General features: G+C 37.3%; 13 protein-coding genes and 5 long non-coding RNA genes across 31 annotated transcripts in view; 8 read left to right on the plus strand and 10 right to left on the minus strand.

Annotated features, from left to right (window-relative positions):
* Nucleotides 1-12,529: 12,529 nt before the first annotated feature.
* On the minus strand, nucleotides 12,530-98,464 carry LOC6041241 (la-related protein Larp4B). 11 transcript variants are annotated; one of them, XM_038262130.1, is made up of 10 exons: nucleotides 97,757-98,464; nucleotides 93,041-93,566; nucleotides 27,913-28,486; nucleotides 23,425-23,674; nucleotides 23,220-23,360; nucleotides 22,818-23,147; nucleotides 21,057-22,749; nucleotides 20,693-20,994; nucleotides 19,720-20,626; nucleotides 12,530-15,226 (listed from the first exon to the last, which is right to left on the minus strand). In XM_038262130.1, the coding sequence occupies exons 1-10, from the start codon at nucleotides 98,186-98,188 to the stop codon at nucleotides 14,940-14,942; spliced, it is 5,442 nt and encodes a 1,813-aa protein (XP_038118058.1). In that variant the 5' UTR covers nucleotides 98,189-98,464; the 3' UTR covers nucleotides 12,530-14,939. The 11 variants fall into 11 exon arrangements, with proteins under 11 accessions (XP_038118058.1, XP_038118069.1, XP_038118063.1 ...); XM_038262141.1 differs by lacking the exons at nucleotides 93,041-93,566; nucleotides 97,757-98,464 and adding exons at nucleotides 72,195-72,611; nucleotides 81,055-81,217; XM_038262135.1 differs by lacking the exons at nucleotides 93,041-93,566; nucleotides 97,757-98,464 and adding exons at nucleotides 72,195-73,437; nucleotides 81,055-81,217.
* Nucleotides 98,465-107,309: 8,845 nt separating this feature from the next.
* On the minus strand, nucleotides 107,310-108,068 carry LOC119769490. The gene is made up of 3 exons (XR_005278387.1): nucleotides 107,912-108,068; nucleotides 107,576-107,793; nucleotides 107,310-107,452 (listed from the first exon to the last, which is right to left on the minus strand). It is a non-coding gene; the product is annotated as an uncharacterized LOC119769490 (long non-coding RNA).
* Nucleotides 108,069-114,099: 6,031 nt separating this feature from the next.
* Nucleotides 114,100-119,935, minus strand: LOC6046554 (eukaryotic translation initiation factor eIF1). The gene is made up of 3 exons (XM_038262142.1): nucleotides 119,673-119,935; nucleotides 115,041-115,198; nucleotides 114,100-114,976 (listed from the first exon to the last, which is right to left on the minus strand). Exons 1-3 carry the CDS (start codon nucleotides 119,698-119,700, stop codon nucleotides 114,830-114,832), a joined length of 333 nt encoding a protein of 110 aa, XP_038118070.1. The 5' UTR covers nucleotides 119,701-119,935; the 3' UTR covers nucleotides 114,100-114,829.
* Nucleotides 119,936-124,682: 4,747 nt separating this feature from the next.
* Nucleotides 124,683-127,178, minus strand: LOC6046560 (zinc finger protein 665). 2 transcript variants are annotated; one of them, XM_038264105.1, is made up of 3 exons: nucleotides 126,804-127,178; nucleotides 125,043-126,748; nucleotides 124,683-124,988 (listed from the first exon to the last, which is right to left on the minus strand). In XM_038264105.1, exons 1-3 carry the CDS (start codon nucleotides 127,055-127,057, stop codon nucleotides 124,756-124,758), a joined length of 2,193 nt encoding a protein of 730 aa, XP_038120033.1. In that variant the 5' UTR covers nucleotides 127,058-127,178; the 3' UTR covers nucleotides 124,683-124,755. The 2 variants fall into 2 exon arrangements, with proteins under 2 accessions (XP_038120033.1, XP_038120032.1); XM_038264104.1 differs by having other exon boundaries at nucleotides 125,043-126,751.
* A 2,381-nt stretch (nucleotides 127,179-129,559) lies between these two features.
* LOC119769750 lies at nucleotides 129,560-130,295 on the plus strand. The gene is made up of 2 exons (XM_038263282.1): nucleotides 129,560-129,828; nucleotides 129,890-130,295. Exons 1-2 carry the CDS (start codon nucleotides 129,651-129,653, stop codon nucleotides 130,291-130,293), a joined length of 582 nt encoding a protein of 193 aa, XP_038119210.1. The 5' UTR covers nucleotides 129,560-129,650; the 3' UTR covers nucleotides 130,294-130,295.
* A 2,416-nt stretch (nucleotides 130,296-132,711) lies between these two features.
* On the plus strand, nucleotides 132,712-134,449 carry LOC6046555. The gene has a single exon (XM_038265087.1). The coding sequence runs from the start codon at nucleotides 132,807-132,809 to the stop codon at nucleotides 134,250-134,252; it is 1,446 nt and encodes a 481-aa protein (XP_038121015.1). The 5' UTR covers nucleotides 132,712-132,806; the 3' UTR covers nucleotides 134,253-134,449.
* Nucleotides 134,450-134,463: 14 nt separating this feature from the next.
* LOC6046556 (U6 snRNA-associated Sm-like protein LSm5) lies at nucleotides 134,464-135,032 on the minus strand. The gene is made up of 3 exons (XM_001863701.2): nucleotides 134,880-135,032; nucleotides 134,624-134,820; nucleotides 134,464-134,539 (listed from the first exon to the last, which is right to left on the minus strand). Exons 1-3 carry the CDS (start codon nucleotides 134,923-134,925, stop codon nucleotides 134,504-134,506), a joined length of 279 nt encoding a protein of 92 aa, XP_001863736.1. The 5' UTR covers nucleotides 134,926-135,032; the 3' UTR covers nucleotides 134,464-134,503.
* A 1,933-nt stretch (nucleotides 135,033-136,965) lies between these two features.
* Nucleotides 136,966-140,446, plus strand: LOC119769914. The gene is made up of 3 exons (XR_005278575.1): nucleotides 136,966-137,056; nucleotides 137,136-137,309; nucleotides 140,217-140,446. It is a non-coding gene; the product is annotated as an uncharacterized LOC119769914 (long non-coding RNA).
* A 1,057-nt stretch (nucleotides 140,447-141,503) lies between these two features.
* Nucleotides 141,504-143,724, minus strand: LOC119770146. Its single transcript, XR_005278677.1, has 2 exons — nucleotides 143,396-143,724; nucleotides 141,504-141,712 (listed from the first exon to the last, which is right to left on the minus strand). It is a non-coding gene; the product is annotated as an uncharacterized LOC119770146 (long non-coding RNA).
* Nucleotides 143,725-151,321: 7,597 nt separating this feature from the next.
* LOC6046558 (NADH dehydrogenase [ubiquinone] iron-sulfur protein 3, mitochondrial) lies at nucleotides 151,322-152,427 on the plus strand. The gene is made up of 3 exons (XM_038260231.1): nucleotides 151,322-151,497; nucleotides 151,573-151,641; nucleotides 151,703-152,427. Exons 1-3 carry the CDS (start codon nucleotides 151,437-151,439, stop codon nucleotides 152,359-152,361), a joined length of 789 nt encoding a protein of 262 aa, XP_038116159.1. The 5' UTR covers nucleotides 151,322-151,436; the 3' UTR covers nucleotides 152,362-152,427.
* An 84-nt stretch (nucleotides 152,428-152,511) lies between these two features.
* LOC6046563 (dosage compensation regulator) lies at nucleotides 152,512-165,613 on the minus strand. 2 transcript variants are annotated; one of them, XM_038260229.1, is made up of 4 exons: nucleotides 165,282-165,613; nucleotides 164,683-165,217; nucleotides 158,674-160,897; nucleotides 152,512-153,608 (listed from the first exon to the last, which is right to left on the minus strand). In XM_038260229.1, the coding sequence occupies exons 1-4, from the start codon at nucleotides 165,364-165,366 to the stop codon at nucleotides 152,634-152,636; spliced, it is 3,819 nt and encodes a 1,272-aa protein (XP_038116157.1). In that variant the 5' UTR covers nucleotides 165,367-165,613; the 3' UTR covers nucleotides 152,512-152,633. The 2 variants fall into 2 exon arrangements, with proteins under 2 accessions (XP_038116157.1, XP_038116158.1); XM_038260230.1 differs by lacking the exon at nucleotides 165,282-165,613 and adding an exon at nucleotides 164,164-164,256 and having other exon boundaries at nucleotides 164,683-164,697.
* Nucleotides 165,614-170,199: 4,586 nt separating this feature from the next.
* LOC119769730 lies at nucleotides 170,200-170,947 on the minus strand. Its single transcript, XR_005278503.1, has 2 exons — nucleotides 170,750-170,947; nucleotides 170,200-170,281 (listed from the first exon to the last, which is right to left on the minus strand). It is a non-coding gene; the product is annotated as an uncharacterized LOC119769730 (long non-coding RNA).
* A 753-nt stretch (nucleotides 170,948-171,700) lies between these two features.
* Nucleotides 171,701-172,443, plus strand: LOC119769734 (uncharacterized protein KIAA1143 homolog). The gene is made up of 3 exons (XM_038263221.1): nucleotides 171,701-171,933; nucleotides 171,988-172,117; nucleotides 172,182-172,443. The coding sequence occupies exons 1-3, from the start codon at nucleotides 171,808-171,810 to the stop codon at nucleotides 172,364-172,366; spliced, it is 441 nt and encodes a 146-aa protein (XP_038119149.1). The 5' UTR covers nucleotides 171,701-171,807; the 3' UTR covers nucleotides 172,367-172,443.
* Nucleotides 172,444-183,203: 10,760 nt separating this feature from the next.
* LOC6046567 (MOG interacting and ectopic P-granules protein 1) lies at nucleotides 183,204-214,599 on the plus strand. Its single transcript, XM_038262856.1, is given in 9 exon segments — nucleotides 183,204-183,417; nucleotides 206,613-207,153; nucleotides 207,156-209,164; nucleotides 209,228-209,521; nucleotides 209,783-209,839; nucleotides 209,995-210,264; nucleotides 210,326-210,505; nucleotides 210,576-210,936; nucleotides 213,330-214,599. Coding segments are annotated over 8 exon segments (3,576 nt in total). The 5' UTR covers nucleotides 183,204-183,417; nucleotides 206,613-206,753; the 3' UTR covers nucleotides 213,335-214,599.
* Nucleotides 214,600-214,742: 143 nt separating this feature from the next.
* On the minus strand, nucleotides 214,743-219,256 carry LOC6046568. The gene is made up of 3 exons (XM_001863710.2): nucleotides 218,906-219,256; nucleotides 215,319-215,408; nucleotides 214,743-215,242 (listed from the first exon to the last, which is right to left on the minus strand). The coding sequence occupies exons 1-3, from the start codon at nucleotides 219,121-219,123 to the stop codon at nucleotides 214,855-214,857; spliced, it is 696 nt and encodes a 231-aa protein (XP_001863745.2). The 5' UTR covers nucleotides 219,124-219,256; the 3' UTR covers nucleotides 214,743-214,854.
* Nucleotides 219,257-220,210: 954 nt separating this feature from the next.
* On the plus strand, nucleotides 220,211-221,055 carry LOC6046569 (cell wall integrity and stress response component 3). Its single transcript, XM_001863711.2, has 2 exons — nucleotides 220,211-220,310; nucleotides 220,371-221,055. The coding sequence occupies exons 1-2, from the start codon at nucleotides 220,290-220,292 to the stop codon at nucleotides 220,989-220,991; spliced, it is 642 nt and encodes a 213-aa protein (XP_001863746.2). The 5' UTR covers nucleotides 220,211-220,289; the 3' UTR covers nucleotides 220,992-221,055.
* Nucleotides 221,056-222,148: 1,093 nt separating this feature from the next.
* Nucleotides 222,149-288,358, minus strand: part of LOC6046570 (putative uncharacterized protein DDB_G0277255) — a 114,703-nt gene continuing 48,493 nt past the window's right edge. Inside the window, exons 2-9 of the mRNA XM_038262857.1 lie at nucleotides 286,406-286,451; nucleotides 255,251-255,810; nucleotides 235,762-235,957; nucleotides 225,208-225,352; nucleotides 225,032-225,145; nucleotides 224,482-224,969; nucleotides 224,243-224,415; nucleotides 222,149-224,179 (exon numbers count right to left, since the gene is read on the minus strand). Coding sequence (XP_038118785.1) covers nucleotides 222,539-224,179; nucleotides 224,243-224,415; nucleotides 224,482-224,969; nucleotides 225,032-225,145; nucleotides 225,208-225,352; nucleotides 235,762-235,957; nucleotides 255,251-255,385 — 2,892 coding nt within the window. The 5' untranslated portion in view covers nucleotides 255,386-255,810; nucleotides 286,406-286,451 and the 3' untranslated portion in view covers nucleotides 222,149-222,538. The remainder of the gene's footprint in view (nucleotides 224,180-224,242; nucleotides 224,416-224,481; nucleotides 224,970-225,031; nucleotides 225,146-225,207; nucleotides 225,353-235,761; nucleotides 235,958-255,250; nucleotides 255,811-286,405; nucleotides 286,452-288,358) is intronic.
* LOC119769638 lies at nucleotides 244,711-245,368 on the plus strand. 2 transcript variants are annotated; one of them, XR_005278458.1, is made up of 4 exons: nucleotides 244,711-244,826; nucleotides 244,886-244,974; nucleotides 245,031-245,196; nucleotides 245,260-245,368. It is a non-coding gene; the product is annotated as an uncharacterized LOC119769638 (long non-coding RNA). The 2 variants fall into 2 exon arrangements; XR_005278457.1 differs by having other exon boundaries at nucleotides 244,886-244,963.

Raw genomic sequence — 288,358 nt, forward strand, 5'->3', positions numbered from 1 at the left:
TCTTCAACTTTCGAATCATTAAAAAAATGTTCTGTTCGTATCGGAACGACCGTCCGATCTTCAAACGCGTTCCTAGCCAGTGAAAGCATTCAAGTCACTTGCGCAAACGCATTTGTTGTGTGTGGTTCGGTGCGTGTAACTCAAGAAGATCCCTTTTCAACGTTAAACGCTGGAAGGGGTCTTTTGGAAGCTAAAAGCTTTTTGGTTATTTTAGGACGCACCTGAACAAAGAAAATTATACTTTTTTTCTCTCTCTCGAAAGAAGCGATCAAAACGAAATCCCAAACTTTTAAATTTCCAAGAAGGGCCCAGATTTCTTCACTCTCAACAACATCGAAAATACGCAGCAGCGTTCAAGTCTCTCGTGGTGTTTACAGAGCATACACGGCGGAGACACACCGCCGAAAAACGCCAAGAAGTCTTTGCCTTTCGGCAAGCAAACCCGCATTTCGAGCTTCTTTGCCCTCCTCTTGTTCTCTGGAACTGGACCAACGATGGGTGTGTATAATTATGCAACGCACCACACCACACCGGGAAGAGGAGTAAGAAGAATGCGATCTTCTTTTTTTTGCTTTTAAGAACCTGATCATTTAAAACGTTAAGAGATGACTCATCGACGCACGGGATTCGACGACGGGGAAATTAGGTTCTCGACAGGAACAAAAAGTAAAAGGTAAACAGCGGGAGAGCTAGTGTTTGAGTAAAAAAAGTTACGGGAAAAATGACTTGGTATCTACTGATGAACTGAGCAAAGAAAGCTAGTTTTTTTGTGTTTGTATCGATTCGGTTAGGTTGTAGGATATACATTATACAACCAGCCGGACAACAATTCATGAAAATAAATCTTTGGAGTGACGGCATTTTTTATTACGTTGCCACTGCATGATTTCATTTTGGTGCAATGCATAAATAGAAAACCAAATTTTGATTAATTAAATTCTAAATAAAAGTAACACACAATTTCTTACAGACTTTATTATTTATAAAATTTAATTAAAAAAATCATGGCTTGCAAATGAAATTCTCACCCAAATTGGAACAATTTATTTACATTCCATAATATCTTTATTTATGTCGTCCTGCAATAAGCAAGAGCTATTCACAGTTTTGAATGCTGCAGACATTATGATTATCTAAAATAAACTGTGAGATGAAGTTTTCAGAAGTGGTGGTAAGTTAAATACGAAAAAAAAATTGAATTAAATCAAGGTTCTTTCATTTTATAATTTTTCCAAATCGTTTTCAAAACATTGACACCACAAATTAAAAAAAAAATGTATTCTGCCGCTTTAATTCCGGGAATTTCCGAGAAATGATTTAAATTTTCCGGAAAACGGGAAATATTTTTTAAGGGGAATACCGAAAATTCTAGGGATTTTTTCCCGGAACGGAAAATTGGACGCTCCAACTTTTAAGCATAATTTTTCAAAGTTCTAACCTCAAAGTATTACACTCAACCCCCGGTGGTTGGTCACTTTTTCGTTTGACACTTTTTAAGTTTGTACCCCGTTGCACAGTGGGCGAAATGGAACCCAAAATCGGACTTAATTGAACGCGGCTGGTTCCCTGGTATGAATAATACTGTTTCTAATGTAAAAAAATCCGGAGAATCGATTGGTGATGGTTTCATCCACCGCACGAAACGGCAAAGGGTCCATTTTGCCCCAATTCCCCATTTTTTCACATTTTTTCTTGAAAATCGGTCTGTATTTAGAGCGGAGGCTTTATGCGGCCTTCCAAAATGCACTTAACTTATGTGAAAATGTCCCAGGAATCCAGTAAAAATAACCACTTGCACCGCAAAAATCACCTAGGGTCCATTTAACCCCAATTCCGCTATAAAAGCATTTTTGGCCGTTTTCAAATGTTAGGTCAGATTTTAAAATCTGAAAATATTTTATCGTAAAGATCAGACAATTTTACATAAGAATGACGATTTGCACTTGATAGTTTGACACATTTATGTTGATAAAAATAAAATGTATGTGAAAGGCAGTTTATTCTGCGTTTGGGAAAATTGGCCCAAAAGTGATTCTTCAATCATTTTATTTAGTTTAATTTCTATATCAACATAAATGTGTCAAACTTTCAAGTGCAAATCGTCATTCTTATGTAAAATTGTCTGATCTTTACAATAAAAATATTTTCAGATTTTTAAAATCTGACCTAACATTTGAAAACGGCCAAAAATGCTTTTATAGCGGAATTGGAGTTAAATGGACCCTAGATGATTTTTGCGGTGCAAGTAGTTATTTTTACTGGATTCCTGGGACATTTTCACATAAGTTAAGTGCATTTTGGAAGGCCGCATAAAGCCTCCGCTCTAAATACAGACCGATTTTCAAGAAAAAATGTGAAAAATGGGGAATTGGGGCAAAATGGACCCTTTGCCGTTTCGTGCGGTGGATGAAACCATCACCAATCGATTCCCCGGATTTTTTTACATTAGAAACAGTATTATTCATACCAGGGAACCAGCCGCGTTCAATTAAGTCCGATTTTGGTTTCCATCTCGCCTACTGTGCGTTGGTTGGTCAAAGTCAAATAAAAAGTAGAGAACTGTCACTTTTTACACGGCGCTTACTATCAAAACAAACGTTTGGTGGTGTATGTGAACTCCGTGGAAAAGGGGTGTCAAACTAAAAAATGACCCCGTTCGTTTGACAACAGTTGGTGTCAAACCTTCGGGGTTTGAGTGTACAACACGTCTTATACATCAATAAAGTTACTATAATTTTATTTTTCAAACCAGCGATTAATTTCGCATTTTTTCTATACTTTTAAGTCTTTTACCGACTTAAAAATTCATTACAGTCCAGACTCGATTATCGGAAGCAGAGCTGAAAATGTCAGGGGTCCTGATGCGAAAATCGGCGACGCATACACGATTTTTTCAGATTTATTCACTGAACCGCAAAACCGTGACATAAACAAACCCGACTCAGTCGTGAGTGCCCTAGCTCACTGAGCAGCTGCAATGCGAGGCAGTAGTCGACCAACGCTCATTCGACGTTGCACGCACACACATAAAGAAACAAGTTTTTACACAAAAAGTTGGTATTTATGCGTGGAAATGTAATTTTGAATATAAGTTATGGTTGTTTTAAGTGTTTTGTACAGTCTAGAACCATTCAATTGTTTAAAAATAGTCAAAACAGTGTTTAGAGAGGATTTTACGAGTCAGTCATACGACACGAATTGAGTGAATGTAACTCATTTTTTCACGTCTCTCATTCTCCAGCAGCCGACCGGCACGAGTCAGGCGGCAGTGGTTGAACGGACACAGTAGGCTTACAGTCAGATGCTAGCAGTGAACTGACATTTTGGTTTACTTCATGTGTACGCTGGGTTGGAAACATTTTGCAGGCCTGATAGGAAGTTTCGATTATCCGTAGTTCGATTATCCGTCGGTTTGTAAAGGACTTCGTATAATCGAATCACGAACAAAATATTTTTTTTCATGTTTTTCCTTTTCTTGTTTTAAACATCAAATTCGAGTTCTACGACACCATTTTTGAATAGTTGGTTGTTTATTAAATAATATGCATTTTTGTTTTTAATATATTGTTACCACCATATTGGTCGCCATCTTGGATTTTTAAAATTTTAAATCACTTTAGCGTTGTGTACTGCCGTGCTACGCATAATTGTCCCATGTCATTTTTGGTCGATCCTAACTTTTTGTCGTTTTAAGGTTTGGTTTGACGTTTACTTTTCGAAAAACACATAAAATCTAGTACTTTGTTCGGAAACTCATTGAAAACAACACCAAGTATGTTTGTCCCATCGTTGTACTTCCGCACATAATTGTTCCACCAAGTATTTTCTTTCACGAAAACATCAGTTTTAGTAACTATTGTGTCTTGTTTACCTATTGTATAGCAAGAGGTTTACAACTGGGATAACTGGGATGATTAGGGACATATGGGGTGAATAGGGACCCACGGGACAATTATGCGTAGAACGGCAGTGTAGGGGATCGACAATCAAAATTCGGATAATCGAGTCTGGAATATATTCGCAATTCGCAATTTTCAGTGTAAGAACGGGCCTTGACCGATCTTATGCACCAGGTTCCCAACGAACACGCACTGCCCTTACACCTACATCTCACCCTTACTCTGAGTCAGTACGAGCAACACGCTAGAACACGCTTTGAGTGTTCGTGCCAGGCATGCACACCTTCTTTTCCGGTTACGCATTTTAACTCGGCCGGGGGTGGTACATTACGTAGGGTTTGATGCAAGTATAAGCGCCTAACCATTTAAAGTGTGCCTATCAACTTTCATTAAAGCAAAAACTGTTTCATTTTTAGTTTGAGTTCAAAAACTAATTGTTATTTACTGTGTATTGTTTTCTCCTGAAATCTTCTCTAGTCGTGTTTATCTGTTGCTATTTATTTTTTCGCGGTGTTTTGTTACAATATTTTGATCCTAAGCATTTTAAAAAAGTTTTTCAAAAGTACAATAGTAATATTTGTGTTATTCCTTTAATCATTTCATAAATTTAGTAAGGGCTCGAACCTCACTTGCTTAAGAAAAAGGTGAAGTTTCAAAACAATGGGCAGTGAAGGAAATATACTATGTAGGGGAGAGTGGGGAGACTTGATCCCCGGGGACACTTGATCCCAAGCCTGTATCTCGTCAGCATGTGGGTAAAACAATTAGCTTTGTTCTAGAAAGTTGTGCGAAATTAACTAAAACTCATTGTAGAAAACAAAGAAAAAAATTAAAAAATGTTTAGATTCAGTTACACACATTTTTCTAAAACGAGCTGCAAAAAACTTCCAAGAGATTTTTTTTTCTTTGTATTGATATGTATAGAAAACACTCAAAAATTCTTCAAAAAAATATTGTTTACACATGAATTGTTTGATAAACTTATCAACTCAAAAACCCTTACGCATTTGATGTTAAATTTATCGTCATACTATTTTTACAATCAATTGTTTGAAAAAGTGCGTTTAGGGAGACTTGATCCCTGCATTTTTACAGTCACTGGAATCAGCCTCAAGAGTAATTAATTGAGCTGGATTTTCATACATAGTTTCCTTTAGTATAGTTGAACATAACTTACTGCAGTTTGAACCATTTTTCAAAAGTTTCGTAAACAAAAATTTGCAGCTTTTGTAAACATGCTTAATTTTGGTCTAAAAATAATATTTTAAGTTTTTAAATATTTAACATAATAAACTTGTTATATTTTGAACACAAACGTACAGGTTTTATGTGAAATTGCTGTAACTTATAGAAAATTAAAAGTTTGGATGAATAAGAAACATTTTGCTTAAGATTTCTTCAAAATGTTGAAAGGGGATCAAGTTACCCCTAATATTTTTAAAATGCCGGTTTAAAATATTTTTTTAAAACGCTTTGCATGATTCGAAGAGTTCATCTGATGAAATATTCTTATTAGCCAAACACAGATGAATGTTTAAGCTTTCAATTCATGCAAAAAGTTTATAGTTTTTTGAGAAATTGACAGAGTTATGCGCGATACAAAAAAAGGGGATCAAGTCTCCCCACTCTCCCCTAAAGAATCAATAGTAAAAGAAAGATAGTAATTTATGAAGTAGATAAAGAAATTAACAATAGTTAATAAATAGAGGTAACAAATAAGCTTAGATTGTATTGAGGACAATTTACAGGGAAAATGAGAAATTAATCAAAAAGATAAATAAAGAAAAGGCACAGGATAAACAAAATTGACATCGCTGCCAAATTAAGGGAAAGTAGACAGTTTGTTACAGCAGCATCAATTGGTAAAATAGAGTGGAAAAGCGTTGAGAAATAAGAGAATCAAAAGAGTAAAATCGAAATTAAATGGAGGATAGTAAACAGAAGCCTCGTTAGAAAATCAGTGAAACAAAATAAACAGAAGATAGGTGGTAGCTGAGAATGAAGAGAAGAGAAGAGAGCGATGTTTCAGGTACATCCACAGCAGTTGACTCAACATACTGCGAATCAAAACAATACCGTCTACAATCACAAATTACTTCCCTTTCCCACATTGACGCGCCCCTTTCTTCTAGCCGTCTCTACTCTGACCCTCGCTGGTCAAAGGTTTACGAGTCGTAAAGTCGGGAATGCGGACAAATTATAAATTTAGTTAAAAAAATATAAAATAATTTCACAGATGGGTCAAAAGGCCATTTAACATGATTATCTAAAATGGGTCAGCGGGCCACATTTGGCCCGCGGGCCATACTTTGGTCACCCCTGCTTTAGAGCCTCTGACAAAATTGATTGAGTATTTAGCAGCTCATGTTTAAGTGTAACCAGACAGCACTTTCGAAGAACCTAATCGAAGAAAATGGCAGAAAGTTTTATTTCAACTATTTTGATGATTTCTTTCTCAATTTTCGTCTGTTCCATGGAATTTTTCGGATGCATAAATGATAACCAACAAGTTTGTTTTTTTTTTTTTGTCTGTGGTCTCTTTTTTTTGTTGCTTTTTTGCGTCTTATATTTTTTCTATATTTTTTGGATTTTTTTCATTTTTTTGTATTTAGTTTTACTTTACAACAATGTTTCTGCATTCAATAGGTTTCTTTGTTTTCTTTTTTTATTTACGCTTATCTTTTACTTTAATTAATATACTTTTTGATTTACTTTAATTAAATTTTAAAGATAAGTGTCTCGTGTGTTCTGTTCGCTTTCCTCATTCCATTTTCTCACATTTTTTTTCGTCCTGCCTTTACGTTCCATTTCAAGACCTTACCAAATGTTTCCAGCAAGTTTGCTCAACGAATCATTCCTTTGCAATTTACAGTTATCGCTTTTTCTTAATATATATTTTAATATATATCTTTTTTTTAGTTATGTAGATATCATTTTAAATATTACTTTACAAAGCTAACCTACGTCTGATTACAGTGTGTGTGTGTGTTTATTTTCACATTCTTTACCAATTAGATAATTCCCCCATTTGTTTTCTTTAAATTAATTTTCAAAATTTCCATCCCACGAGGGAAAGGCACACAAACGCAGGGATCAACAGCGCTTTTAGCTTCACTTCGTTTTGCTCGTTTAGTGTTGTGTGTGTGAAAGTGTCCCCCGCGTGTGCGCCCTTCTTCCTCGCCTTGTGTATATTTATATTTTCTTAATTCCATAATTCCTAGCAAAATAAAAACAAACAATTTAATGTCCCTTAAGAATTAAATAGCAATTGGTAATTCATCGTTCTCTATTTCTCGCGTTTTTTTTTTAAATTTATTTGTTTTCCTAACACCGCGCATTCCCTCTCAGCTCGCTGCGCACGCCATCTCGCTTTCGCTTTTCCAAAACTAGTCTTCGTTCGAGCATTACAGTTCCGATTCTGAGAGATTGTGCTTTCCCTGGTTTGCTCCCCGCAAGGCAAAAAAAAAGCTAAAATCAACGAAAGATTTTTCATCCTGCTGTGTCCTCTTCCAGACTCTTTGATTCGAATCGGAGACCCAGAAGAGGATCGCGAGTACGCGCCACGCCCATTTTGTTCTCTTTTGTATATCGCTTTCCTAACATTACTAGTTCGTCAGCTTCGCGCTACTTTGCATTGGCAGTACATTCTTGGATTTAATTCAGTTTTTTGTGTTGCTTACTCCTACTTCGTTCTCTTCCAACGCGCTACATTTCGTTATGTGCACACACCACAGTTGGGAAACCGGTGACAAAAAAACTAGAAGGGATTTTCGTTTTTTTTTGTTTTGTTTTTAATTCCTACACAATTTTTGCCTTCATTGATCTAGCATGGTTTGTTTCTTTTTTAATATATTTATAAAAGAAAGCATAAAATAGGTGCGTTAAGAAATAAATAATAGTTTACGTGGCCGTGAAACGGCACAATTAATAAAGGTAAATGTTTTACTTGTAATTCTAAACTAACGTTTGCCTGCTGCGCACTTGCTTGAAAACAGAGGTATGAAATCGAATTCCGCGGAAATTGCGCTGCTTCTTCGTCGTAGGAAACAAAAATAATAGAAGAAGAAAAACAAAACAAAAGTAATGTACAACTTTACACAATAGTAGAACCTACTTACACAATATACACAAAGAAGAACAAAACGAAAACGAAAACAAACAAAAAATAGCGCGGCAGCAGCCACAAACTGCGTGTCGCCAAAAAAAACGAAGAGAAAATAATAGAGCTAAACAAAAATCACTACGCTGTTAACGAACAAACATACCTTCACACTGTTGCTCAAAAAATGGTTTGTTTCTTCCTAATGCACATTGTGTTTATCCTCAATTCATTAATATGTTTTGCTCCTAGGATTTCTATTTTTCTGGATTTTGCTGTCGTTTTGTTTAGTTCATTAGTTCTCTTTAGTGTGTGTTTGAATTTATTATATATAACAACTAGAGTTTCTTTTTTTTTGTTTCATATGCCTCCTCCTCTTCTCCTACCCCTTCTTTTCCATTCGTGGTTTAAATAATTTGTTTTGTTTGTCACTATTTTGTTGTTGTTGTTTTTTTTTGTGTGTGTCGTGAATTTATTTATCCTAACCTCTAAGGAAAGGCAAACCACGATGAATTGCGGGAAGGAAAAACGAATTATCAGCATTGTTCCTGGCGTTGCAAATTTTATAATTTGTTTTAGTAATACAAACATGAAATATAATCATGTAAATTTTTTGAAAAAATGCAAAAAAAAATTATCGTCTATAAAGAGTGCCGACCCGATTTTTGGCGTATGACGTGAATGTATTAGTGAGATCGATTTTTTGTAAAATCTTGAAGGATTATTCATTCACAATATTTCGCGAGAGAGAGAGAGAGAAAGAGAGTAGCTCTATCTACACGTTCACTGGAAGCAACTCAATTCTGATTAATTTTCGCTCAATTTTTGCCAAAACCGAAACTTCTCGGGAACGCATTTTGGGAGTTTTTTTTTCAGCAATTTGTTCTTGAGTTTCACCTAGAATTTAGTTGCATTTTACCAGAATGATGAGTGAGGTTAACCAATTTCGCGCAAATTAACTCAACCGCGAGTGAAAATTTAAAAAAAAAACTCATTGCTGAATAGCAGCGATAGAAGAATCTCAATCTCACGCTCATAAAGAGAAAATTTTGAAAAGGGCGAAATATCGGTTAAAAGTAAAAAAAAATACTTTTCGGAGAAATACCGATTCTACTACTACATTTGCAGGAGAAACGTCAAACGCTAAAAATGACCTGTCATGTTTCGTAGATGAACCAAGGCATATAGATTAGATAAGGTAAGGCGAATTTCCAGCTTTTAAAAATAGTTCGCACGAAAATCGGATTTTACATGGAGATTTTTAGAAAATTTACAATTTTCCGGGTCAATTTCACCGTTTTTTTTTTTTCATAGGGTTGTTTGTCATGCAAAATTTGGATCAAAAAAGTTTTTAGTTGCATTTTTTCTTGATTTTCGATTTTTTTCGTTTTAATTTTTTTATCTGGTTTGGCACAACCCTATAGAAAAACAAACCTGTGAAATTTTCCCGTAAATTGGTCAAAATTTAACTATTCTGAAAATCTCCACAAAAATTCGGGTTTCGTGCTGATTTTTGGCAGCTGGAAAACCCGCCTTTCCTTATATAAGTGAAGTTGACGTTTCGCCGGTGAATGTATTAGTGAAAATTTTTGATTTCACACAAATATCTTGAAAAAAATACATAACTATTTACAAGATTTGCAGAGAATGAGATAATAAAGAGAGTTGCTCACTGTACATGCTCATTGGAAACAACTGAGTATTTTTCGCTCAATTTTTGTCTGGAATTTTTATTCCTACTCCGCTACTAGAAATTAATTTTGGTAGTGTTTTTTTTAGTAATTTGAATTTCTCCCAAATCTAACTCAAACAAATACTCGCGAGTGATAACTTTAAAAACTCATTGCTGAGTAGCAGCGATAGAAGAATCTTCACCATCAAAAGAGTTCTCTTCACGCTCATCAAGAGAAAAACTCGAAAGAGCTGATTCTCCTCTCTCATGCACATGTGTTTTGGCGAATTTCCGAATTACTAAATTTGCAGGTTAAACGTTATACGTCAAACAATGGGTTGTCTCTTTTCGAAGATGAGCAATGTTTTGCGATGTTCGGGAGCAAATTTTTTGACCGTTTACGGTGGAAATCTTCCAGAAATGAGAATGAGAAACGAGCGTGTAGATTTCTCTCTCTCTCTCCCGCTCTCTCAAAGACTGGTCACTAAACTCATTTGAAGTAGATTCTTCCAGCCCAGCCCTACTGCGTTGTGTTTGCCGCAGAGAGGATTCTTTGAACGGATCACATTTCACAGAACCTACAGGGGTGGAAGGATGCGTGGACATACCGTACAAAACGAATTGGAAGCCAAATCACCGCACTTAAATTGATGGATATAAAAAAACTGGAAAAAAATATTACATAGCTTTTGAAATTTTGCAACTTTTTTTTTATCATAATGTTTAACCAAAGACATGTTTAATAAAATTAAAACAACAATTCATTCCACCAAAAGCGATCTCCAATCTCGAACGGTCGCAGTTATGCTAACTTTTTTTTTTACACGATTACATCAGGCTGTCCTCTGCGCTAAAACGGGTTTGCTATAGACACACACACAATCACGCTTCAATTTGAGTAACGTTTAACTACATTCACACATTATTGATTAGGACTTTTTTAAGGCAACAAAAATCGCTCACTCTCTTCACATCATCATCGTCAACTTCCCCAAGTATTCTTTATTTGAGCAATTCTCTACCAAAACCGGAAATGGATTTTATTTGTATTTTTTGATTTGGCTCAAACTTTGTGGGGGCCTTCCCTATGACCAAAGAAGCCATTTTGCATCATTAGTTTGTCCATATAAATTTCCATACAAATTTGGCAGCTGTTCATACAAAAATGGTACGTAAATATTCGAAAATCTGTAACTTTTGAAGGAATTTTTGATCAATTTGGTGTCTTCGGCAAAGTTGTAGGTATTGTTAAGGACTATTTAGAAAAAATAGGTACACGGAAAAAAATCCCGATTTTTTATTAACTTTTTCACAAAAACTCAAATTCCCAAAATACGTATTTTTGATTTTCGAGATTTTTGATATTTTTAGGGGACAAAATCCGCAACTTTTGAGCTATAGAGAAACATGGTCAAAAATCTGCCGCCGAGTTATGATTTTTGAAAAACTGGTGATTTTGGAAAAATCGAAATTTCATACATAAAATTTTTGACCTCTTTTTTATGCAAAATTGAATTTGCAATCGAAAATTACTTTACAGATTTTTTGATAAAGGGCCCCGTTTTCAAGATATAGCCACCGAAAGTTTGATTTCAGCGAAATATTTACAGTTTTTCGATTTTTAAAAATAGTGACCATGAGTGACCATCTCTAAAAATATTTTTTTTGAAAAGTTCAGAAAATTTGCTATAAAATTGTCTAAGAGACATCGAAGATTGGACCTCTGGTTGTTGAGATACAGCGGCTTAAAGAAAAAGAAACACGAAAATTGAAGTTTTCTAAGTCTCACCCAAACAGCCCACGATTTTCTAATGATGATATCTCAGCAATTAATGGTTCAATTTTCAATGTTAATACATGAAACATTCGTAAAATTTTCCGATCTCTTCGAAAAAAATATTTTGAAAAAAATTAAATCAAGACTAACATTTCAAATGGGCATAATATTCAATGTTTGGCCCTTTTAAAATGTTAGCCTTGATTTATTTTTTTTCAAAATATTTTTTTCGAAAAGATCGGAAAATTTCACGAATGTTTCATGTATTAACATTGAAAATTGAACCATTAGTTGCTGAGATATCGTCATTAGAAAATCGTGGGCTGTTTGGGTGAAAACTTCAATTTTCGTGTTTCTTTTTCTTTTAGCCGCTGTATCTCAACAACCAGAGGTCCAATCTTCGATGTCTCTTAGACAATTTTATAGCAAATTTTCTGAACTTTTCAAAAAAAATATTTTTAGAAATGGTCACTCATGGTCACTATTTTTAAAAATCGAAAACTAAATATTTCGCTGAAATCAAACTTTCGGTGGCTATATCTTGAATGGGGCCCTTTATCAAAAAATCTGTAAAGTAATTTTCGATTGCAAATTCAATTTTGCATAAAAAAGAGGTCAAAAATTTATGTATGAAATTTCGATTTTTCAAAAATCACCAGTTTTTCAAAATCACTCGGCGGCAGATTGACCATGTTCTCTATAGCTCAAAAGTTGCGGATTTTGTCCCTAAAACATATCAAAAATCTCGAAAATCAAAAATATTTTGGGAATTTGTGAAAAAGTTAATAAAAACGGGAAATTTTTTCCGTGTACCTATTTTTCTAAATAGTCCTTAACAATAACAACTTTGCCGAAGACACCAAATTGATCAAAAATTCCTTCAAAAGTTACAGATTTTCGAATATTTACGTACCATTTTTGTATGAACAGCTGCCAAATTTGTATGGAAATTTATATGGACAAACTAATGATGCAAAATGGCTTCTTTGGTCATAGAAAAGGCCCCCACAAAGTTTGAGCCAAATCAAAAAATACAAAAAATAAAAATGGTCGAAATCGGCCGGTTTTGTAGAGAATTGCTCATTTGCGTTTTGTGAGTTGTCGCGCTCGTCGAGATATAGTTGTTTGCTACGAGAACATGGATTATTTGGAAAATTTGGCTCTTTCTTACGGGCTAAGTGTATACAATTCTGCGTTTTAAACTGCGCGGTTCGAGGGTTGGAGATCGCCTTGTTTTTTTTTTTTTGCAAATTTGTTTCGCCAGGAACGAAAAAGTTTTTTTTAATTTGTTTGTTTTGGATCGTGGTTGTCGCTTGCCTAGTCCCGGAAGAGGTTATACTTTTCTACACTTGCTTTATTTCGAAACGGGGTTATCTATAGAGGATTTGCGTTTATTGGTTTGCTTTTTTACTTCTGTTAAATATAATTTTCTCTCTGGTTTTCTCTCTACTTTGTGTACTTCCGAGTGTGTGTGAGTCTAAATGGTTCTGCCTTTTACTCCGAACAGAAAGAGGGAGGGGATGGAGAGCCGTCAATTTCATTTGTTATCCTAATAAATTACCACATTTTTGTTTTGTATTACTTTAAATTATTTCTTCACTTCCTAAACTCCTGCCGGCTTTCGTTATATCTCGGGCTACTGCTTAAATTAAATAGAAAAAATAGCTAAATAGTAGTTTTGCTTTGCATCTCTCTCTCTCTCGGTCTCGTTCGCACTTCGCGCTCGCACTCTCTCACTCTCGCACCAACCAACAGCCAGTCTCATTCGCGTTGTTTTTTCGGCTACTTTTCTAAATTTATTATTTACTCTTCTCGCGCTCTCTCTGTCTCGCTCTAGTATTATTGGCTCGCTTCGCTGCGCACTATGCTTTGACTTATTTAGGTTTTTTTTTGTTTTGTTTTGTTTCCTCATTTAGTTAGTGTGAGTTTTCATAGAATTGGTTCACGCGGCCTCGGAACCGTGCCCACGGCCTGTGTGTGTGTTTGTGACACACCAGTCAATAAACATGTTTTTTTTTATCAATAAACAACAAATTTTTTTTTGTAACAAACAGAAAATATTAGAGGGGGTTTTCAATAGTCTCTGTGCATTGTTTTGCACTTAAAAGTAATTGTGGTTATGCGATTTTCGTGTTCTCTCTTCGTTTCGTTAGCTACTACGATAATAGAAAGAAGGGAGGACTGCTTAAGATTGGAATATATTAGAAATAATAATGATAATAGTGATGATAGCATAAGGGAAAATAGGAAAATAAACACAGATTAAATAGTTTTCTTTTTGCTTTAGATTTGACCCACTTGACGTGGAAGTATAAACAATATAGAAGACTAGGATTTTTTTTTGTTTCACTTGTTTTTCATAGTTTAACATCAACAAAAGATGTGGTCTCAGGGATAAGGCACAGAAAAGCAGACGTAAATCTCTTTTAAAATCCATCAACCAGCAATTTAACGGGCAATTTGAATTAACTCACCACGGCACTCTGAATTCACCACAACGCGTTTGACAGTTGCTTGAATTAAGCACACTATCAAACATTTTCTGCTGTTCACAACTAGATAGCACTAGTGAGGAGTGATTGGTGGATTTACGTCTGTTTGCCTGAGAGTAAGGGTAAATATTTCCGGAGGAAATTATGAATGGGATTTTTATTCCTTTTTTACGTTATAGCTGAGCTCTAGGGCAGTTTGCTTTTATTTTTGAAAATAAGACGAAAAGCTTGAGCAAAAGAAAGCATCACAAATTTCGTTTCTCCAAGTTTGAATAAATTTTTATCAGCGCTTTCGTTTTAGTTAGTCCAAAATGTTCACGGAAAGGCTTTTTTTTTCTCTCTGGCTAATGATTTCTGCTTGCGTACCCTTCTCCTAAATAATAGAACACGTGCGAAAGTCATTACGTCTGCGCTAGCGCAGCATCTCTACACCTAAAAATTGTCACAAGAATTAATGCAAAAAAGAAAGAAAGAAAATAATAATAATCAATAGGACTGGGAGTTGTGCTCCGTCAAATCTGGATTCGCTCGCTTTTGGTCAAAATTTCAACACATTCCGACGGTAGAGTTTGCATGAGATCTCTCTAGGCCCTTAGTCATTGTCCAAATTCCCACCCCGCAAGGAACGTCGCGTTCCTTTCCATTCTCCTCCTCAAACGAAATCCCCCCTTTCGCAACTCTCTGAAACCCACACGCGCGTGCCGCTGTTGCTTATCAACTTAACACAAAAAATCAACGAAAAAAAGGAAAAAAGTTAAACTTTTTCTGCGCACAACCATCATCCTCCCACGCAACGTCCCTTCCCTTCGCCCCCCTCCCGACGATAACAATATACACAACAAACAAAAACACAACTTGAACCCTCCCCCACCCCACTGAACCCTCAGCTACGCACCATCTCCCGCTCCTCCAGCTCACCAACAATAACAACGTGGGCCGACGACGACGACGACGACGACGCCACCATCACGGCCGACCCTTAAATCCAGATTAAGCGTCATCATTTGGGACTACGCGGACCCTGCTGCGGCTGCGGCGCGTGAACGTAGTCCTTCAGCTGGTGGGGCCGTGCCGTCCGGCCAGACGACGCGTTCGGACCCTTCAGACTGTTGTTGTTGGCTTCGCCACGATGACCGACGGACGATGCCGTTCCGGTGGAAGTGCCGGAGGTAGCGGAGGTGGTTGCACCGGCAGCGGCAGCTCCCGAGGCCGATGGTCGGATGTCTTTGGCGGCGGCGGCGGTGCTGCTGCGGGCGTTGGCAGAGTTGTTGGCGTTGGTGCGAATGTCTGCGGAAGAGAAAGAGAGGGAAAGGGTTCAGTTCGAGTTGAAACAGCGAGTGAAGTGTGCAAACTGAGATGCGTAGCGCACAGCGAATTGTCGCGGTTGCACTTGTTTATCTCGACTTTGGCAATACCAATTTGTTCGTTTTGTTTTTTTTTTTTACTTTATTTATTTAGGTTTTCATTTTGAGCATAGTTTTTGATACCAAGCAAAACAACATTTTGAGAGGATTGTCCACAATTCTGGAGTAATATTTGAAAAGGGCGCATGCATAAGCGTTTTGACAGCTAATACTATTCTGCAAATTCCGAGAAAACAGGTTACTATTGAACACATTAAAAAAATTACAAAATTTTAAAATTTGTAAATTCTAAAATTCTCAAAAATTATAAGTTATCAAAAATCATAAATCCTCAAAAATCCTAAATTCTCAAAAATCTTTAATTCTCAAAAATTTTAAATTCTCAAAAATCTTAAAGTCTCAAAATTCTTAAATTATTAAATTCTTAAATTCCTGAATTCCTAAATTCCTAAATTCTTAAATTCTTCGTTCGTTTTCGTTTTTCGTTTTCGTTTTACGGAGCAAGGTGGGGGACGCGGCCTCAAGTCAGTCCAAGTCCGGTTTCTTGTGGAAAAAAGGGTAGTGGCCGAACTAGTATTGCATACAAAATGAACACCACCGGAAGATATAGGGGATCGGGAGGGGGAAGGTGAAAGAAAATTAGTGTAGGTGTGAGTAGTAAGAACTTGGATGACTTGAGCAGTTACGTTAATCTAACTTTAAAACTGAATAAAGGAAATCTGAAATTATGATTTAATCTAAAACTAATTTGAGATTTATACAAAGGGAACCTATGATGTATTTCAAATTTAAAGGAAATCAAATAAATTTACTGGAAAATTAAAGCCGAAAACTAACTTGTCAAGGGAACATAAATCTTCAGGCCTTTTTTCCTGAAAAACTAACTAACTTGAATCAACCTCAACTAAACTGTCTGAAAGTAACTTGAATCTCAACTCCCCGAAATTTTAATTACAAAACCAAACATTCCTTTACCAATTTTTTAAACCTGTATTGCTGCTTCCAAAAACAATAAACATTAACGAAACGTTCATATTTTACAAGTTGAACAGTCGTTGTTAAAACGACTATTTCGTGCCTTCTATTTCATTAGGGCACACAAGCTTTGCAAACAAGAGTGTATCCCTATCACACCCTATGTAAACTATCATTTGAGTGAAAGAGACGCAATCCTGTTCACACCTGTATGTCCTCTTGAAATGTTAGGCTCTATTTGGAGCCTAACATTTCAAAAGGACACATAACCCTTGTAAACAATAGTGTATCATTTCACTAAAATGACAGTCCACACAAGACGTGAAAGGGACACACTCCTGTTTAAAAAAGTTATGTGCCCCAATGAAATGGCAAGCACGATTTGATTTTCAAAACTCCAGTAGATCCTCGATTCGCAACAATGGTCGATACAACCATAATCCGAAAACCGTTAGTTCAACAGATTAACGAATTTTGTCCGATATCATTTCATTATTGATTGATCGAGACTCTATGGATTTTTTGACAATTCAGAATGGTTAGTATACCACATATCAATTGAAATCAGAGATTCTTATATCATTACTAAACTGGCTTACACATAACTGGACTCTGGAATAATAATTATTAGTATTAAACAACCTAGAAAAAGTTACAAAAAAATCTAACTATTCCTCCCTATTATCAAACAGATTTAAATCTGTTCCTAACAGATTTTACGAACAAGAATATTGAGATTGAAATAAAAATAATCAATAGCTTGCAATTTTACATATTATAAAAGCTGTGATTTCTATCAACATCGGAAACCATCTTTGCAAATAGCCCTGAAACGACGGCAACGTGTGGCTCCATCTCCAGGGAGTTCCTTAATTCTTAAATTTTTAAATTCTTAAATTCTTAAATTCTTAAATTCTTAAATTCTTAAATTCTTAAATTCTTAAATTCTTAAATTCTTAAATTCTTAAATTCTTAAATTCTTAAATTCTTAAATTCTTAAATTCTTAAATTCTTAAATTCTTATATTCTTATATTCTTATGTTCTTAAATTCTTAAATTCTTATATTCTTAAATTCTTATATTCTTAAATTCTTAAATTCATAAATTATATTTGATTCGAGTCTTTAATTTTTTGTTAATTTTTGAATTTCTGAAGAAAAAAAATATTTTAAAATCTAAAAAAAATCATTTTTTAATGTAAGTATTTTTGATTACCTAAGTTTTTATGTTGGAATTTAGAAATTTTAAGAATATTTGAATTGTTCATAATTTCACTTTTATTGAGGTTAAAAAAATCAATTGAACATTTTTAGAAAATTATAGTTTTATTTTATTGCATTTTATTTTGATTTTTTTTTATTTTTGATTTTATGATTATCCGTTTTTTTATTTATAAATTCCTAAATTTTCGAGTATTTTTTTTTTGAGATTAAGAGTTTTTAAATTTCTGAATGAAAAAATAGGAATAAGTTCCACAATTTTCTAGTTTATAATTTTCAGATTTTTTTTCATATCAATTATTTAAATTTTGAATGTTTGAGTTTTCTGAATTTTCTCAATTTTTGAATAGGATGTATTTTTGATTTTTTATTTTTTTTTTGAATATCTGGTTTTTTAATGTTTACGCATTCAATTTTTTTTTTTAGTGAGCCCAAGTAACCACAAGCACTAAATTGAAGTATTAATTCAGTACTAATTCAGCACTGGAATGTTTTGAAGTAGTAAATAAGCTTTGCGAATGCTTCAAAGTACCAAAACTTTGCAGCATTACAACTGGCATTAAATCACCATTTACGACCTTGAAAATGTGCTTCAAAGCATTGGGACGTGGCGTTACATCGTGCTGCCATCTGGTTTTTTTAAGTGCAAGAGTGGAAAAGTGCTAAGTCATCGTCTAAAAATAGACGGCGTCCTATCTCGCCCAGCAAAATGAAGTCGATAAAGTAGTCGGTTACGATGAGAAAAAGTGGAAAACGTGGTCTAAAAATAGCGACGCCATCCCCCTATTTGATGTTTATCAACAAAGAAACCCATCGATACGGGAAACATTTCATCCAGGCACGCTCTTATTGACTTTAATCCTTCTCCCGTCATACCGTTCTAGTAAGCGTACGGGCTAAGGCGCAGTTCTTCCAGTGTACATCAGTTTCATTTTTGCGTGAACTGGGTTCAATTCTCGCTGATTGAAGTCTTTTTTTTTTGCAGCCTGTAATTAAGTCAAATTTTTCAAAACATATTCCCATAGCACAAAGGACATTATCAAATATTCTCTGGTAAATTGAATGACTTTTCTCACAAGCAAAAAGCTGCTTTCCGGAAGTCTGATACACTTTGTGAAATTTTGCCAACCGTGGACCAAGCACTCCTCGGAAAAGCAGTTTCCGTTAGCCGTTAGTCAGTGCTTGTCCCTTTTAACCCGTAATTAATTGTACTGCACTTGACTGGCTGGCCGCAATTTGCTGAGTGATAATCGATAATTTCCGTCCAACGAAATCACAACGGAAACTTGAAACAGCAGAATGAAAGTCTTAGAAGAATTTAAGAATTTAAGAATTTAAAAATTTAAGAATTTAAGCGCGCATCCTGGAGATCGACGAGAAAAATGTAAGAATAACATCAAAGTGTCACACTCACACATGAAACGCAACAGGAGAAAAAAAAACAAAGGAGGCCCACCACCAAGTATGAGTGGAGCAGCTGTTCTTTTTTTCCCCCAGCCTTGACGTCGATAAAGCAGTTTGTTTTAGTTCGAGCTTTCGGCGAAGCATTAAATCGGCATCACTGTGCGCCACTTGAAATATTTCTCAAGGAAAAAGTGCTGATTAAATGTTTTGAAGCATTATTTGCTGGTAATAAATGCCAATATAATGCTGATTTAATGCTGCTATTTAGTGCTTCGCGGTTACTTGGGTATTGCAAACAAGCACCGCGATTAATCTTTTTGTGACCCTTTTCCTGGCCGTTTTTTGAGCGATCTTATATGGAGTTTTGCGATCTCCGTATTAGCCTTAAATGATCAGAATGTGTTTGGATTATTAGTGTGATGAAAACATCAACCAACTATTCTTTTCTAAATCATTTTGCATTCTTAAAAAATTTCAAGAATCTTGAAAAAAAAAAACAAATTACCCAATGCACAAATTTATCTGTTAAAACACATGGTGATTGAATACAAAATAATTGAATTGAAAAAGTCAGTCCCTGATACCAATTTAGCACAACTGAATCAACAATAGAATAAAATAACGAAAGGGAGCTTCCTCGAGACACCCACACGTCCGACAGACCATCTATTTATTCAAATGAGAAATCAATAATCTAATAATAGAGCCGCCGAGAAAAGACCATCCTCACCCCACCCGCTGTATCCAACATCTGTCTGAGTTTACATCACACCAAGGTCGTCGCCATCGCCCTTCCCCGTCCCCCCATCAAACTTACCTCTTTGTTCCCTAAACCCGTCGTTACTGTGCTGCGACGACGTAGACAGTCTTGAGATTGGCTGAGAATCCCTCTTCTTTTGGTGGGCAGCAGCAGCGGCAGCGCCACTACTGGCCGCGGCGGTTGCCGCACTTGCGACTACGGTGGCGCCACCTCCCCCAGATTGCTGCGCCGAGCCGTTGTTCTCCTTCTCAACGGTTGCGGTGGTCGCTTTGGCAGCAGCGCCTCCTTCCGGGTGGTGTTCCTTCTCCTTCAGCTGTTGCTCCTTGAGGTGTTGCGCGACCTGGGCGTAGCTGAGGCGTACCTGAGATTGCTGCTGGGCCGTGGTGGGCGGTTCCGGAATGGGAACCGCAACGCCACCCAGCGGCGGATGATTTTGCAGTGAAAACGGTGGTGGTGCCGAGGCTTGCTGCGCAGCCGATGCCGATGCGGCGACCTGGTGGGAAGAACCCGACGACGAAGCGACGGCAGCGGCCACCGTCGGAGGAACGGTTGGCGATTTGGGGTGCTTGGCACCGGGGGTTTTGCCACCCTTTTCGGCCTTCGACACCGGTACGGTCATTGTGGACGCGGACGTCACCGCCACGGTCGACGCACTTGTGGTGGTGCTGGTGTACGACTTGGTGTGACCGCCGGAAGAGGAGGAGGACAAAGTGGACGCGGACGCCGCCAGCACGTACTCGGTCGAGGTCATCGTGGCGGCGTTCGTCGTCGTCGGCGGACTGTTGGCCGAGTCTGCTGCCGCCTTGCGAGCTGGTGCGGCCGAGGTGGACACCGCTGGCGTCGATTCCGAGCCATTCGCTTGTAGCAATGACTCGTCAGTCTTTGTGGATTTATCAGCAGTGGCGCTTGCAGACGTACTAGTTGTACATTTTATCACAGATGAGTGGCAAGTTGATGTGGATACCTGAAGGAGAAGAAAAGGGACGAAAAATTAATAACTAAACTCCAACACAACATTATTCCAACTCACTTTGCTAGAGTTATTGTTGCTGCTGCTGCTGCTGATAGTGGTGGCCGTTGAAGCAGATTCGTTGCTCTTGCTGCTGGTGCTGGTGCCAGATTCGACGGCTGAAGAAGAAGGCGGCTGGTCACGTCCGGCGGCTGCGCTCACCTCGCAAGTGGCAGCTGCCGAAGCTGTGGCGTTTTTTTGACTAAGCTCACTGGTGTTGGTGGTTTGGGATGCTGGCTGCTGCAGCTGCTGCGACGGCGGAGGGGACGTTGTGTTGACGCTGGGTTTCGCTTTCGATGAGGCATTCGTTGCGGGTGCGGTTCCTGGATTGAGAGAAAGAAATTTTTCAACAATATGATAGAGAAACCCCCGGAAACAAACCTACCTTTAACGACATCGGCTAGCCGACTTTCGCCACCCCAGGCCGTTACCGGCGGAGGATGGGCCGAAACGTCGGGAACAGCGCCGGCGGCAGCGGCTGCCCCAGCATAGCCGGACGAGGCGTTATCAGTAGAGGAACCATGGTTACCACCGGACGATACGGTGGCATGTTGCTGGGCATGCGACTGATGTTGGCCGCCGTGTTGGTGATCGGCGCGCGAGTGGTGGTGCTTGTTGCGCCCGCCGAAACTACTCCCGCCGGTATTGTCATCGTGGCCGGGAAGGGGCGGAAATGCAGCTTGTTCGAGGTCGAATTGCGTCGATTGAGTGGAGACGGCATTCTGCTGTTGTTGCTGCTGCTGCTGGAAGCCGCCGGCGGCGCTGTTCGACGATTGCTGCAGATGAGACTGCTGCTGAGCTGCCGGCTGTTGCTGTTGCTGCTGCTGCTGTTGCAGATGCTGTTGCTGCTGGTGGTGATGGGAGTGCGAATGTTGCTGCTGTTGTTGTTGCTGCTGCTGCTGCTGCTGGTGAAACCCAGTAGCGATCGCACTCCGGTGGTGATGGGGATGGTAACCGCCGCCACCAGCCCCGTGTGAACTGTGATGACTGTGGTGTCCACTACCACCGCCGCCAGCTTCGCCACCCATCGACGCAATCGCGTTTCCCGACGCTGTACTGTGAAGGGATTCGCTGTTTCCGGCCCCGCCGCGTGGTCCACGACCGTGCGGAGGTCCGCCGCCGCCGCCCCCGGTGGACGACGGTATCAATTGATTGAGACTAGTTGTGTTTATAACTTTTATGTTTGCACCGTTGTTCATACTACTGCTAAGATTATTACTATTACTAGTGTAGCTCATGTTGCTCGTTCGGATGCTTGTGTTAGTGTACAGAGTGCCACCGCCGCTGTCCATGTCGTCTTTTCTTCGTCGCGTGTGGCGCCTCGACTGGTTCGATGCCCACGGACCACTGGACAGGTCCTTGTTCCGTCCGCTGTTGTACGGCAAGCTGCTGTAGCCACTGTTTCCATCGTCCGCTTGTTGCTGTTGCTGGTAGTGATCGGCGTTACTGTTCGAGCGCATGCTGACGTTCGTCGTAGTTTCGTCACCTTGCTGTTGCGATTGATGGTGATGATGCGGCACCGACGACGGCTGCTGGTGATTGCTGCTGTAATGCTGCTGCTGCTGCTGCTGTGGCTGGTAATGTTGATAATGTGGCACAATAGTTGCATCCTTGTGGTAGGACGACTTGCCTCCGTGACCCAGCAGGGAGGCACCTCCCTTGCCACCGCCACCCGCTTGCGGCTGGTAGTGTGATTGTGATTGTTGTTGCTGCTGCTGCTGTTGGTAGTGCGGCGGTTGTTGCTGATTCGATACCCGCTCGTTGGCCCCAACCGACGTCTGACTGCCGTTCGCTCCTCCAGCAGGAGCTCCACCACCGGCTCGGTGCTCATTGCTGGCGCCCGGTATCGAAGGATTCGGCTGTCGTTTGCTCCGGATGTTACCTCCACGGTGAGCTCCGGTCACTCCACCACCCTGAACGTTGTACCGACCGTTTTGTTGCTTGGTCGTGGCGAACGTAACCTGCGGCGCCAACCCGTTGCTCGTGACGAACGTGCTCAGGTCGTAGTAGTTTTGTGCCGGCGGGGGCGCCGCTGGCCACGGTTGCATTATGCCGGGATAAAATTGCTGCTGGAATGGCTACAAAACACAAATATTTTAGTTTAGAGATTTCGATTTGAAACTGCGCATTTGCCGGCAGTACTCACAAACATGTGAAGCTGCGCGTTGTAGGCCGGAACGGCCGCACCCTGCGGTAGCGCGCCCGGGTTGTGCTGCAAGGCAATGTATCGCTGCTGGCCGGGGAAGGCAGCGGCCGCGGCTGCCGCCTGCGTCGGATCGTACACCGCAGCACCGGCCGCAGCCGCCGCGGCAGTCGCAACCGCCACGGCAGCTGCTGGGGCACCCGGCGGAACGGCCACCGCAGTCCCCGTGGCCGGCGGTGGCGTCGTCCGGAAGCCGTTCTTCAGCGGCACCCCGGACGGGATCGGAAGCCTGTTCATCGGTTTGGCCTTTATTCGCGCCATAATTGGCTTTCCCTGCGAGAAAAACATCGAAAGCGTCAGTGTCACTCAATCTAGACCGGTTGAACCCCCCAAAAAAAATCTCACCTGAAATTCCTTAACCTCCTCGCGCAGATATCGGAACGCCCGCTGTGCGTCGTCGTCCGACTCGAACATGATGTACCAGGAGTTGTTGTGAGCAAATTCGCACGAGATAAACCGGGGACAGTTTTCACCTTGGAACAAGTTCTGCAACAAACCAAACACGAATTAAAACACCCCCGCACCGAAAGCCAAAAATTACAAAGCGCACCTTAACCTCCTCGATCGGGGTGTTGTCCGGGATCTCGCGCAGGATCACGATGCACCGCTTGTGGTTCGGGCGCACCTTGAGGCCCTCCTCGTCGACCTGGACGTTCGGCGACTCGCGCAGCACGTCCGTGATCAGCTTGAGGTCCTTGGTGAGTTTCTTCACCAGGTTGAAGTTGGCCACCGTCCAGATCGGCACGTACTGGTCGTTGTCCATCTGGGATAGCAGATATGTGTCGTTGGCTAGATTTTCTCTGCGAAGGGAAAAAAGGATTTTTTTTTGTATGTTTGTAAATTTTTGCAAGTTGTCGGAATAGTATCTGAGTAATGTTTGGTCGTTTTATCCCAATTAACTTAACACTGCCTCTTAACCCTCTAATACCCATTTTCGCAAACTATTGAACAAAATGCATTCATTTCCCTTGCACAGTTTTACTCTGAATATTCAATGACCAAAGAAGGCATTTTGGCAATGCTTATGATCAATCGATTTTTTTTTGTGCTCGTCCTTCGTTTCCACTGTATCCGTCTGACTGTGATACCCTGCTCACGCTCACACAATTTCGAACGAATGAGCGCAACGAAAAGTCACCACTCACACAGTCATTTGACTCTCTCCACCTCTTCCAACCGCGCAGAGCTCACTTGAGCCATGACTGCATTCGAATGATTGCTGTCACCACACTTACCCACACAAGCAGGAAAGAGAAAAGAGAGAAAGAGCATGTGTCGTCGTGTCGCCCGGCTGTTTGAGTGTTGAGCTCGGCATTCTCTCGTGTCAACTTCGTGTGTGAGCAATTCTCTGAGATTTCGGTCATTCGATTTTTTTTTTGTATTTTTTAATCCGGCTGAAACTTTTTTGGTGCCTTCGGTATGCCCAAAGAATGCCCCATTTTGCATCATTAGTTTGTCCATATAAATTTCCATACAAATTTAGCAGCTGTCCATACAAAAATGATATGTGAAAATTCAAAAATCTGTATCTTTTGAAGGAATTTTTTCATCGATTTGGTGTCTTCGGCAAAGTTGTAGGTATGGATATGGACTACACTGAAAAAAAAATGATACACGGTAAAAATAAATTGGTGATTTTTAATTTAACTTTTTGTCAGTAAAACTTGATTTGCAAAAAAAAAACACTATTTTTATTTTTTTTTATTTTTTGATATGTTTTAGAGGACATAAAATGCCAACTTTTCAGAAATTTCCAGATTGGACAAAAAATCTTTGACCGAGTTATAATTTTTTGAATCAATACAGATTTTTTAAAAAAATCGAATATTGGTCGCAAAAATTTTCAACTTCATTTTTCGATGTAAAATCGAATTTGCAATCAAAAAGTACTTTAGTGAATTTTTGATAAAGTGCACCGTTTTCAAGTTATAACTCTTTTAGGTAACTTTTTTGAAAATAGTCGCAGTTTATCATTTTTTTAATTAGTGCCCATGTTTGCCCACCTTTGAACTTTGTTGATACGACCCATAGTTGCTGAAATATTGCCATGCAGAGGTTAAAAAACAGGAAAATTGATGTTTTCTAAATCTTACCCAAACAACCCACCATTTTCTAATGTCGATATCTCAGCAACTATAAATCCGATTTACAATGTTAAAATATGAAACATTCGTAAAATTTTCCGATCTTTTCGAATACAATATTTTCAAAAAAATTAAATCAAGACTAACATTTAAAATGGGCGTAGTATTGAATGTTTGGCCCGTTTGAAATGTTAGTCTTGATTTTAAATTTCTGAAAATATTTTTTTCGAAAATATCAGAAAATTTCACGAAACATTGTAAATCGGTCCTATAGTTGCTGAGATATCGACATTCGAAAATGGTGGGTTGTTTGGGTGAGACTTAGAAAACATCAATTTTCCTGTTTTTTAACCTTTGCTTGGCAATATTTCAGCAACTATGGGTCGTATCAACAAAGTTCAATAAAGCAAAATATAGAGAATTTTCTGTATCTGTTAATTTTCTCAGCTTTTCAAAATTATCCGTATCTGTATAGAAACTGTGTCCGGATCCATCATCCGACCTTTCTAAAGAAGTTTACATCTGAGAACCCTGTTTTAAGTTATTGTTACTTACTTGATTATTGAAAAAATTTTTTGTGGTGGGAGGTGGGCAAAACCGCTCTTTTTTAGGAGCAGCTCATTTTCGTTCGCTCATTAAAAAGAGCGGCTCTTTTGAACGGCTCTTTCACTCTTTTTTAAAATTTTGATAAAAAAGATATTTCAAAAAATGGAGCAAATTTTTTAGGTTTTTTTTATTGGACTACATATTTGAAAAAAAAACGGAAAAAATACCCTTGAAAACAAGAGGTGGGCAAAACCGCTCTTTTTTAGGAGCCGCTAATTTTTGTTTGCTTTTTAAAAAGAGCGGCTCTTTAGCTCTTTTTCAAAAATTTGACAAAAAAGCTAAAAAAAAATTGTGCGGCTGTTTTAATTTTTTTGGTCTACATATTTGAAAAATTTAAAAAAATCTTTTTTAGGAGCCGCTTATTTTCGATTGCTCATTAACACTGGAACGCTATGATCTTAAAATTTTGCAGAACTTGATTTGAAAAAATTTGTAATTTCTGCGACCGAAAACATCGTTCCACCTTTTTTAAAAAAACTCCTTCCGTTCAATTTTTGGCGAATTTTTTTACACGCGAAAAAAAAAGTTGGAACGATGTTTTTGATCGCAAAAATTACAGATTTGATCAAATTAAGTTCTGCAAAGTTCTAGAATCATTTAGACATCCTAACACATCACTGGAAAGAAGCATCATTTTGATTGGTTGAGTTATGCCCGAGAACCAGCGAGTTGAAGTTACCGTTCCACCTTTTTTGGAGCCTTGGGCGTTGGAATGTTAAAAAGAATCGAATAATCGAATGGCACCCAAACTTAAATCTAGGATTTTGAAAAAAAAAAAATATTTAATTTAATTTTACGTTTATTTCTACAAAAATATGAAAGACAATACCTTAAGCACCTATAAGCTATTGTCTTTCATATGTTTATACTGCCCCATATGCATTTTCATCGATTTCGAGTTTTTGGACCTTAAAAAAAACTTTGGAAATGCAGATATTTGGAGGAAATGTTCTACGAATTCTTATTTACATTCTGAATAAATCGATAAAGTCGATAAATGTTAAAGTTTAATCGGGGAAGAGGATATGATGTTTTCCAAAATCTCGTAGGCTATTTTTGATATTTTGGTAAGACTTTCCAAGTTAAGTAATTTGAAATGCTCAGATTTACATTCGGGTGATAGTTTAATTAACGACCGGTTGTACAACGATATGTGTTTTTTTTTTAATTTTGTTTAAAAAAAAAATCATTTTTGAAATTTCAGAGGAAACTAGGAGACTGAAAAATATGAGTTTAAAAACTTTTAAGTGGTGTTCAAATAAGAGAAATTGTTCCTAATTATAACCAATTTTATATAAACATAGACCGCCACATAGTTCGTTTAATTTAGTTTTTTTTATTCAACTCCATCTACCACAGCTTTTCTTGATATTCGCAAAGTTGTATCATCCACGTGTTTGTCTCGAGGGAACACCCACACCCCCGTTTATATGAATTAGCTTATTGATGACGCGCTCAAAGGAATGTAATCTGCATCACCGCCACCGGCACTCCGCCAATGTGACAGAGCCAGTTGCACTGTTTCTCACCGTCCAACCACCCTCCCCCACCCTATTCCCCGTGCATCGCAAAACTTAATGACAAAAATTTCCCAGCGTCACCGTCATCGCCGCCCCAACTCCACGCTCTCTCTCTCTCTCCGATTATCTACTACTAAAGCCGGTGGCGCACCGCATTCCTTCCCAGGGTGAAACTGAAGAAAGAGATTACACAACTCCTCCTCAAGGCGGCGGCGACGGCAGTATTAGAACGAGCAACGCGTCAAAATTACAACCTGTCCAAAGCGTTTACCGGTAAAAAGTGGTTGAACTCCGCCAACAAGTGCAACAAGACAAGCGCTGATCAATATCTGGGCGAGTGGGTCAAACTCCGAGGGGAGAACTGTTTGAAGTAAACAAGTCTCGCATCATTCTGACCAATTACAGGCTTTTATCGTGCACAGCCCCGACTTGGGGAGCCTCACAACCCAACCACCAACTGCAAGATGCAGCGGACTGCTTTTCACGTGGTATAGAATTATACCCTTCTTCCGTGGTTATGTAATTCTACGCGCGCCGCGCTCGGAGGGGCAAACTCGAAACTCGTGTTCGATAAGGTGATAATTTTTGGAGTTTAAGCTCTCCGCTTTATGATGGGTGTGTAATCTGAGGAAAGGATACCTGCTCAAATGAGCGAAAATGGCCGGTTGGCAAATGAGGGTAATCAACTGCTCGTCCGTCCTGTTTAGCGATGCAACCAGATGATGATGATTGGGGAGTGGAACAGCATTACGCAAAAGAAGCACGCAACGCAACGATTGAAAGTTGAGCGCTGAGTCATTCTAGAACTGACGCAAACAAGAAGCTTACCTCGAAAAATAGTAATCGAGCTGCGTCTGCAGCTGCTGCTTCAGCTGATCTAAAGGCATACCGCTGTAATCGGTACTACTGCTATCACTGGTGGTACTGGTGGTGGCGTTGACTTGGGCTCCGGCGATAGCACCCGTGCTGCTCTGGTTCTGTGGGCTGCTGCTGCTGCTGTTGTTATTGTTCACTGCGCTGCTGCTGTTGTTTGTGGTAACCACCGTTGACGAAGCGGAAGCGTCCCCGTAGTAATCACCGGCGGCCGGCTCGTTACTGCTGTTGTTGTGATTGTTGTTGTTATTGCTGCTGTTTGCGGTGATGGTGGAGGTGTTGTTGCTGCTGCTGCTGATGGTGCCGCCGTTCATGACGGTGTAATCGTTGGTGGCCGTCGCCGCCGCCACGACGGGAACGGCCGTAGGAATCGCCGGAACGACCGTGAGGTGTGTGGCCTGGGGCGGATGGGGTCCGACCAGCGTCAACCCAGCCATCCCACCGGTGATGATGGCCTCCGCGCCGGCCGGATAAACCGCAGCCGTTGTGGCCATCTTACCAGCGTCCCCGTTCATCAACACGTAACCTCCTGCAAAAAAAAGAGAGAAAAAGAGAAAGAAATTAGTACCAAACAACCACTAAAAATACCTCGAAAAAAATTAAACAATTCAACGTCAATCAAGTGGCGTTGCACACGTGGTATAACCACCCAAAATTTCAACCGCAACCCTTCGATGCGAAACCGCAATGATCGGGAAAGGCCCCGTCCACTAATCAATATGATTAATTGGCAGTTGGTTATTGTTTATGTGCGCGCGCTTTGATTGAAAATTAGTTTTCACTGCCGCAGCTAAACTTGCTTGCGCGGGTTAGACAAATTTTAAACGGAGAAAGTTCAAGCTGAGTGTTGCATTAGGTTAGGCATTAGGCAGCAAAGTTTAGTTTTTCCTGGTACAACCATGAACTCGTTGTTTTACAAGCGTCTTGCATTTCGCAGTTTTGAAACCTCTCGTAAAAAAATCTGAAAAAAATACAGTTCAGACTCGATTATCCGAAGACCTTGGAAAAAATCACTTCGGATAATCGAATTAGGAAAAAAATATTTTTTTTCGTCTTTCTTATGGTCGAGCTTAAATATGACCCATTGACTAATCTAAAATGATTTAAAAAAATTAAAGTCAAGATGGCGACCAAAATGGCGGTTAATAAATATAAAAAAGGCATTTTTTTAATTTAAAAGGCAATCACATATTCAAATTTAACTAAAATGACGTCGGTAAACAATTGTCCTTCCAATATCATTGAAGCTTGGAAGGCACGCCGATGAAATTTTTCGTAAAGTTCACTCAATTCTACTAGCAAATGTTTCTGTCTTGATCACTGTAACAAGAATGTGGCTCTCTACGATTTCCAGGGTTGTTACGGGAGAGTCGAAAAAAAATCCGCGCCGACCTAAAATCCGAAACCGCGCAAAATCTACGCTTTATAAAAAAATATCGCGACCAACATTTAAGAAATTTATTTTTTTTTTTTTTTTTTTTTTATTTAGCTAACTGGCCTTTGTTAGACATATTTCGGCCAAGTGTTTATTTTTACAAAGTTTGTCACTTGAATTCAACTGAGACGTAGTCCCACGTCAAACTATTTTCGTCAATCTCCTCTTCGGTTTCGGTTTTTGTATAGTCCACTCGTTTGCCACCAATTTGTTAGCAATTGTCTTTGCTGGGCTGGTGATAAATTGTTGCTGTATTTGTTGTTTCTCGCGTTGTTCTTTGTAGTTACAGTGGTCAGCTTCAATATCGCGTATTGGTGTGTAGTTGGATGATGAGTACAATGTGGTGGTGATTGGAGCTTCTTTGTTGTTCACGATCTTCGTTTGGTCTGCATCTAGTGGAGTAGTGCAGCTTGTTGTCACCTTCGTCTTTGTAGAAGTGCATTTTTGTCCAGGGTGCAATTTTCGGGAGCAATGGCGGCATGTCTTCTTCTGGTTGGGATACACAATGTAAGCCAAAAGACCATCGATTTTCAAAAACGACGGAATCGGCTTTTCGAGCTTAATCCGGACAACTCTGACACCATTTGGGATGCCAGGAAAAAAGTCACGCCAAACCTCATCGTGGATCGACGTGACCTTGCCGTATTGTTGCAATTGCTCAGCAATCAGATGATTAGGCATGTTGGGTGGCAGATCATGGACCTTCACCGGCGTTGAATCGTCCTCCACGTAAAGTGGAATGTAGAACTTCTTCTTCTCGTAGATGATACAGTGTTTAGCACTGTGGGTGCCAGCAATTTCAGCAGCTTGATCCGGCGTGGCCATTTCGATGATCACTTGATTCATCGAAATGTTCAATTGCAGGTTGCGCACTTTGGAGAAATCAAGTGCCACATCCTTGGTAAGAAACTTTCGAATCGTTTCGATGTCTGGAATCGATGGTAGCACGTTCAAATCGACTACCAGGGAATTTTGTCGATAACTTGGCATCGTAGATGAGCTTTATTAGCTGGTTCCGAACACGAATAAGCAACGACCTAGGGTCGTAACCGTCTCACAATGTTAAGCGAACAGAGCACGAAACGCAAAAAGCGTCCGTTTTGGCTGGCGAATGCTAAGCGACTGCGTTAAGAAATTTATTTTTTAATGAAGAAAAACTAATTCAGAAAGTATTTGATAAAAAAAAACTCATTTTCTGGTTAAAGGCTCCAAAAGAATGAAAGCAATAAATCCATTTAAAAAAAAATCCTCAAGAGACGGTCAAGGCAAGGGTCATGAAAAAAAAATCTCCAAAATAATAACTTCAAAAATATAACCTCAAAATTAAAATAAAATCTAAAATAATAATATGAAAAAAAAAAAATTCGAAAGTCTAAATATTCAAAATCTAAAATTTTTTTAACAGTTTGTAATCCAAAATCCTCGCTAAAATTTCACTCCGAAAGAAATGTAATTTCTGATATTTAAAATAATGTCTTCTCATAATTTCAAAATCTCTAACAAAAATTGAGGAATTCAAGAATTTAAGAATTTAAAAATAAAAACATTTAAGAATTTACGATTTTAAGAATTTAAGAATTTAAGAATTTAAGAATTTAAGAATTTAAGAATTTAAGAATTTAAGAATTTAAGAATTTAAGAATTTAAGAATTTAAGAATTTAAGAATTTAAGAATTTAAGAATTTAAGAATTTAAGAATTTTAAGAATTAATGAATTTTAGAATTTTAAATTTAAAAATTTTAGAAATTTAGAATTTTAGAATTTTAGAATTCTAGAATTTTATAATTTTATAATTTTAGAATTTCGGAAATTTTAGAATTTAAGAATTTTAGAATTTTTAGAATTTTAGAATTTTAGAATTTTAGAATTTTAGAATTTCAGAATTTTAGAATTTTAGAATTTTAGAATTTTAGAATTTTAGAATTTTAGAATTTTAGAATTTTAGAATTTTAGAATTTTAGAATTTTAGAATTTTAGAATTTTAGAATTTTAGAATTTTAGAATTTTAGAATTTTAGAATTTAAGAATTTAAGAATTTAAGAATTTAAGAATTTAAGAATTTAAGAATTTAAGAATTTAAGAATTTAAGAATTTTAGAATTTTAGAATTTTAGAATTTTAGAATTTTAGAATTTTAGAATTTTAGAATTTTAGAATTTTAGAATTTTAGAATTTTAGAATTTTAGAATTTTAGAATTTTAGAATTTAAGAATTTAAGAATTTAAGAATTTAAGAATTTAAGAATTTTAGAATTTTAGAACTTTAGAATTTTAGAATTTTAGAATTTTAGAATTTTAGAATTTTAGAATTTTAGAATTTTAGAATTTTAGAATTTTAGAATTTTAGAATTTTAGAATTTTAGAATTTTAGAATTTTAGAATTTTAGAATTTTAGAATTTTAGAATTTTAGAATTTTAAAATTTTAGAATTTAAGAAATAAACAATTTAAGAATAAAAGAATTTAGGATTGTAGAATTTAAGAATTTTAGAATTTAAAAGCTTAAGGATACTAAAATCATTTTAGATTTGAGAAATTATTCTGTATATTGTTTTGAATTTGATATTTTTTAGTTTTTAAATTTTGATTTTTTTTTAATCTTCAAATTTTCGATTACCCAAATTTTTTGTATTTTGAATTTTAGATTGCTAAAATTTTGAATTTCGAAATTTCAGATTTTTTAAATTACGATTTAGAAATTTCGAAAAAAAATTAATAGGTAAATATTTTGATTTTTTTTTTGTTCTTATAAAAACTATTAAAACATTTTTTTTCGAATTTTTAAATTTCTGAAGCTTTGAATTTGGTATGTTCTGATCTTTTTATTATCGCCAAGAATGTTTAAATTTAAAAAAAAATATTTCTGCCCATTAAATTCCATTCCAAAATTTTTAAGTGGAGGCCAGCTTCTGTTACGTCCAATCAAGCTCATATTTGGCGCCCACCAGAACAAGCCAAAATAATAGTTTTTGTTACACATTCTAATGTCTATATCTTAGGGAAAAGTTTGTTATATTTGATTCATAAAATTTAAAATTGAATAAATCCAGTATAAAATTAAAAATAAATAAGGTTAAAAATCATTACTCAAAACTCAAAAGAAATTAAATATTCAGAGCCGGAGATGTTAAGAAATGACAAGAAACATATAAAAAATAATTTCTACATAATCTTTATCTTCATTTTTCGAAATCCGCGCCTTTGCCAAATTAGCCAGCAAATCCGCGCCAGATCCGCGCCGTCCGTAACAACCCTGGATTTCGCATTTTTTTTAATTTTCATTTATATATTTGGATGAAATTTTGTCCATGCATTCCATATGTAAAAAAAAGTCATTTTGCATCGTTGATTTTTTTCTATACAATTTTCTGATCGTTTTGGTGTTTTCGACAAATTTATAACTAGAACTTTTTTGAAAAAAAAATTAAATTAAGAAAAAAGTTGAATTCCCAAAATACGTATTTTAAAATTTACGATTTTTTATATTTTTCTACACAGAAAAAAACAATTCCCGTAATCGTGAATTGTGTTCATGAAATTGAGAACCACGAAGAAATGTATTCATGAGTATGGTGCATTTGCACTGTAAACGTGAATATATTCCTTCGTGGTTCTCAAATTTATGAACACAATTCACGATTTCGACAATTGTTTTTTTTTTCGTGTAGGAGACTAAAAAATACACATTTTTTTTCGGAAAATATAAAAACCTGGATAAGAAAATCATTTAAACCTATTTTGAAAGCAAAAGAAGAATTCAAATCGATTTAAATGAATTTATCTAAGTGTCACCAAACTGCCTGAATTTTTAAACTGATGATATCTCGGGAGCTATTGGTCTGATTTGTAATGTAAAAATTTAAACCTTTGCGAAATGTTTTGATCTTATCTATAAAAATATTACAGTTTTTTTTTTATAGTTTGGTCCTGCTTCATAAAAACAGGGAAAATTACCTATTTTTAGATCTTTTCAAAGGCAATCAAAAAATGAAAATTTTAAACCAATGTAAATCTAAATCTAATGTAAATCATGAATCTGATGGAAACGTTGAGCATGGAAACTCAAATCTGATGAATTTCTACCCGTGTTCGGCTTCCTGTAAATTCCTATTTAATGTAAATCATATATCCAATGTATTTCTGCCAAACGTTGACTTCAAAACTACCCGAACTAAAAATAGTAATATTTGGTTCTCTTTCTATCGCTCTCATACTTCGCTGGCCCACTGAACCTGAACAAGTTGATGCTTTAGCCGCTTGTTTATAAAATGCGAAGATGGCTCAGTCGGCAGCGGGTAGCAGCAGTAACACCGCACATTCTACCCGTCGTCCGTTCGATTCCAGTCCAGCGTTATTCCACTTAGCCGTCGACGAGAAAGTGCCCCCTTTGCTGCCCGCTCCTCTCATTTTAAAATAGAACATAGGCCACACCCTTTTCCTACTGCAATCCAAGTCGAGCTTCTCATTCCCATTGACCAATCAGAATTAGTTGATTTAAACTAATGTAAATTTCAAAACTAATGTAAATTTTCAAAACTAATGTAAATTTCCAATGAATCTAATGTAAATTTCCAATGAACCTAATGTAAATATACATCATTTATCATGATACCTTTTGGTACATGATAAAAAATGTAAATTTACAGAAATATTTTTTTCTGTGTACTCTTAAGTTAAAGGTGGGTGAATTTACCAAAATATTGAAAGTTCTGCCAAAATTTTAGCGAGCAAAGCAACTTTTTAGTAAACTCAGCTCTGATTTAGTCGATTATTAGACTAAGACTGTGTAGAAATGGATCATCTAAAAAGGGACATCCATATACCACCGATAAACTTCCTATTTAAATCTAATGTATTATTATCTGAAAGAACAAAAAATTGCTGAAAAAATAATTCTCAACAATTTTCTAAATTTATCCTCGCTTCAAGCGGATTGTTTATTGTAACTGTAAGAAAATCAATAGATTTATTTTAATTCGATCTTCAAAAGATAACAAAATGGCATACATTTAATTGAAATTTAGCAAATTTTCCAAAATTGAAGACAATTCCATTGCTAAGCCACGTTTTACATGTTTGATCACTTCCTAGAAATTCCAACCGCAGTCGTTTTCATCCGAAAGCTAAATTCCGGGACCAGTTTTTTTTTTATCAAACCGGTCACCATGCCGTGACTAATGAACTGTGGGTGTTGCATAATAAATCCAAGGCCGTTCCGCGCTGACCAGCTGATAAGCAGCTCGCGTTTGGTCACCGCCGTAAAATCGTGAAATCAATTTGGGGTGGGTAATTTCGAGCTAGTTTTAAGTAACTGCTGCTAGAAATACCAACCAACTTGAAGACAGAAAAAAAAAACGAAAACGAAACGCTGGAACAAGGTCGTGGAACGCAAACATTTTAACGATTTAATGTTTATTCGCAACTAAAAAAAAAAAACAGAGAGCGAGAGAAACAGACAACGCGCACTGAATGAACGCCAACCGGATCATTTGCCGGCAGAGATTCACATCGACAAAATAGGAGTTGAGAGAAGAAAAAACGCGAAAATCACGCCGCGAAACCGGCCATTATTAATAAACCGAAGCAAAAATACCGAATCCAACCTTAGATTTCTCAGCGTAACTCGTGTTGGTTCTGCGTTCTGCCGAGCAGACCGGGTAAGGGGAAAGAAAAACGAAATGAATGTATATCAATAGAGCAGTAAAAATATCTGGGTATTAATTTTTAATCAGCAGCCTCTTCCTTTTGTTCTGGTTGGTTGCCAACTTGCGCAGGTCACGCAGTTCGATTTCGCAGAGTCTGCCACACTTGATCCAACCTGAATCTTTATACTTTTTTTAGCTGTACTTTAAATACAAAAAAAAATCTCATTTTTTATTCATAACAGAGTAACATCGAAGGCTGTAAATTTTAATGTACTTTTGTTTGTCAATCTGCAACATTGTGTCTTTTGAACTGTACCATGTAAACCACAAGGTTGTTAAAACACTGCTACTGACGCGTCATAACAAAAACATAAAATCATTAGCTCAAAACTACCAACCAGAATATTCCCAAGCTTATCATCGTCAAACGCAGCGAAGAGGATAAGCCAACGATGATGAGTGGTTTTTAATGTGCACTTCTCCGTAGGTTGTATATCAGCTTGTAAAAAAAACACAAACTTAACCATACATCAATTCACGTTTTACGGTGAAAGTAAAAACGCAAAGTGAAGATAGGTCATAAAACAGCGCCTTAGTTTTATACTAGTACAAGTTAACTAGCGTGCCTTTTTTCAGCACCTTAAACGAACTTGTTTTGCATACGATGCTGAATCATAACATTGCTTTAGAGTTTTTATTTTAAACGAATGTATTGACAGTTCTATTTATAGATATGTGCATAACTTGTTTTTAACTATGTTAGTAGGACAAATCAATGTAACATCAGAACACAATCACTACATGTCGCAATATCGCATGCATATACAGTCCAGACTCGATTATCCGAAGGTTTGTATGGGACTTCGGATAATCGAATCTTCTTTAATAACTTCTTTAATAATGAAATGCTCTTTTTCAATATTTACCAAAAAAGTGTCCACGTGGTTTATGGATGGTCCCTAACGACCAATAAAAAAGTTTAATTCTCGGATTAGTTTTTAAACAGCCGTAAACAAAGTCCTTTTTTTTTTTTTTGGGAGGGTGATCCAGCCGCACATCGTTGATGTCGAAACCTCTAAACTGGGCCCTCGTCCTGTCACGTCCGTCAGTAGTCTTGTCGTACATTACAACTAGAACCAGATCTGCCAATGAATTAGTACACTTCGACCAAATAAACACTGACGCTGTATGGATCTGACTCTAGAATAAATGCACAGTTGTGTGTTATTTATAAGTCCAAAATGTTCAATTATTCATATAAGTCCAAATATTCATTTGCGGATAACTACCTAACTTGAATTGAATACAAGATTTAAAGCAACCTATCCGAAAGCTACTCTTATCTAAAATCCCCGACATTTTAATTATTAACCAAAAAAACGTTTCTTTTAAAACCTGTCTGGCTTCTTTAAAAAAAAAACAAAAAAAAATAACAGTTGATATTTTACAAGTCGTGAATTGAAAAAGAGGCGACCATTTGTTCGTCAGAATTCCAGTAGATACTCGATTCGCAACAATGGTCGATACAATCATAATCCGACAACCGTTAGTTCAACAGATCAACGAATTTAGTCCGATATCATTTCACTATTGATTGATCGAGACTCTATGGAAATTTTGACAAATCAGAATGGTTTTTATGCTACTTGAATGAAAATCACCGAGATAGAATTACTAAATTCACTGTTACTAATTTTGTCCCTAAATAACTAAAGGCAAAGTATAAAAAGTTGATATTTATAGTTAAAATCCTAAATTCTACAAACACTATTTTTTTAAACCCGCATCCTAACCTGACACCCACATTAAGATAGGGAAAAATCACATATGTAGCGGTTCATTGTACAAATGTGATATTTCCACTATCAGAGAACCTCCTTGTCTCGATGACAGCTTACCGGCCATCGATTAAGCCCTGAGACTACGCCAAAGTGGGTTCTCGCAGCATGAAGTGGTGTCCATGTGTAAAAATGGAAGCTTCAGCAATATACTGAACACTTCGATTTTAATTCCACATCGAATCAAATCATACTCTTTGCCAAACAAGCATCAAACCTATGACACTCATTATGACAAAGCCCAGGGGTAAACAAAGTCCTTTTTGCATCGGTATTCGACCTGCTAACGAAAAAAAACAATACCAAAAATGCTTGAGATTGTTCATCTACACGTCCTTCAAGTGCCTCAAACTAAAAAAATGAAATTTTGCTTCATTTTGGAGAAAAACGAAAATTATTGTCAAAAATGACGGTGACTCTTACGGCTTTTTGAAAACTCACCCGTGAATTATCGAAAAATATGCAGATTTTGGTAGATGCAAGGGTCCTGATTTTCGGTTCAGATTAGAAGATCAGAAATCACACACTCATCGCCGAGCGATTCTTTGCCGACTGGAGCTCGCAACCAGTCGCGAGCGAACACTACTCTTAGGCTGCCAGAGACTTGCTCAATCGTTTCTCCCAGCGACACAAATACTTCGTGTATTTCTTTGCCCACTCCGTCCGTCGACCCGAGTCACACACGAACACGTACAGAGAGGAGAGAATCTAACAACATACCAGCTCGGCGCTCTTTTGGCCTGCACTACCACAATTTGCCGTAAATTTGTATTGGGTTTGATGGAAATTGCTTGTAAATGTGTCTTTGAAAAACATTTTTGATAGCATAGATTTTTAGCAGTAAAACAAAGCCGATCGCAAACTGTTTCGACTCAGCGACATAACGGAATCGGTCTCTCTGAACCATTCGCTGTACTACCCGATTGAAGTGAGAGGGAGAGCAAAGAGAGAGTGTTCTGTAACGATTGGTGTGGAAGCGACAAACGGTAGGAAACGGTCAGAGCAGTTTTTGGCGCAATCAGGACCCTTGGGTAGAAGATTAAAACACAATCTTTTCAGGACTGTGTAAGCTTTTATTATTATTTTTTTTTTATATTTTAATTATGGGAAAATGATTTTTTGACCATATACAATTTATAGGCTAGTTATTTAAATTTTGATAATTGGGTCATACATATATGGTTCTCAGAATCGGCATTTGAGGGAAGGGTGAAACTTCGGAAACATTTTTTGTTGTTGAATGACGGGTTCTATTTTTATACATTCAAAAATTTATGATTTTTTTTTTTCTAAAAGGTGCTTTCAAATGACTTTAACTATAAAATGGCACACTTCGGAAAAAAATCTCCAGTTTTGTGATTACGGGGTTGGTTTTTTATTTTTTTTTTATCAAAAATGGAATTTTTAATAAATTGTTATTTTTTCAAATTTATCGGTATTTTTACAGAGAATTAAATGAAATGAAAGTTTGAAACTAAATTAATTTTTTGACAATTTTCACACAAAAAAACGTAAAAAGCACTATTTTTCACTCAAGAATGGAATGGATGCAAGCTAATCTCTTTATGCTAACTGCACACACACTTACTCTCCGAGTTTGCCGACGGCGACTTTAGACAGCAATGGCGTGCCACATGAGATAAGCCACAGAGGCCACTGTGGTCCGCACGAAGGGTACAGTGAGCTGCATTGTGCATGCATCCGTGGGCATCGTGTGATGGAATTGCAACAAGTGCCTCAGCACCGGAAGTCCCAGCGTGTATTTGAGTAAGTGAATCGTCTTTTAAGTTCAAACGTACATTTTTGGACAAAAACAAATTGATAAAATATAATAACAATATTAACACCATCTTCTGTTGAATCCAACATCAACAAATGTTTACAGTCTGTCATAAAACCGTACCATAACAATAACAATTAGTGATCCCATCAGAATTTGAAGACCTTTTGTGGGCCCCCATCCACACCAAACTCCCGACTCCAACATACATGACGAACGCCGATGGCTGATGGTGGGTGGGTGAAAACAGATTTGACATTTAAGTACATAATACTCGTAGGTAAGGTAATAACCCACCTAAAAGGTTGTTTGAAGCTGGAGAGTTGTGTAAATTAGAAATAAATTAACTTTATCGAGATAATAAATTTTTCAAGTTGCATTAAAACAAACAACAATAGTAAAAAATAGCTACAACTTCAGTATCAACACGCGAACAAGGATTTGCAGTCATATACCAAGCCTGTATGGTGCTGTAGTATATCATCTTGGCGGCAAGGAATCACCTAAACAAGATACCAACATGGCAACGTCTACCAAGATGATGATACCAGTTTACCCTCAACCAACGACCAACTAGGGTAGATGAATCTTTAAATCGGTCATTTCAAATTATAATAAGTTCTTCCACCACTTATTAATGATAATCCTAGAATCACCAATGCTATGCTATGCTATGCACTTATTAATGATAATCCTAGAATGGCGGTTTGGGACCATCCATAAACCACGTGGACACTTTAGGGGGGGGGGGGGGGTATGGCAATTGTCCACGCTCCATACAAAAAAGATTATTCGGACTTTGTTGATACGACCTTTAGTTGCTGAGATATTGCAATGCAAAGTTTTAAAAACAGGAAAATTGATGTTTTCCAAGTCTCACCCAAACAGCCCACCATTTTTCAATGTCGATATCTCAGCAACTAATGGTCCGATTTTCAATGTTAAAATATGAAATATTTGTGAAATTTCAAAATTTTCAAATTCTCAAATCAAGACTAACATTTTAAAAGGGTGAAATATTGAATGTTTGGCCCTTTTGAAATGTTAGTCTTGATTTGAGAATTTTGAAAATATTATTTTCGAAAAGATCGGAAAATTTCACAAATATTTCATATTTTAACATTGAAAATCGGACCATTAGTTGCTGAGATATCGACATTGAAAAATGGTGGGCTGTTTGGGTGAGACTTGGAAAACATCAATTTTCCTGTTTTTAAACCTTTGTATTGCAATATCTCAGCAACTAAAGGTCGTATCAACAAAGTCCGAATAAGCAAAATATAAAGAATTTTCATTCAATTTTTTTTTTTACCGTGTATTATTTTTTTCCAGTGTAGTCCGTATTCATACCTACAACTTTGCCGAAGACACCAAATCGATCAAAAAATTCCTTCAAAAGATACAGATTTTTGAATTTTCATACATCATTTTTGTATGGACAGCCGCCAAATTTGTATAGAAAATTATATGGATAAACTAATGATGCAAAATGGCTTCTTTGGGCATACCGAAGGCATCAAAAAAGTTTCAGTCGGATTAAAAAATACAGAAAAAATCGAATGACCGAAATCCTAGAGAACTGCTCACCTTAGTTCATCCCCAAGAGCCAAGTCAATCGATTTCGCGCATTCCGAGAAATGTCAAGCAACGTTTCACACGGCTTTGCGAACTGCCAACTTCGGTAGAAGCTGATGGTTTGGTTTTAGAATTCCTTGAGCTAAGTACTAGAGATACTAGAAAATGATGTCCTCAAAAACAACGAAAACATTTGTCTAAATAGTAAGAAAATCAATGGTTCAATTAACTTTCCCACAGTCCTCAACACTCTACCACAATAAACTATCACGAACCAACCAAACTGGGGTACACCAGGAAAACTACTCTATTATGGGCTACCCCATTTGGAGACAACTCTCCCCCTCCCCTCTTCCCCTAGCCAAGGCAACAAAGTTGCAGTCGTTGATATTTATCTCCATTCTCCACGACGACGACGACAACGACGCCAAGATCCGTCTTCGTGGCGGTGCATTTTTTTTTCTGGTCCAACTTGAAAATCGAGATGTGTCCCCCATCCATTAGGCACAGCAACACAACAACCAATTTGCAAACCTTTACCACCGTGTGCCACACTCTGAAACGAGTTTTTAAACATCGACGGATGAATTGATACACAAAGTGATGTGTGTTTCAGAAGCCAGCAACGTTTTTGTTCGACTTTTCTCCAACCAAATTTTCGACAGTAGCCGGCCTCTCAAAAGTGAGGTTATGTCATACTGCACACCCCGAACGACAGTCAGGTTGTGTCGGTCTCCGGCGTGGCCATGCGCAGAACCGTTTTTTTTTTTCGACACGACAGACCACGGTAGACGAAACCGGCGAGACTCGACACGGCTGCCGGTTCGTTCGAGGTTTTTCATTTTCGGCAGTGTGAGGCACGGAAAGAAATGCAAGTCTCGAATAAAATAACCGAAAAGACTTCTTTCCGTGCAATATAGAAGAAGTCAAGTGAAACAAAAAAAAAACTCACAGATAAATAATTTATGCGAATATAAATATCGCAGCAGCAGCAGCAGACCCCGACCGAACCTGGCCAATTCTTGAAGGTGTACGCTCGGTAGAGAGTGATAACTTCCTCCTAGTGAGTTCGACCTGCTGAGGGAAGGGACGGACGGACTCTCCAAACTTTTGGACCTAGTCCCGAATTAATTAGAAACGAGCGATAACTGCTACGGCGCCCGAGGCAGGTCGTTAAGATCATAACTCCGGTGGGGAAAATTACGGAAATTGGCCCTCTTTCGAGACAGTTTGGCTTAATGAGAGCACATACACACACTTACAGGGGCGACAGCTGATGGTTTATGGTTATCGTTTATGTCACTGAATATTGATTGGGGAGTTCCTCTTTTTGTTTGTTGAAAAGGGGAAAGGGGTTTGAGTCAGAGTATTATTTCTTTGTTTTTGTCATTTATTCTACATTTTAACCCCTTTCTTTGTTAAATTTAAAACAAAACTTATCAAGAAAAGCTGTAATTTACAATGTTATATTTTTTCAAGTAAGTTTCTCTAAATCGAAGAAAGAGAATTCATAAATTCTTTTTAGAAACTATTGTACTGATGTTTGAAAAGGTAAAGAAGCATTATCCGGATAGCCAGTGCTAACATGGGATGCATGTTCGGAAAACCCTGTCACGCGACCCAGACGACACACTGCCTGATTCTAAAGAGAGCGCGGCCCACAAAAGTCTCACGATACTCATAAAGAATTCAACAAATCCGTGCTAAGCGCTCCTCTGAGGGTACAAGGCCATCCCAGCACCGAGAGCAGACCCGGAGATTGACCAAACGACCGACTCTGGAATGCAAAGAAGAAGAAGTCGTCGTCCTCGGGAGACGTATCTAACACAACTGCTTCTGCCGCAAAAAAAAAACTAACCCAAGCAAGATGTCAACCAGTTTTTTTCTGTTGTGCTCGCTGCTAATACGAGTTTCGATCTTCTTCTGTTGCCATCCGAATCCGCAGTGTGCCAGTTATAAATATCAAGGTGGTTTCTCGCGCGCTCAGCTGTGCTGCTGTGGGGGTCGTCCAAGCGAGCAATTGACCAGCAACAGCAGCAGGTCTCGGTTACGCAGAATCAACTCCGCTGTCATCTTGTGACGAGTGACAATTTGGCAACGGCCCAACCCGTCCAAGGGATTCTGCAGCGGGCGAAACTGACGAGTTGTCAACTCTCCGAGCGGACGGCGAATTCTGCGAACATAATTATTTCGTCGCTTAGCTGTGACGGAGTAATGACTTGATGACTTATTAGAACGCCGAAGAGCCCTGGTTTCCCTGCACGATCAGAGTTTCGTCGAGAGTCGCGTCTCATCGATGAAGTGACGAATCGGTTAAATGACCCGCTTCCGTACTTGAAGCTACCGCAGGTTGGCCTCCATTTGGAGCATACCTCTGGTGGCACGAGAAAGTTGAACCGCCACCGCCAGCGCAACCTTCAGCATGTTGTTAAGATTTGTTCGTTGGTCAGGTGCGCACACAGCAGAAGAGGTGTGCGCCGCGGTTAAATACCGTAACCGCGCTGCTGCCCGAACTAAAGCACCGAAATGCAACGTGCGTTGCATTGCTTGAGACGACGACGACGACGGGGAAAGTCTGACCCTAGCTAACAAATGGTCAGCTATTAGAGTTTACCGTTAAGACTTTGTGGTGCACCAAATTGATTTTGACCGTGAGGTTTACGAGACTTTAGAAATTTCTACAACGCAATATCACCAATCCAAGTTGAATGCCTCAAAATTAGTGTAACTACTAACTACTAAGATGGTATCTCATGGCAACAGTTTTCGAACTTAGTATAAAAAAAAGTTGGAATTGGAAATGGAATTCAAAACACATAAGATTCGTGTTTTTAGATGTATTGTCAGAGAATTTACAGAAGCAATCTTCCAGGGCAGTTTTAATGGATTGACCAAGGGAAAGATTCAACTCGTATTTGGCGAAGGGACTGTATGGGCGTAGCCTTGGAGCACAAAAATTAAATTGAACACTTTTGTCTTTTTCATATATCCGTGAGCCACGCTACTCAACATGCTGTGAATCAAAACAATACCGTCTACAATCTTCCCTTCCCACATTGCGCATCCCTTTCTATTCGTCGTCTCGATCCTGAAATATTTTCAGTAATGGACACTATTTAAAAAAAGAAAGATGGGTATTTTTTGGTTAAAATTAAGTAACTATTTCTTAAAAACGGTGCACATTATCAAAAAAAAATCGAAATTCAATTGTACATTGAATAGTAAAGCAGATTTATTTTTTTTTACTAATATTTCCATTTTTTTTTCAAAAAAAATCATAACTTGGCGGATTATAAGGATTTTGGAATATAGATTTTTTGGTAAAAAAAGGTAATTTAAAAATCGGCAATTTTTTCCGTGAATCTATCTTTACTGAACATTCCTCATCAATACCTACAACTTTGTCGAAGGCACTAAATCGATCAGACAATTGAAAAGATACAGATTTTCGAAAGTTTACGTACAGTCATCCCACATATTCGGAACACCCACAAACTGTTTCATAATTGTGGGATGTTATTGTGCCTCCCACAATTGTGGAACACCTGAATTTAACTGATATTTTCACAAAAAAAGTTATCAAAACATCACCAAGCTTGAGTTTCATTGGTTTCAATGTGTGAAGTCATTATTTGGTAATAAATATGTACTCCTGGAGAGATCCAAAGTTTGTTTACATTCGTAAGAAAAAAGTGTTCCGAATTTGTGGATTTCAAGGGTCAAAGTAATTCTTCAAAAACTTCATATAAAAAATAAAATTTGTAGATGTTCGATACAGCATTCGAAAGATCGCAAGAAAAGCTTTCAAATGAAGGTAAAAGCGAATCATTAAGTTCAATTATCGATTTGCTATGATTTTTTGAACATTGGCCGATCTGGAAACCGTTCCGAATATGTGGGATGACTGTACCATTTTTGTATGAACAGCTGCCAAAAATGAATGGCTTCCTTGGTCAAATTGAAAAAAAAATCGAAGTCGGTCGATTTCGTAGAGTTCTAATCTGTTTTCGATCAATTTTCAAAAAAAAAATCAAATTCTCTGAAGCTATTTTGCATCATTAATTTTCCATACAAATATTTGTTTTTTTTTTGTAATTGAAAAATGCTTTATGAAGCTAAAGCAGCCATGCAAAAAACATTTTCAAGAGCCCCTCAAAGTCTCTTAAAGTTGATGTTTTTTGAAAAATAAGGTTTTTTTCAGTGTCATATAATAGGTCCTCATTTTGCAACTCGCGATACCTCGGAAACTTTTGTGATTTTCCTTTTTGGGTTTTTTCTGTAAAAATTATTTTGAAATTTTAGAATCAAGGGTTGAAAACCATCATTGCCGATATATAGCTACTTGTATTTGGCAGTTCAAAAAAAAAAAAAAAGGAAAATAACGGGTGCCACGATATCTCAACACTGCTTTGACCAAATCAGCTCAAAATTATAGTGAAGACTCATTAAACCGGTCCAGTGTGCATGACGAAGCCCGATTTTCAAAAAGTAAAATCTTTTTTTCATGCAAATGATCGGCAGTTTTTAAATTATGTATTTTTTCAAAAATTGAAATTTCAAAATCGGGCATTGATATCGTGGCACCCGTAAATCAACTCGATTATTGGAAATCATCTTTTGAAAGGATACTCAAACATGTCAAATTTTGAGAATTTGTACATGTAAATTGGTTATACAGCAATTCCCCACGAAAACAGCATGATTCGAAAAAAAAGTTCTTCCATCGGGCTCAAAATTTTTCATGGGGTTCCTTGGCCGAAATAATTAGACCCGTATTTTTTTGTTTGGCCATTAGGGTGACCTACGCCGTGTTAGGGTGGTCCAAAAAATTGCAATTTTCGTCGATTTTCGCAAAAACCACTTTTTTCTAAAATTCATATCTCCGCGCAATTTCATCCGATTTTAGCTGTCTTAGGCGCAAAAGAAAGGTAATTAGTTTGGCTATTTGTGAAAAATAATAAAAAGTTTCAAAAATCTAGTTGAAGTATGAAAGTTGAGTATGAAAACTTAAAATGCTGTGCCTACGTCTAAAAATATTTTTATCAGATTCCTCGGAAAATTTTACATATTATATCAAAAAATGGTGAAGTTATGTTGTCATTACTCTAAGATATGATTTTTTGAAAATAAATACTGGGTTTTTCGACGCGCCACGTGCAAAAATGGGAAAATTACGAAAACGCGGAAAAAATGACTTTTTTCACTAAAACTTCGATAACTTTAAAATTTCAGCGCAAGTTAGGGCATCAAAATTTTCGTAATTAAAATACGCAATTTTTGGTACCCTAACATGTATAGGTCATCGCTGAAATTTTGACTGTTTGAACTAAAAAACTATTGTTATAATTTTGTTAATTTTTTTTTTTTTTTCAAATTTTAAGATACGTCTTGAATGAAAAGCAACCCTGCAAGCAATATTTCATAATTTTCAAAATAAGCGTGGTGATTATTGCATTCGATCGTAATTTCTCGACTCACGATCGAGATTTTTCGATAGTAAGATTACGACTTACCATCGACAAATTACGATCGTAATTTGACTGAAATTACGATCGGAATTTGTAATACCGTTTTTTGAATATTTTTTTATTTAAACAAAATATTTAAAAAAATCTAAGTTCAATTTTTTAATATGAAAAAATAAGAAAAATTTAAAAAAATTCTAAAATTCTAAAAATTTAGAAAGTTTCAAAAATTTAAAAAATTTTAAAACTTTTAAAAATTTCAAAATTTTTAAATAATTTTAAAAATCTAAGTTCAATTTTTTAATATAGAAAAATTTCAACAATTTCAAAAATTTCAAAAATTTCAAAAATTTTAAAAGTTTCAAAAATTTGAAAAATTTGAAAAATTTCAAAAATTTCAAAGATTTCAAAAATTTCAAAAAAATTCAAAAATTTTAAAAATTTCAAAGATTTCAAAAATTTCAAAAATTTCAAAAAAATTCGAAAAATTTAAAAATTTTAATTTTTATTATTGAATTTTTTGAACTTTTTGAATTTTTTGTATTTTTTGATATTTTTGTTATTTGTTAATTTTTGAAATTTTTGAAATCTTTGAAATTTTTGAATTTTTTGAATTTTTTGAAATTTTTGAAATTTTTAAAATTTTTGAAATTTTTGAAATTTTTAAAATTTTTGAAATTTTTGAAATTTTTGAAATTTTTGAAATTTACTTGATAGTCGAAGCCTATGATCAGTAGTGCTGAAAGGATATTACGGTTCTGTTCAGCAACGGAGAAGGACAACCATGGGTGGTCTCTCATGCTCAAATTTTTAATATTTTTGATATTTTGGGTATGTTTAAATTTTTTTAAAACTTTTGAAATTTTTTATTTTTTTTGAAATTTTTGATATTTTTGAAATTTTTGTTTTTTTTTTTTTTTGAAAATCATTAATTAAATAAAAAAGTTTTCAAAACGAGCTTCGAACCCATATCGAGATTTTCTCGATCGTCAGTCGTAATTTGTCGATGGTAGATCGAGAAATTACGGTCGAATGATCTCAATCTACTATCGACAAATTACGACTTACCATCGACAAATTACGACTTACCATTGACAAATTACGATCGTAATATTACGATCGAGAAATCTCGATCGTGAGTCGAGAAATTACGATAGAAATATTACGATCGAATGCAATAATCATCACGAACGTGGTGATTATTGCATTCGATCGTAATATTACGATCGTAATTTGTCGACTCACGATCGAGATTTCTCAATAGTGAGATTACGACTTACCATCGACAAATCTCGATCTACCATCGACAAATTACGACTTACCATCGAGAAATTACGATCGTAATTTTACTGTTGAGAAATCTCGATCGTGGATCGAGAAATTGCGATCGTAATATGTAATACCATTTTATGAATATTTTTTTTAATTTAAACGGAATATTTAAAAAAAAATCCAAAATTTCAAAAATTTCAAAAATTTTAAAAATTTCAAAAATTTTAAAAATTTCAAAAATTTTAAAAATTTCAAGAATTTCAAAAATTTCAAAAATTTCAAAAATTTCAAAAATTTCAAAAATTTCAAAAATTTTAAAAATTTCAAAAATTTCAAAAATTTTAAAAATTTCAAAAATTTCAAAAATTTTAAAAATTTCAAAAATTCAAAAATTTCAAAAATTTCAAAAATTTCAAAAATTTCAAAAATTTCAAAAATTTTAAAAATTTCAAAAATTTCAAAAAATTTAAAAATTTCAAAAATTTCAAAAATTTTAAAAATTTCAAAAATTTCAAAAAATTTAAAAATTTTAAAAATTTCAAAAATTTCAAAAAAAAAATTAAAAAATTCTTTGCGAAATTTTTGATTATTTTGAAAATTTTTATGTAGGTATGTTTTTGAAATTTTTGTGAAATTTTTGTAATTTTTGAATTTTTCAAATTCAATTTCTGAAATCTTTGAAATTTTTGATTTTTTTTTGAATTTTTTAAAAAATTTAAAATTTTAAAAAATTTTGAAAGTTTTAAAAATTTTGAATTTTTTTAAATTTTTGAAATTTTTGAAACTTCATAAATTTTTGAAGCTAAATTTTTAATTTTTTTTGAAACTTTAAAAAAAATCAAATTTTTGAATACTTGAATTTAAAAAAAAAAAACACGTATCGAGATTTTCTCGATCGTTAGTCGTAATTTGTCAATGGTAGATCGAGAAATTACGATCGAATGATCTCAATCTACTATCGACAAATTACGACTTACCATCGAGAAATTACGATCGTAATATTACGATCGAGAAATCTCGATCGTGAGTCGAGAAATTACGATCGAAATATTACGATCGAATGCAATAATCACCACGACAACCAAATGTTTTCAAATTTATTTTGTTGAAAATGTATATTTAAATGCCCTGAAAACAGATTTAAAAAAAAGTTTTAGTATAGGCTTATACAAACCCCATAAATTTGAAGAATGTTGAGCAAAAAATGCAGGTTATCGAAAAAATAGAGTTCTCCGATTTATAATATTGGTGTAACTACTTACGATACATGTTCAAAACACGACTTACCTGGAAAAGAAAGAAAAGAAAAATCATTAGTTTCGTTAACTTCAGTTGAGCATTTTAGACAATTTCAAGAAATATTAATAAAATTTCGTCACAGCAGGCGGATAGTCGCGTGGAATGCGGCCTCCACGTCAACAATCAACCGCACACATACACACAGACACATACACAAACTTAACACGCTAATGGTTTTGGCTGGATCACCAGGTGCCAGGCGTTTTGCGGTAGACCTTAATGAACGCTAATTGATATGGTGGGGACCCTCGGCTGTTGGTATACCACCGCGCGGGAGATTATAAGGTTACGTCAATGCTTTCAAACGTTATCAAACGGGTGCTAGAACAAAGTCGTCCGTCCCGTTATCAGCCATCGTTTAAGCTAGTTCACCAGCGCCGCAACACATCATCTGTCATGAAGGCACACTACTACTACTAACTTCTTCTCCCATAATCAGAGAGGACGATCACGTGACGTGACGCGTTCGGTCGAAGCTAGTGCAAACGGCGGGGAGAAATTTTAGTTCTTCGAAAGGCCTTGACATTTGAGTACTTTTCGCTGGCGATACCTTATCTCCGGGGCCAATCCAGACCGTTCGAAAGAGTGCGGTCGTAAATAATTGTCCGTCAAAGTGTTGTGGCTCGCTTATCGGTGATGGGAGATATAGTCCGACCGACATTCAGGAGTTACATCAACGCGTGCAACATTCTTTCGTGAGTTCGTCGTGGAATTGCACTCGACAGGTCATATCAGTTGGGTTGAAACTCTAATCTGCGTTACGATGCTTGGAGAATCTTCCCAGAAAAAAAACGTTGAACTTGTTGCCGAATCGAATCGGAAATTTGCTAATGGCACAGCGGAAATGATACCAGTATTGGTGTCTGCGAGAGCTCGAGAGCGCGCGCGCGCGGATATACTGTAATTCACCTTTTGGGAAATCGTAGATCAGCGCGATTCATATTGGAGATCTCCGGTTTTCTGATTCCTCACCGTTTGATGGTGGTGGTAGTGGTGGTGGTGGGGGAAACGAACGGCATCGTCTTCTCCTCCCCTCCCGTGTATAGCTGCACCTGGCTGGCCACATTCCGCGTGTTATTGCCGAGAAATGTTTGCCAAAGTCATTCACCTTTCGTCGTCAACGCAACTGTGGCTGATGGTTGTGCGGATGCCTTCGGAGAAGATGATTTATGGGATATGGATGGTGTCGCGACAGAATCTGTGCGCAACTGTGAGTGTGTGTGTCAATTTTGTGTCTGTGTCAACGCGTAAATGCAGGAAATTGCCCACGAATGCGTTCTCTTGGTGTTCCCATTGGCAAGTTAAGCTGGGATATACAGGTTGCAGACTTTAGGGGGGTTATTGAAGCGGTCAACGAACCGATAAATGTACGTCAAATTTTCTGATGTATTGAGACATTCCAAGGTTGACCTAGAGACTAAGCATAACTTTACTCCTAACCAATAACGGCGCCTACCTCGTCAATATGTCAAAAATTCAAACATTTGACCAAGAATCAACTGAACCTAACCAATTATACAGCAATTTCAACCCAGGCACATCTATTTAATCGACATGACTTGAATTCTTTAAACGCCACCTGACACCAAATGTGTCTTGCGTTACAAGCATACACACCAGCGGCTGCGACTTATCTGTGAAATTCTATATCTTATTGACAGCGGAGCAAACATTACCCGATTCCTGGCGTGCCAAACACATTGCAAAAACCATAAATACCATGTGAACCGTCGATGTGTACGTGTGTGTGTGCGCACACACACACATAAAAACATACATTGGCAATTAGAGCAGAAATGGTTAAGGCTTCCCACCCCGTGTCCCCAAACCGCGCGCAACATTCCATCGTTTTCGTCGCAAAAGCTCGAACTTTTGTGTGCTCATTGGCGAAACTCAGTCAGCGCGCGGGAAACAACTCTATAATAGAGTCGGGACGGTATCTTCGTTAGCGCGCGCTCACGTAATGGGTACAGCCGAACGAATGCTGTATTGTTAGTGTTTTCTTCAAAAGTTGTGTCAAAAATAGCCCCATCTACCCTATGGCGAGACTTCCACCACGTCGACTCTGCGCCCCATCAATGCCAATGGGCCAAAAAATAGATCATCATCGTCAGCCAGCAGCAGCAGCAGTAGCAGCGAGCAGAGAGAATGATTTTTGGCGAACGAGCGACATCTGGCTTCAACAATGTCCGCGAATTATTTGTGACGAGCATTGGGTCGTTCGAAGATGGCGTAAGCAGTTCCTAGCACTCGTTAGCACCACTAAGAACTATTTGGAAAACTGTTGGGTCCGGCAGTTGACTCCAAGACTCCAAGGCCCACGCTTCTTCCTACCCTGTAGATTCAGAATTGCCTGCTTCTTTTTTTTTTTTTTTTTTTGGGAGGGTGATCCAGCCGCACATCGTTGATGTCGAAACCTCTAAACTGGGCCCTCGTCCTGTCACGTCCGTCAGTAGTCTTGTCGTACATTACAACTAGAACCAGATCTGCCAATGAATTAGTACACTTCGACCAAATAAACACTGACGCTGTATGGATCTGACTCTAGAATAAATGCACAGTTGTGTGTTATTCATAAGTCCAAAATGTTCAATTATTCATATAAGTCCAAATATTCATTTGCGGATAACTACCTAACTTGAATTGAATACAAGATTTAAAGCAACCTATCCGAAAGCTACTCTTATCTCAAATCCCCGACATTTTAATTATTAACAAAAAAACGTTTCTTTTAAAACCTGTCTGGCTTCTTTTTAAAAAAAAAAAACAAAAAAAAAATAACAGTTGATATTTTACAAGTCGTGAATTGAAAAAGAGACGACCATTTGTTCGTCAGAATTCCAGTAGATCCTCGATTCGCAACAATGGTCGATACAATCATAATCCGACAACCGTTAGTTCAACAGATCAACGAATTTAGTCCGATATCATTTCACTATTGATTGATCGAGACTCTATGGAAATTTTGACAAATCAGAATGGTTTTTATGCTACTTGAATTAAAATCACCGATTCTGATAGAATTACTAAATTCACTGTTACTAATTTTGTCCCTAAATAACTAAAGGCAAAGTATAAAAAGTTGATATTTATAGTTAAAATCCTAAATTCTACAAAAACTATTTTTTTAAAAACCCGCATCCTAACCTGACACCCACACCCACATATGTAGCGGTTTATTGTACAAATGTGATATTTCCACTATCAGAGAACCTCCTTGTCTCGATGACAGCTTACCGGCCATCGATTAAGCCCTGAGACTACGCCAAAGTGGGTTCTCGCAGCATGAAGTGGTGTCCATGTGTAAAAATGGAAGCTTCAGCAATATACTGAACACTTCGATTTTAATTCCACATCGAATCAAATCATACTCTTTGCCAAACAAGCATCAAACCTATGACACTCATTATGACAAAGCCCAGGGAGATTCAGAATTGTGTTGCCTGCTTCAAAGAATTATCTCTGCGGTATACCTGACGGACACACACTTCGTTTCGCTTACGGTGATTTTGGCGGATTGCAGACTGGACTTCGCCATGTGATAGGAATTGATAATAGAGAATAAAACCAATTCCACCTGAACCAGAGCTCACCACCATGACAGCCATCCCCAACATCAAGTTTTATTGAGGTTTTATGGTAGCATCTTGATTGCTTATTAGATTTAATAAAAGTTTTATGCCTCGGACATAAGACCTGGTGACAATAAAAGCTAAATGGCTTCCAATAAGGTTTTAAGAAGGTTTTAAGAGAGTCTGTCAAGAGCCATCAGGCATGCTAAAAGCCATAAGCTCTTAAAAAGGCATTTAACGCTGCCAATTAGCAATGCATAAATTGGTAAAAATAAAAAAATAAAAAGCAATAAATTTGATTAAAGTTCGATCAAAGCACACATTTAAGCTGAATTTCGGATATAATAAGCATAGCCATAGAAGTTCAAAAATATTTTTTTAAATCTTATAAAATATATTTTTTAATGAAAAACTATAATTACAATAGAATTATTTTGATGAAGCGAGTTGATTTTTTAGCTCTTTCTCCCTCACATGAATCGATACAATTTCAACCGCTGCTGAAATTAAGCCAACAAATGTCGTTTTTTTTATAAAGACTTTGAGGAATTTGTTAAAATTTAGTTGTAAAGTTTTGTACTCTTATGAAAGTTTTATAAATAGGCCATAACAATCAAGGTTGTTAACGATAAAATTATCGAGGCTCCATAACGGTAACGATAGTTCTATTGTTATCGTTATTTAGATGATTCTATCGGCGATAAATCTTTCTAAAAACGACCTAATTCAACCATATCATAGCTAAATTTTCAATGCTTTCACGTTTTTTTTTTTTGAAGATCTAGTCCGAAAAATTAGAGAGCAAAAAATATTTTTTCAAAAAACTTCAAAATTTCAAATGAAATAGAAGTCTAACTAACTGAAAACAATTAGAAATGCATTTTCCTGCATTCAAAATCATATTTAGCATGTCTGGGATCGATCAAAAACATTTTCAATTTTTGTAAAAATCCAATGTACAGCACCGCAAATTTTTAACACTAATGATTGCAAAACAACTAGGCAGGTGTAAAATGCATTTTAAAACACTTTTTTTATCCAAATGTTGAGACCATGGCTTGTAATTTCAATTTTTATATTTTTTTTTGTATTTTGTGAAAATTTTAGTATTTAACTACAATTTATTAATAAAGTGAAAAAAATATATAGGGTGACCACTCAAATCCCATTTTGAAATTCCCGACTTTGCTAGAATCACAAATTATAGGCATTTCTTAGGCTAAAGAATGATTTGAAACAAAAACTCTTTATAAAAAGACAATATAAACAATAAAAAAATTAAGCACTCATTATTTTGATTCCGATTAGAAACATGAACAATTAGTCTTTGAAAAATAACAGAAAGCTTAATAATATTTGTAATTTCAATGTTTTTTTTAAGGCCGATGCAAATATTAAAAAAAGTTTTTGTCCCTCGGCCCTGGCCGAGGTCAAGGGGGGGGCAAAAAAATAAAAAAATATAAAAATTTAAATAACAAGCCATAGTCGTCACATTTAAATGAAAAAAGTGTTTTAAAATGCATTTTACACTAGTTCAGTTGTTTTGCAATCATTAGTTTTCAAAAAAATCTAAGATCTGACAAAAACAAAAATTGTATCGAAAAAAAAGGTTTTGCATCGAAAATTTTCAAAAAATCTTAAGATTTTTTAATAAACCCAAACATGCTAAAAATGATTTTAAACGCAGAAGAATGTATTTTAATTTGATTTCAGCTGGTTGCACTTGAATTTTCATTGAAATTTTGAAGTTTATTGTAAAAATATTTTTTTTGCCCCCTGATTTTTCGGGCCAATTTTGAAGGGGGGGGGTGACAAAAACTTTTAAAAATATTTGTACCAGCCTAATTGGCAAAAGTATCGTTTTTGATACTTCGTTTCAACTGGAAATGACAAAAAGTTAAAAATAACTAAATTTAACATTTTGAAAATATCTAGGGCACCTCCGTGTACGCACGAGAGCAAGCAGCAGTCAAGTGCTCAGTGCTCCATCGTTTCGATTTTTTTCGTCGTAGTTTACCGTGATTAGCCGCGAGTTTGCTCCTGCAGCATGCCAAAGGCCGGCCGTGGCCGTGGCAGTTCGAGTGCGGCCTCGAAAAACCCACGAAGTTCGTCTACCGGCCGTGTGCAAAAAGGTAAACAAACCAACGCCGTGTCGGCCGCCATCGCGCAGGGGAGCGTCAGCGCTGAAGGCATCGACAAAAAGTTACTACATCCCGGATATGTCCCAAGATCACCACTGCGAACCCGTTCCGGTACTTCCGGTGCCACGACCAGTGGCACATCATCATCCGCCAACTTCCCCATCAGGAACGAGTTCCAGATGCTGAGCGACGACGAAGAAAACAACAACACCGACGGTTCCAGCACTACCGACGACGACGACGACGATGATGGTCGTGCACGGAAAAAAGTGCCGACGTCAAAAAAGAACAATTCTCCAACGGAACGAAGACCACCTCCAATTTTTGTTTTGGACACGTTGGCGGACGATGTTGACGAGTTGCTGGAAGGCCTCGGATATTGTCTGAAAATCGGTAAGTCGGCAGTGCAAGTGATCACACTGAACAGAAAAGATTTCGACCTGGTGCTTGAAGAACTGAAGCGTAGCAACTTCAACTTCTACACATACGACCCAGAGAAGCCCCCTGTTAAGGTCGTCTTGCAGGGTTACCAAGACCGTCCGATCGCCGACCTGAAGCGACACCTCTCGAACGCCGGAATAAAGCCACGGGAGATAAAAGTGCTCTCGCGAAAGACAACAGTCACAGGTACACACACCCTGTACCTGTTGTACTTCGACCGCGGTACCGTCAAGATCCAAGATCTGCGGCGGACTAAGACACTGGACGGTTTTTGGGTAAACTGGCGGTTTTACACCAAGAACCCGACAGACGTAGCGCAATGCCACTGTTGCCAGAAATTCGGCCACGGCTCGCGGAACTGCAACCTCCGGCCCCGCTGCGTGAAGTGCGGTGAGTCACACCTCTCGGAGGCGTGCGCACTGCCACGAAAGGCGGACTTGGGGGGAAATGAAGAACAAACTAAGCCGCGCGTAAAGTGCGCGAACTGTGACGGCAACCATACCGGTAACTACCGCGGATGCGTCGCGCGCAAGGCTTACCTCGAGGAGCAGGAAAAGAGGAAGAAGAAAGCAGCAGCGTCCCAATCTCCTCAGCGAAGTACGAGCGCAGCCGTTCCTGCAGCTGGACAGCGTACGGTTCCAGCGGACAACCCAGCGATCCCTCCTGGATGGGGGCGTTCGTTTGCCAGCCTGGTCGCTGCCGGTAGCGGCGATGCGGCCTAGCAAGGAGTCACCGGGGAAGATCTCTTTACCCTGCCGGAGTTCTTTGCTCTCGCGGGGGAGATGATGACGCGGTTTCGGAGCTGCCGTAACAAGGCGGAGCAATTTCTGGCCCTCGAGGAGCTGATGATCAAGCACATCTATAATTGATATTATTTTTGTCTGTAATCTAGTTTTAAGCTTTCTCTCTATCTATCCTTTTCCTATTGCACTTTCTGTAAGTTTTTTGAAAACTTTTTCTTACTCTTGTCTATTCCATAGTTATAAGTAATAATTTTTCGATTGAATTACGATGTAAATCACAGCTGAAAGGAACACCAAAACTCGGTTGTGTACCTAAATGAACTCATTGTAAATTGATTATTCACAAATAAAACCGAATTGAATTGAATTGAAAAATATCTAGGAATTCGTAAAAAAATGATTTTACTAAGTTTCCTTTTGATTTTTTTTTAAATGAATTTTTGAATAAAAGTTGATTAATCTATTTGTCAGTATTTAACTGTTTTATTTATTTATTTTTCAATGAAAAAAAAACAGTTTGAAAAGATTTTTTGTTTTACCACCTAAAATTAATGAGTTACATTTTTGTTGGTTCTATTTTTTAACCAATTTAATATTTTTTCATGTTTTTAAAACGTTGTTCGTTCTGAATAAAAAAATTAAAATACTTTTTTTTTCATTCAGAACGAACATCGAATTGATTTTTTTTTCGATTTTAAAGTTTTCCGATAGCTAAAAATCAAGATTTAAAAAAAGTTAATAGAAAAAAATGACATTATAAATTTAGTTCAACAATTAAAAAGTTTACCAAAAAATAAAACATTGCCAAACTCAAGTTGGAATCTTTTATTGAATATTTAATCACTGTGATAAAATGAAACAGAATCATACGTTTGCGCTAGCCATAATCGTTAAAATTAGGCCCAGTTTTTATATTAATTTTTCATTAACTTTCTTTTTGTTTTGAGTTAGTGTAAGAACAAGAAGTAATGTTTGATAAACAAAAATAAATAAAAAAACTTTTGATTCATAAAATCTCTCTGTGTCAAATGTGTGTTTTTTTAATGACTTAAAAAAACTTTAAACTCTAAAATAGATTTAAGTAGAGAAGGAAACCTTAAATTTGAAGTAAGTTACTAAAGAAGAATTGAGTGAATTTTATTTTGAAATTGTTAAAAATATTATAAAATTATTCAAGAATTAAGCAGGGTTTCTTGGGATTCCCGACTTTCTGACAAAAAATCGCATATTCCCGACTTTTTCCCGATTTTTTGTGGATTTTGGCGAATTCCCGACTTTTTCCGATTTCCCGACTGTACCAAATTTCGCATCGCGAATTATGAAAATTTTAATATTTTCGAAAAATACGGTGTTTTGTGAAAACTACAATTTCAATTGTGAAAATTTAGCATGATATGGTTGAATTAATTCGTTATTAGAAAGATTTTAAAAATGAGTTATCGCCGATAGAATTATCGCAATAACGATAACGATAACCGTTACCGTTATCGTCAGACGATAAAATTACACCTTGGTAACAATCTTTTGCGGAGGTCCTTTTGGGTTTTATGATGGGTTTTCTCAGGTTTCTGGGGAAGTTTATACGACTAAGTGGTTTTAATGTTGATTTTGGCTGATAGGTTTTATAGTGGTTTTAACGGCTACAATAAAGCCTAAAATTTTACATGGGCCCTTTGACAGCCGCTATACTCGTACCAGGGACCAGGGAAAGAATTTGGAGGACGGGAAGTGTTGATGCTTCGCTTTTTTAAGGGGATAAGGGAAAATCTCCACGATATCCCCAAGTAAGTTTCGCGTGGAGTTGGACGGTTATTGGGAACGTATAAGGTCTAGGATACGCTCTAAGCAAGCGTTGCGACTTTTGTCTTGATATAAAGTACACAGTACAAATTTAATGTGTTCAAACATCCATTTGCAAAGCCAGATGATTTGGCCGTGCGTTTCGTAATGCTCTGACAAACCCCGCAGATAATAACTGACGTGGATGCTACAGAGAAAGCCCAGCTAACATCCACATCCCGTCAATACCGACATGACGTTCGCGAGCTGCACAAACGCCCCCCAAAACTGCAGTGTTGTTTAATTTTAAGAACATCGCAACACAGTTCGCTCCGAACATCCCGATCGCTATCCAACCAACGGTCCGGGGAGGGACATCCCACTGCCGTTTCCCCTCGCATTGGCACACGCGTAATTAATGAGATTTGGCAAATCAGTGGCGTGTAACTACCGTCGCCGCCGCGAATATCTGGTGCGCGAATTATTGGATTTGAATCATCGTTTCGGCAATTGAAGAAAGCAACAGCAAAAGTAAAGTTCTTTTCTATCGCGTGATCGCCAAAATGGCTGCTCGCCGCATTTAATGAATTTGCCAGTGTGATTTAATTTGGCACAATGACTTTGCATTGTTGGGGAATGGGATCGCTCGCGCCCTGTCTTTGTTTAGATCTGCGGTGATACCAAATTCTCAGAAGTTCAGCGAGTGCGAGCTCCATTGTTGCCATTTTGACGTAGACTTACGTCTTTGTCGAAGGTACTGGGGTGTCATTCCAAAAAACCCGGGCCAAAGGCCCTGGATTACTGCGTCATCCGTCAAACGCTTATATCTTCCTTCCCTCTAATCGAATCGACACGATTTATGTGCCATTCGATTCGAAAATTATTCAGCAATTTGCTATAAAACTTTCATTGTTGGCAAAATAGTTTAACTATTGAAACAATTGAATGTTTTAAAATGTTTTCAAAATGCAGAGATTTTGCAAGCAAAATGAGCGCTTCCCACTCACGGACGGGAATGTCAAGTACCTATTTTGAGGGAAAATCATCCGAGCAACGCGACCGAGTGTCGGTCGCGAAAAAGGAGGGGAAGTAGCGGGCCGAAATCATACATAAGAACGTGCGCCAGAGCCCATTCCATCATTCACGTCTCAGACGTCGGACCGGCAGCAGCAGCAGCAGGAATGCTCAGCCCAGAGCAGCAGCAGCAGGAGAGAGGGACCAGAACTGGAAAAGAAGTGCGCATCGCCTTCTCGTCGTCACCGTCAGCCAGTTGCCTCTCGATGGCCGGACCGTTTGGATCTTTCGTGGTTGCCGTGGTTCGAAGTTGCCTCACTCCCCGTCCCTCGTCCCACCCGGGCAAGGCATCAACAAGATGAGGCGCGCGCCTGCTGCCTTCCGCCGAAAAGCCTCTCGTGGGTCAAGCCTTGGTTGTTAAACAATCGGGACATCCAACTAGCTCGTCGCATTCGCGGCGAGCGCTTCTGAAAGATTTACGTCTCATCAAATTCTAGTGTTGAAAGAGTTGCCCTCGTCCCACCCGGGACGAGGCAGCGAGCTAATTTGAATTTAAATTTCAGGAACAAATTTTGGTCTTCGGGGGCGACGGATTGCACAGCTTTCTGAGGCTGCTCTCGCCCCCAACCCCTATGCCCCCTCTCCCCCTCCCCCCATTCGGCTCGCTAAAATTCCTTCGTCTCTTTCTTTCCTCTCTTTGCCGTTCGAATGGGTGTTCCTTCCAATATATATATATATAGCTAATTCTTCAAATTAATATATGGAAAACCCACATGTCCACATATCTAAATTTTACGTAAGTCTACGCCATTCCGGTTATGTCTGTGACATAACTACTTTGACTTTTCGTCTGCGCGCGCTCTCTCTCTTTATCGATCTGCTCACACAGGGGGTGCGCTATTTTCAGCCACAATGCAGTGGTGATTCTTTGGGGATTGTTCAAAACAAGGTTCGATCCACCTGGGACAGGGACGTGCAGCACTTATTTACTACTTCTAATGTTTTGAATTCGGTTTAAAATTCTCTACTAGCAAAATGGACTGTTACTAGGTCATTAATCCGCAGATATTGTCGAAAATTCCACAAAAACACAATTCTCCATACAATAGCTGTTCCGGATTATAATGATGATAGCAGCAGACACAGTCAGATTAATTTCCCTGATGTATATTTAATAAATGTTCCAGCGATGGCACAGATCGGAACAAATACAGACACACAGAGAAAAATGAGTTCTCAGAATCGTGAATCAAGCGTTCATGAATTTGGGTTTCATGAACGCTTGTTTCACGATTTTGAAAACTCATTTTTCTCCGTGCATTGACAGATAGAAAAATCAACTTGCACCTCCAGTACTTCAATTGTCTATGATTTCCAGTTTTGTCTGAGTGGCACATACCATCATAATCGACTTCCCCGACTGCGGATAGAAGACCGTTGGGCACAGTACACCAGCATCGCCGTCGTGGGACCCCTCGAAGGCAAATAAAAGTGAATTAAGCAGCAATTAAAATCCCATACACATAGTCCTCTCTCTCACTATCAACTCTGCACACGCTGTCATTCGGTTTTCCTCTTGCTTCTTGCAAGACTTGCTGCCATGTCAGTGAAGCAGCATACGTGTCGCATGTAATTGCTAGTCACACAGTCGCCATTACAATCGGTCCTGCGACGACGTGTGCGGTTTTGTATAATGTGCAACACTGCACACACCTCAAACCGGCGCTGACGTGGTGAGTACGTTCAGCACTTGCCATTTTATTTTAACGATTTTCCACATTTCGAGGCGGCACTTGCACCAGCCGCGTCGACTTTCACCGAAAACAGACGAGAATTTTCAATGCGCTGCAAGGAGGAGCACGAAAAGTATCCGCAACTGCACCAGCCAATTGCATCAGCATGATTCACTTCTCTGAGTCAGCTGATTGGGTGGTGCTCCACGTTGATAGAAAACTTTGATCGCCAATTGGAGCTATACGAGCATCCGGAATCTTCCAGTTATAATTTGTGCAGTCGAACCGGAAGCAACCTTGACAGACGCTGTGCCTTTTTCTCTGTTCTTCTCTTGGCGCAGCAGCAGCAGGGGATAATCATTTATCGAATTTCCCACAGGAAATCCGTGAGCCACTCCCCTTCCCGATGTTCGATTTCACAAACTTTGACTGAGTTATCTTCTGCAAGCCCAAAATAGCAAAAAGTGTTATTTAATAATGTAATTGAGGTATCAAGTGCCAAACCGCACACACACACACACACTCATCACACAACTTATCAGCACGATCTGCTGTTTGTCCCCTGGAGGGGCGTCCATACCTCACAACGGTGATGTGATGATGGTCGTTATCATTCGGCGGGGTAATTACATACATATTGACAGGGCCGGTAATGGAAAACCATTACCAGGAGTCGCGGCGCGCTGACAACGCGAGCGATAAGAGAAAACAAAATGTTTCACATTCCACAGCAGCACAGTTTAATCATATAATTCCACTGAAGAGTGGAAACAGTAACAGGAACTGGGAACTTTGAATCATTTTCAGAGCCAGTTAAATTAGGCAACAAAACTGCCTTGATTGCAACTCGCTACACACTTTGTTGCCAACGGGAAAGCCGCAAAAAGGCCGGTGGTGGCCGCAAAATTAGCAAATTGTGAATTACCTGGTGTGGCAAGTGAGGCCACTCGTTTGAACCCCCAGCGAGTACGCACGCACACACTAAAACACATTCAATCCAAAGCTAACCCAAACTCCATGTTCGATCGACGGACTAATTTGGACTGCGGAAGAAATGAATAAGGGTTGAACAGTACACGTGAATGGAATATTTTTGAATATTACTTTTTAACAAGCTTATTGAAATCTGGCATCACTGTCCCGAACTATGAATACTTTATTTTAGTAATTCATAAGACATATAGAAAATACTTCTACAACTTTTCAATCAAATAGTTCATCAAAAATTCAATAGAATGTATGTCATCGCAAAACTGGATAGAAATACTTAAATAAATAACTTCTAAAACTATGTCTTGTACAGAATTCAGTTGATTTTTCAAAGACAATTCCAAGCCATACTAAAATCACACGAATGATTTCCAAAGCGTTTTTGTTATTGGAAAAAGAGCCTTTTGATTAAACATTTTAGCAAATATCATTTAATGTTGAACATGATGAACATCTAACAAGAACTGAAATATTTAACATCACTGTAGCAATCAACACTTAAAGAGTTATTTTAGAAAAGAAGGTTGAATTACTAAAATTTTCCATTTTTTGCTTTAAGGGGGTTTTGGAATAGAGATGGGTAAAAAAAGAGCGAGCTGCTCAAAGAGCCGGTTCACTCAAAAGAGCGAACGAACTAAGGCTCACAAAAAAAGAACTGCGGTTCTTTATGAAACACCACAGTTTTGAAAGAACCGTTCCAAGATGGAATGAATTTTGTAATTGTGTCTATTTTTTAGTAAATAAATATAATTAATAGATTTTCAACAAGATTTAGTATTGAATTCGTTTTTGAGAAATTAAAATGTAATTTGAAATATTTCAATGCTTATAACAGGGTGGGCACCTGTTTTGGATTTTCAATTTCCTGGTTTCTCCTGGTTTTCTCCCGTGGCCTGAAGTAACTTTTCCATATAGTTTTAAATCAAATTACAATAATTTTTTATAGACCGACGTTAGCATCTAAATACTTTTTGAACGCGTACACAACGTATACATTTGGTTCAATATTTTTATTTCTCAAGAAAGCTTTCAAATTGAGTACAAAAAGTTTTAACATTTTTTTTTTCAACATCCCACCATTTTTGCTTAACTTAAAATCAATAAAACATCGTTTTGTATTAAATTTTAGAATTTCATAAATTATTACTGGAAAGCAGAAATAGTAGTTTATGCAACAAGTTGCAAAAAGAGGACTTTTTCAGCACGAGTCGTACATTTATCCAACGAGGTTCACCGAGTTGGATAAATACGAAGAGTGCTAAAAAATCAAGTTTTGCAACGAGTTCCATACAACATTTTTTGCAATTCCAAAAAACACACACTAAGTGAAATTGTATGTCAAATTTTCATGTATTTTGTCAATAAATCGTTTAAATCAAAAAAATGTTGAAAAGTGTTACTTTTTGAAACAAGTGCTGAAAAGTTCAACTTTTCAGCATCCATTTGAGTGCTGAAAAGTAGAACTTTTCAGCATTTATTTTGAAAAATGTTGCTATTCGATTCTGTTATTTTTGGTACAGAAAAGTAGGCTAGTTCGTCGTTCAAGAATGACAGGAAAAGTAAGTAGTACTTTAACCCCTCATAGCGACTTTCAGATCGCGCAAATATAAGATAAATCTCGATACATCCTTTGTATGAGTCGTGCCAAATTTATTGAAAAAAAGAAAAAAAATAAACATGTTTGGATGTTTTTGAATTTTTGAGTAACACAGAATTTAGAAAATCAATTGACCGTGCTGCGATTTTCTGAACAACAGAACCGAAACAGTCAAAATTCAGTTAATCTTTTTTTTACGGAATTTTCAGATGAGAATTAAATAAACCCAACAAAAACTCAATTTTTGTGTTTGAATAAAAAAAGTGACTGTTTGTACTGAAATGACTATTATGCAGTTGAACTCTAAAAATATTGTTATTTTAAAATATCTGAAAATTTTATATAAAATTTAAATTACAATTTTAAAATAAATTTTAAAAGAAAGATATTTTTCAAATGTTCTGAATTTGAAAACAATTTGATAGGCATTTAACTGTTGAAAGATTCCCAAATAACTATGTAAAAATATCTGACATTTTAAAATTATACAAAAATACTCAAATCTGATTTAAAAACACAAGCACAAAGTTTCATAGCAATTTGTTCTTAATAATTTGTTTGACCGAGAAAGCCAAAAAACGAAGTTGACTTTATAGCTGTTTGGGTTAATTTAAAAGTCATTTAAATTTTAGAAAATTTTCGATGCTTATTATTTTTTTTTTTCTCTAATATTTTTGTTTTCGTCAAATTTTACATTATTTGAAAACTAATGATTGCAAAACAACTACACTAGTGTTAAATGCATTTTAAAACACTTTTTCCATGCAAATGTTGAAACTGTGGCTTTTTATTTCAATATTCATATATTTTTATTTTTTTTCAAGACCTTCAGATAATCGAGTCTGAACTGTATTCTTATTTTTAACGGCGCACATAAAGCTATGCTTTTTGCAACACGATTTTCGGTACGCAAATTTAAGTATCTTAGAAATTATGGGAACTTTCGGTTTTTTATTCCCTAAAGTTACTGTCCACAACAAAAATAGAGCAGATTTTGACTTTTTTTACAATCATATTGTTGAAGGGTTACATCCGTAAGTTTGACAATTTTGGAATACAAAGACAAGAACTTCCTTAGCTGCTTGAAATACAAAATAAAACAAAAAATAAATTGTTTATTGTGCTTATGAAATTCATTACTTATTGAAAAAAGACTTCAAAAATCATAGAGCAATTCTCTACGAAATCGGTCTTTTTTCTTCAATTTTAATTTTTGTATTTTTTAATCCGACTGAAACTTTTTTGGTGCCTTCGGTATGCCCAAAGAAGCCATTTTGCATCATTAGTTTGTCCATATAATTTTCCATACAAATTTGGCAGCTGTCCATACAAAAATGATGTATGAAAATTCAAAAATCTGTATCTTTTGAAGGAATTTTTGATCGATTTGGTGTCTTCGGCAAAGTTGTAGGTATGGATACGGACTACACTGGAAAAAATAATACACGGTAAAAAAATTTGGTGATTTTTTATTTAACTTTATCACTAAAACTTGATTTACAAAAAACACTATTTTTAATTTTTTTATTTTTGATATGTTTTAGAGGACATAAAATGCCAACTTTTCAGAAATTTCAGGTTGTGCAAAAATCATTGACCGAGTTATGAATTTTTAATCAATACTGATTTTTCAAAAATCGAAATTTTGGTCGTAAAATTTTCAACTTCATTTTCGATGTAAAATCAAATTTGCAATCAAAAGTACTTTAGTGAAATTTTGATAAAGTGCACCGTTTTCAAGTTATAGCCATATTTAAGTGACTTTTTGAAAATAGTCGCAGTTTTTATTTTTAAAATTAGTGCACATGTTTGCCCAGTTTTGAAAAAATATTTTTGAAAAGCTGAGAAAATTCTCTATATTTTGCTTATTCGGACTTTGTTGATACGACCTTTAGTTGCTGAGATATTGCAATGCAAAGGTTTAAAAACAGGAAAATTGATGTTTTCTAAGTTTCACCCAAACAACCCACCATTTTCTATCGTCAATATCTCAGCAACTAATGGTCCGATTTTCAATGTTAATATATGAAACAATTGTGAAATTTTCCGATCTTTTCGAAAAAAATATTTTCAAAATTTTCAAATCAAGACTAACATTTTAAAAGGGCGTAATATTGAATGTTTGGCCTTTTTGAAATGTTAGTCTTGATTTGAAAATTTTGAAAATATTTTTTTCGAAAAGATCGGAAAATTTCACAAATGTTTCATATATTAACATTGAAAATCGGACCATTAGTTGCTAAGATATTGACGATAGAAAATGGTGGGTTGTTTGGGTGAGACTTAGAAATCATCAATTTTCCTGTTTTTAAACCTTTGCATTGCAATATCTCAGCAACTAAAAGTCGTATCAACAAAGTCCGAATAAGCAAAATATAGAGAATTTTCTCAGCTTTTCAAAATATTTTTTCAAAACTGGGCAAACATGTGCACTAATTTTAAAATGAAAACTGCGACTATTTTCAAAAAGTCACTTAAATATGGCTATAACTTGAAAACGGTGCACTTTATCAAAATTTCACTAAAGTACTTTTGATTGCAAATTTAATTTTACATCGAAAATGAAGTTGAAAATTTTACGACAAAATTTCGATTTTTGAAAAATCAGTATTGATTAAAAATTCATAACTCGGTCAATGATTTTTGCACAACCTGAAATTTCTGAAAAGTTGGCATTTTATGTCCTCTAAAACATATCAAAAATAAAAAAATTAAAAATAGTGTTTTTTGTAAATCAAGTTTTAGTGACAAAAGTTAAATAAAAAATCACCAAATTTTTTTATCGTGTATTATTTTTTCTAGTGTAGTCCGTATCCATACCTACAACTTTGCCGAAGACACCAAATCGATCAAAAATTCCTTCAAAAGATACAGATTTTTGAATTTTCATACATCATTTTTGTATGGACAGCTGCCAAATTTGTATGGAAAATTATATGGACAAACTAATGATGCAAAATGGCTTCTTTGGGCATACCGAAGGCACCAAAAAAGTTTCAGTCGGATTAAAAAATACAAAAAAAATCGAATGACCGAAGTCCTAGAGAACTGCTCCATAGCGCTGAGTAAATTTTCTATTGAACCGCGAACTTGATCGGAAAAATTGCAGCTTATCAAATATTTGTTTTTTAAACCGGGTCCGGTGGTGTAGGTACACTAAAACCCCCGATTACGCTCAGGCGTTACGCTTTTTGTTAGGTTGATTTCTCGAAAACTGTGTAATGTTTCTACAATCTTTTGAAATCAATTTGTAGATTTGCACAAGACGTATAAATTGCTTTAAAAAGATTGCAAAAATGTTGCGTCGTTTCAGAGAAATCCACGAAATACAAAGCGTAACGCCTGAGCGTAATCGGGGGTTTTAGTGTAGTGGTAATCGTAGTTGCTTCTCCCCCCTCGCCAAAGAAATATATCAAGGAATACTCAACAGAAAAAAAAAACAACCAAAGCCTAGTAGCTTGAGTCTATAACACAAATTCAAACATTATTTTCCCGAATCATTTATTTAGAATATGGTAATAGAGAAAAGTATACGTTGAAGCCATTTAAGAGGAATTTGTCGAATTTTAACAAAACTTAAAATATTTTCCCGGTTTTTCAGTCGGATTAACGAGTTTTCCCGGTTTTCTCCCGGTGGAATAATTTCCCGGGTTTTTCCCGTTTTTTTCCCGAGGTGGCCACCCTGTAAAAAAAGCAAAGCAATCCACTTTAACGACCCCCGGGTCTTTTGTGGGCTCTGTTGCAAGTTTCTGCTCATTTCTAGGCGTCCGAAGGTTATGTGTGGTGAGTCACTCAAAACCTCTTTCACGCAAAATGGACCGACGTTTTACTTCCCCATCCGATAGAAGGCCAGGAGGATAAGGCGGGAATCGAACCCGGCCACCCTGTTATAAATGCCAAATTTGTCAAAACTGTTCCACGGTAAACTGCTTCAAGTACCTTTGGATACAAAATGACAGGCTAAAGAGGGGGAATTTTCCGATTTTTTTTTTAGTTATTTTGTTGGGAGGTCTATTGCAACATTCTCATCAATATACTTTGACAGGCTCTTAAGGGGTTACGTACATTTAAATCGGCAAAATATCGGATGTTCGGATGAGCTTGTTATGAGCACACACTTTAACTTTTTTTAAAATCTGTTTTCAGTGTATCTAGAAAACGATTTTTTCAGATCGTTTCTATATCTTAGGCAAAATTGTAGGTAAAGATGGAATGATTCCAGAAAAAAGTAAATTAAATATAAACGTTTTTCTTTTTTTTTTCACATGAATACGAAATTGTTTTTTGTAACTGAAAATGGTATCTTTTGAATTATAATACAAGGCAATCTAAATTCATCTGGCGGTTCTGCGAGTTGTTTTTGTACCAAATCCATAGTTTTAATTAAATTTAAAATAAAATTGTCCCTGAAAATGTCATTAATTTCATGAAAAATACATAGCTAAGCTCAAGTACAATTTTCAAATTTATTTCATACCGTTTATGAATGACCCCTTTAAATTTGCAATTTTCGCTCAATTAGACATAGTTGGGGTAGGTAAACTCGGAACCAAATAATACAAACCCTCGTCAAGACCGAAAAGAGAAGAGCAAAAAATAACCAATACAGGCTCGCACACCCCCAAGCCTATGCTCGAGCAAGAAGTCGATCGGCGTAGATCTGCGGGTAGCAGAGGCGTCTTTATGGTTTATGACCAGCGCACCATCGTACAATGGGAAAGGACTAGGTGAAGAAAATATGCGAATGAAAACCAGGCTACTGACCAACATCTCCCAGCACAGACGCCGACGCCGCCTTCGAGGGAGTCTCAAAGTCACATGTGCTACTGAGACCAGAGACGTCAAAGAGCAATAAAATGTCTCCTCTCCTTGCTCTCGTATGGTTGCAAATATTGCCTGATGATGGACCGACTGCCTGGCTTTGAAACAACGGCGACGACGATCGTCATCAACGCCCCGCCGCCGTCAAAGAAAGAAATGTTTAGGGTAGTGAGTCAATTGTTGAACGTCGCGTCGCGGCGACAGTCGCAAATGGCGAATGTCGTGGTAGCTATAGCGCGAGCTTCTAGATTATTTAACATCGCAACAGGTCGTAAATCTTTGGCACAGTTGGAACCGCTTCGGGGCAGATGTTTCCCGGTTGACCTTTCACTGATGGTGCTCCTTTTTTTTGTTTTGCAGTTCAACAGACAGACGCGAAATAGAAAAGAGTTCGTTCGACACGGTTTCAGGCCACACACTTGATCGTGTTCGTGGTATTCATAAATCTAGAAAACCTGAAAAATTTAAAACCTATGTTTTAGACGTTTGTCCATATAATTTTTCATACAAATTTGGCAGCAGTCCATACAAAAATGATATACAGTCATGCCTCGGTTTTGCACCGTTCAGCTGCCTCGGTTAAGCACGGCCCAATGCTTAACTGAAGCACAGAGTTTATCGGTTTTTGGCTATATGGGAGACATTGGCTTTAATCGTACGAAAAATCATGCAAACATAAAAAAAATATAGTGTTTTGAAATCGGGATGATGTCAGTTATCCATTAAAGTTATTATTTCATGAAAATTTTTACAAAAATACGTATTTTCCTGTATTTTGAAAATGCAATGTTTTTCGAAAAATACTCAAAATTATTTTTATTGCTTTTGGGTACCAAATAACCGTTTTTTTCATACATTTCGGATATAATAACAATTTTTTTTAGAAAATACTCCAAATTTTCACAAAACTACGTTTTTTTGAAAAAATACTCAAAATTGCAATTTTTACAATGTGGGTATCAAACGATCGGGATTTTTTCATACATTTCGAATGTAAAAACAACATTTTTAGAAAATACTCAAAATTTCAATTTTTACAACATGGTATTAAAGGTCGGGTTTTTCATACATTTCGAATGTAATAACAACATTTTTAGAAAATACGGGATGTATGAAAAAATCCCGATCGTTTGATACCCACATTGTAAAAACGGAAATTTTTAGTATTTTTTTTTGAAAATACGTAGTTTTGTGAAAAATTTGAGTATTTTCAAAAAATATTGTTATTACATTCGAAATAAATGAAAAAATCCCGATCGTTCGACACCCACATCGAAAAACGGAAATTTTGACTATTTTTTTTTTTAGAAAATACGTAGTTTTGTGAAAATTTGGCGTACTTTCAAAAAAAAAAGTTATTACATTCGAAATGTATGAAAAAATCCCGATCGTTTGATACCAACATTGTAAAAACGGAAATTATGAGTATTTTCTTCGGAAATACGTAGTTTTGTGAAAATTTGGAGTATTTTCAAAAAATATTGTTATTACATTCGAAATGTATGAAAAAATCCCGATCGTTCGATACCCACATTGTAAAAACGGAAATTTTTAGTATTTTATTGGAAAATACGTAGTTTTGTGAAAATTTTGAGTATTTTCTAAAAATGTTGTTATTACATTCGAAATGTATGAAAAAATCCCGATCATTTGATACCCATATTGTAAAAATTGAAATTTTGAGTTTTTTTCAAAAAGACGTAGTTTTGTGAAAATTTGGACTATTTTCTAAAAATGTTGTTATTGTGTGTGTGTGTGTGTGTGGTCCAATCCAATACCCGCTAACCGGTAGCGAAATTATGGGAAAGTATAATTTGTATCAGACTTTGTATATGCCGAATGCTGATACAGTTTATCTCAGTCCCGGGTATTAGGTGGTGATAGCCCTCGCGCTGCTTCCAACGACCCGTTTCAGAATGACAGAGCTACTTGCGGTCCAATTCCGAGGTCGCTGGGCATTGTTCGGCCCCGCCTGAACATAGAAGCAAGCATCTGAAGGAAACTCGATCTATATTTAGACTTCCAATCCCGTCAGGCAAATCAGGGATCAGCGCGTATTTAATATGAGAAGATAACATTTTTCAACACTACGGATCATTTCACTGCTAGAGTGTAAACCTTCTGATGGCCGACTGCTTAGCGTCCTAGACCACCAATCCAAAGGCGCGAGTTCGAATCCCGCCTGATTCATTTTCGTTTTTGTTCATATTCAAAGTTCAAATTCATGATTCCAAATTTCAAAGGAACCGACCGGGATTCGATCCCTGAACCTTCTGCGTGTGAGGCAGAAGCCGTAACCATTAAGCCACGGAGCCGGTTATTTTCTAAAAATGTTGTTATTACATCCAAAACGTATGAAAAACAAAACCTGATCATTTGATACTCATATTGCAATAACAATAAATTTTTGGTTTCTTTAGAGAAAAAAATGCATTTTCGAAATACAGGAAAAATACGTATTTTTGTGAAAATTTTCCCCAAAAAAATTTCAGCCGGATTAAAAAATACAATAATTAAAATTAAAAAAAGACCGATTTCGTAGAGGATTGCTCTTATCCAAACAAACCTTCGAATAATCAAGACTAGATGTACAATGACAGTTTTAACAAGAAAAAATATCATTATTACGAAACAGGAACAAGTACTCATATACTTTGATAAAATTTTCAGATCTCTGGAAAGCTCTTTTTACCCAAACACTTAAGGAGGTGTTGCACTATGACAAACACGCAAATAAACCAAAAGGTAGCTGTGTCCTATCCCTCGCCATGTCCGGATCAAAATCCATGATAGAGCTTTCAGACCAAAACTGTCAGACAATGACTGTCAGACCAAAGAGCAAAAAATAAACAACCTTGGTTTTGGACATGCTCACATAATTGGAAAAGACAATTTAAATTAAACATATTAAATTCGATTGAAATAATTGGTTTTTGGCTGCAAAAAGGACGTAAAAAGATTTTACGATAGGAAATGGTTGAAACTTTCGGCGTCCTGTAAACATTCAAATAAAGTAGTTTTATTTGCCAAGTTTAATCTTTGATCGCGTTTTTTTTGTGTCCACCCGAACCATCTTGAAATTAGTTATGCGGATTTGTGCTTCCTTACGTTCCATCATTCCCTTGAAACAAACCGCGAACTTTTTGACAGTTTGTCAGTTTGCGTACTTTGTTTGTTATTGCAGAAACGTCAACCATTTTGCTTTGCTTTTGCGAGTTTCGCAAACTGTCAAAAACGAAAAAATGCAAGTTTCATTGTTCGTTTGTTGTAGTCTAATACCTCCTTAAGGGGAGATTAACTTTGCCACATAGGGTTATTTTTTTCACTGTTTGATTTTTTATAATTTTTGGATTGAAGATATCGTAAAACCCTTTCACACATCTGTACACATCTTGGAGAATGTTTGGTGAAAATATGAACTTGTTTAGGGGTCATCCAAAGAAACTGGGTGGTCGATAAACGACGTCCTTTTGGTATTTTGATATTAACCCGTATCCAATCCGATCAAACATATGCAATATGGGTATCAAACTTCATGATTTTGAATGAACAACTCAGAAAAGTTAATTTGAGGTCAATTCTTGGACCCTGGCCACTTCGGAACCGGTTCTGTGTACCCCCGGGAACCTATGAAGTGGCCAATATCATATCAGAGCAAAACCCAGCAATATGAATATATCAATTCTTCATTTTGTCAATACATTTCAAAAATGGTCTTCCAAAATGTTTTTCTGGCCACTGGTCACTCCGGAACCGGTGCCGGATTTCCCCAGGGGAAATCTTCGAAGTGGCCAATATCATATCAGAGCAAAACCCATCAATATGGGTATCAAAATTCTTCATTTTATCTGAAAATTTCAAAGGCTTAAAAAAATATAATTGAGACTTATATGCTCATAACTTTGGATGGTTTTCAATTTTTTTTTTTGGGCTCGTTGGAACGGTATTCCAAATACAAGTTCAAAAATCTATAACTTGGCGGGTTTTCTTACAAAACGTTACTAAATCCACTTTTAGGTGATTGGTGACTTCTTCATATTCATTTCTTGTGACATGGTTGTCGGACTTTGATTTTTTTTTCGATACGTTGGATACTTTTGATTACTCATCCAACGACGAGTTGCATGATAGATCCGGACAACGAGATCCAGCCTTTAAAAAGTGTGTAAATAACGCTTAAGTGCTTATGAATTTTGATTGGGTTGTCAGATCTTAAATTTTGTTGGTTCATTGGAAAGGACTATTAAAAATGTAGAACATATCACCCTTTTTATTATCTCCCGGACTCTTGAAAAAATGTTTTATCTTATTTTTTAAAGTACTTTATTAAATGTTATAATGTTCAATAGAGACGTATGGGACACTAAGTTGGATCAAAAGATGCCAACCCAGCTGAAATCGGTTTGTTCAGAATTTGATTCGAGTCGATATGTATACTAGACGTGAGAGTGGATATCTAGGAGGTCGAATTAAGAACTTCTTTTCTAGAGTTTAGTTCGCTTCGTCAGGAGACGGTTATTTTAGCGGATTGCAGACTGGATTTCGCCATGTTAAGTGAATCAAATCCCGCTCCCATCTCCACCGCGCACCAGAGACAAGGAAAGGGATTCGGAAGACGGGAAGTTTTGGTGCTCCACTTTTTTAAGGGGACAAGGGAAAAACTCTACGGTGTCCCTAAGTTAGTTTCGCTTGGAGTTTAGTTCATTTTTAGAGTTTGGTTGGCCAAAAAAAAAATCCTGGGCTTGTTTTCATCAAAACAGAAGGAAACAATGGAATTTGAGTATTCAAAACAAAGGAGTTGCCAACAAAACCAAACAGATTCAAGACGAAAATCATTCCACCTTCTTCCACGGTACGCGACTATTTTTACCTTCCCAAACAGCGGACCAACGAAGACAAAAAAAAACGAACGAGAACGAACGATTCACCGCGCGATTTGCAAATTCTCAAGTTCATTCCGCCGTCGTGGGACGAACCGACGTCTTTATTGTCGCGTCGGAAATCTGTCGCGCTGAGACAAAGATCCCATTTGGGGTCTCGGTCACCGGATTTCCACCTGGTCAACTAAAGGTGTAAAGATATTTTGAACGACTTCTTACCGGTATCCATTCTGAGTTTGTGTGGTCTCGATTCACAGGACGTTTGACCTCCTTTGCGGGGAGTCCCTTCTGTCCCGTGTGTCCAGTCTCCGCGGACGAGACGGGGACCCTTTTTACATGGGGTGCCGCGCTGTTGCGAGGGGGGCGGCGTTAAACTCTTGGATGACTTGCGGCTTCTGGGGTACCCCTGACTGCTGCCCTGGCCGTCGCGGCCGCCGTCGACATTCGGCGGAAAGGAAAAATTTCTCTATTTCGTGCGCGATGAGACAGTACTTTTGCTTCACTCTTGGTGCTTGCTTGCTTTTTTTTTTCTTCACTCAACTCAACTCTTCTCGCTCTAGCAGTGTGTGATATCACTCTTCCAGGCTTTGCCGCGTGTGTAAATATAGATAAACCATGTATATCTCTCTGTGTGTGCTGGAATCGCTCGCGAATGCACAAGTACAAAAATCAAACAACCGAACAATAAAAGGCGATATATGTGTATTGAACGAAACCAAAAAAAAAGAAAACCACTGATTACTCTATTATCACTTGATTTTTTTTTCCTTTCTTCTTCTTCCCAACAGCACACTCTTCTTACTACCGAAATTCGCCTCCTTTTCCACCCAAGAAATAACAACTACTTCGAAATCTCGCTCGCGCACTGACACTTGCGCGACTGGTGCTGCTGCTGCTGCTTATTATTATTTACTTTATTTTCAATTCTCCTCGCGGACCAGCGCGGCCGGCCGTAGTAGTCGTGCCAGCACCACCGTCTGTTCCGGATTGACGTTTCTGTCGGCGTATTGGTGCTGATTCGTTTTGCTTTTCTTGTTGTTTCTGCTGTTGTTTTTGTTGTTGTCGTTGCCGCTCTGCTGATGTTGTTGTTTTTATTTTTATACTACTATCTTCTCTCGCACTCGGCGGCACACACTTGCTTCTCTCTCTCTCTTTCTCTTCTCTGTTTTTCTCGTGCACTGACAGGTCCACCGTGCTGGCGCTGTCACTTGTGACTTTTTCTTCTCCCTCTCCGCAAACGGGGCGCACTCTTATTATTCGACGTCTCTTTTTCACTTACTCAATCATTCACTTTTTTGCTGCTGCTGCTTCTGCTGCTGGTGCTGTATCACATACATATATTTTAACTTTTCAACTTCCACACTCACTCACTGCCTGCATATATTGCTCTGGCTGGCTGGTTGGTTGTTCAATCGAGAAAATTATCTCCCATCAGCTAATCCTAAATTTTCACAGGAAGTGTCTAGACACGAAAAGACAATTAAAAAAAAAACATGAGAACCCAAATCCACCTTGCACAAGTCCCACAACTTCACACAAAAACCCCCCTCTTTCCACAGAAGGAGCACACTTTGTGTGACGGATCCAATATGTCTTCCACTTGGCTCAGCCGTACACACTTTCAAATTCCTTCTCCAACAATCCACCGAAATCCAATCGCACCGTAACTCGTTCCGCGGAACCACGCGGCTGCGGAGTCCTGTACCGTGCCTTCCCGCAGGAACGCACAAAAAAAAAAAGTTCTGTCCACAACTCGGCCACACTTTGCAGAAAAACGTTCGGCGCCCCCGATGGTGATGGTGTAACTCGCATAACTGACGACGACGACGATGACGGACGGCCTCTGCCTCCCCCCAGTATAGTGTGGCAGCAGCAGCCCAGCAGTTCCAAATCCACCAACAACAGTCGAGAGACCTAACCGACACGCACGGAACGTGTGGACTGCGGGCGATGGTACCAACACAGTTACACACGAGTCGGTGGGGTGCCAGTGCTGCTAGGTGGAGGATTGTTCCGACAGGAGCTAGCCCATGAATGAATGGTCTTTGGGAGCTTTCTTTTATTACGTAACGCAGTAGGGGGGGAGGGGGGGTCGAAGGCCGTGTTACACTCCATACAAAAAATTTAAAATTTGTATGGAAATTTTGTTACGAGGGGGGGGGGAGGGGGTCTAAAAGTCCGATTTTTCGCGTTACGTAATAAAAGAACGCTCCCTTTGAACCATGTATTGTTTGCAAACTGTTTGTGTAAGTTCAATGAGTTTGTTCTTTCAATTGCAACGAATCATCTTTGGGGTTAACTCTAAGCAGTAGGCCTGGCCAGTAAAGGATGTTGGAAGTGGTCAACAAAAAAAAAAACACAACAATGATATGTATTCTGAATGAAAAAAATACCCTTCTTAGACTAGGTCATTGCAGATTCCAACAGTAAATTGAATTTCCCAAAAGATATCTTAAAAAAAAGATTTGCACGTTATTCAACGAAAAGCAGAGGATTTAAAACAATTTTTTTATGACATTTTCTAAATCCTGAGATCGATTGTTAAAATTTAACGCCTTCGTCACGAGATATCAAAAAATGGACCTCGGATTCGTAATCAGGGAACAAAATGCCGCCCAATATCTAAAAAAATACTTCAAAAATAAAAGTACTCCTAATTTCGATTCAAACAAAAATTAATATTTATTATATTATATTATTACATTAATAAATACATGGGGCGAATTGGGACAGCAGTTTTAACCATGTTAGAGCACAATATTTTGATTTTTCTGGTTGGTTTCGGTTAGAACAGACTCAGGCCAACAAAATGTGTTCATCCATTTCCAAATTTAAAAGCATTAAATGCTTTAAAAACCCTATTCAGACTGTAGTCCCGATTCACCCCAGATTACGGTATAAAAAGGAAATTGCAAAACGTAAAAAGTAACTGCATTTAAAACTGTATTTAATATTTTTATCAAAGAACGGTCAATCCTTCATACTTTTAAAGCAAGAAGTATTACAAAATGCTTTATACGTTATTAGAGTTATGCTACTACCAAAAATATCTATGAATTCATGATTTGTTTTCCTAAAGTTGGATGCCCTTTCGATCTGCGATCTGAAAATTAAAAAAATTGCAACAAAAAATCATAAAGTTCCCTATTTGATTAAATTGCTAAAATAACCATTTAACAACGTGTTTTAAATACAGTCCAGAATCGATTTTGCATTTTCCTTTTTCGCAATTCGCAATTTCGCAATTTTTCGCAATTTTCATTGTAAGAACGGGCCTTGACCGATCTTATGCACTAGGTTCCCGACGAACACGCACTGCCCTTACACCTACATCTCACCCTTGCTCTGAGTCAGTACGAGCAGCACGCTAGAACACGCTTTGAGTGTTCGTGCCAGGCATGCACACCTTCTTTTCCGGTTACGCATTTTAACTGGGCCGGGGGTGGTACATTAAGTAGGGTTTGATGTAAGTATAAGCGCCTAACCATTTAAAGTGTGCCTATCAACTTTCATTAAAGCAACAACTGTTTTATATTTAGTTTGAATTCAAAAACTAGTTGTTATTTTACTGTGTATTGTTTTCTCCTGAAATCATTCCTAGTGTTGAGTCGTGTTTATATGTTGCTATTTCTTTTGTCGCGGTGTTTTGTTACAAATTTTGGTCCTAAGCATTTTATAAAAGTTTTTCAAAAGTACAATAGTAATATTTCTGTTGATTCTTTGATCATTCCAAAAATTGAGTAAGGGCTCAAACCTCACTTGTTTTAAAGAAAATTGTGAAGATTGAAAACAATGGACAGTGAAAGAAATATATTATTGAAGAATCAATAGTAAAAGAAAGATAGTAATTAATGAAGTAGATAAAGAAATTAACAATAGTTAATAAATAGAGGCAACAAACAAGCTTAGATTATATAAGGGCAATTTATAGGGCAGATGAAAAAATATTCAAATAGATAAATAAAGATAAACAAAATTGACATCGCTACCAAATTAAGGGAAAACAGACAGTTTGTTACAGCAGCATCAATTAATAAATAGAGTGGAAAAGCGTTGAGAAATAAGAGAATCAAGAAAATAAAATCGAAAACAAATGGACGATAATAAACAGAAGGCGTGTTAGAGAATCAGTGAAACAAAATAAACAGAATACAGATGGTAGATAGAGAGCCTGGAGCCTATTAGAGGACGGACACCTCAAACCAAAAGCACCAATCGAAGCACGAGAACTTTCAAACGGAGGTACCAATCGAGCAAAAGACAAAGGATTTTGCTCGATAGGCACCTCCGCTTGACAGCTTCCGCGCCTCGATTGGCACTTCAGGCCTGAGACGCCCGTTCTCTAACAAGCTCCAGGCTCTCTAATGGTAGATAAAAACGGAAAGAAGAGAAACCCCGTTGTGCGATGTTTCAGGTACATCCACAGCAGTTGACTCAACATACTGCGAATCAAAACAATACCGTCTACAATCATAAATTACTTCCCTTTCCCACATTGTCGCGCCCCTTTCTTTTAGCCGTCTCGACTCTGACCCGCGGTGGTCAAAGGTTTACGATCCGTTTCCACAGGCCACCAGCTAGGTCATCATGAAAACCAAGCCAACGTGGAGGTAAGAAAATAGGACACTCGCAAGGAACCAGAGCTATACTGTTCTGATCAAGATAATTCGGATGATCTAACAGAACTACGGATGTAGTTAGTTACGCTCCTTCCAGGATGTTCCTTACGTGGACGTCAACCGAAGAGCACGCAACAAGGTCAGTGCCATTGCATGCTCTTAGGTATCAATCCTTGGCCTGCAGAATCGATTTTGCCTTTTCCTTTTTATACCCAAAATCAAAAAAATCAAACCATCCACATTAACGACCCCCGGGTCTTTTGTGGTCTCTATTGCAAGTTTCTGCTCGAACCTAGGAGTCCGAAGGCTTGAATGGGGAGAGCACCCAAACCTCTTTTTACTCCAAGGAACCTTCTACCCCAGTGTTTGAACTGACGACCTTTGGATTGCGAGTCCAACCGCCGCCAGCGATTCCACCGGAGTAGGCTTGGTTTGGTGTGTTGTTTGTACTTATGTCATGGAGGCGACTCCTACACCTGGAATGACTTAACGGCCTAACAACCAAGGCCGGGACCGACATTTTACTTCCTCATCCGATGGAAGGTTGCAGCAGATGGGAATCGAACCCAGAATCATCCGCTTACAAAGCGGACAGCGTAACCATTCGGCCACGCACTTTTTATACCCATTTTATTTGATTTTATGCTTGGAATTTTTGCCTTTCTTACAAAAAAAAAGGTTTAAGGTTAGCTTTTAGAAAAATGCTTTTCTCAGAAAAAAATCGTCCCAGGAAAAAATCCTATTGCTAAATTGAAGGTTTAGATGCGCTCTTTCGATTGAATTTTGGCCAAAAACCCGGAACTCAAAGTCTGATTTTTGAGAGCTCTTGTACTGAAATTCATGAGCGATGTCTGTATCCGCTCCTAAAAATTTGTGTCTTCCATCACTGGAAAACCGCTCGTAAAACCCACATTTTTTATATTTCAGATCTGTAGCCGTGGGGTCGGAGACGAACATTTTATTTTTCGATTTACAATTTTCGACCAGTAAATGTGGTCAAAGCTATTTTTTGGACTATTTTACAGATAACACTGTCAAATTAAACGAATTCAGTTTCAAACAAAAAGCCATTCGAAAACATGCGCCATAAACTGCTTGGGCCCAAAATTTGAAGCTTTTCCAAAATGTATTTCCAGAGATATAGCAATATTAGTGTTTTTCGTCTTACTTTTACCCTATTTTTTCCTATTAATTTTTCGGTTTTATACAAAATCATAAACTGAACATCAAATTCGAAGTCCCGGCACGTTCTCGCTCGAAAGATCGACAAGTCGTCAAGTCGAAGCTTCAACGCCAGCGCTTCTACGCTTGCGCGTGAAAATGTTCTTTCTGGCTTCTCATAATAGATCGACAAAGTGCAATAGCGATACATATTTTTTTAAGTTAATCATAGACTAACATTAAAGACTGAGGACCCTTTATTTTTTTTCTAATAATGTCAATCCAATATGTTTTTCTTAATTAAATTAAAATATCTTGCGACAAATAATGTACCTCTGAAATTAAAAAAAATGGCATTCGAGGTTCAGCCTAAAAAGATTTGAAGCTTTAGGAAAAATTCTCACTGGGTGGTATCATTAAGTTTCTAAACAAATAATTGCACCAATATATTTCTCGGAGTTTCATCATTTTGTAAGAAAGGCTCTATTTCACCTCTGGTGATATTAAATCGGGTTTTTAAATTATCTTCGACATACCTAGTAAATATTTTAACAATCAATTGTACAAGTTTTTTCAGTGAAAATTTTTATTTTCAGCAATGATATTATTTTTTGCCCAATTGCAAAGACCTCTTATCGATAAATGAAAACAAGCTTAATCTTTGCAAATTTCTCATTCTTAAAAATGCTACATTTTGATTCATAAAATAAAAAAAAAGAGTTTTAAATTGATTGAGTGGAATGAATTTTGAAATTCTGGATTATTCTTAAAGACTCGAATTTGAATTTATTTTATCTGTGAAATACTACAAAAAAAAAGCAAAAAAACAATATTTTCAAACTGTTATGCTTAGGTTTCCCGACTTTCCCCGACGTTTAACAAAATGAATTTCGACACTTTAACGATTTTTCGATTTGATTGGCCACCCTGCCGATTTTTTATGCGATAACAATCCATCATAAAATTAAATTCGGTAACAATCCATCATAAAATTAAAGGAATCAAATAATCAATTCAAACATTTCTAAACGATTCTTTTAAAATGACGAAAACTGGAAAAAAATGTACCCGAATTGAGACGTAAACAGTTGGTTTTCAAGTCTAAAAAACACTGACTTAGATTTATCATATTTTGAAAGATACACTTAAAAATATAAGAAGACAAACAAACTATTAAAAAAGTTAGTGTAAAAATACGAAATAAAATAACTCAAGCAAACAATAATACTTGAAAATTGTAAAAAAGGGCTCCAGATAAACTTAACGTGCACAGGCTGTTTGTTTAAGTTCAAAGTTCAAAATCAAGAAAATCAAAAAAAAAACGCTGTGATAAAAAAGATAAGATATTTATCTAACCGGAAGAACAATACAAAACTCACTTTTCAATGAAAGTACATACAACTTGATTGAAGACTTTAGTTGAAAGATAAATAATATCGATCCAAAATAAAAAAAAAAAAAAACATTTTTGTACGAATTTTGAACAAAGTGTAGTTACGTTCTACAAAATTGGCCATATCTCGATTTATATTTCATATGATTTTCTCCCTTGTAGATTCAAAACATTCTAGTCATTTTTAACATTCGTGCTCGAACTCAATCCAATTCAAACGGATCATTGTTGCAATTAACTTAACGCAGTAGGACTGGCCACTTTAATATGACTGGGGACCATCCATAAACCACGTGGACACTTTTTTGGGAATCTGTTACCCCCCCCCCCCCTTCGTGGACAATTGTCCATACAAAAAAATCTTTTTTGTATGGATCGTGGACAATACCCATACCCCCTGAAGTGTCCACGTGGTTTATGGATAGTCCCCTGCCAAAAATTTAAAAAAATCTCTAGGAGGGGCAATACCGAGGGCAAACAAATTGGATTATTGGTCGAAATGCATCAAACAAAGGCCAAGAACCTAAAATACATAAATTGTCCACCCGAACACGGGTGTGAACTTCAAGTACCATGCATACCTTTTTGAAGGTATCTAGCGTTTACCAATCCCGTAATTGGGTTCTAAAGCCCTAAGTAATTTTTTATATACAAAGATGGTTAAAAACACGATTAAAAACCATTTCTGATCACCTTTTTTTCATTTTAATGCAAAAAATATATTGACAAGACAACATTTTTACGATGGATCAACTATGGTCCCATTGAAACGAGCTGTCAAGAAGGACCTTTTTCTGTCAAGGACCGCTAAGTATTTTTTTAAATTTATTTAATTATCGTTGTGAACAATAATATCACAAATTGAAACTTGATTTTAGGACCATTGTATATGTTCAATAACTCCGATAAACTAACCTAACATAAATAGCGTTATTTAACGACATTCCAGCTATGTTACGGCATAAATAAATAGTCGTTTTTCTTTAAACAATGTGAGTAATTTTTATGGAAACGGTTTTAGTTTAAGAACTTTTTTTTAACATAAAACTTTCATTTTGTAATAATTATTGATTATTTAAATCGAAATATTAAAGGAATAATAGTATTTCAATATATATTTACAAAAAAAAATAAAATGGAAAAACCTATTAACCTATATTATTTTTACTTGTTTACCTGTCTCCAAGAACAAAAACAACCCAAAATGTTATTAAGAAATTTGAAACCCACCAAGCTAGCAACACTGGCACTGACCACACCACGAACGGGAGTCCAATTTCACCAACACAACCTAAGTTGCGAGAGCTGTCAAAATCCTTGCTCACAGCCTCGCTCTCGCTCTCCCTTTATCGTTCTGCTCTCGCCGTCTCACTCTCACCGCCGCAGTGGAGCCCACCATCACCATCGAATTATTGTACGGGATTTTTTTTTTCGAAGATTCCCGGACACACTTCCACTTTCCAAAAAAGTTGCGGGGAGGCACGTTTTTTCTGCACTCTTTTCATTCGCCAAATTCATGCAGAAGTCTTGTCTGCTGCGGCTGTCACTGTCACATACATCCGGGAAGGGTTATTGGTCTTCGGTTTAAAAATATTCACCTTTTGTCAAAGGTTTTTCCACCGGAAAAGTGGCACCGATTTTCGGGAACCTCTTCTTTCGGCACACTGAGTGTCCTCGTCACCGGGTGAGTCGGAAACCTTCCGAACAAAAATCGTCCCCAAAGGAAGGCCCACAGTCTCTGCAAATACACACACACACCCGCACGCACGCACACACGAAGGTCTTCGGAGGGACCTCAGCAAGAGGAAGAGAAAAAAAAAGTCCCAAGAACCGAAAAATTCTCCACGTCGCGCGACTCGCGGCCCCGGAAAAATCCAACAAACCCGTCCACTTGCCGCAACTGCACCTGCCACGGGTTCACGTCCGTTTCCGGCGGAAGTTCACACGCGATCGGGGCGAAAAACTGCGATTTTCTGCACCACTTGGAGCTGAGACAGTCCGTCTGTCGACAAGACCACAGAAGAAAATCACCAAAATGGCCGCGCACAAGAGAAACCAATCTTTGACTTTGACAGCAGCACGGGTCTGGGTCGCGAACGGTGCTCGGACGGCCTGTGACGTTCGTGACGGTTGTGAGTGAGAGAGGAGAGAAACGGCATAACGTGCTGCACTGCTCACTCTCTCACCTCTCCGTCGCGTAGGGTTACCAGAGCAAGATGGATTTGTATGGAGTACACTCAACCCCCGGTGGTTGGTCCAAGGTTGGTCACTTTTTCGTTTGACACTTTTTTTAGTTTGTAACCTGGGTGCTGAAAAGACAGTATGCGTAAAATGATTCCCGAATGATCCCCACTGCTTCCCACTAATACAACTGCACTACAGTTGTAAACATAAACAAAGTAGAGGGCTATGTTCAAGCTCAAGCGTTACATATTGTTTGCTGCTGAAGTGACTTGTATTGAAACATTTTAGATCTGTTGATTTTGAAGTTTTCGATGTAAAATTAAGTGCTTCGCGCTTTTTTGTTCGTAGACTAAACGATGGCTGGCCAAAAAGAGTTTTTTGTTTTCCACGTGACGACTCAATTCCATCAGAAGTGGGTGGAATTTTATGAATCAGAAGAGCAACCGAAAGGAACCCACATTGACTGGGCAGCCCGCCGGCGGTTCGCTGGCGGACCGCCAAACCGCTCTGGCGATCCGCCGGCGTTTGATTTGGCGGACCACGGGCGACCCACTGGCGGATAAAATTTGCAACAATTTGGCGCACGATCAGTTTTTTTATCGTGACGTTGGTCCGCCAGCGACTCGCCCCGGGTCGCCCAGGTTTGCCTTGAAATGTTTCACCCGCCGTTCATCCGCCCTACATACGACGTTTTGTATGGTTCAACCGCCCCTATAGGATCGTCCGCCAGCGGGTCGCCCTCGATACGCCTCCCATAGAAAGTTCATCCGCCTAAAAAGCCCCAACCGCCGTGGCTCGCCCTCGACCCGCCTTTCTTATACGGTTCGTCCGCTCCTGTAAGATGGTCCGCCAGCGGGTCGCCCCCGATCCGCCCCCTATATAAAGTTCATCCGCTCAAAAAGCCCCAACCGCCTTGGCTCGCCCTTGATGCGCCTCTCATATACGGTTCAGCCGCCCCTGTAGGTTGGTTCGCCAGCGGGTCGCCCTTGATACGCTCCCCATATAAAGTTCATCCGCCCAAAATGCCCCAACCGCCTTGGCTCGCCCTTGATGCGCCTTTCATATACGGTTCAGCCGCCCCTGTAGGTTGGTTCGCCAGCGGGTCGCCCTTGATACGCCCCCATATAAATTCATCCGCCCAAAATGCCCCAACCGCCTTGGCTCGCCCTTGATGCGCCTCTCATATACGGTTCAGCCGCCCCTGTAGGTTGGTTCGCCAGCGGGTCGCCCATGATACGCCTCCCATATAAAGTTCATCCGCCAAAAAGCCCCAACCGCCTTGGCTCGCCCTTGATGCGCCTCTCATATACGGTTCAGCCGCCCCTGTAGGTTGGTTCGCCAGCGGGTCGCCCTTGATACGCCCCCCATATAAAATTCATCCGCCCAAAAAGCCCCAACCACCTTGGCTCGCCCTTGTTGCGCCTCTCATATACGGTTCAGCCGCCCCTGTAGGTTGGTTCGCCAGCGGGTCGCCCTTGATACGCTCCCCATATAAAGTTCATCTACCCAAAATGCCCCAACCGCCTTGGCTCGCCCTCGATTCGCCTTTCATACATATTTCATCCGCCCACGCAGAATACCCGTTCAGGTGTCTTCAGGATTCTGATAGTGTTTTTTCAAGTTCATCTAAAACTGAAAAAAACACAAAGTGCCTTATATAGAAATGCAGATTGTAGGGTCTAGCCCTCCGAGTGTGCTTCCCCTTGGCACAAGTTGTGTGAGAAGGGTTGTGAGTGAGAGAGAAACTATGCGGGAGAGTTTAGTCTGGTACTGGCAGTGAGTGAGAGCGCACGGCGCGATGCGGGGGGGAACAACGCGAGTGCTACCGGTGATTTCGGGAGTGGTGTTCCGGAACTGCCGGCGGAGGAACCGACGGAACGGACCGTAGGTCAGAGGGCGGTCGGGAGGAAGATCTGCAGCAATGCAGCTGCGTCCGGTTCGTCGGGACCTCACAAATCTGGCGACGAGGACTAAACAGGTGTGTAAGGTTCTGATTTTTTTTTTGCTAAATCGATCCTCATTTGAAGATGCAAATGTTTTTGTGTTTTCTTAAAATGGGCAAAAGAGTGTTGGTAGTAGATCATGGCTTTCTACCTAAGGTACTCGCGATTGAGTGTGTAGTAGTGCGGTTGTCAAAATCGCTATCTCTGACTCTCTCACTCCACTGACATTGACATTGTTTATGTTTTGGTTTTCCTGGCACGGTCCTTTGTTCTTTTGTTATTGTTTTGGTTTTAGTGGCACGGAGTCATGCACTCACACTAATGCAAAGCAAGATGACGAGTACCTTTGATATACAGCCTTGGTAGTAGATCGCAGTGTGATGTCACAGAGGGCAAGGTGCTGGAAGATGAAAGAGAGGGAGAGGAACAGAGAGGAACGTTTCAACTTGGAGTGCGTCGCGGTGACGGTAGGAACGACCGTTGGAATGCGTTCGCGAAGTAGAAGGAAACGTCAGATGATCGTTGCGTTTAGTAGACGAAAATGGTTGTCTTCGTTTAGTAATAGACGGAACCAGGTTGACGTAGGACTACGTTTTAACAAATATTGATATAAATATGTATTTATTTATCATTTGATAGTTGTATGGTTTTGGAATACAAAATTGTTCGGCAACTCGTGAGAATCGGTAACATTAGATTTGGAGGTAATTGTTTACATTTGTTATAGATAGTTTACGTTATTTCAAAGTTAAATTTAATGTTGTCGTTTGGAACCAACCTAAATGCAAATTTGGACCTTGAGGAATGTTTATTTCACAGGATTATTGTTGTCTAGAAAATTGCTTGGAACTGTCCCTATAAATGTTATAGGTGGTGAACCAGAGGTTGTTCACGGGAATAGTGTTCAGTTGTCGAGCTGTTCACGAATCGGTTATAGTTGTCCCTATAATTATTATAGGTGGTGAACCAGAGGTGTTCACGGGTAAAGTGTTCAGTTGTTTAGCTGTTCACGAGTCGGTTATAGTTGTCCCTATAATTATTATAGGTGGTGAACCAGAGGTTGTTCACGGGTAGAGTGTTCAGTTGTTTAGCTGTTCACGAATCGGTTGTAGTTGTCCCTATAATTATTATAGGTGGTGAACCAGAGGTTGTTCACGGGTAAAGTGTTCAGTTGTTTAGCTGTTCACGAATCGGTTGTAGTTGTCCCTATAATTATTATAGGTGGTGAACCAGAGGTTGTTCACGGGTAAAGTGTTCAGTTGTTTAGCTGTTCACGAGTCGGTTGTAGTTGTCCCTATAATTATTATAGGTGGTGAACCAAAGGTTGTTCACGGGTAAAGTGTCGAGTTGTCTAGCTGTTCATGAATTGGTTGTAGTTGTCCCTATAATTATTATAGGTGGTGAACCAGAGGTGTTCACGGGTAAAGTGTTCAGTTGTTTAGCTGTTCACGAGTCGGTTATAGTTGTCCCTATAATTATTATAGGTGGTGAACCAGAGGTTGTTCACGGGTAAAGTGTTCAGTTGTTTAGCTGTTCACGAATCGGTTGTAGTTGTCCCTATAATTATTATAGGTGGTGAACCAAAGGTTGTTCACGGGTTAAGTGTTCAGTTGTCTAGCTGTTCAAGAAATGGTTGGAACTGTCCCTATAATTACTATAGGTGGTGAACAAATGGTTGTTCACGGGTAGATTGTTCAGTTGTCTAGCTGTTCAAGGATTGATTGGAACTGTCCCTATAATTACTATAGGTGGTGAACGAATGGTTGTTCACGGGTAAAATGTTCAGTTGTCTAGCTGTTCAAGAAATGGTTGGAACTGTCCCTATAATTACTATAGGTGGTGAACAAATGGTTGTTCACGGGTAGATTGTTCAGTTGTCTAGCTGTTCAAGGAATGATTGGAACTGTCCCTATAATTACTATAGGTGGTGAACGAATGGTTGTTCACGGGTAAAATGTTCAGTTGTCTAGCTGTTCAAGAAATGGTTGGAACTGTCCCTATAATTACTATAGGTGGTGAACAAATGGTTGTTCACGGGTAGATTGTTCAGCTGTTCAAGGAATGATTTGAACTGTCCCTATAATTACTATAGGTGGTGAACAAATGTTTGTTCACGGGTAAAATGTTCAGTTTTCGAGCTGTTCATGAATTGAATGGAATTGTCCCTATAATTATTATAGGTGGTGAACAAATGGTTGTTCACGGGTCTCGTTTGGTGATCTAGCTGATCACGAATATAAATTGAATTGCTTGTAACTATGAAGGAAGGTGATCAGATGGATAGTTGTACTTAATTTCAAACGGAATCGTCCCTGTAGCTGTTGTTACAGGTGGTGGACAAATATATTGTCCACGGGTATCATTGTAACTGTGGTTGTAGATGGTTAAGGAACTAATTGTAAACGGCTGTTAGTTCTCTGGATGAGACAGTATAGAAACTATGTAATAGTAATTACGGATAACGAATTGTTGTAAAAAGTGACAAAATGGTGAAGCTCATTTGTAATCGAATGTTAATCTTATACGATTATTGTGTAGTTTCAAAGAGTAATACTATGTGGGAAAAGTAGTTTTGATTTTAGATGTGTAGCGGTTATAATTACTTTGTATACGTGTTAGTTTTTGGGTTGAGTGGTGGACGATATGTTCAATGATGTACATAGATATCAAATTATCAAGTTCAGCTGATGCCAAACGACTGCGGCTGTAATCAATTATGTCGGTTGTATTAAAAACAATAAGTATAAACTTCAGTATAATTAGGGATTAGGCTAGGGGTCAATCACTTCGAGTATTCTGCATAAGGCATATCATACGGGCATAATATTTGCAGCTACCTAGGCTGCATACAGTATGGACCACAACATTGGATTCATATGAGGTGCGATATAAGAAATGATTTGCCTTCGGGATTAGGTAACTCGATTCAGTAAATACCCATCAGTTCTTCTGGGTTAGTATCAGAGGTACAAGAGTCACAGTTATCCTCGCATATTGGAGTGTCTAATATAACTATTAGTAATTTTTAGAGGATTCAACAGATAACGATTTGTTAGTTTCTGAGTAGTTCAAAGAAAGATTATGTCTTACGGCAATGGTTGTGGTTTAATAATTCATTATAAGTTTATTGTGGTGCTGAATTCAAGGCTGATGAAATGATTTCTTTAAATGATAAATCTATTAACATTGGAGAAATCCTAAGAATGATGATGTTGAGATTCAATTCTGTTTTGTTATACAAACACGTGTCAATGAAGGTCACACGTGTAAAGACCGTGTTGACGTTACAGGATTATTGTTAGTCATGAGTTAAGATTGTCATTGTAAAGTTATAAGCTAAAGTTTTCATTTAATTGTTGTTTCAAACATAATCCGAAATATGAAAAGTAGAGACTTTTATAATCGATTAAGAAATGAGTGGTATTTTATCTTTTAGATGGTTTATTTAACTAAATACTATACGTATCACAAATGTTTCTAAAAAATTGAGCTCTTATTTCAGTTTTGATGGTCAACACTCATTGGTAGAAACCCAGAAGAATAAACGTAGTACACAGTTTCATTAATAACTCTTGTTCAAGATGGATTTACATGCGAAGTCATGATTCAACGCAAGAAACAGTTTTGATGAGTTGATAGTTTTTGGTTTACACACAAATGTCAAAGTCTTATTAGGAAATTATGAAACAGGCATGACAGACATTAGTGATGTAGAAAGATTGAATTATATATGTGTTTTGTATCTAGGATGTTTGGGCAGGAATTGGAATGGTACAGAGTAGATTCGGTAATACAAATTTCGTTAATATGATTGCTTACAATTTGAATGTTCGTTAAAAACAAAACACTCAAACGTCATTAATAACCAGTTGTCAATTGTAGTTACATTTCGAACTATAGAGTTATCTAAAGCCGATCTCATGCACACTAGCGCTCCATTTGTTTTGCTGGCTGGAACAAAATTTAACCTCAATCTTTTTCGAGTACGTACACATTTACGTACACGTAATATAAACGCACTTTATTGTTTGTTGGTTTTCGACCACTTAGCTTTCGTGTTTTGATATATGTCATTTGTCCCATTTAGTGAAATTGAATGAAACTGTTTTAATGAATTACAAATGATATCAGTTATTGAACAAAATGTTGGCTGGTATTATTTTATGTTGAAATGCGTTAGGTAATAAACTAAGTGATTGAGAATCATATACCTATATTTCCAAAATAGTATAAAACCAAAGAGTTAAGAGTAGAAACATTCAATATAGAATCATACTGGAAACCTTAGTTCATTTTAATGTTCTTTTCCAGGATGGAATTACTAGAAGTGTGACAGTGAAAACTTGAAAAAGTAATTTCATTGATGAGGCAACTTTATTATAATAGGATAAGTTCAAGATATACCGGAAAAGAAGCTATCCTTCTAACATGTTGAATATTAATATGATGAACATTATCAATTAAAGATATAAAGTCGATGACATTGAAAAAAAACGAAGGTAGGAAGGAGTGCTATTAAAGCTATGTCGAAGTATGGTTTTAGGTTGGAATTAATTGCAGTGTTGTTTAAACATAAAATTAAACCAAGGTTATTTTTATTAGTTTTTCATTTGCAAAGTTGTTAGGACAAAATATGTATCGCAGATTAATTGCATAAACTTTGGGAACGATAATTTGTCAGTTGAACTATATATCAAGTCATGGAAGTAACTAACCAGAAATGAAGAGGTGGTGAAATGTGATAGTTTTATCATACATGTGAGAAGAAACAGCAAATCTATTGTATCAGAGTTTATTATTATACAGTCTTGCTCTGTGAAATAGTGTTTTAGAGAAGAGATCACTTCAAACGATACCGCTTGACAAAATAGCGAATTTAGCTTGAATATATGGTTTGTAGGTATTTAAGTAGGTGTGATTGCATTAGTAGTAGGGTTCCATCCAAACCTTGTAGTGTGCTTGTGAGAGTACAAGAAACTTCATGAAGTCCTACGGCCACATCTTTCAAAATTAAACCAAGGGGGGATTGTAGGGTCTAGCCCTCCGAGTGTGCTTCCCCTTGGCACAAGTTGTGTGAGAAGGGTTGTGAGTGAGAGAGAAACTATGCGGGAGAGTTTAGTCTGGTACTGGCAGTGAGTGAGAGCGCACGGCGCGATGCGGGGGGGAACAACGCGAGTGCTACCGGTGATTTCGGGAGTGGTGTTCCGGAACTGCCGGCGGAGGAACCGACGGAACGGACCGTAGGTCAGAGGGCGGTCGGGAGGAAGATCTGCAGCAATGCAGCTGCGTCCGGTTCGTCGGGACCTCACACAGATCTTTGTAGATTCTTGTGTGCTAAAATTTAGAAATAAAACAAAAATATGAAAAAAAAAACATAATTTTCAAAATAATTTTGTGCTCAATACATCTTACGTGCGTTGTTAGTTCACTGAGGTGAAATGATGAAAAAAATAAAGAAACAAAATAATATATTGATAAGCAAACTTGTTGCGAAGATTTTCCATTTCCTGCAAATAAAAATAATTCTTTAACTAATTCTTAAAAACTAAATTATTTAAAATGTTCATGTATTATTGGTACTTACATATAAACAGTCAACGTATTGAATGTTAACAATTCATACTCTAATCTAATAAAACACAAGCGCAGCTAATCCGAAGAAAGTATCCTAGTAGATTACACCCCATGTTCTTTCTTGTCATTCAATTTGATCATATATTGTATGGGGGAATGGTAGATATGAATATAATAATAAATCTTACAGTGAAAAGATAAATACAAATAAGCAGTAATTTTAAAGATGATTCCGGGAAGCTGCAAAACAAACAACTATAATTAAAAAGACAAATGCTCCAGATGGTTCCATTGCTGAAAGAAAAGGAATAGGATAAGGAAGGATATAAACATTTAAATAAATCATCTAGTGAATAGATAAATGTAGGCATTATAATTGAAGAAGATTCCCGGAAACTGGAAGAAAGATAATTATATTTTAAAGACAAATTCTTCAGATGGTTCCATTGCTATTTCAGTAACTGTCGTTAGTTCATGAAATTTAATCATATATGGTATGGAGGAATGGTAGAAAAAAGGACAAGGAATAGGAATGATATAAACATTCAAATAAATCAAATGAAGAATAGATAAATACATATAAGCCGTTCATTTATAAATGATCCAGGAAGCTGTAAAAAAAATTAAACACAATTTTAAATGATATTGTTGCCGCTGAACTGATAATTGAAAATAATTGAAATTACTTCCTACCCACGTCCTGCATCATGCACACCTAAAAAACGTCAAACAAAAGAAAGACAAAAATCGCTTCTGCACCACTAATTTCCTCCACTGCTGGCACTGAACCCGCAACCTTTGGAGTGTTAACATTCACACAAAAAAAAAAAAAACATTAACATTAATTGAGTAAACATTGGCTCAAAATCCGCTTTGTAAATGCCACCTCGATACTCTTCAAGAGGTTTCCCTGGGAAAGGTATACTTTTTACCAAAATGTACACCAAATTTCCATACAAACATACAAAAAAGAATAAATCAAATCATAACAACAATGAAACATATCAAATTCAAAGTATTCCAAATGATTGCACATCTGCCAACAATATTTATAAGGGGTGTCACATAAATTACACCAACAATAACGATTATTCTTGCAAAACAACCTTCAATCACTATTTCAAACGCACTTTCAACTGTTTGTTTACATAAGTAAACAATCTAAACAACACAACACTTCTCCCAACACGAACTTAACAACGAAAATCAGCAGCCGCCGATTAAATAACAACACCCACCGAAGCTCGTTGAAAACTGACTGAAATGTCAAATTCGAAATAAATTCCTTCAGATGCAAACCGCCACGGCAATCAGCCTTTGGCTCGCCGCGGAGATTGAGGGCGAACGATATTGAAACATTTCAGCGATCAGTTTGAACCGCCCAGGCGATGCGCCCATGGCACGCCAAGGCGGATGGAGGGCGGACGAAATTGAAAAATTTCAAATGTCAAATTTCAACCGCCCAGGCGGCCCGCCCTCGGTTCGCCAGGGCGGTTCTAGGGCGGACCACACGATCAGTAACGGCCGCCGATGCGTAACGTCCGCACTGAGTTAATGTGGGAAGCGCTTATTTAAATGTCAGTAACGAATTAAGCCAATCTCGATTTCAACCCTTTTCCTAAATTTTTTGACTTCGAATACCTCCAAAGCTCGACGCCTTCGACTTTTTTTATTCCTGACAAAATAAATTATTGATCGATTACAATACTTGTCATTTTTTGCTATAATTTTTCAAACAATAAATTGGTTCCGCTTTGACAGTTCTAGATTGAGGCCGCTTTGCGGACGACTATTCCGCACCCAGTTTGTAACCCGTTGGTTGGTCAAAGTCAAACTAAAAAGTGATGAACTGTCGCTTTTTACAAAACACGGTTAAAAACAATTTCTGATCATTTATATTGACAAGACAACATTTTTTTGCTGGATCAACTATGGTCCCCTTGGAACGAGCAGTCAAGTAGGAACTTTTCTGTCAAGAAGAACCGCGAGGTTAATTTTTCCAAATTGATTTAAAAATCCATTTTAAACTCTTTCTGGGTCATTGTACTCAGGAAAATAAGCTTTATCGCTGTAAACAATAATATCAGCAATCTAAGCTTCATTTTACGACCCAATTCGGACCACCCTTGTTGTCACGATCTATTTTTGGAAATTCAATTACAAAATTTAATGTTTAGTTTTCACGTTTTTCAAATCACTTTCAAGTTTTACTTATAAAAACAACAACAATCGGCGATTTACAAATAACATGGGCCTATATTGTACATTGTTTTCTTGAAATCAAGCAATATTGATTTCAATTTTCAAGCCAGATTTCAAAAAATTTTAAGGAAAAAGCAATATAAAGTGCTTCATTATTACCTGTTATTAGTTTCGTTAACGACACTTTACCGTTGCAATAAAATGCTAATGTGCACCCCGGGGCAAAATTCACCCCCTGCTTTTCTCGGTATTTGGAAGAATTTTCCGGGCAAAAAATCTTAAAAATTGGAAGCTAAACATTGCAAAACCATGCTGGAAAAATTTGAGCATTGCATTATAAAAACAGCTTAAGTTATTTGCAAAACTTTAAAATGTTGTGTTTTCAACTAATTTTCATTGAACTTTCATTATGATTTTTGGACAAAATAAAAAGCATTTATTGATATTGTAAGTGTTGAGGCATATAGTTTTTGCCATAATCTTCTTCTGTAGATAAACAAGTCCAAAAACATCAAAAAATGCATTTTAAATTAAATTTTAAATTAAATTTTTTTTTTAAAGCGTGGTCGGGGCAAAATGCACCGCTGTGAAGCTCCTTTGTAAAAATAGCGGTGTCATCTAGTGGTGACTAGTGAAAACTCCTTTTACCCGGTGCATTTTCCCCATGTTGTGGTGTATTTTGCCCCGTTGTTGTAGTGCATATTGCCCCGCATGGTTGTTTGAAATGAATCAAAAATGTTTTTAGAAATTTGATATTTTTATTTTTTTAACAATTTTGTGGTTTTTTACGACTTTTTTCACATATATGACGAAGAATAATAGTTGTTTTAGAACATCGAACAAAATTCTTCCACAGTAATGCTGTAATGGTTGAGAAATCACAGTTTTCCCTTAGGGTGTGCATATTACCCCCTCTCCCCCTACTTCATGACATTTACGCTACTATCAATAATTTGCAAAATATAAATTATTTTGTAAAGTTTTTTCTAAACTTGTACGTTTTATTGTAAATAAAGGGACACACATTTTTTTCAACTTCAAAATTTCATCGAAATTAAACTGCACAACAAAAGTTTATTTTCGTTTATTATGCATTTTCAACAACTTTTTCATTGAACTGTGGAAATTCGGGCTTGTATTTTTTTTATTTTTGTGGAACGTTGTGGAACTTTTACGTTGTGTTGTAAATCAAGGGACACAAAATAAAATATTTTTAAAACTTCAAAAGATGAAATTTTGAGTGCAATCAAATGAAAACAATTTTAAATTAATTTCTCTGCATTTATAATCATTTTTGACATGTATTAGTTAGTTTAAAAATATTTTCAATTTTAGTAATTTTTTTAACGTACGGAGCAACACAAAAGTTTATTTTTGTTTATTTTTATCTCTTATGAATTTTTCAACAACTTTTTCATTGAAATGTTGAAATTTGGGCTTGTAATTTTTTTAATGTATTTTTTTTATTGCAGTGCATTTTTTAAATTGATTTTTAGAGGACTAAATGTCCACATTGGAGCTATAACCCAGCAAGGACAAAACATATTTGGCAGTGCTGCCAATTAAAAAAAAAAAAAAGGAAAAAGACATATTAGGTATTTAAAAAAAACTCTAAAATTTCAATGAATATTTAAGTGCATTCAGATGAAATCAATTTAAAATGCATTCCACTGCGTTAAGAATCATTTTTAACATGTTTGGGTTGATTAAAAATAATCTTTTAAATTTTTGAAAGATTTTAAAATTTACTTTTTTTATTAAAATGCGAGGACTATGGTTATTTCAATAATTAGATTTTTTTAGTTTTATGCACAATAAATTTGCATGGAATTTTTGTAACGAAGGGGAGAGGTACATGGGGAAAATCCATAAACCACGTGAACCTTTCTTGATTTTTTTTTTTTCTGAGATTTTTGAAAAGCATTTCAAATTACACATAATGTAAAGCAAATAATGATAGCTAAGGAAACAGTTTTGTATTCCACTTACCGGTAGTTATATTAGCCGGAGTCCTTCCAGCTGCACTTGCAGCGCCATATCCACCTCCTCCGTACGCCAACGCCGCCGGTTGTAACATTGCAGAGTGTCCTTTCAAACCGACGCCGGTTCCGGTTATCGATCCAGTTCCGCTGGCAAACGCGAAATTCGACCCACTGGCCACTTCACTTGATCCTCTGACCGTACTAGCAGTACTTGTACCACTTCCGCCCGCCCCGATGGCTTCAATCACACTTAGCAGTTCGTTGTGGCCACCCACGCCACTGCTGTTGGCACCAGAATGTCCGCCAGGTGATCCTATCACATTGGTCCCCCCACCGCCGACACTGTCCACGTACTGGGTTGGTTGCTGCTGGGCCTGGCTGAAGTCTACCGTGGGTGGTTGTGGCTTCGGATATTCGACGATTTCCTCAATGCAGGCCCCACTTGTTCCGGTTGGACTGGCCACACTCGTCACAGGGATCGCCGCAAACGGGGCAATCTCATACGTTATGCAGCTGACCGGCGTGGGAGTCACCTGTGAAATCAAAACAGGGGAAAAAAGTGTTTGAGCATAAATCATGCAAAACGTTTCCCCAAACACCCACGTATATCCCTCCCGGATACACGTTTCTCTCGAGAGTTGTTTATTTTGTCTTATCAATCTGCATTTCCCAAACGTTTTTGTATTACGTCAGACTAGCTTAAACGGTTGGTCCTCGACGATGGCAAAAAATGGTGTAGAGAACAACATCCTGAGTAAAACTGGGGCATTTACTCCCACAACAGATTACTCCCACGCGTTCGACGGTTTTCCATTTTTGGAACGGAGCGTAGAGGAAAACTCTTCTAGGGCATAAATACGTTTAACCCATACTTCGGTACAATATTGCCATAATTCCTATAACATTTAATTACATTTCTTTCCCATCATCAAAACATTACTTTTGTGGTTTTCCCTGAAGAGACCCTTTTCAACAAAACGAGCTCCACGTGTGTGAAAGATTTTGTTTTCTATTAAAATCTAATCAACCTTGTTTACTCAGGATGGAAGTCAATGACTACCTCCAGGAAGATCAAAGCCCATCAGCTACAAACCGCAACCGTCCGTATGGCTTCCCTCAACGCACATTATTCTCAGTGGTTCGCATATGTGTGGCGTCGGCGTCGTCGCGCGCGCGCCTGAAACCACGTGTGGGTGGCTTCCGATTTCGATAATCGATTCGATAGCACCGTATTCATCGGGGAATTGTGACAGATTTTGAGCCACAACAAATGTGTAATATTTCATCAGGAACTGGGTTATTTTCATCGGCTTGAGGAAAATTTTCTTGTAATTTTCATCAGGTTCACCTATTAAAATTTTTCAGGTAAACCACGGACGAACGGACATGACACGGGGTTTCAAAAAGTGAAGCAGGTTTTCTTTTATTTCTTCTTGGCTGCTACTTCGACAACTTGAATGTAGATGGCGCAAGTGATAGTTTGCTTCAGAAATTTGAAGAAAATTTGTTCCTGGTGTCATGTCCGTTCGTCCGTGGGTAAACATTACTCAAAAAGAGTAGTAGCGAGTTGATGTCTTCTAGAAATTTGTAGAGCTTATCAAAACACACATTCATCTTCCAAGAGAGCAAAAATCGGACCTTTTAAACGAAAGTTATAGCCAAAATACGACGAAAAAGACGCCATTTTGAAATGTGAATAACTTGAAAAGGTGGTGATATTTGACCTCGCTCTTGGAAGCTCATTTAATCTCAATTTGGAAATAAGCATTTTCAGATCGTTTTTTGCCCATAACATTTGATAGAATGGATCAAAATTAGTTTTTCTAGAATAAAAATATTCATTTTTACAATCTCTACAATTTTCTAGAAGGGCCCAAAAATGTACAAAATGATCTAGTGCAAGGGTGTCCAAGCATTTGATCCTGCGGGCCAAATCTGATTTTTCTAAAGCAGTGGCGGGCCGGGAATAAAATTTGATTGAAATTCTTTAAAAAAAATACATAAATCATAATAGAGCAGTTCTATTAGATTTCAGTCATTCGATTTTTTTTGTATTTTTTAATTCGACTGAAACTTTTTTGGTGCCTTCGATATGCCCAAAGAAGCCATTTTGCATCATTAGTTTGCATTTTTTTCAGTGTAGTCCATATCCATACCTTAAAACTTTGCCGAAGACACCAAATCGATCAAAAAATTTCTTCAAAAGATACAGATTTTTGAATTTTCATACATCATTTTTGTATGGCCAGCTGCCAAATTTGTATGGAAAATTATATGGACAAACTAATGATGCAAAATGGCTTCTTTGGGCATACCGAAGTCACCAAAAAAGTTTCAGTCGGATTAAAAAATACAAAATTAAAATTTAAGAAAAAAGACCGATTTCGTAGAGAATTGCTAATTTTAAACATTCATTTTAATATTTAGATAGAAAGATTAATAAAACTGTTAAAACAATACTTCTTAAAATTACTTTGAGTTTTATAAAATTGAATTGTACTTTGTTTTGTCAATTTCAATCAAATAAAACTTGTTTGTTCGCGACAATTTTTAAAGGTTTAAGTCTCTCACAGAAAACAATACATTTTTCTTCGATTTTCTTTAAAATATTGAAGATAATGAAAAAATAAATTTTAGCTCTCTGATTGCTTGTGACATTTTTGGATTATTTAAAAAAAGAGATTTTTGTTTTCAATATAGTGATTTTATTTTAAATTTTATCCCTGAATTGTTATTTTGAAAAAAAAAATACCAAAATACTCCATGAAAAATACTCAACAAGAATAACATAGACTTAGGCTCCCACAAAAATAAAATGATTTAAATGACTTTGGATCAAATTTTTTAATTTCAGAAGTGAAAACAAAATAATTAAGTCTATAAATAAGAAACAATATGTGTTTTTGTAACACAATTTAAAAAAATCTCCAAATTTATTTTCAACTTCAGTTGAACACATTTCATGTAAAATGTGAAAACTTGTGATTCGTGCTTCGAATTCAGTATAAAATGCAATATAAAGTAATAATTTTATCAACAAAACTAGTTTTTAAAAAATTCAGGCAAAATTCCGACTTTTCAGCAATTTTACCTAAAATTTATCTGCATTTTACTAAAAAGCTTGTAATAGTTGTTTATACAACAAGTTGCAAAAAGCAGATTTTTTCAGCACGGTTCGTACATTTATCCAACGAGGTTTACCGAGTTGGATAAATACGACGAGTGCTGAAAAGATCATGTTTTGAAACAAGTTGCTTACAACATTTTTTGCAATTCCTAAAACCGCCTTTTGAATGGATTTTTATGTCTATTGTAATTGTAATTGTAATTTTATTGAAACGATATTCTGTTAGTTTACACTGTATATCAGGGCAAGGAGGTGTGTTAAGTAAATTCCCCGTTCGAAACAAAAAAAAATGAAAAATGTGACTTTTCGACACAAGTGTTGAAAAGGTCAACTGTTCAGCACTGGTATTGAAAGGTATTAATTTTCCATTCTGCTATTTTTGGTAGGGAAAAGTAGGCCGTTTCGTTTCTCCAGAAGGACAGGAAAAGTAACTTTAAACATTGATTTTTTTTATCTTAAAAACTATATCAGCTACCTTAGTGATGGTCGAGGTCATAGTACATTCAACGTAGAAATAAATCGCTGAATAGCGAAAGCTACAATATTTCATGAATAAATGAAAGTTGCTAGTATTTAAAATTGAGGTGAAAAGTCATCGATTGTGTCCAATCACTCATTAATATTTAACTGAATGAATGTACATGGAAAAGAAAAATCTGAATATATATACACAGAAAAAAAAATCATGGTAATATTACATCTGGGAAGGGGTACATCTTTTATGTCAGAAAAGAGGTGTAATTTTACCTCTGGAAATGTGTAATTTTACCACTTTTCTGGTGTAATGTGACTTTTTCAGTCTAAATTGAGGTAAAATTACAACATAAAAGTGGTAATATTCAACCTTCAAAAATTACAGCTTTCAAATTTACATTATTTTTTTCTGTGTAATATGATTTTAACTAGAAAAACTATAACTTTCAAAGTCACCCCGGAATTTAAACTAAGAATTTTTAACGTAACTGTTTTTCTAAAAACTATTGAATAAACATTTTTTACATGGACTTTGTGTAACCTACCACAGTGCATGTTTTAATAATAATAATCTTGAGACAGACCTAACCTGTTGGAAAATGTTCCAAAACACATTGAAATTCTATCAAAATCACCCTGGTTTACGGTAGTTGAATAAGTAACATTGCATTTCTGTGTCATAAAAAAACATCGAATAAACAAATAAAAAACGAATGAAACGATCATTACCATATTTTTACAATATTTTTTTACAAAATGATAATTTCAAGCATTTTTTTTTCTTTGTATTAAGACACTCATTTTTTTATATTTTTTCATGCATGACCTAAAGGTCCGGCTTAATGACTAGCTTTTTTAAAAAGACCTCACGGGCCGGACAAAAAGGCTTCGCGGGCCGGATGATTTAACTTGAGCAGAAGTTGTTCAAGAACTGTCGTCCCGTTTCACCTTTAGTTGAATTCAATATAGATCATAATTTTTTTTATTTTTCTTCCAGTAGACTTGAAAAAAATGTTCATATGTGAGCACATAAAATCGCTTGAAAATTTTAAATAAAGCATCAGCTAAATTAATTTGAATAAATTATTAAATACCCTCATGTTATAATTAATCAAATCTTACCTTTTGAAATATAAAGCATCTTGGATTGTAGGACGTGCAGATGTACGTTCCGTTGGCGTCCAGACACAGCTGGAGCGGATCAAGAACCTGATGCGGACCCGGCTGCTGCGGTGGAACTACCGGAACCACCGTCCGTTGCTGAATCTGTTGCTGGTGTTGAATAGCAGCTGGCGGAACCGGAACCGGTTGCACGGCGGTGGCCGCCGCTAGCAGGTTCAAGTTGCAGTTGGCCGCGTGGTGATGGTGGTGGTGCACAACCCGGTGATGATGCCGCTGATGATGGTGAGGAGGGCCCAGACTGGTGGCGCCGGCCAGGGTCGTTACCGTCGGTGTCACGTTCGGTGTCAGGATCAGATTGCTGTTGCTGCTGCTCGGCGTCGTCGTCGTCGTCGTCGTCGTCGTCGATATGGGTCGATACTTCCGCATTGGCATGGCCACGTGGAGATGATATTGTGGGAGAGGAGGGTCTTGGGGACACACACAAGTTCAACAAGTGAGACTCATTTTCACTCACGAGCCCGCGTTCGCAGGCCAGGCGCGTTTCAGGGGTAAGGAAACATCGCGGTATTGTTTTGTAAAGTTACACACTGACTTGTACTTTTGTGTCTATTTCCGCTTCCATATTGATTGAGAGAAGCATTGTCATAATCACGCCGTAAGAGCGGGGGTGGTTCACTTCACTACTAGAATAGGGAGCTGCTGCTGCTGCTGGGAGAGGGCAAACACCTGCACGTGGTGGTAGGAAACAGACACATTTGGACTCACTACTGGCGCGCAATTACACCCGACATGGTGGCTACTCAAATTCACGATAGTAGTTCTTTACCGTTAAATTATTAGGGAGATTGAGCTGTTTTGGCCGATTGAAAGTGCAACAGCATATCTCTCTTCGGACGTAAAATCAAAATAGACGATTTAGATTATAATATGTAGCCCAACTTCTTGCAACAAATTTGGTCAATACAATTTTATCTTTGAGCTTCTATCTGGAGGAACTTTGAAGATCGTTTTGTCCTCTTTTCCTCTTCTTTAAAATTAGAAGTCCGTTGCAAATATTTTTAAAGTTTATGTCCCTCAACTCAGAAAAAAAATCGCGAGACAAAATATGATTAATTCTCCACCAACTCACACGAATTCGAAAAAAGTTGCCCCGACTTCTCTTCGATTTTTGTGAAACTTTGTCCTTAGGGGTAAAATTGATCCCTGATCACTAGGGTGCCCAGAAAAAATGACCCCCTGCTTCACAAGCAAAAAACGGTTTTTTGGGTTATTTTAAGCACTAGCGTGCCCAGGGTGGGGCAACATGGGGCAGTTGCCCCACCATCCTCGGAAATTTGTTCTAAAATTGGGCAGGGGGTGTCCATAAACGACGAAATTTTCAAAACTCTAATATTTTTGCCCCACCTTCCTTGAGGACCTGGGCACGCTAGTGATTTTAAGCATCTGTGTAAATTTTGAGCGAAATTGTTTGAGATTGATACCCGAGCCTAAAGTTGGTGCAAAAAAAATGTTTTTCATACAAATATTACTTTTTTAAATCGCTGATAACTTTTCAGGGTCGAATTTTACAGCTTTGGTATGTTGTACAAAGTTGTAGATCATTAAATTTCAAATGAGAATCTCACTTTGGGAATATTTGGATGTATGTAGCGCACCCTGCAGACCAAACCATAAGAAATACATACCGTAAAACGGGGTGACTTTGATAGCCGGGGTGACTTTGATAGGTTTGAGATTTTTCCGCAAAATGAAGAGTACAATTAAGATACGTACGGAATTGTTTAGAATCATACTGACCGTGGTAGAAAAGTGTTCAAAGTACCTCAAAAAGAACTTTTCATAAAATTTAGAAAAGTTTAAAAAGTTAGTTTACTATAGTTAAGAAAATTTCGATGAAAGTCATTATTTTTAACTTCTCAAAGTGTCATGATTTTTTCAATGAACACGATTTTGAATCGGAAAACGGCATGCATTTTCGGATTCTTTGGACAATTTTCTACTAGGAGAAGGTTAAATAAGTTTGTAAATAATAAATAATATGTGTTATTGAAACACAATTTAAAAAAAATCTCCAAATTTATAGGCAATTTTAGTTGAACAAATTTCATGTAAAATGTGAAAATTTGTGATTTGTGCTTTGAATTCAGTTTTAAATGCAATATAAATCGATAATTTCATACACAAAACTAGTTTTAACAAATTTCAGGCAAAATTCAAACATTTTAACAATTTTACCTAAAATTTGTTTGTATTTTGTTAAAAAGCTTATAAACTTAGTTAACTAAATACAAACATTGATTTTTTTTTCTTAAAAACTTTATCAGCTACTTAAGTAATGGTACATTTAACGAACAAATAAAGTTTGAACATCTAAAATATGATTTTAACAAGAAAAACTATGACTATCAAAGTCACCCCGGAATTTAATTTAAGAATTTTTAACGTAACTATTTTTCTAAACACTATTGAAAAAACTTTTTTTTCCAAAAAAGTGCATGGACTTTGTGTGGCCTACCCCAGTACATGTTTTAAAAATAATAATCTTGAGAAAAACCATAACTGTTGGAAAATATTCCAAAAACAAATTGAAATCCTATCAATGTCACCCCGGTTTACGGTACAAACTTCACCTCCGAGTACTAATGGGTAAATGTTGACCGATTTTGCTCATATTTGGCTCAGAGTCAAGCTCAGCGTTTTAAAATAGGTCAAGGAACAATATTTAGCTTGTGGAGTGAGAAAAAATCCCATATTCTGGGCACCCTACTGATCACAAATCCAAGATCCGTTTTTTGATATCTCGTGACGGAGGGGCCGTACTGCCCCTTCCATTTTTGAACATTCGAAAAATGACGTGTTTTCAATAAGGGACCATCCATAAACGTGGACACTTTAGAAGGGGGGAGGGGGGGTGGTATGGCGATTGTCCACGATCCATATAAAAAAAGTGATCAGAAATGGTTTTTAATCGTGTTTTTTACCGTTGTACATAAAAATTGGTATAGGGCTTTAGTACCCAATTGTCCATACAGAAAAAAACTTTTTTTCTGTATGGACAATTGGGTACTAAAGCCCTATACCAATTTTTATGTACAACGGTAAAAAACACGATTAAAAACCATTTCTGATCACTTTTTTTCATTTTAATGCAAAATTTTTTTATGACAAGAAAACATTTTTTCGATGGATCAACTATGGTCCCCTTGGAACGACCTGTCAAGTAGGAGCTTTTCTGTCAAGAAGGACCGCGAGGTTAATTTTTCAAAATTGATTTAAAAATCCATTTTAAGCTCTTTATGGTCGTACAAAGGGTCATTGTACTCAGAAAAATAAGCTTTATCGCTGTGAACAATAATATCAGCAATCTAAGCTTCATTTTAGGACCCAATTGTCCACGAAGGGAGGGGGGATACAGATTCCTAAAAAAGTGTCCACGTGGTTTATGGATGGTCCCTAATTTGCAACCTGAAATGGTGATGAGACGGAAATTTGGAGACTTATGTAAAATTGGACGCCCAATTTGATAGCGTACTTGAAATTCCGAAAAAAACACGTATTTTTCATCGAAAAAATACAAAACTTGTTTCAAAAATTCTGCTAACTTTCGTTTTTAAAATCTTTGGCAAAGTTAAGATTTTCTTTAAATTTAAACTTTCCAAAATTGGTTAAAAAATGTATTTGTCCTATTTTAAATTTTACCCACCAGCAGTCGCGTATTTATGCAACACATAATTCTTGACAAAATATCGTCAAAAATATGTTTTACAAATATAAAATCTTCACAAAGCACTTAAAAAATTCAAAAAAAAAATAAAAGAAAAAAAATGTGTGAAACACTAGCGTGCACAGGGTGGGGCAACATGGGGCAACTGCCCCACCCTTCCTAAGAAATTTGTTCTAAATTTGGTCAGGGGGTGTCCATATATGACGTAACTTTCAAAACGTCCATATTATTGCCCCACCTTCCTCAAAGAGCTGGCCCCGCTCGTGGTGTAAAACTCAAAAAATTAAGGAAAAAAAGAAATTTAAAACACAAAAAAGGTAAAACATTATTATTGAAAGTTGCAGATCACGCACAATATTATCAGAAAGAATAATCTAAAAAAATAAATACAAGTTGAATGCAATGGTTCTATCCCATTCCCCAGAACGCTATTCCTCAGAATTCTATTTCCCAGATTGATTCATTCCCTAGAATGACCCATTCATCAGAAAAGCTTATGAGCAATTCTCTACGAAATTTGTCTTTTTTCTTTAATTTTAATTTTTGTAATTTTTTCATCAGTCTGAAACTGCAAAGACAAGCCATTTTGTATCATTTGTTTGTCCATATAAATTTGGCAGCTGTCCATACAAAAATGATATATGAAAATCCAAAAATCTGTATCTCTTCACCCAAACGGCGGTCGCATGATTGTGATGCATGGCGGCATGAAAGTATATCAGATTCTGCATGAAAACTGGCCTCATGCATTTTTGCGATATAGGGGTATGACATTTTTGCCCGTTACCGACAATTATCGACATTACCGACGGCTGATTGATTGTATTGCAAAAAAAAATCTTTACAAAACGAGGATTGAACCATCAACTTCTTAGTTGTTGATCCGACACGCTACCACCGCGCCATGGACGCTTAATGAATTGTGAGGGACAGAGCACCAACATATTCTTCTCTTTGAAGTGTTGCTCAGGGACGCGCTAGCATTATATGTATTGGTGAGAACTGCAGATCGCTGACATGTTTACACACGGGCAAAAATGATCTACGGGCTTGCTGCAAAAATTGTTATAAAATGCAAATCCACTTTTTCAGATTTTGATATATATTTTTGCTTTGGGTGTTGAAGGATTTTTTTTATCGATTTGGTGTCTTCGGCAAAGATGTAGGTATGGATAAGGGCTATACTAAAAAATGGTGATTTTTTATTTCACTTTTTGTCATTAAAATTTGATTAGCAAAAAAAATAATTTAATTTTTTTATTTTCTTATATGGTTTTGGGGACATCAAATGCCAACTTTTCAGAAATTTCCAGTACGGACAAAAAATCTTTGATCCAGTTATAAATTTCTGAATCAATACTGACTTTAAAAAAAATCGAAATATTGATCGCAAAAATTTTTCAACTTAATTTTCGATGTAAAATCGAATTTTCAATCAAAAAGTACTTTAGTGAAATTTTCATAAAGTGCACCGTTTTCAAGTTATAGCCATTTTTTAAGTAACTTTTTGAAAATAGTCGCAGTCATTTTTTTTATATAAGTGCCCATATTTGCCCACTTTTGAAGCAAATATTATTGAAAAGCTGAGAAAATTCTCTATATTTTGCTTTTTAGAACTTTAGTGATACGATCCTTAGTTGCTGAGATATTGCCATGCAAAGATTTAAAAACAGGAAAATTGATGTTTTCTAAGTCTCACCCAAACAACCCGCCATTTTCTTATGTCGATATCTCAGCAAATACTGGTCTGATTTTCAATGTTAAAACATGAAAAATTCGTGAGATTTTCCGATTTTTTTTTTAAATCAAGACTATGGTTATTGGCACCACTGCAAATGAGAAACATAACATTGTTTTTTCAAGCTTCTAAATATTTCTGGGGAACGGGTCATTCTAGGGAATGGCATTCTGGGGATTGAAGTTTTGAGGAATGGGATAGAACCAAATGCAAATAAATGAAATCATTTAACAAGAAAAATGTAAGAATAAAAATATAAAATAAGAACATTTTTTTCATAGAACTAAGTTGTTCAAAATGACATAAAGTAGAATAAAATTAATACATTTAAATTTTTTATAGGGCAGATATGTGGGAAAAAAATTCTTCAAGGCTTGATCGACGGTTTAATTGTTGAGTAGCCACCATGTCGCATACGACATTTTTCCAAAATCCTGCTCTCTGAGAGATTTTCCGGAATTTTCCTCTCTTCTCACTCACGTCGAGTTTCCACACACTGACTGTTGTTTTGAGTTTGCAGAAATCTCTCCCACACTCACACTCATTAACCCGCACCGATCCAGCTGACCCGTGTGCAACGTGGTGCTGCTGGTCGACTCTATTCTTCTTCAATACATCCACACAACGACGCCGCCGTCACCATGTTCTATCCCTTCGCCTGCTTTGTTGTTGTTGCTGCTGCTGCTGCTGCTGCCACTACCATAAACATTGTTCCACCCACCTCCACCCCACCTTTCGGGGCCTACTGCGCGAAACCACAAAAACATTGCACTCTCACTAAGCTGCAAGTTGATGCAGTTTTCCGTCGCGTAAGTATAGAGTTGTTCTCCCTTTAATTTGCTTTCCCTTCCCTGTTTTGTCAGCGTCAGTGTGTGTGCGGGAGGGAATCGGTGACCTCCAAGGTTACACACCGCCCGCCTACTACTACTGCGACGGATCCCGGAACCTGTTCCAGATTGCAGCACCGAGATATCACAGTTTCGAAATCACATCCAATGCGCCCCAAGCGCAATATGTTACGCGCGACGAGCGCACGAAGCGAATTGATTCCTGTCACGATTTTCCGACCTTCCTCACCGACGACGCCTTCCGCACCAGCGTCGCGACGACGTCGACGTCCACGACGCACCAGATGGAAAACCAATTTTCTCCAGCTTGTTGCTCTTCCTGTGCTGCACTTTTCCCCTTACCACCCTTCAGCTACCAACATTATTCTCGACTGTATCGAGCTTAAATGGGACTTTTCTTTGTTCCAGAGCTCCCGAGAACCGCGGCCAGAAGCCGCCCAGCCATCCCGGTGGTCATCCCATCCGCTACCATACGGAGAGCAAGCTGGCCATGCTACCAGCTGGAACCACTTTGTCGTCCCTGCACGTACTTTTTCCACCAGGAAAATTGTCACACTAATTGCGTAGTTCGGGCAAAACCTCCCGAAAATTGTCCCGGAAAATAAAAACTCCAAGAACCAAGATGCAGGACCCCGAGTGTCCTGCTAGCGCGGCCCGACGATGGCTTTGGCCTTTGCGAGAACGCGTTTGCTGACACGACACGACGACGACTGTCACTCTCCTCCTGGCGAGAAGTCGATATTGTGGGAACCGCAGCCAGCCTAAAAAGGTCTGGAACATACACGGGCAACGCGGCGACCGGACTGGCAAGGAAGGAAAACGCGGAGAGACTTGCTGCGAAGCACTTGTGCGAATATAGTCTATGGATTTCGCGACTGGAAACCGTACCATGGTGGAGGATGGGTTAAGACTTTATTGAGCTCATTTCTGAAAGGCTTAATGGAAACATTGAATTAGAGTTTGAATAAATCATAGAAAAGTAAATTCAAGAATTATTTAGCAGAGCAAAATTGCTCGCAAAAACCATTGTCTAATCTAATCTCTAGTCAAACCTTAGCGCAGCCAATCTTTCGAAGGGATCATGGAGAAAGCCTTAGATTAGATTACGCCTAGCCTTCTTCTTGTGATGTATTTACATTTGTAGAGCGCCACTGCATTAAAATGCTTTAAAATGTCATAAACGTTAAAGCGGCCAGGCTTACTGCGTAAAGTTTACTGCAGTGATGATTCGTTGAAGTGGGTTGAGTTTGTCATGGTTAGCGCCAGAAACTCGCTCTATTTGAATTTGAGAATTATTTAGTATTGCAAAAGTGATCGCAAAAACCATTGTAAACCATTGTATTGTTGTCAAAAGAACCGGGTCATGTTTTAGCTTTCACTTACTGCCAAACGTTTGGTTAGTATGTGTGAGTACCGTGTAAAAAGTGACAGTTCGTCATTTTTTAGTTTGACTTTGTCAAACCAACTAAAAAGTGTCAAACTAGCAAGTGAATAAATGCTTCTCAAAAGAAAAGGGGTCAAGAAACAGCTTTACGAACAGCAGAACAAGGGAGAAGGAGCGATTTTTTGGACCCGTTCACCCTCTCTGGCTCCTTTCCTTGACAGGTTCCTTACCAAGGGCGTATGCTGCTTAAAAGTTCAATCATGTACTTAATAATTAATTAGTCTATGATATAACTCTCAATGCTCTAAGTTATTATGTCCATTTTATAATTCTTTTGTTTAAATATTAAGCCTTAAATCTTAAATTTGTCCTGTCTTTATTTTTAGCTTCTTCTAATTTTGATAAAACGAGTTGGTCAATTTAACCCCACAATACAGTTCGAACCAACACAAGGAACAAATAGTCTTGTACTAGCTTGGGCCACACACACAACATGAGTCATACACACCTACAATCTCCTCCATACACACACGCGTGTACTTTGACATCGCATGTGCTGCACTGTAACAGCAAAATCAATTCTCAAAAAAGGTAATTTCTACGTTTTTTTTCGAGGGTACTCATATTACAATAATTTTATTAATTATTTTAATTTATGTAAAACACATAAAATAATTCAATTATCAAATGAGTGAACAAGTTTCACTATAAAGTTTCAATTCCAGCGACTTCCAATGATTCGAGGCACGGCGGCGACAAGTGGTTGCAGGACGCAGCATGTAGTATCGACCACGTGTGGGGGATGCGGTGGGTCGAGGCGTCGCGTCGCTCACTCTCTCACGCGAGAGGAGAGTTTTGACGTGTGGTGTTTTGGTAGGGTGACCCGCGTTGCGCGTGAGAAAAAATGTGCAGTTTTCAAGCAACAGCTTGGAAAAATATTTTAAAAAAAGTTTCAAAATGCATTTATCGGGAAGTTAAAAGTGAGAGTGTTTGCGTGCAACATGGAGTTAAACTTTTCCAAGTGCCATGGTAATCTTCACAGAAAGTTTAACTCCATGTTGCACACACTCTCACTTTTACCCACTCAGCGCGTTCCGTTTGAATTCCGTTTAGAATTCCGCTTGAGCGAAAAAAGTTCGATTCGAATTCTAAACAGTGTTCGTTTTAGATTCTAAAACGTATTCCGTTTCAAACGCAACAACCGGTTCCGTTTGAGTTTTCGCCGCAAATCGGTTCAAGCGGAATTCAAACGGAATCGAAACGGAATGGACGGATTAGTTTTGACAGCTGCTTCTTCTTCTTATTTGTTGTTCCTGGTTTGCTGTTTTGCTTTGGTTGAAAAAGTATTCTACCGGAAAAAATTGCCTGAGTGTTTTTAAGGTTTAAAACATTTTATTTAAAATGCAAACAATGAAAACAAAGCCCCAAACCACATAAACCCCATAGTTAGTTTTAATGTCATAAAAGATTTTACAATGAAAGAAGTGACCAAAATGATGCGCTACCGTCTCGGGAACATTCTGGAGTCACCACCCGGAATCTGCTCGTAGAACCGTCGGCTCCAATCTTCGTCATCTGCACGACTTCCACTCGACCTCGCTCATTGGGGCAACCGCGAGTTGACAGATCGGCCTTCTCCCGCAGCTCCACGACCTTCAGTTTCGACACTCCATCTTTTTTGGCTGGCAGAATCTAGTCGTTTCGCGGAGTTTCTCCAGGTAGTTTGCATCAGGCAGCTGGTCCTTTTCCGGATCCTGGTTCCTGGGGTTTTGGTTCTTCAGCTGCCGGACTTAAGTGAACTGACGCTCTCGTTCTGCAGCAGGTTTCCCAGCAAAGGCCTGGTCATCGCGACGTTGCCATCAACCAACTGCGGTGCTGGTCATCGTGGTGCTGGAGCGTGGCCTTATTTCTGATAGGTAGCGGCCGCCACCAGCTACCGGACACTTGCCGATTCCAAATCAACTGGAGGTAGTTTCCTTTTCGTCATACTGGGGGCAGCTCTCTGGAAGAATAAGTTGTTGTTAGGTTAAGTTAGGTTAGGTTGGAATAATCCAGAGAGCATTTGTTTTAGGCTCGATCATGGCATTTGGAACATCTAACAATAAAATCTGAACGGGTTACTTACCTCATAAGAAGCAGCAGGAAAAATTTTGCCCAAAGAAAAGTCCGCGTCGCCTTCCCCCTCCAGCTGGAGAAAAGAAAAAGTGCAACCACTTCAAGAAAATTGTACGTGTCGAGGTACGGTTAGTTTAACAGCAGCGGCTGCTTCTGCTGCCTCCAGTGGGGGAGCTTGCCTTGAAGAATCTGCTACGGCTCGGGAAGAGGATTTTTGGTGAAGGACCACTGAAAAAGGAACATGAAACAAAAAAAAAAAACAATTACACGATTGTCGTGAACGTGAACATTGCTCCGATATGGTGACTAAGTCTTCTTGTAAACATGAAAAAAATACAAATCTTACCATTTTTACGCAAGAAACGGACCAAAGATAACCCGGAATGCCCGGATCCTTCACCGTCCTGAGAGGTCCTGAGTTGTGACGAGATTTTGACACTTTGCACTCACACAACCATCCCAAAACCGCTTCGGCGAATCGCGGCGAAATGTCATCGAGCTTCCACCGCACACCAGTAGGTGTCGCCCTAGTGCAAAAATGGTTAAACGGAATCGAAACGGAGTCCAACCGGAGATTCCGTTTAGAAAATTTCGAAACAATTTTCGAAGCGGAATTCGAAGCGGAATGAACCCGTCATGCGGAAAACCGTTTGATTGGGTAATTTCTCGATACAATCCAGACTTGATTATCGATTGTTTATAGTAACTTCGGATAATCAAACCATGAAAAAATATCTCATTTCTCAAATCAAATTCTAGTTGTCAATTAATAAATACCTTGATCCAAACCAAGACAACAAAAAACATGTTTTTTGTGATTCATGTTTTGAGTCAAATTGTTATCTGAAAATAAATTTAAAATCAATGTTTTTAATAGATAAAAACGATTGGACATTAAAACACAGTTTTTACCACGGTTTTAACAGTTCTTTGCACTTCGATTTCTTTTTTTATGGTATTACAAATGAAAATCATCAAACTCTACTACACTCAACCCCCGGTGGTTGGTCATTTTTTTGTTTGATACTGTTTTAGACTTTTAGTTTCTACCCCGTTGGTTGAACAAAGTCAAACTAAAAAGTGACGAACTATCATTTTTTACATGGAACTAACAGACACTATCAAATCAAACGTTTGGTAGTGTGTGTGTGAACTCCGTTTAAAGGGGTGTCAAACAAAAAAATGACCCTGTTCGTTTGACAACAGTTGGTGTCAAACCATCGGGATTTCAGTGCAATAAAAAAATAATATCATTTTTGGAACAAATTCGAAAGAAATCAACAGAGCAACTCTATGATGTTTATTTTTTTTTGTATTTTTGATTTGAATAAAAATCTCGATAAAAATGTATGGGTACAATTTGTATCATTAGTTCGAAAAGTTGTAATTATTGCTTTTAGGCGAGCTTTTAGGACTTCTGAGAAAAGAAATAGGGCAATCTTGATGACAATTCAAAAAAATACCCGTGTTTTTAACTCGATCGACTTTTCAAATTCAAAATTTAGTTGCCATTTTTTTTAAATCACATTTTTGGACATGTTTTACAGAGCGGATTTGTTAATTCAAATTTCGCTACTTCGAATATCCGCTTATTCGAATTAAAAAGCGCTCAACCGTCAAAACCAGTTGTCAAGCTGATTTTAATTTTGATGTTTTTATATGTTTTAGGGAACACAACCCCGCATCTTTTAAGCCATTCAGAAAAATGGACCAAAATGTTGCCGACGAGTTATGAAATCTAGTACTTGAATTGTTTGACCACTCAAAGTTGATTTTTTATAGCCATTCAAAGTTAAATTTAGTCCAAAAAATTCCGGTTTTTTTTTATTTTTTAAAATAATGTCCATGATTGGCCACCCCTGAAAATATTTTTTTCGAAAAGCTCAGAAAATTGCCTACAATTTCGCCCAAGAAACATTAAAGAATGCACCTCTGATTGCTGATATACAGCGGCTTAAAAAAAAGAAACAGGAAAGTAGAAGTTTCCAAATATTCTCATGGATGGACATGGACAATCATGATCATGTGAAAATGTTCACAAATTTGGATTTTCTCAATTCTGTTATCATGAAATGTTTCCATTCACTTGCAGAACAAAAACATCATATAACTGGAAAATAAAAAAATAAAACAATAAATTTCACAATCAATCAATTCAAAACATTCTTTACAACTGTGTGTTGCCTTAACAGAATACTTCGATCGGGTTGGTATGCGAACATGTGGATGAACTGTGAAGAAGTTCTGAAGTTTCTTTTGAAGGGCCAATAATCCAAATTCACATTTTTTGCTCTGGGTGTTTTTTAAACCGTCCATAGTCAGAGATATTTAAAAACATTCAAAAAGCAAAAAAAAAATGGTTTATTAAGCCTTTTTGAAACAAATGCAGTCCAGACTCGATTATCCGAAGGTTTGTGGGACTCTAGATATTTTTTTCGTTTTTTTTCTAGTTTTAAACATCAGATTCGAGTTCTGCGAGTCCATATTAGCATATTAGTCAAATTTGTGTAGTTGATTGCCTATTAAATAATAAAATGCATTTTTCAATAATTCGTCACCGCCATCTTGGATTTAAACATTTTCAATCACTTTAATGTACCTAGTTTAGATGTCATAGATGAGTTTTGACTGTACTCCAGAATTAATTACATACCTAGTCCCGTTCTGCATCCTTTTTTTCAAATCGAAACAAACTTATCAAGTTTCAAACAATGATCAAGTTTGTGATCCCTGCCCAAGTAGCACTCATAACTAGGCTTAGTGATTTTTCACGCTCGAAAATTGCAAATTTCACGGGGACCTCAATTTCAAAACACCAATTTTCACGCAAATTTCGCGGAACGTGAAAAATGTTAAAATAACTCTGAAAATCTTATATATAAATCACATAAACTACTTTTCATGCGACATTATATTTTATTCTTCAATAAACAAAAAAAAATCATAAATTTGAATGTGACACAAAAAAAAAATCTCCTTCAAAAAAGATTCCATGTAGTATATGGATGGGCCGACGACGGATGTGGTCAAATATATTTTGAAATAAAATGTAGGGCATGCGTGTTCTCATTTATTAAATTTTTATTATTCGACTTATAAAGTTAAAAAGTTTTCGCTGATTTGCTTCATTTTATTTTCATATCAAAGCAAGATTTAACAATCATGTCCAGCAAAAATAAGTGAAATAATTTGAATTTTTAGCAAATTAACATTTTTTTAAAAAGTTTTCATATCCCTTTTCAATATTTAAATTTTAAATCAAAAGTAAAAAATAATATAGCTTGTAACGAAATCAAAAATCGCTGAAATTAAATAGGACTCAGAAAAAAAACTGTAAAGTTTAAAAAAAATAATTTCAAAGCTTTCATTTTATTTATAGTAATACAAAGCATGATTCTTTTAACTTATTTTTAAACCATACCTTTCAAATAAAATAGCAGAAAATGTGTAATTGGGTACTAAAGTCCTAAGTCAATTTTTATGTAAAACGGTAAAAAACACGATTAAAAACCATTTGTGATCACTTTTTTTCATTTTAATGCAAAAAAAAATTGACAAGACAACATTTTTTCGATGGATCAACTGTGGTCCCCAAATGGAAGGAGCTGTCAAGTAGGAACTTTTCTGTCAAGAAGGACCGCGAGGTTAATTTTTCCAAATTGATTTAAAAATCCATTTTAAACTCTTTGTGGTCGTACAAAGGGTCATTGTGCTTAGAAAAATAAGCTTTATCGCTGTAAACAATAATATCAACAATCTAAGCATCATTTTTGGACCCAATTACAGCGAATAAAAATATTACTTAACTTAGTAAGTTTCTAAAAACGCTGCAAAATCTGAACAATTTTTCAAATGATTCTTAGCAAACTATTCAATTGAAAACTAATGAAATTTACTTTAAGAGTCTGTATGGATTAGGGTGGGTACGGATTTTGAAAAGTTCTCAAATCAAGTTCTGGTGTGGTTCCCCTTGTAGGGCATACCCAAAAGGACTCTCACACCAAATTTCAGCTCATTTGGTTGAAAACTGGCTTGTCTCAAGCGGGTTCAAGTTTACATGGAAATTACTATGGGAAATTTTGAATTTTCGTTCATTCGCTCCTACAGGCCTGGGGAAAACATGTAGAAACTTCTAGGATGGCCAGAAATGAGCGGAATCGTCTGCAGAACAACTTTCCCTAAGAGACCAGGTCGATTCGTTCAACCCCCATCGAGCTCAACGGCAATACATCCGGGGTTTTCGGAACCAACGGTTTTCCTCAGAAAAGCATCAAATTTTCCTTAGCATGCTATGAATGCTTGATAAACACCGCGACGCCACATGTCAAATAGCTACCACGTGGACTAGCATCGCCTATGAAAAAATACTTTTTATTGCTTTTTGAACCAACGAATTATCATTTATGGTGATCAGGATACTATTTATCTGTATTCTGAACCTCCAAATAAGAAAAAAAAAAACTGTTATGGTGCAAATTTTACAATCACGTGGTAGCTGTTTGACACGTGGCATCGCGCTGTTCATCAAGTGTTCATAGCATGCTAAGGAAAATTTTATGCCTTTCTGGGGAAAACCGTTGATTCCGAAAACCCCGGATGTATTGCCGTTGAGCTCGATGGGGGTTGAACGAATCGACCTGGTCTCTTAGGGAAAGTTGTTCTGCAGACGATTCCGCTCATTTCTGACCATCCTAGAAGTTTCTACATGTTTTCCCCAGGCCTGTAGGAGCGAATGAACGAAAATTCAAAATTTCCCATAGTAATTTCCATGTAAACTTGAACCCGCTTGAGACAAGCCAGTTTTCAACCAAATGAGCTGAAATTTGGTGTGAGAGTCCCTTTGGGTATGCCCTACAAGGGGAACCACACCAGAACTTGATCTGAGAACTTTTCAAAATCCGTACCCACCCTAGTATGGATGAAATATTTATATGTTGTTATTTTGAAAAAAAAAACAAACCGTCCACGAAATCGTCAAAAATCTCTTACCATATGTTATTGAACAACAGTAATTGAACAAGGGAATTCACTCACTTAATTCTACAATAGTTCATAAGATTATGTTTAATCCTATTTGAGTTAGATAAATCATTTTGAGAAAAAATGTTACAGTTCCACAGAAACATAAAATTTCGCGAAATCCCGCGGAAAAAAACAAATTTCACGGATTTCACGCTCTCCGCGAAATCGTAAAATTTCACTAACCCTACTCATAACTTGTCGCCTGTTGAATAATAGTTAGACAGTTGTTTTTGATCAACATACGAGAAAAAATCCCAACATTAGTTAAATTACAGTTTGTTTCTCTTGTTAGATAGCTTAGTGTTGTCAAATACATTTGTACAACTTACTCTGATAACTTGCATCTTTTCTGGCAAGTTATACAACAGAAAAAAGTGCGCTTTTCCAGTTCACAAGAGTTGTGGTAACGAGGCGGATTGGTTATACAACCAGTTAGGAAATACGTTTATCAATATCTGACAAAGTGTGTTGTTTGGGATGTTGAATAATTTTCCAATGAAATTATTGTTTGTTTGAATAAAAAGAAGATACCTACTTATATTTTTTTTTCAACTTGCTGAAAATGCAAATGAGATATTTATGCGAACAAGGGCAGTAAACTACTCTAAAATTATTTATTATTTATTAGATCCAAGCTGACGGTCAAAATGACGATGATGACCAAATGTTATTGATAATTTGAAAGACAACCATTCAAATTTAAATAAAATGGGATCGCAGAACTCGAATTTAATGTTAAAAATAAGAAAATACAAACACACAAAAAAATTATTAATGAAAATTATACGAAGATCTGTTACACACCTTCGGAAAATCGAGTCTAAACGGTATTCCGGCCATTTTCGGTAGAATAAAAGTCTCCGTTTGTTTGGTGGTTACGTGAATATAACTTTATTATTTACTCGTGAAACTGTTACATTTTGTCTAAGTTCAAATGTGAAAAATTAAAATGAACAAAATTAAAAAAGGGGGAGGGAAAAACGAATAAGGATCAGCACAAACAAAACCGGAAGCGAAACTAAAACCACCCAAACTGCACCCAGTTAAAACTGCAGTGCTCAATTCCATCTTCTTCTCTAAACACGTCGATCGCATTTAAATACATGATTCTTCCAGCAGCTTCTACAACGGGCGCAGCAGCATTACGAACGCGAGCAAAAATCTGTTCTAAGTCAACAACATTTTTTGTTATGTTTTTGTTTTGGAAAGGCTTATTTTGACGAACGCGACCCGCGCAAGTAGCAGGTCGTTCTTCAACATCAACTAACCGATTTGGAAAATTGGAAATGCGGTGCCATTTGAAAAGTTCAACAGAAAAAAAAAATATTAACCAAAAGTGGTGATGGTGGGGGGAAAACAAAAAAGAAACTGCTTCGATTACAACTTACAGTGTGCTGCGAAATACTAACGGCTTCTCTTCGATCTTCTACACTACACGGGGCACAAAACAGTTACTACTGGCTTGTTCCGATTCGTCGTTTTACTTCAAGAGTGTGAGGAATTTAATTATTTTGCTCTCTATTACCTACGCATCATTTATTAAACTTCACAATCATTTCAAGTGCTGTTATTTGTTAAATTTTACAATTATTTCAGAATGAAGAGAGAAAGAGAGTGTGGGAAAAACGGAAGCTAAAAGTGGTTGGTGTTTTACTGTGTGTGTTTTGTGATCATCAAATTGTTATGTTGTCGTTTCTCAGCAGTGATTTTAAAGCGAATTCAGTTCATGTTGTTTTTTGTTTGTTTTTTACTAACTCATCCCGGCCAACGACGGCACTCCGGCGACTCTTCTTATTGGCGTCGTCCCCGCGATGGTGGCAGACAGAATAAGGAGCGGCAGGGCGTACACGCGCGCACGTACGGGACTACACATTTATTTAACTCACACACGCACAGAGAATTGTATGATTTGTGTTTGATATTTCGTTTTGCTGGTTTTGGTTGTGAAATTCTGGTTGCTGTTTTACTGTGGAATACACCTCCTCCTCCTCCTCCTGGTGGGTGGCGGCGGTGGTCGTCGTCGTCGTTGTCGTCGTCGGTGGCTGAAGATTCCCAATCCGAGTGTTTGTGTGTTTGTTGCTGTTTGTGGCTTGTTAGGCCGGTCCGGTTACGTTTGCGCTGTCACATCTATCTAGAGAATCTCACACACCACGCGGCTTCGGCGGCGGTCAACGACAACAACAACAACAACAGTACCAACTGGGTGGAGATGATGATGATGCAGGTGGTGCTGTTTCCGCGCTTAGAAACCGTGCACCTTGAGCTGGTCCGGCTTCGCCAGGCCCGACTTGGTCAGCCACTGGCAAATGTTTTCCCGCTGGTCGCCCTGCAGCTGCAGAACCTCACCGTACTCGGGGTGCTCGATCACAGTGCCATTGCACGCAAATTCCTGCAAGAGAAAAACAATTACAATTACAATCGATCTCAACCGTCAATTCTCAACCCAAACTCACCTTCTTACATGCTCGCACGATCTTCTTCAGATCGTACTCCGCCGACAGACCCTGCACGGTGGTTAGTGTTTTGCGACCATTCCTCTGCTGGATTCTTATGTGCACGAGTCCGTCTTGTACATCATCATCAGCACCCTTTATTGCATCCGCAAATGGGTCTGTGCGTGGGAAAAAAAGAGAAGAACAAAAATTAACTTAATTTTGATTTGCAATAAATTGCGCGAACATCCCAGCCTGCGGTTGCCTCACTCTCGAGAGTCTCTTGTTTGTTTGTTGGGTAAAGTTCGATTCGACAAGCACAAGCAAGAGTAAAGTGCATGTGTCTTTTATTGCGTCTCAGCAGATCATCAGCTGGGGTGCTGAATCACGCCGTCAGAGCACACAACACGCGTTGACCGTAGTTGCAGCGTGATCTGTACGTGAGGAGTGTAGGGGAGTTTGGGGTACCAATGAGATTTATTTAGACACCTTTTTTACACCATTTTTATCAAATATTCAAATTATAAATAGCATGTAAGTTTGGCAAGCTCATCGAAGCTCTCACTAACTTGATCAATTAAGTATATTCTAAAAAAAATGAGAAAAAAAAGCCAGATTGCAAAATTAAGTGTAAATCTGAGCTTTAAAAACAAAGATTTTTATTTTTGAGAAATATTATTGGAGTTACTGTCATCCAGGTAAAAAATAAATAAAACATAAATATGCCAAATATGCACTAACTGGGCTGTAAACAATAACAAAGCAAAATGATCGAGGGGTCAGTGGATGCAAAAATTAATATCAGCAAATAAAAAATCATTTTCAGGTTTTCATAAAATGTCTTATCATATTCAAAGGATATTGAAAAAAATATTTAAAAAAAAATTATGAAATAGAAAAAATTAATAAAAATTTAAAAAAAATCAGAAAAAATGTTACAAATTTAAAAAAAAAAAATTAAAAACAGTTAAAAATGCAGCCAAACGTCAAAAAAACAATAATAAAGCAAAATAATCGAGGGGTCACTGAATGCAAAAATGAATATCAATAAATAAAAAATCATTTTCAGGTTTTCATGAAATTTCTTGTCATATTCAAAGCATTTTTGAAAAAAAAATTAAATTAAAAAAATTAAAAACTAAAAAAAATAAATAAAAACTTTAAAAGTTTAAAAAAATAAAACCTTTAAAAAAATTACAAAAATCAACAAAAATTTAAAAAATTTAAAAAAATAAAGACAATAAAAAATTAATAAAAAATCAAGAAATAAAAAAAAAACATAAAAAATAAAAAAATTAAATTTAAAAAATTAAAAAGCAAAAACTTAAAAAATTTAAGAAATTAAAAACTTAAAAAATATTCATAAAAATAATAAAATGTAAAAAAAAATCAAAAATTTCAGAAAGGAGAATGGGCAAATTTGTATGGGAGCTGGTCCAAGGATACACAAACGGTAGAAACTTTATTTCTGGAGTTTTTTTTTTTTTTTTTGAAAAGGTCCAATAAATCAAATTTTTAATTTTTGCTTTTTGGGTGTTTTTAGAACCGCCTTGAGTAAGGGGTATTCAAAAACACCCAAAAAGCAAAAACTAAAAATTTGGTTTATCGGACCTTTTCAAAAAAAAACTCCAGATTTGAAAGATCTCGCCGAGACATGAAAAAAAGTCTTCTGGGCGAATTCTCTAAACCCCGGGGTTCAAAAGTTACAAGTTGTTAAAGTTTGAGTATTTTGGGTTGAAATGTACAAAAAATCGTACTTTTGCTATTTCTAAAATCATTCATAAAATCCTTATTTTATTATGGATTTCGATCATCTTGATTTCATTCGACGCGTATCAGCCAAAACTACAAGTTTTGATAAGTTTAAGCATGATTGAATCATGACTTCTCTTGCCTTTGTACGTTTTAACCGTTTACAGTAGAAGTCTAATTTAAAAATTAAAAACTCAAACAAAAATAAAAAAATAGAAATTCTTAGATTTGTGTGTTTCAATTGATAGATTTTCTATTTGTTTTAATTTGCTGAAGATTTATTTTTATATTTATCTTTTTTTTGAAAAATTCTAGTTATTTCGTTTTTATTTAAAAATAATTCCGTCATTTTTTTTATATTAAAAAATCAATAAGGCCGTTGCAAATATTTTTCAAAGCTTATGTCGCCCCCCTCCTTTCAAAATTGGTCCGAAAAATCAGGGGACAAAAAATAGTTTTTTCAAAAAACTTCAAAATTTTAATACAAATAGATGATTTTTAAATATTAAAAAAATTAAAACTTTAATTTAAAAAAATCATTTTTTTTTACAAATTTTAAAATTTTTAAAAGTTAATAAAATTTAAAAATTGAAAAAATTTAAAGAATAAAAATTTGAAAATTAAAATTTAAATCTCTAAAAATTAAAAAAAAATCTAAAATTAATTTTTTTTACAATTTTAAAATTTTTAGCAGTTAATAAAATTTAAAAAATCTAAAAAATTTAAAAAGAAAAAAATTAAAATTTAGAAAATTTTCAAATAAAAAAATTAAAATTTAAAATCTCTAAAAAATAAAAAAAAAATCTAAAAATTCAAAAAAAAATTAAAACAATTAAAAAAATTTAAAATTTAAATAAATTTAAAAATTAAAAAAAAAAGCTGAAAAACCTAAAAAAAAAAATTTAAAATAGAAAAAAATAAAATTTAAAATCTCTAAAAAAAAAAATTCTAAAAATTAAAAAAAAAATAAAGCAATCAAAAAACTTAAATAAATTTGAAAATTAAAAAAAATAAGCTGAAAAATTTAAAAAACTAAAAAAATTGAAAAATTAAAAAAAAATCAAAAAATATAAGTGTTAATTTTGTTTTCTTTTTTTTTGCGCATGAAGGTGGGATAGCCAGAAAAATTTAGAAAATTTTAAAATAAAAAAAATAAAAATTAAAAGTCTCAAAAAATTAAAAAAAAATAAAATTTCTAAAAATACAAAAAAAAATTAAAACAATTCAAAATGTTTAAAAATTTAAATAAATAAAAAAATTAAAAAAAGCTGAAAAATTGAAAAAAAAATATAAATTGAAAAATTTAAAAAATTCTAAAATTATTAAAGTGTTATTTTTTTTTTCTTTTTTTTGCGGATCGAGATGGGATAGCCAGGATCAAGTCAGTCCCAGTCCGGTTGTGTAAAGGAACGGTAATGGTCGCGTCAATCACATGCGGATCGCACTCCATGGGAGCGGGGATTGAGGACATGATTGGGTAGGTTAAAATGAGATTGTTTTTGTGAGAGATTGTGTTACGGTGTAAATAAGCGAAATATAAAAGTGTTAAAAACTTTAAAAACTCTGATTTTTTTAATTCCTAAAATAATTAAAATTTAAGCAATTTAAAAAATCAAAAAGATTTAAAAAAATTAAAAATCGATTCGAAAATAAAATAAATAAATAAATAAATAAGAAATTTAAAATATTAAAAAATGCAATAGTTGGTTGGCCGTTGCGAATATTTTTTGAAGTTTATGTCCTGATTGGAAAGCAACTGTACGCCTGTCAAATGCATTTTAAAACACTTTTTACATCCATATCAAGGTATTGACGGATTTTTGGCGAAATAAACTTTTTCTGCATTGATAATGCATGTTTGGGCTGGATCAAAAATATTTTAAATTTGTAATTCCTATATTCGCTGGACAGGTGTTTCATGCACTTTAAAACACTTATTTCATTCAAATGTTGAAAGCATAAAATTCAATTTCTAAACTTTTTTTTATTTTTTGCGGTGGGAATGACAAGGTAGCAAATTTGATCTCGGTATTCATGAGCCGGGTGCAAATCAGGTGGGAAATCTTACCCCACACTCCCCTACAAAAGCGATCGTTTGACTCGAAGTGCTGCAGTTTGCGGTACCGTACGTGAGACTTGTTGTGAAGGCTCGCTGACACCAGCAGAATCAGGAAGCGTGAGCGTGGTTTCAATCAAGTTCAAGGAAGTTTACCTGAGCCTGTTAAGGACAATTTATACCTGGAGGCGAATGCAGTGATGCTTCTTTTTGACTTGGACTGCAGGTAGTTTAGAGAACTTTCCAAATTCGAACTGCATACATTCTGAAAACCAAAACAAACGCCGATGACTCATTTGGCAAAAACGGACATCAGATTTTCCACTATTCACCCTCCAAACCTCCACCCACCATCGAGGTACCCCTCGTCACGATTTGTTTAAAACGTCATCGGTCGCGGGGTTTCGAGAAGAAACCGGAAGAGAAAGTAACTAGAAACTTGTCCTCGAATCCGTGGCGCGACCACCCTGACCCAATTCCGGTTCCAGACGATGATGTCACCGATCAAATTGAAACTCAATTACAAATTGAATTGTTTCCATGCGCTGCGTCTTCGTCAAAAAATTAAAGAAAAAAATCCTTGACGGAATGAGGTCGCGCCGCGCCTTTGTCCCGCGAACGGAACACAAAGCACAAGCAATCGCCCAGAAATCGCTGACGATTGAGGAACCTTGAGCGGGTACCTTCAAGTCCAAGTAGGCATCGTCGACCAGCAACAGCAGCAGTATGGCAAGAGGCGAATTTTAATTGGCGGCCATCTTGGAATTTCTCGAGAGTTCGGCATTTCTCGCAGGCGACCAGGCAGGAAATGGGGAGTTCCGCGGCGCGTGTAATGTACTACTCACCGAATGTATTTAGATTCTGGATGGACATACGATAAACAAAATTGACCCGGAGAAGAAAATTAAGCTGGCCTGGCCTGCTCGCTGGTTTGTAAGCTGCTTGCGGTGGTTGCGACGGCGGCGTGGGGAATTTACACACACACGGGGGCTGCTTCTTCTTGGCTTTTTTTTTGCTTGCTCGCACTAGAGTAATTTGGTTCTCCACGGGGGGAGGAAGCACTCGCGTGGCTGCTCTGGTTGGTGGTCCGAAGTTGAATGAGTGTGGACAACGGAGAGAAGAATTTCTGTCAAATCGCACATTTTGAAACGTCAAATTTGAAGGACGGCTAGTACTGCAGTTTTGGGTGTGTGTGAATCATCCCCCGTTGAGTTTGTTTACAGTGGTAGCGGGCAGAGGTGCCCAGTGGGTTAAAATGACGATTGGTACTTTATTTAACACGAACGGACGTATAAACGAAGAACTTTGACTAAGGGCTCTTCACCAAGGGGCTGGAAACTCTAATATTTTTTTAAAATACTGAGTATATTAACGATATTCCAGTATACTTGTTAGTATACTAACCGAAAAGCAATAAACTGTTAGTATGTATATTAAGATACTCTCAGTATATTGGTAAGTATACTGGCGATATGTAATAAGTATACTAACATATATTTTGATATACTGGTTGACATAATAATTATAGCTCTAAGAGTTTCCAACCCCTTGCTCTTCACAGGGTTGTTACGGAGAAGTCGAAAAAAAAATCCGCGCAGGATTCGCGCCGTCCAAAAACCCAATCCGCGCCATTTTTTGAAAAATAATTTCGCGACAAACATACAAGAGAGTTTCATAATAACTTCTTTTTTATGAAAAAAGAATGTACATATTTGAGAATTAAAAATTGAACTCGTTTTATGTTTAAGGGCTCTGTCGGAAGAAACGCAAAAATCTCAAAAGTTCAAATCTGGAGTTTTTTTTGAAAAGGTCCTATAAACCAAATTTTCAATTTTTGCTTTTTGGGTGTTTTTGAACACCCCTGACTCAAGGCGGTTCTAAAAACACCCAAAAAGCAAAAATTGAAAATTTGGTTTATAGGACCTTTTTAAAAAAACTCCAGAAATAATGTTGTATTCAAAAATACATTTTTCAATCCAGAATAGCCTCATGAAGCCGAATCTCAGAATGCAGAATCTTGAAACGCCGAAAATTATATGGACAAATTTATTTTTGCTAGGATAAAGCAAACCAGAGGGAAAAGCCATAACAATAATTTTGGCACAAAAAGGCAATCTGGAGTTTTTTTAAAGGTCCAATAAACTATTTTTTTTTTTTTGCTTTCTGGGTGTTTTTTATTACTCTTTTATTACTGACGGTTTCAAAAACACTCAAAAAGCAAAAAACTGGAAATTTGGTTTATTGGACCTTTTTAAAAAATACTCCAGAAAAGAAAAATAGAAATGTATACATTTAAAAATTTAGATTTAAAACCTAAATAAAATTTAAATTTAAACAAATTTTAAAAATTGGTTGTAATTTGTCCTCAAATTTTCGCTAACCTCTTACTCACGACTCCAAAAATGCTCCATCAGATCAGATTTTCTGTAATCTAAGAAGGTGACAAAAATTATAGCATTTAAGCAATTTACAAATTCACAAATTTACAAATTTACAAATAAACAAATTTACAAATTTACAAATTTACAAATTTACAAATTTACAAATTTACAAATTTACAAATTTACAAATTTACAAATTTACAAATTTACAAATTCACAAATTTACAAATTTCCAAATAAACAAATTTACAAATTTACAAATTTACAAGTTCACAAATTTTCAAATTTTCAAATTTTCAAATTTTCAAATTTACAAATTTACAAATTTACAAATTTACAAATTTACAAATTTACAAATTTACAAATTTACAAATTTACAAATTTACAAATTTACAAACTTAAAATTTACGAATTTAGGCCGATGCAAATATTTAAAAAAGGGGGGGGGCAAAAAAATAAAAAAATATAAAAATTTAAATAACAAGCCATAGTCTTCCCAATTAAATGAAAAAAAAGTGTTTTAAAATGCATTTTACACTAATTCAGTTGTTTTGCATTAATCATTAGTTTTCAAAAAATCTAAGATCTGACAAAGACAGAAATTGTATCGAAAAAAAAAGATTTTGCATAAAAAAAATCAAATTTTCAAAAAATCTTAAGATTTTTTAATAAACCCAAACATGCTAAAAATGATTTTAAACGCAGGAGAATGTATTTTAATTTGATTTCAGTTGGTTGCACTTGAATTTTCATTGAAATTTTGAAGTTTATTGTAAAAATATTTTTTTTGCCCCCTGATTTTTCGGGCCAATTTTGAAGGGGGGGGGGGGTGACAAAAACTTTTAAAAATATTTGTACCAGCCTTAATAATTTAAGAATAATTTGAAAATTATAAAAAAATCTATTTTTTCTCGATCTACCACCGACAATCGAAAAAATCTCGATTCAAGTTCGAATCTTGACAAAATTTTTAAAAAATTCCTAATTTTCAAACAATTTAAATTTTTTCAATAGATTCAGAAATTTAAAAAAAATTAAATTTCAGAAAATTTAGATTTTTTTTTAAATTTATTACTATTCATAAAATTTAAAAACCTTAAAAATAAAAAAAAAACATCAAAAATTTGAAAATTAAAAAAAGATTGTGGATTAACTTAGAGCATGAAAGGACGTTTAAGAAACAAAAAATAATAATAATAATATTGAATGTATGGCCCTTTTGAAATGTTAGTCTTGATTTAAATTTTTTTAAATATTTTATTCGAAAAGATCGGAAAATTTCACGAATGTTTCATATTTTAACATTGTAAATCGGACCATTAGTTGCTGAGATATCGACATTAGAAAATGGTGGGTTGTTTGGGTGAGACTTAGCAAACGTCAATTTTCCTGTTTTTAAACCTTTGCATGGCAATATCTCAGCAACTAAGGGTCGTATCAACAATGTTCAAAAAAGCAAAATATAGAAAATATTCTCAGCTTTTCAAAAATATGTTTTTTAGAAGTGGGAAAACATGTGCACTAATTTAAAAAAAAATAAAAACTGCGACTATTTTCAAAAAAGTCTCCTAAATATGGATTTAACTTGAAAACGGAGCACTTAATCAAAATTTCACTAAAGTTCTTTTTAATTGCAAATTTGATTTTACATCGAAAAATGAAGTTGAAAAATTTCTGCGACCGATTTTTGATTTTTTGATAAAATCAGTATTGATTCAAAAATTCATAACTCGCTCAAAGATTATTTGCACAACCTGGAAATTTCTGAAAAGTTGACATTTGATGTCCTCTAAAACATATCTAAAATAAAAAAATTAAAAATAGTGTTTTTTTGCAAAGCAAATTTTAGTGTCAAAAAGTTAAATAAAAAATCACCAAAAATGTTTTAACGTGTATCATTTTTTCCAGTGTAGTCCGTATCTATACCTACAACTTTGCCGAAGACACCAAATAGATGTAAAAATTCCTTCAAAAGATACAGATTTTAGAATTTTCATACATCATTTTTGTATGTACAGCCGCCAAATTTGTATGGAAAATTATATGGACAAACTAATGATGCAAAATGGCTTCATTGACCATACCGAAGGCACCAAAAAAGAATTTAAGAAAAAAGACCGATTTCGTAGAGCTAAAAGTAACCATAAAAGTAGTGGAAGGTGGATTTATTGATATCCATTTTACCCAATTCCCAATTATTTTTAAGTTGAATATTTTAAGCTGAATATTTTTTTAATTTATTTTTTTCTGTATTTTTAAAATTAAATATTGTTGTTTATTTGTTCTTGTTTTTTTAAGTTACTTACTTTTTATTCAATTTTATTTCGATTTTCTTTGAAATTTTTAAATAAAGAAAATCAATTTCTAAGAGCTAAAACAAGTATTTTTTAATGATTTTTATCGATTCAATTCCTAAAAAAAAATAATTTGTATTATTTCGAAATTTAAATTATAAATTTATAAAAATTTTGAGCAAGAAAAAAGTATTTTTTTAATCTTTTTAAATTTTTGAAACTTTTTTTTTTTTAAATATTTTTGATTTTTTTTAATTTTTAAAAAAAATTAAAGCTTCTAAAATTTTTAAAATTTTTGAAATTTTTGAAGTTTTTTAAAATTGTCTGAAGTTAGTAAGTAATTTTAGATTTTTAATTTTGCAATCTTTTCACATTAAAAATATTTAACTCAGATTTTTTTTTAAATATTCCGTTAAAAAAATATTCATAAAAATGATATCACAGATTACGATCGTAATTTCTCGATCCACGATCGAGATTTCTCAACAGTAAAATTACGATCGTAATTTGTCGATGGTAAGTCGTAGTAAAAGCAAAGCAATCCACTTTAACGACCGCCGGGTCTTTTGTGGGCTCTGTTGCAAGTTTATGCTCATTTCTAGGCGTCCGAAGGTTACGTGTGGTGAGTCACCTAAAACCTCTTTTACGCAAATGGACCGACGTTTTACTTCCCCATCCGATAGAAGGTCAGGAGGATAAAGCGGGAATTGAATCCGCGCCCCATAGCAACTTAGGGATCGGCAGCCGAAGCCGCTAACCACCGCGCCACGAGGCCCTCTAAGTCGTAGTACTAACGAGAAATCTCGTTCGTGAGTCGAGAAATTACGATCGACCACGCAAGCTCCGTAATCCAATCAGTTCTCGAGAAATATTCATTGGGAAAATCTGCAAAAAAAACATGGTACGTTCGATTTTTTCTTGCTGTGCTTGAATTGACTGGAAAGGGGCCTTAACAACCCTCAGATCATGAGCTGACTCCAGATGCGTTGCAAGTAAACTCGATTCAGGTTCAGGTCGTCGGTTCAGGGCTGCCTCTCTTGGCCATATCAGCGTTTCGTACATGGTGCACTTTGACCGTCGAGTAAGGTGTTACCAGACCATAAGAGGCTTGTGGAGTCCGTATTAGGCACGTCTGAAACGGAGTTGTTAATGGGCTTTCGGAAAAATCAAACCTATGAACTAGAGACAAGTACGCAATTTAATGATTAAGCCACAAACATACAGTTCACACTCATACTTACTTACACACGCCTTCAATACTCGCACCCATCGCCACCAACTCCAACGCTTCCACCGCCAACGGGCCCACCCTCCTGATCATGGTTCACCACCATGCTTTCCGCCCGTTCCTCACCGATGCCCTCCTTTTCCATGCAACGCTTGCGGTGCTTGTAGAACGTCGGTTGATCCCCGAACGCCTTCCCGCAGATTGGGCACGTAAACGGACGTTCCCCTGTGTGGGTGCGCCGATGGTTCATCAACTGGCCTGAAAAACGAAGGTTTGTTAGCTGGTTTACTAACAGAATTTTAAATTACTTACCCTTTTGCGAGAATCCCTTGTCGCACAGGTCACACTTGAAGCGCTTGTCGTCCTGGTGGATGAGGCGATGGCGCGAAAAGTTTGACTGCAGGCTGAACCGCTTCAGACAGATCGTGCACTGCCACGGCTGGGACGGGTTGTGCGACTCCATGTGGTCGCGGAGCTGGGCAGCGGACGAGTGCGGTTTGTTGCAAATCTCGCACGCAAACAGGTCCGTGTGGATGTTCATGTGCGCCGTGAGCGTTTGCTCTTGGAGGAACTGCTGCGGGCACTGGGGACAGCTAATGTACGGGTACTGGCGGTCCGAGTGGGCGTCGTTGATGTGCTTCTGGAGGTCGGTTGAGCGGCTGAAGACGTCGGAGCAGAGCGCGCAGGGAATCGACCGCGTGATGGCGTTCTGCGGGCGGAACTTGGGCTGTTGGTTCTTGTGGTTCAGGAAGCGATGCTTGTCGTAAAGAGCTTGGGTTAGGAAGCGTTCTTCGCAGTAGCGACACTCGTAAGGAAGGACGCGTTCGTGCATTAGGGTGTGCTTCGTTAGGGCCGTTGAAGTTTTGTACGTATTTTCACACTTGTCACACTTGTAAGGACGTTCTTTCGTATGCACGATGTAATGCTTTTCAAGATTGGCTTTAGTTGCGAAAGTTTTTCCGCAAATTTTGCACGTCGCCGCTGGCATCTTTTTGTGCTGATACAAGTCGTGCTGCTTCAACAGAGAATCGGTTAGGAAGATCTTTCCGCACGATTCACACTGGTAGACCTTGTTCTTTCGCTTATACTTCTTCGGAAGCACGTGATCCGCTCCGTGAACCTTATTCTCGTGGACTTTCAAGCTTTCCTTGGCGCTAAAGCAAAGCGTACAGAACTGGCACTTTCGAGGTCGCACCGTGATGTCGTGGCAACTCAGATGCCGATTGTAGATCGTGACCTTACCGAACGCCTTGTTGCACTCGTTGCAGCGGTAGTCGATCTTTCCCGCGTGGACTTCCGTCAAATGTGCCACCAGTTCGTCGTTATTCTCAACAATCAACTCACAAATGTAGCACTTTTTGTCCAGAATGTTTCTCAGATAATCGTGACGCACCGGCTTCGGCGATCCCGGCTTCCGACCACGTTTCTTCTTAACCTTTTCCCCAAATTCCTCAGTTCGTGGTTTCGGCTTCCGGCCGCGCTTCTTCAACTCCCTAGCAGGCCTTCCCGCGGGACGTCCCCGCTTGCGACGCAGTCTCGCCAACGGCTTATCATCCTCATCGGACGACGCAGACGACGAAGACGGCGACGACGACGATGACGAAGACGACCCTCCTCGATCGTCAGCCACCTCCGGCTCCGACTCCTTCTCCCTTGGTTCCACCACCTCCGGCAGTTCCTCCTCCAGCACCTCAACCTTCGCCTCCACCATCAGCGTTTCCACCTTTATGTCCGCCTCCAGCTGCGTCTCCTTGCGGGCCAAATTCATCAACTCCCGAAAGTCCATCTCCTGCTGCAGCGTTTCCCGGGCCCAGTTCTTCAGCACGTCCACCTTGACCAGGCACCGCTCGCAAATGTTGGACAGAAAGTCGTCCGGGGCCAGCGAAACCTTCATCACCGCCCGGATCGTGTTGCTCAGCGTGACGTGTTCCAGCTTGCCCGACTTGGGAAACATCTCCGATCGCAGGCCAATCCGCAAACACAGCCGACAGCTGGACACTTGCACCGTTTCGCCGTTCCTACTCAAAAATAAATATCAAAACCTGACGGAATCCAAAAACCAAACCCCCTCACCAATTCCGGAAGCAGCACGGCTCCTGGTAGCTGATCATACTGGTGGTGTCGTCCCCGGCAAAGTGGGCCAAACAAAGTCGTCGCCTTCGGGATTCCGCGTCCTCCTCCACCTCTGCCGCTGCTCTGGGTTGAAGTTTCTGGCCGGTGCCCAGCTCGATGGACGCCTGCCATCGGTCGGCCAGTTTGGCCGACTGGGGGAACTCCACCAAATACTCCTGGTCGCTAGCGTTGCAGCCGGGCACTACGCAGGTCATGGCTGCGTCGGGGGTTTCTTTTTCGTGCGGAATTTATCGGAACATTACGCGAGGAGACAGATTTTTTGAAGTTGACAAAATTTATGCGGACTCTTTTCTTGAGCGGTGCAGTACTAGAATGGGTTTGTTTACTCACGCAAGGCAGTGGTGGCAGTTGTTGGGGAAATTGGGGCAGACAGTGGGGATTCGCTAATCTGAACATTTTTACCTGTGCTGAAATGTTGTTCGCAAAGCAATTTCAATTTTGAACTTGTTGGAACCTCAATTTTGAACTTTTTGGAACCTGCTTTGAACGATAATAATTTTCTGTCTTATTTGCTCTGCTCTTACAATCGCAAGCTTATGGAGGTTCTCCGCTTACCCTAGAGTGGAACCAATTTACATTTTGGGTTCGCATCTTGGTTCGCATTAAAGTATTCTGTGATTTTTTAAATATTTTCATTTCAAAACTGGAAAGTCTATGACGTCAAAAAAATCAAACCATCCACAACAACGACCCCGGGTCTTTTGTGGTCTCTATTGCAAGTTTCTGCTTGAACCTAGGAATCCGAAGGCTTGAATGGGGAGAGCACCCAAACCTCTTTCTACTCCAAGGAACCTTCCACCCCAGTGTTTGAACTGACGACCTTCACTGAAAGAAAGGCACATAGTAATGTCACATGTTTTACACATGAATCTGCCCCATTCGACTTCACATGTGAATGTCATGTGTAAATCACATAGAAATTTTTCATTGCGGAACCGGTAAATTCAAGTGAAATTCTCATCGAAATGAAATGAAAAACACGTGAGATTCACATGTAATCACACATGATTATCACATGAAATTCTTTTGAAAATCAAATGGATAGCACGTTAAAATGCGTTTTTTCAGCAGGTTAAAATATTTAATCAAAACAGCAATCTTTTTCAAAATTAGTATTTTATTTATCATATTCTATTGTTTTTTTAATATTTATAACACAACAAAATCACATCTCGGCAATGCCGGCCGGATCGCATTAACACAAAAAAAAAAATCAACAGGAATTCCCTTGCTTTGCCGCATCGCCACTTGCTGTTCCTTCGTCACTGGTCAATGGCCACCGAATTTTCCTCCGAGCCCTTTTTGGACACTGTGCGCACTCGAAACTTTATCAAAATTCGATCCACTGCGGTCTTGATACTCCTCGATTTCCTGAAAAAATAAAGAAAAACTTTCTAGCTAAGCATTTTTTATAATAATGAAAATGCTTACCGTGTTAATAACGATTCCTAATGAATTTTGTTTTTACAACCTTAATTTTAACAAATTAAAACTTTTTGGCCTGGGGACGAGCTCCGCAAGTGCCTTTCTCTTTCTCGCCATCTTGCTTAATGAATTTCCGAGAAAAACTGCCCACTTGGCTTTCAAATTCAAAACATACAGTTTTAACGTGGTTTCCACTTCACTACCATGGGAAAAGATTGATGGGGCCAATCCAAGAGAAATTCACTTGAATCCAACGTGAATACCATGCGATAAAAGAGTGAAAAGGTTTTGGCTAGCAATCAGCTGGTTTCAAATGATTATCACGTCCATGTGACATGTAAATCATGTTAGGATCAAAGGAAAAGCACGCTGAATTACCGTGTTTACATTTTGAGCATCTCACGTGGAAAAACATTTGAATTTACTATGCCAGTTTCTTTCAGTGTTTGGATTGCGAGTCCAACCGCCGCCAGTGATTCCACCGGAGTAGGGGCTTGGTTTGGTGTGTTGTTTGTACTTATGGCATGGAGACGACTCCTACACCTGGAATGACTTAACGGCCTAACATCAACCAAGGCCGGGACCTACATTTTACTTCCTCATCCGATGGAAGGTTGGAGCAGATGGGAGTCGAACCCAGAATCATCCGCTTACAAAGCGGACAGCGTAACCATTCGGCCACGCACTGCCACCTATGACGTCTAGACTCCCAAAAAATCTTTAAAAGCGTGAGTTAAAATCGAGATTAGCATATTAACCATATCTAGACTTGTTTATTAGGTCCTATAATCAAATGTAAACATTGAGTGTATCTCTTTCACACCTTATGTCAATGTCCATCAGTGTATCCCTCAATGTTTACATTTGTTTTTAGGATCTTATTAAAAAATATATATACTCCATTAGGGTGTAATATGGTTGAATGGAAAAAAATATAGTTGTCCAAATTTAGCTAGCACAGCAACTTTTTGGTTCCTTATAGCACAGACAAACAGACGTAAATCTCTTTTTAATTCCATCAATCAGGAATATAACGGCTGATTTGAATTTAAACTTAGTTCTCGGATTATCCACCAGAATAGGATGGCGCTGCAATCAAGGCACACTTTCAAATGACGTTTAAGCTAGCGCGCCAAAAGTTTTGTTTTTTTTTTCTGCTGCTACTTGAGTGTGAGGATGGACCAGTTTGGAGAAGATTGGTCGGTGGAATTTTTGGATCCGGACCCGCCTCCGGGTGTGGATTCCGCTGAATGGTCTGTTGAGATAGATAATCCTCAATCCTTCCCGGCCGAACCGTTAGAAGAAGAGACGCCGGATTGGTTTGAAAGTTTTATCACAAAACACGAGCTACAGGATGAAGATATGCCGGATGCGAACTGCGGAAGTCTACTGCTAGACCAACACGAGCCACTGGACGAAGAAATGCCGGAAGCTACGAGTAACGATTCCGGTGTTCTGAACATCGGAAGATTCTTAGGCAATTCCAACAACGAGACGCCGTCCCATTCAGCTGATTTTGTTATTTCATCCGTCGGCGTTGGTAAATTTCAACTAGATCTTGAATGAATGCAATTAGAAACTGAATTTGGTCTACATTATAGATGGTGTACCCCAACTTGACCAGGTGAATGGGTTAGGCAATGCAGTGTCCACCGGAATCGCCTCGCCAACCTCGAGCACGCAAGAGACCGCGAGAATCTTGACTCCGTCGTGGTTCTCAAATCCGGCCTTAGTGAATGACGCGGTATCCAGCGATGGCAATTGCGCGGCCCGGCCGACTTCGAGCACGCAAGAGACCGTGATAATCTTAACTCCGTCGTGGTCCTCAAATCCGGCCGTCATGAATGACGCTGTTTCCAGCGATGGCGATTGCGCTTACCACGATTTCAGCAACTCGGTATTGACAACCCGGCCGACCTCGAGAATGTTGACTCCGTCGTGGCCCTCAAATCTGTCCCTCATGGATGAACCGGTGTCCAGCGATGGCAATTGCGCGACCCGGTAAGGTTGAAGATGTAGGTATAGACCGTCGACAACAAGGTCAACCTGGTCTCATACGATTATTTGGTTGCTTGCAAGTGGACTAAATTGCTTGCCGAGAAGGTATTATCCGCGCACCACCAAACCGAAGTGCGCAACACTTCTGTTGCGCGAAAAAATCTGTTGCGCCGAACAAAAATGTAGTGGTTTGTCGTTAGCGTGTACATCAGCCTGTGGCGCAACAGCTTTGACAGGTTGCGTTCGTATTTTGATTTTTGTCTGCTTTCACAATAGCTTAACCTCACGCCAAGAAATTTATTATTTAAACTCATGGCCAATTTGTGGGCATTGTTCACAAACAGCGCAGTAATACCCAAACCACCCTCAAACTGGTGCATCTTTCCATCAACCTCTGCAGCCTACACGAATGTTTCCTCGGCAAGATTTACCTAGTGCATGGCCGCAATCGGCCGCGGACGTGGACCGTCTGCGTGAGTTAAGAATTTGAACTTCTTGCATTCTTCTCACATGTTGGTAAACAAATGTAAATGTTAGTAAACAAATCTCCCTCCTCTCACTACAACAAGAGTGACCGCGTTCACTCACACACTAACCAATTCTCATATACAGTGATGCTTAATGCTAGTATTGGCCACCAGATCGAGCTACTAGCTAACCTTTTTCCATTTTTTTGTGATTGATGGATTTTCGTTAAATTTGTTCAATGATTTACGTCTGTTTGTCTGTGCTTATAGTGTCCTTAACAACTCCCCAAAGTTTGGTAACGATTGGTTAAGTCCCCACTTTGCGCAAAGCGATTCAATTTTCCATACAAATTTGTATGGGAAAAATATTTTTTTTGAATTTTGATATTTAAAAAATCCACGTTTCACGCTATATCAAAACCGGATTCATATTCAGATGCTCTGGAATGTGCTCTACAACTTTCCCGAAGAGAGTATGGTGCTAACATGCTCCTATAAAAAGATACAGCGTGTTCAAAACTCGTCTAAAACGTGTTTTTTGATCGAAAATCACGTTTTAGACCTCGTTTTAGACGAGTTTTGAGTTTTGAGTTTTTTTTATCGAAAATCACGTTTTAGACGAGTTTTGAGAACGCTGTATCTTCTTTCAGGAGCAAGTTAGCACCATACTCTCTTCGGAAAAGTTGTAGAGCACATTCCAGAGCATCCAAATATGAATCCGGTTTTAGCACAGCGTAAAACTTGGATTTTTTAAATATCAAAATTCAAAAAAATGATTTTTCCCAAACAAATTTGTATGGAAAATTGAATCGCTTTGCGCAAAGTGGGGACTTAACCAATCGTTACCAAACTTTGGGGAGTTGTTTAGGACCCTAAAAGGAACTAATATAATGCTGTGCTGGAAAATCAATTTTGATATTACACTCTAATACTCCATCAACTATAGGAGCAATTTCCTACGAAATTGGAGATTTCATCCATTTTTATGATTATTTATTTTATTTTTTTTATTTGTCTCGAAATTTTTGGGGGCTTTTCCTATGAACAAAGAAAAAATTGCACACTTTGCACCGAATTCTCCACCTGTGCAAATCATAACTGCACACAAAATGTTTGCACACTGAAAATCATACCCCTTAATTAATTCTATTTTATACATGAAACTTTTTGGATATCATAATTCCATGTAAAATTGAATTTGCAATCGAAAAGTTCTTAACAGATTTTTGGATAAAGTGCCCCGTTTTCGAGATGTAGCCACCGAATGTTTGATTTCAGCAAAATATTTGCAACTTGATTTTTTTTTAAATAGTGATCATGAGTGACCATTTCTGAAATATTTTTTTTATGTTTCAAAAAATTTGCTACATAATTGTCTAAGAGACATTTTGATATCTGAAGTTTTTTTTTTTTTTTGAAAAGGTCCAATAAACAAAATTTTCAGTTTTTGCTTTTTGGGTGTTTTTTAGTACCCTAATTCAAGGTGGTTTCAAAAACACCCAAAAAGCAAAAACTGAAAATTTGGTTTTTTGGACCTTTTTAAAAAAACTTCAGATATGTTCCTCTGGTTGCTGAGATACAGCGGCCTAAAAAAAAAGAAACAGGAAAATTTATGTTTACTAAGTCTTCTACGTCTCATCCAAACAACCCATCCATTTTCTGAAGATTTTGAAAGTTACAATTATTAAGGTTACATTTTTGAAAGCGCCTATTGTTAGAAGTATTTTCAGAATATTCAATAATCTAGAAAGTGTCAAAATTTACATGATGTCTCTCGAAATGTTGCTGACGGCGATTCAATTTAGTATATTTTTAGTTTTGAATATTTTTATAACAACGTTTTTTTAAATATGTGTAAAATATTTTTTAAATTAAAGTTCTGCGGAGTGCGTACCGTCACAAACACACGTCTAGTACTTCCTTTCACTCTAGTACATCTCATCTGCTCCAATCAAAACTTCCAACTTGTTTATGTTTACTTTCCAAAATTTAGTGGGTTCCAACGCAATCTGCAAATTCCGTTCCAAAATCCGGTCGGAACCGTGTCGCCAGGATGAACCGAACCGCAGCCGGCATCGCTGCGAACGTGTCCAGCGTCAGATGGGTCGATTTCACCGAGCACATGTCCAGCACATTCCAGGAGGTATACGCCAACTCTCTGTACACTGACGTGACGCTGGTGCTGGCCGACGGATCGTGCCTGCAGGCCAGCCGAATGGTGCTGGCGATGGCTTCGGAGTTTTTCGAGGATATCTTCAGCTCGGCGAGCAGTTCGATGGTGGCGTTCCTTGGGGGAGGACTGCAGGAGATTAGGGTGGTTATTCCGGATGTGCGCTACGCGGTCATGAAGCAGGTGCTGAACTTTGTGTACACGGGGCAGGTCCACATGAACGGGCGGGAAATGGCGGACTTTATTGAGGCGTGCCAGCTGTTCCAGCTGAAGGGGTTAAGCTACAAGAATGGGGACATTAACGGGATTAAGATTAGCGGGTCGAACATTATCACACCGGAGCAGTACGAGTACGAGGAGCTGCAGGATGCGTTTGCGGAAGAGGTGCCGGATGATGGCGTTGTGGAGTCTGAGGTGGGTTTGGGGGAAACGGTGGTGCCGGAGGTGGAGAATGTGGCGGAGAAGACTGCGGTTGTGGGAGATGGTTTGAACCAGTATTATGAAGTTCAGGTAATGGACATGGAAGAGCTGGAAACGTCCACGAGTGGGCAGGACATCAAGCCGGCCATGGCATCGTTCACGGTGTTGGAACAGAGCGAAGATCTGGCAAATCAAACCCACGAATCGGACTCGAGTATGAACGAAAGCGGCGAAGGATCGGCAAAAAAGCGACTGAAAAATTGCGAGTACGGAGACCGGCTAGAGGAAGCCATCAACAGCATAGTTCAAGGTGGCGTCAGTTTTCGCACGGCCTCGATTCAGTACGGCATCCCGAAAACGGTCCTCTGGCGAAAAGCCGTCAAGGTTCCAAACTACAAAGCCGAACGGCTGGAACTTCCCTCGCCGCGAAAGGAAGCCATCGAAGCGCTGAAATCCGGCGAGAAACTCCTGAACATCAGCAAACGGTTCGACATTCCGCTGTCCACGTTGCACCGGGACAAACTCAAACTGTTCAGCGAAGGTGCCCTGCCGGAGAGCGTGCCTCTCAAGCAGCGGGACAAAACGTCCCGTGATCGGATCCTCGAAGCCGCCCAGCAATGCATAGACGGCGTGCTGTCCCAGTCCGAGGCGTGTAAACTTTACCAGCTGCCGAAAACCACAATCTGGAGAAAGATAAAGGCGCTTCGGGCGGCGGAACGGATCAAAACGGAGGGTGGTACAAGTCTGGAGGGTGGTACAAGTCTGGAGGGTGAAGTTCACGTGGAGGGCAGTTCGACGACGACGAGAAGGGACGGAACGGTTGAGCTGCTGGTAGAAACGTTGGACCAGGACGAAGCTGCAGGGAAGGTGGGACATTTGGAAGAGCAGGAGTACGTTGTGTTGGTGTGATGTCGAAGTGTTGTTAGAGAGTAAGCTACCTTTGGTTAAGAGAGTATCATCGACATGAGCTTAGAATTAGAAACATATTTTTAATCGTGATATAATCTATCGCAAGTTTACTTGATTGATGTTAGCTTTTAATGTTACACTTTTGTATAATATCAGTTTTGATGCAAAAATCTCGTACAAATACAAATATTTGAAAAAAAAAAAACAAAAACAAATTTCCATTTATTTTATTTTTATCAAAAGTGTACATTCTACGAAGCTTCTGGTAGATCACCTCCCGGAACAAGCTGTTGAAGAAACAAAACAAGTTTAAATGATGACACCCCTCTGGTTCGCGTGCCGCTGCAACCAAAGCGCAGTGCTCCACTCACCATGGTGATGTTGTTGCCGTTCAGCAGGATCTGGTCCAGCTTCGTTATCCGGCGGCCCTCGGGGGTGTTTTCGTACTCGGTCACGTCCTCCAGCAGCATGTTGACAAAGTCGTCGAACCCGAGCAACGTTCCCACGATTTCCTTGTCGTTCTTCATGATGATGTGAATGCGCGACCCGATGCACTTGTCCACCAGTTCTGAGGGACAAACATGGGTTAAATTTGGACTTAAGGAGTTAAAGCTGGTGTCAACTTACCCAGTGGCAGCAGCGTTGATTGGTTTGAGACCGTTGATTGAGCCATTTTTGCCGGAAATCAAGTAGAGAGGAGGATTCAAGTTTTCTGAAGCCGGTTCTCACGTTTGCATTCGTTTTGTTTACAAGACGCGCGCGGCGATGATTGACGTTTTAAATGTGTCGTACTAGAATGCATGAAGTACCAGAGTATCAAAATGTCACCTGAATTTCCAGTGATGCCAGTTGTTTTTTTATTGTGTTGGAATTTTGAACGCAATGACACTTTGTTCAACAACCAAAAAATAAATTAACCTTCATATTATGTAAAAATGTGGGAAACTTGTAGGTACATTTATTAATTTTTTCATTTCAGCGCAAAAAAAATCACAAGACCATTTTTTTTTTCAATGGATTAACTATGGTTATAAGGATGTACCAAAAATCATGACTTTTTGAGTTCCAAATCCCACTTTTCATACGATTTTTTCAGTTCAACCCATATAACCATTATTATGGTTGTAGTACCTGAACTCAAAAAATCGCATGAAAAGTGGGATTTGGAACTCAAAAAATCATGATTTTTGGTAAGGGTGTAACAAAAATGACTTTTTGGCGGGCATTCAGGGGTTTGTTCCGGTGGGCGTACTCTGGGATGGGATAAACAAAGAGAAAAAAACCTATTGTCAAACTAAACCACTTTCAACATGGCCGCTTCTGTCAACCTAAACCAGTCCTTTCTTATGAGGAGAAAATGAGAAGTATTGTAATTTGAATTGAAAAAAAAATAAATCAATTTCACAAATAATTGTAAATAACATGAATAGATTAATTAAAATATTTTCAATTGAAAGGCATTTATTTCTATCGTACACCGAATGTTGACTTATCAGCATTTTCATTTAAAAAAACAATACATTTCATGAACTGACTATTCTTTTGCCCATTTAAAACTATTGTTATTTTTTTTTTTGCGCGTTATATAGAAATGTCATCTAGATTGAACAATATTAAACCTGTGCTTCCTATGAAATTAAAATGTGGCGTGAAGAAACAACTCCGTAGAACTGGATTTAAAAAGCAAACAAAAATAATGGCCACAGTTTAGCCTATTTGATTTTTTCGCACTTTTTTATTTCAACACATTGCCACAAATTGAAAAACAAACTTTTTTGCTTTTTGAAGTGAATGAATTGGTACAAATTTGAATTTTTGCCAGCCATTTCTTTTGATTCTGACACCTTAGGGCGTGCGACCTATGGAATGTTAAATATCTTTAAAGTTGAGTAAAAATTGCCGTTGAATTCGACGTGCTCCTCTTTGGGGAACTGGGAAAGGTTTATTTACTTCCTTTGCGTAACGGGACAACGACAGGAGCAGATCTAAGAAAAAATCTCCCCTCCCATTTAATGACTTGCAGGCTTTTCAGGATTTTATTTAGATTGAAGTAAGAAAACGCATTTAAATCGTATTGCATTTTTCACATCCAAATGAAAATAAAAAATCTTTCATATAAAAAACACAATAAAAATAGAAGAAGTGATCATTTTTTGACTCATCTTTGATTTGCCAACCATTTCAAGTAATTTGAATCAGGCAGCTTCTTATGAACGGATCCACCGTAAAACGATGGAACATAAACTCAGGATTCACCACCCACGTCCAACCGCAAATTTTAACAGTCAAATCAAAAAAAATCTGCGAGGAAAAACTAAACAACATTTCAACCAAAGAAAAAGTCATCCCCATGCTTGAGCACTGAGTTGAAAAACATCGTCAAGAAAATTTGAACTGTCAAGCTATCTGAATCACAGATTGCTTGATATTTGTTTTCGAACACGAATTTTCTTGCAAAAAAACAGAAGAAGAATACAAACGTAAACACTCAAAAAGAAGACTCTATCCAGCCGTCCCGTCCCAGCCCTGTTTGGAAAATGTCGCACGTCGTACAAGCTGTCGCGCGGTTTTGATTTTACCGTTTCGATATCGATTGGTCGAAAGGACGACAAACGTACGACAAACACTCGACATGCCCGACATTGTTTTTTCCATCGATTTTCCTTCAATTCGACGTCACGATTTTCGTCGACGCAAACAGTTTGACAGTTCTCTTCAGCTGGTCTTGTTTGGACTTGATTGCAACCAAATCGAACCAGTTATTGTTGATGTTGGGCTTCGGAAGGATTTTGACCGGTTGATAGGTAAGTTGTGCTTCTTTTTCTGTCGGAAAGTTCCGGTCGGAGTGGGCAAGTGGCCAAATTATTGTTTCTTATGTTCCAGATATTCAGAATTCGGTCTTCGTGGCGGTGGAGGAGGAGGACGAGACGCATGAATCCGGCGGACCAGGTCTTCGTGGCGGAAGACGGGACCGGAAGGAACCGAGCTTATGGAGGATATGGTTCATTCCAAATGAGGAGGAGGATGAAACATCGAGTGTCAAAAGTTCTACCCAAGGTAAGAGAAAAAGGGGTACAGAATAATCATCTCGTGGCGGTGTTTCTGATCCACCGGAAGTTTTTATCAATAGAACTGTTGCTTCAAGTCATTGAAATGATGGAAGAGGCGCATTTCAAAGTATCGGGAGTGAGCTTGGAAGACGGAAAGTATGAGGGCTAATATTGGGTGTTTTGATTATTGGACTTCATAATTGTATAATAAAAAAACTCTAACATAAGTGCTCCGCCATGATTATCTCGATGATGAGTTTCAAAATTTAAAAACTACCAACATCCTGACTAATATTTTACAGAGTTTTTTATATTTTTTATATTTTTTTAACTGAAAAAAATTAAATTAATTAAATAAAAGGTTGAAAACAAAGCAGATTACAAAAAAATTAGGTATTTATTTAAATATTTGCAGAAATATTTTTTTAAATAAAAAAATATTTACATAAAAATTATAACAAATTGAAAAAATGCAGATCCAGAAAGGGTAAAAGCAATATTTTTTTATTTCAAACACTTAGAAAAAAAATTCCAAAATTCCAAAATTCCAAAATTCCAAAATTCCAAAATTGCAAAATTCCAAAATTCCAAAATTCCAAAATCCCAAAATTCCAAAATTACAAAATTCCTGAATTCCAAAATTCCATAATTCCAAAATTCCAAAATTTCAAAATTTCAAAATTCCAAAATTCCAAAATTCTCAAGTTCTAAAGTTCTAAAATTATGAAATTTTAGCATTTTTTATAATTTTAGGATTTAAAAATATTTTTTTAGAATTTTAGAATTTTAGGATTTTAAAATTTTAGAATTAAAGATTTATAGAATTCAAGAATTTTAGTATTTCATAATTTTAAAGTTCTAAAACTCTAAATTCTAAAAAAATTTTAATTTTGAAATACTTAGCACTGACGAACTGACGTGCCACGAGCGAACCACTTTTGACCGCAATTGTCTTCTTCTTGTTTGGCATTTTTGCTTCTCGCGAACAATCTGTCAACCGATTTTTCTCTCTTCCCTCTTTTCACTAGCTCTCTTTTCTCGCTTCACGCCAATGTTTACATGCAATGTATTGTTGAAGTCAGCATAAACTGACACACGCTTTCGCCGAAACGAACAGCGCACTCCAAAATCGTTCTGAGCGCATACTTTTTTGAAACGACGCAGAATACAAATTGAAGCATAGTCACAATATCAAAAACACGTGTGGGAGAGAGAATTAGTTCAGCGAACCTGAAGGTAGATGGAGTTGGTGATCGCTGGAGAATTTGCGGTTAGAATTTTCTCAAAAATAAGTATGGGGTGGCACGTCAGTTCGTCAGTGTACTTAGGTTCTACAATTTTTAATCTCTTAAATTTTTATATTGTATTACACTCAGCCCCCGGTGGTTGATCACTTTTTTGTTTGTAAAATGGGTGTCAAACTAAAAAGTGACCCCTTTCGTTTGACAACAGTTGGTGTCAAACCATCGGGTTTTGAGTGTATTCTTATAACTCATGATATTTGTAAATTTCTAAAATGTCGAAGATTAAATTTCATTTTTTAATTATTCAGATATTTTAAATTTTTACGATTAATTTAAACATCCGAACATTTTAAAATTGTTTAAAGTCTTTTAAGTTCTTTGCATCCTCAAAGCATGGACTTTGGGGTCTTCAGAAACACATGCACTTTAAATTTAAAAAAAAAAATCAAAAATATTTAAACAGGTCCAGATGGGTTTTCTCCATAAAACTTTGGAAAAAAAAACGATACTTAATCCACCTTTAGGTGGTTGGTGCCTTCCTCACATTCATAAAGTCAATACATTCAGTAAAAATAGCAACATTCCCTTAACATGTTTAACAAATCAATTTTATTACTGATTTCTTTTGATAGGGTTCGCAGACCTTCAATTTTTCTGGCTCATCGGCAAGGTCTGATAAAAAACCTATCCAACGAAAGTTCACATGGAAGATTCGAACAATATTTTTATTACAATATCTCAGATCCGGCCTCCAGAAAGTATATAAATAACACTTAAGTGCCAATTACTTTTGATGGGGTTGTCAGATCCTTGATGTTTTAGGCTCATTTGAAAGGTCTTTCAATTATCTAACTAACGATGGGTCACATGATGGACCCGGACATAATTTTTACTGAAATATCTGAGATCCGGCCTCCAAAAAGTGTATAAATAACACTTAAGTGCTAATAACTTTTGATAGGGTTGTCAGATCTTCAATGTTTTGGGCTCATTGGAAAGGTCTTTTTAATACCTTTCTGAAAATGTATAACATGATAGGGTTTCTTGCAAAAACCACCCTTTTTACAATCTTCCGGACATACTCCAAAATCGTTTTTTTAGCTTAACTTTTGAAGTACTTAACTAAACTTGTTGATTTTAAATAGAGACCTATGGGACCCCAAGACGGATCGAATGAGACTAATACGGTCAAAATCCGTTCATCCAGTCCGGAGATAATCGAGTGACAATTTTTTTGTCCACCCACCTACACACATCCACACAGACATTTGCTCAGAACATGATTCTGAGTCGATAGGTATACGTGAAGGTGGGTCTACGAGGTTGAAATAAGAAGTTCATTTTTCGAGTGATTTTATAGCCTTTCCTCAGTAAGGTGAGGAAGGCAAAACCCATGCGTTGATGTTGATTTTTAATTTGAAATGTTAGAATTTTTTGTTGTCTTAAACCTAGTCTTAAACTTTCTTTTATCTTTATTTTCTTGAAAATTTATAATTTTTTTTCCAAAATTTTAATTGAAAGTTAAATTTTTGAATATTCCACAATTAATTATTTAATGAATTTTCACAGATTTTTTGAGTATAATATCTGTCATGAGATTCCCTTTGTTTCAACAACAAAACTCTGATTTGGATATGATGATTCAGCCGAATGACGTTATCTTTTTTCAGGTAACCAAAATTTTTTCAATCTGATCCTGCTAACAAACCAGCGTCTTTGTGTTGTCCCACGCAGTTTGTTGAACGGAAGCTGTAACGACCGCAAAAACATCTGCTCCGGAAGTGCGTAAACCGACGTAGTCCCGTACTCCGGTGGCCATCAATCCATGGGACATAAACGGTGGCGCCGCACCCCGCCGTATCTGCGGCTAGTCGAGGAGCAATAGTCCATCTTGATCAGGATGCTGCCTCGCACGCTGGCGTCGGCTCGAAAAGATTGCTGGCAAATTCCGGACCCGAAAGACAACGCCAAAAACTTCCGGCCAAGATGCCGAGCGATGAGCTGAAAGACCAACTGGAAGACAACGCCAAAAACTACGTGGAGATCGCGACACACAAGTAAAATTAATGAATGTATTTTAAATCGAGTGAAAAAGTGAAATTTACAATAAAAATAAATCTAAGAATAAATAAATTTTTTAATAAATATCTATTTTTTACTGCAACATAACCTAAAAACCCGAAATGACATCACACGACAAAGGCACGACATCCTAAATAACAAAACCGTGCGACGTCGGTCGAATGTCGTACGACAATGTCGTACAATTTCGATCATCGATCGCACGACAAATACGACATTTTGGTGCAAAAACGTATGACATTCGCGCGAAAGTCGCACGACATTGTCGTGCAACGTCGTACGATTGCACGGACGACAAACGACGGACGTCCGACGAACTTTTCAGTCAGGGAGGGCGTACTGAGCCCAAATCCAAAATACCCTGACTGAAAAGTCCGTCAGACGTCCGTCGTTTGTCGTCCGTGCAACCGTACGACGTCGCACGACAATGTCGTGCGACTTTCGCGCGAATGTCATACGTTTTTGCACCAAAATGTCGTATTTGTCGTGCGATCGATGATCGAAATTGTACGACATTGTCGTACGACATTCGACCGACGTCGCACGGTTTTGTTATTTAGGATGTCGTGCCTTTGTCGTGTGATGTCATTTCGGGTTTTTAGGTTATGTTGCAGTAAAAAATTGATATTTGTTTTATTTTTATTTATTTATAGTTGTATTTTACTGTAAATTGTACTTTTTCACTCGATTTAAAATACATTCATTAATTTTTCTTGTGTGTCGCGACCTCCACGTAGTTTTTGGCGTTGTCTTCCGGTTGGTCTTTCATCTTGGCCGGAAGTTTTTGGCGTTGTCTTCCAGGTCCGGAATTTGCCAGCCATCTTTCGAGCCGACGCCAGCGTGCGAGGCAGCATCTTGATCAAGATGGACTATTGCTCCTCGACTAGTCGCAGATACGGCGGGGTGCGGCGCCACAGTTTATGTCCCATGGATTGATGGCCACCGGAGTACGGGACAACGTCGGTTTACGCACTTCCGGAGCAGGTGTTTTTGCGGTCGTTACAGCTTCCGTTCAACAAACTGCGTGGGACAACACGGAGACGCTGGGTTGTTAGCAGGATCAGATTGGAATATTTTTGGTTACCTGAAAAAAGATGCTGAATTCATATCCAAATCATATCTAGAGTTTTGTTGTTGAAACAAAGGGAATCTCAGGACAGATATCATACTCAAAAAATCTGTGAAAATTCATAAATAATTAATTAAGGAATATTCAAAAATTTAACTTTCAATGTAAAATTTTGAAAAAACATTAGGTTAAAATAGTAGTTAATTAAAACTTATAAATTTTTAAGAAAATAAAGATAAAAGAAAGTTTAAGACAACAAAAATTCTAACATTTTAAATTTCAAATTAAAAATCAACATCAAAGCATGGTTTTTCTCCAAAGTTTTATGGAGTAAATCCATCTGGACCTGTTTAAATATATTTGATTTTTTTTTAAATTTAAAGTGCCTGTGTTTCTTTAGACCCCAAAGTCCATGCTTTGAGGAAGCTAAGAACTTAAAAGACTTTAAACAATTTTAAAATGTTCGAATGTTTAAATTAATCGTAAAAATTTAAAATATCTGAATAATTTAAAAATGAAATTTAATCTTTGATATTTTTGAAATTAACAAATATCAAGAATTATAAGAATACACTCAAAACCCGATGGTTTGACACCAACTGTTGTCAAACGAAAGGGGTCACTTTTTAGTTTGACACCCATTTTACAAAAGAAAAAGTGACCAACCACCGGGGGCTGAGTGTAATACAATATAAAAATTTAAGAGATTAAAAATTGTAGAACCTAAGTATTTCAAAATCAAAAAAATTAAAATTTTCAGAATTTAGAGTTTAAGATCATTAAAATTATGAAATAGAATTCTTAAATTCTAAAAATCTTTAATTCTAAAATTTTAAAATCCTAAAATTCTAAAATTATTTTTTTTATTTAAATCCTAAAATTCTAAAAGATTCTGAAATAAAAAAAATAGAATTTTAGAACTTGAGAATTTTGAAATTTTTAAATTTTGGAATTTTTGAATTTAAGAATTTTAGAATTTTAGAATTTTAGAATTTTAGAATTTTAGAATTTTAGAATTTTAGAATTTTAGAATTTTAGAATTTTAGAATTTTTGTATTTTAGTTTAGAATTTTAGAATTTTAGAATTCTAGAATTTTAGAATTTTAGAATTTTAGAATTTTAGAATTTTAGAATTTTTGAATTTTTGAATTTTTGAATTTTTGAATTTTAGAATTTTAGAATTTTAGAATTTCAGAATTTTAGAATTTTAGAATTTGAGAATTTGAGAATTTTAGAATTTTAGAATTTCAGAATTTTAGAATTTTAGAATTTTAGAATTTTAGAATTTTAGATTTCTGCAAACCTTTTAATAAAATATTTTTTTGTAATCTGCTTTGTTTTCAACCTTTTTTATTTAAATTAATTTTATTTTTTTCTGTAAAAAAATATAAAAAATATAAAAAATCTGTACAATATTATTCAGGATGTTGGTAGTTTTTAAATTTTGAAGCTCATCATCAAGATATTCCTGGCGGCGCACTTATTAGAGTTTTTTATTATACAATTCTGAAGTCCAATAATAATAACACCCAATATTAGCCCTCATACTTTCCGTCTTCCAAGCTCACTCCCGATACTTTGAAATGCGCCTCTTCCATCATTTCAATGACTTGAAGCAACATTTCTATTGATTAAAACTTCCGGTGGATCAGAAACACCGCCACGAAATGATTTTTTCTATACCCCTTTTTCTCTTACCTTGGGTAGAACTTTTGACACTCGGTGTTTCATCCTCCTCCTCCTTTGGAATGAACCATATCCTCCATAAGCTCGGTTCCTTCCGGTCCCGTCTTCCGCCACAAAGATCTGGTCTGCCGGATTCATGCGTCTCGTCCTCCTCCTCCACCGCCACGAAGACTGAATTCTGAATATCTGGAACATAAGAAACTATAATTTGGCCACTCGCCCACTCCGGCCGGAACTTTCCGACAGAAAAAGAAGCACAACTTACCTATCAACCGGTCAAAATCCTTCCGAATCCCAACATCAACAATAACTGGTTCGATTCGGTTGCAATCAAGTCCAAACAAGACCAATTGAAGAGAACTGTCAAACTGTTTGCGTCGACGAAAATCGTGACGTCGAATTGAAGGGAAATCGATGGAAAAAACAATGTCGGGCATGTCGAGTGTTTGTCGTACGTTTGTCGTCCTTTCGACCAATCGATATCGAAACGGTAAAATCAAAACCGCGCGACAGCTCGTACGACGTGCGACATTTTTCAAACAGGGTATGAGCTTGATTGGACGTAACATGAGCTGGCGCTCCGCTCTTCAATTTTATATGAGATTTGACCCGTAAAAAAGATTTTTTCGAGTTTTTTTAGAAATGTCAATTTTTGAGGCATTTGGCCACTAAGGCGTTTATTTTCAATACTGCTGGCCTGATCCTGACCGAGCCACGTAGCCCAGTGGTAACGCTTCCGCCTCGTAAGCGGTAGATCGGGGTTCAAATCCCGGCTCGGACCAATACAACTGGTGATCTTTTCCCTTCTGGAATCGATTGCTTAGTAAAGGGAAGGTAGTGTATCGTCACAAACTGGACCTTATCACGACACCTTAGGGAGGCGACCTATGGAATGTTAACATTAACTTTAACATGTTAACATTAGTTAAATTGAAAACTGCCTCTGAATTCGCTTTGTAAATGCCGGCCCCGATACTCTTCAAGGGTGTTTCCCTCAGGAACTGGGAAAGATTTACTTTTACTTTCTGGCCTGATCCTGGAGGTCAGTGGAGGAACAAACCCCTAAATGCCCTCCAAAAAGTCATTTTTGTTACACTCTAATGGTTACCTTGGCACAAACGGTCAAGTAGGACCATTTCTGTCAAGAAGGTCGCGATGGCATTTTTTTTAAATTGAGTTAAAAATTAATTTTAAATCCTATGCGGTCGTACAAAAGGGTCATTGTATTCAGAAAAATAAGTTTTATCGTTGTGAACAATAATCGTGGTGATTATTGAGCAATTCTTTACGAAATCGGTATTTTTTTAGAATTTTAATTTTTGTATTTTTTAATTCGTCTGAAACTTTTTTGGTGCCTTCGTTATGCCCAAAGAAGCCATTTTGCATCATTAGTTTGTTCATATAATTTTCCATACAAATTCGGCAGCTGGCCATACAAAAATGATGTATGAAAATTCAAAAATCTGTATCTTTTGAAGGAATTTTTTGATCGATTGGTGTCTTCGGCAAAGTTGTAGGTATAGATATATATATATATCTACTACACTTACTACACTGAAAAAAAATAATACACGGTAAAAAAATTGTGATTTTTTTATTTAACTTTTTGTCACTAAAACTTGATTTGCAAAAAACACTATTTTTTATGTGTTTGCCAACTTTTCAGAAATTTCCAGATTGTGCAAAAAATCTTTGACCGAGTTATGAATTTTTGAATCAATACTGATTTTTTCTATAAATTGAAATATTGGTCGCAAAAATTTTTCAATTTCATTTTTCGATGTAAAATCAAATTTGCAATCAAAAAGTACTTTAGTGAAATTTTGATAAAGTGCACTCTTTTTATGTTAAATCCATTTTTAGGCGACTTTTTTTTAAATAGTCGCAGTTTTATATTTTTTAAATTAGTGCACATGTTTGACCACTTTAAAAAAAATATTTTTAAAAAGCTTAGAAAATTCTCTATATTTTTTTTTAATTTGTTGATACGACCCTTTGTTGCTGAGATAAAAACAGGAAAATTGATATTTTCTAAGTTTCACTCAAACAACCCACCATTTTCTAATGTCGATATCTAAGCAAATAATTTTCCGATTTAAATGTTAAAATATGAAACATTTGTGAAATTTTCCGATCTTTTCGAAAAAAATATTTTCGAAATTTTAAAATAAGACAAACATTTAAAAAGGGCGTAATATTGAATGTTTCTGAAATTTTTTGATTAATATTTTTTTTAATTCTCAAATTGTTTTTTTTTCTAAAAACATATTTTTTTAACTTCAGATTTTTTTAAAGTTGTAATTATGTACATATCTCGGTTCGTGTTATTTTTTAATGGTAGAATTTTGGAATTTCAAAATTTTCTATTTTTTTTATTTTAATTAAACCAAACATAGATCTAGGGTTTTTTTTCTCAAATTTTTTTTTTCCTAAAAGAGCACCCAGCTAGCAAAATTTAAACTTAGAAACATGTACCCTCCCTGTAAAGGCTTATGAATTATTGATCTCAGTTGAAAGGTTCTCCAAATCTCTGAATTGCAAATGTAACATCCTGGGGCAGAACTGTTAAATTCTAATAAACACCAATTGAATTGAATTTTATTTTAAATGCGTATGTTTAATTGGGTATTACACTGATTTTTTGTTTATATGTCAAATATTTGTATTTAAAATCAAAAGTGGAAAAACTTAATTTAAATAGAGTTATCTAAGCCCGTTCTCACGAACACTAGCACGCCATTTGTTTTGCTGTCGGGTACAAAATTTAACCTCACTTTTTTTCGTGTACGTACACGCAATACATGCGCACGTAGATAACTCTATAAATATAAACAAAACAATAAAAAAACGTAGCTGCAGAAAATTAAATCGAGCCAAACATTTCATTAGGGCACAAAACCAAAAAACGGGATTCGAGGAAATCGCTGGCAAAAAGTGGACAACTTGTTTCAATTCCTATTTAAAAAGAAAGCTTGACTGGTGGTATTTTTACTGATGATACGATAAAACACATCATTATCCTCAACTCTGCATTAATGCTTCTAAATTTATGTTGATTTTTGCAATAAAAATCATAATTTAAAAAAAATCTCGTTATTAGGCCCTTTTAGCTTTCCAACTGCTGTTCATAATGGGCCCTTTCTAAATGCAATTTCGAAGAGAATTAAAAGGGCACTAAAGCGCTGTCACCGGATTGTTGTTTTGAATGATGTTTACGGGCCCTTTTGTTTAGTAAGAAATAATGAGGAATTCAGTAGAAATTTTGATTATTGGTGAAGTTTTGTGATCGAATGGTGTAGATAAGGTATGTGAAACATAAAAATTCTTCAAAAGTGTACTGAACATGCAGCCGCGGGCCGTATTAAATATTAGGTCTATTCCCGTACTTGCAGAATTGCAGAATTTCTGCAGCTTCTGCAGAATTCTGCAGCCAGCATAAGTCACTTTTTTGCAGCACGTTCCCGTACTTTTCAGCTCGCTCTCTTCATCTTTCTCTTTTGCAGAAGTTCTGCAAGGAGAGAAACCGCAAAACTTTTGCCTGGGTAGCGCATTCCAGTATTTTTTCTGCAATATTGTACACAGCTGAGTGGATTTACTCAAATTGGGTATTAAAGTTGTTAAATTATTTCAAAATATTAAAAAAACGGTTCACAAAAAAAGTAATTAAAAGAATTCTTAAGTTAAGTTTACCTCTATAACGGGGATATTATTTTGTATGCAGTACAACATTTTATTTAGAAAATCAAGGATGTATTATTTATTAAGTAACTAGAAATTAATTATGCTTAGGTAGAAATTAATATCAAAAACAACTCAAATTTTTCACATAAGGTAAAAAAAATACAAATTAGAGTGGCAATTACGTTTAATAAATATGATTAAAAAAAGACAAACAAAGGTTTTATATAGAAGGGACTAACACATGTTTTAATTGCAGAATGTTGGAAAGATTATTCATAATAACATAAATAAATTTTGACTGGATGTCACACGAAAGAACAACGGTGACACAGCAAAATTGCCAAAATTAAAAAAAATGAATCAAAAACTCAAAAAATTTGAAACACTTAAATTAAGAAATCTGAAAATTACAAAATCCATAATTAAAAATATTAAAAAAAAACTAATATTTTCAAATTGAGAAATTTCCAAAAAAAACATATATCAGATATTTGATAAATTTAAAAATGAAAAATAAAAAAAGAATAATAAGTCACAAATTCAAAGCTTAAAAAATCAAATAATTATAAACTAAATATTTCATTTTTTTTTAAATTTCAAAAGAGTTTTAATTTTAAAAATTCAAAATAAAAAAATAAAGGTTGAAAACAAAATCGAAATAAAAAAACAAAAGTTTGAATATTTATGAGTTTAGAACACCAAAAATTCAACAGCTACAGTTTAAAATAATAAGATAGAAAATTTAAGAAATTATGATTTCAAAAATAAGAAAAATTAAAAAATTGTGTAAATAAAAAATTTTAAAACTCAAACATAAATATAATAGTAACAGTCCAAATTTCCAATCTCTAGATCATCTAAATTTGAGTTTCTAATCTAAACTATGACTCCAAAATATGTGTTTTTTTATGGTTCAAGATGGCGAAGAATTCAAGAATTTAAGCATTTAGGAACCTAAGAATTTAATATTTTGAGAATTTATGAATTTAAGAATTTAAGAATTCAAGAATTTCAGAGTTTCAGAATTTAAATTTCGAAAAAATTACATTTATATTTTTTTTGTTCATATAAGAATACAAATTGGTAGCACCGTTAAAGGTACAATTTATTATTTACCAACTAAATTTACCTATTATTTTAACACATATATTTATTATATTCAAAATCAATTTAAGATCAAAAATTATTATCCTAAACAAATATTTATTTGAATTTTTAAACTCAAACAAAATGTGTCTTTTAAAAGTTTTTTAAACAATTTGTTTTTATAGTACTTTTTTTTAGTTGAGGTACTAGCCGTGCTGTAATACTATGGCTTAAGCTTTCAATTTTTTATCAGGTAAAAATAGTAACACTAAAAAAATCGCTTTATCATTTACATGACTGAACTAAGCCTAAAATCGTTAACATAAAAAAATCGTTCTCAATAAAACCAGACATAAAAAACTACCACAAAATCATTTATTATTACAACTAATAGTAAAATGCTTGATTTCACCCAACTTGCAAATTTTATGTAAGCGTGTACTCAACATCCATCACACCAAATTGCAGTAGCTTTTCAATAAGAAAGAGAAGAGAGAGCTTGCAGAAAAGTACAGGAACGGTTTTGCTGCAACTTCTACCTCTCTCACTGCAGAAGTTCTGCCTGAGAAAAAAGTTACTTTTGTTGCAGAAAAGTACGGGAACGCTCTGCTGCCGTTTTTGTGCAGAATTGCAGAATTCTGCAGTACGGGAATAGACCTATTGTATTTCGACGAAATTTTTTTCCTGCAGAAATCCTTGCACGGCATGTTTTTTGGGCAACCTTAAGGAAAAAAAATAGTCATCACTACTTTCAAAAGTGTCTTATAGGAAATTTTCTCAGCTTTCCAGTGCTTCTAAGAGCGAAATATTTCATCGGGAAATTTCTGTGATATCTCTATTTTAAGTTTTTTCTTTTAAAATCCTTGATCATTTATTGGAAACTTTTAAATAACAGTCCAGGAAATATGTCAAATGATGTGTTTCATGTGTATTTTACTGACCAATATGTGCAAAATAAGACAAGAAACAACTTTGTAGAAGGTTGCAAACATTTTGAAAATTATGTTTTAACCGAATTTTTGAATACGTGGGACTTATTCAAATAATAAAATAATAAAACCGTTTTGAAATATTATGTTTACAAGAATAAATAGATTATTACATAATTGTTGTTTGCAAATAACACCGGTCTGCTCTGATTCAGCTTGGAAATAGTTGATACAACCGAAAATTCTTCAGGTTTGAGATTGATAGGGTATTACAAGATTTTTATGAATAAATATCTGGAGTTTTTTTTTGAAAAGGTCCAATAAACCAAATTTTTAGTTTTTGCTTTTTGGGTGTTTTTGAAACCGCCTTGAGTCGAAAAACGAAACTATTGGCACTACGCCCCCCGGGGCATGGCCTTCCTCTAACGTGGGATTTCTGCTCCAGCGCCTCTGACGAGACAGGAGAAACCGGGACCGACGTTTTACTTCACCATCCGATAGAAGCTCAGTGGATAAGGCGGGAATCGAACCCGCGTCTCATAGCATCATCGGGATCGGCAGCCGAAGCCGCTACCCCTGCGCCACGAGACCCACCGCCTTGAGTCAGGGGTATTGAAAAACACCCAAAAAGCAAACACTGAAAAATTGGTTTATTGGACCTTTTCAAAAAAAAAACTCCAGATATCATATTTCCTTAATCAAACACTAACTAGTTGCATGGATACAAAGCATGTTTTACACTCGAAATTATACGGCAAATTAATGTTAATAGCTTTAGGAGAAATACTTTTCATTAGTATGAAATGATTGTTTCAGTTTTTTTTTGTATTAAATGATCAAGGAATTAGCAATATTTTAGAAGACTCTCATCTTCAATCGCATCTTAAAAAATATATATGTCTTGATTTTTGTTCAAATAGTTTGGAAAGAAAGTTTCTAATAGATTTGTTTTGTTAAAATACTATTTAATTTTTGTTCAAACAAAAATAAATGTTTGTGACGATGTTTTCAGAATTCTGAATTGGAAGACTCGAGTTTTATTGGTACTTTTAAGTTCATTTTCCACAGAAAACATTTTATAAAATTTTATCTTTATTTTATACTCATGAAAATATGACTTTTGAAGCTTGCTACAGTAATATGTAGTACATTTTCGATTTCAAACCATATTTGTATTTATGTTCCTGGTTAATGTTTGCTTAAGAAAATATCAAATTTATTCATTAAAATTCAATAATACCATTAACAATCACAAACCTGCCAAAGTTTCGGTTGAATAAGCTAAATCAGAGCAGACACGTGATATTTGCACACAAAAAATATGTAATTATCAAATAACTCTAGTAAAAAAATCATTTTACACTGTTTTCTGATTATAATTTCTGAATAAATCCCATATACTTAGACAAAACATAATTTTCAAAATGTTTATCGGTTTGCAAAGTTGTTTCTTGTCTTACTAATCAAAATGTGCAAATGACTCATGAAACCCATCATTTGATAAGTTTTCTGAACTGTTTGTATAAAGTTTCCAATAAATAATAAAGGAATTTAAAACCAAAAAAACTTAAAATAGAGATATCTCAGAAATTCCCCGATGAAAAATTTCCCTTTAAGAAGCATTGGAAAGCTGAGAAAATTTCCTATCGAGAAATTAAAAGTGAGAGTGTGTGCGTGCAACATGGAGTTAAACTCTATGAAAACCCTTGGTAAGCTTCACAGCAGCTGCACAGAAAGTTTAACCCCATGTTGCGATTTGACAGCTCGATAAGACACATTTGAAAGTGGCGATGACTATTTTTTCCTGATAAGGTTGTGTTAGAAATCACGCCGTGCCTTGGTGAAACGTAAACCAAACTTTGTTTTGAAGTGAATTAGTCTTAAGAATGTATGAAAAGTTCACTTAATAACATAGAAAGTTCCTTAACCACGAAAAACTAACAAAAAAGAAAAGGGCACAATTGAACTTTTTTTCTGGTTTGGAGTGAACATTGTTATGTGCCCTTTTGTTTTTTTGATTTTTTCAATAGGAAATTGTTTGCTATCAATCTGATTCTTGGAGGGCATGTAGGGAGTGTAATAATGAATGGAATAGTGGAATAATCCTAAATGTTTACGTTTTGGTTTTGTGCCCTAATGAAATGTTTGGCTCGAAATGTTTAAGTTAATCCGAGTCATATAAAATTTGATTTGGTTCTAGTACTCCACAAAGTACCAGAACGTCAAATTTGACATTGCAACTCAACTGTCAAAACTGAAAGTTCGTGCACGAACGGTGGACGAATTACATAAAAGTGTTGATCCGCGGCAGAGAATCTGCGGAGCAGTTTTACTTTTTGTGTCGCAAACTATTCGGGATGGCCTCGATCCTGCGCTCGCTGGCCACGGTGGCCCGCAGCGGCGTCCTCGCCGGAAATGGTAACCTTAGCACTTTGGGTTTGATAGGGGGTGAAAAGTTCTTAAAATGGTTTATTTTTTTTTTCCTTCATGAAGGGTTGGCTCGTTCCGCCACGGTCCCGGCGCTGATCCGCTGCAAGTCGGAGGCGGCTGCGGAATCCAGACGTGAGTACTCAACTTGGTTCGCGTTTGTTGAGTTGAAATAACATTCAAGGTTTGATTTTAGCAACTGTCCGCAAGCCGGATGCTGCCGCTCGTGCCGATTTGTCCGACTTTGGAAAGTACGTCGCCGAGTGTATGCCCAAGTACGTCCAGAAGGTGCAGCTCACTTCGGGCGATGAGCTGGAGGTGTTGATTGCCCCGGAGGGCGTCGTGCCGGTGTTGCAGTTCCTGAAGGATCACCACCAGGCGCAGTTCGCAAATCTGGTCGACATTGCCGGGATGGACGTTCCGAGCCGTCAGTACCGGTTCGAGGTCATCTACAACATCCTGTCGCTGCGGTACAACTCGCGGATCCGCGTCAAGACCTACACCGACGAGCTGACCCCGATCGATTCGTGCAACGAGGTGTTCAAGGCCGCCAATTGGTACGAGCGCGAAATCTGGGACATGTACGGTGTGTTCTTCGCGAACCACCCGGACCTGCGTCGCATCCTGACCGATTACGGGTTTGAGGGACACCCGCAGCGCCGTGACTTCCCGCTGACCGGGTACGTCGAGCTGCGGTACGACGACGAGAAGAAACGCGTCGTGTGCGAGCCGCTCGAGTTGGCCCAGGAGTTCCGCAAGTTTGACCTGTCGGCGCCGTGGGAACAGTTCCCGAACTTCCGCAACGCCAATCCGGCCACCGAGGAGATCGCGACCAAGCCGGAGGAGAAGAAGTGAGCACGCGGGGCAGGGTGCACTCGTTGCAGGATGGATTAAAGAAATAATTATGATTGTAGATGCGAATGTTGGTTGGATTTGCTGTTCCGAAAGACCGTAAATTAGATTGATTGTTGAGGAAATTTCGGATCCACTAAGAAAACAGTGAAATATTTGTCCACGTATAATTATTCAGAATTATCGTCAAACGCTGTTATGTAAAATTGAATTCTTTCGATACACTTGAGAGTGTAATCCACTATTTTAGTACTGCCTTAAATTACGTTTCGAATTTACCAGCGCTGTCCGCCGCGTCCTCCTCTAAATCCTCCGCGGTTGAAGCCTCCGCCTCCGTAACCACCTCCATTATTTCCAAATCCTCCGCCGCCATTATTTCCATATCCTCCACCGCTGTTATTCCCGTAACCACCTCCGTACCCGCCTCGTCCTCCACCGAATCCTCCACGATTTCCACCCCCAAATCCACCTCCCCGTCCACCGAACCGATTGCCACCGCCGCCTCCGTTATCCGACCGCGGGAACTTGCTGTTATAACTTGCTCGCGCCTGATCCAACGGCGAAAGCCCGGTCTCCCGCGTGATCTCAAAATCTCCAGCGCTGAACGTGCACAAATCCCTCACCACATCGATCAAATTCTGGTACTTTTCCTCCAGCTGGTTGACGTCCTCGGGATGTTCCGTGATGCGAATCAGCAGATCCTGAATAACCGGTCGCAGCGTCACAATGAGCGCCGCCTGATTCGGGTCCATCTCGTAGTTGAGCCAGTTGTCGATGCGGACCATGTTGTCGACCCATTCGACCTTCTTGCAGCCAAACAGCAGAATGTGGATCGGTGCCACCATGGACATGGCCTTGCAGGAGACGGCCCGCGTACGGATCTTCTCGCCAAACACGAACGTCGGATACGGGAAGGTGACCTGCAGGTTGGAGCAGTTGACCGACGTTTTGTGGATGAGGGCCGCCTTCGACTCGGTGGTCAACACCTTGCGCTTCTCCTTGTGGACGCAAATGTTCGGGTACAGGCCAACGCACAGCAATCCCAGCGCAATGTCCAGCCGGGAGTCGTCGTCGTCCTGGTTGAAGCTCATCTCGATCATGGATTCTTCGGGGAAGCCGGCCTGGGATAACAGTTCCAACAGCTGGCGCTTCGCCTCGGAGATGACGCGTAACGTGGGCTGCTGCAGGCCCTTTTCCTCGCAGAATTGCTTCTCGGCGTCCTCGCCGTAGCGGCTTTTTGAACTCCACATCTAAGGAGAAGAAAAGGAAAATTTCAAAACCCCCTTCCCAAAAAAAAACGTGAATTCAGTTATTCTCTAGAAATTCTTGATAATTAAGAAATTCTAGAGAATACCTCATTTTACTTTTTCAATACAACCAATACAGCAAGGGTTTCTTATGTACATAGAATCTTTTTAAAAAGCAAGCAAGTGATCATTTTTTTTTAATTTAGAGTTTTTTTTTAAATTAACACTTTTGGAATCAGAATTTTAGAGAAAATTCAAAATTTCAATATTATTAGAACAGTTTTTTTAATATCAAAAGTTACTAAAACTGTATTTTTTTTTAATTTTTAAACAATAAACTTTTAATATTTTGGTAAATGTATTTTTTTTTGAAAATTAAGCTGGTACAAATATTTTTAAAAGTTTTTGTCACCGCCCCCTTCAAAATTGGCCCGAAAAATCAGGGGGCAAAAAAAATATTTTTACAATAAACTTCAAAATTTCAATGAACATTCAAGTGCAACCAACTGAAATCAAATTAAAATACATTCTCCTGCGTTTAAAATCATTTTTAGCATGTTTGGGTTTATTAAAAATCTTAATATTTTTTGAAAATTTTCGATGCAAAATCTTTTTTTTCCGATACAATTTTTGTTTTTGTCAGATCTTAGATTTTTTGAAACCTAATGATTGCAAAACAACTGAACTAGTGTAAAATGCATTTTAAAACACTTTTTTCATTTAAATGTGAAGACTATGGCTTGTTATTTAAATTTTTATATTTTTTATTTTTTGCCCCCCCCCCCCCCAAAAACTTTTTTAAATATTTGCATCGGCCTTATAAAAAAATAATAAACATCCCAAAAAATCCAAAAAAAAAACTGAAATTATTGATATTATTTAGAATTTTTTTTCTGGGGCTGTTGAAATTTATTAAAATTATAAAATTCCCGAATAAGATATTTCTTAATTTTGAATTGAAAAAATGTTTTGGAAATTAGCTGTTTTTACAATTTTATAATACATTTTTTATTATATTTTTTTTTTGATAAAAAAATGCAGTTTAACGAATTTTTAGGTCGAAAAATTACGAAAGAGTGCAGTGATAACCATTTGTATTTTAGTTGTAAGTTATAATTAGAACTTTTCACAAAAAAATACGTATTTTTGCAAATTTTCGAAATTTTTGATGTTTTAGAGAACAAAAATCATTTTTAAAAAATCAGGTAGCGGAGCCATACCTTTTTGATAAATTGTGATTTTTGGAAAAAGCGAAAATATTTTCTAACTAAATTTATAAAATAATATACATACATACATACATTTTGAAATCAAAAATTACTCAACAACTTTTTGATTGATTGCACGGTTTTCAAGTTATATAGAGTAAAAGGTACCTATTTAGGCCGTTGCAAATATTTTTTGAAGTTTATCGTGGTGATTATTGCATTCGATCGTAAATTCTCGACTCACGATCGAGATTTCTCGATCGTAATTTGTCGATGGTAATTGTAACTTATCGATAGTAGATTGAGATCATTCGATCGTAATTTCTCGATCCATCGACCATCGACAAATTACGACCGACGATCGAGAAAATCTTTTGGTCGAAGCTCGTCTTCAAGTATTTCAAAAATTTCAAAAATTTTAAGAATTTCAAAAACTTAAAAAATTTCAAAATTTTTAAAAATTTCAAAAAAATTAAAAATTTCAAAAAATTCAAAAAAAAAAAATTTCAAAAATGTCAAAAAATTTAAAAATTTCAAAAATTTCAAAAAATTATTTTTTTTAATTTAAAAATTCATTTTAAAATTCAGAAATTTCAAAAACATTAAAAATTTCAAAATTTTTAAAGATTTCAAAAATTTTAAAAAAGTTCAAAAATTTTAAAAATTTTAAAAAATTTAAAATTTTTAAAAATTTTAGACATTTTAAAAACTTCAAAAATTTTAAAAATTTTAAAATTATTAAATTTTTAATTTTTTTCAAATTTTTAAATTTTAGTAAATTTTTAAAATTTTTGGAATTTTTAATTTTTAAATGTTTTTAATTTTTTTTAATTTTTTTTTAATTTTTTAAATCATTTTTTTTAAATTTGTAAAATTTTTAAAATTTATAAAAATTTTTAAATTCTTTGATTTTTTTAATTTTTTTTAAGTTTTTTAAATTTGTTAAAATTTTTGAAATTGTTTTTATTTTAATTTTGTTATTTTTTCACATAAAAAAAAATTAACTTAGACTTTTTTTTTAATATTCCGTTTAAATAAAAAAAAATCAATATACCTACATGGTATTACAAATTACGATCGTAATTTCTCGATCCACGATCGAGATTTCTCAACAGTCAAATTACGATCGTAATTTCAAAAATTTAAAAATTTTCAGAATTTTCAAAATTTTCAAAAATTTAATAAAATTTTAAAAATTTCAAAATTTTAAAAAATTTCAAAATTTTAAAAAACTTCTTTTTTTTTATTTTAAAATTTTTAAAAATTTCAATATTTTTAAAAACTTCAAAAATTTTTAAAATTTTAAAAATTTCAAAAATTTTAAAAAATTCAAAAAAAAAATTAATTTTCAAAAATGTCAAAAATTTCAAAAATTGTAAAAAATTTAACAATTTCAAAATTTTTTATAATTTCAAAATTTTAAAAAGTTTTAAAAATTTCAAAAATTTAAAAATTTCAAAAATTTAAATTTTTTTAAAAATGCAAATTTTCGAAATTTTTGATGTTTTAGAGAACAAAAATCATTTTTAAAAAATCAGGTAGCGGAGCCATACCTTTTTGATAAATTGTGATTTTTGGAAAAAGCGAAAATATTTTCTAACTAAATTTATAAAATAATATTTAGATGCACATACATTTTGAAATCAAAAATTACTTAACAACTTTTTGATTAATTGCACGGTTTTCAAGTTATATAGAGTAAAAGGTACCTATTTAGGCCGTTGCAAATATTTTTTGAAGTTTATCGTGGTGATTATTGCATTCGATCGTAAATTCTCGACTCACGATCGAGATTTCTCGATCGTAATTTGTCGATGGTAAGTAGTAATTTGTCGATAGTAGATTGAGATCATTCGATCGTAATTTCTCGATCCATCGACCATCGACAAATTACGACCGACGATCGAGAAAATCTTTTTTTCAAAACTCGTCTTGAAATATTTGAAAAATTTCAAGAATTTCAAAAAATTTAAGAACTTCAAAAATTTTAAAAATTTCAAAAATTTTAAAAATGTAAAAAAATTAAAAAAAAATCAAAAATGTCAAAAATTTTAAAAATTTTAATGGTTTTAAAGTTTTTAAAAATTTAAAAAATTTGAAAAATTTAATTTTTTTAAAAAATTTCAAAAAATTTCAAAAATTTCAAAAATTTAAAAAAATTTCATAAGTTTCAGAAATTTCAAAAATTTCAAAAAATTCAGAAGTTTCAGAAATTTCAAAAATTTCAAAATTTCAAAAATTTAAAAAAAATTAAAAATTTTAAAAATTAATTTTTTTTAAATTTCAAAAATTTTAAAATTTTTAAAAATTACAAAAACTTCAAAATTTTTAAAAAAAATTAAAAATTTATTTTTTTTAATTTAAAAATTTAATTTTTTTTAAAATTAAAAAAATTTAAAATTATTAAATTTATATATTTTTTTTAATTTTTATGAAATTTTTAATTTTTTTTTTAAAATTGAATTTTTTTAAAATTATTAAATTTATATATTTTTTTTAATTTTTATGAAATTTTTGATTTTTTTTAATTTTTGAAATTTTTTTTTTCAAATTTTTAGATGTTTTAAATTTTTTTTTCAATTTTTTAAATTATTTTTTTTTAAATTTTTCAAATTTTTAAATTTTTAATTTTTTTTAAAATTGTTATAATTTTTGAAATAGTTTTTTTTTTAATTTTGTTATTTTGTCACATTAAAAAAAATGAACTTAGACTTTTTTTAAATACTCCGTATAAATAAAAAAAATATTCAAAATACATGGTATTACAAATAACGATCGTAATTTCTCGATCCACGATCGAGATTTCTCAACAGTCAAATTACGATCGTATTTTTTTTTAAATTATAAAAAATGTTAACATTAAGTTGATTAATAAACTGTAACTGAATCTGTATTGTAAATGCTGGCCCCGAAAATCTTTAATAAAAAATATCCAAAATATAAAATTTCAACGCCAGAAAAAAATTAAAAATTCGAAATTCAAAAATAAAAAACGAAATTAAAAATTTATAAATTCTAAACCAAGGGATTCGAATACAGAGAAACCTCTTTTTACGCGGTGGCGTTACGCTTTTTGTTTCGTAGATTTCTCTTAAACCATACAATATTTTTGCAAACTTCAAAAAGCGTTTTGTAGATCTGAAGAAAACCTACAAATTACATTCCAAAAATTTTGCGTAGTTCCAGAGAAATCGACAAATTAGAAAATTGTAACGCACCGCGTAAAAGAGGTTTCACTGTATTTTGATTGTCCAAAGTTGAGGACTTTTAAATTCGAAAATTTTAAATTCTAAAGTCAGAAATTTATTATTTCTAAAATACAAATAAAAATAAATTTATAAAAATAACCAGAAATTCCAGAATTGAAGAAGTTTAAAATGTAAAAAATCACAAAACGCAAAAAAAGTAATTTCAAATTTTAAAAATTGTACGATTTGAAAATCGGAGAATTTAGAAAATTCTATAACTAAAAATACAAATTCGGAATTTTTTTAATTAAAGAATCAATAGTTTCAAAGTTTGAATATTAAAAAATTAAAAAAAAAAAAGAATTCAAAGGTAAAATAATTAAACCTTAAATTCTAAAATTAAAAGACCTAGTGATTAAAAATTTAAATAAAGTTCGTACTTGATTAGTCCTAACCACAATTTCACTCCGGATAATCGAATCTAGAAATTTTTATTTTTCTCAAAATGTGGGTCTCCAACCTAAAACATGACTCCAAACATGCTCCGAAATTATCTGATTTTGAAACACTTATGCTGCAAAATAGCTTTTTTCTGACATAGGAAATGTATGAAAGAAGTTTAATCCAAACCACAAAAAAAAAATCAAAATAATGATCTATTGAAATTCTTACCCGGAACGCCGTCAGCAGTGCCACAAAGTCCGAGTTGCGCTTGCCGCTGAGCGCCTTCTGGCGCGTCATCAACCGGCGCTGGCCCATGTCCAGGGCGAAAATCTCCGAAAACGTGCCCGAATAGGCGGCCATCGTCGCCATCGGATCGCACAGCCCAAACAGCGTGCTCAGAATCATCATCTTGCCGAGTCGTGGCTCGATCGGAAGCCGGGCCAGAATGCGCCCAAACGGAGTCAGCTCCTCGGCCGCGTCCAGACACTTCATCTCCTTGAGCAGCACTTCGGCCTCGATGACGGCGTCCAGTGGGGGCGGTTCGAGCGCCTTGGAGAGGAACTGGCCGATGGAACCGAGGCGGAGCAGCTTGATGCTGAGGGCCAGCTCGTGCAGCGGAGTGCGGAACATTTCCGGCGTCATGTGTTCGTCCAGCTTTTCGAAGCGGGCGCGGGAGCAGAGCGTGAAACACTTGCCCGGCCGGACACGACCTGCGCGACCCTTTCGCTGTTCCAGGTTGGTGCGTGCCGCCCATACGGTCGCGTAGCTGGTCATGTTGTTGTGGGAGGTGAACAGCTTCATGCGGGCCTTGCAGATGTCGATCACGTACACGATGTCGTCGATCGTGATCGAAGTTTCAGCGATGTTGGTCGCCAGAATGACCTTGCGGCTGTTGCCAAAGTGCTGGAACACTTTCCGTTGGTCTTCTCGGGGGAGTTGCGAGTGAAGTGGGAGAATCGTACACTTGCTGCCACTAAACTGGGGCTTGCTCTGGAGGAACTTCATGAGAGCGAAGATCAGATTCCAACCTGGAAGGAAGACCAATACGGCTCCCGGGACGTTCTGCTGGTCGATGAAGTTTAAGATTGCTTCCACCAGCTCGAAGGAACACTCGGACTCGGACATACGGGCCATTGAGTTCTTGGTTTGGATCGAGTAGCGTCGTTCGTCGATGACCGTGTTCAGGTTGGACGTGTCCGCTTCACCGGTCAGCTTGAGCGTTGCCTCTCCCTCACCTTCATCGTCGTCATCCTTGTTGCCGCCACCTCGTTTGCGCTTCTTGGTGTCCATCGAGGGAACGAAACCGGTCATTTCGATGCAATCTTCCAGGAAGAACTGCTCCACTGGATGAGCTCTTCCCTGCACTTCAATGCAGGGACAATTTCCGAAATACTCCGAAAACAGCGTCGTGTCGATCGTGGCCGACATAAGGATGACCCGCAGATCCGGATAAGTGTGCAACATGTCACGAAGCACCACCAGAATAAAGTCACTGTTGACGTCACGTTCGTGAATTTCATCAACGATCACGTGCGAAACACCTCGCAGGCCTGCTTCCAGCTTGCGCAGCAACACTCCAATCGTACAGAACATGATCGATCCGTACGGCCGCGGCAGAACCGACTCGAACCGCACCGAATATCCGACCGCCTCCCCAAGGTTCTCACAGCGCTCGTTCGCAATACGTTCCGCCACGCTGATTGCGCTGATCCGACGCGGCTGCGTTACGGCCACGTTACAGTACGCACCCTGGCCAGAGTTGATGTAGTCCTCCAGGATGAACTGCGCAATTTGGGTCGTCTTACCGCAGCCGGTGTTACCGCGGATCAACACCACCGGATTATCGTTGATCGCTTCCATGATCCGATCACGAATCGCCGCGATCGGCAACTGCTCCCGATTCCTCCTGCTCTCCTGCAAATCCTTGTCCTGCTGCTCCCGTTCACGCGCCCCCTTCATCAGATCATCACTCAACTGATCCAGCGACGCCGTTGCCAAGTACCCTTCGTCAATGTTACAAGCAATCCACGGGTTCCAGTTCGGCTGGGGCGGCGACCACGGAATAACCGACGCCTGCTGCTTCAAGCTGATACTCTGCGCCTTGAAGTGCACCTCGTCCGACGGATGCAGCAGACTCAACCCCTCGCCACCGACTTCCTGCTTGGCGCGTTGCACATTCACCGGCTGGATCTCGACCTCCTGCAAGCATTGCACGATCCGCTGCTCCAGCTTGTCCGAAATTCGCACCGGCAGCGGCTTCAGCTGCTCCTGGGCCTTGGCCGCCTTGCCGGCGACGCCCGTGTTGGCCTCGATCACCCCGAGATGGAACAGCTGGCGGACGATCGACAGGGCGCACGACTTCGAAGCGGACTGCTTGTTCGAGCCGGACTCGCGGCCAACCACGGGCCGGTTCAGCTGCCGCACGTAGATGTTCAGCTCGGCCATGAAGCTTCTGCGGGGTGGGCGAATTTGTGGTTGTTAGGGGGAAGAGATGAGAGAGGGGGAAGAATAGAGAAAAAAAGGGTAAGTAATGTTTAAAAGATCACTGGTATGTTAAATTTTCTTCAACAAGGAAGACTCTTCTTTTTTTGGCCCAATGCGAAAATTTTCGGATCTAATCTTACTGTAATTTTATAAAAGGACAAAAGACAAAATTTTAATTGCTATAAATAAAAACACAGAAAATTATTTTAAAATCAGGCTGGTACAACTATTATTAAAAGTTTTTCTTAAATTTTTAAAATCTTAAATTCGCAAATTTTGAAAATTCTTAAATTCTAAAATTCCTAAATTCTTTAATTCTAAAATTCTAAATTTCTAAAATCCTAAACTCCAAATTTTAAAATTCTAAAATCCTAAATTCTAAAATTCTAAAATTTAAAAATTCTATAATTTAAATTGTCAAAAATTCAAAAATCCAAAAATTCTAAATTCTAAAATTCTAGAATACTTAAATTTAAATATTAAAAAAATGTTGTTCTTAAATTTTTAAATTCTCAAATTTTTAAATTCTTAAATTCTAGAATTCTGAAATTCTAAAATTCTAAAATTCTAAAATTCTAAAATTCTAAAATTCTAAAATTCTAAAATTCTAAAATTTTAAAATTCTAAAATTCTTAAATTCTAAAATTCTAAAATTCTAAAATTCTTAAATTCTAAAGTTCTAAAGTTCTAAAATTCCTAAATTTTTAAATTTTAAAATTCTGAAATTCCGAAATTCTCAAATTCTTAAATTCTTAAATTTCTTAAATTCTAAAATTCTAAAATTCTTAAATTCTTAAATTCTTAAATTCTTAAATTCTAAAATTCTTAAATTCTTAAATTCTTAAATTCTAAAATTCTTAAATTCTTAAATTCTTAAATTCTAAAATTCTAAAATTCTAAAATTCTTAAATTCTAAAATTCTAAAATTCTTAAATTCTTAAATTCTTCAATTCTTAAATTCTTAAATTCTTAAATTCTTAAATTCTTAAATTCTTAAATTCTTAAATTCTTAAATTCTTAAATTCTTAAATTCTTAAATTCTTAAATTCTTAAATTCTTAAATTCTTAAATTCTTAAATTCTTAAATTCTTAAATTCTTAAATTCTTAAATACTTAAATTCTTAAATTCTTAAATTCTTAAATTCTTAAATTCTTAAATTCTTAAATTCTTAAATTCTTAAATTCTTAAATTCTTAAATTCTTAAATTCATAAATTCATAAATTCTTAAATTCTTAAATTCTTAAATTTAAATTCTTAATTCTTAAATTCTTAAATTCTTAAATTCTTAAATTCTTAAATTCTTAAATTCTTAAATTCTTAAATTCTTAGATTCTTAAATTCTTAAATTCTTAAATTCTTAAATTCTTAAATTCTTAAATTCTTAAATTCTTAAATTCTTAAATTCTTAAATTCTTAGATTCTTAAATTCTTAAATTTTTAAATTCTTAAATTCTTAAATTCTTAAATTCTTAAATTCTTAAATTCTTAAATTCTTAAATTCTTAAATTCTTAAATTCTTAAATTCTTAAATTATTAAATTCTTAAATTCTTAAATTCTTAAATTCTTAAATTCTTAAATTCTTATATTCTTATATTCTTATATTCTTATATTCTTAAATTCTTAAATTCTTAAGTTCTTAAATTTTTAAATTCTTAAATTCTTAAATTCTTAAATTCCTAAATTCTTAAATTCATAAAATTATAAAATCTGAAATTTTTAAATTCCTAAATTCATAAAATCTGAAATTTTGAAATTGTTAAGTTGTCAAGTTGTTAAATTGTTAAAGTGTTAAATTGTTAAATTGTTAAAGTGTTAAATTGTTAAATTGTTAAATTGTTAAATTCCTTAATTCTAGAGTAAATTTTCAAAACAACCTATGAGTCATGTGTTTGCTATGCAGATACATAAGTAGGACCTTTTGAAAATTTAATCTAGAATTCTAAAATTTTTAAATTCTGAAATTCTCATTTTTTTAATTCTAAAATTCTAAACTTTCAATTCTTGAATTTTGAATTTTTTGAAAAAAATATAATATTAAATGTTAGAATTTTTGGTTTTCGTAAATTTTTAATTTCGAATTTCTAAGTTTCAGATTTTTAAATCATTTGCAATTTCGACTGGCAATTTCTGAAAATTTTCAAGTTTGAAATTTGATCATTTTTGAGCTTTTGAATTTATAGTAGGTACTTTAATATCAAAATGATTATTCAATTCTGCTTTTTTTTAATTTCCAAATTTCAGATATTGAATATTATTGAAATTTATTTTGGCCGCTGCAAATATTTTTTGGAGTGTATGTCCCTCGACTCTGACCAAAGTCGAGGAGGGAGAGGCAAAAAAAAAATAAAATAAAAGTATAAACATTTAAAATACGAGCTATCGTTTTAACATTTTAACGAAAAAAGTGTTTTGAAATGCATTATACACCTGTCCATTTGTTTTGCAATCATAAGTTGCCAAAATATCTACGAAATATTGACAAAAATTTGAAAATTTTCATAAAAATTCCAAACATGTTGAAACGAGGCCATCATGCCCCTGATTTTTTCGGAGCAATTTTGAAAGGAGGAGGAGGGGGGATGGAGGGTATGCAACATAAACTGCTTAATAAAAAAAATCAAGCAAAAAAATGTAAATTGGCCAATGCCGCAAAGAGGCTATCCTGCTCACGTCAGATGATGTTTACATCTGGCATGAAAGAGATACACTCTTTGTTTACAAACCCACTCCACCCCTTTTTCATTGTTTTGCTAGATTTAAGAATTTTACATAATTCTGAATGTTTTAAAGTTATTCTGAATTTGCAATTAATTGTTTTGAGCCAGTGATGCCAGAAAACATTCTCTATAAATGCAATTTTTAGTGAGTGTTCGCTTAAATTTCGTCACAAGTGGCAGCACTAGGCAGGCACAAAAGAGCGTTGAGAGAAAAAGGCTAAGCCGATAATAGAAATTGCGTTTGCTCCAGTGCATTCTCGTCAGACCATAATAGACATGGGAAATATTTTTGTAAAATGCTTGTAACAGGAATAGGAATAACATTTGATGAAAATCAAACTAAACAGAAATGTTCTCAAAAAGCTGCTCTATCGGTTGGTGTACTTTGTTTTAGTCAATTTCAAGTAACACTCCAGATTTTCAAATAGATTCAAAACGCCCATTTTTTTCGATATTTGCTATTTGAAAAGCAGTTTTTTTTTGTTGTAATCTTTCCGATGCCTTTTTCTACTTACCATACTTTTTCGATTTCCCAAACTCTCAACCACGACCGTCACCATCTTCACGTCGCACCGCCCGAGCGCAGCTCTCGAATCGTCACGTTGAACCTTTTTTTTGCGCCACCGCCGGAAGGAAAGAAGAAACCATTTCAAATGTTTGCCGCAAAACGCTCTATTTCTCAGTCTCTGTTTGTTTCATTCTTCACCCTTTTTGGTCGCAACATCGGTTCGGGAGCATCCTAAAATCCGGCCAAGAATACTCCCCACGATGTTGGCGCGTTTCTTGCTTTTTTTTTTTCATACTCTGCGGCCAAACATTCGAGCTGGTCACTTCTCTCCGGTGAGATTCGAGGGCTGCCCTTGGGAGTTTTTGAAAGGGGAAAATTTTGGCCGTTCTTTTGAGGACAAGAACGGGTAAAATTTTAAACTGAACCGATGAAATCTTCATCATTTCTCCAGATTTCAAAGACGACAGAAATAAAGAGAAATGAAACGATAGTTTGAGTGGAACAAAAAATGCTCGTTCGCGCTCACCTGTTGTGATCCGGTCCGACGCAGGTGTACTTGTACTCCGGATTGAGCTTGTTCTGCTGCAGCCACTGGTTCAGCCGGGCCTTGGCGTTTTCGATGGTCCAGTTGCCGTGGATGGCGGCGTTCACGTCCAACGATTCGGCCGCCTCCATGTTGGCCGCCTGTTCGGCGAGATCCTCGCGCGACGGCTGATACGGCCGGTAGGCCTGGCCCAAATCCGACGGTCCCATTCCGCCCTTGAACACGTTGGCCGGATTCATGACCATCAGCGAGGGCGGCCCATCGTTGCCACCGGAGGAGTTTCCGTACGATTGGTTGCCGCCGCCGCCGCCAAACGATTGGCCACCGCTGCTGCCGCTGGCCGGATCGTCCGACGGAACATCCGACTGGGAAATCTGCCCAGCCCGGACCAGATAGTTGACAAAGTCCCGGGCGGCATTCCGCTCGGCGTCCTTCTTGTTGGTGGAGTTGCCGGCGCCGACGTACGCCACATTGGGAACGCGGACCTCGCACAGGAAGCGCTGCCGGTTCTTGGGACCTGCGGAAGAGGTTAGTTATTTAGTACGGGAATTCAAGCGATTTTGTTTGCGAGGCAATCCTACCCGTGGGACGGACGTTGAAGTTCGGGTCGCTGCCGTTCTTCTGACACCACTCGTGGAAAAAGGACTTCACGTCTTTAGTAGCCATGGCGTCACGCTAGCCGGATTCCGGTGAAAAATCGATAATTCGACACAGAAGATTTCTGCACGAAATTGAGGTTTTCCACCAACTTTTTACTGCGAATAGTTAACAGCACTAACACTTTCACTGGGAAGCGATTAGCTTAAGCTGAAACTCGATTTAAAGCGGTAATTTAAGATTTTCAGATCACCACAAATTTACACTGGAACCGCTTGTAAAAATGGCGACGTTTGGCGACCGCAGACCGGTTGACGTTTGGAGAAGTTTGAGGAGGTAGTAGATTTTCCTTAGTTGTGACATTTAGTTCTACTACCTCCAGCGTGTATTACAGAATTTGGTTTAGTTTCATTACAGATATCACTCTTGACAAAAAGTTTCAACTTCTCATGATATCCGAATTTTTATCAATAATTTTAATATTGAAAAACACATTTATAAATTTTTATGAACAAAAAAAAGTTAAACTTCTTTCTACTTTTTGCTTATCATTTCTAGAGTACTTTTTCAAAAGGTCCTATAAGGCTTTCTAGGCCCAGTGAAAAAAATATAATTTAACTCAAAAATGACGAACTCCTCGTCACAGTGTCCTGATGCAAACAATGATCGAGCTGTAGCTGTCACAGCCCTACGAAGTATGTTGGCTGACATATCGGGCAGTCAGTCAAATAAACCAGCTAGAAGTCGCTTGACAAAAAAAAATTGCTAGAAAGAGATAGGAAACCTGATGCAAACAAACGTCCAGCTGTCATGTAAACATACTTTGAATGTGTTGGTAAATTTCTGACTAGAAAGCCTTATGTGCAAAAACCTCAATCTGAGAAATTTGATGATAAAGTTTTGGTGCACATTTTTAAATCCCATTCAAACACGTTTTGGTATTTTTCGATTCTGAAAACGCCCAAATGGGTCTAGAGTAATGCTTTTCAAGTGTACATCTCGGGATTATATAAAAGACAAGATTACGCTTAGTTCTGACGCAATTTGGTTCATACAACCTGTGAGTGCACATAGGACACGTTTCATAGAACAATTTTTGCACATACGACATTGGCATTGACTATATTCATGTGGCATTGCACATAAAACTTTATCAAATAAAATTTAAATCTCGATTTAAACAAAAACTAAATTTTGTAATAATAATGTATTTCCAACCCTCTCGCAACGTGTAGGCATCAGCTGATGAAGAGCATGAAATATTTCAATGCCTCCAGCGCGTGAGAGGAGAGAGAAGCCGTTATTTACCAATGAGCATTCTGTCAGATGGGTGGCGGGTAGGATAATTTACGATGCCAAATTAACCAATGCGCCAATGTAAACAATCAATATTGTTTACTTTGGCGCATAGGATAATTTGACATGGTAAATTGTCTTATCCGCCTATCGAGCTGTGAGCGCACATAATACATTTTTAATCTTTCGTTTTGAAAGTTTTTGGCCCAAGTAGTGTAAACATATTATTTAACACTTATAAACAAGTGTTCCGATAGCCCCCAGCAGCACTGCATGCGCACAACTTTTATGCCAAAGTGATTACCACGTCACGGATTATTACCATGTCCGATTATCACGTCACAGTCTCACGTACCCCCTCTCCCTTGTCACACTTGCGACAACTCTCCACCCCCTTAGAGCGTGACGTACTTTATGGATGACGCCTACGGCCTAACGAAGGATGCAAGATGTTGATTCAGGAGCGGCCCTGAGAACCTTGCTCTTCGCCAAAGAATTATTCCGATCTCAGGGGTTGGATCTCCGAACGGGTTCTACGGCTGTTGCTTGGCCGAGGGGTGAGGTCAGCTTGGGACCTGAAGAGCGCAAGTCGCACAAAACTGGAATCAATTGCGTTGATCGAGATGCTTATGCGGCGGTCCGAATCGCGCGCCTCGAAGTCATGTCCCCGAGCAAGTCCAGGATCTCATCCGAGTACTGGGTAAAGTGCTCGTATGAATCGAACGCTGCTAAACTGCCAGGGCCATGAACGAGTCGGTTAGGTTGCCGACTTGATACCGTTTGGGAGGAGTCAGGCAGGTCAAATCATAGGACGAGTACGCCCAATGGACGTAATCCAGCATTGCATTGCAGACTGCACGATAAGAAAGGTAGAAACGAGTAGTCGTAGAAAGGACGAAAGGTAGTCGTGCGGAATATCCAAGATGGAAACATCCGAAAAGATCAACCACTGCAGGTTTTCGTGCTCTTAGACAGACAGATGGACTTTATCTGGTTGTGACGTAGTTCTTAAGCTGGCTGATGAGCAGCTATTAGGACCTGTCGAGCGCGAAGAGTCACAAGCGATTCTTCAGCGAGGTAAGTTCACTCAGATTAGCAGCCAATTCCTCCGTAAAACCACACTGAAATAAATATCATGATGTATGCTATTAGTTTCGCATATAGATTTTTGCAGAATGCCTTTACATTTGACCGGTATATGCGCTGCACATGAACTGTGTAAGCACTGCATATAAATGGATTGGGAACAGAAATATGCCAACGCACATAAAAAATATGCTCACGGCATATGAATGTTATATGCAATGCTCACAGATTGAATTATGCGGCTATTTGCACCCACATATAACATGTAAGTGCAGCACCCACAATTTATAATGAATTTTCAATTGATTTTTGATAGTCATGCATTTTATTATTATGTATTACTTCTAATACTAATATTTTCTTTCTTAATCATAAAAAAAGTTTTTGATTCATGTTTTTTTAACTTTTATTAAGCTACGATTGCGGACTTGGAGCACTTGCGGTAGTTCCTGAAACGGGAGCGGCTCCATCGGTTTCTTGGAGGAGATCGCTTTGAGAGGGACCGTTTCCGGGAGGAGAGACTTCTTGAGCGGCTGCTCTTTGTTTCACCGAACGTCCTTGACCTTACCGGCTGCTTGATGTGGTCCATCAAATTCTCGAAGCACATGTCCGACTTGACGTCCAGCTCGATGTTTTTGTGTCAAGGTCGACAGCAGCACTGGAAGATTGTTCTTGTGCAGTTTTCGATCGATAGTTCTCATGATCTGTGAAATGAAAAAAACGTTTAGCATCTCCTCACCACACTATACATATCTTCTCTACAAACCTGGTTGGGAACCAATCCGATGCGGTTCACCACCTCCAGAAGCAATCTGCACGGACCGGCGCTGTTCTGCAGTCCCGGAACGAGCGTCCCATTGGCGGCCATCTCCATCTGCTGCTTTCAAATTAATTGACGTGGAAAACCCGGGACACCACCGAACAGGACACGCTCCAGATCGTCAGATACAGCCGGATCTCGTGAATCTTACCGATGTGGCCAAACAGGCTCTGAATCTGGTCTGGTCTGGACCACCTTCGAGCAGGAATCGCCTGCAATCTCGGTGCGCGGAATCGGCCTCAACACCGTTTGAGCGCAGTTTCACAATTCTGGGACAAAATGAACCTCGAGGCTGTTGCTACTGGCTCAACTTCCGGACCCACCAAGCCGACGCTCTCCTCTTCGACGGCGGAGGACTCCGGTGCCTACTGCGGGTTTTTCCCAGTTCCCAGAGTTCGCTGGACCGCGAGTGAGGTTCCCGGACGCCGGACATTATCGTCGAAGCTGGAAGAAAAGTAAAATGTGAAATCTTGCCGAAACAAGGAAAACCCGAGATTAACGTTTGCTTACCTTTGCTAGAAGATTTAATTAATCAGACCAACCGATTATGCACAAAAAAAAACTACTTTTTAAAAGAAAACTTTTCAAAAGAAAACTCGAGACCGAACTCGTTTTATTCCACCGTGGCCATCTTGTTCAATTATGCACGTTTATGCACATCGCATACACTCGCATACGCGCACATCGGGCATGCACTCATAAATGTTGTGAGCATTGCATATACTTTTTATGAGTAAAAGCATTCTGCAAAAATCTATAGTATTGCGCATATAAAACTTATATGCGATGCTCACAAGGGTTATTTGCGTAAACAATATTTTTTATCTAACAGTATGCAAGCTCGGTTATGTGCAGTACGCATATAAAATCTATGAAGATGTTTATTCAAATTTATATGTGGAGCATATGAGGTTCAATATGAAAGATTATAGTTATTATTACGCTGATTTGAGATACAGTTATGTGCAGTTGACATTTAGAATCAATCATGATTTTAGTTTCAGTGCAGTTCGTTTATGGCTGGCTGTGAGAAAAGATGATCACGACGACGAAGCCGCGACGCACTTGTCTTAGTGTCCATGCTGAAACTGAAAAACCACGGCGTAGTACTGACAGATCGTGCACGGCCGCCATGCGACCGCGTATTCCGTTACGGTGACGCTGCTCCAGCTGGACGATACCCTGCGTAGTCAGGAACAACACGTCGTGATCGGAGCGCTTCTGCAGAGCCTTTGTTACATACATGTAAATCGATAAAAAAAAGTCAGAGGTTGGTGTGAGCACACACTTAATTTTATTAAAAAACTGTTATCAGGGCATTAAAATACACATTCTCATCTATTATCAAATATACACAGAAAAAAATATTCCTAATCATCTTTTAGTGGATTCAAAAAAAAAAATCTGTAATATGACATTTTGTGATTTTCTACATGTATGTAACCCCTTAACCGCCGCATCCTCTATGTTTCCGCCCACAGAAACATTAGTCTCAGCAGCTCGTGCATTTTTGGATTCTTGGACACGTTGTCCCAAGCGGCCCAGACGACCTGCATCTGCGTGCGTAATTATGAGTTTGCCGTTGGCGAAGTTGTTGATAGCCGATCCGCCCGGGTTCCGGCAATCTTAATGTACTCGACGTTCGTCTTGAGGTTCTCTGACAGACCATGAACACGAAGCGGATGGCGCGCTCTTTTTTAAGGTTTCTAGAAGCGTCCTCCGTACCACGTCCGCCGCCGCTTGGTTGGTCGTTGTCGGGGGACCAGGTACCGTAAAGCAGTGCTGCGGGTGATGAAAAAGTAGTTTAAGGTTAAGGTTTATTAAATTTAACAGCATAACATTTCCCTCCTGAAATGTGTTAACCGGTACCGTGGCCATCCGAAGTCGTCCCTGGCCAAAAGGTGGGATGTTTTCTGCCCTTCCGGATGTTTTTTGGTCGGTTCCGTGGCCATCCGGATGGCTTCTCTGTGCAAGAGGGATGATGCTTTTTGGCCATCCGGATGGCCACGGAACAGACAAAATCTATCCGGGCGGCCAAAAGCATCCTCCCTTTTGGACAGGGACACCTTCCAGATAGCCACGGAACCAAGAAAACCCATCCGGAAAGCCAAATAATGGCCACGGTACCGGCAAACCCAACCCGAAAGGCCAAACAAATATTCGCCCTCTTGCACAGGGACGCCTTTCGGAGCCGATCCCATGGTCCTGGAATCATCTTTGGGAATCACGGTAATTTTCCACCCTACTTACCGTATTTTTTTGTTGCCGCAATCCTTCGCCCTCCGACACTTTTCTTTAAAAACTCAGACAGTCCACAACAATGATCTGTCCGGGATCCTATCAACCAAAACAAAAAACATATTTTATGCTGTTTTATGAGTTGTTTTGGTATGTCATGCTGGGAGTCGTATCCGCCAGATTCGGGAGAGAGAGCTCATTGGTTAAATTTTGCTCTTCTCTTTGCTGTGTCAGGCATTGAAACATTTCATACTCTCTTACAGCTGACGTCTACACGTTAACCGGAACCTAGGCAAACATTATTTTTAAAAGATATATGGATATAAAAAATCTATCCTTACTTTCTAATTATTCAATAAAATGCGTACATACGTCGTTATTATATTAGCGTATGTGCATAATGATTGAAATATATTTAAAATTGTACATAGGTCGATTTGTTATTGTCGTATGTGCATCATTTTACTGAATGCACATAGGACACTGAGAGGTAAAACGACGTAAATTATTTTGTATGAAAATTTAAGAGAATGCTCATAGGTTATTTTGCATTTCGCTAATAATTTTAAAAATTAAATACTTAGAAGAAATCGGGTTTGAGGATAGTGTAGTTTCGGATATGCAGAACGTCATGCATTGTATAACTCAGTTTGTTTACTTTTGGCGCATAGGACCTTTTGAAAAAGTACTCTAGAATTTTAACTCATCTCTTACAGACATCTCCCAATCGATACAGAAAAAAACCCTGTGACATCCCTACCCAGTCACGACGTTCTAGAAAGATTCTAGCAGAATTCTTAGAGAGCTGGATATTCTCAGAGCATTCTAGCAGAAATGTTCCACCGTTCTAGTAGGATTCTGACAGAACCAACTCTGCTAGAATATTTCGTGACTGGGTAGCCGCAAACCCATCGGTGTGTGCGTGACATCGCGCTTCATGAATGAAAAGTTGTTGACAAACAACTCGCCAGCTGATTGTCATTCTCCGCGCGATAGTAAATAAAATTTCGGGCGTCGATTTGCGGCGCGAAACTGCAACGACAAGTTTTAGTAATTTTTCACGCCCAACAATGTCCGGTCGCGGGGGCGGCAGAGGCAAGCGAAACGTGGCCTTCATCAAGCCGGACGAGCCGGACTTTCTGAAAGCGATGAAGGCCCAAATCGGCTACCGGGAAGGACCAACGGTGGATGCAAAGGTAAGGTTGGATTATACCTTAAAAAAGTAACACTAACTAAACTTAATTTCTCAGCGTCAACGGGTACAAAACCTGGAGGACTCCGACGACGACGAACGGGAAGATCGCGAGGACGAGAAACCGCAAATCGTGGTCGTCAAAGAAGGTGATCTGACGGCGGAACAAGCGGCCGTGGCGCAGAAAGGTAAGTGGCAAGACAAATCTCTTGTATAGTAAGTAGGAAGCCAATTTTTATTTCAACCTTGTAGAAGAGGAGGAGAAACCGGCCGACCTGAACCAGAAGATTGTGTTCAAGTCGAAAAAGGGCAAAGCCGGCGCAAGCTTGGACGACGTCCAGGTGCTGGACCGGAAGGCGAAGAAGAAGAAGGAAAAGGAAGCCAAAAGTAAGCTCTCGTTTGACGATGACGAGGAGGAGGAGGAAGAGGATGAGTAGTTTTAAGCTATTTTTTAACAATTTGTCCAAATTGACGATACTAAACTGAGAACTATAACATTTCACTAAGTCATTTTTATAAATACTTTGATTAAGATTGAGAAACTCCATTCAACTTTTTATCATGAAGCTAAGAACGAAACTTGGAAAGATCGCGGTCGATTTTCAAACATTTCCAAATATGAAAATACATAAAAATACAATTTTAAATTACAGTTTAGACTCGATTATCCGAAGGTTTGTATGGGACTTCGGATAATCGAATCACGAACAAAAAAATAATATTTTTTTCGTGTTTTTTGTATTCTCTTACTCTAAACATCAAATTCAAGTTCTGCGACCCCATTTTAGTCAAATTTGAACGGTTGAATGGGTTGAATGCCTATAAAATTGAAAAATACATTTTCAATATTTCATTGCCGCCATTTTGGCCGCCATCTTGGATTTAAAAATTATAGTTCACTTTAGAGTAGTTTAGGGTTCATACTTAAGCTCAACAATCAAAAACATAACAGCGAAAAAAAAATTCTTTTCGAGATTCGATTATCCGAAGTTTTAATTATCCGAAGGGAAATTTTGCCAAGTGCTTCGGAAAATCGAGTCTGGACTGTACTTAATTTCAAAATTAAAAATAAGATAAAATTCAAAAATAAAAAAAACCTAAAATTTCAGGATCAATTTTTCAGATTTTTCTAGATTGATCTCGAATTTAGGTTTTTTTAAACTCTGCGATTTTTATATATTTTTTTAATTTTATGAACAATGGTATTTTCAATTTTTTAATTTTAGATTTTTTTGAATGTTTATTTTTTTCATTAAATTTTAAATTAGTGTTAGTTTTTTTTTGAGTTTTCAGTTTTTAAATATTATTATTATTTAATATTATAATAATAATTATTATTTAATTTCTCAGTTCCATTTTTTTTTTATTTCAATTGAATTTTGAATTCTTTTTTTATTTAACAATTTGTAAGTTTTAATTTTCTGATTCTTGTATGTTTGAAGTTTTTTATATTTGTATTTTGAATTTTTGATTTTTTTATTAGGCCGTTGCATTTTTCAAAACTTATGTTATTGGTTTATAGGACCTTTTAAAAAAAAACTCTAGATATTTAGCATGTTTGAACTCCTTTGAAAACTTTTTAAATTTTCATAAAATACCAATGTACAGTCCCATGAAAAGTTTTTTTTTGAGAAAAAAAAAAATCCGTCAATACCATATTTTCAAAACTAATTATTGGAAAGCAACTTTACGCCTGTAAAATGCATTTTGAACTAGATTTTAAATAGAAAAATATTTGCAACGGCCTTACTAAAACTAAAAAATGGTAAATTTTATAAAATAAAAAAAAAGTAATTAATCTTTAGTTTGAAGATTTTTTTATTTTTGTTATTTTAAATTATTTATTTTTCTTGCAGGCCAAGTGCGAATGATTCTGATGATACCTCTTCAGTTGACGCTCAGGCGAGGAACATCCTGGAAGGAGCGTCACTGACTACGCCCGTAGTCCTGTTAGATCATTTCTTGATCAAGACAGTATAGCTCTGGTTCCTTGCAAGTGTCCTATTTTCTTACCTCCACGTTGGCTTGGTTTTCATGATGACCTAGCTGGTGGCCTGTGGAAACGGATCGTAAACCTTGACCACCGCGGGTCAAAGTCGAGACGGCTAAAAGAAAGGGGCGCGACAATGTGGGAAAGGGATGTAATTTGTGATTGTAGACGGTATTGTTTTGATTCGCAGTATGTTGAGTCAACTGCTGTGGATGTACCTGAAACATCGCACAACGGGGTTTCTCTTCATTCTATTTCATCTACCACCTATCTTCTGTTTATTTTGTTTCACTGATTTTCTAACGCGGCTTCTGTTAACTTCTGTTTACTCCATTTGATTTCGATTTTACTCATTTGATTCTCTTATTTCTCAACGCTTTTCCACTCTATTTTACCAATTGATGCTGCTGTAACAAACTGTCTGTTTTTCCTTAATTTGGCAGCGATGTCAATTTTGTTTATCTTTATTTATCTATTTGAATAATTTTTCATCTGCCCTATAAATTGCACTTAACACCTTAACCACATTGTTACCTCTTGCTATTAACTATTGTTAATTTCATTATCTACTTAATAAATTACTATCTTTCTTTTACTATTGATTCTTCACATAGTATATTTCTTTCACTGTCCATTGTTTTCAATCTTCACCCTTTTCTTCAACCAAATGAGGTTCGAGCCCTTACTCAATTTTTGGAATGATCAAAGAATTAACACAAATATTACTATTGTACTTTTGAAAAACTTTTATAAAATGCTTAGGACCAAAAATTGTAACAAAACACCGCGACAAAAGAAATACCAACATATAAACACGACTCAACACTAGGAAAGATTTCAGGAGAAAACAATACACAGTAAATAACAATTAGTTTTTGAATTCAAACTAAAAAATAAACAGTCTTTGCTTTAATGAAAGTTGTTAGGCACACTTTAAATGGTTAGGCGCTTATACTTACATCAAACCCTACGTAATGTACCACCCCCGGCCGAGTTAAAATGCGTAACCGGAAAAGAAGGTGTGCATGCCTGGCACGAACACTCAAAGCGTGTTCTAGCGTGCTGCTCGTACTGACTCAGAGCAAGGGTGAGATGTAGGTGTAAGGGCAGTGCGTGTTCGTCGGGAACCTAGTGCATAAGATCGGTCAAGGCCCGTTCTTACACTGAAAATTGCGAATTGCGAATTGCGAATTTAAATTATTTATTTTTCTTGAATTCATGATTTTTTAAATTATTGAATTTTTTTTTGTGAATATTCTGTTTTGTTTTTACCTTCTCAATTTCAGTTTTTTTTTATTTTGAAATGTTAGAATTCTTGTTTTTTGTTTATTTTTTTTTAGATTTCACAAATTGTATTTTACCATTTTTTTCTAAAAATTATTTTTTTTTATTTTTGTATTCTAGATATTTTTTTATTTTTGTTATTTTAAATTATTTATTTTTCTTGAATACATGATTTTTTTAATTATGAAATTTATTTTTTTTGTGAATATTCTGTTTTGTTTTAACTTCTCAATTTCAGTTTTTTTTTATTTTGAAATGTTAGAATTCTTGTTTTTTGTTTAATTTTTTTTTAGATTTCACAAATTGTATTTTACCATTTTTTTCTAAAAATTATTTTTTTATTTTTGTATTCTAGATATTTTTTTTGCGTTTTTCTATTTTGCAATTCCTAAATTTCGGAATTCTAGCAAACAAAATTCCTGAAATTAAATAATTATTATTAAGGCATTTTTTGGAAGCCCTCCCTCCCTCGTAACAAAATTTCCATACATTTTTTTTTGTCTAAGGCGTAACACAACCTAGGACCCTCCCCCCTCCTTCCAACTGCGTTACGTAATAAAAGAACGCCTGTCAAGAAGGGCCGTGAAGTTATTTTTTAAAACTGATTTAAAAATCTATTTTAAATCCTTTGCGCTCGTACAAAGGGTTATTGTGCTCAGAAAAATATACTTTATCGTTGTGACAATAAAATCAGCAATTTAAGGCTTTTTTAGGACTCAATCAAGGATTTTCAGTATGTTGAAACGAATACAAATTATTTGCTCGTTTGTAATTTTCAGTCGCTTTCAAACAAGATACACCCAACCCCCCGTGGTTGGTAATTTTTTCGTTTGACACTTTTTTAGTTGGTAGGTCAAAGTCAAACTAAAAAAGTGACGAACTGTCACTTTTTACAAGGCGGTCACGAACACTATCAAAACAAACGTTTGGTAGTGTGTGTGAACTCCGTGCAAAAGGGGTGTCAATCTAAAAAGTGACCCCGTTCGTTTGACAACAGTTGGTGTCAAACCACCGGGGTTTGAGTGTATAATGAAGGTGTAGTATCTGGAGCAATATTTGTAAGGGGCGGTACGACATTGTTCTTACGGCCTTTCGTCACATTTAAACGCATGTAATGAAAGGCCGTAAGAGCAATGCCGTACCTCCCCTTTCAAATGTTGCTCCAGGTATTATGTTATTGCCCTGATTTATTGCGTTTAATGAAGTTTTGCTTTTATAAAAAGGTCCTACAAGCTGTGTTTCATATGTTTATAGGACCTATTAAAAAAACTCTCATTTAATGTTTTTTTTTCAGACTTAAAAAAAAAGAAATCAAAACTTAAGCTATTTGACGAAACATTAATGATAAGATTTCTCGAGAAATTGATAAAACCCAGGTTGAAAAAGCTTCACTGAAGCTCGAGGAAAGTCTGTTTAATCAAAGCTCGCTTTATGAGCTCATTTTCTGCTGTTGATTTCCAAGTTGCCCATTATGTTGCCCATGTATCCACGATTACTTTTTTATCTAACGTTCTTATCCTCCTCCCGCCAACCCCTCCCTCCGCGAACAGCTTTGATTACATAACAGATCCACCTTTACATAAACCAACGGTAAATGGTGAAGGGGAGAGACAGAGACAGGGGATTGCAAAAACAAAAAAGTACATAACCGTAGAGGGCGCAAAAATAGCACAAACCAGGTACAGTGAGGCAGGCCGTACTGCGGTTCGGACCGGCTTCGTACCGGGATTGGACCGGACTAGGCGGGGCGCGACTGCAACTTAGATGGCGCGCACGTTGGGCTTCGTGGTGAGAGGTATTTCCGTTTTCGGCTGTTGCGTTCTCGCTTTGACACACCCGCCCCATTGACAGCTTTTAGCGCAAGTTTGAATCTGACAGCGCCGGGTGACAGTAACGGCCGTTGGCGGTGATTGATTAACGATAAACTGTAGTAATGCTGCATATCCTACACGTTGATAAGCTTTCTATATGACTACCAGCTACCTTATCAGTCAAGATAACAGTATGCAGTGCGAAATTAATTTGAAACATTATACCAAATACAAAGCGTCTCCATTATAGCGCATGGAAACACGTGATCTCGCACGTGATGAAACATTGCAATTTATTTGATTCAAAACACTTACGATTTTTTATGTTTTTAATTTATGAGTGCAGCAAAACAAATCGAATTGTTTTAACAACATTTCCGCTGTTGTGTTTGATACTTCAGATAAAGCAGATAAACGAACCATTAACAACAAATATTCGTCTTTTTTCAAAGTTCTTTCAAAAATTAAATGACAAATCAAAGGCGTTTTACTCATGAACGTGTAGTACAATCAACCCCCGGTGATTGGTCACTTTTTCGTTTGACACTTTTTTAGTTTGTACCCCGTTGGTTTATTATACAGTCAAAATAAAAAGTGACGAACTGTCACTTTTTACACGGCACTCACGAAGGCTATCAAAACAAACGGTGTAAACAAACGTGTAAAAGGGGTGTCAAACTATAAAGTGACCCCGTTCGCCTTTTAATTGAGTAAACATGCTTTATGCACACCTGAAAAAAACACATTTTAAAAACAAGGATGTATCGCTGTAAAAAAAATAAATTTTAATTAAAAATGATCAACTGTATCGACAATTGTTCATAGTAAAAATTAAGCTAGGCTAAGGCCAACAAAAACATGTTTAAGTTGTTGTATTTTTTAAATTCTTCTTTGCTTAACTTTTTGAAACTATTTTTCATTCATTTAAAAGCAAAACGGATGGATCTAGGGATGGTCTAAGTTGAGAAAAACACAACTTAAAATAAATTATCTGTGCCGATATCGAAGGGATAATCGAGGAGAGGAAGTATCAGAATGAAATAATCAAAATGACTAACGAATTCATCGGATAAGAAGGTGTATCGAGAAACTAATCTTGTGAATAATTTTGTAATATTTTGTTCAACTAAACTCAATTTGTTTTGTGCACTTTACAAAATATTTATGGTTAATCAATTAATGTTGACTCTGTTGATTTGAATTTTGAATCAATTGATCTGAAACTTTTAGAAACAAAACGTTACTTAATCCACCCTTAGGTGGTTGGTGCCTTCCTTACATTTAAAGGGTAATGCTATCCAAAATAGATATAAAAGGGCGGACCTTTCAGTGTTCTATCAACTTGATTCATTATTCATACCATCAGATTGGGTAGTCAGATCTTCATAATTCAGGGCACACATGTGCTTATAACTTTTGATAGGATTGTCAGATCTTCAATCTTTTGATCTCATTGGAATACCTTTCTAAAAATGTATAAAATGCCGGGCTTCCTTACAAAAACCACCCTCTTTCGAGCCCTTTTTACAATTTTCCGGACTTCCACCACACACAGACATTTGCTCAGAATTTGATTCTGAGTCGATATGTATACATGAAGGTGGGTCTAGGAGGTAAAATTAAGAATTTCGTTTTTCGATTGATTTTATAGCCTTTCCTCAGTTAGGTGAGGAAGGCATAACTGTTGGAAAAATTTAATTTTATTCTTTTCATAAAAAAAATTACTGATAAATGCAAGGATGGGTGAGTTTTTTTTCAGTTTATTGATTGGAAAAACGCATTTAATTTAATAATTTCGTTTTATTTTTAAATGAATTATTTTTACCATTACGAGCCAAGCATCTCTAAAGGTATTTTACGGATCATACGATAAAATACATTATTTTAACTAAACTTTGCTTTTTAATTTGTGTTGATTTTCGCAATAAAAATTAGAACGTATTTAAAAAATCTTATCATTAGGCCCTTTTATTTTCCAACTGTTGTTTATAATTGTTTCCAAAGGAAATTTAAATTATTGTTGTTTGAATACTGATTATGGGCCCTTTCATTTAATGGGAAATACTGAGGAATCAACTACGAAAAACTAACGAAAAAAGAAAGGGCCCAAGAACCCAAGAACAAATTTGTGTTATTTGGAGTAAACATTGTTGTGTGCCCTTACGTAATTTTTTCTTGACCGAGCCACGTAGCCCAGTGGTAACCCTTCGGCCTCGTAAGCGATGGATCGGGGTTCAAATCCCGGCTCGGACCAACACAACTGGTGATCTTTTCCCTTCTGGATTCGATTGCTTAGTAAAGGGAAGGTAGTGTATCGTCACAAACTGGACCTTATCAAGACACCTTAGGAAGACAACCTATGGAATATTTACATTAACCTTAACATGTTAACATTAAGTTGATTAATAAACTGTCACTGAATCCGACTCCGATACTCTTCACGGGTGTTCCCCTCAGGAACAGCGGATGATTTACTTTACTTACGTATTTTTCATTTTATTTAAAAAAGGAAATTGTTTGCTATAGATCTGATTCTTGGAGGCCATGTAGGGAGTGTACTAATGAATGGAATATTGAAATAATCACGAATATTTACATTTTGGCCCTGGGCCTTGTCAAGTCAAGGGGCATGATTTGATCCTAGTGCATTAGTTAAAATTTGGGTATAAATTCTTTTTTATAAGCACTATGGACACCACTTCATGCTACGAGAACTCGTTTTGCCGCAGCCCCAGGGCTTAAGCGTTGACCGATAAGCTGTCTTCGTGAACTAGGTAGTTCTCCGATAGTGAAAATATCACAATTGCACAAGACACCGCTGCTTCTGTGACTTTTTCACTATCACAATGTGGGATTTAGGTCGGGACTTCAGGATAGTACAATTGATTTGTTGCTTAGCATTAGCATTTAAAATAGATCTGTATCCTTTCCAAATCTTTTTGATGTTAAATTTTGTTGCAATTATTAAGTTAGAGTAATGCTGTCAATAAACTTTGATTGATGTAGAATACTAGGCATTCTTTTATGTCAAATTGTCCATAGAGTCTCGATCAATCAATAATGTAATGATATCGGACAAAATTCGTTGATCTGTTGAACTAACGGTTTTCGGATTATGGTTGTATCGACCATTGTTGCGAATCGAGGAACTACGGATCTTTTGACGTAAATGGTCATTTCTTTTTCAAATCGCGATTCTGTCCTATTTGTATATCAGTTCATAAATTTTTACAACAGTTAAAGGAACGTTTACTTTTGAACATTAAGTTTAGAGGATTTTAGATTAAAGTTTAGATTTTCAATTTAAAACAGTTAGCAAATGAATATTTGGACTTAAATGAATAATTGAACATTTTGGACTTATGAATAACACTCAACTGTGCATTTATTCTAGAGTCAGATCCTTACAGCGTCAGTGTTTATTTGGTCGAAGTGTACTAATTCATTGGCAGATCTGATTCTAGTTGTAATGTACGACAAGACTACTGACGGACGTGACAGGACGAGGGCCCAGTTTAGAGGTTTCAACATCAACGATGTGCGGCTGGACCACCCTCCCAAAAAAAAAAAAAAAAAAAAAAAAAAAAAATCACGAATATTTACATTTTGGTGTTGTGTTCTTCGCAATTCGCAATTTTCAGTGTAAGAACGGGCCTTGACCGATCTTATGCACCAGGTTCCCGACGAACACGCACTGCCCTTACACCTACATCTCACCCTTGCTCTGAGTCAGTACGAGCAGCACGCTAGAACACGCTTTGAGTGTTCGTGCCAGGCATGCACACCTTCTTTTCCGGTTACGCATTTTAACTCGGCCGGGGGTGGTACATTACGTATGTAAGTATAAGCGCCTAACCATTTAAAGTGTGCCTAACAACTTTCATGAAAGCAAAAACTGTTTTATTTTTAGTTTGAATTCAAAAACTAATTGTTATTTACTGTGTATTGTTTTGTCCTGAAATCTTTCCTAGTGTTGAGTCGTGTTTATCTGTTGCTATTTCTTCTGTCGCGGTGTTTTGTTACAATATTTGGTCCTAAGCATTTTAGAAAAGTTTTTCAAAAGTACAATAGTAATATTTGTGTTAATCCTTTAATCATTCCATAAATTGAGTAAGGGCTCGAACCTCACTTGCTTAAGAAAAAGGTGAAGTTTCAAAACAATGGACAGTGAAGGAAATATACTATGTAAAGAATCAATAGTAAAAGAAAGATAGTAATTTATGAAGTAGATAAAGAAATTAACAATAGTTAATAAATTGAGGTAACGAACAAGCTTAGATTGTATTGAGGGCAATTTACAGGGAAGATGAGAAGTTATTCAAATAGATAAATAAAGAAAAGGCACATGATAAACAAAATTGACATCGCTGCCAAATTAGGGGAAAGCAGACAGTTTGTTACAGCAGCATCAATTGGTAAAATAGAGTGGAAAAGCGTTGAGAAATAAGAGAATCAAATGAATAAAATCGAAATCAAATGGAGGATAGTAAACAGAAGCCGCGTTAGAAAATCAGTGAAACAAAATAAACAGAAGATAGGTGGTAGCTGAGAATGAAGAGAATAGAAACCCCGTTGTGCGATGTTTCAGGTACATCCACAGCAGTTGACTCAACATACTGCGAATCAAAACAATACCGTCTACAATCACAAATTACTTCCCTTTCCCACATTGACGCGCCCCTTTCTTCTAGCCGTCTCTACTCTGACCCTCGCTGGTCAAAGGATTACGAGTCGTTTCCACAGGCCACCAGCTAGGTTACACCTTGTCATCATGATGACTAAACCAAGCCAACGTGGAGGTAAGAAAATAGGACACTTGCAAGGAACCAGAGCCATGCTGTTTTGTCCAAACAGCACTACGGATGTAGTTGGGCTCCTTCCGGGATGTTCCTCGCCTGGGTGTTGTCAACCGACGAGTATCATCAGTATCATGCACCCTTGGCCTGTTGTGTTCTATTGAAATATTTGGCTCGATTGCCCACACGTTCAAGCAATTATCAAACTTGGTCCGAAATTTAAAAAAAATCGGCTCCACTGCCTTTGAACTTTTTATGAGTCAGGGTTAAAAAAAGACATAAAGGTTCATTTATCGGAAAAAAGACCAGCCAATAAAAACCAAACGTTTCTCGTGTTCAATGGAAAACAATTGAAACACATTTTTACTTTTTGAAAATATAAACAAATATTGATATTATCAATTATAAAAGGAGTTTGTTTTTTTTTTTTAAATTTAGGTCATTACAAATATCATTAAAGAATAAGTCTCTTCAAAAGTTTCATATAAAATTAGAGGTAAAGTTATTCTAGAACTGGATTTTCATTGAAATAAAATTTAAAACATTGAAGTACTGACAAATGTAAAACGTCACCCATAGATTTTTAAAAAGGAAACTCGTTAAACATATTTTTTAATTGTCTTAGTTTTCTTCTTTTGTCAAAAATTAGGTGTGTTTCATGCCTCAAGTACTTTTTTTTTTAATTTTGGTAAAGTTTATAATTATACTTAAGTTGTTAATAGTCTTTTTTTTTGATTTATTAAAAAAAATGGTCGGTGGTAGGTAGATGTTAACTTTTGCATAAACAGTTTTCGCAATCATTTCTTGGGTGAGAGATTTTTAACAACTGAGGTTTTGGAAAAGTCGGGAATTCAAAAATGGGATTTGAGTGGACATAATGACACATAAGAATCTTTAAAAAGGTTTTTGAACCTCGTTTTGACCTGTTGTTTTAATGATGTTCTATTAAACAATTGGCCGAATAAATTCAAATCGTATATCCTTTCCGTTGGACTCGGATGCACGTGCCGGAAATGATCTTTGGCGCCAAAATTGTGTTAGCTGTTCCCGGTTGATATTGTTGTTGCTAAAATTGTTAAAAATTTGCGCTAAAGCAAAAAAGTTCTGCCTCGCGTCGCATGGTGGCGCCCCGACTGCATCCACTTCCTGTTTTGTTGTAAAGGTGGCGGTTCTTAATTACGTTACGCAAATTTCAAATCTTTCTGCAAGTTGATCTTTCTGGACTAATTTTCAGTCACCTTTTCCGAAGAAATTGTCCAACGGAAGTGGTTCACCCTCCCCCGCCCCCCTCAAGCCCGTTACGTCAGCTGCGGAGCCGCCCCGGGGGCCGTGCGTGCGAGAGCGAGTGAGAAGTCGGCGACGCCATTTTATTTGGCTTTCCTCGTCGTTCCTGCAGTCCTCTCCGTCAGTCACTGTGTGAGGGTCGTCGTGAACTGGTGTTTGGGCCTCTATCCGAACAGAAGTGGTGAAGTTTTCTCTCGCGTGAGATTTTTGCTGTCCGAGACCAGAGAAGACGGAACGAGACGACGAAAAAAAACGCGACTTTTTCCGTTCAAGTGCCGCCGCGAGTGCAATGAAAAGTGCATCAAAGTAAAGTGCGGCAAAAGGTACGCCGAATTTGGGTAGTTTTGGCCGGCTTCGGCCCCGTTTGAAACGTGAATTTTGCGATCGAAAATTTGGCAGGTCAAATCGAGTTTTTTTTTGCTCGTCGATTGTGAAAAGTCTTCTGCGCTCAACAATGATCGTAGCAGGCCCGTTGCCTGGGTGTGTGTGTGAGTGAACGCGGGGTTTGTTGGCGGCAGAAGTTTTGCGCCGGTGTGCGTGTCAACACTCTGGCACTTGGGGTGTTTGTGTGTGTGTGTGAGTGCATGCGGATGAATGAATGTTTGGCATTTGGACAGCGTTGGCAGATTGATGGAAAGTGAGCGGTGATTTTGTTATCGCAGAGAGGAAGATAAACCGTTATGTTGGGTGGTGAAATGCAATGTTTTTAAATAGCAAAAATGATCATTTTTGGGGAAAACACAAGTGAAATTCTAATGAATTAATACAAAACAGTGCATATTTGAGTTGATGGTTGTTTACTCTTCGAAATAAGAAAGCGTAATTCTTGAAAAAGAAGTGATTTTTATGTTCTGTTTTTTTTTTTTTAACTGTTTTGCATACCTATTTTGGACTTTTCACAAAGAATTCAACTTTTAACGTAAGTATTCACTCAATTCTTCTATGTTGACCAGCTAATACGACGGTGCATAAAGACCAGGGGGGCGACATCTATATCTCACTACATGCAGCTCGCCCGTAGCCAACACAAGCCGTCAACTTAGGCACCAGAACAAAAGGGAAATGTCAACTTCGGCTCCAGCACAAAAGAATAGCTGTTCGTTACGGAACCAAAACAAACCAACAGCGCACTGTAAAAAAAAAGTACAAAAACTGCAGGCATAAAATGGAAATAAAGTAATTATTGTTTTTATGTAAAATTTTACCGCAATGTACGTTTAAAAGTTAGTGTATGTTTGTGAGGTGATTTTTATCAATTTATTTGCAAAATAAACTACTAAAGTTGGGATTATTAAGCACACATCGGGCCGATGACCTCATTTAAAGTTGTACTGTTATCACATGAAACGTTTAACTTAACTACTGTGTAATTTGACTTTTACTACAGTAATTCTTATAACAAAAATTAAATTATAAAAAAGAAATATTTTTGTTTTCACTGTGCGCAGTTTGCGCGCGTTATCAATCTCAGTCACCCAAGATGGCTGCCGTTAGCATCCCCCTGATAAAGACGGACAAGAATCCAGAAGCACATTTTTCAATCAGTCTATATTTGCATTAGAAAGCCAATTATTTTTGATAAAGAACTTTGTCCTAAGGGCTCTATTTCTGATGAGGTGTGGATGAGGATTATCCGGAAAAACAAAAGTGTTGTGCGTTACGAAAATGTTTTTTTTTTCTTTTTTAAATAATGAGTTTTGATGATGTTTTATGTGACTCTTACACAAGTTTAAAAAAAAACGTGTTTGTCCCAAATAAAACAATCCCTTTAAATATCATGCGCAATCAATGGTCAAAAATATGTTTTTGAAAAACCTTAAAAAAATTTATTAAAATATAAATCTAATTAAATCATAACAATCTAAACAGCCTTGATTATCATAATTAGCCTGTTTCGAGCAAAACATGTTTTATGGCACAATGTACTTTCTACAGCCCCTACAAGAATGGCAAAAAAAAATCTTATTTAAAAAAAGTAAAATACGTTAAGATGCACGATGTTTTCCTTACATCACACAAACTGATTTAGATGTGCCCTTTTCATTTTCGTTTGTTCTTCCTAGTTAAGGGGTTACATACATGTAAATCGGCAAAAAAGTCAGAGGTTGGTATGAGCATACACTTCAACTATTTTTAAATTCTTTTTTCATTTACACATTTTTTATAAATTTTCACCTACAAACAAAACAAATTTTAAGACATTTGGTTGAATCATTGCCGAGATATAGCTATTTGAAGTTAGCAGCTTCAAAAACGGGTGCCACGATATCTCAACACTGTCTTGACCAAACCGGCTCAAAATTTTGGTAAAGACTCGCTAAACCGATCCCGTATGCTTGACGAAGCCCGATTTTCAAAAAGTTTATTTTAAAAAAAATAAAAATATTTTTGTATTTTTCATTGAAAAAATCGTCAGTTTTTGATTTTTGTATTTAAAAAAAAAGCAAATTTCAAAAATTGGGCTTCTTCATGCACACGGGATATGTCTTGAGAGTCTTCACCCCGAATTTCAGCTAATTCGGTCTATCCCATCTCGAGATATCGTGGCACCCGTAAATCAACTCGGTGTTCCGAGAAAAACGCTCAGAAAGTTTGACAGTTTGCTTTGCGCATGGCAAAATTTTGAGCTTAGATCGTCTGTAAAAATGTTTTTTATCATGAAAAATCTTCATGAAACTTTCATGAGTAACTGATAATCATCTTTTTGTGGATTTAATAAATTTTCTATAATATGAAATTTTGTGATTTTGTCATGTATGTAACCCCTAACCCTTTCAGGCCTGATGGATCCTATATGACCCAAAAATGAAAATTTTCAAAGGTAGCCTATAATTTTCGTATGACCATAAGAATCATTTTCCCATAAATTAACTCAAAAATATTTTTTCAAAATTCAGGCTTGAATTGGTTAAGGAAGTTTTTGAGTAATACAGTGATTTTTTCATACCTAACAAGTTTTGTTTAGGGACCATCCATAAACCACGTGGACATTTATTTGGAAATCGCAACCCGTCGTTACCCTTCTGCAAAGAAAAATATCGCACAAATGTGTGGATCAAGTGCTCAATCTGACGAAACATACGATAATTTCGCCTAAAAGAACTTAAAATGAGATATTTTTTTTTTCAAAATTGTCAGTTTTATTGCGGAAATCAACATAAATTAAAAAGCATTCAAGCAATGTTTATAAAAGTGATGTATTGTATCATATGATCAGTAAAGAATCAGTTGAGCTTCAGTTTCAAATTGGAATTATAAGATTTGACGAAAACAAAACCTCTTGCAAAAAAAAAAAACATTTTGGTACTGTACCTCGAAAATTTTCAAAAAATCTAAAGATTTTTAATAAACCCAAACATGATTAATCTAAACGCAGGGGAATGCACCAGTTTACCAGTTGAGACTTTGAGACCAATTCTGGAGTTTTTTTTTGAAAAGGTCTAATAAACAAAATTTTCCGTTTTTGCTTTTGTGTGTGTGTGTGTGTGTGTGTGTGTGTGTGTGTGTGTGTGTGTTTTTTATATGACTCAAGGCGGTTTCGAAAACACCCTAAAAGCAAAAACTAGAAATTTGGTTTTTTGGAACTTTTCAAAAAAAACTCCAGAATGATGAGTTTGCCGTATCTCACGTCAGAAGCAATTTAACTGCCGAATGGTTTAAATTAAAAATTGAGTAATGAAGGATTTACTACATCAAAATTGTGCATGTGTAAGATTTGTAGACTATCAATCATTTAGTTTTTTTTGAAAAGGTCTTTTAAGCTATTGTGAAAAGGTATTCATATGTTCACAAGACCTCTTAAAAAAAGAAACAACTTTAGACATGAAAAAAACGTTGACTCTTTGATATTTTATTGCAACTGAGATTTCACGAGTGTTGAAGATAGTGAAAACTAAGAATTTGAAATAACTCCATTGGGATCATTTAGAGATGATCTACAAAGATGGATATCTTGGGTCTGGTTTCGATACCTGGTTAGTTTGACTCCACAGAGCGTTGACAATCTTACCTCCGCCTGGCAACACTGCCCCGTCCACAACCAGCCAGCATGTGCGAATGAATGAACTCTCTGCTTTGGGGTGGTTTGTGACGGACGACGGGTGCCGGGTGAGAGTGAGAGAGTGAGCGGGAGTGAGACACGCTGCTGTAAAGCATGACCGAGGGTGGAGAACCGGCGTGGACTGTGGTGTCGGGCGGGGCGGGACGGGTTGCGGGGTACTGTTGTAGTTTTTAAAAACGGCGCTCCGCACTGGGGCCCCGCGCGAGACTCTGCCTTTTCCAAGATGGCGGCCAGCCCCCGGGGGGATGTGCAATTAATCCCGGAGTTCCGCGGGGTGGGCTCGGAACCCGGCATTTCCGGCGCGGTCGAAAACCACAACAAACCGCGAGACTGTGTGCGTCTTTCGAGGGATTGAGCGCGCGCGTTTTGTGTCCCATGTAGTAGTGTTGTGTGTGGTGATGTTTCCGACGACGACCGACCTTTCTTTCCCTCTGCCTGCTTTGATAGTGCAATGTTTTGTTACTCGCGCCTTTAAATGCTGCGGCCTCACAGCTGATTATACACAAATATCTCACGTTCGTACGTTTCCCGTTCCGGATTACGACGTGTGTGATGGAGGTTCACACGTTTGTTTACGTCCTGGACGTCCTGACAGGACGGCCTTTTCCAGTAGACAAGTCCCCCCAATTTGAGCCCACAAGACTTCCGAGAGATTCACGATCACCAACAGCTGATCGGCGATCTCCAAGTTGCTCAAATCAATCCGGAATCCTCTTCGGAAAAGTCAAACCCGACCTGGAAAAGTCCCGCAAGCAGCGACAAAGACGGCGGGGCCCCCTTTCGTATTGCTCTGTCCGGAGGGCTGAGCACCATCGCAGCAAACTTTTCCCCTCTCTCTCTCTTTCGCCATCCTCGTCCCAGCAGGCAGCTGCTGTTGCTGTTTTTTGAGGTTAGGTTTCGAAGCACCACTACCACCGCCAGCCGTCCGTCCGTCGTCGTCACAATGGTCTTCGATGAGGAGGCAGGGTGTCACACGGGACGGGACGGCGGGGGTACACGAAAGCGATGAACAGGCAGAAAACTCGACGACGCCGACGACGGAGTGTTCCAGAGGGGAGGGGTGGGGAAGGGCCGGAGGTTGGCCGGGAGGACGAAGGTTTCGGCGGTTCTCGACGCGAAGAACCTCGCCAGTGAGAGCGACGCGCGGGTTGAAGGAAATCGGAGCGCGTAATTGAAGGGCACCTCTGGACGGGGTTTTTCGGTACCTGTAAGATCTTTGGAACCGTTTTCGTCGCGGGTTGTCATAATTAGAGCTATGTGTGGGGGTGGGTGCTGGCAGCGACTGCAGCAGCAATTTGCACATGCACACATGAACAATAGATTATGTAACGGTTCGTTCAACTCGGGGGAGGCGGTTGATACGGCGGCACCTGCTGCAGTTACTAGGTACATACTGTCTATGCGTGAATGAGCGGTTTTGCGATTTGAGCGATACCGAGCCTCGGTCCAAAACTTAATTGCTAATAGCAAGACCTGTGTACAGAGTAGTCCAGAATTTTATAACTTACCTTAGTTAGTTCGTACCAACCGAGAAAGAGCATCAAGCTATCCAAGGGATATAACTTCGGATAATTTTAGTCGAAGACTCAAAACATCAGATTATAAAATGTACGAAGAACGCAAGAACTCAGTATGTTGTTGTTGTTGTTGATTCATTTATTTCTGGCAGCTTTTACCTTCTTGATCATTCGCTGCCCTAGAACTCAGTTTAGCTCATTGAACATTGCGCTAATTATCTTCTTGTGTATAACACCATGGAATCTTCGGATCCAGGATATCTTACCTTTTATACTAAATAAAATATTTGCATAACATAAGTTGTTATCCAAACCACAAGAAGAAACTAATTAACCATATGTTTAAATGATCGAGGATCAACTTTCATTTTTCATACCTAAGAAACCGAGTAAAGTGGTCGTAGTTTATCCTAAAAGTGATAACCATTCAATTAAAGATGATCAAAACCAATGCTTTTGCAAACCTCACTTATTCAATTCCATTCGCATTTGGTCAATTCACAAAGAACATGACAAGTTCTACACAGAAAAAAAAATCATGGTAGTATTACATCTGGGAAGGAGTACATCTTTTATCTCAGAAAAAAAATGTGTGATTTTACCTCTGAAAATGTTTAATTTTACCTCTTTTCTGAAGTAATGTCACTTTTTCAGTCTTAATCGAGGTAAAATTGCATCATAAAATACGTAATATTCAACCTTCCTAAATTGCACGTTCCAAATTTACACATTTTTTACTGTGTAAAAAAATATTTCATGGTTTTTATTATGCCTTCGTTCTGGAGGTCATTTTGGGCAACTCATGTTCACAAAAAACTTAACTTTTCTTGTTAAGAATTGATTTATATTTTACAGTCCTGAATAGAACATCCTTTGATCAAAATGTTGTTTTTGTTGATCGCAAGCTTTGTTTGAAGGATAGTTCAGCACTTAAATGATTATTAGATTGCTCCTTGTTAGGAGCCACGTGGACACTTGTTTTTATCTTTCATACATTCCTCTCTAAACCCTTCTTGTGAATGTCAATGTTGTTATTCTAGACATATGCCTAGCTTAAAAGTGTAACAAAAGAATTTGATAACTAAAACTGAAAAAAAAATCTGCACGCACTATTTGTATGGACATGGCTGGCCAACCTTTTAGGGGTCGTAAAATGCATTTTCCAGAAAATTGCTGAAATGACGAAAAATCTTTGAACAAGTTAATTTTTTTGAAAAAAAAGTGATTTAAAAATAAATATAAAAATGGTCCAATATTTTTTTAAGTTAAATAAAATTTGCATTATAAAAAAATACCTATGTTAAATTTTTTTTTAAATAAAGTGAACAATTTTCAATCTATTTTTCATTTTTAGGTATTTTTTTTGATAAAAGACATAATATTACATATGTGGCCCTTTTGAAATGTCACTCTTGATACAATATATTTTAAACTTTTTTTTCGAGGTGGTTAGAAACTTCATTTTTTTATGTTTATGATTTTTTTTAAGATGTAAAAACAGATTTTTTATTGAAAATTTGATTTTACATAAAAAAAGGTTACTTAATCCACCTTTAGGTGGTTGGTGCCTTCCTCACATTCATAAAGTGAATACACTACACAGCCAAAATATCTGAGATCCGGCTTAAAAAAGTGTAATAAAAACACTAAAGTACTTATAACTTTTGATAGGGTTGTCAGATTTTCAATCTTTTGGAAAGATCTCTTGATTATCCATCCAAAGATAGGTCGCATGGTAGTTCTGGACAACGTTTTCATCAAAATATGTGAGATCCGGCCTCTAAAAAGTGCATAAATAACACTTAAGTGACACTTAAGTAACACTTATGAAAGGGCTTGTTGGAAAGTTCTTTTATACCTTTCTAAAATTGTATAGCATGACGGGTTTTCTTACAAAAACCACCCTTTTTACAATCTCCGAAGTTTTGCTGAAATCGTTTTTTAGCATAATTTTTGAAGTACTTTTCTAAACTTCATAATATTAACTAGGGTCTTGTGGGACCCCAAGACGGGTCGAATTAAACCAAAGCGGTTCAGATCGATTAAGCCAGTCCGGAGATAATCGTGTGCATATTTTTCGGTGCACGGACTCACACCCAAACACACGCACAGACACTTGTTCAGAACTTGATTCTGAGTCGATAGGTATACGTGAAGGTGGGTCTACGAGGTCGAATAAAGAAGTTCATTTTTTGAGTGATTGTAAAGCCTTTCCTCATTGAGGTGAGGAAGGCAAAACAAAGTCAAATTTTTTAAAGTGTTTTTTTTTCAATCAAAACTTTATGGGAGATGTTTCTCATTTCTAGAAGTTTCTGAAAAGATTGCATTTTATTTTCCCTAAAACAAAGCAAAAAAATTAAAGTAGTTTTTTTGGAAATCAATTTTTAAGTGACACATTTTCAAGTGACAAAAAAATATTTGAAAAATCACCAAAAAAAATTCTGCGCATTTTTTTTTTGGTTCAGTCCTTTATTTAAAAAAAAACTAGGAGAACTATACCCTTTCTCAGCCTATTTCTATTATCGGCCTATCAGCACTTTGATCATGAATTACAGCTTTCATAAAATGTTTTTGACTATTCCAAAGTAATCAAAAAATCAAATTATTCGCTCTACAGCATTGCCTTGGCGTTTTCGATTACGAGATTCCTACTCGAAAATAAGTGTCCGAAGGTTTGATTGTTGAGGCAATTGCAAACCTCTTTTTACACCTTAGCTTCCATCCACCCCGGGATTCGAACTGACGACCTTTGGATTGTTAGTCCAACTGCCTACCAGCGACTCCACCGAGACAGGACCCAGGGAGACGACTCCTACACCTGGATTGAGCTAACGACCTAACCTTTTTAGGTTAGTCCGGGGCCAACATTTACTTCCCGTCCGACGGAAGGCGTGATCAGACAAATCTCGTCTCGAAAAATGCCACCGGGACCTTCTGGGATCGAACCCAGGCCGACTGGGTGAGAGGCAATCACGCTTACCTCTACACCACGGGTCCCGGTAATAAATAGCTCAAATAAAAGTGAGCAAGCAACTGAAAATGTTAATTTAATAGCGGAAAACGGCAAAAGTGATGAGAATTGGTCACACGACTTAGAGTGATTAGAATTTCCCCTATATATCATGTTTGTAAGGACTTCTGCCAAATGTGTATGGAAAAATATGGGCAAACTAATGCAAAATGGCTTTTTTGGGCATCGGAAAACCAACCAAAATTTTCATCCGGGTTGAAAAAAAAAAAACACATAAAATTCAGTTTTGAACTCTTCTTTTACTTGTTTTTCATTGAAATGCCTCAAACATTTTCTTGTTCCTTGTTATTTTTAAAATTATTCTATGTGATGTGATTTTATATTTTATTTAAAGTTTTATTTTGCATAAATTCTTGTATGTTTTTGCTTTAATCTGATAGTATGAATGCTTTATAACCGGCTATGTGGCTTAGAGGTTGCGGCTTCTGCCTCGACAGCAGAAGGTTCAGGGATCAAATCCCGGTCGGTTTCCTTGAAATTTGATATCAGGAATTGAACTTTGAACATGAACAAAAAAACCTTGAAGAATTAGGTGGGATTCGAACTTACACCTTGGGATTGATGGTCTGGGGCGCTAACCAGTCGGCCATCGTGGAGTCTATGAAGTCGTGGAGTAATCTTTAAAATATTGGCAGTAAGGTTACTTTTTAGAGTGTTTTAGTAACTTAGCTAGCTAGTTTCTGCCAAATATTACGTAAAATAGATAACTATGGTTTAATCTGGATCATTTTCGTCGACCTGATTATTGAACCATGCTTCCATCAACTGCAAATGCAATTAATCAATTCCCTCATTATGCACCGACCACACAAACAAAACCCCACACCCACACATATCGGACCCAGTTGCAAACAATCGAACAAAAAATAGGCGAACCCCTAGCAGTTCGTCCATCCACTTCCTTCCGGAACCCTCTCCGGAGACACCTCCAACAGGGTTTCCAGGGTCTTCCCGCCACGATTACCTTGCCACGTTGCCACATTTTCAATTCTCTCACACTCCAAATTTTGTTATTTGCTGCGGTGTGATAATGATGATGATGACGATGATGTTAAATGTTCTCGATGATTGTCCATTACAACTGCTTCGGACACACTCACACCTAGGAGAAATTTGGTGAAAAATCCTGACCATGCGTCACTAAACGCACACTCCCACTACTCCACAACAGAGTCATCATCATTATCATTCGCTGATGGAATCAATCATCGAAAAGTTGCAATCGCAGTCCAAATTGTAGAAATCCAACAAGCTGACGGGTTTAAGATCCGAGGACTCTCTCCCACCCAACCCTGGGCTCAAGGTTTTTATACCGTTACCATCTCGCTACCCCTTGCCTTGAAATTCACAAACCTATCGGAAAATTTCTAATTTTAGATCAATAGTACCAAAAACCTGCTATAATAGCAATCGAAGGTTCATTTTTCAAAACAAAATCAATTTGGTTCCAAAGAAGAATCAAGTTTCCTCTAGTTTAGTGAAGTATTACTCCAGTATTTTGTTTGTCAAAAGATTATCTGATAGGCACAATTTGTATCTTGTAATGAAAATCATAGATGTCGTCATTGTAAATTGAAACTTAAAAAAAAAGTTTTTTGAAATTTGAAAACCTTGTTGTCATAACTTAAGTATTGGCTCGTTCTTTAAGATCCTGCTAATAGCAATTCATTCGTTACCTTAAGTGTGCACGATCTTCACGAGAGGGCTTGGTAGAATTGGGAAAAACTCTGCAAACATACCTCTACGAACGTTGGTGGTGTGTTGCAACGAACTTGGTAGACGTAGAACCCAACGCCAAGTCAACTTCAAGTAACGGTCGTCGGTGGTGGTTGATGGTAAATTGTTGGAAAAGTGACTGGACGGATTTCTCGACGATAGCGTTGTTGTTGTTGCTGCCAACTGCAAAGGGAAAGGCGATAAAGGTGTGGAGGTTGGAGACGATGCGAGAAGAGTAGGGGGGGGGGGGGATATTTTTCTGCAAAGTTTACTAGAAAGTCGAAGAAGCTCTCTGCTGTGTTTGTAGTGGTGGAGTATTATGAGGAATCGTTGTACACGAATTTGTGTCTGAAATTCAAATGCCAAATGTGTTCTTTTCCTTAAAAACCGTTGTTCAAATATTGCCAAAATATGTTATATTGAGTGTTTGAGTGTATTGATGAGGTAATACAGTCCAGACTCGATTATCCGAAGTTCGATTATTCGAAGGATTGTATGGGACTCTGAATAATCAAATCATGACCAAAAACATTGTAGTTTATTTATTTCCATGTTTACCATTGAATTCGGGTTCTGCGACCCCATTTTAGTTAAATTTGAATATTTGTTTGCCTTTTAAATAAATAAAAAAAAATGCATTTTTTTCACAATGTTATCACCGCAATTTTGGCCGTCATCTTGGAATTAAAAATTCTTTATTATTTTTGAGTAGTTTATGACCACCAAAAATCAAATAAGGAAAAAACTTTTTTTTCGTGATTCGATTATACGAAGTGAAATCTTCTCGAGACCTTAGGATAATCGAGTCTGGACTGTATTTACATGTTTTTTTTTTGCCAAAGTAATCAGTAAAAAATCTTCAACGAGAAAGCAATAAATAGACACTCCGAGAAAATATTTCGAATTTCACCTTGTAAAATTCCAGCAAACGCCACCTCTTTAACGATGCCAAATATCAGACCAGTTGATTTTTATTTTAACTTAAGGTACTAGAAAAAGTTGTGGTACAATTTTGAGTGATTTGGCATTAATTTATAAACATTTAATTATTTAAAATTACATTCGCAATACTCAAAAGAAATGAAATACAATCAATTTGCTGGAAATTAAATTAAATAAATTTCTAACATAAAAAACACATACATTTAATATCTTTCCGTCTCGGAATAGTTCTTTCAAAAGACCTGAGTTTCAAAATGAGCCGTGGCATCTTTCTTTCGCTATTTTTAATGAACCTGATCCTTTGAGCGCTTATTTGTCCTACTTTTGATGAATTACACCTGTTGCGATGAGAATGATGTCCCAGTGTATAGGCTCAGCCCAGTGGGAACATATCTTGCTTATACTATCAACTATAGGGATTTAAGTAAGAATGAGAGGTAAAAGGTTGAATGAAAGACCCTAGAAAGAAAGTATAAAAGATCACAAACCGAAAAATAAGGAAAAGATCCGGTCATGCCAATGCCAGTCCAGGATTTGCGGAGAAGTTGGTCATAAAAATAACAAGAATACTGAAAAATTGTAAGTAAATTATCTAATTAACCTGTACTTATACATAACTCATAAATTGAATAAATAGTTTTAGCTAATCGTCAACAAAACTCACTTGAACTGATTTGCTTCAGGAAATTCAGTACCGCCGACTCTACCTAATCTCAACAACACCGTTTTCGAGATAAAGTCGCCTTAAGTTTGATTTTCGTGAAAATTATGCAACTTTTTAAATCCGATTCATATGTTTAAAAGTGAAAATATTATATATTTTTTAATTCAAAACTAACATTTGAATAGGGTTGAAAATGTTCAATTATGTCGTTTATGTTTCAATTTGAAACATATCATTACATTTTTTTCAGAAAGATCAGAATGTAAAATGATCAGTCCTAGATTAAATTTTCAAAAAGTCATATCTGCATAGGAAACCCATAACGGATAGGTTGTTTTGAAAATTGAATCGTGAGTTTATCTCTATTGAAAGTTTATACTGAGTGTGAGCGGGCTAAGATGTTTGTTTACATCTAAGATTCCACTGAATTGAACATTTCTAGCTGAAATACACAGTAACAAATTGTTTAAATTTGGGGATGTAATTTTGGAAGGTTGAATATTATCTCTTTTATGATGTAATTTTACCTCAATTCAGACTGAAAAAGCGACAAAACAACAGAAATGTGGTAAAATAACACATTTTCAGAGGTAAAATTACACATTTTTTCTGACATAAAAGATGTAATATTACCATGATTTTTTTCTGTGTACGTTATGGTTTTTTTTAATAAATTGTTTTAAAAGTTGACCTAACGGTTCGAATCTCAATTTTTTTGTTGTTTTTTTTTTACTAGATATTAAGAATTGTTCAAGAAGTTCTGGTTTGATCTTGTGTAAATCATGACCGCAAAGCTAGACCAGAATAATCTTAAGAATAATATATCTTCACATAATTGAAATTTTGAAGTTCTCATAACTTTTTAAATTTGAATTGTAGTCGAGGAAAAATGTTCGAAAAATTTGTAACTCTACAATAATAATACGTACTTGATAATACTGAGTACTGATAATTATTTCACAACTTGCAACGACGTCCTGCAAAAATATGTTTTTTTTTTTATCAGATGAGTCATTAAACGTTGTAAGGTGGTCATAAAACTCAATCCACCCAAGCAAGCTCCGGTCTGTCATCCATCGTGCGCGCCGTATAGCTTGGCATCGCCCAAACGTCAAAATCGACAGTGACGCACACACACACAAACAGACGTCAGATCACGCCAGCTCACAAACATACACTCACACAGACAAAATTCACAGAAAAATCCCAATCCGACAACAACCGACCAACTCCGTCCTCCTGCCTCAGTCCGGTCCCTGCCCCGGCATCTCCGACTGAGGGTTGTCGGACCGCGTCGAGTTGGTTGGTTACCCTATAATAGAGTGCTCGATTCTCGTGTCACAACACCCTGTCTGTCTCTCCCTCGCTCTCTTGCCTCTCTCTCTCTCTCTCATTCTCTATCTTCTCTCTTCTATACCAACTTTTCTTCTTCTGCTTCTCTTTTCCTCTTTGCGCTTTCCGTTCGTGTGCCTCCCGCCTGGTCTTTTGTAGGACACCCCATCTGTGGTGGTGTGTCTGTTTGTGTGTGTGTGTATGACAAATCCAAAAGTAATCTTTAAAAAGGACTTGATTGATCGGAAAGTGATTGATTATCTGCTGGTATCATTATAGTTATGTAATCAAAAGACAATATTTTGAATCTGAAAAAACAAACTTGATAGGTCATTTTCAAATGTTAATCCAAATTTTATTTTTCTCCGCTGCTGTTTTCAATTTGCTTGCTGATTCTGCTGCTGCCGTTTCTGTTGCTGGGGGCTTGGGAAAGTTCATTTCCAACCTTTACAGGATGAGCTTTTCATTGAGCGCAGTGATTTGACGAATGGGTTTTCATTAATGATGGCAAAGGTGATGGTTTTTTTTATATTTTTTTGCGGGAATGAAATACAAGTTTTGTATAATTATTCTTAATTTATACGTAAATCTCTGGTTGAAAAATTCTGGAGTAAGTTAAAAAGCTTGCAATGAACGGTATTTAAGACGATTATTTTCAAAAGTAAAACATATTTTTTTCAAACTTTGTTCCAAAGCAATACAAAAGCAGCAGGTTAAAAATGTTTCGTGAAACTTATCTGAAACTTATGATATTTTGTAATTTGTTATTGAAATATTTCCCCTTTTTTAGGACATTGCAAATTTTATTAAAAAAATGATTTTTTTTTTCTTAAATTAATTGATATTTTGCTATTTGTGGCCACGTGAACACTTTTTGAAATTTAAGATTTCCAAGAAAATCGAGGGGTCAGTAGATGCTAAAGGAGGTATTAGACTATGGTAAACAAACAAACAAGCAACGTAGACAAACTGGCACACTGTCAAAATGTGCGAGTTTTTTTTTGTTTGTTTGCCGTAGTTTAATACCTCCTTAACAGCTAGGCTATGAATAAAAATATTTTTTACAAGTTTTCTAAAATTTCATGCTTCTTCAACTGAAGAAAATTTTAGGGGTAAGCTTTAATAAATCATACAGTCCAGACTCGATTTTCCGAAGTTTCAATTAACCGAAGGTTTCATAGGAAGTTCCTAATGAGCAGTTCTCTCAGATTTCAGTCATTCGATTTTTTTTTGTATTTGTTAATCCGACTGAAACTTTTTTGGTGCCCAAAGAAGCCATTTTGCATCATAAGTTTGTCCATATAATTTTCCATACAAATTTGGCAGCTGTCCATACAAAAATGATGTATGAAAATTCAAAAATCCGTATCTTTTGAAGGAATTTTTTGTATTTTCAAAAAAAGTCACCTAGAAATAGATTAAACTTGAAAATGGTGCATTTTATCAAAATTTCACTATAGTACTTTTTGATTGCAAATTTGATTTTACATCGAAAAATGAAGTTGAAAATTTTTGCGACCAATATTTGGAGTTTTTGAAAAAAATCAGTATTGATTGAAAAATTCATAACTCGGTCAAAGATTTTTTGCACAACCTGGAGATTTCTGAAAAGTGGGCATTTTATGTCCTCTAAAACATATCAAAAAATAAAAAAATAAAAATAGTGTTTTTTTTTTGCAAATCAAGTTTTAGTGACAAAAAGTTAAATAAAAAATCACCAATTTTTTTACCGTGTATCATTTTTTTCAGTGTAGTCCATATTCATACCTACAACTTTGCCCAAGACACCAAATCGATCAAAAAATTCCTTCAAAAGATACAGATTTTTGAATTTTCATACATCATTTTTGTATGGACAGCTGCCAAATTTGTATGCAAAATTATATGGACAAACTAATGATGCAAAATGGCTTCTTTGGGAATACCGATGGCACCAAAAAAGTTTCAGTCGAATTAAAAAAAAAAAACAAAAAAAAAATTCTAAAAAAATACCGATTTCGTAGAAAATTGCTCTAATTGAATCGTGAAAAACAATTTTTGAATTGTTTTTTCGTTCACTTTTAGTATTACATTTTAGTTTGGTGACCCCATTTTAGTCAAATATGAGTGGTTACATAAAACATTTTCTTAATATTTCATCACCGCTACCTAGATTAAAAATATACAAATAACTTTCAAGCACCTTAAAATTAGGCTCAACGACTCAAAAATCTAAAACAAAAAAAATTAAATTTAATTAAGTCCAGACTCGATTATCCAAAGATTCGATTATCCGAAGTCTAGACTACCGGCAACTGGGGTGAATTGGGACACATGGGGCAAATTGGGACAGTAGTTTTAACCATGTTTAGCACAATATTTTGATTTTTCTGGTTGGTTTCGGATAGAACAGACTCAGACCAACAAAATGTGTATATCCATTTCCTAATTTAAAACCTTAAAGTGCTCTTAACACTGCTGTCCCTATTCAGACTGTAGTCCCGATTCACCCCAGATCACGGTATCCGAAGTGAGTTTTTTCGAGGCCTTCGGATAATTGAGTCTGGACTGTATTCTTAAGTAACTTTTATTTTTAAATTTTTAATTTAAAAAAAAAATTGTAGCGCTCCTAATCCTTCTTCCTGCCCCAGTGAATAGTGGAGATGGGAGCGGCCGACAATGGATGGCTTTCATGGTGCTGCCTGTCCTGTTTCGGTAGAATTGGTTTTAATACCCTTTAATCATTTTCTAGGCAACCTGGGCTGGACAATCATCACATATACATGACGAAATCTAGTCTGCACCCCGCTAAGATCACCATCTCCATGCGAATGCGAATAAAAAAAATCGGTAGTGCTGCGGATTCACGTAGTATTGGGTACTTCGCCTCTGGAGTCTGAAATTCAACGACTCCGACTCAGATTCCAGCTTTAAAAAATACCCGACTCCATTGACTCCGACTCCAACAACTCCCACGGAAAGTTGTTGATTTGTTTACTCCGACTTCTGAAGATTTAGCGACCTCGTCTTTGACTCCGGGTTGGCAGTATTAGCAGTGATATTTCGACCAGGATTTCGAATAATTGAGTCTGAACGTAGGATAATCGAGTTACGTTCAATAATTCAAAACTCCAAAAGTCCTTGTTGAAACGAGCGGCTAAAGAGTGACGGGCACCAGTTTTCTGAGCTGAACTAAATGAAACTTCCTTCCATTTTCGTACGCTAAAAAGCTATATTTTCTTAATTAATAACAAATAAAGTTCACAAGATACAATTTACTCACAAAGTTAAATTTTTTTAACGTGATTATCGAACGAGGACTGTCCTATTTTAGTTGAGTCTTATACTGTTATAAAGCCTTGTATTCAATGCTTAGTCCAGTAACCCTAATCATTTAATCATCTCTTTTCACTTCTTTGTTAGACTAATACCTACTGCAAGTTTTTCTTCCCTTTCATTTCCTTTCTTTCGCTTTGCTCTTATTTTTTTGTCTCATTTTACCTTGCCCCAGCTGTGCGATTTCTGCAGTTTTTTTTTTCAATTTGCTGAAAATGTGTCCTCCCTCCCTTCCCCTTTTCAACTCTTCTCCGTAAACTTCTGTTAGAACTTGAGGTCTCCCCTTTGAATGGAGTCCTCTCGATTAGAAGTCCTACTCAAAACCCAGCCATCACGCAGCATCCGCTCCCCCCCCCCCCCCCCCTTCCCCAAATCCCTTCGAAAGACCCTCTCGGAAGGTAGCGTCATCATCGTCGATCGGTCGGCCATCTTGGATTTCGGCGTAGGATTTTCCCTCGGTAGCAAATTTACGACCAGCAACAACAACAACAACAACATCAGCAGCAGCTGCCAACAACCTCCGCACAGCTTGCTTCGATTCGATACCGGTGCTGCCATCTGGTGGCCCGTTGGCCAAAGCTCTCGACTCGACAAGCCCAGCCAGCTAAGCCATGTTGGCATGGGACGATTTTTCTGCTGGCGGGTGACTACCCACACACACACACACACAGACGGCGCACACATACACACAGAACTCGGTTGGTGTGTGCGCGCTCGTGTAGCTGTAGACTGTCGGAGTTCAGCCGGGCGATCCCCGGGATGGTGGTGACGTGGAACCAGCAGCAGCACACTAACGCTGCACACATACAAACCGGTGTGTGTGTGTGTTCGAAGTGGGGCGGCGTTACGTGGACCAGGTCACGGACGGGGTAGTTCAGGAAAAGGGGAGGGCGGGGAAGGGGCCATTCCGGGGAAGTGGGGGGAAGCCCGAAAGGAGGATTTTATCGATTGGTTTTCCCGGAGTTGATGTCGAGTTCCACGTTGAGACATTGTCGAATCTCTCGGATGTGATGGGATTCCTTTTTTTTAGGGGTCCGGTATTATTTAACTTCCAGAACTATTGCAGATAGTTGTTTAATGAGGGGTTTTCCCTTCATTTGATTGCTGGGTCGAGGGGTCTGATTGAGGAGGAGGGGGTTGGGAGCAGGGAAAGGGAGATGTTTTGTTCAACGTTACATAAATTTTATGGCACGAATTAAAGTGGAACACATTTTCCCTAGGATTGATATTTCGGTGGATCGGAAAATCAATACTTTGACATTTGGGCATCGCCCGAAAGTCGAGTTACTTAATTTTTAATTGTTCAGCATTTTGACGGATATGGTTTATTTATAATTTCTGGCTGGTATGAGTTTCCGTTAAACATATGACTTTTTTGAAAGTGTGCTAAAATTCATAATTTGAATTTTAAGTGCCTATTTTGGTGTTTATCTAAATTGTGCGTATCTAAATCATAAACTTTGAAAAATATTTTCAACGGCCTTAAAAGCAATTCATCAAAATATGATGATCAAAATATAACTAGTTTAATTTTAAAAATATTAAAAAAACGTTAAAACATTTTTAGTGATTTTTTATTTAACTTTTTGACACTAAAATTTGCTTTGCAAAAAACACAATTTTTATTTATATGTTTTAGAGGACATCAAATGCCAACTTTTCAGAAATTTCCAGGTTGTGCAAAAAAATCTTTGACCGAGTTATGAATTTTTGAATCAACACTATTTTTTTCAAAACCAAAATATTGGTCGCAAAAAATTTTCAACTTCATTTTTCGATGTAAAATCAAATTTGCAATCAAAAAGTACGCCCTTTTAACAGGCCAAGGATTGATACCTAAGAGCATGCAATGGCACTGACCTTGTTGCGTGCTCTTCGGTTGACGTCCACGTACGGAACATCCTGGAAGGAGCGTAACTAACTACATCCGTAGTTCTGTTAGATCATCCGAATTATCTTGATCAGAACAGTATAGCTCTGGTTCCTTGCGAGTGTCCTATTTTCTTACCTCCACGTTGGCTTGGTTTTCATGATGACCTAGCTGGTGGCCTGTGGAAACGGATCGTAAACCTTTGACCACCGCGGGTCAGAGTCGAGACGGCTAAAAGAAAGGGGCGCGACAATGTTGGAAAGGGAAGTAATTTGTGATTGTAGACGGTATTGTTTTGATTCGCAGTATGTTGAGTCAACTGCTGTGGATGTACCTGAAACATCGCACAACGGGGTTTATCTTCTCTTCATTCTCAGCTACCACCTATCTCCTATTTTTATTTTGCTCTTCTGATTCCCAATTCTTCACTGATTCTTCTATTTAATATCCAACATTTGATTTTAATTTTACTAACTTTTGATTCTCTTATCTCTCAAAGCTTTTCCACCCTTTTCTATCAATTAATACTGCTGTAACAAACTTTGTTTTGTTTTTTTTTTTCCTTAAAAATATACTTTTCCTTAATGTACTAGTAATATCAAGTCTATTTATCATTCGCCTAATCTTTTTTGATTTTATTGCGAATTTATTTATTTGAATAATTCTGTATCTGTCCTATTCATTATCATTACTATAATCTAAGCTTGTTTTGTATCTCTATTTATTAACTATTGTCTAATTTTACATCTGATACATCTAGCTTCTCATTTTTATTCTTCAAAATACGCTCATCATTCTCTTACTATTGATACTTGATTTTTATAAAATAAATTCTCTTTTACTGTCAATTGTTTTCAATCTTCACCCTTTTTTCAAACAAGTGAGGTTTGAGCCCTTACTCAATTTATGAAATGGTTAAAGGATTAACACAAATATTACTATTGTATTTTTGGTAAACTTTTATAACATGCTTAGGACCAAAAATTGTAACAAAACACCGCGACAAAAGAAATAGCAACAAATAAACAGACTCAACAATAGGGAAGATTTCAGGAGAAAACAATACACAGTAAATAACAACTAGTTTTTGAATTCAAACTAAAAATAAACCAGTTTTTGCTTTAATGAAAATTGATAGGCACACTTTGAATGGTTAGGCGCTTATACTTACATCAAACCCTACGTAATGTACCACCCCCGGCCGAGTTAAAATGCGTAACCGGAAAAGAAGGTGTGCATGCCTGGCACGAACACTCAAAGCGTGTTCTAGCGTGCTGCTCGTACTGACTCAGAGCAAGGGTGAGATGTAGGTGTAAGGGCAGTGCGTGTTCGTCGGGAACCTAGTGCATAAGATCGGTCAAGGCCCGTTCTTACACTGAAAATTGCGAATTGCGAATTGCGAAAAAGTACGCCCTTTTAAAATGTAAGACTTGGTTTAAAAAATTTGAAAATATTTTTTTCGAAAAGAACGGAAAATTTCACGAATGTTTCATATTTTAACATTGAAAATAGGACCATTAGTTGCTGAGATACCGAGGTACTGAGGTTGTTTGGGTGAGACTTAGAAAACATCAATTTTCCTGTTTTTAAACCTTTGCATGGCAATATCTCAGCAACAAAAGGTCGTATGAACAAAATTCAAAAAAGCAAAATATAGAGAATTTTCTCAGATTTTCAAAAATATTTTTTTAAAAGTGGGCAAACATGTGCACCAATTAAAAAAAATGAAAAACTGCGACTATTTTTAAAAAAGTTATCTAAAAATGGCTTTATCTTAAAAATGGTGCACTTTATCGAAATTTCACTACAGCACTTTTTGATTGCAAATTGTTTTTATTTTAGATTTTTTTGAAAAAATCAGTATTGAATCAACAATTCATAATTCTGATTTTTTACACAACCTGGAAATTTCTGAAAAGTTGGCATTTTATGTCCTCTAAAACATATTAAAAAAAAAATAAAAAAAGTGTTTTTTTTCAAATCAAGTTTTAATGATAAAAAGTTTAATAAAAAGTAACCATTTTTTTTACCTTGTATCATTTTTTTCCAGTGTAGTCCATATCCATACTTACAACTTTGCCGAAGACACCAAATCGATCAAAAAATTCTTTCAAAAGATACAGATTTTTGAATTTTCATACATCATTTTCGATGGACAGCTGTCAATTTTGTATTGAAAATTATATGGACAAAATAATGATGCAAAATTGCTTCTTTGGGCATACCGAAGGCACCAAAAAAGTTTCAGCCGGATTAAAAAATACAAAAAATAAAATTGAAAAAAATAAGACCGATTTCGTAGAGAATTGCCCTGCTTTAAAATAATAAAAAAAATCATTTTAAATGAATCTTAATTGCTTTCAGTACATATAAAAACATCTCTATGAGGGTTTTGCAGCACTTCAGTTTTTTTTCTAAAGGTCCTATAAATAAAAAAAAAAAATCATTCGGTTGTTTTTGAACACCTCTGACGCCGGTTGTAAAATACCCAAAATGCAATTCATAATAAATTTATTTATTGGACTTTTTTTTTGACTCCAGAAGTGTTTGTGATCCCAAGAGATCAAGTCTCTCCATTACTTATGTATATGTTTACATTTAGCTAATTTGCTCAACCACTTTTGGGGAAAAATGTTTTCAGTTAAACTCAAAATCTTTATTTTTTCTCAAAATATTTCACCCAAAAACACAACCAAAGTTGACCCCTGGAAAAATGACAGTTTTTAAATATTGACAAAGTCACATTAAACAAGTCAAACCTAGAATAAAAAAAAACATCTCATGATTAAAGAATTTCCCTTTTAAGCTTATCAAAAATCAAAAATGTGTAAGTTAGAGACAAGAGGTCTGAAATTATCAAAAAAGTGTCCAAGTGGTTTATGGATGGCCCCTTAAGGGACCATCCATAAACCACGTGGACACTTTAGGGGGGGGGGGGTATGGCGATTGTCCACGCTCCATACAAAAAAAGATTTTTTTTCTATGGACAATTGTCCACGAGGGGGGGGGGGGGGAAGATTTCCAAAAAAGTGTCCACGTGGTTTATGGATGGTCCCTAAGTAAAATGTCAAATGAGTGAAAAGAATACACAGAATCACATGATTTCTGCAACTTCAGCAACATTTTGCAGCCAGCAAATGCTATTTTTTTAGCAGCGCTTTTCCGCACTTAACTGCATGTTTTTCAAAAGAGCAAAAAAAAAAAATGACAGGGATATTTACAGTACTTGTTCGGTAACTGGGCCATGCCCAAGTAGGTTGTAATATCAAAATCGATTTTCCAGCACATCTATTTTCGAGATCCTTCTGGGGTCCTAAACAACTCCCCAAAGTTTGGGAACGATTGGTTTAGTCTTCACTTTGCGCAGTGCGATTCAATTTTCCATGGGAATTTGCAAGAGAAAAATATTTTTTTTTAGATTTTAATATTTATAAAATTCACGTTTCACTTTAACTGGGCTGATTGAAAAATGACGAGGGAATCGTCAGTGCAATATTTTAAAAATAAAATTGCACAGTTAAAATAACTCAGAAATATTTTCTGAGTAATCCGGTTATCCTTTAAATTTCCTTAAAAACTTTAAAACGATTTTTTTTGTTGAAATCGATTTTTGCATCGACTGTCCCCTCGGTCATTTTGCTTTGTTATTGTTTTTGACGGATGACTGCTGTTTCACTGGGCTACGGTCCAGTTAGCGAGCGCCCCGTTGAAAAGCAGCCCAGTTACCGAACAGGTACTGTACCAAAAAATTATCTATTTAGTTAAAAAATACGGGAACGGGTTTGCTGCTACTTCTGCTTCTCTCTTTGCAGAAGCTGAGCAAAGTAACTTTTGTTGAAGTTAAGTACGTGAACACTCTGCTTCCGATTCTGTGTAGAATTGCAGAATAAATTCTACAGGAACGGGAATAGACCTATTTCATAATACAGTTCGGTGAAATGTCCCTTCTGCGAATAAAACACAGATCCTTAACCCTCTAACGCCTAGAGCTTTTTGCTTGTCGTAAAAATAGTAAATGGCATAGTTTTGGTACAATAATGCAGGAAATACTTTACTTTGACCCACAAACATCGAGTTGGGGCAAAAAAGTAGAATTTGAAGTGGTGCACCAGAGCACCATCAGGAAGATGAGCAACTTTTTTTTAAACCACAAAATCTCGTTTTCTTCAAATCTATTGGTTCATTTGTTTGGAAACGCTTCGAAATGTGTTAAAAACAACTTATTCTTTGCTGCAAGACCATATTTCTGACTACAAAACTACAAAAACTACAAAACTACAAATTCTAAAATCTCTGCATTTTCATGTTTCTTTGATTGGCTCATTCAAAACCCACAAACAACCATTTTCATGAAAAATTAAGAAAATAATAAAACTATTGGTCTAATAACAATGTTTTGCCTTGTTTATGAATAGTCAAAACGTTTATAAACTTTTGTTTTGATAAAAATAAGCTTTTTCTGTAATTTAGAAAAAAGTGCTCCTGAATATTTAGTTGCTCATATGCCTAGGTGGTGCTCTGGTGCACCAAATGAAAAAGGTTGAAAAACACAGAAAACCGGTCCAAACTCACAATGTTATTCATAGAGGTTCTTGTCCAAGGTTCAAATGATAGCAAAACATTTTTTGTTTCATAAAATTTTGTGTTTGTTAATTTTTACGGGCTTTCGAAAACAGGTCTTATTTATTTCCCTAAAATTGGCCCATTTTTGTTTACATTTCACACTGTAATTTTGCTTGTGCTTAACCAAATTTGATGAAATTTGGGGAGATGTTAGTATACATTCTACATGAACACCTGCAACTTAAAGCACCATGAAAAGTTGTGTCAGTTCCGAGATATTTGAGTTCAAAGTTTTGGTGCTCTGGAGTAACCATGGGCGGGAGAGGGTTAAAAATGAATGTCTGATTTTACATATTTTCGGGACAAATTTGTTAAATAAAATGTACACCTGCAAGAGAATGATTTGCCCATAATACGCAAAATTCACGTTTCTTTTGCCCTGAACCATACTCAAGGATTAATTGAAAAATAAAGTACTTGCCAAATGATACTTTTTTTTTGTTCGCAGTAACTCTTCCACCAACCACACCGGACAGACCCAGGAACCAAGAAATCCAACCTCCCTCGAAAGCGCTCGCGCCCACCTCCCCTCTGCAAACCGAGCGTCACCCGTCCGAGCGTCGTCACCGTGGCGTCGTCCGTCGAGGACATGGGTGAGGTCGGAGCGGCCGCCGCGACCGCCACCAACGAGCAGCACGATCAGCCAGAACAGCCCGAGATCGTCAAAGCGAATGGCGGCGAGCTGAACGGAACGGTTGCTGATGTAGTGCCGGCCAAAACCGTGGAGGAAGAGGATGTGAGCACAAAGGTGGCCGCCACCGACGATCCTGCCCCAAAAGTCAGTGAGAGTGAGGCGGACGAGAATTCACAGACTTCGCGGCCGGTCAGCAGTAACGGGCCAACGGAGGACGAGACTTCGCAGGATGACGGCGGGGAGGAGACGGAGGAGAGTAGACCGGCGCCAGGCAGTGAGAACCAGGACACGGTAGAGTCGATGGAGGTGGATGAGACGGAGGGGAAGGGGAAGAATGGAGTAGAGGGGGGTAAGAACGGGGGAGGGGGGGTAGTGATCCGTTGGGAGGTGGTGGGGAGGACGAGGAAGAGGATTCCAAGTCGAAGGGTGCGACGGAACCGATGGACGTGGATGCGTCCACGAATGGGCACAGCACGACGGAGAAGACGGACAACGAGGTGATCGATGACGACAGCGACAAGCCAGTCAGTATTAACTCGGACTCGGAGAATGAAGAGGAGGACGACGAGGAGGACGGTGGAGAGCGGCCAGCCCGGAAGAAGTCGAGCGCGGCTTCGGAGAGTTTGGATGGAAATTCCATGTCCAGCAAGTCTAACGGAGGGGACGCGACGACGCCGGCCAGTACCAAGCGGCAAAATGGGGACTGTGAGGACGTGACAATTCTCAGCGATAAGGAAGAGGATTGTGTGGTAATTGATGACGAAGATGGAGATACGAACGGTAGCAGCGTGGCCAGTGGGAAGAAGGCTCCGGCGGAGGATATTTCTCCGCGGAGAAGCTCGCGGGTAAGGAAAAGTATCCTTCCGTCGGACATTTCGACGATCGACGATGACGATGACATCGAAGAGATTATCGACGATCCGCTGAACCTGGCGGCAAAGCGGCCACGACTGTCGATCAATCCGACTCTGCAGCAGAACTCGTTCAAGGGTCAGCTGGGGCAGACGCCGCAGAAGTCACTGCTGGCCAGCAACCAGCAAACCAAAGATGGCCTGGTAATCATCGACACGAACACGCTGATCAGCCGTGTGGGAAACACGACCATTACGGCCGCCACTCCGGGAACGCCAAAGTCTGCAAACTCTTCGTACTCGTCACTGGCGACAGGCATGTCCCCGAACAACTCGTACAGTTCTCCGGGCGGAGGCCGCAGCGTGCTGAATCCGGTTGCTGCCGCGGCCAACCTCACGAAGGCAAATCCACCCGCGTTGGCTCCGTTGTTGCCGGCTCTGACAGACGACATGTTCGTGCTGGAGGCGCCGTCCTTCATCGTGCCGTACATCTACGAGAAGCCCCCTCCGGAGAACTTGCGCGACATCGTCACCGAGCTGGAAGCGAAAATCCGCGAGATTCGAAAGAAGCTGGAGGAGGCCGAAGACAAGGACGACGATAATAGCCAGGAATCGACGGCGGAAAGCAAGAAGTCCTCGGCGTCGGCCACCGAAGTCGAGTCGGAACCTGAGGCCAAGAAGAAGAAATCCAAGCGGAAACCTCCGGTGAACAGTGATGACGAGTGGGACGAGATGGACACTTCCACGGACGATGAAGCCTCGGATGAGGAAGGCAAGACAAAGGTCCTGATTAAGGAGAGCAAGTCGGACATTGAGATGATCAAGGAGCACATCATCAGGCCATCGTCGAAGGATGATCTGACCAGCGCCAGCAGTACCTCGGCGGGTAGCAACGTGGCGCAGACCGATCCGAAAAAGTCGGAGAACTACTTCGAGAACCCGCTCGGTAAGTTCTTCATGAACATCGGCGTGAACCTGGTGCAGGAGTTTGTCCAGACGGACCTGCTGCGGCAGCAAAAGAGGAAACGTGACCGCGAGGGCAAACCTTCCGCCAGCACGCAGATGGCCATCAACTCGCTGATGAAGAACCTCGAGTTGAGCAAGGAAAACAACCGTCCGTTCAAGTTCGAGATCAAACGCTGCGAGTACTGCCCGTTCAAGTCGGAATCGGTGCTGGCGATGGCCCACCACTACGAGACGCCCCACATGCGGAACTACGTGTACAAGTGCAACTACTGCTCGTACGAGACGCGGCCACCGCACGACATTCTGTTCCACATGGAGGCGATGCACAACATCAAGGGTCGGCTGGAGAAGGCCCCGATGTACCACGCCTGTCCAAACTGCCCGTTCGAGGACAACGGCAAGTCCAAGCTGGCGCGACACGCCGTGGCCTGCATCAAAAAGTTTAAACCCGAAACGAATCTGACCCCGCCCATGGACTGGGAGCCGCCGGCGAAGATCCCGCGCATCAAGCCGAAGCACGGCCTCGTCGGAACGGCCACCGCCTATCAGGTAAGATCCCCCCCGGGTTGAAAATTCAACTCAAAATATAATCGCTCCCCCCCTTCCTCGCAGGCAATGACCGCCCAGCAGCAGAAGAACATGGTGATGGCGAACCAGCGAGTCCAGACGTCCCCGAACATCAACCCGCTCAACATGAACAACCTCACGGCGGCGGCCCAGGCCGCGGCCATACGGGCTCGCGGGGGTCGACCTCAGCCCGTCAACGCACTCAACTCGGCCTCGGTGCTGCGGGCCGGCGTCAACGCCGGCGCCCTCCGAACGTCCATGTCGCCCGGAATGGTAATACCCAATAACTTCCAGCTCTCTGCAGCGGCGATCGCCGCTGCCGCTAACAAGTTCTTGCCGGTAAATTCCTTCGTATTTATTTTGGTTCGCTTGTGTTGGTTGCATTACACTCTACGAAACGGTTCCATAACGGTGTTTGGTTTGCGCTAATCTTCTGAGACGAACACACGGACATGCAAAACATTTAACAAGGATTTTATTTTTGGTGAACACTAACTACCCTCCTTCTGTACAGAACCTTATTTTATTTACCTTTATTTTCTTTCTTTGTTATTTTTTTTTTTGCACCACCTTACGTAAACTCTGCACTCTACTATTAAGGCCCAGGCCGCTGGACGATCTCTCCTATCAAACTCTAACGCATCGGTGACGATTCAGGTTGGTTTCTCTTTAGTTGGTAGAACTCTCTTGTTTTCAGTTTTGAACTTACTGGCGAAGGTCTCCAAGCGAGAACTGGTGATTTGTGGTAGCTCGTAACCCATAACTCCCAACCACCAAACTAACACATTTTTCGTTGTTTTAACCTCGCGCAGAACTCGATGGGCATGAAGAGCCAGGTCAAGCCGAGCCAGACGCCCAGCATCTCCATCACGCCCCTGCCCCGCCAGTCGGCGAACGCCGCCACCAACATGGCCGTGGCGGGTGCGCTGTCGAAGCTGCAGGCAGCCGGCACGTCCGCGGTCAAGCCGGGCCAGAGCCCGTCCGGCGGCAAGACCGCCTTCGTGGTGTGCGAAATCTGCGACGGGTACATCAAGGATCTGGACCAGCTGCGCAACCACATGCAGTGGATACACAAAGTCAAGGTATAGGATCGCGTTTGTCAGTGTTCAGAACATAAGTTTTAACGTCTAACCTTGATTGCAGATTCACCCGAAGATGATCTACAACCGGCCGCCACTCAACTGTCAAAAGTGTCAGTACCGCTTCTTCACGGATCAGGGCCTGGAGCGGCATCTGCTCGGTTCGCACGGTCTGGTGACGAGCTCCATGCAGGAGGCCGCCAACAAGGGCAAGGATGCCGGACGTTGTCCGGTTTGTGGACGGGTAAGATCCCCTTACTATTATAATCGTCTAAAAACATTCAAGCTCACCCTCTATCTCTCCCTCCCTTAAGGTATACCAATGGAAGCTGCTGAACCACGTGTCCCGCGACCACAACATGACGCTGAAGCCGGCCCACCTGTCGTACAAGTGTACCGTGTGTACGGCCACGTTCGGCATGTACAAGCAGTTTGAGAGCCACGTGTACTCGGCGCACAGCACCGTCGCCAAGAAGGCGCTGGACAACAAGAAACCGGGCGGCGCCGCCGGTGGTCAGGCGGGTGGGAGCTCCGGGACGCCGACGCGAGCGGGTGCCGGTGGGGATTCGCTGCTGAAGCCGCTCAAGATCAACGACGAGATCACGATCATCCCGCAGCCGACGGCGGGCGGCGGAAGCCGGGGCAAACCGATCGAGATCGAGAGCCATGTCATTGGTGAGTGAGAAGGTGGAATTGAGTTTGAATTTGTTTTTGGCTTTTTTTCAGGTAACGTTTCCCCATCACGGACTTACGAATCGAATACTTGTTAATGCGATTCATCCTAAAATGTGAATGATTACAATGGATGTCGATGAAGTAATGTGAGGAAAGATGGCACCACAATACTTGGCCACAATACTTGGAATCAAACCAAAACAAACCTTAAAGATCTTAGAACAAAACAAGTGCATAGAGCATAGAACCGGCAACGACGCCAGCAATGAATAAGGAAATCCACATCAAATAACGAACAAACTAAGTAGCCCAAAATCTTATATGGATACAATGGATCTCGATTTATGACTTTCCAAGTGAAGGCAATCGGCAATGGCACAATCTCTACAAATGTCGACAGACGGCAACAGCGGCTAAGTCCTAGATAATTGAATCCCATATCAATTTTTATCGTTCTGGCAACGAACAGGGAAACCCACATCAAACAACGAACAAACTAAGTAGCCCGAGATCTTCTATGGATACAATGAATCTCGACTTCTGACTTTCAAAGTGAATGCAATCGGGAGGTTCAAATGGCACAATCTCTATAAATATCGACAGGCAGCTACATATGCTTAGCCCTAGATACTTGAATCGCACGTCCGCAAAAGAGAAGTCCGTAACATAATGCTTTAGCTTCGTGAACATTTGGATACCACCGATTATCATCGTTCTAGCAACGAACAGGGAAATCCATGTCAAACAACGAACAAACTGAGTAGCCCGAGATCTGCTATGGATACAATGAATCACGACTTCTGACTGAACTTCCCGATGGCACAATCTCTACAAATGTTGACAGGCAGCTAAATATGCTTAGCCCTAGATACTTGAATCGCACGTTCGAAAAAGAGAAGTCCGTAACGTAATGCCTTCGCTTCTCAAACATTAGTTTTGCCAGGCAACGATCAAATCAAATCGAACAAACTAAGCAGCCCAAGATCTGATACGGATGCAATCAAACTCGACTCATGACTTTCAAGCTGAAGGCAATCGGAAAATTCATTTGGTGCTCTCCTCAAATGCATAGCTGAGCCAGCCCTAGGTACTTGAATCGTACGTCCCAATAAGGGAAGCGCGTAACGTAATGCTTTCGCTTAGCGAAGATTGGGATTGACACCGAAATAGAGCTTTAAGGACAATGTCAAAAAAAATCATGCAGTCTAGAAGTTCTGTTAAAATTTGACTACACTTGGACTTTATCAAGCAGAATACAAAAATCCGCATCCAAACTAGCCTGGCAACGATTAAGGAAATCCAACGCAAACAGTGAGGAGATTCAATTTACCCAATTTCTACGAATGTCGACAAGCAGCAAGGGCGACTGAGCCCTAGATACGTAAAACGTACGTCGCAAGAAGAGAATTCCGTAACAATTGACACCGAAGCTAGAGCCCTTAGGACAAGGTTCGTTGTCATAAAAGCCAAAAGGAGTCATGCAGTCTAGAAGGACTGTTGAAATTTGACTCAAGCTCCACAATGTTTCATAGAAGCGTTGACAAACGATAATTCTAGAGTAAATTTTCATTTCAATATCTTTGCGAAGGAAACCCATATCAGATCGGTTCACATGAAAATTTACGCTAGAATCTAATGGAACGTTGACTACAGTTTGACCAAATAGAGATTATGAGTTCAAACAAAGTCAGTCTGGCTCTCTCGACCACGTCCCTGATGTAGGACGCCACCACCAACAAAGCAAAATGACGGAAAGTGTACGAATTTGGTTAAGAAGCAGTTGCCAGCATTGGGTTATTGATTCAGTCAAATTTAAATGATCATAGTACGGAGCCCAACATATCTAAAGTTGCCAAGTAGCACATACAATAGAAATGTTAAACATTAATGCATTCTAAATTTTGGACCTATAGTACTCGATTCGTACTTCGTGATTGAGAAACCATTCTATCCTAGTTTTAGCCACAGGCGGGAAGAACATATCAATAACAAAACTTAACAAAACGGAAGTTATAACAGGAAAATGTACTGGAAATAACCTTTAAAATAAACAATTTTGATAATGCAATAACACTTGATAAATATTTATGTTATTTAATTGTTATCAAAATATTTAAACTTGTTATTATCGTGTTATTTTCAGCACATTTTTATATGACTTGTCTCTGTTTTTTTACAGTAGATCCGAGCTTCGTAATAACAATGCTAATATCTAGAGTTTTGTTAGATAAGGTCCTATAAACATAAACATAGGGAATTCCATAGCTTTAAAAAACTCTAGAAATTGATGTTATTACTGCCTCCTCGGAAAGTCTAAAGGTCCCCTAAATTTTCCACAGTAAATCGCAAGTTGTTTTTCAAATCTTTCCTTTCTCTATCCTTCCTCGTTCCAGATTGAACATCGCTTCCGATAGTACCGTTTCACTAGGCAGTTTTTTTTTAAATCATACCAATTACCACTTTATAATCGGATGTATCATGTGAACAAAGCGCGCGCAGTAACTAAGCAAATAGAAGAAGAAATCTACATTCTTAAGACAAATTGGAAATAAAGCATCAAGCTTGAGAGATTTTGATTCACACCGTCTTTTTAACACCCGACGCCACACTCAAACATTTTCCGTATGTTTTACAAACTTCCAACCGACGACTCTGCAAATAAATTTCTTATCAAATTACAAGTTCCTACTGGTGTGGCAGCTCTGCTGAACATTTGTCAACTGCTTCATTTTTGCAACCGATGTGCACACAAAAGAAAAGTTTGTATTTTAAACCTCCACAATCTTGCATGTTACGAGCACCTCTCCCAACTATTCCATCCCTTTGCTAGAAAACAGCAAATTTCCAATTGATTTTTGTAAAGAATTATCCCTTTTTTTTATTTGTTTGAGAAGCAAAAACCCGTGTGAATACATTCAGCGCTGCGTAAAGGTACAGTTACTGGATAAGAGCAGTAAATATTTATAAAGAAGATTGATAGAAACACAGTTTTGGCGCTTGTAATCCTTGTAAATCTAAATTTAAAGGAGGAGTTTGTTCGTGCTAGGGGAAGGTGAACCACAGGTCCCTAACCCAGCAGCAGTGGACAAACTGAAAACATTACCACAATACGACGGAATAATTATCACTATGATTGGAAGTGGCACACTATAATGGAAAACGTGCGCGTGCGACTTCTTAAAAAAAAACTTTCAATATTTTGTATATTTTTGAAATTGCGTAACTTATTTGATTTATTTTTTTCGACAAAAAGCAAACACAATTAAACTACTGTTTAAGGAGTAATTAAATAAAACGCAGTAACGACTAAGCGTAGTGAGTATACTTAAGTTAAACGATTTTTTTTTCTGATAGAGATCTAGCAGTAACAGCAGCAGCAGCAGCAACAACAACAAAAACATCTTATTGTATTAAATGGTACATGATGAAAAGGGAAAAAAAAGTATAAAATAATAAAATTACGTTAAGGTTCACAGAATTTAAGGCAGTACACTAACCTCATCAAGTTGCACGAGAGAGGAAGAAAGCAGCGAAAAGGAAAAGCTAAACTGGGAGTGAATGAGTGACAAAATGTGGGAAGCATTATTATTAAAGAAAGCAACACAAAAGTGAAGAAAAATACTTTATAGTCTAAATAAAGAGCCCATAATGATGAGCAAGGAGCAAACGTTGTTTGTGGCGCGAAACTTGAGAACGTCCCCGAAAGTCGCCTTCACTTAGCACTTGTGAGCGTGCAAACCTTGGCCGTCATCATCGATTCGGTGCAAAACAAGATCTGATCTAGCAAAAAAAAAAAAAAAAGGAAACACGATATTCACGCTGGTATATTTTTCACACAAAACGCGAAAAAATCACAACCCGCTCACAGCATCACACTTAACCTCTAATTAGCCTAGCAAACGCGCGCGCGTCACCCTCCTAGTCCGTGGTTCCGGAAGACGCCGCCAGCCCGGCGATGGTTTGGTCCAGCGACGTCGGTATCAGCGGCTGGTTCGCGGACTCGATGGGCAGCTTGGCCAGATCGGCCACGCTTATGATGTTGGCCGAATCGTGCAGGTCGCTGATGTTCTGCTTCGAGAGCTCGATGTACGAGGAGTTGGTTTGCGTAATGTTGACGATCGTTCCCGTAATGGGGAGCGTTGCCAGCACGTCCTGCAGGTTGGACACGGCACCGATGTGCACCGGAGCGATTCCGGTTAGCACCTGGCCGTGCACGCTGGTGGCCACCGGGAGGGGGATGTCCCCGAGGTTGATGTGAGTTTTGTTGGCGTTGTGGGTGAAAAACGTGAGGTCCACTTGTTGTTCACTGGGAATAGGAGATTGTGTTAGTTAGGCGGAAGTTGAGTCGAGAGATGATGGTTGAGTCATAGTTGGATACTTACGAAATGGGTTCGTCACCAACTTCGAGCGTGTCGTTGTCCGGTTCGTCCACTAGGATACCGATCTCGTATACAACGGCCTTGATGACGTATCTGGAAGAGAGTTTGATCGACTTTAGATTGAAATTCTAGATATTCTATAATTAGAAACATTAACCAATAATGTTTCTTGTACATTTGGAATTCATAATCTGACGGCTCCCAAAAACATGTTGAATTTGATTATTTATTGTGAAAAATGTTCGAATACTTCATGCAGGCCAAGGGTTGATACCTAAGAGCATGCAATGGCACTGACCTTGTTGCGTGCTCTTCGGTTGACGTCCACGTAAGGAACATCCTGGAAGGAGCGTAACTAACTACATCCGTAGTTCTGTTAGATCATCCGAATTATCTTGATCAGAACAGTATAGCTCTGGTTCCTTGCGAGTGTCCTATTTTCTTACCTCCACGTTGGCTTGGTTTTCATGATGACCTAGCTGGTGGCCTGTGGAAACGGATCGTAAACCTTTGACCACCGCGGGTCAGAGACGAGACGGCTAAAGGAAAGGGGCGCGACAATGTGGGAAAGGGAAGTAATTTGTGATTGTAGACGGTATTGTTTTGATTCGCAGTATGTTGAGTCAACTGCTGTGGATGTACCTGAAACATCGCACAACGGGGTTTCTCTTCTCTTCATTCTCAGCTACCACCTATCTCCTATTTTTATTTTGCTCTTCTGATTCCCAATTCGTCACTGATTCTTCTATTTAATATCCAACATTTGATTTTATTTTGACTAACTTTTGATTCTCTTATCTCTCAAAGCTTTTCCACTCTTTTCTATCAATTGATACTGCTGTAACTGTTTTTTTCCTTAAAAATAAACTTTTCCTTAATGTACTAGTAATATCAAGTCTATTTATCATTCGCCTAATCTTTTTTGATTTTATTGCGAATTTATTTATTTGAATAATTCTTTATCTGTCCTATAAATTATCATTACTATAATCTAAGCTTGTTTTGTATCTCTATTTATTAACTATTGTCTAATTTTACATCTAATACATCTAGCTTCTCATTTTTATTCTTCAAAATACGCTCATCATTCTCTTACTATTGATACTTGATTTTTATAGAATAAATTCTCTTTTACTGTCTATTGTTTTCAATCTTCACCCTTTTTTCAAACTAGTGAGGTTTGAGCCCTTACTCAATTTATGGAATGGTTAAAGGATTAACACAAATATTACTATTGTATTTTTGGTAAACTTTTATAACATGCTTAGGACCAAAAATTGTTACAAAACACCGCGACAAAAGAAATAGCAACAGATGAACAGACTCAACAATAGGGAAGATTTCAGGAGAAAACAATACACAGTAAATAACAATAAGTTTTTGAATTCAAACTAAAAATAAAACAGTTTTTACTTTAATGAAAGTTGATAGGCACACTTTAAATGGTTAGGCGCTTATACTTACATCAAACCCTACGTAATGTACCACCCCCGGCCGAGTTAAAATGCGTAACCGGAAAAGAAGGTGTGCATGCCTGGCACGAACACTCAAAGCGTGTTCTAGCGTGCTGCTCGTACTGACTCAGAGCAAGGGTGAGATGTAGGTGTAAGGGCAGTGCGTGTTCGTCGGGAACCTGGTGCATAAGATCGGTCAAGGCCCGTTCTTACACTGAAAAAAATTGCGAATTGCGAAAAATGTTCGAATACTTCATCATTTATTAATCAAAAAAAATGTCTTTTACGAAAACAAAAACAAAAAATAAAAAACTTAAAAATTGATGTGAACAAACAAAATTCAAAAAAATACTTCAGTATTGCATCGTGCCTAACGGCGCGAAATTAATTTTTTGACAGAACCATAAAAAACAATGCTTTTTGTGATAGTTTTTGTAAAAAATGGAAAACTAAGCCTAATACTTGTTTAAAATTTTGCTTCAATCTTTCCTAGAATCATATGAAAATCTGCATCTTGAAATGAGTTTTTCTGATCGGTTTGGTGTCTTCGGCGAAGTTGTAGCAAAAATAGTTACACTGTAAAACATATCTTAACTTGTAAAATTTTCGTTTTTTTTTGTTTGTTTTAGGGACTCAAAAAGAAATCTTTTAAGTCATAATGCATGTGCTGTGCCTTCTATCGGATGGGGAAGAAAACGTCGGTCCATTTTCGTAAAAAGGGTTTTGGGTGACTCATCACACATAATTTAAAAATTAAATTGGAAATCGAAAAGTACTTTTCTTAATTTTCATGAAGTGCAACATCTTGAATTTCAAGTCATTTTTAGATTAATAAAATTTTCGGGAATTTTGACATTTTTGACGTTTTTAAATACTTTCTGAACAAAATACACCCCGTAAAAAATATTTTTGAAACGCTCAGAAAATTTCCTTAAATTTTCTCTTTGAGACAATAAATTTCGGAGATACAACTTCACAAAGAATTCGAATCGATAAAAATGGTTATGTTGGTTATACAGTAGTTGTTCGGGAACTGGGCGTTGTTAAACTGGGATGCTTTTTAACTGGGCGCTCGATAAGTGAGCCGTAGCCCAGTTAAAAATCAGACAAACGTCAAAAAACCTAAACAAACTGAAATAACTGAGAAGTTACTGGATACAAAAGCATGTTCAATAATTTTGAAAAAAAGTAATTTCAAGCCAAAATTAGAGAAATATAAATAGTAAATGTGAGTTAAATTTATTTAATATTTTATTTTCAAAATATTATGCATCGGTTATCCCCTCGTTATTTTTTGTTCAGCCCAGTTGGCGAGCATCATTCGGTGACTGGGCTACGTTCTCAGCCCAGTTACCGAACAATCAATCAGGAAATTCGTTCTCAAAATACTTTTACATATTCATTTTGTATGGAGACATGTATAAAAAAATCTAAATTACTTCTTTTGACATAGACCATACAAAGATGAAGCTTCATCCAAATCCAAAAATACAAAGAAAAGTCGATTTGGGAAAACCGAGATAACTACTCGTAGCATAGCATAGCATAGGTTTGTACCATGCAGTTGGGGGTGTAACAATGGTCAATTCAATATTCTTAGACATTTTGAAAAAAGAGAACTTGTTTTCTGGATAATTCCGAATAAAATAGTCATATCAACAATTTTTGTAAACAATTTCTAAGTCAAAAACTTATTCAATACAAATTATTTTTACAAATTGACATCACTCTATGCACTTGATAATAAAATCTAAGCCATAACTGAAAATTAAAAGATATTGAAAAATATATAGAAACAAAATGAAACTTTTTACTCAAGATACTCAAATTCAAAACCAAGCAGGAACAAAATGCATTCAAAATGTGGTTTGGTTTGGTTTTCTGTTAATCTACTTTTTGTTATTAAACTTTTGAACTATTATGAAAAATACTTAGTTGCCCCTAATTGGCATACATTCTGAAATACATTTCCTACGGCTTTACATTAAATCAGACAGTAACTTGTTTAAATCAATTAAAAGATTGAGAAATGTAACTGATAAATTATTTTAGAAACTTTACTCACTATTCAGCTGAACCGCATTGTTATTCAACAAGAGTTCTTCCAATCATGAAATTCCACAGCACTTCACTTACAGATCTTTGTGCGTTCCGTTGGTGCTGTTGCTCGACAGCGACTCGTCCGTCTCGAACCCGTCCCCAATGTCCGGATGAAACAGTGTATTCAGCGGATGCACTCCATCCTCGGCAGCAGCAGCTTCGTCATCCAGTACCGGAACCGGAACTCCGTGCAACAATCGCAGACAAAACGCACACAGGACAGCAGCTAGCACCACACCAACCGTTGAGGACATTCTCTTCGACACTTCTTGCTTGAGATTTGAACTGGTCACACAGAAAAATCACACTTGAGTTGGGTTGAGGTTCTGGTTGGTCCGGGTGGGTACGATGGACTGCGACGTGGCAAATCGCGACCGTTCGCTTTATATATTATTTGGCAAGATGGTTAGCACGAGGGTTCCAACGACGGATCGACGATATATGCGAAATGTTGGCAAGTTCCGAGCTCGGTTGGCTGTGGTAGGTGATGATTTTGAGTCAGAACTAATCGCTGAAGAATGGGCTTGAAAATGAGACAAACAAGTGACACGCGAGATGACACTTGAGGGTTGGAAAGAAAGGTATATTGGTTTTGGGGTAGAAGGGCTGTGGAATCTTCATTGATAACATTGAGATCGTTGAGTCATTGAATGACAAGGACATGATATAATATAATATTCATTCAGTTAGTTTTTAGTTTGAAATATTCTCTCCATTAAATAATCATTATCATACTTCCAACTTTTGTGAGAGTTTCTCTGCTGCTTGACAAAGAAAAGAAATTATAAAAAAGAGAATATCTCAAGTACAAGAATGGTATTCAAAATTTATTGAGAGAAATTTTAATTTAAGAGAAAATGGAATTGAAATTACAAGTTATGAAGATGTTTAAGCTGTGTGAATTTTTTTGGTTTTTGGCAAAATCCCCCAATGCTGAGATGCTAATTGTCATATTGGAACAATGACGTATTCGCCAGCAAAACCAGTTCAATCGAATGATCTGTTATATCGAAGTCAAGATCTGGAATGCATCCCAACGATTCACACGTTCCTGAGAAATCAGCCAGAAACCCTCGCGATAATTAATGACTCGTAACGTTGGTTCACCGTAAACAACAAGCTGCGATCGGAGTCTGTATATCGCCGAAACTTTTTTGATAAAAAAAATCCTAGCTCCTCAAAAAGATGGCGATCCAATTTGATCGGAAAGTTTTCGCCGATCGTCACCGAGTTCGAATCTGCGACGGAGTCGATAATTCCCCGTTCAAACAGTGATCAGCATGATCGAACCGTGATTTGGTTAACACCTAGCCCGAGTTGGTCAAATAGACGGCCGCGGACTCCGTGTCTGGCCAGTACGTGGCCATCAGCGATCCCGTGTTGTTCTGCTTTTGGCGTGCTCAGCTTTTTGAACTTCAACATGTTTCGATTTTGTCTGTTGGTAAGCGTTACATGTGTGAAATTCCTAGTCCTTGATCTAATTTCTCCCTTTTATTTGTAGATTTCGCTCCTGGCGCTGATTCGTGGCGGTCCCATCCCGAACAACCCGATCAACACCACCATCTTCAACATTGAGTCGTTCTTCGAGCACTCGCTCGGAAACCTGGCCGGTTCCTTGATATCCCACCACAAAGCGAACTCCACCGAGCACTACCAATCGGCGGACGGCAGCGTACAGGCCGAGGTCGAACCACTAAATCTGTCCCTACTCCAGGGAATCGCCTTCCACCCTAGCAATCACCAACTGATCACGGAACAAGCGACCACGCTGTTCAACAACGCCACCGAAGAAGTCGACCTGGTCAAGGTTGATCTAGCTCTGGCGACGACTAGCAGCAACAACACGCTCAAGTCGATCCCGTCGACGATCGTCAGCGGAACTACGGCTATAACTACGGAGCAAGTGACCACAACTACTTCGAGTTCTAGTACGACGACAACGACGACGGCGGCTCCCACAACCAAGAGCGTCCCAGTGGTCATCGTAACAGCGGTGACCGAGTCGGCAACCACAGCTGGTAACGTTACGACGGAAGCAGCGAAACCGTCTACGACGGATGACGTCAGCGTCAAGATTAAGGAGGTCGAAGCGGAACCGGTGATACTTTCCAGTGGGGTTTAGTTTTGGCGCTGTGATTACTTTTGGTGTAACTTATTCCAATAAAACAAATTATTGTTATTTTGTAGGTTGGGGTGCGTTTTATCTGCATAAATGTGTTTCTTGTGCTGGGTAACGACAACCAAAAAATCTAGTTTATTGTTTTATAATTTGCTTTAAGATCTTTAAACGTTTTTCAGTATCGATAAGACTAAAAGTTCTTACATTATAAAAGACGAAGAACCATCTCTCAATTACGGACGTACGAAACGCTTACCGATTGATTCATCGTTTTCGAGCATCCCTTCAATTGCATTCACGAGGTGGTCACTCGGAAAATATTGCATTTATTTCATATGTTGATCCGTAGAGCATCAAGTGCATGCACGACTTCTCTATGAATTTTATTTCAGTGTTATTCGCAGCAGTCATCGCAAACGAACGCTCTGGTAATTGTTTACAAACAAATACATTTCTTTGATTCGGGCTATATTCCGGCAACATGTTTTGGCCACATGGTACGCTAGGTTAAACTCCGAAAAGCAATCGGAACGGAAAACCAAGGAGCAGTAGAAAACGATCCGGCTGCATGAATGTTGATGTTGTGAGCGCATTCCTTGTACGACAGCGAAGCAAGCTGTGCTTTCTGCGTGTTGTTTATTGTTATTGTTTGACATTTGCCCGTGCTGTTTCTTAATAATCAAGTGAAAAAAATGTTGTGCCAAATGCCAATCATCAGCTGGAACGGGTAGCTATGAAAAGACACCGAAGTTGTAAGTAAATGTGTAAAATTGTGAACAGAGTGACGACTTTTGAAAGGCTGGTCGAAAAATACTTTGATATCGGAGCCAAATGTTGATGGATTAATAACAAGATTATAAACGACCTTTTTTTGATAAGTTTTTTTTGTCAACAGCTCTTGTCACGAAACCTTGCGATGGAAAGAGCAATCATGAACTCACAATCTTCCCAAAAAAAAAAAAAGAAAACCGTTCGATAATACCAGAGGTTTATCAAATCAACATCGAATAGAAGGTCGAACGTCTCAAAACCAAAGGAAACAACCCACAAATTTGAATAGAGACATACAATCTCATGCGACGTATTTCATTCTTACGTCCGTAATTGAAGTAGATCGGATATCAAAAAAGGAACGGTCACCAAGGAACAGAACAGCTTCGTTACGGTATTAATTTGTCTTTATTCGAATAGTGTGTGTTGTAGATATTCCTGTACAGAGCATGTGTGTTTCGTTGGTACAATGGTGTAAGTACGTGTTTAGTTTCTTTTTTTCATTGTAGAAGGTTGTTACCACAGTTGAGTAAATGTTCGATTTTTCCGTTTCGAGTAATTGTTTTACAAAGTGTTTTTAAAATCCTCCAAATGTTCGTTTCAGTTCGCTTAGGTCGTTAATATAATATAATTAATTAACAGATTCAACTATATAATAGCGTGTACGTGAATAATACTTAGCAAAGGTCGCTACATAATTACAGATAAATGTTCGTTTCGTTAAGATATTGGCACTTATACTTGGGTTTAATGTACAGTTTGTTTGGCCGCGTCGCGGCTCACACCACTCCGTAGTCCGGCTTTGTTTCCGCGCCGGTGTCCTGCTGGCCCAGCATCCGGGCGGCATCGTGCTTCAGCTTCATGATGGTTTGCTGCTTTTCCTGGTTGATGTTCAGCTCGACGAGGGTGTCGATGGAGTTGAGGCTGGCGTCCCGTCCCTGCAGGATCTTCTGGGCCGCTAGGGATGTGAAGTTGAAGCTCAGGTCCGTCAGCGAGGGGAAGTCACAGTAGATCTCGTCGATCATGGGATCGTCCTTGCTTTGGAAGGAGAAGCGGCGGTCCGAGTTGTTGGGTTTGTCGGTGTCTTTGAGCAGGATGGTGATTTTGTTGGTGGTGGTCGTTTCTTGGAGTTGGTTCGCCAGGTTGGGTTCGCTGGAGACGGACAGGCTCTTCTTCATTACGATGAGGCCGCTGATCTTTTCCGGAGAGGACGGGTTGTTGTTGTGGGGGGTTGGGTTGGAGTTGAGCTTTTTGATTTCGGAGTTGGATCGACGCAGGTTTGATTGGTGGTCGTGCTCGGGCAGGAAGTCCTTGTCCGTGGCTAGGTCCCCGCAGATGTTCTTGGCGTCGTGCTGGATGTTCTTGAGGACGTTTTTGTAGAAAAAATTGGCCGGTTGTACTGGAGGCGTCGATGGCAACGTTTTGCTGTTGTTCATGGGAGTGTTTTCCTGGTTGGCTTGGATGTTTTTGTTGTAGCGGTTGAGCTCGTGCAGGTCTGGGGGTCCGGAATCGGCGTGGAGTTTAAAGTTTAGCAGGGTTTCGTTGAGCGCCGATAGCTGATCGTGCCGGGGCCCGTCCTGGCCGTTCGAGGACGGCAGGTCGGTGTCTAACTTTAAAATGCCGTTATTCGTAATGGCTTCATTACAAAGTGCATTTGAGTTCTTAACAAGATGGTTGCTACTACTATTGCTATGGTTGTTATTTGTGCTAGTGTTGATGGCCTGTTTATTGTACCCGAAGGTGGTTTCAAACCCCTTGTATTGGTTGTGGTTATTGTTGGTCTTGGACGATCCGCTGCTTCCGCTGCTCGTGGTGGTCGTCACCGCTGGAGCTGGCGGTGGCCGATCCTTCGATCCCGAACCCGCACTCACGTACGAAGGCTTCATGTCGTTCGCGATGAAGTAGCTCGACGTCGTCGACTGCTGCTGGATCGTCGTGGTCACCGTCGCAGCTGACACGTGCGACTCCAGACTCGAGTGCGTGCTCGTCCGCGTGGAAGACAACTTTTCACTGTCGAAACTGGACGGCCCCGACGTGATGTACGTCATCTTGCCGCTATCGATGCTGGACGGACCACTGCCGACTCGACTGCCCGACGACTGCTTGCCGCTCTCGATCTTGTGCTGGCTGTTGCTGTGCAGCTTCTCCGACGACGACAGCTGCTGCTTGCTGCGGGACACCTTGTAGTAGCCGGAACTCGCCGGCGTCGAGTGGATCGAGCGTGGCAAACTGCCGCAGTAGTACGAGGGTGACTTGCCCCGGCGAACCGGCGAACAGTCCCGCGACGAGATGAAGAACGTCGACTCGCTGGACAGGTTTCGCCGGTGGTGGCGCCGTCGCGGGAGGGACAGCGATCGCTGGCTCACGTCCGAGCTGTCGTAGAATGTCGAGTTTGTCAGGCGGGACTTGATCGGCATGTCCTAGGGGAAGATCGAAAGAGTTAGAAAGTTGTACAAACGAGACTTGCTGTGGGGTTGCCTTACCAGATAGTCCATGGTTTGGGTACCGACGCTGTGCAGATGGGTCGTCTTGGAGTTGAACCACTCGGGCGGTGGAAACTGCGCCGAGTACGTCTCGATCTGTTTCGTTTTACTCTTCGATCGGGTGCTTCGCCGGAAGATCCTCGACAGCAGCGATTGGGAAGACGCTTGTTTTTCTGAAACGTTAGAAACAGACGCATGAGAATGGGAAACCACGCTGAACAGATCACGCAATCACGTACTCGTATCACAATTGGACTGATTCTCCGAGCTCGACGAGCTCCCCGCTGCTGCGCTCGTATCCTTCGATATGGTCTGGGCGTAGTTCTTCGAAAGGCTCCGCGTCGACGCCGATCGTTGCAGTCGCTTGGACGACCCGAAGATCCGCAAGCTGTGCCTTCGCTCCAGCGTCTTATGGCTGCCGGCCAACGATGCGCTGCGCTGTTTGCTGCTGCTCCCACCACTGATCCCGCCTCCGCTGCCGGTTCTCGCGTACAGGATCTTGTCGTTCGGATTGCCGCCGCAGATCACGTCCGCCAGGTTCGTCTGGATGCACTGGTGTGTCAGGTCGCCGTCCCGCTCCGTCGAGATCTCGCCGTACAGCGAACGCAACGCCTCGTGGCTGCTCATCAGCATCGTCTTGGACTCCTTCTGGGGCGGATGGGTGGATTCGTCGCTCGCACTTGCAAAGCTGTTGTACTCGTTCGGTTTCGACTTGCTACGTCGTTTTCTGGAGAAGAATGAATTGTTAAAAAAATGGAGTCTGTACGACCTGTAACGCAGAAGTCTTACTCGGGCGTGACGATGAAGTAACCCTTGGATGTTTGGTAGATCTTGATCTCTTGCATCAGCTGTACAAGCGTGTCGTAAATCACCTCCACCGAAGGTTGCTGCATGTGCGTGAATCTGAAAAAATGTTCAAAAAATCAGAAAAGAATTCACGAAAAGCTCTCGTATCAGCTACTCACCTGCTCCGCAGTCGCGTCCGGATGTGCTCGACCGTCGCCGACTGGCCCTGGGACGTGAGCTCCATGATGACGTCGCAGAGGGCCTCGGTGAGGGGCGTGAACTGCGTCTGCACGATCGGCGTCACGATGCAGTCGTCAATGTCACCTGGCGGGAGTCGACGACCAAGATTCAAATTGGAGAAGAAGAACAAGTAAAAGTGATAGTTGATTAATTGCGCGTTTAATTGTTGGGGGCTCGTTAAGTCTCTCTGCGCGCGCGTTGTTTGTGTGATCGGAAAACGATTAAAAGTGGCAGCGCTGGTGCTCGATCGAGCATGTCTCACTTCTTTGGTTTAGGTCGGTTGTGTCACTCGCAGATAGACGCTGGCACGGTGATTGTTTGTTTTTTCTCCCCTATTTGCTTTCGTCTTGGCTAGTTCAAGTCACTAACCATCAGTCGGGAACATTTATTACGACTCAATTTGTTTGGATCTAGTTAAGTGTGAATTAGGTAAGCCTGGTTTAGAGTCTGTTGGGCAGAGCTGTATTGGGGGCTTGATACTTGCAAGGGGTTATGGTAATTTGAAGACGACAAAGTTTCCGCACGTTGAGATTTTATCAAAATAGAAATCAGGCCTCTTTCAGGGTACCCGGAACAGGTTCCGGAGTGGCCAGACAAGGTCCAATTGGCTTTTTGCTGGTTCCAGGCTTGTAATTCCATGAAGTTTGATATGTCGCACGGTAGGTTTTTACCAAAATAGCATTCTGGCCACTTCCAGGGTATCTGGAACCGGTTCCAGAGTAGCCAGATATGATCCAAACGGCATGCAACCTGTTCCGGAGCGTATGACTCGTATTTTTAGAGATTATATATAGTTTATCATGCATTATTCCATGGCTCAATCTAATAAAACTTATGAGAGCCGGTTTGCCGGAAAATGTGTTCCTTTGGAATCGATTCCCTGGAACCAAAGTGGCCAAATCGGGTCCGCATAGCACAGGTGCCTTTCTAGACATCCATACCTTTCATTTGTATCCAAAAGAACGAAAATCGAAATAGAAATAGAACGAAATAGACCCCTCAACACCTTTAACATAAGTTTTTTGGTAGCGCCCTTTCTAGGTGGCGCTGGAGGTTGCTTCCGGTTGCAAAATGTTTATTTCACAAAGTTAGGAAAAGTCAGAAAGTTTCAAGTATGTAAGTTAGAATGAATAAAAGTTACAGCTCATTTTTAAGCCGTCAGGGTCATATAGACCCTAACACCTTAGGACAGAGGTGACCAAAGTATGGCCCGCGGGCCAAACGTGGCCCGCGAGGTGATATTTTGTGGCCTGCGGACCCATTTTGAATGATCCTGTAAAAAGGCCCGTTGACCACTCCAAAATTAAGGTTTATTTTAAACTTTTATTTACTTGTTAATAAAAAAAAACTTATTATTTATCAATATTTTGATCCCAACTTTAGGATACAAATACTGTGTTCAAAATATTTTATAATTAATACAATTGCATACGTTTCAATGTGAGTGAAACTAGTAAATATCGTCAAAATTTTCATTAAACATTTTTAGAAATATTAGGGTTCATGCCTCGGGTGAGTGCCAGACACACAACCAAGGCGACGAACCGAGAGTGTCGTGGTGCACTGGTACGTTGAACCAAAATACCCTCGGCTCGAGAGAGTCGGGTACGGGTGTAAACCGAACAAAGCAGGCGCAAAGCAAACCCGAGGGACAAGTGAACCGCGTGTACCGCACGGTGCAGGGAAGCTTGCATTTTACAAAGCTTTCGTCAATCAACCCACCCCTCCAACATTATAAAAAAATTGGCTCAAAAACAAGGAGCAAAAATATATTTTCAAAAAACTTCAAAAAAAAAAAATGTAGGTGCAATCAGCTGAAATTTATTAAATATGCATTCCATTGCACTAAGAATCAGTTGAGTTTATAAAAAAAATGAATTTTAGTGAATTTTCGATGAAATAAATAAATGTTTGTCGCTAAAATGTTTTTTTCTTGTCGAATCTTTTTCATTTTTTGAAAATAATGATTGCAGTTTAACTAGGGTAGAGGACCCAGAAATCGCCCACTTTATAGTGGCAATCTAGGAAATTTGATGAGAATTTGATGACAATTTATGGTTTTTGGTTCTATTTTTTGTAGAACGTTGACAAACTATTTGATTTTAAGTTTCCACAAGGTTTTTATCATTTACGTGTTCATTTTTTATAAAATTTTGCGTTTTAATAAAGTGCTCTGAAAGGCCTATTTTCGCCCCCCTAAATCCAATTTTCGCCCACGACAAAAATCAAGAAATCAAATGAAATTATGACTCAAAGCTAAGCAAATATGGTCTCCTATTGATACACAACATGTTCCCGAAGCTAAAATTCATTGATGTGCACATATTTTGTCGTACATATTATAAATTGTGGTTCAAAAAATCCTAGGAGTTTTTTTTAAATATCCTGCTAATTTTGAGATTCTTTGTCTATTATAACTAGAACCAAAACATGTTCTCACTCTCTCTAAAAAAATATGACTGAATCAAAATTTGTGATAGAACTCATGTTTCCCTGTTCACCCAAGATATGGGCACACAGTTACAATTAGTTCCATGTTGTTGTTGATTTTGTTTGGGGAGCTTTAACCCTATGGGTCATTTGCTCCCGAATTGACTCAATATAAAACATCGAGTACCTCTTAATAAAAATATTAAAGCACATGTGTAACTACTTCTCCATCCTCTGCTTAATTTGTTCTCCTATGTACCAATAAACTTAAACAACATTTGAACCAAAATTCCTTATGAATGAAAGTAATTAAAATAATTTTTTAACCTTTAAAAATAATCTAGAATGTTCCAAATATATTTTCAAGCACATTTCGCTGCGATTGGGGGGAGGTGTCCACGTGCTTCCATCCCGCCAGTTCATATGTATAGCCTTAGTGTTGTGTTCACTGTATTTGATATTTTGTGAACCACAAAAAAAGCTTAAAACATTTTCTAACATTTTTTTCCATTGAAATGTTGAAATTCTGGCTCTCAACGATTTTTCATTAGCCACAGTTAATTTATAGATAAAAATATGCTTTTAGATGAATTGTTCAACATGTAATGTCACCATTTTCGAAATATAAAAACAAAACATTGTCTTTTTTTTTTGAAAACACAAGTACATTCAGCTTAAAACTTTTTTTCAAATACCTCAAACAATAAAATCAACGATACCAATAGAAAACCGATATTTTGTGGTTTCTATTGTTTTGAATTTAAATTTAATTAATATAGCAAATTAAATCTTTTAAATTAAAATAATGTAATATTTTTTTTTCAATAGCCTTTTTTTAATTTGGCAAGCTCATTTGAGCTTCAAAATTGGCCCGGCCTCCAAAAACTTTGAGCACCGCTGATTTACTTCCTCATCCGAGGGATGGCGTGATCAGACAAATCTCGTCTCAAAATTTGCCACCGGAACCGTGTCTGGGATCGAACCCAGGCCGACTGGGTGAGAGGCAATCACGCTTACCCCTACAGCACGGTCCCGGCACAAAAAAAAAAATACTTATGTTAATATTAAAAAATGGTTTTGACTCCTTGATGCGATATTTCCATCGAACATTTATTTCAACCGATCAAAAATCAGCAGAGGAGAACGTTTTTTCGTGTTTTTAGGTGAAAGACAACAAACCTGTTCATTATTAAGCCCTGATTGACTTTTATTTCGCCATACTTAAATTACCCAACAACTCGTCGCCATCGTGCTAACTTGTCGTACGTGCATTTTGGGCCAAATTGAGTTAAGAACGCCATTTTGTGCAGCTCACAATGCCTCACCTTTTGACCTTCACAGATCCCCAAAATTCGATTTCAATCCTGAGATATTCAACAAAAACCGAAAAAACTCCGTGCATTTTTGTCACTTTACATATGAAAGTAGTTTCAATCTTGTCGTGCTATCTTGTCACTCCATGAAAATTGATGTAAGTGCGACAAAAGGCCAAAGGGATTTCAGGCCAGGAAAGTCAGGATGCGTTTGTCACACGTACAAGCTAGACTACCGTAAACATTTGTAATTATAACTCGGGACTCCAATAACCAACTTCAACCAAACTTTGGGACAATGCACAGAATGGTGAGCCAAACAAAACCTGTTTGTTATTGTTTACATTGCGTGCTTGATCAACTGAGAAACATCGTGCTGAAGCGGCTTCCCCGGAAGGCGCACATCTTCATCGCCAAGATCTTCTCCACCTGTGTCCGACTCGGATACTTCCCAGCCGCGTGGAAGCATGCGGTGGTGATAGGCATTCCGAAGCCAAACAAGGACGTCACTAACCCCTCGAACTATCGGCCAATCAGCCTGCTGCCAACCCTCAGCAAACTCCTGGAGCGGGTAATTCTGGTGCGCATCGACCAACACTTGGAGAACACGCGGGTTATTCCGGACACCCAGTTCGGATTCAAGCGAGGGCACTCCACCAATCATCAGCTCGTTCGGCTCGTGAAGGAGGTGCGCGCGAACTTCGCGCGGCGCAAGTCAGCCGGCATGGTGCTCTTGGACGTCGAGAAAGCGTACGACTCAGTGTGGCAAGAAGCAATCCTGCACAAAATGTATCTCGCCAACTTTTCGCTGTACATCCTGAAAATCGTCCGCTCGTTCCTGCAAAACCGATCGTACCACGTTGTGGTAAACGGACATGTGTCGGACCGGCACGAAGTTCTCTTCGGCGTCCCGCAAGGTGCCGTCCTTAGTCCCACGCTCTACAACATATTCACGGCGGACTTGACAATGATCCATGGCGTCAGCTACTTCCTTTTTGCCGACGACACGGGATTCCTCGCGTCAGACTCCGACCCAACCATCGTCGTGACCAAGCTGCAAGCCGCCCAAAACGCCATCGAACGCTACCAGAAGAAGTGGAAGATAACGACAAATGCCGAGAAGTCGCAAGCGATCTTCTTCACACGCAAGCGAAGCCCACGCTACCTTCCCCGCAGGGAGGTTTCAGTGTGGGGTAGCCATGTGCCATGGTCGGAGGACGTCAATTACCTGGGGGCCGCCCTGGACAAGAAACTGACGTTCGCGAAGCACATCAAGAACGCCACGACCAAGTGCGACAAGATCACCAGGATGCTCTACCCGCTTGTGAAACGACGTTCCTACTTGGACCGCAACTCGAAACTGCTGCTCTACAAGACGGTGCTCAAACCGGCGATGACGTATGCATACCCGGCGTGGCACGATTGCGCTGCTTCACATCGGAAGAAACTGCAAGTGAAGCAGAACCGGCTGCTGAAGATGGTGTTAAACCTGGATCCCTTCCACCCGACTGACGACGTCCACAGGATGGCGAAGATGGAGCTGATTGACGATTGGCTTCTACGAGTGCTTCCAAAGTTTTGGATGGGGTGTGCCACATCAGCTAACCCTCTGCTGCAGCGGATGTCCCCTTGATGTGATATTAGAATAAGAAATACCTCCTTTCCTCTAACTATCCCCTATCTATTAGCAATTTCGAAGGTTATTTTGTAATTTTTTTCCTTCCCCTGCTCAATTTTTCTCCCGTGTACCAGTAAACTCTAAACACTGTTTGAATTAGTCAGCTGTTGAAAGGTACCCCATATCTCAGCTTAGGATAATTACTGCACTGATGTTGCAGTGGCGGGTGCGACAAGATAGTACGACGACGTCGAACTGATCTACTTTCGTTAGGTAACGTTGATTTTAAAACAATTATCGCCGACAGTTTAGCCCAGGCGTAATCGCGTTCGAAAACCTCTCATTATCAAGTTACCACCGAGCCTTCTCTTCTCAACAAGTCAAGCCTAGTCTCTTCCTTGGCCTGATGAAAAACCTCGAGCCTCGAGAGCTGTGGCAGGCGCAACAGCTGGCCCCTCTCAAACCCACCTGAAGCAGAGGGAGGGGGGGGGGGGACAGATCTTAACCCGTCCTAAACAGTTCGCGCCCGAGACGCGCGCGTGAGAGGTGAATTAATGCTAGACACACCAATTAGCATAAAGCCTTTGCGGAAGTTCACGCTCAAGTCTGCGGCCACTTTGGAGATTGAAACATCAACCAACAACCCCGGAAAGTGCACCAATTTATAACAGCGCTGTGGAAAATTTGAATATTGACTTTCGAATTTCACCAGCGGTGATACGGATTGCTCGTCAGCGGGAGGTTGAAGCAGGTTCCACGGTGGCGTTGAAAACAAAAAAAGAGAGATTAAATGTGCGTTGAAATGGCCCCCAAGGGCGAGTTGGTTCTTTTCAGTGCTCTGCTGCTGTTGACGCGGCATTATTTATGGAAATTATTTTCCGACTAATGATAACATAATTCAACGAGGGGAAATTGTGTGCTTCGACTGGACATGAAATATGGATGCTGGTATTGCAGGTGGCAGTCTTCTCACCCATGGGGTAGTGAGGTGGTTAGGTTTACGTGGCTTTTTACATTAATTTTGACATTGGCAATGAAATTTAATTTAGGGATTTATAATTCAAAAGGCAGTCCAAGCATGTCATGTGTTGCCATAAATCATTGATGTAAACATTTCGATAAGATTTTGTCTGGGCGTTATAAATTAAAAATGCTGGTAGATTGTTTCTGATGAATCTGAATTCAAGTTAAAATTGCAATGTTGATTTATGCATAGAGCCTGCCAGCAATAAATGAAAACAAACCTGATTTAAAAAATATGAATATTTTTAGAAGCACGTTATTTATAAAAAGTTAATTATTTAAATTTACTTAAAATATTTAGGAGAAAGTGCTCCGTTCACAGAATCTGTCTCTGCGGTTAATGCAACGCAGTAGGCCTGGCCGCTTTAATTTATGCAATACATCTTCGGGGTTACTCAAGTGTATTGACAAGAAAGAACTTGGGGCGTAATCTAACCCCAACTTCTTCCAGGATGCTTTCTTCGGACTGGCTGCGCTTGTGTTCGATTAGATTAGATTAGATTAGGAGAAAGTTATTCAACTTAACAAATTGTTCCATTGTTCCACTGAACCTTAATTCACTTTATTTGAGCAACTCTCTACGAAATCGGCCGATTTTGACCATTTTTATTTTTTGTATTTTTTATTTGACTCAAACTTTGTGGAGGCCTTCCCTATGACCAAATAAGCTATTTTGCGTCATTGGTTCACCCATACAAGTCTCCATACAATTTTGGCTGCTGTCCATACAAAAATGGTTTGTAAATATTCAAACAGCTGTAACTTTTGAGTGAATTTTCTGATCAATTTGGTGTCTTCGGCAAAGTTGTAGGTATTGTTGAGGACTTTTGAGAAAAAAATAGGTACACGGGAAAAAATTGCAGATTTTTTAATCAACTTTTTTTTTACTAAAACTCAATTTCCCAAAATACGTATTTTTTGATTTTCGAGATTTTTTGATATGTTTTAGGGGACAACAATCCGCAACTTTTGAGCCATAGAGAAACATGGTCAAAAAATCTGCCGCCGAGTTATAAATTTTTGAAAAATTAGTGATTTTTGGAAAAAATTGAAACCTTCATGCTAAAACAAGTTTGACATTACTTTTTAATGCAAAATTGAATTTGCAATCGAAAAGTACTTTACAGATTTTTTGATAAAGGGCTCCTTTTTTAAGATATAGCCACCGAAAGTTTGATTTTAGCGAAATATTTGCAGTTTTTCAATTTTTAAAAATTGTGACCATGAGTGACCATTTCTAAATTTTTTTTTTGAAAGGTTCAGAAAATTTGCTATAAAATTGTCTAAGAGACATTGCAGATTGGACCTCGGGTTGCTGAGATAGAGCCGCTTTAAGAAAAAGAAACACGAAAATTGAAGTTTTCTAAATCTCACCAAAACAACCCACCTTTTTCTAATGACGATATCTCAGCAATTAATGGTCCGATTTTCAATGTTAATATATGAAACATTCGTGAAATTTTTCGATCTTTTCGAAAAAAATATTTTGAAATTTTTTAAATTAAGACTTACATTTTAAAAGGGCCAAATATTGAATATTACGCCCATTTAAAATGCTAGTCTTGATTTAAAAATTTTCAAAATATTTTTTTCGAAGAGATCGGAAAATTTCACGAATGTTTCATTTATTAACATTGAAAATCGGACCATTAATTGCTGAGATATCGTCATTAGAAAATGGTGGGCTGATTGGGTGAGACTTAGAAAACTTCAATTTTCGTGTTTCTTTTTCTTTAAGCCGCTGTATTTCAGCAACCAGAGGTCCAATCTTCAATGTCTCTTAGAAAATTTTATAGCAAATTTTCTGAACTTAAAAAAAAAAATTTAGAAATGGTCACTCATGGTCACAATTTTTAAAAATTGAAAAACTGCAAATATTTCGCTAAAATCAAACTTTCGGTGGCTATATCTTGAAAACGGAGCCCTTTATCAAAAAATCTGTAAAGTACTTTTCGATTGCAAATTCAATTTTGCATTAAAAAATAATGTCAAACTTGTTTTTGCATGAAACTTCGATTTTTCTAAAAATCACTATTTTTTCAAAAATTTATAACTCGGCGGCAGATTTTTTGACCATGTTTCTCTATGGCTCAAAAGTTGCGGATTTTTGTCCCCTAAAACATATCAAAAAATCTCGAAAATCAAAAAATACGTATTTTGGGAAATTGAGTTTTAGTGAAAAAAAAGTTGATTAAAAAATCTGCAATTTTTTTTCCGTGTACCTATTTTTTTCCTCAAAAGTCCTCAACAATACCTACAACTTTGCCGAAGACACCAAATTGATCAGAAAATTCACTCAAAAGTTGCTGCTGTTTGAATATTTACATACCATTTTTGTATGGACAGCAGCCAAAATTGTATGGAGACTTGTATGGATGAACCAATCACACAAAATAGTTTATTTGGTCATAGGGAAGGCCCCCACAAAGATTGAGCCAAATAAAAAAATACAAATAAAATCCATTTCCGGTTTTTGTAGAGAATTGCTCATTATTGAAAATTGTTTGAAAAAAGACTTTTTGCATTAATTTATTGAATGAACTGCTCATGTTAGAAATAATGTTAAAATTCACAAAAATGGTACAGAAAATCAATTTGATTCAAAGAAAGAATATAAATTAGGCAATGCTGAATTTCAGACAATTTCTCATGAAAATATAAAACAGAACTTACTTGATAGAATGAACGAAAAAATCAAAACACTTAAACACTAGATCTTTCATCCACTTTCGACCATTTCTGAAAGTATTTGGCTTTTTCTTCCACTACCTATCATTACCTTTTGCCTTTTTTGTTTTTTTTTTCATGTATTTTTAGCCACTTTTTAAGTTTTTTGCTTGTCTCTATTATGCAGTGATACCACTATCATTTAAATTGCATAAAAAGCTGTCTGGGAGAAAACAAAAATTACTGCATACTTAATTTTAAATAAAGTATGAAAATGTTAGTAGAAAATTTCTATTTTTTAAAGCATTTGGCAAAGTCACATAAATCAAGTAAAATTTCCAACCTCTAAAATTTTCTTAAATTTAAGGAGTTCTTCTTTCTAATGCTTTTAAAAGATCCAAAATTGATTGAAAAATGATTTTGGCTATTTTTTAGATTGAAATCAACCTAGAGGCAGGGTTGGGCTTTAGAGGGTTTCAAATGTAAGCAATTTCTGTTTTTTTTCCAGAAAACATGTTTCTGTAGAAAAAATCCAATAAACCTAATCTCTGCGTACAAGCAACACAATCAAAATCATAAGTGCTCGCTTTCTCCTGAAAATGTCCTCCGGAAATCGATTTCACTTCTTTTCTCTTGTTTTTAAATAAATAGCAGTCACGTGTCCGCAATGACCGTACGTTATTAGAAGAAGATTATAAAACCATAAAACTGAACAACACACGACAAGGGAGCAGGCATCTCTACTTTTTTGTTGTTGTTGTTTCGATGTGGCGTCGAATCTCGCCATAGCCGCCGGCCAAAACATAAATATCCATGCTAAAAGCCACACCTTCTCCCTCTTTTTTTTTCTTCTTTTTTTTCTGCCAGTTGCTATCGTGTTCAGCATAATGGACATGGATGGTGGTTGGTGCAGCAGCATCAGTATGGTCCCTTTGGGATATTTGCGAAAATGGTTTGATTTCCGGCGCGGACTCTCTGACCTCTCTCCCTCCTCTCGCGAGGAGGTTTTGACCGAAAACAATGCCCCCGATTGTGGGTGAGGTGAATGCCGGTTGTTTTTATCGTGTGCAGAGAAAAGAATTTTATTATCTTTTTGAATCTGATGGTGGTTTGTAATATTTTAATTTTGTACAAATTTGATGTCTAAAGTTGGGTTTAAAATTTGTAGGAAAAAATTCTTATGATTTATCAGACCGATTATTTTTTTCATGAATTTTGATAATGAACATTAAATTATTTTAAAATCTGCAATTACGACAAAGTTCTTATTTTGTTTTACCTGAATTAAAAATTGTGCACAAAAACTAAAAATTCGTGAATATAATAATAAGTTTTCACCCTGGTACTGTCCGTAACCTACCGTCGTTCGTCTGCATAGTTACCGGTTTAGATGGTCATTTTGGGCGAGAGGGGAACTGGTCACTCGGGGGACCGGGACTTACCGACGGAGCAGATCAGATAGGTGGCCGGCGGTTTGAGGACGCTGCGCGCGTACGCACTCCGGATGATCTCGAGGGCGCACGGTTCGGCCGTTATCAGCAGCATCCCGGGCGAGATGTGGCCAAGGTAGCGCAGTACCTTGGTGGCGGCCGCCAGCGGGGCATTCCACCAGCACTGCAGGTTCGCCGAGAGGAAGTTCTGTGAGGGGAGAGGGGAGTTATGAATGGTGGTTATTTTTCTTATTGTTGAATGTTGTGTAAGTAAAATTTAACCTTGTGGTGCATGTAAATATAAAATAGGGGGGAAAGAATGAAGAATGATGTAATACCGGGATCGAGACAGGACGGACGGACGTGATTTGCATTACTAATCAGATGTGCGAATGCGAATAGAAGTTATAGCAATTTTACAGGGTTTCTTAGGATAAGTAAAATGGTTTTGGTTGTTGGTTGTTGGTTGTTGGTTGTTGGTTGTTGGTTGTTGGTTGTTGGTTGTTGGTTGTTGGTTGTTGGTTGTTGGTTGTTGGTTGTTGGTTGTTGGTTGTTGGTTGTTGGTTGTTGGTTGTTGGTTGTTGGTTGTTGGTTGTTATTTGTTGGTTGTTGGTTGTTATTTGTTGGTTGTTGGTTGTTGGTTGTTGGTTGTTGGTTGTTGGTTGTTGGTTGTTGGTTGTTGGTTGTTGGTTGTTGGTTGTTGGTTGTTGGTTGTTGGTTGTTGGTTGTTGGTTGTTGGTTGTTGGTTGTTGGTTGTTGGTTTTGGTTTTGGTTTTGATTTTGATTTTGGTTTTGGTTTTGGTTTTGGTTTTGGTTATGTTTATGTTTATGTTTATGTTTATGCTTATGTTTATGTTTAATCTTTTTTTTTTGATGAAAAGTGTTGAGAAGCCCTGCGCTAAGAACATGTGTGCGTTGGCATTTCCGCATTGTACTGTTTGCGCATTTTCTACACAATGGTTCTATCTCGCTTGAGCGTCAACAAATAGCTATGTTTACCCTTCACTACAGAACACCTTACCCTTTACTTCTGCGAATTCTGTATTCCAACATAGGAAAATTTCTGGCATATGTCTTGGACAGCAAATGAAATGAAATGTTATCGAGTCGTGCGTTGGCTCTTCCTTGCAGAATTTGCGTGGAGGGTGCTCATTTTGGCTTTTTCTGCACAATGTTGTTGAAGGGATGAAATTAAATACGACGCACCCTTTCGGTTTAATTTTGTGGTACTTTTGTTTCGATTGTAGAAAGGGATGGACAACTGTTTAATGAATTATCTGTTCACAAGAGTAATGCACAAGGGCGTCGTATTTCATGACTTTTGACTAGCACAACTAGCTCGAATAAAAACAGAACAAAATTAATCTTCATATCCCTATCCTAAAACCCCTCTTCACGCTTTCTGATTTGCAAAACATTCAAACCCACTTTGGTCTTATCCCCAAATGTCTCGGCAAGGGACTACCGCAATCAATCAAAAAAGTCACCACTTGTCACTTGGTCACTTTGCAATCATTTCAGCTCTTTTTTTTGGAGACGAAATTGGCTTCCGGAACTAACTTTTCCTTCTTGTTTCCTTTTCTGCATTTCCTTTCCCCACTCAAACCCCATTTTTTTTTTGGAAATCTGTCTCGAAATCACCGAGAACTGCTGACTGTGACTTGTTGGCCAAAACGGCTAATGGACGACTGGGTCTGTAAGAGCAACCTTACCAGCGTGAGTATTAGGCCGGTTTTAGCGTTTTGTAACGCGTGTTAGTAACTTTGCTCCCACACCGGTCGTTGCTAAATGGGTTGCTAAACTAAAACGTAACGCGTCGGTTGGGAGCGAGTTACCAAATCTAGCAACGCGCTAGCAACGCAACTAAAACTTGGAACTGTCAAAGTTCAAAACAAAGTTTGTTCAGTTTTTATGTTCGAATGTTGTTTATGTGTTTTTTTTCGTCTTTTGTCGGTCGAAGTGACCAAACCGCGCAAAAATTAAGAAGGAGTTGGATTGCGGCAATATAAAATCCGGTAAGTATCGTGAAAATGGCCTGGATTCCGGGTTTACTGGCCACGGAACCGGCTACTGAAGGATTGACTGTTCATGAGAATGGTTTTCCCAGTTTTCTGAAAACAGCATCCTTCCTCTAGCGCAGGGAACTCCTTCCGGATGATCACGGAGCTGGCAAAAAAATCCGGCAGCATTATCTCATGCGCAGGGAACTCCTTCCGGATGATGTTTGCTGGTTTCGTAACCATCCGGAACGAGTTCCCTGTGCAAGAGGGAGGATGCTGTTTGGACTTCCGATAGTCAGAGCCGGCAAAAACATCCGGAAGGAGTTCCTCTACATCAGGGAGGATGCTTCTTTTTTTTTTGCTGGTTCCCTCATAAGGTATTGGGGTCCGTCGACTCCAAACTTTAAAAAATCGTCATAAATCCAGTTTTTGACCGATTCCGGTTCTTTTGGTCACAAATGAAAGCTTAGGACGTCCCCTTTTCAAAACCGACATGGAAAACCGGATTTGGACACCGGTGGCCACGGGAATCGGCTACAACCAATAAAAGACCTTTTGAGACCCCAACTTTGACGACCTGTATCTCCGGTAAATTTCAGCCAATCTGGATGCTCCGGGTTGCATTAGACAGGTATTTACCTGTACTTTGACCACAAATATTAATATCAGGGCCAGGTGACCTACCGGTTCCGGAAATCCGGAACATCCGAAAAGTTCATGTTTTAATGTTTTACACATATATGTGATACAAATACTCTCACAATGGTTGAAATTGATCCATAAAACTTACTAAAAATACAATACACGATTGCCAGAACCACTCTGGAGTGCAAGTGGCCACTTCCGGGTATCCTGGAACCGGTTCCGGGTACCCGATGAACGGCCAACTTGACTTTTTTGGTGAAAACTCATCATGTTGCACTTCAAACTCCATGAAATTGAAAGATATGTTCATCTTTGGTAATGCCGTTATTAGCTGAGCCATCCTGGCCAATCTGGAACCGGTTGCCGGTGGCCCCTTGGGGACACTTCCGAAATATGAGAGAAACCCTATCATCCGATATATCAAACTTCATAAAATTGAAAGATATGTCAATCTACGGTCATGCCGTTGTTCACTGACCCATTCTGGCCAATCTGGAACAGGTTACCGGTGGCCCCTTGGGGACCCTTCCGGAATATGAGAGAAATCCTATCATCCGACATGTCAAACTTCATGAAATTGATAGATATGACAATGTACGGTCTTGCCGTTGTTCGCTGACCCATTCTGGCCATTTTGGAACCGGTTCCCGGTGGCTCCTTGGGGATACTTCCGGAATATGAGAGAAACCCTATCATCTTACATATCAAACTTCATGAAATTGATAGATATGTAAATAAACATCGACATATCAAACTTTATGAAATTGGGTACTACAGCCCTATGTCAATTTTTATGTACAACGGTAAAAAACACGCTTAAAAACATTTCTGATCACTTTTTTCATTTTAATGCAATTTTTTTGACATGACAACATTTTTCGATGGATCAACTATGTTCCCCTTGGAACGAGCTGTCAAGTAGGAGCTGTTCTGTCAAGAAGAACCGCGAGGTAAATTTTTCAAAATTGATTTAAAAATACATTTTAAACTTTTGTTGTCGTACAAAGGGTCATTGTACTCAGAAAAATAAGCTTTATCGCTGTAAACAATAATATCAGCAATCTAAGCTTCATTTTAGGACCCAATTGAAAGATATGTCAATTTACGGTCATGCCGTTGTTCGCTGACCCATTCTGGCCATTCTGTAACCGGTTACCGGTGGCCCCTTGGGTACACTCCTGGAATATGAAAGTAACCCTACCATCCGACATATCAAACTTCATGAAATTGAAAGATTTGTCAATCTACGGTCTTGCCGATGTTCGCCGATGTGACCCATTCTTGCCAATCTGGAACAGGTTACCGGTGGCCCCTAGGGGACACTCTCGGAATATGAGAAAAATCCTATCATCTGACATATCAAACTTCATGGAATTGAAGGATGCAGGCACCTATCTAAGGGGGTGGGCTTCGGGCAAACCCCCCCCCCCCTGAATTTTTTTGGAAGACATATGGGAGAGAGGGAAGAAGAAGAAAAAAGAAGAAAATATCATGTTCAAGCCCCCCCCCCCGGACCAAAATTCTGGCTACACTTCTGGAAGGATGTGTCAATCTACGGTCATGCCATTGTACGCTTATTCATTCTGGCAATTCTGGAACTAGTTCCCGGTGGCCTCTTGGGAACACTTCCAGAGATCCTGAATTTCAACATTTCAATGAATTTTTTTTTTTGAAAATGTTTTAAGCTTCCGTATAGTTAACCTGCAATCATTATTTTCAAAAAAAGCGAAACAACATTTATTTATTTCATCGAAAATTCACTAAAATTCATATTGATTTTAATAAACCCAAACATGCTCAAATGATTTTAAATGCAAAGGAATGCATATTTAATTAATTTCAGCTGAATGCTCTTAAATTTATTTTTTTTAGGTTTTTTGAAAATATATTTTTGCTCCTGGTTTTTCGAGTCAATTTTTTAATAATGGTGGAGGGGTGGGTTGATCGACGAAAGCTTTGTAAAATATTTGCTGCAAACTTGATCCTCCGATTTCCACATTTTGTCTGCCTGAATCAGTTGATATTCAATCAGATTCGTTATCTAACTGTAATGAGTTCGAATCCCTAATGAAGTGCAATGTAAGATTGAGGGTGACTTGCAAATTAATAAAGAAAACTTTTTTGCATCTATTACAGAATTCTACCAAAGGCAAACTTGAACGTCTTTTGATATTTCTAAAAATGTTTGATGAAAGTTTTGACGACATTTACTAGTTTCACTCACATTGAAACGTGTGACATTGTTTTAATTATAAAATATTTTGAACATATTATTTGTATCCTAAAGTGGGGATCAAAATATTGATAAATCATAAGTTTTTTTACTAACAAAAAAAGATAAGCATATAAAAGCTTAAAATAAACCATAATTTTGAAAAAGTATAAAATCACTTTACAAGTGATCAACGGGCCATTTCACATGATCATTCAAAATGGGTATCTTTCAATTTCATGAAGTTTGATATGTCGGATGATAGGATTTCTCTCATATTCTGGAAGTGTCCCCAAGAGGCCACCGGTAACCGGTTCCAGAATGGCCAGAATGGGTCAGCGAACAACGGCATGACCGTAGATTGACATAACTATCAATTTCATGAAGTTTGATATGTCGGATGATAGGATTTCTCTCATATTCCGGAAGTGTCCCCAGGGGCCACCGGTAACCTGTTCCAGATTGGCCAGAATGGGTCAGTGAACAACGGCATGACCGTAGATTGACATATCTTTCAATTTCATGAAGTTTGATATGTCGGATTACAGGGTTTCTCTCAAATTCCGGAAGTGTCCCCAAGGGGCCACCTGTAACCGGTTCCAGATTGGCCAGAATGGGTCAGCAAACATCGGCATAACCGTAGATTTACATATCTTTCAATTCCATAAAGTTTAATATCCAACATGACAAGGTTTCATAAAAATAATCAAGTTGGCCATTTTTCTGGTATCCGTTTCCATGCTAACTGGCCATTTGGCCAATAAGCATCCAAAGTGGTTCTGGAAGGCGCCTTCTGTTTTTGTAGTATGTTTTATGTATCAATAAAAAAATATAATTTAAAATGGTGAAAGCTTTTATATTTTCTTCAAACAATGATTTCGAATCATTTTCATGAAACTGCCATACAGCAACCACCGGTAAGGTTGCCGGGTAGTAAATTGCTAACCCAATTTAGCAACGACCGGTGTGGGACCGGGTGACTAATCTAAAATAGAAGCGTTACGGGTTAATAAAATAGCAACAATTTCCGCAACGCACCGGTAATGATGCTCTAAAGAAGAAAGGTGAAATTTGTGCCATGTTGTTGGCGTTAAGTTAAAGCCAACAATACGCAGCAACATAGACAGACATAGACAGATCTGGCGGCTGGACACGTGGGAGGGATGAGGGACCAAATCCGATTATGTCGAGCAGCTGAGATAAGAGTTTGGGCGGAGATTTGCTGCATATAGCTTCGGTGGGTTTGACAGTTTGAGATTGTTAGGGTGTTCGGGGTTGAACTGAAGTTTTATTTAGATTAATATCTTGTTTTGTTTGCTTTTAAGGTTATGTGGACTTGAAAAAAAAAATTGAAGCAATTATTTTTTTAAAGTTAAAGTCTTTCTTCCGAAACAATGCTTTTTTAATTGCAAATATGTTAAATAGCTAATTACATTTCTAATCAAATTGAGAAATTTGTTTCTACTCAAGTTTCCTAGAATTTCGCAATTTTTTTCCCGAGATTTTTAATTTTGTTTTTTATTGTTTTTGAATTAGATTGTATTCATGCATTCCCAAGCCATCTTTCATCATATTTTTTTTATACAAGGCTCTATACAATTTAGTGGACTGGTCACACAAAATGGGAAGTTTAATATTAAAAAAAAACTTGAGAAGGAACTTTCTGATCGATTTGCTGTTTACGACAAAGTTATTAGTTATGGTTAAGACTTTTCCGAAAAAATACGAACACGGAAAACAAATTTCCGATTTTTTTGACATTTTATTATTTAAAGAAAAATTTCCAAAATACCTTTTTTTCTCTCATTTTTTATATGTGTTGGGATACTTAAAAATGCATCTTTTACGTCAGAGTCTAGGATGGAGTAATATCTGGTAACAAAGATATCATTAAAAAAATAGATTTTTTTGGTAAATATTTTCGACAAAATTGCAAAATTTGATTGAAGATGCAAAATCAAGCATTTTTTCCGAAAAATGTATTTTTTTTGCAATTGTAAAATACTTTATTAAAGGAAAAGCATTCGGTTATTGAATTGGTGATCAGACTGTTGGTTGGTGAGGTAGGGGAAATTCTCGTATGTTTAGTAGGTGAAGCACTCGCTCCTAACTCCATCCAATTTTCTGATTTTCACTATTTAAACAACTAATTTTGCAAAACTTTTGATAAAAACTTGCTTGCTCACTTCTTATTGAGCTATTTATCACTCGATTTCAGTTGAAAATGCTTTTAATTAGCTTTAATTGAATGTCAAAGTTCTGACCTGCCAACATTAGAGGCACGCTGAAATTAGATGCTGTTCCCCTACAACCTTTTGAGTCTTTTTTTTGAAAAATATTCTATTCTCGCCTAATCGGCCCTCATGTTTCAACTCAAAATAACTAAAAATCTTTTGGTTCGAATTTCAATGTTTCTTTTTAATAAAAAATATAAAATATCATGTCCAACATTTTGAAATGCCGAAAAAATTTGTTACCCCTTTCAAAAAGTTATTCATGATTCTAAAAATGCAATGTTATTTTTTGACAAGAGCAAAAAAAATCACAAAAGTTTTATTTTTATCAATGAGAATCGTTTCCGAGTTATCGCGAGTCGAAAAATGAGGGCTTATTAGATGACACTGAGAGAAACTGATTTTTTCTACAAAGTTTTAACTTTAAGCGGCCATCACTCTGCAATCCGATAAATATAGTTAAAAACAAAAATTTCAGGAAATTTTTTAAGATCTTCAAAACTATTTTTTGCAGGGGTACTTTTCCTTTAACATATATTTTCAAATTGAAAAAAATAACATTTTTCGCAAAAAAAATATCAAATCAAAATATCAATCAAATATCAATTTGAAAATATATTTTAAAGGAAAAGCACCCCTGCAAAAAATAGTTTTGAAGACCTTAAAAAATTTCCTGAAATTTTTGTTTTTAACTATATTTATCGGATTGCAGAGTGATTGCCGCTTAAAGTTAAAACTTTGTAGAAAAAATTAGTTTCTCTCAGTGTCATCATTTTTCGACTCACGATAACTCGGAAACGATTCTCATTGATAAAAATAAAACTTTTGTGAATTTTTTTGCTCTTGTCAAAAAATAACATTGCATTTTTAGAATCATGAATAACTTTTTGAAAGGGGTAACACATTTTTTCGGCATTTCAAAATGATGGACTTGATTTTTTATATTTTTTAATTAAAAAGAAACATGAAAAAATGCACTTAATAAAAAAAAGTTCATTCATTTCCGATTGAAAATTTAATTTTGCATCTTAAAACGAATTTGATTTTTTTTTACGATGTGTCCGACTTTTTTGCAAAAAATGTTTTTTCTAATAATCATATTTTTAGTACCAGATTTTGCACCACCTAGCACAGAAGATGTCTTTATTAGTCCCCCAAAACATGAAAAATAAAAATATTTTGAGAATTTAGCTGTTGGAGCTAAGAAGTTAAATAAAAATGGGGATATTTCCGTGTACATTTTTTAATTTCTTATTTAAAAAAATCTTAGCCAGCAACATTGTATGGAGCCTCGTATGCAAAATAGCTTCTTTGACATAGTTTAATACAATAAAAAAAAACATAGAAAAATCGATTTGCGGAAACGTAGAGATTCACTCAAATAAAAAAACTTTTTAAATTTCTTTTCAACCAAAATTTACCATAATCGCATACTTGTCCTATCGTCAGTAGCGTGCCCAGCTCCTTGAGGAAGGTGGGCAGTAATATGGACGTTTATGGACACCCCTGACCAAATTTAGAGCAAATTTCTGAGGATGGTGGGGCAGTTGCCCCACCCTGTGCAAGCTTTATAAAATTTCATAAAATTGTATGAAATAAGACATTTTTATTATTATTTTATTCATAGAGGGCAATTTGTCTTTATCGTTTCAAAATTTGATTTAAAATTTAATTAAAATTAAATTTCTAAATATTTTTTCCTGTTGTGTGTTAATTTCAGGATCAAAAGGGATCTGAGCTAATCAGTGCTTTATATTTGACTTCACAGTTTAGTGAGATAATTATTATTTTTATGGCAAACTTCTCGATTGGTTATACCTCCAGAACTTGCTCCAGAAGCTAGTCGGTATTGAGTTGTCATTAAGGAAAGTACTGTATACCGAAAAATGGTGGCCATTAACTTATTTCCAGAGTTGGGTAGAATCTACGCTTTCGTTGTTGTAGTAGGAAGAACTTCCAGTACTGTGAAGCATGTTTCACTCATAGGTGAAAGTTTAGTGGGGATCAGAGTGAAATTGTTTGCTAATCATTAAAATTATTTTCAGCCAACGGTAACGGTGGAGAAATTATTGTTGTAATGAAAAATCTCATTTGGATTCTAACTTCAATGGTTCTTCTGATTGGTATTATTCAAGTAAAATTTAGTGAAAATTTTCAATAAAATCAAACTTAACTAAGGCACAATTTCAGAAAAGTTTGACGTGTGTTAAAATGTATCGGACTTTTTACGTAGTTGCAGCTCTCATCAGCTTGATGGCAATAGTTACAGCTGGCATCACTTCTCTGGATAAAGTTGATCAAAGTCGTCTTCCGATGAAAAGATTATCATTTTTGGCTGTTGTGTTCGTTTTTTGTGGTAAGAACGTTTTTGATTTTTATGTGTTTTTTATTTGAAAATGATATCCAAAAATTCTTCTAGCACTGGCAATGTGTATTATCTGGATTTTGAACGGAATCATTCGGTACATCGAAAGCGAGAAGAAAATTCAAGTGAAATATGTGCAACACTTGCTGCAAATTTAGTTTTTGTTCCGTTTTTATCTTTTTATAAAATACTTTGATTTTTTTTTTCTAAAGGGGATTCCAAATAGAGATGACAACCCTCAACAAACCCCCCCAGCGTTGGCATTCTGCCCACGTGTCCCTCGTTTGTCTGCACATTTCGCACACATTCCCGGACTGCCAGTAAATAAGGGGAACAAAAGACTTAACTAAAAATCAATAAATTTCAACAGTCAGATGCACGACTTTCCGAGTTTGGCAAATACCGTTTCAAGTTTTAGATTCTTCAATATTCTTTCGAGCACTTGACATTTTGAAGCCAATTCGAGGTAAGTGTTTGATCCCCCAAAAAATGCAATAACCGCTTGAGGGGAGCGGGACATTTTTTCCCTCCGTGTATTTGCTTGTTGTGTGTGGATTTTCCGCATCAGCGTGTTCTTGAATCATCAAAGATGAGCCCTCGAGCGAGATGTGTTTTGTGTTTGTGCTGTTGGTACTTGTCGGTCTGTCGTCGTCGATGTTGTTCAAATTTTTCCTTGAAAGTGCGGAATATTTGCAGTGCCTATTTGGCCAATAAATACTCGACTTTGTTTGGCGTATGACTCTAGCCACGCGGATGAGCATTGGAAGATTGACATCTCAATAACGTTGAAGATTGTATATTTTGGCAAGCACGCGGCAATTTTTGAAAAGAAAATAAATAGCGTGGGTTGATTAGGTCAACAAAGTTTGTTCATGTTTTTTAAGTGACGAATTATGTTTGCTAATTCTGGTAGCTCAGAGATCAGCCAAATAATAATGTAGGTTTTTGCATTTTTTGTCGGGATTTTATTGTATTTTCAGATATTTTTCCGAATGGGCCGATATTTCTGTCAGAAAAAAATGAGACAATTTAAATTTCATTTCAAAGGTTTTTTTCAGCATTGAAAATAGGATTTTTAGTTTCCAAAATAATGCCGTTAAGAAAAAAATGCTTAGCAAGGATGAAAATCGACACATTTTTTTAAAATTTGAATTCAATACAGTATTGCGAATGAGCGAGCGAGCCAGAATCCGTGCTCGCTCATTCATGAGCATGAGGACTTAACAGGTAGCTCGTCCTCGCTCATGCTCAACGCATGCGCTCGCGCTCAATGAGCGCTCATCAGCAAATCAGGTAGATTTTTAGTATTGTTTATAAATCTGACACAGGCCGATTGGATTGCCACTTTTGAAGATAATTTCATCGCGAAAAAGAGACATGAGCGCTTTTGTTAATTTGATTTGGTTAACCGCGGTGGATTTTCTTGAAATAATTCGAACTGTCAAAAATCCACCAAAGCATCTACCGGTGGATACTTTTCTACCACAGATTTTTGTGCGATCAACGTGGTAGATGCTTTGGTGGATTTTTGACAGTTCGAATTATTTCAAGAAAATCCACCGCGGTTAACCAAATCAAATTAACAAAAGCCCTCCTATGAACTCATGAAAGTTGCATTGGTAATTTAATTTTGGTTAACCGCGGTAAATTCATCAAATCATTCGTTGGTGTCGAACTGTCAAAAATTGATCGCGGTTGATTGCGGGGGATACTTTTCTACCCCAGTTTTTTGTGTGATCAATGTGGTAATAGAGTTATCTAAGCCCGCTCTCACGCACACTAGCACGCCATTTGTTTTGCTGGACGGTACAAAATTTAACCTCAATCTTTTTCGTGTACGTACACGCAATACATACGCACGTAGATAACTCTATGGTAAATTAATGAAACTTTAATGTTGTCAGCCTGGGTCTAGCTCATTTCCCCGAATGACATTTCCCCGAATGCCATTTCCCCGAAAATCATTTCCCCTAATTGACCACATCCCCGAATACCACTTCCCCTAATCAGCCACATCCCCGAATGCCATTTCCCCGAATATCATTTCCCCTAATCGGCTATATCCCCGAATGCCATTTCCCCTAATCGGCCATTTCCCCGAATACCATTTCCCCGAATTCCATTTCCCCGAAGTGACACTTACGCCAATTGCCGTTTATTTAAATTTAATTTTCCCGAATTTTCATATGGGACCATCCATAAACCACGTGGAAACTTTTTTGGGAAGCTGTTACCAACCCCCCCCCCCCTCGTGGACAATTGCATATACAAAAAAAAACTTTTTTGTATGCTCGTCATACTTAAGTTCGACAATAAAAAATTAGGTATCGATTTTTTTTCCGTGAAATTTTTCCGAGGCCTTCGGATAAATATTATTTTATTTGAAATAAATCGAGTCTGGACTGCACTAGATTTTTTTTGTTCAATTAACATTTGTATTGAACCGCATAATTAGATGATGCTTTTGAGAATTTCGCAAGGAAATTTGTCTTTTTTCGAATTTTGTTCAAGAACCCAAAAATCGAACAAATAGGTAAAAAAGGCTGGTACAAACTTAATTTAAATTTAAATTTAATTTAAATTTTTCACCAGATCCCAAACCAGCAATGTGAATAAAATGATCAGTGTGAACGGGGTTCTGTACTACGAAAATCGCACGGTATGTTTTTTGAATCATAAAAAATAACAAAACTTCTATTGCATTATTATTATAATGTCTATAAGAAAAAAGTATTTGTTTTCAGAATATATAAAAAAAAGTCTGTAAAAATATTTATTGTATTTGAATGAATAGTACCAAACCATTCAACACCCCTTCCCCCCTAAAATGCTGCGTCTCTTTCGAATGAAGCCAAAAATAAAGTTGATCATTCAAGGCCAATACGAACCGTTTGGTTTATGTTATAAAAATTGCCATCATTTTTTTTTCTTCTAAAATGCTATTTCCCCGAACGCGGTCAAGCGGAAATGGCATTCAGGGAAATGACTTTTCAGGGATATGACTAATCGGGTAAGTGGCATTCGGGATTGTGGCCCATTCGGGAAAATTGCATTCGGGGATGTGGACGATTAGGGGAAATGGGAAATTCGGGTAAACGGAATTCGGGGAAATAACTATTAGGGGAAGTGTCTTTTCGGGGAAGTGGCATTCGGGGAAATGTCCCTTCGGTAATATGGGTTTCGGGGAAATGTCATAGATTCAATCTGCCCATTCTCTTTTACCTATCACTTAACATTTTAATTTAACATCTTGAATTCACAGCTAAAAAGTAGTAATCCAGCTGCGTATAAAAGACCTGGGTGTAAAATAAATATTGCATTATTTTATGTGATTTTACTCCATGAAATTTGTAGCCCATCAGTATGGGAAATCTACTTGACCGAAATTTCAAGCTCATATATGGGTTTATCTTTAAAGCTTTTTATCGGTCTGATGGCCGAGTGGGCTAAGGCGCCAGTCCTTAATGATGGTGCTGGGTTTGAATCCCGTCGATTGCAACTTTTTTTTGTGTTTGCAAAAATTGTATATGCAGTGTGTAATATTAAGTGTTTATTTTGACGAAGGTGATGTGCATGCTTTTGCATGCCATTTTACCATCGGATTTTTTGCTGTGTTTGTTGATGGATTTTAAAAATCCAAAATTACTTTTTTTTCATTTGTTTTGAAAAAATCGTTCGTCAAAGTTTATCAAAAACGCAATAAAATGTGTAAACCCGGGATTTTTTCCGTGTATCAATCTCTACTTATAACATCCAACTTTGGCGTAAAACACCAAATCAATCGATTATCAATTTTTTTTTTCAAATCCAAAATTACCTTTTTTATAACTTGTCTAAAAAAATCGTCCGCCAAAGTTTGTCAAAACCATAATGAAAAGTATAAACAAAACTGTTTTTTTTCGTGTACGAATCATGGAAAGTAATTGTGTATAAATAGATAACAAATTTGTATGTACATTGTGCAACAAAAAAGTCGAGTCGTTTTGATTACAAAATACTCAAATGTAAGTCAATTGAGCCCAACGTTATGCAACACACAAACTCACACACCAGCATCGTTTATTTGTAACAAATCTGACACTGACTATCGCACAACCAACAATGCACCGGAAAGCAACCAATCTGGCAAAAAATCGTACTTCCTCCCTCGACGATGAGTGCAAAATTGAATAAAATCTGCAAACAAACGAAAAACATAAAATAAACCTAAACCATTCTCACTATCTATTTCCCGGTGGAGGAGGAGGTCTCCAAGGCGTTGAGAACAGTTATCGGGTCGGCTTCATCACGTCGGGGCAAAACTTTCGTTTTTCCTTCCGTTTTTTTTTACTTTTTTGCATCGAATGAGAATCACTTCGCCACTCAACTAGATATATCGGTAGTACAACTATTGCATCGGTTAGTTGGTGTGACTAAAGCGAGTGGAAAAACGAGATCGCTACGCTGACAGGAAAAACTGGAAAATAAAAGTGAATCACGGACCTCCTCCACTCCGTCTCCCTACCAAACTTGAAGTTACTTTAGCAAAGTGTTGAACGCAGCAAAAGGAAAAAAAAAGTGAAGTTTGGAATATTTATTATCATGCTGGTGCTGCTGTCGACTTAGACGACAGAATAAATTATGCAATTTCCCAAGTGCCCAAGTGTGTTTGTGTGTGCCGGAGATTTTCCCAGCTCGTCGACGAAGGCAACCAAACGGTCGACGTCATTATTCCAACAACAATCTGATCTAAGATGCATTTTTCTTCTCACATCCGTCATTAATCGCAGTTGTTTTTGTTGTTGTTTCGCAGTGATTAACTGCACGTAGCCCCTTCTGATTAGAGTGTAGGTACTTGCGAGCTGTGATTATTCTCCTAGTGGACGATTCTTGTTCAAGATAGAATTGTTGGGCATAAGGGGTCATTTTAATAAATATGCCACTGTGATTAAAAAATAAACTTTTGACGCGGAAAGAAAATATGATTGAATTTTACTATTGGAATCATAGCCTTTTTACAAAAAAAAAAACAGGTCCACAGGTCCAGGAGATGTAACCAAGAAAAGTATCATTCATGATGCGCCATCTACAAATGACGCAGCGGTTTTTTAATCAAAATTATCCTCGATTATCCGATGATTTGTGTTGGATAATGACATAATAAAAGGCTTTTATTATTTATAACGTCAAATTCGTGGACTGCGACCCAATTTTTGCCAATTTTGAATGGTTTAATTTTGTACCGCCATTTTTGCCGCAATATTGGATTTACATTTTTTAAATCACTTTAGTGTACTTTAGGGGTAATAAGATTCGATTATCTGAAGTGATTTTTTTCCAAGGCCTTCGGATAATCGAGTCTGGACTGCGTGTAAATATATGTCACTTCGAATAATCGAATAAAAAAGGCGTAATTAGTTGTCTTACTTCTGATTTTCGAGCCTAAAGTAATTCAAAATGGTTAAATTCAGGATGGGAACCAAAATTGTGGCGATGAAATATTGAAAAAAAAAAAATGCATTTTGTAATTAAATCAAACAAAGAGAAACGCAAAAAGTAACTTTTTCAAAACTTTTTTTTCGTAAAATCGCGATAGCTCGTGATGTTTCTAAGCAAACCCCTTATATTTATATATCATTTTTGTTGTAATTGTCTGCTCTACAACTTTGTAGAACATTGTTGCACTCTAAAAAATAACCCTGCAAAATTAGAAAAAAACACGACATTTTAAAATGAAAAATTTTGTTCTAAATGAAAAAATGACCCTTCCAGGTCAATGTAGATTTGAAAAGTACATTAAATTTCCTATAAAATGACATGTTCCATAGTTTTTTACAGTCGAAAAAAAATGGCTGAGTTTTTAAAAGTTTTTTAGTGTTTTTCTCGATGAAAAATACGTTTTTTCGGAATTCTGAGTACGTCATCAAATCGGGCGTCTAATTTTACATAAAAGTCTCTTTGACACCAAATTTCTATCTCATCACCATTTCAGGCTGCAAATTCAGGCTGGGTTCGGGAAACTGCTGTGTGAGTTGGCGGAGAATTACCCATAGGCAATATATTATTCAAATTTGACTAAAATGAGGTCCCAGAAATCATTTGATGTTGAAAATAGAAAAAAAAAAAAATGTTCGTGATTCGATTACACAGTTCAACAAAAAATCAAATGTTTCTTGTCTCTGAGACGAGAATATGAGTTCCTAGTAGAATTTTGCCTGCTGAATCCGAATCCGGGTCCAGAATTGCTCCAAATGGTCCCAATTTTGAGATACACCCGTTTGAAATGTTAGTTTAGGCCAAAATTTGCTACTTTGTCGACTATTTTACAAAAGAACTATTGAATAAACAACTAAACCAATACATGTATCTTAAAGTTCACGTTTTCCCCTTTCTGAAACACCCCTGGTTTTTAAAATTTGATTGTTTCTACGCATATTTAATGCCATTTTAAAATTAGAATTTGACTTGCATGTAAGTTGGAAAAACTTGAATGAGAACCAACTGAAAATATAATTTTAAAATGGCTATAACTATGTGTAGAAACAATCAAATTTTGAAAACCAGGGGTGTTTCAGAAAGGGGAAAACGTGAACTTTAAGATACATGTATTGGTTTAGATGTTTATTCAATAGTTCTTTTGTAAAATAGTCGACAAAGTAGCTAATTTTGGTCTAAACTAACATTTCAAACGGGTGTATCTCAAAATTGGGACCATTTGGAGCAATTCTGGACCCGGATTCGGATTCAGCAGGCAAAATTCTACTAGGAACACATATACTCGTCTCAGAGACAAAATCTTGTTGGACTGTGTTATCCTTAAACAAAACTTCGGTTAATCAAAACTTCCGTTTTCAGTACTTTTCGAAAAAAAATTATGCATATTTCCATAAATTGCATCTTTTGAGCCAAAGAAAAGTATAGGCAGAATATGTGCCGCCTAGTTACAATTTTCGAAAAAAAAAAATTTTGAAAAAAAATGATTTTTGAAAAAAATGAATTTTATGCTAAAAAAAAAAAATCACAGCTTTTTGCATCTAGCTATTCAAGCATTTTCAATCGAAAATAATGTACACATTTTTTGAAAAAGTTAGCCTTTTCAAATCATAGTTAGGTTGGTTCGTCCAAATTTAAACTTTTTTTTTGCTCGTTAGTTCCTATTACCAAAAATATTTTTTTTTTCAGAAAACTTAGATAATTTTTAAAAAATTCTTCAAAGAAACATTGATTTTTAAGTGTTACTTAAACTATACTTACATTTCAAATGAACTGCTTAAGGGGTTACATACATGTAAATCGTCAAAAATGTCAGAGGTTGGTATGAGTACACAATTAGGCCGTTGCAAATATTTTTCAAAGTTTATGTTGCCCCCCGCTTCAAAGTTGGCCTGAATAATCAGGAGGCAAAAAAATTATTTTTTTCTAAAAGCTTCAAAATTTTAATGAAAATTTAAGTTTAATCAACTGAAAACCAGGTGAAATGCGTTTTCCCGCGTTTATAATCAAATTCAGCATGTTTGAACTCCTTTGAAAACATTTTAAATTTTCATGAAATACCAATGTACAGTCCCACGAAAAGTTTTTTTCTGTGAAAAAAAAATCCGTCAATACCTCGATATTTTCAAAACTAAAAATTGGACAGCAACTGTACGCCTGTAAAATGCATTTCAAAGCACTTTTTTCATCCAAATGTTGAAACCTAGGCTTGTAATTTAAATTTTTATGTATATTTTTTTATTTTTTTCAAATTTCAAAATCGGACTTCGTCATGCACACGGGATATGTCTTGGGAGTCTTCATCCTAAATTTCAGCCAATTTGGTCCATCCCATTTCAACATATCGTGGCACCCGTGGATCAACTTGGTGTTTAGAGAAAAACGTTCACAAAGTTTGACAGTTCGCTTTGCGCATGGCAAAAATGTGAACTTGAATCGTATCTTACTCAGTTCAGTCACGAAATAATTTCATAAAACTATCAGAAGTGATTGAAAATCATCTTTTTAGTGAATTAGTGAATTTCCTGAAATTTGAAATTTTGTGATTTTTAACATGTATGTAACCCCTAAAAAAAATTTGAAGTTATTAAAATCAAGACTAACATTCAAAAGAAATTGAGTTTCTCTTGAGTTTAAAAATTTCAAAATAGTTTTTTTTAAAAGATCACAAAATTTAGCTTTTTGACATTTAAAATCCGACCATTAGATTTAGACATTGAAATGGCTATATCTCTGGAACGAAAAAGTTTCTTAGACAAATTGATAGGATTTTTTTTCAGCTTTTGAAAATAAATCGTTATTATGCTTGGGTGAGGTCAAGCGGGATGTTATTTAATAATATGTGCAAAATATGTAAATTTTGTTTACATTTTGACATCACATTGTTAATTCCAAATATTTGTCTGGGCTTGAAAATACGGTAAGTAGACTTTCAGATTTTTTGCAGAGTTGTTAATTATTGATGGATTAATTTTGCAGTAATATATTTACTTGGGAAGATGTAATACATTATTTTTAAGATACATTTTTGAATTTCGAAATTACTAACTGCAAAGATACTTTTGGTGTGTAACTGGAAGGACTTTGAGGAGTTCTGAACTCAAAAAAAAAAAGATCAACTAGTTTGTTTCAAATGAAATACTGATTTCAATGGAGGCCATGATTACTGATTAGATTAATTGCGAAATAACCAAAAGAAAAAAAGGAATTTAACAGTCCGAAATTTTAAAATCCGTATTATAAATAATTTATAATCGTGTTTTCCGGAATATAATAAGTTTTGTAATTTTTCTGGTTTCTGTCACTTTTTCAATGTAAAACAGTATTAATTTTAGTACACGAATTTGGTCGTGTTTTTGACAAACACCCTCTTGATTCTACGTGATTGCGAGAAAAGAAAAACATAAAATAGAAAAGAAATGACAATTTGAAGTTAAAAGTTGATAGAAAGGGTACAGTTGACTTCAAACGCTATTTCCCAGTCCAAGATGTAATTTTCTTTCACGTGTGATTTATACAACATTGCAGTCGCTAAATCTGCCATCTAAACTTATTCACTGGTCTTGTTCATTCACGCTGAAGCGAAACGAAACTGATAGCCCAGATATTACCGGACAACGTGACATATATTTCTTGACCACAACACGACCGGCCGCGGTTACCGGCTGCTGAACGTTGTCAGACATATAGCTATCGTTTACCGGCCAAAACAACAAAAATGAATCATTCAACGGGTCTTGAATTGATAGCTCCACGCTCGGCACCGGCACATATTAATTACCGTCGCGGATCCGTAACTTCAAGCTGGGGTGGACATCGGACAAGCTACCGTCACCTCGCAATTCAGCAGGGTAGCGTGCAGAAAAATGCACTCGCACGTTTTACAACATCATCAGCTTGCGAATCTCGACGTTGCGTTTTGTTTTTGTTTTCTTTCACGCCTCCACAATTTTTCCGCGTGGCGTCACGCCCGGACGACCCCTGTGAGAAAAAAGGCATCGGACGTCACTTTGTTGTGTTTTTTGCACGTAACCAACTACACACACCCGGCTGCGCATGACAAGCCTTAATTAAAGAATCAACTTAAATGTTTGGATAAGTGGACCTGCTTTGCGGTAAACTGTTTAACGCCGGGGTGGTGGTGTGAGCGTTTCATGAAATGCGTAAGAATTGCACTATGCACGTGAGCGGTTGAGGCTGCCGGAAAAAGATCTTTGCCAGATTAGAAAATTACACCGTGTTGTAATCGAGTAAGACGAAGAAAGATAGGCAGACTGTGATTTTCAGCTTGTTATTTGTTATTCATGACATTTAACAGTATTTCTGAAACTTTAAAAAAAGTTTCCTCGTAATTTATGAATGGACCCATTCGCATCCGCCGTTTGACGTTTCAAGAAAAATGCAATGTAAACAATAACAAACACGTTTTGGTCTCCCGAAATTTGTTGATTTTTTTGCCAGAATCCTGAGCTATAAACGTAAACAGTACACGTGCATGAACGTGTGACAAAACGGAACCCACTAAAATTGTCATGGTCAAGTTGTCGCACTTGTATCAACTCGCAAAACTCACCTGAAAGATCGTGTAGCCGCTATCGTACATCCAGAAATCTTCCGGCGGATGGCCCGGCTTGGTCAGCTGGATCGCCAGACACTGCTGCAGTATGAGCCGACACTTTTTCGGCGTTCCGGGTGAATTTGTACTCATCTTGGTGCCGCAGCCACTCCCTCGTCGTCTTAGGGTGCCACCGCCACCACCTTCCTGTGGCCTCGGTTCCTCGTACCGTTCCAGCTGGGGTCTCGTTGTAGGGTCCGTGGTCGGCGTCGTTGTCCGGAACGACGCTCATAAGAACACCGATTTGGGTCACTTTCACGTCGTCGTCGTCGTCGTCGTTGGGGGGGTTGGGGGAAATTGATGCAGCTGCACAATAACCTGCAACTCCGGAGGGCTCCGGAAGGTTGCACTGTTATTACAACTGGTTCCCTCTCGATTGCGCGAAGATTGTCTCTAGATTGCACCGGCAGAGCCTCTTCCCGGGAGCCTGGCCCGTTGAGTGTCGGTCATGGCCAGATGGTGGCCGGGTGGCATTTCTTGGTCCCTTTGGTGCGTAATCTGGCTCGTCTCTCTCTCGTCTGGAATGGATGAAAGGGAAAGAAATTGAACGGGAGAAAATTAGTACGTTCCGTGAGGCTAGTAATTGTTTGCTGAGGAAGGGCACGGATTCCGCACAATTTATATAGAAAAATAAAAGCTATCTTTGCGTTTTTGTGCGAAGGATCGGAAGTTTTCCCCCTGGAGACGTCATTATCGGCCAATTAGTTGGAGTTTATCAAATCTTGGGCACGCTTTGGAACGTAGCTTTTTTTTCAGCGGCGTCAAACAGGAGCGTGCCCCAACATTGGCCGAGTATTGTTGAATTGAATTGGTTTCGGCCGTAGAGTGTAGTGAAATTTCTATCGAAAATTAAAAGTTTAAACATTACAAAAAAATTATCTTTCCAAGACATTTAATGCTTGTATAAAATCTTTTAATCATACTTTGTAGAAACTTTTATAGTTTTTCACATTGAGTTTTTTTTTATAAATCACATTAAATGTGGGAAGTGGGGTGAACAACTTGAATTTTTTTAAGATTTTATATTGTACGATCAGTTCCTAGCTGGACTCGGTCGCTGGAAACGACCGGCGACTCAACGACCGACGAAATAGGCGGCGGGCCAGATGCGGGCATAAAAATGTCAAAATCTCTTCCCCCCTCACTTCGTCTCACCATCCAGCTGCAGCTTTGTTGACAAACAAACGGAGCACGCGGTCGCATGATGGCGGCATCGAGCCAGAATTAGGGGTGATCATGTGATTAAAAATGAAAGTTTTTTCAAGAAAAATAATATTTTTCCGACCGAATAAAAAAATTGCGATCATGTTCAAACAATTATTCCTGATGTCGAAGAAGTGATAAAAAAGCAAAATTTTAATCCATAATTTTTTTATAAATTGAATTTTTTCACTCCAACTGGGAACCCCTAGGTCTATCCACGACCGTTTCCAATGACCGTGAGAAGATGCCAGAAAATCCAGCTACGAGCTAAATCCGCAATATCAACATCACTCTTAAGTGATTTAAAACCACCTTGAGTCAGGGGTATTCAAAAACACTTAGAAAGCAAAAAACGAAAATTTAGTTTCAAGGAATTTTTTAAAAATTACTCCACAAACACAATATGGCAGCCATAATGGCGGGAAGGAATATTGAGAATATGCACCCAAACAAGTCTTTATTCAATTTTGGCTGGTAAGAATCATCCATAAATATTCGAAAATCTGTATCTTTTGAACAAAAATTCCGATCGATTTGGCTTCTTCGGCAAAGTTGTAGTTAAGGGGTTACATACATGTAGAAAATCACAAAATTCCATACTACAGAAAATTCACTAAATTTACTAAAAAGATGATTTTCAATCCCCCCCTGAAAGTTTCACGAAGATACTTCATGACTGAACTGAGTAAGAGACGATTTATGTTCACAATGTTCCCATGCGCAAAGCGAACTGTCAAACTTTGTGAACGTTTTTCTCTAAACATGGAGTTTATTTACGGGTGCCACTCGAGATGGCATGGACCAAATTGGCTGAAATCTGGGGAGGACTCTTAAGACATATCCCGTGTGCATAACGAAGCCCGATTTTGAAATTTTGCTTTTTTTTAAATACAAAAATCTAAAGCTGACGTTTTATTTAATATGAAAAACATAAAAATATTTTTATCTATTTTTAAAATGAAGTTATTGAAAATCGATCTTCGTCATGCATACATGACCGGTTTAATGAGTCTTCACCAAAATTTTGAGCTGATTTGGTCAAAGCAGTGTTGAGATATCGTGGTACCCGTTTTTTGAAACTGATAACTTAAAATAGCTATATCTCGGCAATGACACATCCAAATGTTTTAATATTTATTTTGTTGATAGATGAAAATGTATATTTTAATGTCCTGAAAATATATTTTAAATAAAATTTAGTGTGCTCACACCAACCTCAAACATTTTTGACGATTTACATGTATGTAACCTCTTAATGATGAGACTATGCAGAAAAAAAATAGTTACTTGGTATTTTTTTATAAATTTGTTTTTGGGGGACAAAAAACTAGAAATCACAACATAGAAATTTCAATCAAAAAGTACTCAGCAAAAAATTTGATAAAGTGCACTGTTTTTGCGATATGATCCTTTTAAGTTCAAATTTAACAAAAAAATAAATATTTGAAAAATTTCTGCAAAACAATAATTCAGAAGCATTCAGAAAATTTCCTAAAATTTTGTTTAAAAAACAATAAAGATTGAACTTCTCGTTGAAAAATATAAAAATTGAAAATACAAGCCTAGATTTCAATATTTGGATGAAAAAAGTGTTTAAAAATGCATTTTACAGGCGTACAGTTGTTTCCAATCATTAGTTTTGAAAATATCGAAGTATTGACGGATTTTTTTTTCGCAAAAAAAAAACTTTTCGTGGGACTGTACATTGGTATTTCATGAAAATTTAAAATGTTTTCAAATGAGTTCAAACATGCTAAATATCATTATATACGCGGGAAAATGCATTTTAACTGGTTTTCAGTTGATTAAACTTAAATTTTCATTAAAATTTTGAAGTTTTACAAAAAAATATTTTTTTTTGCCCCCTGATTATTCAGACCAATTTTGAAGGGGGGGCCACATAAACTTTGAAAAATATTTGCAACCGCCTTAATTTAGGTATGTAAAAACAAGTTATTTTGAAAATCCTAATTTTTTTTCGCTGGTCTATTTATTTCTAAATGATCGAACATTTCTTCAAACGATACAGATTTATAAATAGCTGGTCAAAAGGAAAGCAAAAAATAAAAAATAAAAAATACAAATAAAATCTATTTCCTGAATTCGGGGAGAATTACTCATGAAAAAAAAGTACCAACTATAAAAATAGTGATTTTCGGAAAGTATTGCAAATGCACCGTTTCAAGTCGTTTTTTTCTTAATTTAAAAACAGTGTTCATCTTCGTCCATCCATGAAATAAATATATTTGAAAAACTGAGAAAATTCTCTACTTTTTTTTTGGACGTTGTTAATCCGAACCTTGGTCGCTCAGATATCCCTTGCAAATAATTAAAATGACGAATAAATAGTTTTTCTAAGTGCTACTAATTCAGCCCTCAATTTACAATAGGAAGATATATTGGCAACAATTGGTCTGATTTTTTATGTTAAAAAATCGTGACTTTAAAAAATCCGAAAACAAATATTTCACGTTAAAAATCAGATCCACAGTTTACAAAAAAATCAAGGGCCGAATAAGTAGCACTTGAAAAAAACTCATTTTATGACATTTTAATCCTTGGCAAGAAAAATGTTGCATTAACAATGTCTAAAAAATGTAGAGAACATTCTCAGCTTTTCAATTGTGATAATGTTTAGAGATGTACAAGGATGGACAATATTTAAAAATAAAAAATCTTAAAAATACTTAAAAGTACTCTTGAGCAATTCTCTACCAAAACCTCCGGTTTTGGATGGATTGATGGATTTTATTTGTATTTTTTGATTTGGCTCAAACTTTGTGGGGGCCTTCCCTATGACCAAATATGCTATTTTGTGTCATTGGTTCACCCATACAAGTCTCCATACAATTTTGGCAGCTGTCCATACAAAAATGGTATGTAAATATTCAAACAGCTGTAAATTTTGAGTGAATTTTTTGATCAATTTGGTGTCTTCGGCAACGTTGTAGGTATTGTTGAGGACTTTTGAGAAAAAAATAGGTACACGGAAAAAAAATTTGAGGATTTTTTTATCAACTTTTTTTTTACTAAAACTCAATTTCCCAAAATACGTATTTTTTGATTTTCGAGATTTTTTGATATGTTTTAGGGGACAAAAATCCGCAACTTTTGAGCCATAGAGAAACATGGTCAAAATCTGCCGCCGAGTTATGAATTTTTGAAAAAATAGTGATTTTTGGAAAAAATCGAAGTTTTATGCAAAAACAAGTTTGACATTATTTTTTAATGCAAAATTGAATTTGCAATCGAAAAGTACTTTACATATTTTTTGATAAAGGGCTCCGTTTTCTAGATATAGCCACCGAAAGTTTGATTTTAGCGAAATATTTGCAGTTTTTCAATTTTTAAAAATAGTGACCATGAGTGACCATTTCTAAAAATATATTTTTTGAAAAGTTCAGAAAATTTGCTATAAAATTGTCTAAGAGACATTGAAGATTGGACCTTTGGTTGCTGAGATACAGCGGCTTAAAGAAAAAGAAACACGAAAATTGAAGTTTTCTAAGTCTCACCCAAACAGCCCACCATTTTCTAATGACGATATCTCAGCAATTAATGGTCCGATTTTCAATGTTAATACATGAAACAATCGTGAAATTTTCCGATCTCTTCGAAAAAAATACTTTGAAAATTTTAAAATCAAGACTAACATTTTAAAAGGGCCAAACATTGAATATTACGCCCATTTAAAATGCTAGTCTTGATTTAAAAATTTTCATAATATTTTTTTCGAAAAGATCGGAAAATTTCACGAATGTTTCATATATTAACATTGAAAATCGGACTATTAGTTGTTGAGATATCGTCATTAGAAAATGGTGGGCTGTTTGGGTGAGACTTAGAAAACTTCAATTTTCGTTTTCTTTAAGCCGCTGTATCTCAGCAACCAAAGGTCCAATCTTCAATGTCTCTTAGACAATTTTATAGCAAATTTTCTGAACTTTTCAAAAAATATATTTTTAGAAATGGTCACTCATGGTCACTATTTTTAAAAATTGAAAAACTGCAAATATTTCGCTAAAATCAAACTTTCGGTGGCTATATCTAGAAAACGGAGCCCTTTATCAAAAAATATGTACTGTACTTTTCGATTGTAAATTCAATTTTGCATTAAAAAATAATGTCAAACTTGTTTTTGCATAAAAATTCGATTTTTTCCAAAAATCACTATTTTTTCAAAAATTCATAACTCGGCGGCAGATTTTTTGACCATGTTTTTCTATGCTCAAAAGTTGCGGATTTTTGTCCCCTAAAACATATCAAAAAATCTCGAAAATCAAAAAATACGTATTTTGGGAAATTGAGTTTTAGTGAAAAAAAAGTTGATAAAAAAATCCTCAATTTTTTTTTCCGTGTACCTATTTTTTTCTCAATAGTCCTCAACAATACCTACAACTTTGCCGAAGACACCAAATTGATCAGAAAATTCACTCAAAAGTTACAGCTGTTTGAATATTTACATACCATTTTTGTATGGACAGCTGCCAAAATTGTATGGAGACTTGTATGGGTGAACCAATGACACAAAATAGCATATTTGGTCATAGGGAAGGCCCCCACAAAGTTTGAGTCAAATAAAAAAAAAACAAAAAATAAAAATGGTCGAAATCGGCCGATTTCGTAGAGAGTTGCTCTCTTTAATTCCAAATTAAATGATTTTTGTTTTTTTTAGAGAATTTTTGATACTTTCCAAAAAGGGCTTTCGCAAATTCATAACTTTGCGAAAAACTAAACGTTCTTATAGGTCAAAAGTTGGCACTTTTTGACCATTAAAATATATTCAACATAAGTTGGCATAAGTTTTTTTTTGCACGAATTTTAGAGCTCAAATACCGGTACTAAGAATTAAAATAACCCCCTTTTCCCTCCCCAAGCACCGGAAATTTGTAGGGAGTGTAGGGACACTTCGCATAGACGCCCTTGCTCCAATCACGTCACTAAAGGTATGGAGCGACGAGAAATTAATAAGCATGCCCCCAGACGAATCTTCATTAACGAAGCAGCAATCCTCAACTCACAGCGATAGAATAAGGCGAATCGAACACCCTACCGCGAATGATGGTTGTCTTATAAAAAAAATCGAAGGGGTGTTGCTTGAAATCGAGTTAAAATGTGATTAAATGTTTATCAATTAGTAGCCTATTTTCCCGTGTATCTATTTTGCTCCTAATAGTCCTCCTAATAGTTCATAATCTACAGATTTGATTTTAGAATAATTTTTCAGAATTATTGCAAATTTCCCCAACTCTACTGTACCAATTTGCAGACCATTTTGCACACACATCTGTGTCGAGGGCACGCAATAGGCCACGAACCAGCATCAGCATCCCGAGTAGACGGAAATAACTTGGGAGTAACATTTTTTGATATTTGAAAATACTAGACCAATAACATTTTATGTTATTTATAACAAGATTTGTTATCCGTCGTTATGATTTTTTTGTTATTGGATTGTTATTGTAATAACAGACTAATAACATTTTTTGTTATTCTTCGAACAAATCTTTGTTATTATTTTTTGTTATTTTAACAACTAATCCGATCATCCCAATAACAGTTGGCGGTATTTTTCCATAACAAAAAATGTTATTCCCAAGTTGTTTTGGCTTTCAACCAATATCAGACCAATAACTAATTTTGTTATGATAACATAAACTGTTATTAAACTCTTATGCAAAAATGGATTTTTGAAGAAGATTCCATAACATTTTCTGTTATTTTAACAGTTTTTGTTATTGAAATGGCACGAATTTTGTTATTACCGTCTGCCCGGGATCAGCAGCATCACTGCGGTGGCCTCAAGTGCTACGATAATGCTAGTTAGACCAGACCAGACGAGAGCCACGCAAAACAGTCAGCCAGCCCCCTCCTCCCAGATCATGATTAACCTAGAGCCGGGGCGGAGGCCCCACAATTAACTATTACTATGTTGCTGGCTGCTGCGTTATGTTGGGGGCCTCTCCTCTCGACAGTATCACGTGGTTCGTGGTACCTGCTGCAGCGATAATTGGCGGGGCTTTCCGAGCGAAGAAAAAAACCGGGTCAGATATTGGCCGCCGCCGCCGCCGCAAGGTGGAGTCGATAAAAGTTGATAAGACTTGTGGGGCAGCTTGCAAGCAGTTTATGTTTTTTTTTTTTTAAATATTTTTCGATGTTGGTAATTCGATAAAATCAGCATGAACAGTGAGGCACGTTTGCAAAATTTGGTGTTTTATGGTTTCGATTTTATTAGTTATTGTTTTGCAGTTACAACACATTGAATAACTAGTTTTTTTTGGTTGGCAACTTGGAAAGTGTGTCAACAATAAGTCAAAAAAGAAAAAAATCACAAGTATGATGCAAATACAAAGTAAAATCATAAGAGTTATATTGAAACATTTACATAATAAGGAAGAAGTCCATTTCAAGTCACAAGTCAAAAGCGCTTTCAATTGGGTACTAAAGCCCTATGTCAATTTTTATGTACAACGGTAAAAAACACGATTAAAAACCATTTCTGATCACTTTTTTTCATTTTAATGCAAATTTTTTTTTGACAAAACAACATTTTTTCGATGGATCAACTATGGTCCCCTTGGAACGAGCTGTCAAGTAGGAGCTTTTCTGTCAAGAAGGACCGCCAGGTTAATTTTTCGAAATTGATTTAAAAATCCATTTTAAACTCTTTGTGGTCGTACAAAGGGTAATTTTACTCAGAAAAATAAGCTTTATCGCTGTAAACCTTATTTTAAAGAAGTTCCCACGGTTTTTGGACTGATCAGCAGCAAAAAATCACCAACATAAAGACCAAAATTATCCCACCTACACTCTCCATTCCCCGTAAAAAAAAACTTCAACAGGTACTCACCACACAGCACACCTGAATCGCTCTCTCGCACACCCACTCAAAACCTCAGGTGAACCCATGATTTGACGTTGCCAAGTTGCAAATTTCGCGCCCAGCACAACCTTTTGCGTTGAAAAATCCTCCGAAAATTGCCCACCTGAATCTGGCCCCTAATTGGCCTTGTTTACACGTTGCAACCGCGCGGCGAGGCGTTTGTTCAGTTTGTTCCCATAACCTGGCTGGAAAGGGTGAGTTGGTTTTGGCTGTTGTTTGCCTTTTTCCTTCATCGCGTATCGATATTAATTTGATTAGCACGCGAACGTCGCGGGTTAAACCATTTGCGAAAAAAATACGAAGAGGACGAAATAAGCGTGAGAATTTGAGGGGGAAATGAGATGGGGCGATGTGGGGTTTGCACTGTGAAAAAAAAAAATGCTTGGTTTCAGTTTTTTAGTTTTTGGATTGGTGGTCTTTTTATCAATATGTTGAGCCAATTCAAATTTTACTTCAAGTTCCAAAAAATCTCCAAAAAAACAGATCACAAAAAATATTGCTGAAAATTTAAATTTTCGTTGAAAATATGTACAATTGGTTCTAGAGTTGTTTTTAAAGATCCTATAAGGTATTGTGTTTCATACACCCAAAGTTAAAGAACGAGGGGATAGTCCTCACGAAAAGAAACGTGAGGAAAGTGCTATATTGCGAGAGTATAGTCCTCTCGCGTGTTCATTCGTTCATTGGAACAGTTCATCCTATGAGTGGCTAATATGGACAAACGACCGCCACTTAGTCACCGAACCATGGTGGCCGATATGGCAAAGGCACGGTTCAATATGCCGAAGGTCTTGGGTTTGAGTCTCGGTACCGGTACTTTTTTTTTGATAGATGAACTTTTTTGGAAAATGAACCATGAGTAAAGTACTCTCGGTAATTTCGGGATTTATCCTCTCCGTCCGCACACAGTACCATTTTACTACCGAATCGTGCTCTTTATCCTCTCGTATGCCGATGCCCAGTTCTGGGTGTATGTTTATAGGACCTTTGAAAAAAAATCTGGAATTGTAAACTATTTAAAACACATTGCATAACATACAGTTCTGTTTTTAAATCAAATAAGGATCTTTAAGACTTTTAGCAAATTTTGAATTTTGGAACCACGTAAAACTTAAGAAAAAGGGAAAATTCATGAATATTTTGTCATTTTCAAAATATTTTCAAACTTTTCAAATCAACCCTAACATTTGATTTCTAGAGTTTTTTTGAAAAGGTCCTACAAACATATGAAACACAATAGCTTATAGGACCTTTAAAAAAAACACTGGATTTGGTCTTGAATAAATGTTTTTGAGCCGTTTTAAAAGCTGAGGTGATTTGAAAAAAAATATGTGCCAAAAAAACGATTTTTAGTGAAAATTCTAATTTTTATTGAAAACTTGTGTTTTTGAGACCGTCTTGAGTCAACGATTTTCCAAAAAGCAAAAAAAAAATCTCTTTATTAGGCTTTTTACAAAATCTCGATTTTTGGATTTTTAATCAAATTCGTCTAGTTATCCGATCATAATATTTCCCTTTTTTTGACAGTGTTGGTGGTGTGGGACTCCATTTGCTAACGGCTAAATCACACCGAGGTCAATATTATAATTCTGAAAAAAAAAACCGTAAAACTATAAAATATAAGTTCAATAATATTTTGCAAATTTTAAAATATTTTCAAATATATAACAATAATGAGTATTATTTTAGCCCTTTTAAAATATTGAGGCTGATTTGAAATTTTTGAGCAACACAAATTTTTCGAAACAACGAGAAATTTCACGATGCTATAATTTTTTTGACATTGAAATCATGTTGGCTGAGTTATCGTCTTTCAAAAACTTGACGCTATTTCTTCTGTTTGCTTTTCTTTCAGAAGTTGTATCTTACTCTTTAAATTAGAAACTAAGCTTTAATTGAAACAAATTTGTTGCAAATTTTACGATGTTTTCAAAAAAACTTTGAAAAATATTTATTTAATTTTGCTTCACTTTTATCAACTTTTTTTTTTAAATCATGATTCTTTAAAAAAACTGACAACACTGCCAAATGAATTTGAACCAACTTGTGCCATAGCTCAAAAGATGGCATTTTTGTCATCTATAACTTATTCAAAAATGAAAATTTCCAAGAATTGTCCAAGAATTGTTTTTAGCAAAGTTATATGTGATCTTGAGGGCAAACACAAATTTTGCCCGTTTAAAAAATATGGCTAATTTTTCAAAGTTTTTTTTTGCTGATTCTAATTTATTTGTAAAGCTTGCTAATCGCAAAAATTATTTGTTCGATTTCCTGGGCCAAATAAAGAAATTGTAAAAATTCTTTCAGCCATTCGAAAAAAATATTTAAAAGAAATGGACAATATGAACAACATAGAAAAACAACAAATATTCAAATTTTTACCTTAGATCCTCTTTAAGGCTAAACTTAAAAATATAGATTTTTCTCGAAAAAAATTAAGTACATTTGGAATTGAAAATTTTGTTTTCCATTTATACATGATTTTGAATTTTTGGAGTGCTTTTTCAAAATTATTGAAAAGTAGCGATGTTTTCTTTTTTTCATAAAATTGTATCTTTGTGATTTTTTTTCCATATTTCTCAATGGCTCAAAATATGCTTCTATGGTTCCCAAAAAATATATTTTTTTTAAATGTTGTTGTTGTATATTTTACCCTTTGTGAAAAACATATTAAAGAGATTTTTTTAAACTTGATTATTTAAACTTAGAGGAGAGTGGGGAGACTTGATCCCCGGGGACACTTGATCCCAAGCCTGTATCTCGTAAGCATGTGGGTAAAACAATTAGCTTTGTTCTAGAAAGTTGTGTGAAATTAACTAAAAACTGCAAAAAACTTAAAAGAGATCTTTTTTTTGATATGCATAGAAAACACTTAAAAATTATTCAAAAAAATATTTTTTATATATGAATTGTTTGATAAACTTATCAACTCCAAAACCCTTACGCATTTGATGTTCAATTTATCGTCATACTATTTTTACAATCAATTGTTTAAAAAAGTGTGTTTTGGGAGACTTGATCCCTGCATTTTTACAGTCACTGGAATCAGCCTCAAGATTAATTAATTGGGCTAGGTTTTCATTCATTGTTTCCTTTAGTATAGTTGTACATAACTTACTGTAGTTTGAACCTTTTTTCAAAAGTTTTGTAAACAAAAATTTCCAGCTTTTGTAAACATGCTTAATTTTGGTCTAAAAAATAATATTTATGGTTTTTAAATATTTTACATACTAAACTTGTTATATTTTGAACACAAACGTACAGGTTTTATGTGAAATTGCTGTAATTTATAGAAAATTTAAAGTTTGGATGAATAAGAAACATTTTGCTTAAGATTTCATCAAAATGTTGAAAGGGGGATCAAGTTACCCCTAACATTTTTAAAATGCCGGTTTAAAATATTTTTTTAAAACGCTTGGCATGACTCGAAGAGTTCATCTGATGAAATACCCTTATTAGCCAAACATAGATGAATGTTTAAGCTTTCAATTCATGCAAAAAGTTTATAGTTTTGTGAGAAATTGACAGAGTTATGTGCGATACAAAAAAAGGGGATCAAGTCTCCCCACTCTCCCCTATTTATAATTCTAGATTAAATTTTGAAAAGGTCCTATCTGCATAGGAAATTCACGACACATTTCGTTCCAATTTTAATAAAGTTGCACTATCTTGACTCGAAAATAAATAAATGAAAATAAAGACCACTAAGCCGTTCTACCAATTCTCATCACTTTTGCCGTTTTCCGCTATTAAATCAACATTTTCAGGTGTATCAACAATGAGGAGTTGCTTGCTCAATTTTATTTGAGCTATTTATTACTTTGGAACAGACAAAAACATTTTATTTAAGCTGTAATTCATGAGCAATGTGCTGATAGGCCGATGATAGAAATAGGCTGAGAAAGGGTATAGTTCCCCTATAAAAGATTAGTATCAATCTCAATCTGGTTCATTTTCATGAATTTGAAGATATTTTGCCGCATTGCTGTCATGAAGTATTATAAATTATGATTAGTTTTTGTTCAAATATTTTTAATAATTGGCTTGAAATTTTAAATTCAGTTTCACACTTCTTAAAAATTTTATGCAGGAAAACAAAACATAAAATAAAATGAAATAAAGAAAACATGGCAATAGAAGCTTAAAAGTTTAACATTGAAAGTTATATAATTTAAAAAAGCAATTGTTTTGTAATGATTTTTGTCCGCAAGATCAGAGGACAAAAAACATATTTATTCCAAAAACATTAAAATTAGAATATTTGAGTCTGTTTAAAAATGTTTGATTTCGTCAATGCTTAGATATTTTGAAAACTAATTGGTATAAAATGCATAAAAAAATCATCTTAAAACCATGTCATGTAATTTCAATTTGAATATTTTTTAAAAATTGTTATTTTTTCAATGTTATGAATAAATAATATTGTTACGATTGTTTCAAAATTTAATGAAATATTTTTTTTTTGATCCTTGAAGAAAGGGGAGTGGTCGTGGCTGACTGGTTACGGTGTTCGCTTTGTAAGCGAATGGTTCTGGGTTCGATGCCCATCTGCTCCCAACGAGAAAGTTAAGAACACATAAATTTGAAATGATGAATATGAACGAAAAATCTAAGTCGCTCGAGGCGGGGTTCGATCCGCCGTCCTTTGGATTGGTAAGCAAAAATGCTAACCACTAGGCCATGACGACTTGATGAGTGTGGACTGGAATTAGGAATACTGTTACAGAGAGCGAGCAAGTAGTGTCCAGGGCATTCGTGGAAATACAGAGGGTCCCGGAGTACCAAACCTTCTTAGCATGGTGCTCCCAACAAATACATCCAAAAATCTCGGAGCGTATGGTGGTTTGTCCCCACGCTTCTTCCTCCCCTGTCGATTCAGAATTGTGTTGTTGTGCGAACACTCAGTGCTCAAACTCAACCCAATTACGAATCATCTCTGCGATACGGCTTTATGCAATGCATTTCAATGCAATGGCGCACTACAAATGTTAATAAATGACAAGAAGAGTGCTAGGCGTCATCTATCCTAAGGCAATCTCCAGGATCCCTTCGAAAGATTGGCTGAGCTAGGGTCTGATTAGATTAGATTAGATTTGATTAGATATGTTTTGATCCTTGAAGAAAATCAAAATGCATTATCTATTTTTTTAGGTTTTTGAATCGGTTTAACCTATTATTTCGATCTCTCTCTAATTTTTCACAGTGGCACCTCATCTCATCACGTTGCGTCCGTCTGAAGGCTACAGACATAATTCGCAAAATTCAATTAACATTTGCCCCTTCCCCCCATGCTGGCGGTATATCGGACTGGCCCGATCCCAGGCCTGGTGCTGATGGGACGCAGATTGGTTGACGCTTAAACGGTTGACACTGATGAGACCCGATGAACCCGTTTGTTCTAAGCGTGCGAAAGTTGGCGCATTTGGCGCGCGAATCAAAATGTTTGCAACACTCTCTTACCTCTCTGCACCGCCACACAAATCGGCGGTAAGTTTGTTTTTGCGCTTAAACTTAAACGTCACTTAATAAATGCCACCACACCGGATCACGACCGACCGCTGTCGAAAACCGTTTGAGACTAGCTTCGAAAGATTGCGTTGGCTATGCTGGGTCTGGTGTGATGAAATCCTCAAGTTTCTGACCGAGCCTTCTTCTCATTTTTGCTTTGCATACAAGATTAGAAGAGATCTTCTTCTGGTGGACCTTCAAAGCTTCGGTCAAAATATACGCACACAAACTCATATTTTAGCAAATAAATGGCGGTCAATGGGTTGAAGATTCGTTTCGTTTTTTTTGGAATCTCGCATCTTTTTTTGCCTTTTTAAGGTGATATTTTGTTTGATTTGCGAGCAACGATAGGATCGGAACAGGGTGATGTAATTTTTGGAGCTTGGCTTGTTTGGAGAGCGGTCTCGAGACATGACTAAACAGAATGGTAAATATTTGTCTTGATTTTTTTAGAGAGTTAAAGAATGGCTTGTGATGTTCGATGAGAACATTCTTCAAGTGTGCTGAATGAATTGGCGAAAAATTAGTGGAGCTGTTTACAGGTATTTTTGTTTCGAATAATTTTGACAGGGCTTTTTTGTTCGTTGTTAGAATAAAGAACCAGTCTGTATTATGTTATGTTATTTTGATGAGAACAAAATAGTTTTAATTTTTTTCTCATTCCCCTCGGTTTTTTCTACACTCGTCGTGCTAAAGAAACAATCTTTTTGAATTTACTTAAAGCAATTCTGTAGAATTTCGCATTTTTTCCTGATTATTTAATTTTGTATTTTTTGATTTGGTTGAAATTGTGGCAATGAAAAAGAAAAACAAAGCCAACTTTTAAATTTGAAGGCTTATTTTTTTAACATAAAGTATAACAAAATGCTTTATACATAGTAGCAGTTACGGCACTGTAAAAAATCAAGATATTGTAAAATTCATAAAAATACTGCTGGGTCTATTTCTGATGTGTGATCCCACAATTATTTTTTTTGAAAATCGAAAAACATGCACCTTTTGATTGAAATACAAAACATTTTTTATTAAATACAAATAAAAAACTACAATTTGCTAGATAACTTCAAACAATATTTATATCGAGACTTTGTTGATCTGGTTGCTGAGATTCAGCTTTTAAAAGTTTAAACTTTGTGAAAAATTAGATTTTCTAAGTTTCAAATGATAAGCCTTATTTTTCAATTGACTTTTGAGCAATTCTCTACCAAAACCGGAAATGGATTTTATTTGTATTTTTTACTTTGGAAAATTTCACGAATGTTTCATGTTTTAACATTGCAAATCGAACCATTAGTTGCTGAGATACCGTAAAACTTCAATTTTCGTGTTTCTTTTTCTTAAAGCAGTTCTATCTCAGCAACCCTAGGTCCAATCTTCAATGTCTCTGAGACAATTTTATAGCAAATTTTCTGAACTTTTCAAAAAAAAAAAAAAAAAATTTTAGAAATGGTTACGCATGGTGATTTTTTTTAAATTGAAAAACTGCAAATATTTCGCTAAAATCAATATTTCGGTGGCTATATCTTGAAAACGGAGCCCTTTTTCAAAAAATCTGGAAAGTACTTTTTGATTGCATATTCAATTTTGCATTAAAAAATTATGTCAAACTTGTTTTTGCATGAATCTCCGATTTTTTCGAAAAATCACTATTTTTTCAAAAATTCATAACTCGGCGGCAGATTTTTTGACGATGTTTCTCTATGGCTCAAAAATCTCGAAAATCAAAAAATACATATTTTGAGAAATTTTGTTTTCGTTAAAAAAAGTTTATTAAAAATCTGCAATTTTTTTTCCGTGTACCTATTTTTTCTCAAAAGTCCTCAAGAATACCTACAACTTTGCCGGACACCAAATTGATCAGAAAATTCGGTCAAAAGTTACAGCTGTTTACATACCATTTTTGTATGGACAGCAGCCAAAATTGTATGGAGACTTGTATGGGTGCACCGTCTTCAAGCGAAGCGTAATGTTCTAACCATAACCTACATCTTTGCCGAGGACACCAAATCAATATGAACATTCTTTTTCAAGATACAGATTTTCGAACACTCATATTGTCTCTATTTTGCCTTCCTCACTGAGGTAAGGCTATAATCCTGCTCTAAAAATGAACTTCGTATAAAAACGTCGTAGACCCACCTTCATGTATACATATCGACTCAGAATCGAAAACTGAACAAATGTCTGTGTGTATGTGTGTGTGTATGTGTGTGTGTATGTATGTATGTGACCAACAAACTAGCTCATGTTTCTCGGCACTGGCTGAACCGATTTGACCCGAACTTGTTGCATTCGACTTGGTTTAAGGTCCCATAGATCGAGTTTTATACAGATTGGAGTTTCGATAAGTAGTTCAAAAGTTATGTATAAAAATGTGTTTTCACATATATTTGGATCTCACATAACTGTATGTAAACTATGTCCGGGTCCATCATCCGACCCATCGTTGATAAGGTTATCAAAAGACCTTTCCAACGAGTCTAAAACATTGAAGATCTGGCAACCCTGTCTCGAGATATGGCCCCTTAAGTGATATTGATGTACTTTTTTGAAGCCGGATCTCACTTAAATGTATGTAAACTATGTCCGGATCCACTATCCGACCTATTGTTGGTTAGGTTATCAAAAGACCTTTCCAACGAGTCCAAAACATTGAAGATCTGGCAACCCTGTCTCGAGATATGGCCACTTAAGTGATATTGATGTACTTTTTTGAAGCCGGATCTCACTTAAATGTATGTAAACTATGTCCGGATCCATCATCCGATCCATTGTTGATAAGGTTATCAAAAGACCTTTCCAACGAGTCTAAAACATTGAAGATCTGGCAACCCTGTCTCGAGATATGGCCCCTTAAGTGATATTGATGTACTTTTTTGAAGCCGGATCTCACTTAAATGTATGTAAACTATGTCCGGATCCACTATCCGACCTATTGTTGGTTAGGTTATCAAAAGACCTTTCCAACGAGTGCAAAACATTGAAGATCTGGCAACCCTGTCTCGAGATATGGCCACTTAAGTGATATTGATGTACTTTTTTGAAGCCGGATCTCACTTAAATGTATGTAAACTATGTTCGGGTCCATCATCCGACCCATCGTTGGTTAGATTATCAAAAGACCTTTCCAACGAGTCTAAAACATTGAAGATCTGGCAACCCTGTCTCGAGATATGGCCCCTTAAGTGATATTGATGTACTTTTTTGAAGCCGGATCTCACTTAAATGTATGTAAACTATGTCCGGGTCCATCATCCGACCCATTGTTGGTTAGGTTACCAAAAGACCTTTCCAACGAGTGCAAAACATCGAAGATCTGGCAACCCTGTCTCGAGACATGGCCACTTAAGTGATAGCGATATACTTTTTGGAAGCCGGATATAAAAAATAGATGAAACTTGTGTACAGCCATTGTTGTGAGGAAGGCTCCAACCACATAGGTGGATTAAGTTAGTTTTTTTTATTTGATATAGGCAATTTGAACAACTCAATTATTAGAATAACCTAATCATTCCCAAATTGATTTATGACAGTGTGTTATGATTGAAGCCATCATAACATCATCAAACAAGCAGAAACACTAAATCCAGATGCATAAAACATGAAATGTCACACTCTGCGCTGCGCATTTTTAATGATTTTAAAACCAAAATTTATGATGCATGAGTAATATGGACTCGTTCATCGGCCCGGACTGTGGCAGCAAAACTGCCAGAACAGAGTTTACTCATATCTCTGGTCGAAAAACCAAACCACCAAACCTTGGCCGGATTACGTCATCCCGAGTGAGCGGGGGTCACTCTTCCGGTGGGGCCGAGCTGGGAAATTCCTTCATCGTATTGGCAGAAGCTTTTACTTCTCAGCACTTTTTTTTCTTCATTAGCTTGCATTCGATGAATGGAAAGGTTAAGCCTGACCCCTCGTCATGTGAGAACCTTTCGATAAGTCGGTGGGTAAACACAGACCGGGGCCGCCGTTTAGGCCCGTTGATTCACTCGAAAATGTAAATGAAGTTGGCGAGTTGAGAAGACTGCAGAAAGAAAAAACCTACTTAAAATTTAATATTCATGACACTCCGACCTGTTGACGGTGGTGGCGGCGGCTTAATATTTGCTTTGTATGGTCTTGCTACTTTTTTAGCGATTCAGCGTGGAATATTGGCACTTGACCAGGCACTCGACCGCGTGGCGGAGGAGTCGAGTCAAGATGAGGGCCGTTGGCCATTATTCTGCCATCAGTGCCTGCTACTACTAAGTATGTCCGCTGAGCCGCTATTTCTAGCGCTTTGGCGACGGGACACGTTATGCTAATATTGATCATTTGCCTAAGTGATGCTGCTAAATGCGAACAGGCCGAACACATCTGTCGGTGAGCAATGCCGCCGCAGGTGACCTAAACTTATCGTCACCTGTGTTAATGCTGGCGTACCGTTAAATATACTCGCCATGTTGGCTTAACTTGTTGTCAATTTTATGATACGGTAAAGTTCTGTTGGAAATGAAAGTTGTATTTATTGAGGACTCCTCAACTACACAGTAAAAAATAATGTCATTTTGGAAGCTGTAATTTTGGAAGGTTGAATATTACCTCTTTTATGATGTAATTTTACCTCAATTTAGACTGAAAAAGTGACATAACACCAGAAAAGTGGTAAAATTACACATTTCTAGAGGTAAAATTACACCTTTTTCTGACATAAAAGATGTACCCCTTCCCAGATGTAATATAAGCGAAATAAAAGCAACCCATCTCCAACGCGCACTAGGGGCAAGGAAAGAGCTCCGGAAGATGGGAAGTGTTGATGCTTCACTTTTTTAAGGGGATAAGGGAAATTCTCCACGGTATCTTCAACGGTATCTCCTAGTAACAACTGGTTCAACACTGCAAATTCCTCCTAGCCTCATTAGGAAAAACTCACTTCAGTACACAGAAAAAAATAATGTAAATTTGGAAGCTTTAATTTTGGATGGTTGAATATTACCTCTTTTATGATGTAATTTTACCTCAATTTAGACTGAAAAAGTGACATTACACCAGAAAAGTGGTAAAATTACACATTTCCAGAGGTAAAATTACACCTTTTTTCTGACATAAAAGATGTACCCCTTCCCAGATGTCACTCAACGAAGCTGCCTTTCCACCTAACAATCATCTGCTTGTAATGGCAAAAATACAAAACCAAACAAACGCATCAGAACAATCGCCAAGTCCCACTCAACAACTCTATATAATCACCAAAAACGAGCGTTAAACGGTTGTCCGTCCTAACTACTGGAAATTACATCATCAACTTTAAACCTATGTTCGCGCACCGCAGGTAAACAAACTGATTGAGCCGTCCAACGAGCTGAGGACGCTCCTCTTTCAGGGAGTTCAAATCTGTAACAACCAAACCACAGGAAAAACAAAACAAAAGTGAGTGGCTACGTGCGCGCGCAAAAAAGAAGGTCCAAGATTAGCCAATTTCATTCGCGGCGTGAAGCTTTCGGAGAAAAGACCCCACGTGTTGTGGGTCTGCAAACCAAACCGCCCAGTTATCGGCTTGTAATCGGAAGCAATTTCACTCGCGCACCTCCGCGGGCAGTGGTTCCACTTAACGCGATCCACTCTTGAAGGCACGTGTCTTGGGCTGAATTGGAAACCGGTAATAAAGTTACATTGTTTCAGTGTTTTGGCCATCATCAGTCTCACTAGGTGAACTAGATATTTGATGGGGGTTTTAAGGATTGGTTAAGCTTAGTTTTTTTGGAGGTAACAAACAGCGTTTAAAGTCATGTGGTGCTTAAGTGCACCGTTTTCAAGTTATAGCCATTTTTAGGTGACTTTTTTGAAAATAGTCACAGTTTTTCATTTTTTTAAATAAGTGCACATGTTTGCCCACATTTGAACAAAATATTTTTGAAAAGCTGAGAAAAATCTCTATGTATTTCTTTCTTGAACTGCAAATGCAAATCAAGTTTTAGTGACAAAAAGTTAAATTAAAAATCACCAATTTTTTACCGTGTATCATTTTTTTCAGTGTAATCCTTATCCAGGTGGGTCTCGTGGCGCAGGGGTAGCGGCTTCGGCTGCCGATCCCGATGATGCTATGAGACGCGGGTGATGATGCTATGAGACGATTCCCGCCTTATCCACTGAGCTTCTATCGGATGGTGAAGTAAAACGTCGGTCCCGGTTTCTCCTGTCTCGTCAGAGGCGCTGGAGCAGAAATCCCACGTTAGAGGAAGGCCATGCCCCGGGGGGCGTAGTGCCAATAGTTTCGTTTTTTTTTCCTTATCCATACCTACAACATTGATCAAGACACCAAATCGATCAAAAAATTTCTTCAAAAGCTACAGATTTTTGAATTTTCATACATCATTTTTGTATGGACAGCTGTCAAAATTGTATGGAAAATTATATGGACAAACAAATGATGCAAAATGTATAAACACGAATCAAATTAAATCGACAAAACATGAAACTCAAACCATATTTTTTTTTTCTCAGCTTATTTTTATTAGGTCCTTTTAGGTGCTGTGACCAGGTTGGGACCGAGGATCAGTAAAACAATATATAAAAACAAAAAAAAAAAGCTCCTTAAATTCCATACTTGGAGATCATGTAACAAACGAGGGTTACTTGGTCCAAGCGGGTCTTGCAGGTCTTGAACCTGCCGATGTACTCGGAGAAAATCCCCCACAGCTCAGCCGAACTGTAGAGTACCTCCCCGGCTTCCTTCTCCGTGGCTCCACCGTCTCGGGGGCCACCTTGGCTGCTTCCTGCGGGACGAGGGCGATCCTGGGATTTTCCGTCCGGAACTGCGCCCGGCAGCGGAGGGAACTCCGCCGGCGTAAACGCCGGAACTGCTGGACTCTGCTTCTCCGCCTTCCTCGCCGGCGGTTTCGGGTTCGACGCCTGCTGGCGCCTCCGGATAAAGTCCGCACGCTTGGGGCAGCTGCGGTTCGTGGCTTCGTGGGCTCCAGAGCAGTTGGCACACCGCTTCGGCTCGGCTTTTTGGACTTTGCACTCGTCCGTCTTGTGGGGACCCCCACAGTTGTTGCACCTGCCTTTCAGGTGACAGTTCCTGGTTCCATGACCCAGCTGCAAGCAGTTCCTGCACTGGGTCACATTCGGCCGCTTGTTCCGGTAGGCCTCCCACCGGATGATAGTGCTTGCCACAACTTTCATTGCAGAAAGTTTCTTCAGATTGGTGAATCCCTTGGGGAAGACCACAATGTATGGAGTTTCGTCCACGGTGGACTTTTCCTTCCGCTTGATGATATGCACCTCCAGCGCGTCCAGCTTGAGATCCCTCTTCAGAAGGTACTTGACCTCGTCCGGTTTCAGTTCATCAGGAAAACCACGAAGAACCACCCGATGATTTCGTTCGCTCCGCCGTTCGTGGGTGTAGAATTCCACTTTCTTCTTCTTGAGTAGCTCTTGCAACTTGTCAAAATCTTTGACAGAGAAGCAGGTCACCTTGGTTCTAAATCGGGTTAGTTTGTAAATCGGTTTGAAACCTAATTTACAATTTTCCACTATCGCCACGAGCTTGTAAAGGTCCGTGGTGTTCTTCACCACCAAAGGTGGTTGCTTTTGTTTACCTGCCAACTGGCCGGGTGGTGGAACCACCGGGGCGTCCCCTCCTCCTGCTGGGCTGGCATTGTTGTTGTTTTTGTTATCCGCTAGCGGGCTGAACTTGTTGTTGTTGAGCAGGGTCTTCTCAACTTTTTCTCCTTCGATGCCGATTCCAGTGACCTCGCTGGACTTCTTCCGCTTCCGATTCCCGCGGACGGGATGAAAATCTTCCTCCTCGGAGGATTCCTCCACCTCCATCTGTCAAAAACTTCCAAGCACGCGAGATGACAACACGAGCAAAATACGTCTTAACTTGTCGCTGGCTGGCGACTGAATCTAAACTCAAACCATATTCCAGTAGGTTATAATTACACGTAAAATTAATAGAAATAATTTGAAAAAGATCAAGCATAATATTTAATAATGTCTAAAAAACTTATTTTGGACGTTTTAAAATGTTATGCATGTTTTTTATTTATAAATTATTGGTAAGAAATCGGCCGATTTATAGTTTTTTTTTATATATTTTGTGTTTTAATAATACTTTGGATAAGTGTAGTGCTTCTGGGGACGCGCAGTCCTGTTTTTTCGTGATAATTTTCGTCTCTTTTGTGTCGCTGTTTGTGTACATGGGGTGATTGGTCATAATAAATGAATAATGCCATCATAAGTGCGGTGCTTCTGGGGACGCACAGTCCTGTTTTTTTGCGATAATTTTCGTCGTAAATGATCGTAAAAAATTATTCTAACTGGCAGTTTCAGTATAAACTCATCAAACTATCGATTTTATGAAAAGATTAGCGTCATTTATTTACTATTTTTGAAATTTGCTCGCGTTATCTAAATTGTAAGAATAGTAAAAATATACTGATAAGTCCAGCCCATAGCACTACTGCTCGGCTGGCACGCGTTCGATTAAAAAAAAAACTTTTTAAATAATCAATTATCTATCTTTCAGCAGCCGGCTGCCTAAGATTTAAAATTTCAACCGATAAACAAAATGCTCATGGTCACATCACTGCCACTCGTGAATCCTGACCTCATACCCATCTACTAACCCCCTCAAAACTCATGTGATACTTTGGCGGAGATGCAGTCGATTGGGCGGTCTCTATCACTCAAGTATCGGACTAACATTCCCATCCACTTCTCCGTGACCCTACCACTGGTCGTGGCCAGCGCCGGTATTGATCAGCATGATAGGGGCCGTTGAGAAGTTGCGAAGCGAGGAAAGATAGCTCCCACTCATCTTCCACGGCTCGTGGATGTAACTTCTGGAGGTCCTGGTCAATAACGGAGTTGCAACTGCGGGTGGGCACCTATGCTTATGCTTATGCTTAATTTGTGTTTTTTTAAATACTTTGCTCAGACTTTGTAGAAGCCTTTTCTATGTTCATAAAGATTCACCCATACAAGTTGCAGTCTTCAGCAAAGTTGTAAGTATTGATAAAGACTTATCAAAAGACATAGAAACAGGGATTTTTGGCCTACTGAAAATGCTGAAAATTTGGAAATTTTATTTAATTATGTTTCAAAAACACATTTTTTATTATTTACTAACTTCGTTTACCTTCTCTAGTGGAGAATTTTCTGAACAATCCGAAAATGCATTCTGTTTTCCGATTTGAAATCATGTTAATTGAGAAGATCATGATACTTTGAGAATATGAAAATAATGCTCTTCATCAACGTTTTTTAATCATAGTTAACTAACTTTTAAAACTTTTCAAAAGTTAATGAAAACTTCTTCTAGAAGTTCCTTGAACCTTTCTCTACCCCGGTCAATATGATTCCATACAATTTCGTACGTATTTTATTTCTACTTTTCATTATGCGAAAAAACCTCAAACCTATCGAAGTCACCCCGTTTTACGGTATTTTTTCTGTATCTTTTCGAAATTAAATTTTCTATAAAATTAACTGCAGTCAAAATAAATGTTTGGGTAAAATTTCTTTTTCTTAAAAAAACCAATGACACAAAATGGCTTCTTAAGGTGTCTTGTGATGGTGTCCTTCACATTTGGCACGGGATTGAAACTCGTCTGAAAAACCTGTATCATTTTCTCATTCGGAACAGTGGCGCCACGTGGTGGTAGCTGCCCTGTTTATTACACTGTGAAATTATCCATGGCCAATCCAAGGAACCAGAAGGTGACAACAGAAATGTCCGTTTAAAATGGGTGCTGCAAAAAAACTTATTATTTTTAACAAATTTTCAAACAAATCAGCAACGAATTACAAGTTTGACAGTCGAACTACACTTAAAAGTTGGTTTTGTTATTTGTTTTTGCAAAACCGCATATTTTTAACGAAAGTGTCAAAAATATTCGTAATCACCTTTTGCCTCTTGGTGGCGCTTTGTGTTAGTATGTGTGTGGTCTATGTTTGCGGACGTGCACGCAGAACACAGAACAGTGAGAACTAGCGAAAATGATTCACTTTCTTCTGATACAAGTCGCCATATTGAAATTGCTTGAAGATTCATACCCGTGCTTTTGGGGCAATGCCTGTCAATGATGGTTTTGATGGGTCCAGAAATAGTTAATTGAATTTAAATAATAATCACTATATTTAATATTCTTCTAGAAACAACAAAAAGAAAATCTCTTTTTGATTGAAACATTCTGAATCAAGATTTGAATGTTGTTTTTTTTTATAAACAAACATTGCCACCAAATGGCCGATTGGGAATGATGTCTTTCAAAGCTTTCAATCATAGGGAAGGCCGCCAAAAAGTTTGAGCCAAATCAAAAAAATATTGTATAATCCATTTCCGGAATTCTGGGAGAACTGCTTATGAATAGCCCAATAAATTGTATGGAGACTTTTATAGAAAAACTAATGTTGCTTTCTCAACATTACTCACATATAAACCTCCATCAATCGCACTAAATTGACATAAGATAATGAGTTGAATGACCACAAGCACTCCTGTTAAATCAAACCAACACGACTAGTAAATTAACTGTGATTGTTTTTTTGCAACACGTCAACCAACAGTCACACGACCAAACTTGTTTTTTCCTAGTGCCAATTCCAGCCGGTGTTAACGTCCAGTTTCACACCTGTGTGTGGCCGGCTGCAGGACTACGGTTGCAATTAAACGTGGTATTACCACACCAAATGTAGCACCGGGAGAGACGATTAAAATTACACTAAATTTGACGATTTTAATGGTCCTCTAGACTTCTTGAAAAGCGTGGTATAAAATGCACACCTTGCATACAAATTCCGCAAATTTTTCACCGTGCAATCGTTCGCTGCAACTGACAATCCGTGCACGCACGAGCCAATTCAATTCGGATCACGTAAAACCGTGCACCCCTCTAATCTGCTTGCGTTAAGCGTCAACCTGCGCGCCTCAAATCGGGCGCGCTCACGTTTTTTAATGGCCGGCGATCATTAAGTTTAAATCCGTTTCGATCTTGTTTACATCGATTGTTTCTGTTTTGGCTGGAGCGCAAAAAAAAAAAACAACAACAACAACGCAGTCCAGGCGGCAATAAATCCTCTAAATCGTCGTTTACGGCACCACCAGGGTGAGGGCGAGTGAGATTAGCGCTGCGCTAAGCCGGTTTTAGAGTTGCGCCTAAAGTCTTACGCGTCGAGTTTTTTTGCGCGCGATAGCCAACCAGTCTGTAAATTGCGCTCTCTATGGCACAATATGATTACTTCCGGACGCAATTACAGACGGTTTGAAGATTTTTTTTTCTCTTCTTGCAACTTGCTGCTGCAAGTCAAGTTTTTTTATGCTGGCTGTTAAGTTGTAGCATAGACCACTTTCAAGCATCGAGATTGGCTGGGAGATGGCGGGAAATGGCTTTGATTGATTCTCAGTTTCCCGCTTCTGGCGGTTTGATATTGGATCTATCTTCTGTATGGGGATCACTTGATTGGCGGAATTGATTGGATTGGTTTAATGGGCGATTATGATCGTGCGACCGGTTTTTTGTTTATGTTCGCCAAACAGGTGCAAAGCAATGTTAGAAGACTTTTTTTCTTACATTTTAAAATGTCAAATAACAGGTTGTTTGAACACCAAACTTAATTCTAATGTTAACTCATCCATTACCACATGCTGATTATGTTACGATATCTTAGCATAAATTACAAGCAATTTTTCTCGCCACCTTCCCAAGCTGACTGTCAAATCTTGCCACAGCAGTTCCACCTGAAAAATAAAATCCCAAGTTTGCGATCTAGATGATTGATCTCCCTTCGCGAGAACACGACATCCAACGAGTTGAAGGTATTTTTAGCTCGGAGTTCGCGCAACAAGCACCAAGCATTTTGTGCTGTTGTTCGGAGTACTATAAAAGGGTGTCTCGGAAAAGGTCTTTTTGCAGCTCAACTCGGTGCGATTTTGTTCCTACTAACCTAGACTAGAAGTCGCGATAGCCATAGTCGTCTAATAAAGTGTTCAAAACGTGGGGGCAAGTCAATCTGCAGCAGGTGACTGCTGGTAAAAAGCATTGCTACAATAGGTCGAACTGCAGTCAAGCCTCGATCTTTGAAGTCATCGTCAAGACTTGTGGTTGTTTTCAAGCTAAATCATATACAACCAAACTATACGAGAAGCGACTGTACACAGTCAAGGCTGCATGAGGTCGGATGCTGTGGGAAAATCTGTTTCAGGCGACCTTGCGAAACACGTGAACTTTTCATTGCGCTATTAGCAAACTTATGTCGAGCATTGAGCTGGGTTGAGGCTGTTTCATCATGCACTAAACATTTGCATGAAAAGTTTTACAGATTCTAACAATCGTTAAAACATTTGGCAACCCTGAGTTTGACAGTTGCTTACCTTATTGCGTTTCGCTTTGATCTATCAATGTCGCAACGTGCCAAGGTTTACAATGCTGAAGGTGAGGTTAGCCCTCATGCATGATGATGATTAAAATTCACACCTAACCTATTAAACTAGCCACTTTGATTCATTTCTTTCCCCTCATTGTTTCGTGCTTCCATTTTCGTGAATCAAGCCGGTTCCATTTATTGATCCACCACTATACTCGTAATAATCATAAACAGATATATAAACTGTGGCAGTTTTCACGAATTATCTTCCCCAATTGGCTGCCTCCACAGGGGGGCCAACTCGAAAACATCGAAAATCATCGATCATTTCGTTTCGAGCGTGTTTGATGTTGGTGGCGGCTTACCCATTTAGACGGACGAGGCAAAGTTTTATATCTTTTTGACTTCTTCGTTTTGGTTTTTTTTTTGACTGAACACAATTGATATTAAAGATCGGTTACGGCCGATAAAAGAGTGCCGAAATACGGCGCGGGCGCGCTGCCATTTTTACGGCGGGTTTGTTGCGATGAATGGTGAGGTTATGTTGCTTTTTTTCAATTTCTGCAAGTAACTTTATTAGCTAGTTTTTTTTAAATTGCGTGACTGCAATGCGAGATCCGACGCGTTGGAAATTGGATTGACGAGTTAATAAGATGTAATTAAGATGCAATCGAACTTTTGATTCGAATGCGAGTGACTTGCAGATGTCTGCTGGAGATCTATGCTGTATTATGTTGAAAAGTGTTTTAAAGTGTGTCACTTCATTGTCTATTGGTGGTTTTTTTTAATATGTAATTTGGAGTCGACGTAGTTTACGCCTTAGCCCTTCCCAATCACTTCGGAAACATACTTAGAGAGTATAATACAATGATAAAGAATCAATACAACAGATTTCATTTTGAGAGTTTTTTGCATAGTGATTTGTCAAGTTGGTCATGTGTAACATAACCACAAATTTTAATCATTTAATTTAAAATTTGTGTACCTTGGTCCTAAAGTCAGAAGAAAACAAAAAAATTGTTTTTTTTTGCTTGAAAATGAAACATTTGTGAATTTTAAATTTTGAAAAAGTTTAAAAATGCAATGTTTTCTTAATTTCACAGCTCAGAAAAAAATAATATTTTTTTTTATAATTTGTTTAATAAACGAAAAAATAAAAAATAAAACAACACCAAATGTCGTAAAAGTTTCATTTTTATTTACATTCGGAAATTAGATCAAAATAGATAAATAGGTGACACTTTGGAAAAATCATTTTCATCGATTCAAATCCTTGGTGAGGCTGTATCTCCTTAACTAATTGCCTGATATTCAAAGTTTCATGCTTCGGGATGCTTTTCTTTCAAGAAATATTCTAAACGAAAAAAATATCGAAAATTTATACCAAAATTAACTATAACTTGAAAACGGTACATATTATCAATAAAAAATTATTAAGTACTTTTGAATTACAAACTCGATTTTGCTGTAAAAAATGATTTCGATATTTTCCAAAAAACAAACAACTTTTTCGAAAATTCATAACTCCATAACCAGATATTTCACTGTGGCTCAGAAGATGACTTTTTAGTCACCTGAAACAAATCAAAAATTTCGAAAATATAAAAGCTACAGCTGAATCCTTATTCCAGAAACTTATTGATAAATTTTGAAAGTCGCAGAGATTTCTAAGTCTCAGAATTGTAAGAAATTTTCTCTACTATACATGTTTTTCAGGAGGCAAGAAAGCCTTGCATAATATACCAAATAAAACATGATAAAGTTTCCGAAAGTAATTACCTAAAAGTGGTTATAAATCCAAAAAGATTCTCTTTATCAAGAATTCGATGAAGCACTTTTCGAATGCAAATTTGATTTATCTTTCTTTTACCGCACTTTAGATCTTCTCAATAATATTTTTTCCTGAAATCCATACCTCTGGAATCAGATTTTTCACCACAATTCACTAAAAGATGACTTTTTGAGTCCTATAAAACATTTGATTTTAAATATTTAAAAAAATCGAGTTCAATTTTAAGAGGAATCAAGTTTAATAAAAAAAACATAGGAATTATTTGACGAATATCATGAAAAAAAAAAAAACAGGAAAAGGAAATACGCCTGGAAAAGCAAAACGAAAAACATATTTGAAAAATTTGGATTACAAATTTAGAATAGAAGTAAGTAGGGTTTCTCTTGTGTGCTTTATTGTACAGACATGCCTCGGTTTAGCACCGCATATGAGGGATGCAAAACCGAGGCGTTCATAACCGAGGCACAGAGCTTATGGGATTTTGGCTATATGGGAGACAATCAGGATGATTTCAGCTATCCATTAAAATTATAATTTAATGAAAATTTTCACAAACATACGTATTTTTCCTGTATTTTGGAAATGCTGTTTCTCGAAAAAATACTCAAAATTATTGTTATTGCAAAATGGGTATCAAATGATTGGAATTTTTTCATACATTTCCAATATAAAATCATTTTTTTGAAAACACTCATAATTTTCACAAAACTACGTATTTTCGAAAAAACTACTCAAAATTTCAGTTTTTGTACATGGGTATAAAATGATCGGGATTTTTTCAAACAGTTCGAATGTAATAACAATTTTTTTTTAAATTTTCAAAATTTTCACAAAACTACGTATTTTTGAAAAATACTAAAAATTTCACATTTTAAAATGTGGGTATCAAACGATCAGGATTTTTTCACACATTTCGAATGTAATATCAGCATTTTTTGAAAATACTCAAAGTTTTCACGAAACTACTTATTTTCCAAAAAAAATACTCAAAATTTCCGTTTTTATAATGTGGGTATCAAACGATCGGGATTTTTCATACATTTTTAATGTAATTACAATTTTTTTTGAAAATACTCAAAATTTTTACAACAAACATTTCGAAAGTTTAAAAATAATGTACCCAAATTTTTTATCAAAACCACGTATTTTCAGAAAAAAACTGAAAATTTCTGTTTTTACAATATGGCTCGCAAACGATCTGGTTTTTTTCATGCATTTGTAAGTAGTTTTTGTTGTGAGTTTTTTTTTTCTAAAAATGTTGTTATAACATACGAAATGTTTGAAAAAATCCCGATCGTTTGATACCTTTATTGTAAAAACTGAAATCTTGAGTATTTTTTCGAAAATACGTAGTTTTGTGAAAATTTTGAGTGTTTTCAAAGTATGTTGTTATTACATTCGAAATATATGAAAAAATCTCGATCATTTGATACCTATTTTGTAAAACCTGAAATTTTGAGTATTTTTTTGAAAATACGTATTTTTGTGAGAATTTTTGAGTGTTTTGAAAAAAAAAAATGATTTTACATTCGAAATGTTTAAAAAAATCCAATCATTTGATACCCATATTGCATTAAAATTTGTTTGAGTATTTTTCGAAAAACATTGCATTTTCAAAATACAGGAAAAATACGTATTTTTGTGAAAATTTTCATGAAATTATGATTTTGATGGATAGCTGACATCATCCCGATTTCAAATTTTTCATACGATTAAATCCAATGTCTCCCATATAGCCAAAATCCCATAAGCTCTGTGCTTCAGTTAAGCACTGGACCGTGCTTAACCGAGGCAGCTGAACGAATTAAAACCGGGCCAGTGCAAAACCGAGGCATGTCTGTATAAGTAATTTACTATTTTACAAATGATTTTATCAGAAATTGCTTGTAAGAAATTAAAACATTTGCTAAAATTAATTATATGTTTTATACATAATTTATTTGAGTACCTGTTTGAATTAAACATTTGATTTCTCAGCTTAAAAAAATTAAAACTATTTCCAACTAACAACCTCGACACCACGAGGCCAAGGGGTGAAGGATAAAAAACGATCCGTTTTCTGCGCGATTGAGCGATGTTTGTCTAATAAAATCCCAGACACGATCTCGACTCCATCAGTCGCTGAACCTGTCAGGACCAGAGGCTAACGACAATCGTGCACGTGCAAGTGGTTAAGGTGCAGCACATATCCATCCATCTCTCGTAGTTCTCAACTAAACAGAGATAATTAATTCATAACGTTAACTGAAATCGCTCAAATAAGCAGAGAGATAGACTCAATGACAACGCCAACAGGTGGTGAAGTGGAGTTGGTAGATTTAAAGTTTAATTGAATCTCATACATTTCAGTGCTCAAGCGTTCAAGTGCCCCCCTCACACCTCATCTTAAGTGAGTTCGTTGAGCAGAAGTGAGCATAAACGTCTCTGCACGTGACGACGTCGATTCGCGGCGCTGGTGTCGTGGACAATTTATTATGGTAAAGAGCTTCATGCCAACATGCTCAACAAGTGCCTGCCTTCTACTTCTTAGGACGAACGGTTGAGCGAAAAATTGACGATGAAGAATGTCTGTAAATGCCAGAGCCCGTGACATCGAACATTATGAGAAATAATTAAATCATTTGCATGATGTCATTTTTCTTGCGGGTTTTCTACTTCTTAATGGGGGAAAGAAAATTGTAGAAAATACTTAAGTCAGCTGTTTTACAAAAATAAAAGAAAAAATAACACAAAAAAAATAATTACTGAACATAACTCACACCAGTTTGCGAGAATCTACCTTGACCAAGAACTCTACCTGGCACGTTCAGAAGTTGTCGCTACTCAGAACGCCAAAGTCATTGCACTCTTGCGACAATTGCCAACAGCAACCACAAAATCTGAACACGCGCGCGAAATCCGCGGAGAAAAGAACCGGAAATTCCACTTTTGAGCAGCGAGTGTTTTGCATGACGGTATTAATTTGTAAACCGTCATATGGAACAATTTATTGGAATTAACCACGCTGTCTCGTGGTGGCTCGGTTGGTTGGTTTGGTTTGCCCGGAGGGCTATGAAATCTCTTTGGCTGGTGGTGGTGGTAGAGAACTGACCATCGTTAAGGAGGTGTGCAATGCTGTTGCAATGACCATTCTGACCGTTCTGAGTGGGCGATTTTATCCCGGTGTTTATCGACTTGTCTGACTCCGGGTAATGTTCTCTGGTCACTTGCAAGGGAAGAATGTGGCTAATTGGATAATTCTATGGGATTGCTTTTTGCGACGTTAAAAATAATATTTCATGGATGTTATTTATTTGCGTATAAAATTGCATTACGAGAAGGAAACATGCAATATTAACTGATCACACTTGCAGTCAGAAAGTAAACTTACTTGTCAATATTGTTGCTGCGTTTTATGAGAAAAGTTGTCTGTGTATCTGAAAAAAAAGAAAACATTATTTAGATAACTGTTTGCCAAAGATTTATGAAAAAAATGATAAGAGGTAATGCCAATGAAGTAATTCCATGAAATCCTTAAAACGTTTGTTTCGTTTATAGAATTGTTTTATTGCTGTTGAGTAGTTCTAGTAACTCTGAGATTTCGGCATTTTGCCATCTATTTTTTGCATTTTTTAATCTGGATGAAACTTTTTGGGTGCCTGCTGTATGCCCAAAGAAGCAAGCCACAGTTAGTCTTTTTTAAATTTTCTATGCAAATGGCATGTAAAAATTACAAAAAAAAACTGTATAAATCTCTTGGAGAATTTGTTTGTTTGATTTGATACCTTCGGCAAAGTAGTACGTTGAATGAGGACTACACCAAAAAAAAAAATGACTCGCAGATTTTTTTTGTTTATTTTAAAAATTAAATTAATTCTTGGCAAACCAAGCATTTAAAAAAAGTCACTTAAAAATGGCTTGAAAACGGTACAATTTTTCAAAATATCAATAAAGTACTTTGATTTAAGTAAATTGATTTCACATAAGAAAAAATGAAGTCAAAATTGTTATTAATGTAAAAAGTTGCAAAAAGAAGAATTTTTCAGCACGAGTCAGGTTCACCGAGTTGGATAAATAGGACGAGTGCTATAAAAATCAAGTATTGTAATATTTTTTTTTTTTGCAATTCAGAAATCACCCATTGAATAGAATTTTAACCCAAAAGTTTTAGTTTAGTAATTTCACAGTTCAATTTCAAACAATGTCAACAATAAGTGCTTTGACAAGCTTTGTGTCAAAAATGTGTAAAATATTATCAGAAAATGTTGAATTTTCATCAAATTCACATTTTTCCAAACCAAACATTAAATATTGCGCCCAGTCATGATTCTAAAATTTTCAAAATATTCTTTTCGAAAAGATCACAAATTTTTAAAAATCTGAAGTTTTTCTTAAAGATCCTAAAAACATATGAAACGCAATATCTTATTGGACCTTTAAAAAAAAAACTTTTGAAATGTGTAATTTTTTTAAAAACCTAAATTTTCTTGTTTATTGTTCTTTTATTCGTATTTAAGCAACCAGAGGTCCAATCTTTAATGCAAATTAGACAATAATATTGGATTTGTTTTGGAATGGCAATTACGCACACTATCCTAAAAAACGGGAATTTTTCAGTTGAAGTTAAACTTGATGTGACTATATCGTAAAAACGGTGCACTTAATCAAAAAGTCTGTAAAATTCTTTTTGATTGCAATTTTTTTTTACATTGAAAACTAAATAAAAATATTTTTTTCACTAATATTTCATTTATTTCCATTTTTTTCCAAAAATCTTAACTGTGTGAAAAAAAAAATCTGCAAGCTTCTTTAGGGATAGAAAATTTCGGGTTTGACCCCTGAAACATATATTTTTTTTTATAAAAATAGAAAATCATAAAAATCGGCAAATAAAATTCATGTAACATTTTTTTTAAATAGTTCTCATCAATACCTACAACTTTGCTGAAGACACCAAATCGTTTCGCTTCGCTAGGAGACTTCCCGAGCATGGGTAAATAACAAGGGAAATGCAAAATAATACCATTCAATGGTATCAATACCAAGTTTTGGTTTTCGAGAGCCCTTGAAAAAATGTCTAAAGTGTAAATTAATACCAATCATTGGTATTATACCAAATTTTGGTATTGTTTTGTTATTGGGCAAATTTTAGGAAAATGTCGAATTTTGACATACTGTTTCTTACTTACATACTTAAAAACGCAAATCTACTCCAAATTAAAGCCAACTATTTTATTTTGGTCTCAAAAAGTCATTTAATGATCTTTATAAATTAGGGAATACCATACATTGGTATATTAAAGATATTTTAAATAAAAATATTATAAAATAATGGTGATTCAAT

This window comes from Culex quinquefasciatus, chromosome 3 (assembly GCF_015732765.1).
Source record: "Culex quinquefasciatus strain JHB chromosome 3, VPISU_Cqui_1.0_pri_paternal, whole genome shotgun sequence".
Classification (NCBI taxonomy): Eukaryota; Metazoa; Arthropoda; class Insecta; order Diptera; family Culicidae; genus Culex; species Culex quinquefasciatus.

What these genes read in the sequence shown, in the direction of transcription:
- LOC6046555 (XM_038265087.1), top strand. Translation starts at nt 132,807, where the DNA reads ATGAACCGAACCGCAGCCGGCATCGCTGCGAACGTGTCCAGCGTCAGA.
- LOC119769750 (XM_038263282.1), top strand. Translation starts at nt 129,651, where the DNA reads ATGCCGGATGCGAACTGCGGAAGTCTACTGCTAGACCAACACGAGCCA. An exon ending in TATTTCATCCGTCGGCGTTG is followed by an intron (nt 129,829 to 129,889) that starts GTAAATTTCAAC and finishes TCTACATTATAG; the next exon opens with ATGGTGTACCCCAACTTGAC.
- LOC6046556 (XM_001863701.2), bottom strand. Translation starts at nt 134,925, where the DNA reads ATGGCTCAATCAACGGTCTCAAACCAATCAACGCTGCTGCCACTGG. An exon ending in ATCAACGCTGCTGCCACTGG is followed by an intron (nt 134,821 to 134,879) that starts GTAAGTTGACAC and finishes TTTGTCCCTCAG; the next exon opens with AACTGGTGGACAAGTGCATC. An exon ending in ACGGCAACAACATCACCATG is followed by an intron (nt 134,540 to 134,623) that starts GTGAGTGGAGCA and finishes TTTCTTCAACAG; the next exon opens with CTTGTTCCGGGAGGTGATCT.
- LOC6046563 (XM_038260229.1), bottom strand. Translation starts at nt 165,366, where the DNA reads ATGGCTACTAAAGACGTGAAGTCCTTTTTCCACGAGTGGTGTCAGAAG. An exon ending in CTTCAACGTCCGTCCCACGG is followed by an intron (nt 165,218 to 165,281) that starts GTAGGATTGCCT and finishes CCTCTTCCGCAG; the next exon opens with GTCCCAAGAACCGGCAGCGC. An exon ending in CACTGCTGACGGCGTTCCGG is followed by an intron (nt 153,609 to 158,673) that starts GTAAGAATTTCA and finishes TCTTCTCCTTAG; the next exon opens with ATGTGGAGTTCAAAAAGCCG.
- LOC6046569 (XM_001863711.2), top strand. Translation starts at nt 220,290, where the DNA reads ATGTTTCGATTTTGTCTGTTG. An exon ending in TGTTTCGATTTTGTCTGTTG is followed by an intron (nt 220,311 to 220,370) that starts GTAAGCGTTACA and finishes TTTTATTTGTAG; the next exon opens with ATTTCGCTCCTGGCGCTGAT.
- LOC119769734 (XM_038263221.1), top strand. Translation starts at nt 171,808, where the DNA reads ATGTCCGGTCGCGGGGGCGGCAGAGGCAAGCGAAACGTGGCCTTCATC. An exon ending in GACCAACGGTGGATGCAAAG is followed by an intron (nt 171,934 to 171,987) that starts GTAAGGTTGGAT and finishes TTAATTTCTCAG; the next exon opens with CGTCAACGGGTACAAAACCT. An exon ending in AGCGGCCGTGGCGCAGAAAG is followed by an intron (nt 172,118 to 172,181) that starts GTAAGTGGCAAG and finishes TCAACCTTGTAG; the next exon opens with AAGAGGAGGAGAAACCGGCC.
- LOC6041241 (XM_038262130.1), bottom strand. Translation starts at nt 98,188, where the DNA reads ATGCCAATGCGGAAGTATCGACCCATATCGACGACGACGACGACGACG. An exon ending in ACGCGCAGCTTCACATGTTT is followed by an intron (nt 22,750 to 22,817) that starts GTGAGTACTGCC and finishes TGTGTTTTGTAG; the next exon opens with CCATTCCAGCAGCAATTTTA. An exon ending in GCAACAATAACTCTAGCAAA is followed by an intron (nt 20,627 to 20,692) that starts GTGAGTTGGAAT and finishes CTTCTCCTTCAG; the next exon opens with GTATCCACATCAACTTGCCA.
- LOC6046568 (XM_001863710.2), bottom strand. Translation starts at nt 219,123, where the DNA reads ATGTCCTCAACGGTTGGTGTGGTGCTAGCTGCTGTCCTGTGTGCGTTT. An exon ending in AACGGAACGCACAAAGATCT is followed by an intron (nt 215,409 to 218,905) that starts GTAAGTGAAGTG and finishes ACTCTCTTCCAG; the next exon opens with ATACGTCATCAAGGCCGTTG. An exon ending in GTTGGTGACGAACCCATTTC is followed by an intron (nt 215,243 to 215,318) that starts GTAAGTATCCAA and finishes TCCTATTCCCAG; the next exon opens with TGAACAACAAGTGGACCTCA.
- LOC6046560 (XM_038264104.1), bottom strand. Translation starts at nt 127,057, where the DNA reads ATGACCTGCGTAGTGCCCGGCTGCAACGCTAGCGACCAGGAGTATTTG. An exon ending in CCGTGCTGCTTCCGGAATTG is followed by an intron (nt 126,752 to 126,803) that starts GTGAGGGGGTTT and finishes TTTATTTTTGAG; the next exon opens with TAGGAACGGCGAAACGGTGC. An exon ending in CAAGGGATTCTCGCAAAAGG is followed by an intron (nt 124,989 to 125,042) that starts GTAAGTAATTTA and finishes TTCGTTTTTCAG; the next exon opens with GCCAGTTGATGAACCATCGG.
- LOC6046554 (XM_038262142.1), bottom strand. Translation starts at nt 119,700, where the DNA reads ATGTCCATCCAGAATCTAAATACATTCG. An exon ending in CCAGAATCTAAATACATTCG is followed by an intron (nt 115,199 to 119,672) that starts GTGAGTAGTACA and finishes TCCCACGCACAG; the next exon opens with ACCCATTTGCGGATGCAATA. An exon ending in TCGTGCGAGCATGTAAGAAG is followed by an intron (nt 114,977 to 115,040) that starts GTGAGTTTGGGT and finishes TTTCTCTTGCAG; the next exon opens with GAATTTGCGTGCAATGGCAC.
- LOC6046558 (XM_038260231.1), top strand. Translation starts at nt 151,437, where the DNA reads ATGGCCTCGATCCTGCGCTCGCTGGCCACGGTGGCCCGCAGCGGCGTC. An exon ending in CGGCGTCCTCGCCGGAAATG is followed by an intron (nt 151,498 to 151,572) that starts GTAACCTTAGCA and finishes TCCTTCATGAAG; the next exon opens with GGTTGGCTCGTTCCGCCACG. An exon ending in GGCGGCTGCGGAATCCAGAC is followed by an intron (nt 151,642 to 151,702) that starts GTGAGTACTCAA and finishes GTTTGATTTTAG; the next exon opens with CAACTGTCCGCAAGCCGGAT.